This window comes from Miniopterus natalensis, chromosome 6 (genome assembly GCF_054644295.1).
Source record: "Miniopterus natalensis isolate mMinNat1 chromosome 6, mMinNat1.hap1, whole genome shotgun sequence".
Lineage (NCBI taxonomy): Eukaryota > Metazoa > Chordata > Mammalia > Chiroptera > Miniopteridae > Miniopterus > Miniopterus natalensis.
In genome coordinates, this window is record NC_142086.1 from 9420618 (window position 1) to 9708975 (window position 288358).

At 41.3% G+C, this 288358-nt stretch overlaps 4 protein-coding genes, 1 long non-coding RNA gene and 1 pseudogene across 8 annotated transcripts; 3 read left to right on the plus strand and 3 right to left on the minus strand.

Moving 5' to 3' along the window:
- Positions 1-3582: 3582 nt before the first annotated feature.
- On the minus strand, positions 3583-11466 carry COMMD2 (COMM domain containing 2). Its single transcript, XM_016221571.2, has 5 exons — positions 11400-11466; positions 11218-11295; positions 10448-10530; positions 9721-9894; positions 3583-4299 (listed from the first exon to the last, which is right to left on the minus strand). The coding sequence occupies exons 1-5, from the start codon at positions 11464-11466 to the stop codon at positions 4102-4104; spliced, it is 600 nt and encodes a 199-aa protein (XP_016077057.1). The 3' UTR covers positions 3583-4101.
- Positions 11467-11696: 230 nt separating this feature from the next.
- Positions 11697-13153, plus strand: LOC107543885 (uncharacterized). The gene is made up of 3 exons (XR_001603857.2): positions 11697-11878; positions 12575-12695; positions 12820-13153. It is a non-coding gene; the product is annotated as an uncharacterized LOC107543885 (long non-coding RNA).
- Positions 13154-16897: 3744 nt separating this feature from the next.
- On the minus strand, positions 16898-64958 carry ANKUB1 (ankyrin repeat and ubiquitin domain containing 1). The gene is made up of 6 exons (XM_016221593.2): positions 64869-64958; positions 63408-63551; positions 43155-43371; positions 32852-32966; positions 28981-29919; positions 16898-17319 (listed from the first exon to the last, which is right to left on the minus strand). The coding sequence occupies exons 1-6, from the start codon at positions 64956-64958 to the stop codon at positions 17163-17165; spliced, it is 1662 nt and encodes a 553-aa protein (XP_016077079.1). The 3' UTR covers positions 16898-17162.
- Positions 47915-48799, plus strand: LOC107543868 (transmembrane protein 60-like; annotated as a pseudogene).
- Positions 64959-76482: 11524 nt separating the features above from the next.
- Positions 76483-187751, plus strand: RNF13 (ring finger protein 13). Of its 3 annotated transcripts, XM_016221614.2 has the most exons (10): positions 76485-76600; positions 112355-112484; positions 117979-118059; positions 127237-127362; positions 143461-143548; positions 149556-149646; positions 165582-165687; positions 171431-171524; positions 186027-186107; positions 186388-187751. In XM_016221614.2, the coding sequence occupies exons 2-10, from the start codon at positions 112371-112373 to the stop codon at positions 186747-186749; spliced, it is 1143 nt and encodes a 380-aa protein (XP_016077100.1). In that variant the 5' UTR covers positions 76485-76600; positions 112355-112370; the 3' UTR covers positions 186750-187751. The 3 variants fall into 3 exon arrangements, with proteins under 3 accessions (XP_087674208.1, XP_016077100.1, XP_087674209.1); XM_087818082.1 differs by lacking the exon at positions 127237-127362 and having other exon boundaries at positions 76483-76600; XM_087818083.1 differs by lacking the exons at positions 76485-76600; positions 112355-112484; positions 117979-118059 and having other exon boundaries at positions 127273-127362; positions 143461-143558.
- A 2733-nt stretch (positions 187752-190484) lies between these two features.
- Positions 190485-196262, minus strand: PFN2 (profilin 2). 2 transcript variants are annotated; one of them, XM_087818085.1, is made up of 3 exons: positions 196057-196260; positions 193901-194093; positions 190485-191845 (listed from the first exon to the last, which is right to left on the minus strand). In XM_087818085.1, exons 1-3 carry the CDS (start codon positions 196186-196188, stop codon positions 191748-191750), a joined length of 423 nt encoding a protein of 140 aa, XP_087674211.1. In that variant the 5' UTR covers positions 196189-196260; the 3' UTR covers positions 190485-191747. The 2 variants fall into 2 exon arrangements, with proteins under 2 accessions (XP_087674211.1, XP_087674210.1); XM_087818084.1 differs by having other exon boundaries at positions 191753-192164; positions 196057-196262.
- Between the last annotated feature and the right edge of the window lie 92096 nt (positions 196263-288358).

Genomic DNA, 288358 nt, shown 5'->3' on the forward strand with positions numbered 1-288358 from the left:
GAGACCTTTGGGGATGAGTACTTTTGTGTTTTGTTTTGTTTTGTTTTTTATCTTGAGTACTTGTAAGTAGCTGAGTTTTCTGGAGAAATATGTGTATATCATTCCAAAAATTAAAATTTTGGATGAAAATATGCTTAAAAATATATTTAAATTCCCTGCTTTTTCCTCCTTCCTTTGGATTTCAAAGTTGTTGTTTTAATGAGTTACCAAACTCATTCTAGAAATTAAGAAGGAAAAGAAACAGCCATAATCTTACCACCCAGAAACTACTAGGTAACATTTTCTATTTCTTGAATTATTTCCCAGTGTATATGGGACATAATTCAAGGCCATAAGCTAATGAGATCTCAGTCTACATGAGTATTTTCTAAAGCTTGGCACTATGCTAAACATACATGGTCTCATTTAGTCCCCCTAAACCAATTAGGTGGGTGTTATTATTCCTACTTTAGGGATGACAAAAACAAGACTTTGAGAATTTATCGAGGACCCCTAAGAAGACACACAGACTAAATTCAAACTCTTTTGTCTAGCTCTAAAGACTGACCTCTTAACTTTTTCATGAGATTATACCCTAAAAGGCCACATACTGTTATCAATTTTAAGGGCCCTTATATATGCATCCTTTACACACGTTTAATGATTTTTCAAACTTTCCTTACCATCAGGCTCTTATTTTTCAGCTTTCAAAAAAGATATATTTTCTTCTATTTCCCACCACCTTTCCAGTTTGTTGCTTTAGATTTGCCTAAGCTTGGACACATCAATAACAAACAAGCTCACTGAAATCTTGTGAACACAAAGGAGACTTCCAGTGGGTGAAGTATATATAGACTTTGTGACACATATATTATTTCCTACTCAAAGCTGTCTGGGTTTGAGACATAAAGGATATGACATTTAAGTCTAAACATGCATCAACCAATACTGAAAAATCAGCAACCTAATAATCTAAAATGTTTTAATAAGAATTTAGGTAGTTATAGATGGAAAACACATTACCCAGAATCAAGGAGCTTGATCACACAGGAGAGTAGAACAGTGACTGCCTTTGCACAAAATATGTTCATATAGAAGCTACAAATAAAATTTTAAAAAATCAAATGTGCCATAAAACCAACAAGGCAGAGTTGTCTACAGGGTATAGAATGTTTAAACAAGAGGCTCACTGGGAAGAGGCTCACTGGGTGTCCTGTACTAAAAGGTGAGCCCAGGAAGTTTCATGTGCAGCCACTCACCTAGGGCTCTGGCAGAGAAAGGGCAGAGTGTATTAGAGCTGTGTGAGGAGAATCCAGGGTTGCTGGCTCTAGAGACAAAGCTCAGAGGGCACCCATCTGGATTCCTGTGCTGTCATTCTCCCATATAGCAGAAGACATCTTTCTCAGATATTTACCATCCAGGTAGCTTTAGCCTGAGGGGGAAGCAATTGCTTCACCCTGTTGGAAAACCTTTCACCCCACCCTGTGGAGTTTACAATTTGCTGTGGTCTCATTAAGAGACTGTGAATAACAATCAGCCTCTGGGTGCTTTGAGTCTCTGCCTGATCTGCTTCTGTTCCCAGGGCTTGGAAAAGCAGACTTTGGTGCACATCTTGGTCCTGTCCAAACACACCCAGCCTCAGCAGAGGAATCACAAGCTGTGGAGTGTGGAAAACTTCAAACAGGGTACTCAAGGTCGGTCACAAACAGCGTCTGACATTGGCCTGCATCAGAGACCATCCAAATAACTGGGAGTCCTAGCAGATCTACCTGATACACAGAAACAAATCCAGACAGGCAGCCAAAATGAGGAGACAAAAAAGCAAGCCCCCAAATGAAAGAACAAAAGAATTCTCCAGAAGAGCTAAATGAAATGGAGATAAGCAATCTACCAGATATAGAGTTCAAAATACTGTTAACAGCATGAAAAAAGATACAGAAACTATGAAGGAAATTAAGAATGACATAGTAGAAATTAAAAAAATACATTGAAAGGAATAAAGAGCAGATTAGGGGAAAGTGAGGATCGGATCATTAAATTAGAAGATAGGGCAGAAAAAAATCACTCAGAGAACCAAAAAGAAAAATCAATTAAAAAATGGAGGACAACTTAGGGAGCTATGGGACATGAAACAACAATATTCACATCATAGGAATGCCAGAAGGTGAAGAAAGTAACCTAAGAACTTATATGCATATATAACCCATGGACACAGGCAATAGTGTGGTGAAGGCCTGGGGGGGCTACATTGTAGAGGGGATCAATGGGAGAAAAATGGACAACTGTAATACTTCAACCACAAAGATAAATTAAAACATAAAAAAAAGTGAGCCCAGGTTCAAAAGGATGTTAGGAGACTGCTCCCACCTCACTCTGGCCCCAAAAGGTAAAGAAGGCAGAACATCAGAAAGGATAATGGAAAATAGAGGAGGCCAGGAAGGTTTGATACAAATGAAAAGAGACTAACACATACTTTCTTGTTTTGATTGGGGTAAGAACAGTGGATATGAGGTGGAAGAAAGGTTGTCCTGAGGGGACACAGGGCTATTATTTCAATCTTGGCTGGGGTCAGTCCTGTTTATCTTCCACCAAATATGGACAAATAAGAAGCCTCACAGAGCTATTTTTATTATCTAAGCTTGGCAGACATGTTGCTCTAAAACCTGATATCATATGCTAATATTTCATGTAACACATAGTTTCCTTTTGTTTGTGAGGTTGTTAATAGAAAGCTTCATTAATCACATTATCACTATAATTAAGAATTATTTCTGATTATAGTTTGCTAGCATCTGATATAGTTATTTTGCAACTGTAGAACATACACCTATGGGAAAAGACTGACCCATATGCCTGCAGGGGGCTGATGGGTGGCAATTTCAATTGTGCTTTTCTTTCAATGGCCTGTTTCCTGATAGGCTCTCTCATGAGAGAAAGAAGAAACATGATGTCGCCATGGCCTGAAAATCTCTCATTCTAACGAGGCAAAGTATTGGTAGAGCCTAGAGTGCAGCTAAGTCGGATGGTTCTACAGGCCTTCCCAGTTGTTCCATGGGGACAAGACTCAGAATAAGACCCTGGACACAATTAAGACTGAATCCCCCTCCCGTGTGATTTTTCTCCATAAGTCTCCTTTCCTCCTTCAGTCTCCCTGTGTCTCTGCACTCTATCAAGCAGACCTGACACATCAGCATCTGAGTTTTTCAGGCCAATAACTTACAGTTACCTACTAAAAAACAAAACAAAAATCAAGTTTGTAAGAAAGGATATTTGCCCGGAATGTAGTAAACATGGTCTCCCTTTGCCTTCTTTATACTTTATTCAAACAAAAATATGAAAAGTGACTATAATTTTTACCCAGATAATTAAGAATCAATTATACTACTCCTGCACGCATTGTTTATAAATGTAAACAACAGCATGTCTCTTATATACTTTGGATACCAGGGAAAAAGTAGTCCTTGATAAAATGTAATATATGATCGCACAAATTTGAATACTAAATACTTAAGCTAATTAGCGATGACAACTCAAACTTAAGCAACATGGCAAGTACCTATCTTCACATGCAAAGAAAAATGTATGAACTGCCTAAGCAATATATCATTTTTAAAAATTCATATTTATTTCCAACTATTCTGTGGCTTAATATTAACATCTGTGGGTTGTTTTTAAAAGTCAAAACCACTGAACTGTCTAGAAACAATCTGAATAGTAACAGTATAGTAACAGTAACACTGAATTTTATTTTCAAATTTTGGTCAATAGGAGAAAAATAAAAAAGTTAAGCAGTCAAAAGAAATACTGAAAAAAGCATAGTCATTCATATATACAGATAATGTGAACAATACAAATTCACTTCCAGTTGATTCAATCCTATTTACACATTTAAAATATAAAATACATCTTAATTTGTTAAGAAGGTGACCACATTTAGCACCAGGAAAGGAACTTGAGGTTAGCTTTTGAACATGACCTCGTATCTTGTCACAGGAAAAAAAACTTTCATAGAATCTATATGTATTTATCACCATCAATTAGTTTTAAAAAATAGTTTTTAAAGGTAACTGCTGCATGATTAATTCACAAGAGATTCAGAGGAAATAAACCTTAACACTGGGACTACTTGATATTGCGCACAACTCTCCTACAGTGGTTTGTTTTCATCTCCTCCAATGCTTGTTCCAATTGCTGAACCAAGTGGATCAGGGTGGCTGGGTCGGTCTGCAGAACTTTGGTGTTGCGATCTCCATTCTGATTAAGGTGTAGTTTTATAGTCACTGATGGTTTTATCTGTTGCCTGAGGCTTCTGCTTGCAAGCTTGATTTTAAATGGAATAAGAGCAAAATAACTATTTCATAATCATGCTAAATACATAACATTTGTAATTACCTTATACCATATACAAAAATCAAATTTCAGGTAAATCACAGACTTCAAAATGAAAAGTAAACTTTAAAACTTTTGGGGGAAAAAGGAAAAAAGAAATGAGAATATATATGCAACCTTACAGTGTGGAAGAATTTCTTAAACATGATATAAAAGGCACAAACCATAAAGAAAAAAGTGACAAGCTTAACTACATTAAAATTATTAAATTTTCTTCAAAGGATACCTAAAGATGGTAGAAAAAGAAGCCACAAACTGAATTTATTTTGTAACACATACAACCAAAAAAAGATCAGTACCCAGAATTCATGAATAACTGCTCTGATTTATAAGGCATAAAACACAAAACTAAGAGAAAAATGTGCAAAAGACCTAAGCAAGCAAATTTATAAATGTAGGCAAATATGTTCAACTGTATTACAATCAAGAAAATGGCCAATAAATCGTAAGATACTGTTTCACACATATCAGACTAGCATGAATTAAAAAGCTGCCTATATGGAGCACTGCAAGTAACGGGAATGGAAACGCATCGACTGCAGGTGAGAGTGACGAGAGAATCACTTTGGAAAACAATACATATTACCAGCAATTCCACTCCCAGGTATATGCCCTAAACTCTTACACATATACATATATTCATGACAGTATTTGTTTCTAAGAGTCAAAAATTAGAAACATCTTAAATATTCTTTAACAACAGAATAGATAAATTGAGAATATTCATACAATGAAATGCTTACTAAACAGGCAGCAAAAAGAAACACACTACAGTAAGTAACATGAATTGTTACGGAAAAATCTAAAAAGAAAATGTTCACTCAAAAACGCAAGTTGCAAAAAAATACATGAAAAATCTAAAAAATTCAGTTTACTGAAAAAAAAAATGTATGTAAGAAAAACTATAGACAAAAATTAACAGAAAATTCAGGATAGTGGTTACCTTCAGGGTGCTGGGAGGGGTTCTGTTGGGGGAGGGAGAATCAAAGGTACCAGTTTTGTTCTAGTTCTCAAGCTTGGCAACAGGTACTTCTTTCATTCTTCTTCTTTAAACTGAATATCTATAATCTTTTGTTTGTATGATATATTCCAAAATGTAAAAAGTAAGTACTATTGCCCTGGCCAGGTGGCTCGGCTGGTTGGCACATCGCCCCATACACTAAAAGGCTGTAGGTTTGATTCCTGGTCAGGACACATACCTAGGCTGTCGGTTCGATCTCAGTGGGGTGCGTATGGGAGGCAACTGAGTGATGTTTCTCTTCTCACACTGATGTTTCTCTCTCTCTCTCTTTCCCTTCCTCTATCTCTAAAATCAATAAAAACATATTCTCAGGTGAGGATTTTTAAAAAAAGTACTACTGACATATGATTAAAAGGAAAACCCCCCATTAGAAACAATGACCAACTTGGAAATGATGGTATTTAACCCAACACCAGAGTGTGCTCCCTACAGACTATTCTCCCTTAAAAGGAACAAGGACCTCCTTGAAGTAATCGCTGACTTGATTCAAGTCTGGGACAGGAATTGTACAAGATGAACCTGAAACATCTTATTATACAAGAAAGCAAGATTGTTATCTAAAACTACTGGAGTAGTGTCAAAAGGACAAGAAGCCAAACTGAAGAGACTTCTGAGTAACAAATCTAAACCTAAGATTTCAGGATTAATTTAATACCATAACATAGAATACTCTATGACTAACCACTTCTTCCAATTAATTTTGGGTCATTTGTGCATCCAAAAGAACCCAAGATACTGATCCAAAACAGAAATTTAATGTCTCAAAATAATTTGGAAACAAAAGATCAATCCCTTTGAGTGAGCTAGGCCCCAAACATAAAATAGGTATATGTAAGGTAAGTTACCTCTATTAGATCATTACTATAGTACAGAAAACTACAGAAAGGCAAACAGTAATAAATATTATTACTGAAAATACTACTTATTCATTCCATTATGCATTATTTATACTTCTTTTTCCTCTACACCTGCACTGACAGATAGGGACCAAATGTATCTAGGTATGTAATTAAGCCATGAATTTTCTGTTGAAAGACTTAAGGTCACTCAATCTATCCTCCCATTTTTAGGTAGCATGATATCTAAATTAATAACCTTTACAGATAAGTACCTGTACCATTAAAAAAATTTTAAAGATTATATAACAAACATCTAGTAAGATAAAATTAGGCCTAATTTTTTCTCAGAAAGAAATCTGAAGGACACTCAGTAGTACTACTACAGGATAAAGAACAGTATCCCACAAAGTTCTTATCTGAACTTATTTTTAATGGGGATGAAATTCTGTTCTCCCTGTAAAAATAATAGCACTTTAAATAAGTGAGCTCTAAAGGGAACATCTTCCTCTGCCAATTTCGGATGCACTCAACTTACTGATGCTGCTAACAAAGCCATTACTTATGCTTGCAATTTATGAAGTACAGGAAGCATTGCTATTAGAAACTCAACTATGGTGACTAATTTATTCCCTATAAACAACTGCACAATAATTAGATGGTAACTATCCGTTCACTACCAGCCTCCATGAGACAAATCAGTTACTCAAAAATGCAAGGTTCTGCACCCTGTTCCTAGTGTCCTAGCCTTTCAGCTGGTTTTCATTTGACAAGTCTTCCTCCTATAAGCAGAAGAATCCACTCCAGTTAAAATCCCTTGTAATAATTTCAACTAATAAGTTCACAAAAATTAGTTCTCTGAGTAGCTTTTTTAGCACTTAAATGCATTTCACTATAAGGCAATATTCATTCAGTATATTCTCAAGTTTAAAATGCATTAATCTTTGCAGTAACACAGCTATTCAAACTTACTTCACTGGACAAATGAGCTCTCTTGAGTTTAATTTTAGAAAATTCAATTGCTTAACTTCTAATAATGTCTTCATAATGGAAAACTCAAAACAAATCAATAAAGCCAAAAAAAAAAAAAATTAAGGGCTACTGGAGTAGAGTCAGAAGATATCCCCACATAAGAGAAGTAAAGATATATAAGATACATTATTGCTGAACCTCATGAACATGACCGTCCTCACTTCTCCTCCACCTGGTTATTATGAAAAGACCTACACACAAAGCCTTAACCAGTGATCTCCTCCTCCCCATGAGCTCTGCAGGAATTGCTGCTTATGATTCCAGGGGCATAAACTGTACCTTGTTCTTTGCTGTATCCATACCACATGATAGGTATACAAGAAATATTTGATAAATCATTTATTTAAGAAGGTGCTTACCACCACTAGCCACCCTCCCTACCGGTTTTACATTTTTGCAGTGAATGCCTATTCTGTACCAAGCATTGTGCTGGGACACAGTAGTCAACAAGACACAGAATCTGCCCTCATGGAGCCTATGATCTGTTTTGTTTTTTTGTGTTTTTTTTGTTTTTTTTTTAAATATGTCTTTATTAATTTCAGAGAGAGGAAGGGAGAGGGAGAAAGAGAGATAGAAACATCAATGATGAGAGAGTCATTGATCGGCTGTCTCCTGCATGCCCCCTAATGGGGATCAAACCTACAACCTGGGCATATGCCATGACCAGGAATCATACCAAGATTTCCTGGATCACAGGTCGATGCTCAACCGCTGAGCCACACCAGCTGGGCTATAATATGGTTTATACCATATCTGTGTTAATATCTATTCAAGCACACATCATACTAAATTATAATCGCTAGAGTCCTCTAACTGAATTTCTATAACCTATTTGGACCACCTTACCACAATTCGAATCCACTGTAACAGTGGTCTACAAACTTTATTGCACATTAAAATTACCTGGGTGAATGGAGAGCTTTTAAAAATCCTAAACCCTGGCCAGAGTGGCTCAGTTGGTTGAGTGTCGTTCTGTGCACTCAAAGGTCGCTGGTTCAATTCCTAGGCAGGGCAAATGCCAGTTTGTGGGTTACATCCCCAGTTGGGGTGTGTGAGGGAAGCAACCGATTGATGCTTCTCTCTTATATCAATGTTTCTCTCTCTCTCTCCCTCTCCCTGCCCCTCCCTAAAACCAATGAAATTATACACACACACACACACACACATATGTATATATATTTTTTAATCCTCACCTGAGGATATTTTTTCCATTGTTTTTCAGAGAGAGTGGAAGGGAGAGAAGAGAGAGGGAAACATCGATGTGAGAGAGACACATTGATTGGTTGCCTCCCACATGCGCCCCAACCGGTGCTGGGGATCAAGCCTACAACTGAGGTATGTGCCCCTTGGCCGGAATCGAACTGGGACCCTTCAGTCCACAGGCCAACGGTCTAACCACTGAGCAAAACCGGCTAGGGCTGAAATTGTATTTTTTAAAAAACCCTGATTCCCAGGCCAAATTCCATATCAATAAGTCAGGATCTCTGGGGTGGGGGGATGGAACACAGAATTTTTTCCAATATGCAGTCAAGTCTGGCTTGGCTAGTACGCTAAACCACATATTCAACATGCTCATTCCCATATGTATGTGGGCCTTTACAGCTTACACTGTCTCCTCTGTCAAGAATATTTACCCTGGTTTTCTCTATTCATTTATCCTTCTGTAATTTCACCTTCTTTTGTTGAGGTTTTTCTGGATCATTCCTGTGTACAATGAACTGAACTACCTGAGCAATAGCTTTTTTGAAATACTCGGTGTACCTTGATTAACACAATTCTATTCTTTTCCCTCATCCAAAACCATATTTTATAACTATCCTTAATTACTAGTTACTTTGAGAACATCTAATATTCCTAAATGTCAATATCTTTTCCAGGTAAGAAAGCACCTCGTACTTTTGTTTCCCAAAGCATTTAGCAAAGCTCTGATCAGCAATGGATGACATTCAATAAACACCTCTTATTCTATCTGTCACTGCTTGACAAAGGGCTACATGCAATAGTCTGAAAACTTCCTTTTGGTTATCTAGATGGCTTTACAAACAACTGAATCTCACAAATACAATCTGTACAGAAGCCAGAGCCAGGCACAAAAGAACATTGCTGAATCATTCCACATATAGAAAGTTAAAGAGCAGCAAAAGTAATCTACGTATTAGAAGTCAGGAAAAGAGGAAAGGGGAAGTAACTGGTAGGAGGTGAGGAGGATGCTTCTGGGATGCTGGTCATGGGTAAGTGTTGGTTTCATGGGTGTTTTCACCATACAATCACTGACCTGTGCACTTTTCTATATGTGTACTTATTTAAACAGAAAAGTTTTAAAAAATCTAAGCATCACCTAAAATTAAAGTTTCAAACCAGAGTTTGCTTAAGGTGGTAAAGAATACAATAAGCCTGAGACATAAACCTAAAATGAATCTTATATTCTAATTCAGATTAATAATAATAAGAAGAAAGTCATACCTGTACATCCAGTCGCCATTCAAGGCTGTGGTAACTGGGGAGGTCTGGTGCTAGTTCACTCAGAATAGTTCTGATCTCCTTTCTGTTGTCCAGATAAAGCTGAAGCAACAATTTGTTCAATTCTTCTGAGAATCCCAGAACAAAAACAGAGTCTTGGAAATCCAGTTCAGAAATCTAAAGTGAAATGAGTTTAACAGAACAAATTTTATCTTTGTCTAGTAAATGCTAAAATAGTTGATACATACAAAAGAATATGAACTCCCCTAATTCTTTTCTATCTAGTAAAAGAAACAGTACTCCTTAGTTAAAGGCAACCCTTGCCCACTATTTTAGAATCTGAGTTTCTGATACATAAAAATACTTTATTAAAATATAAAAAATAAAAAATTATTAAAATGCCCAGTTTTCTCTCCTATTCTTCATCAAGCCAGATGCTGCTAATATGCAAAAAAGTAAATCATTATATTCTTCCTTTTCTTAGGATACATACTATAGTATATGGTTCAATAACATGCAGAATTAGAGGCAATTCTAATTTACACTAACATGGAGGTATTCATGCCAGCAGATTGTTACAGTCACATTGTTTAGGCATGTCTTCCCCAAATCAATTATAAACCATTAACAACATAACTGAAATATGCAGGTACCTGCCAGGGCTATGATGTAGAGTATACATGACCTTCTTAACGTCAGGGTAATACAAGAAAGTCCACGGAGCCCTTACCATGAGCTTTGAGCTTTCCGTGAGCAGGTATGTTAATCCTTCCACACCATGCTGGACAGTGTCACTACTCACATTGAGTTTTCCTGAGAAAAAAAAAAAGGAAAAATGAGCAAATAAATTGTGATTTTTATCCTTTTATTCAAGCTCTTATTTAAGAATAAATGTTATCCAGTATTCCTTTATTTTTCAAACACTGCAATTTAAAATAACGACTTGGTAATGGCCTCCCGTTCTTTCTCCACTCACAGCCAAATGCCTTCAGTATTTCCCGTTTTGTAACCTTCGTTACAAATGCGGACCGTGGAGACCAGCACCAGGCGCACGGTCTTCCTCTCGAACGCGCAGCTCCCTCAAGCCTGGCAGAGGAGGAACTCACAGGGACTGCCCGAATCTGAGAAACTGCCCGAATCTGAGAGGCTGCCTCGTCCAGGGGGCAAAACAGCACTTCACCAAAGGCAGATGTGAGCAGTAACCGCCACACACTTGCATGGCGTTGCGGCTGCCCGCGTATTCTCGCACTCGGGTGAATGGAAGCCCTGCAGCATCTCTGGCACATGGCAGTACGTCTATTCTACACACGAGGAAGCCGACTTAACAGAGGCTTCAGACATCCCCCCGCTACGGACACCCGCAGGATCTGCGCCCTGCCTGACGAGCGGAGCGGGTTTCATTCCACCCCAGGGGGAACGGGGCCCTCGGGCCGCAGTAACTCCTTCCTCTGCAGGACCACGGAGGGCGGCGCGGCTGCGGCGGCGCCCCTCCCCTCTTACTGGCGGCGCCCTCGTAGATCTTGGGGTTCGAGCCTCGCCTCAGGAACTCCACCGCGATCCGCCCGAACTCGGCGACCACTGCAACGGAACCAGGAGCTCGTGAGCACCGGGCGCCCCGCCGCTTCTCCTCCCCCTCGCCCCCCCCGACCACAGCCGCCACCCTCCGTCGCCGCGTCGCGGACCCGAGCTGTCCACTCGCGGCAGGAAGGCCAGGTGCTCCTTGTGCTCCTCGGACAGGTCCAGCAGCATCTTGGCGGGGCTGCCGGCTTCACCGAGGCGCAGGCCCCGCCCTCGCCACTTCCGCTCCCGTGTCCGACGCGGGGAAGCTCCGGCGGCCCCGCTCCCCGAGCTTTGGTTCCGGGCCGCGGTCGTCCCCGCCCCAGCGCCCCCTGCGGGCCGGGGAGCCGGGCCGAGGGCCCGCAGCTCGCGCATGTGCCCGACGCGGCCGGCGGGCGCGAGGCGCTGGGCGCCGGGGGACAGAAAGACGTTCGCCCCGCGCCGAGCTCACCTTTATAATGTCAATCTCCGACAGCTGCGGGCACTGCCAGGAGCTCGCCTCGCCGCTGCCGCTCCGTTCATGTTCAGGAAACAAGACAGGCGACCGAAACGGACTCGTATAGAGCCCTCGGTTCGCACAGAGCTGTCGGACATGTCACCTTAGGTATCTTTTTAACGCGCTCATCAGCCCTTAGCTTGTTCTGGCGGATGAAGACCAGAGCTCCAGAAGGGCGTGGTTACTATCCGGGCACCCGCGGAGGGAGCGGACCGACCTCGCGGCCGCCGCCCCGGGCCCAGCCGGCCGCCTAGCGGGACGGGGCCGGGGACGGGGACGGGCGACGGGGACGGGGACGGGCGACGGGGACGGGGACGGGCGACGGGGACGGCGACGGGCGACGGGGACGGGGACGGGGGCCGGGGACGGGGGCCGGGGCCGGGCGACGGGGACGGGGACGGGGACGGGGTCGGGGACGGGGCCGGGGCCGGGGCCGGGCGACGGGGACGGGCCCCCGCGTGGTCCCGGGTCCGTGAGGAGGCTGAGGGCGCCCCCGACGGCGGGGGCCGCGGGCGCAGGCGGTTCGTCTCTGTGTGTTGAATGCGGCGCGAGAGTCCGGTTCCTTTCCCAGCTGTCACCTCGCACCTGCTGAGACGCTAGAATTGTTCCTTGGTGGGAACGTGACCCCCAAATCTCAGCCTCGGGGCGCGTGGTGGGGAGAAACCGAGAGCGAGGGAGACTTCTTACCTATCTTATGTCCCGGGGGGAGACGGTCTCCCGGGCAGGAGGGGAACTGGACGTTTCTCCGCTGAGCTCTGTGTCTGTTTGTCCCTCAGCTGAGCTCTGTGTCTGTTCGTCCCTCAGGTCTGACTGAAGTTGGAATTGTTTCCTCCAAGGACAAGCAGGACGGCAGGTCCTTGACCTCAGTACCGTAGTTGGGTCATGAAGCAGCATTTGCACCGAGAGCAAAATTTTTACTTAGACGGTAAGTTGTAGATCAGCAAAAATAGCATTATTTCCTGAAGAAGGCCTTATTCATACATTATTGAGAAAATGTCCATTGTTTAAGAATAATTTAGAGGAAAGGTAAAATCGTGATTTTTCTACAGATATAATGAACACACATCAAAGACTGTATTGAAATCATGAATTACGGAGGAAATCAGGAAGGTTACAGTAAGAAGTAGTTTCAACGAATTCAAAGGAGATGTTCCAGAACCATACATAGACAGATGTTCCTCAGCTTACGATGGGGTTATGTCCCGATAAACACATGGTAAGTTGAAAATCGTAAATCAAAGTGCATTTCACACCGCTAAGCTACTGAACATCATACTTAGCCTCGTCCACCTTACGTATGCGCAGAACTCTTACCTTAGCCTACAGCTGGAAAAAATCAACATTGAACACAGTTTATTTTATAATAAAATATTGAATATCTCATGTAATTGATTGAATACTGTATTAAAAGTGAAAAGCAGAACGGTTGGCTCTGGCCAGGGGGCTCAGTCGGTTGGAGCGTGGTCCCATACACCAAAAGGTGGTGGGTTCGATTCCTGGTCAGGGCACATGCCTAGGTTGTGGGTTAGAACCTGGTAGGTGTGTGTTCAGGACGCAACAGGTTAATGTTTTCCTGTCACATCGATGTTTCTCTCTCTCTCCTCTCTCTCTAAGATCAATTAAAAAAAGTATATCCTCAGGCGAGGATTTAAAAAAAACATAGAATGGTTATATAAGCATTCAACACTAACACACAGCTGAAAGCACACGGGGCCTGAAGAACGCTTGAAGCACTGAACTGAAGCAATGCTGGCAACAACACAGCAGTACACTGTAGAGTGTTGGCTGTTTCCCCTCGAGATCTCATGACTGACCAGCGGCATCATCAGAGAGTATGATACTGCATACTGCTAGCCCAGGGAAAGATGAAAATTCAAAATTTGAAATATGGTTTCTACTGAATGGTTTCTATCACTTTTGCACCATTGTGAAAACAAAAAGAAAGAAAAAGTGAGACCATTGTAAATAGAGGACTGTCTATACAGGGAATAAGAAGTGCCGAAGTGAATGTATGAATGGATTCAATATTACACCAACATGACATAGCCCTTCTTCCACATGATGCAGTGGGAGCAGAGGCGCTGAAGGAATAGGGAGCCCCGGAATGGGCTGGCCAAAGGCGGGAGCCAAGACGACAAGTTACAGTTGGCAGAAACCAGCCTGGGAGTTAAAACTCCCTAGACTAACGTAGAAAGTGACTATTTGCTACCAAATGGTATTTAGAGGAAATTACCTGAATGAAAAACAAAGTTTAGATTCCAGATTTGGCTCTGACACTTACCATCTGTAGGGCTGTCAGCAAGTTGTTTTTATATGTTATAAACTGACCTTTATTTGTAAAATTTTTTTTTTTAATGACTGCCCATTTGTGCCATGCAGGGCTGTTACGATGCTCAGATGAACTAATAAATTCACATTAAGAAATTGATTTCGATGATCAAATAAAACAATAAATTATTAAGCAATTGGAGGACTTGTAAACTAAAGCGTTTATATTTTATTGGAGCAGGTTTTATATGTATAAATCATTGAGAACTTCGTGTGCATCATCATCCTAAAATTCACTCAATTAAATATTTATAAAGCGGTTACTCAAAGGTTCAAGCATCTGCTAAGCCTTGGCAATTTGGAGTTGATAAAACAGTGCCCATGCTCTCTAGAAGATGACAGGAAGGGCAGGGAGCAATCGAGTAATTTCAGTGCGATGAACGGTAGAGCTCGAAGGATGAACGGAGAGACAATTCAGTAAGATTCGGGCTCAGCACGAGTTCCAGGGTATGCTGGGCATGCTAACAATTGTGCTTTACACTTGTTTACCATTAGAAGTATGTAAGATCTTAATGTTATTTCATCTCACATCTTAAGGAAGCTAAATTCTTAACCTATCTTATTTCTGGGACTAAAGTCAAGAGAGAATAAATACTCAGTGGTTGTTCAGTTGACTCTGACAGAGAACATGTTTCATATCAATTGCCTTTTCATATTCTCATCTCATATTTTTTTTCTCTGCCTTATACACCTTCCTTTTCCCTTGTATTTCCCCATATTCCATTCTCCTTCTCAGGCATTTCAGCTTCAGAATTTTTGCACCAGGCATTTCCTTGGCTGTGTTTCAATGATACATAAAATATCATCAGCCCTGCAAGGATTCACAGTTCAGTTCAGCAGACTGTGAAGGGCCTGAGATTAAAAAAAAAAAAAAAAATTAGTTCACTTTTTAAATTGGATTGCAAAATGCATATTAAAAGGGTACAGATTAAAAAAAAAAATTTCTTGTTGAATTTTCTCAGATGAAACACACCTATTAACCCAGATGAAAAAATTGAATGCTATCAGTACCTCAGAACCTCTCCTGTACCCCTTCCAGCCACTAGCTCCTCTTTCTGCCTCTGCACTGAACTAACAGGTGCACACCTGCCTCACAACGTCTCTCTAGCATCACTCTTGTCCTATCTTTTGTATCATATGTGCCCCAATCCCAGGACATTTAACTAGGAATGTAAAGGTATTTTTAATTTTTATTTATTTATTTTATTATTATTATTTTAAATCCTCACCTGAGGATATTTTTTCCATTAGCTTTTCAGAGAGTGGAAGGAGAAAGAGTGAGAAACATCGACTGGCTGTCTACTGATCTCGCCCCTACTGGGGCGGATCCTGCAACAGAAGTACGTGCCCTTGGCAGGAACCAAACCTGGGACTCTTTAGTCCGAGGGCTGACTCTCTAACCACTAAGCCAAACTGGCCAGGCAAGGTATTTTTTAAAGTGAGCTTTAAGCTATAGGTGCCTCTGACTGTTGACGAGAATCTATTTTAAAAATCTTCCTAACAAATAGAAAAACAAAATATTTAGAAAAAAATTAACAAAAGATTTGCCAGACCCCTGCACCAAAAACTAAAAAACGTTGATGAGAGAAATTAAGGGAAACTTAAATGGGGACATAGCGTAGACAAATATACCACGGGTTGTAAGATTCAATACTATTAAGAGGTCAGTTATGCCCAATCAAGATCCCAGCAGCCTTTTTTTATAGAGTGTCAACTTTATTTAAAAATTTATATGGACACGCAAAGGACTGAGAATAGCCAAAACAACTCAAAAAAAACCAAAGTTTTGCTCAGTGGTTAGAGCATCAGCCCATCAACCAAAGGATCTCAGGTTTGACTCACAGGCAAGGGGACATGAGTACCTCGGTTGCAGTTTCAATCCCCAGCCCTGGTCAGAGCGCATGCAGGAGGCAACCAGTCGACGTGTCTCTCTTATATGGATGTTTCTCTCTCTCTCCTTCCCTCCCTCCCTTAAGCTCTCTCTAAAAATCACTAGAAAAATATTTCTCCAGTGAAGATTAAATGTATATTTACCCTATTACCCAACAATTCCACTCTTAGGTATTCAACCAAAAGCAATGAAAACGTGTCCAAAAAAGACCTGTTACAACAGTGTTCATAGCAGCTTTATTAGTAATATCCCCCAACCTGAAGCAACCCAAAGTCCATACAGTTGAGCAGATAAATCATAGTGCATCCATCCATACAATGCCACACTACTGAGTAATAAAGATGAATGCCCTAATGAGACATGCAACAATGTAAATGAACCTCAGAACATTAAGCTGAGCGAAAGAACCCAGGGACAATAGTGAGCAGCTAAATGATTCCTCTGACTGGGAAAGATTATCTGTTTATGGAGGTAGCAGAATAGCGGTTGCCTATTGCGGGCTGGGATACACTTGGATAGAAGCTTAAAGAAACTTTCTGGAGTGATGGAATTAGTCTATCTCTTGATCGGAATATTGGCTACACAGATGCATGTATTTGTCAAAGTCATTGAATCTTTTTTTTCTCTCAATTGAATCTTACATGTAAGACCTGTGCAACTCACTGTATGCAAACTTTACCTCAGTTAAGACAATGAATAGAAAGCAATGTTTTAGCAGGTGTTCAAAAGATGTCTGAGACCAGTACTAGACTTAGATGGTATTTGTAACTCTCCTAGGAACTGTCCCTATGTAGAATTTTTTTACTTTTATTTTTTACTATACACTGTATTCATATGGTTTAAAAAAAACCCAAAACAATCAAGCAAACCCTAGGGGGCGGGAGGAGAAACAGTAAAAATTCTTATTTCTGTCTTTGTTTCTGATCCTCCCAGCTTCCCTACCGCGGAGGCAACTACTATTCTCAGTTTTTATGAATTCTTCCTCAGGCTCTTAATCCAAAAACAAATGCCCCAAATTTCCACTTAGGGTGGTAAGTCCAAGAAAACATGGTATTTAACATGAAATATCCTGTTGACAGTTATGTAGCGTTAGACCTGTGATTAGAAAGTATAGCATTAGGATTGTTACTAAAAATTTAACATTAGAACTGGAGGTTCTATTTAGCCAGTTCTTCACCCAAACTGGGGTTGTGATGACTTTTCTTGTGCAGTTTCCAGAGGATTTTCACGTGCTGTCTGTCCTCCCTGGGTAGTCAGGTTAGAGATGCTCTTTTTGGCCAGGACTCTTGCTATTCCTAGCTGCTGAAGCCATCGTTTCTCTTTAAAAGCACTGTAAGAAAACAAGACACTATTTATTTACTTATTATTTCACTGATGAAATTCAAGATTTTATTTTATTTTAAAAGAAATTTTATTGAATTTATTGGGGTGACATTGGTTAATAAAATTATACAGGTTTCAGATGGACAGTTCCATAACACATCGTCTGTATATTGTGTCGTGTGTTCACCACCCCAGTCAAGTCGCCTTCTGTCACCATTTATCCCCCCTTTACCCACTTCTACCCCCTTCCCCTCTGATAGTCACTGTGCTGCTGTCTGTGTCCATGACTTCGTTTTTCTTTGTTTAATCTCTTCACCTTTTTCACCTAGCTTGGCTTGGGGTTGAGATCCCCTGTTTCTCAGGGGGAACCTTTGCAGCTGAGATATCCCTCCGAAATCTCAGCCACTGCCCGGGCGCGGAAACCGGCCAGCCCTTTTTGCATCTCCCCACTTCCTGCCAGTCTTGATGTGGCTTCTTCTGTAGATCCTTGGTTATAAGACTTCTCTTCAGCTAGTCTTCAGTTTGTTATTCAAGTTGGTTGCTCTATATTTTAGCTGTAATGCTAATCCAGTCCCGGGAGGAGGTGCGTGTAATATCCCACTCAGTTGCCATCTTGGATTTCCAAGATATAATTTATAAGGAGGTTCAATCTTGTCCAATTTATAGCTGAAATGATGGAAATCTTTAGGTTGGTTTTGTAGCTGTGGCTGGTTTATCTTGTCACATGAGGTAAGATGTAAACTGGGAAAGAGGAATCTTTCTAAAACCCGTTCCTTTTGACGCCATGGGAATGGTACTTTCCTGAGGCAGTCAGTACTAGAAGCTTGAACCCACATCTAGAAACAGAGCACCACTCAGTGCCATATAGAAAGCTGCTCAAAAGCTGAAACTTTTTCTATGTGTTCCTCCTAGGCATCCCTACACATAACATATTCCCTAACCTATTCTCCTTTCTGCTTCTCCTACCCCACCACAAGCACATGGTTTTGCGTTGGTAAGATAGTAAATATTCTGATAGCTAACTGAAATGCAATGAAAGGTAATGTTTCATGATAGCCGTGAGGATAGCCAAGTCACTGTGTCTTTACTTGTAAATTTGAATGTGATTGCTCCTAGTTTTTAGGACACAAATATGATTTACTATAGGAGGGTTTTACATTCCCTTGAATGTTTGGGTTTTCGAAGACTCTCCTTTGACCTCTCTTTCTTTCTGTACCCTCATCCTGGGAGGCCTCATTTACAATTGCCTATATCCATGACTTCCAAATCCTGAGCTTTCTTAGAAGAGCATACCTCCAATTAGCAAATAAAACCATTTTGTAACTGGACATCCCACAAACACTTCCAATTTTCATCTTATATCTTCTTCCTAAACCTGTTCCCCTTCAGTATTCTTGCTTCGACACAGTGATTTTTCTATGCCCGCCATCTCCAACTAGAAACAAAACCCAGTTCCTCCTTACCTGTCCACTCCTATACCCACTTAGTGACAAAAGTTTTGTAGAGTATTCCTTAGAAATACCTTTCACATTTTGCCTTCCTTCTCTTGGCTAACGACTTCTGTCTAGTCCAGGTCTTTCTTGTCTCTTGCTTCTCTTATTGCAAAGTCCCCTAACTTTATTGTAGTCCTTTCATACCCTCAGTATTGCTGCTTTCCAGTGAGTCTTCCACACATCTTCAGCAGATTTCCCTTCAAAAATAAAAACTGATTATGTGTCTTGCCTGATGAGAAACGGCCTTCTGTGAGTTCCTACTTTCTTCCTGTCCCATGGAAAAGGAATATGAATAAGCTCTCCACTTGGGCACACAAGATGCTCCTCAGTGTAGCTGGGACCTACCTTGCCAGTTTCATCTCCTGCTGATTTCTCCCTGTCTTTTAAAATGTCTTGTGCAAATCCACTTACTTTCTTGAAAACTAAATTTTTTTCTTGCCTTTTCACAGAGCAGTGCCTTTGACCATGTTTCCACCTCTGTGTGGCTCCTTTACCTTACCACCACCACTTTTATCTGGCAAAGTCCTGTAAATTTAAAGGGCTTTCATTCAGTCTATTAGGAACAACCTTGCATGAAAGTAATGTATTGTTTCAAACATTTGAATTAGATCCAAGTTTGCCTGATTCATTTTTAATGTTCTGGACCAACTACTTGCTTTACCTCAATGGTGATGGCTCCTTGGGCCCTCTAAATGAGATTAACCCACTGATGCTGTGCATAAAATCAAGTCCTTAGCCTTAAGGAAATCACCTTTAGCCATTCCCCATATCCCACTTGACTTGATTTAAAGCTCTCTCTCTCCTTTCTCATGTATACCTTAGTTCCTCCTAGGTTCAGTGCTCACCATGGCATTTGAGCTCTGGCTTTTCTGCATTTATTCAAAAATGATTTATTGGACATTTATTATATGCCAAGCAGTATTCTATGCGCTAAAGAAACAAAAAGTGAACCAAACACATAGGGTCCCTGCCCTCATGGAACTTACATTCTAGGAGGAGGCAAATATACAAAGAGAGAGCTAGAATAATATCAGACTGTGAGCGATCCAAGATGGTAGTAGAGTAGGTGGATGTTGCACTCATCTCCTCCCAGGACCAAACTGGAATTACAACTAAAATATAGAGCAACCAACCTGAATAACCAACTGAAGAGCTGAACAGAAGTCTTATAACCAAGGATTTACAGAAAAAAACACATCAAGACTGCTAAGAAGGGTGAAAGTGCAAAAAGGGCTGGCCCCGCTTTCACAGGTGGTGGCTGAGATTTTGAAAGGATATCTCAGCTGCAGAGGTTCTCCCTGAGAAGCGTGAGGTCCCGGGCCCAGAGCACCAAAGCTGGGAAGAGTCACCCACATAACATCTGACTGAAAGCAGGGATGCTGTCTTCCAGGGAGAGACAGGAGTCTGCTAGAGACATGAGAACACTCTTATAGGGCCAACACACAAAACCTTGTTCACAGTCACTCACCCTGGGCTCTGGAGGAGGGAGGGTGGAGCAGACTAGAGTCCTGTAAGGAGTGACTGGGGTTTGTGGCTTTGGGGAGAGAGCTGAAGGGACAGCTACTAAGATACCTGTGCTGAGTCCCTCTCCCACACCACAGATGCCATCTTTCTTCGGTGGAACATTCCCCTCCATATGGCATCAGCCTGGAGAAATGCAATAGCTCCACCGTCTGGACTACCTATAGCCCTACCCTGCAAAGCTTGCACTCTGCTGAGGACTCAGCTGCCTGGGCTGGGGTGTAGAGGTTTGGGAAGACTCGGGGGGTGTCAGTGACTGAGTTGTGTGGCTTTGGGGTGGGGGCCATTCCCCCTACCTTCCTGAGAGCATGATTGATATCTCCCCCTCATGGTAGATCCACTAGCTCCAATCTCCAGGCTCCTGAAGCCCCACCCTATCAACTCCTGATGGCTCTGCCCTACTGAGGCCTGGCTAGAATCCAGGACAGTCTGAGTTATGTGGCTTTGGGTAGGCATTCCCCTCACCTTCCCCCAAGCCTGACCAACACCTCCCACCCAAGGGAGATCTACTAGCCCCATCTTCCTGACTCCCTGCTGAGATCGGGCTCCTGACAGAATCTGAAACAAACTGAGTTGTGTGGCTCTAAGATGGGGTCCATTTTCCTTCAAAGATCTGAGCAGTGTAGAGGCCTCCCTTCACAGGGTCAAAGCTAGGTCTGTTTGGGCCTGATAAACTCTGTTGGCCTCACCATGATGACTCCCTGAGATCCCTGTCCTACCATAAAGGTGTGCAAGCACCCAGTGAGTGGCAGCTAGACTTGGTATACCCTGGGACATTTGCTGAGTGGCCTCAGACCCAGCATGGGTACATATTAAACCTCTATCAATCTGGTGAACACCACTTGCCACTATTTGGTGACTCACTATAAACTGCCTTATGCAACTCAAGTACCACCAGAAGCTCTTTCAGTGAATGAGCCTAACAGGCAGCCAGCAGTAGGAAGAAGGCAAGGCAGGTCTCAGAGTGCCTTGGGACTTTTGCTGACCTTCCCCTATGCCTGGTTCTGGTAAAAGCCAGGCTTGGTGTGCAGCTTGGTCCTTCCCATGCAAACCCAGACCTAGCAGAGGCAGGCAAAAACTGTAGATAGCTCTGTAGATGCAAACAGGCAGCCCAGGGCCAGTCATAGACACTGTCTGGCATTTGCTGGCACCAGAGTCTCTCCCAAGACCTGACATACACAGTGGCCAGCATCAGAAAACATAAAAGCAGAATCCAATTGGCTTTACTAGTGGCATATCCAAGGGAGATCTCAGCAGGCACCAGACCCTTCTGAGGCAAATTCCACTTCGTGAGGACAGCACCTGTACAGCAGCTCATGCACTGTGGTTAGGGTTGATTCTCACAGTCAGTCAGCCTAAGGGTCAATCTCACACACAAATGAGCCAACAGCAATAAAAACTCAACAGGAGGGTTCATATAACCCACACAACAGATATTCCTGGAGCACCTAGTTTAGGTGATCAAGGAGACTGCATCACTGTGTTGCACAGGACAACTACTACTTAAAGCTGCCCTACCAAGACTGAGAGTCATAGCAGATCTACCTAATATGTAGAAACAAACACAAAGAGGCAGCCAAAATGGAATGACAAAGAAATATGTTCCACATGAAAGAACAGAAGGTCTCCAGAAAAAGATATAAATGAAATGGAGACAAGCAATTTATCAGATATAGAGTTTAAAGAAATGGTTATGAGAATGCTCAAGAAATGTAGTGAGAATTACAATAGCATGAAAAAGGACACAGAAACCATAAAAAACAACCAGTCAGAAATGGAGAATACAATATCTGAAATGAAGAACATACTAGAAGGAATAAACAGTAGGTTGGATGAGTAGAGGATCGAATTAGCAATTTGAAAGACAAGGTAGCAGAGAACACCCAATCAGAGCAGCAAAAAAAAAGAATTTTTAAAAATGAGGATAGCTTAAGAGACATTTGGGAACAATATAAAGTATAACAACATCTGCATCATAGGTGTACCAGAAGGAGAAGAGAGAGAGCAAGGGATCAATATCTTATTTGAAGGAACAATGACTGAAGACTTCCCTAACCGGGTCAAAGAAAAAGAAACACAAGTTCAGGAAGCACAGAGAGTCCCAAACAAGAGAGACCCAAAGAGGCCCACACCAAGGCACATCATAATTAAAATGACAAAGGCTAATGACAAAGAGGGAATCTTTTTTTTAAAATATGTTTTTTTTTATTTCAGAGCAAGGAAGGGAGAGAGAGATAGAAACATCAATGATGAGAGAGAGTCATTGATTGGCTGCCTCCTGTAAGCCTCCTGCTGGGAATCAAGCCGCAACCCAGGCCATGTGCCCTGACCAGGAATCGAACCATGATTTCTTGGATCACAGATCAATGCTCACCAATGAGCCACACCAGCTGGGCCAAAGAGAGAATCTTAAGTACAGCAAAAGAAAGACAGTTACCTACAAGGGAGCTTCCATAAGACTGTCAGCTGATTTCTCAACAGAAACATTTCAGGCCAGAAGGGACTGGCATGAAATATTAAAAGTGATCAAAAGCAAAGGCCTACAACCGAGACTACTTTATACAACAAGGCTATCGTTTAAAATCAAGGGAGAAGGCACAGGCTGGGTAACTCAGTTGGTTAGAGCATGGTCCTGATACACCAAGGTTGCAAGTTTGATCCCAGGTCAGGCTACATACAAGAATCCACCAATGATTGCATAAATAAGTGGAACAACAAATGGATGTTTATTTCTCTCCCCCCTCCTTCCTCTATCTCTAAAATAAATAAATTAAATTAAATTGAAGGAGAAATAAAGAGCTTCCCAGACAAAAAAAAAGCTAAAGGAGTTTGTTACCAGCAAACCAGTAGTACAAGAAATGTTAAAGGGTCTTCTTAAAGAAGAAGAAAAAACAAAACTAATACTTGTATCTGACAAAATAGACTTTAAAACAAAGGCTATAGTAAGAGAGACAAAGAAGGACACTACATAATGATAAGGGAGTAATCCAACAAGAGAATATAACCCTTGTAAACATTTATGTACCCAACATAGGAGCACCTAAGTATATAAAGCAAATCTTGATGGGTGTAAAAGGAAAGATGGACAGTACTACAGTCATAGTCAGGGACTTTAACACCTCATTGACATCAATGTATAGATCTTCCCAGACAGAAAATCAACAAGGAAACAGTGGCCTTAAATGACACAATAGATCAGATGGATTTAATTGACATCTTCAGAGCATTAGAATATACATTCTTTTCAAGTACACATGGAACAATTTCTAAATAGACCACATGTTATGACACAAACAAGACTCAATAAATTTTAGAAGATTCAGCTAAATAGAGACAGACTCATAGATAGAGAGCAGGCAGATAGCTCTGTGAGAGTGGTTGGAGGGGAGGGATTGAACAAAAAAAGAGTGAGAGAACTCATGGATATGGACAATAGTGTGATTGCAGGGGTGGAGGGGGATGGGTGGAGGTGGTTGAGGGCATATAGGAGATAAAAGGTGATGGAAAAAATAAAATATTTTTTTAATAAAAGAAATTTAAGAAGATTGAGGTCATATCAAGTATCTTCTCTGACTTTAATGGTATGAAACTAGAAATCAATCACAAGAACAAAACTGAAAAACACACAAAAAGATGGAGGCTAAATAACATGTTACTAAACAATAAATGGATTAACACTGAGATCAAGGTAAAAATCAAAAGATACCTTGAAACAAATGAAAATGAGAACACAACAACCCTAAATCTATGGGGCACAGCAAAAGCAGTCCTAAGAGGGAAATTCAAAACATTACAGACCTATCTCAAGAAATAAAAACAAAAAATCTCAACTAAACAAGCTAACTTTACACTTAAAGGAACTAGAGGAAGAACAAACAAAGCTGAAAATGAGTAGAAAGAAAAAATAATAATCAAGTGGAAATAAAATAAAGTCTAAAAAAATATTAAAAAGATTAATGAAACCAATAGCTGGCTCTTTGAAAAGATAAATAAGGTTGACAAACCTTTAACTAGACTCATCAAGAAAAGAGATGATCCAAATAAAATCAGAAATGAAAGAAGAGAAGTAACAACTGACACCAAAGAAATACAAAGGATTGTAAGAAAACATTAGGAACAACTACATGCCAACAAATTGGACAATCTGAACTAAATGGATAAATTCCTTGAAACATATATAACCTTCCAAGACTGAATCAGGAAGAAGAAAAAAGTCTGAATATACAGATTACAAATAATGAAATTGAAGCAGTAATCACAAAACAAATGTCCTGGACTGGAAGGCTTCACAGGTGAATTTTCCAAACATTCAAAGAACTAACACCTATTCTCCTCACACTATTCCAAAAAATTCAAGAGGAGAGAAGACTCCCAAGCTCATTTTACAAGGCCAGCATTATCCTAATTCCAAAACCAGATAAAGACACTACAAAGAAAGAAAATTATAGGCCAATATCCATGATAAATATAGATGCTAAAATAGTCAACCAAATATTAGCAAACTGGATCCAACAATATAGTAAAAAGATTGTACACCACAATCCCGTGGTACTTATTTCTGGATTCAGGGTTGGTACAATATCAGCAAATCAATAAATGTAATACATCGCATAAACAAATTGAAGGATAAAAATCACATGATCATATCAATAGATGCAGAAAAAGCATTTGATAAAATCCAGCACCCATTTATGATAAAAACTCTTAGCAAAGTGGGAATAGAGGGACCATACCTCAACATAATGGAGGCCATATATGACAGACCTACAGCCAACATCATACTCATTGCGCAAAAACTAAAAGCATCTTTATTAAGATCAGGAACAAAACAGGAATGTTCACTCTCACCACTCTTATTCAACATAGTACTGGAAGTCCTAGCCACAGCCATCAGACAAGAAGAAGGTGAAATAAAATTGCCATTATTTGCAGATGACATGACACTGTATATAGAGAACCCTAAAGATTTCACCAAAAAAAACTACTAGAACTGATAAAGGAATTCAGTAAAGTATACAAAATAAATATCCAGAAATCAGTTGCATTTTTATACACCAATAATGATCTATCAGAAAGGTAAACTAAGAAAACAGTCCCATTTACAGTTGCATTAAAAAACACCTAGGAATAAATTTAACCAAGGATATAAAAGTCCTGTACTTGAAAAATTACAATACCCTGAAGAAAGAAATTGAAGAAGATACAAATAAGTGGAAGCATATACTATGTTCATGGATAGGAAGAACTGACATCATTAAAATATCCATACCACCAAAGTGGTCTTCAAAAAATGTGAAGCTAATCAGGTCAAATTTTTCAATGTTCCCTCATTGCTTTTAGGCTAAACCTGCCCAGTCTTTCATAGGGACCCTAACCTGCCTCTCCATGTCTGTCTCATACCTCTCTTCTCTCTCTTTGCTCTAGCACATCTTCCTATTTCACAAATGGCAGCTCCAACCACAAGGCTTTTGCACAAGCCATTTCTTCTACCCCAGCACTCTCTCTCCACTCTTCCTTCAACTGCTTAACCCCTACTCATCCATCAAAATTCAGCTCAGACATTTTCTTAGGGAGGTCAAGGGCCATGTCAGACTTCCCTAGAACCTCTATCTCCAAGTTCCCCTCCTTCACAGCACTTCCCTCAGCTTGTGTGATAATGCCCATCACACCCTACTAAGCAATTTTCTTCACAAGCGCAACGCTGTACTGTTTGCTCTCGATTGTGTAGGGTGAACAACTGTCCTGCTTTGCCAAGAACTGAGGCATTTCTCAGGAAGCAGGACTTTCAGTGCTAAGATTAGGAAAATCACTCTACTATTATATCACCAGCTCAATAAATGTTTGTTGAATGAATAATTGTTAATAATCACTAATTGGGTCATCAACCCAACCACCTAACTGAATCTCAGTGTTTCTTTTCAGCATCAGAGTTCCCTGGCTTGACTGACAGTTTCAGGTAGACATAGGTGCTCCAATGACTCCGATGAAGGGCATAAACCAGAGCAAAAAGAGCTGCGCAAGGGCATGAAGACTAGAGATGCCCCCTTCCCCTCCACAGCCCACCAATAGAGGGACGTGGGACAGACCCAGGGGAAGATGCAGTGGAAAGATGACAAAACAGAGGAGAGGGAAGTAGAGAGCGCAAATAGGGAAAAGAGAAAATTATTGGGAAAAGAGAAACAGTAAAGTTGGAAAGATTTGCTAGGAGTAATTCTTCCAGAGGAAGTACTGTACAGAACCAGACTGACTACCGCTCCTTCTGTGCCTCCCTTCTGCAATAGCCTCTTTCTTTAAGGCAATGTTTTCCCCAGAAATTCCCTTCTCAAACTTGAAATTGCTTTCCCCTTTATGATTCCAATTTTGATATACCTACAAAAACAGCATGCTAGTACAACCTCTTTTGAAAACTGTTAGGAGGTGTTTACTAAACTTAAACTTACCCTGTAACCTAGCAATTGCATTCCTAGGTCAAGTGAAAGGAATGCAAATGTCTACCAAAGCTCATATACACAAATAACTATACAGTTTTATTCAAAATAGCCCCAAATTAGAAACAATCCAAATGCCCATCAATAGGAGAACAGATAAATAAAGGTATGGATTACTACACAGAAAAGGAATACTACATAGAAATAAAAAGAATCATGTCTGGCCAGCATGGCTCAGTGATTGAGCATTGACCCATGACCCAGGAGATGGAAGTTTCATGCCTGGTCAGGACACATGCCCAGGTTTCGGGCTCTATCTATCCCCAGCAGGGGGCCTGCAGGAGGCAGCCCATCAATGATTCTCTCATCATTGATGTTTCTCTCTCTCTCTCTCTCCCTTCCTCTCTCTGAAATCAATGAAGACATATTTAAAAAAGAAAGAAAAAGAATCACACATGCAAAAACATGGATGAATCCCATAGGCAACATGTTGAGCAGACAAGCCACACATAGAAGGTAGATATCACATGATGTCCTTTATATGAAATTCAAGAACAGGCAAAACTAATCTCATCAATAGAGATCAGGATAATGGTCTTATCTGGGAGGGGTTATTGACTGGCAAAGGGCAAGAGAGAACTTTTTGGGGTGCTGGAAATATTTTGCTTCTGATCGAGTGGTGCTTACATGGATGTATGCAAAATGAGCCACATATGTGGGATTATCGCTCCTTATGCATTTTGCTATATATTTCACAACCCATTTCCTCCCCGAGAAAACACTACACACAACAGACACTGGCAGCCTCTCTCTCCCCAGGCCACACCCATGCCCACCTTAAACACAGGTGGGTTTTCACACTCCCATCCTGCTTAGCACTGCTCTGGACCATAATAAGCACTTACTGGATGCTTGAACAGTAAGCTCATTTTTAACATGCATCTGTTGATAAAACTAACCAGTATTTCCTTTCTTATGTTGCAGCCTGATTTTAAGACGGGCTATATAATTTTTTCCAATTAAAAATTTTCTAGTCTTGTCTAGAATTTTAGATGATCTCTTTTTCTACATTATAGTCAGAGATACCTCACAAATTACAAGGATTGACGTTATTAAGCAGTTTCTTCCTTTACTGTGCTGTCAACTTCATCGTCCTGAATCGTGCCCATTATAGACCATATTGCTCTCACCACTAGGTGGCAATAACCAAACTATAATAAAATAGACCTGAAATAATGACCAATATAGAAGGGCAACTAAAACAATTTAGCCTTATTTTTTCTTTCTTTCCCATAAATTAGTAGGGAAAAAGCCACTCACAAATCTATATTTCTGCTGTAATAAGTAATGGATGGGACCTGAGATTTTATCAGAGTTGTGTTTTCTGGGAAATCTTATGACCAATATATAAAATTTTATCTTCTGAAATGGATGTGCTTGAAAAATCCACTCCACTTCAAAGACATTTGTTTAAGTCTTTAAATGTGATAATGCATTAGTTTTTAAAACTTACCTTAAACACTAATGCCAATGCTACCTTCCTATCCAATATAGATCTTCCCCCACCTATACATCTTGCCTAGTAAGTCAACTGAAATCTTTGTGGTTTAGTTGGTCATTAAATTGTTTTACTGTTTTCTTCCACTTTCATTACCATGCAGTCTTCCAAGAGACTTTTCATGTTTCTTTCCCACATTTCAGTTTCCCTTTCTCCCTTTAATTATAATGAACAATTTCTTATTAGTTTTTTAAATTGATTTGCAAGAGAGAGAAACATTGATGTGAGAGAGAAACATTGATCAGTTGCCTCCGGCATATGACCCGACTGGGGATGGAACCTGCAACCTGGTATGTGCCCTGACCGGGAATCAAGCCCACCACCTTTCTGTGTATGGGAGGGTGCTCCAACCAAACGAGCCACCTGGCCAGGGCTTATTAGTTTTTATTTTTGTTGTTTTTTAAAAGAAGCAAGGGACCTTGTCAATTGATACAACTCTTTTAACTGTGTCTCTTCTCCTCCTGAACACTTGAGGAGTAAAGCACTACAGATTGGACTGGCCAATAAAATCAGTTTGTTTTGTCCTGAACACGAGGCTAAGATGAGGTCCCGAAGCTGGAGCATCCTGTGTTACACTATATGGCCTGGTAAGGCTTCGTGGACCATTCCCTGCCCCTAGCCCTGCCCTATTCAAGGTTTGCCTCGTATATTTAAGGAGGAAACATTACCTGGCCACAGCTAAGCAGTGGATGGCGTTTTCCCTCGGAGTTCTCCCACTGTGCTCAGAAAACGATGTGAAGGAGGAGCTGAGTAGGAAGTCAGCTCTGGGTGCTGCATAGTAAAAAGATGGGTGTGAATAGCCCACTCTTGAAACCGGAGGGAGGGGGACCTGGGGAAGATAGGCATTTTTTATGAACTTTTCTTTTTTTCTAGATGTGGCAATCATATTTTTCCGATTTTGTTGTTGACGTCTTTGTAATTCAGAGAATGTATTTGTATCTGCCAGTTGAGGAAATCTGAGGGTTTGTTCTCTTGTGTCCTGCTGGGGAATTGCCAAAGGATTGATGGGTTTCTTGCTTGCAGTTTGTTCCTTGAGAGGCGGCAGCTTGCCCACCGTGCTCTGGCAGTCCTTGTTCTCAGCCTTATGCCAGCTCTTGGAGGTCATTTTGGGTTTGGTGAAACCATCCACCATCACAGTGTCTCCCACTTTGGCCCCAGAGACCCTGGCTCCACAAAGCCGGGTGTTGTAAAGGTTGCGACTCTGAGCTCTGAGGACCCACTGTTTTATTTTAATGTAGATCCTCATGGGGACTGAAATCTTCAGAAAGGAAACTGTGGACCACATTTTACTAAGTAAATATAACCCGCAGTCTTTATGCTTGTGTTTGAAGGCAATGGCCAGCGGAGTTTGTCCCGCGGCATCTCTGCATTCCAGGCACAGCACACTGGAGTTGACAAAGGCCTTCAGAATTAACAGCTGGCCCGCCTCTGCAGCTGCATGAACGGGACACTTAGAGACATCTGCATGCAGGGCTTCCTGGCACCACGCTCTGTAGGGGTGGGCGCCGACTGCCTGGTTGGGCTGCGCACCCTGCTTCAGGGCCCACTCGGTGAGCTCAATGTAGCCATAAAAGGCGGCGATGTATAGGGCCACCCTCTTCTGATACCTGAAGGAGTTAAACAAGTATTTATTAGTAGATAAATATAGTTACTCATGAAACATTCTAGTTAAAATGTTTGCTTCTTCCTTTTACCCAAAATGTTTTCAGAAAAGGCAAACAGTAACCTGCAGTAACCTGCAGAGGTCCTGCTTATACACATATCCTGCTATGCACACGAAATAATTCAAACTGATTTCCTTGGGGCGGTTTTCTTTCTTACGAAAATTAAATGCTCAGGAAAAATACCAAGCTTTATACCAACCGGGAAGGTGTTGGAAGAAATTCAGCACGAGTTGTGTATGCTTGCTTTTGTCATTTCTAACGGTCTTGATTTTCTGGCTTCTCGAAGTCTCTACTGCTATGGGATCGGCACCACTAGGTGGCCCCCTGCCAGCACCACTCCAGTGCCGCGGTCTCCGAACTGCTCTCCCACCTTCCTTTATCCCTCTCTGGGCTTTGCCTCACACAGGACTCAAGGACCTTTTTATTCCTTGAGTTGGAGGTTGCCTGTCCTCTGTTCCAACCCTGCAATAGCTTCCCACTGCAAATGAAATTCGAACTCCCCACCTTGGCCGATAAGGCCCCTCATCATCCGGCCCCTGCCTCCTCTCCTGCCCCACTTCCCACCAGTCCCCTTCTATTTCACTGTACTGGAGCCATGCTGGCCTTTTTACTATCCTTCCAACACCCCATAGGGCATAAGTTGAATGATGGGGGAGGGCTGCTCAGAGAAAGAAGAATTAGGGAAGGGAACCTAGACAGGGCCCCACCGGGTATTGTCCAGGATACACTTGGGCAGGGCTATCTGACTCCATTATAGAGATGGAGGCAAGCCAGCCTGATGTGATCCACAATATCCTGCGTATAACTAACTCTCCTGTCTGACTGCGTACCATCTTTTGATGTGTATGTGGCTTCCCATGTAATTTCCCTGTGTGAGGTAGATGGCTTGCCCAGAACATACAGGTCTCTAGAACCCCCTGGCAGATTATATCTAATTAGTTACATGTTAATGCACTGATGGCTCACACATCAATCTCTTTTGAAATTCATTCGTGCAAATCAGGATCTCTGAACTTGATCAGTTTTCTTGATTTGGGGAGAAGAGCCTCTCCTGGGTAGATACTGGCCTTCGCTTTCATCCTCAGTGCCCGTGCTGTGGGAACCAGGGGCGCTCCTGTCGTTGAGGCTGGTTGATCCTGCCTCCTAAAGGTATCTTTCCACAGTCTGTCCTCTCTGTCCTAAGCCTTCTTTCAGTTCCTTGAACATCTATTCTCTTGTCCTGGTCTTTGCATGTGTGGTCCCATCTGCTTTGGAATATGTTTTTTTTCCTCCCTATCATTTACCTGAGTACCAACTCTTCAGGTCTCAGTTTCAGTTCTCTTTCATCCTGCACGGTGCCCATGTCAACACTTTTTACACTGAATGATAACCAACATTTATATCCTGTTGCCATGTGCCACACAACTCTAATTCCTTATGATCACAAGGTCATTTAATTTCTAAAACAGTTCTATGAGATAGATACTATGATCACACCCATTTTATGCAAGAGGACACTGAGGTACAGGATGACTTTATAATTTGCCCAAGTTTCCACAACTAAACACTGAGGGAGAGGGGCTTTGAACCCAGCAGACGGGCACTGAAGTTTGTCCTTCCAAACATTTGCAATTCTGCATCTTCAGGAATTGGTTACAGTTTTCTGTTTCCCCTACTGGACTGTGAGCTTGCCCAGAGCATGGGCTATATCTTGTTTGTTGCTACATTTCTAGGATCTTGTAATACATTGCAAATGCTCAATAGATATTTAACAAATATTGGGTAGAAGACTAAAAGGAGCTTTTCAGTGTGATCATCCATAGTCACTGAGATCTTAGATTTTATTTAAATATTAAGTCAAGTGGAGATGGTTAAGCACATGAGCACTAGATTTAAATAGTCAGGATCCAACACCCAGCTGTGCCTTTGCTTGCTGTGTGACAATGGGCAGATTTCCTAATATCAGTCTCCTCACTTATAAAACAAGATAAAATAGTATCTACCTCATAAAAATTGTTAAGTATCAAGTTAGGTAATAAATTTAACACAGTGTCTGCTACAAAGCACTCAATAAATATGCACTATTAAAAGTAACAACATAGCACAGCTATTTCTTTGGATTTAGAACATGAAAAAAAAAAGGAATTATTACTGTCCCCAAATAGGAGTTAATTTAAAATACTTCACTATTTTGTAAAATTGCAAATGGTGGCTTTCCAACCTGTCACTTCACAGAGCCCTTGGAGCTCTCCCTGTGGGTTTGTGGGCCTGTGTAAAGCATAATTAAGCTACCCACGAGGGGGCGCTGTTCTGAAATACCGCAGTCCCACTGAATTGAAAACAAAAGGGTAATGTAGCATTTGGGAAGCTGCAGAGATACATTAAAATGTTCACTCCCTTCTCTGAGCCCACCCACCTCCACAGCCCCAGCCACAGGTGTTCCACTTCATGTACTGCAAAAGTATGAATACTGTAGTAAATGCGGTTTGAAAAATTACATGGGAGTTTAGGAAGAGGCAGCCAGTCAATTAGCAAATACTGTTGTTTTTTTAAAGAATAATTGAATATGAGTGATGAGATACTTATTCTAATGGCTTTGAAAAGAGGCGTTAAAAGTCTGGTACCCAAACCAAACTGGTCACCCATTTAAATGGTATTTCCTGAAGAATATCTACCCAAATTGCAACCCTTCTGCAAAGGCCATCAGCCCTGCTGGCATCCCTGCTGTCTTATTCCACAAATATCTCAATAATGGGGTCTGGCTGTGACGCTAAGTGGAACTAGCATGGAGCAGAGCATCAGCTGGGCGGTGAACTGCAGCCTCAAGGTCCTACGGGAGTTTAGGGTTACTTAAAAAAGTACTTAAATTAATTTAGCAGATGCTATATCTCCGTACTTAAGTACCAGTTTTTCGTTTGATAAATAGCGTTGGACTTTAAGTTTTTGTCCGAGGAGACAACCCATCAGAAATTCCTTCCATCCGTCCCAGACGTCCAAGCGGAGCGTTGTGCCTGTGGATGAAGAGAGTCAGTTTACAGTCCAGCCCATCGCGGTGGCTCGGCAAATCCATACACTTCTAAAGACAACGCTCCCCCCACAGAGGCGTGGACTAGATGGAAAGTAACCTTGGAACAAGTAGACAGGAACATTATTTTGAGCTTAGGCCTGCACAGTGACTGCACATGGCGCTGAAATATTTTTTGCAGCTCTCTTCACACAGCGCTGTGTTTACTAATTCCACCATGATGTACATGTCACCACATAAAACTAAAGCTCTTATGTTGCAAGAGGAAACTAAAGAAAACGGGGCAGGACAAACGGCTGCTTCTGGGGCCTTTAGCCTACGAGTGGGCTGTGGGTGGAGCTGAATGGAGCCATTCTGTTATGAAGGCTCATTGCTCCTGGAGGACGCATCACTTGCTCCTCACTGGCTGACCCTTTCCCAATGCTGCGACACCACATTCCCTTTGGTCCTCAGGCATCTTTCCTCAGCCTTCGGACCTGCTCACTCTACATGAGACCCAACCTGCCCCCCCCCCCCAGCCCGTCACCTCCCTCCATCCGGCCGGCCTCACTCACTCTGTCCAGGGCACTCTGACCTTTCACCTGTCCTGGAGACACACCAAGTCCACTCCCCTCTCAGGGCCTAAAGGCTTATAACTGCTTTTGCTTCCAAGAGTCTTTCTGCAGATTCTCACAGGGGAGTGTCCTTTTCCTCAGTTTCCAATTCAAGCACCACGTCCTCACAGAGGACTTCTCAGAGCCGTAGCTAAAGCAGCCCCTGCCTCTCCCCTCCAATACTGTTCAGTCCATGGCCTAATTTTTACTTCTTTACACCCCCTCACCAGTACTTGGAATCCTTTTACTTGTGTAGAGATTTTTTTTCATGCCCCCATTAAACAGAAAGCTCCTCCAGGACTTGTCACACACCCTGGCCCTTGGTAAGTGCTCACTAAATACTTGTTGGTTGACTAACAGGCAATCTCAGTGACACTGATGGCTTCATTTACCACCCATGTGCCACGCCCTCCAAGTCCATGTCTGCAGCCCCAGGGCCCCTGCCAGGGACACTGCCATCCATGGGACAACACTATGTTCACGTTGTTCTAGAAGATAACTCGTTGCCTTTCCTCCCAACCCGCTTTCCCTGGCCTTCGGTGCCAGTTTGCAGCACCGCTGTCTTCCTTGCTGCCTAAGCTAGAAATCTCCAAGCCCATCTCCCTCCCTCCCTTTCTCCTGTGCTCTGCATCTGTGCAGTCCCTGAGGCCTCACTCCTTATCTCAGAAATGTTAAGGAACTGTTTCCCTGCCTTCATCTCAACCAGCTCCACCCAGTGCAGGCCGAGGTCCTCTCTCTCCTGCATCTACTTTGAGACGCTCCCAACAAGCCCCTCCTCTCTTTACTCAGGTCTCTGCTCAAATGCCATCTCCTTTGGTAGCCTCGCCCACCTTCCCACGTCATTCCGTGTCCCCTTATTCTGCTTCCTTTTACTTCATAGTTCTCATTTCCATTTAAAAGGTGATATTTTCCTGTTAGCTGGATGGCGCTTGCTTTCCCCACTGCAGCACAAGCTTCCGGAGGGTGGGAACCTTGCTGCTCCTACCCAGGCTCTCTGCCTGCTTCCTCAGTGGAGCCTGGATCATGGGGAATGTTCCGTAAATACTTGTTGAATGAAGCCCCGCCCACTCCCCAAATCCATTCTGGGCATGGGCGTGGGCTGCCCTCCCCACCCTTAGCAGCCCAGGAGGCTGGCCTGCCCTTCCGAGTGCGCACCGGGCTGTTTCTGGCCCTGGGCCTTCTTGTTTCACTGCCCTTCCGTCTAAATTCTCCTGGCTCCTTCCACACACCTTCCTACCAATGGTTTATGATGCAGCACTGGCATCACCTTATCCAGGAAGCCTTCCTGGACTACACCATTCTGTCACTTCTCCAAACAGGTTAAAGGCAGGCTCAGCTGGTGACCATAATATACTTTGAAACTACCATGAGCATGCATTTCTGCTTTGGAATTGCTAGTTTGCAAAGACTGATAGAGAATTCTTTGAGTTGAAGCATCATGTCTCATCCAGTCTGCAGGGTCTGTTTTAGTTATGCTCTTGATTGCAAGGAGGCCCTCAAGAAAATATGTTTATTGTGCTGAGACAATGACCAGACATGGCGTACATTATGGACCAAGGCCCCGGGATCTCCCGCTCCTGCCCTCGGTGTCTCTCTGTATGTCTTCTCACTCTCTCTACCAACAGGCTGCCCTGCTTGCAGTTTCTGTCCTATCACGACTTTGGCTTGCACTCAACATTGGTTTACCACGACCCAACCTCATTTCATGACACTTTTCATTTTCTGCCCCTACTGATAACCAGTTTGTCTTTCAACATTTCCCAAGTTGAATTTACAAGACTAATAATAATACATAATAATAATATATTGAATATGAACAGCTAATATTCATTGAATGCTTATTATATGCTCTGCATTGGTCTAGGTACTTTACATGAATAAGATAAATTAAAATTCACAACAGCCCTAAGTGATAGGTTGTATTATTATCTCTATTTGACAGCTGAGGAAACTGAGGCATTATGAGATTAAGTAACTTGCTCAAGTTTTACCTACCTAGTAAGCAGTGGAACTAAGAGCTGGACCTGGGTAACCTGGCTCCTATGTCCATGTACCTGTCCTCTATGTCTGGCTTTCTGTCTCTTATGTCATTCATTCATCTATCCATTTACTCCCTTGATACTATGCTGTGGTTCAACCACCAGGTCCCTGCTGGGTCTCGCTGAGGCTCACCTTTCTGCCTTTCTCAGTCTTACCAATTGTCAGTTGCAGACTGACCTGCCTATCCCAGGACCCCTACTAGCAGGACTTATTTGAGGTTAACCTCTTTCTGCTAGATATCTACAGGTGGGATCTTCCTAGCTCATCTTCCTTCCCTAAGTGGTTGCCTCACCTCAAAACCCCCACTCTCCTTAGCTCTACCTGTCCGCTGCTGATGGGCCTTGATTCTGAAAACCACAGTGATGGCTACATGATTTAAATCAACAGTAGAGCACTCCATCAAGACTTGCATTTCATTCTGCTTTAATTCCCTATCTGGGAGCAAATGTTATAACTATCAATTTCAGTTCCTTGCAATAAAGCAGTCCTAATTTCTAAAAGAACGAAGCTAAGAATGGATGTTTTTTCTGTTAATGCTCAATGCTCAGCTTTTGTTTATCCAGAGAATTCCTAAGCAGGTTAACCAGCACCATTTATTGGCTAATCCTTCCATCCCAATCAATTTGTAATGCCTCCTTTGTCGCCCATTAAATTTCTTCATAAGTTTAGGGATTCTGTTGGGAAATAGAAATTTACTTGAAAAATGCTATGTTGTTCCAGAAAATACAACTATAATCTATAACTGAAATGAAAGTAAAACTAATGAGACTTCAGCTTCAGGGCCTCTCACTATATGAGCTTTCTAATTCTCTATTCTTAATTTTGGATTATTTTTTAAGGGATCCCAAAAATTGTATATATTTACAAAACTTAGATCCACCCACTCTCTGCTTGCAAACCTATCCATCTACCATGCAGGGAAACAGGTGTGAGTAATAGTGCCTATTCTGGGGAATCATGCCCAACCTCTGCCTATGTGATCCCTGTATCCCAAATTCCAGATTTCTCTGGAATCCTGAGGTAAAACCTGCCTATCTGACTTAGGCTCTTTCTTCTTGAGTATAGAAAACCTTTCTCTGGCTTGGGTTTCCCCTAATGAGAAACAAAACAAAACATTGATCAGAACTAAAGGAGCACCAATAAAGATAGTACATATAAAGGCATGCTGGATTGGCAGTGTAAATTGTTGGAAACAACCCAATTTTGAGTGTATATATTCTAGCAGGTCTCATCTGTAAAAGAAATTAAAATGGCACAGGAGTCCTACAAGGGGCCTAAGGGAGCCTCGTAGAGGAACCAAGGAGAGGTAGAGGGACCCTGGAGCCAGCCCAGATTTCAGGGTCTGAGCTGACAGGAGTCTGCTCCTGGGACGGCCTCTCGGATGCAGTGTGCTCAGGCTGGCCATGAAACCTGCCACAAGGCACTTGCAGTGAAAAGCACCAATGGCATTACCCTGTAAAGGAAAGGCATTCTTTGTTTACTCATTTATTTAGGTACACCTTATTCCAGAAAGGGTTAAAATCAGTTTATAAGAATATATAAAATATAGTCAGAGTAACAGGCAGACAAGCACATAGATAAGCAGGAGGAAAGTAAGGGCCAGGATAGAGACTCGGGGGCTAGGAAAGGGCTCAAATGAACGTCTGTCCCATATAGGTCAGTACAGGAAAAGGGGTGTGCGTGTGTGTGTGTGCGCACCCATGTAACGTGTCACTAAACCTCAAGTCACGAAATCACAAATATTCAAAAATTTGGGGATGTTTAGCTTTGATAAATTCTTGGTAAGTTAATCATTAAATATTCTACAACCAAAAGAGTCCTTTAATCTCATTATTTTATTTTACTTTTTTATATCTTTATTGACTTCAGAGAGAGGAAGGGAGAAGGAGAGAGAAAGAGAGAGAAACATCAATGATGAGAATCATTGATCACCTGCCTCCTGCACGTACCTGACTCGGGATCGAGCCCGCAACCCAGGCATGTGCCCTGACCGGGAATCGAACCATGATCTCCTGGATCCTAGGCTGATGCTCAACCACTGAGCCACGCCCGGCCAGGTAATCTCTTCATTATTTATCTTCTTAACTGCTGCAATCTTACTGTCTCTATCCACTTCATTGAAACTATTCTCTCTGTGTTCACCAATGACCTTTAAGCCAAATCAAAAGTTATTTCTTGGACATTGTTTTTGGCCTTTTTTGGCAACCTGAAAATTGTCTCTTCATCATCTGTAACAATGCAAAGCCCAGTTCTCCTCTTGACTCAGACAACTTTCTGTGTCTCATTTCCTGACCCCTCTTCTGTCTACCTGTCCAGACCTCAGGATGTCCTTAGCACTGGCCCTTGGCACTCAACACGTCCCGCTGTAATTACCTTCTAAGGAAAGCACCTCTTGTAGAGCTTGACCCACAGCTCCATGGGCAGGACATCAACGGTGATATCCGCTAACCCAACTATCTCTCAAGGCCTAGCTCCATGTTTGTCGTGTTTGTGCTTACAGCTTGGCCACTAACTAGCTGAGTAACTTGCAGGAAAAAATGAAACCTCTGACCTTCCTTATATCTAAAGTTTAGGACCCAAAGATAAGTTCCTTTTCCCAAGTTCACCACCGTTATCCTAGTGGCAGAACCTTGGTGCCTCCCTCTGCCAGCATGACATTCTGTCTCTTCTTCCTGAAATTCTCAGGTTGTCTCATCCATTGCTAGTGGAATTAGTTAATACTGGGGTTATCAGTAGTAAGTGCCAGTTTGCATATCACCCTGCTTCCGGTCTCTCCTGACTCCTTTCTATATTCCATGCCACTTGCTACCAGGTGTGACTTTTGCTAAAGCACACGTCTTCCAGAATGCACATGATTTCAGAGTCTCAGCACACTAAGCCTGTGCTCTGTTGCCTCACCCCTAAGACCCTCTTCAATCTGACCTCAGCTGTGTTTCCCATTGGTTTCCATGAGGCTTCACTCTTCACGACAGTCTCCTGCTTTCTGTCCCCCTGGATTAAGCCATGTCCATGAACCTCTGGCTCATGTTTTTCTCCTGGGCCAGGAGCCTGGAATGTCTCCCCTCCCCATCGCAGAAAATTCTGCCCCTTTGTGTGCTCAGGCCCCACATTCTTCCAAATGCCTTCCCTTGAGCCCCTCAGCCTACGTTGAACTGTCATATTGGATTATAACCGAGTATATATGTGCATGTCTCATTTATACCAAGTCACAGAACATGCCCAGATGCAGAGACAATTTTGTATACTTATGTATGAGCTAGTCTGTGCCATGACTAATTGAGCTACTTAAATCTTTTATTTTCAATCTGAACTCAACTGCTTCTCCTCCTTTGGAAGACAGTGAAGGTTTAACTCCAGAAAGCGCCAGGAATGACTCACTGACTAGAAAGGAAAGAACCTGGAAGAGGGGCTGATCAAGGACTCTTGTATCCACTAATTTAAAAAGGTGAGCTACTTAAAGAATGCTAGGGATGCTTTTGTCAAAGGTATGAAGCAGGCAAAAGGCTTTCTCCTTTCCCTTTGAGTCCCTTTTTCCCTCACTTTTCCTCCCATGCTTTGTGCTCTCACAGTGGCCAAAGTAGTCCACCTTGGTTATGCTCCAGCCTCTAACCTGATATCTGAAAACACTTATTCCTACAGGGTTGTTTTAAGATGCTGCTGTGTTGTTCTTGACACACCCTGAACAAGTCATTTAACCATTCAGAACCTTTTTGCTTTCTTTAAATATGTAGCAATTTGGGTTGGGCCAAGCTATTTCTAATTTCTCTTCAAGCTCTAGAATGTCACATCATGATCTGAGCAACATAGGCTGGAAGAACAGTAAAGTTTTCTCATTTACCCTTTGGTATTTCATTAAATAACTAGATCATAAGTTGCCTGGGGACAAAAACCTCTTGTGTGCCCTTACTCACATGAACGCCTCCCCCCCCCCCCCCCCCCCGCCGCCATGTTCTGGGCAGGGCCAATCCCCAGCAAGCATGCAGAGCAGGTGTGTGCTTTACAAGGGGCAGAGACACTAAACTGGCTGATCCCACATCCATGTGTGGCAGATAAAATCAGGAGAAATATCTCAGCTGCAGAGGTACCCCTAAGGAGTGAGGTGTCCCAGCCCCACACCAGGCCGCCCAACCCAGGGTCCCAGTGCCAGGAAGAAAAGTCCCCATACCTTCTGGCTGTAAAAACCAGCAGGGAGTGTGGCTGACTGAGATGGAGTCTGCGGGAGTCCCAGGCAGTTCCTCTTATGGGGCCCACATATGGACTTAATTGAACTCACTTGCTCTGTGCTCCAGCCCTGGGGCAGCAGCTGGAAAGGCACCAGGGACTTACAGAGAGGAACTGAGTTGTCTAGCATTAGGGCAAGAGCTGGGGCAGAGCAGCTTTCTCCCATACAGAAGAGCTGGCAGAGACCATTGATCCTTTTCTGAGCCCTCCCCCACAGAGCCAGCAGGTGGGCACCATATCTGAGTCTCCATCAACCTAACACTGCTTGCCCTGCTCTGGTGATTCCCTGAGACCCCCCACCCCATCCAACTTATAGGCCCACCCAAGCTGTTTCCAGTGGCTTTTCTATAAGAAAGGCCTATCTTGGTTCATGCTTCAGACTTTCCTAAAATCTCTCAAACAAGTAGTATCTGGTCTCTGTGTGCCCTGTACCTCTTGCTAGGTGGCCCCAGGCAGGGCACTAGTGGCAACTGGCCTCAGTTCCCAGCTTTGCCTCTCCTAGGCACCTCCAAGTGCAGCACAAGTAGCAGCCATCTGTAGATTGCTTTGTAGCTCATGCCAGTGGCTCTGGGCAGGACACAGGTTGTGGCTGACCTTGGCCTGCATCTCCTAGGAGATCCCAGAGCCAGTGCACCTGCTGGACAGCTTCAGACCACATCAGAGCACCACCTAATCACCTCCGCAAATGACACACTCAAGTGGCACACTCAGCAGGCACCAGAGCTCCACTCTGTGGAGTCCTGTTCTATGGAGTGGGACCCTGCACAGTTGATCCTTCACAGTGGTTACCAGCCAGTCCTTGCAGCTGATTGGCCCAGGGGTAAATCCCTCCCATTAACGTGTCAACAGCAATCAAGGCTCAACTACAACAGGAGGGTGTACACAACCCAAGGGGTGGGAGGCACACATGGAATGCCCAACTTCAGTGATTGGGAAGGCTGTGCCACCAGACTTTACAGGACACCTACTCCATAAGGCCACTGTACCAAGCCTGGGAGATGTAGCATCTCCACATAATACATAAGAAAAAACATAGGGAGGCTACCAAAATGAGGAGACAAAGAAACATGTCACAAATGAAAGAACAAAACAAAACTCCAGAAAAGGAATTAAACAAAATGAAGACAAGCAATCTACTAGATGCAGAGTTCAAAACACTGGTTATAAGTGTGCTCAATTAACTTAGGGGAAGGGTAGATGAACTTTGTGAGAACTTCAACAAAGAGATAGGAAACATAAAAACAGAGATAGAAAACATAAAAAAGAACCAGTCAGAAATGAAGAATACACTAACGGAAATGAAGGATAAATAAATCAACAGTGGAGTAGATGAAGCAGAGGATTAAATCAGAGATTTTGAAGATAAGAAAGCAGAAAATACAGAATCAGTACAGCAAAAAGAAAAAAGAATCCAAAAACAAAGAGGATAGTAAAAACCTCTGGGACAACTTCAAGTGTATTGATATTCACATCATGGGGAAACCAGAAGGAGAAGAGAGAGAGCACAAGGAATTGAAAACCTATGTGAGAAAATGATGATGGCAAACTTCCCTAACCTGGTGAAGGAAATAAATATATAAGTCCAGGAAATGCAGAGAGCCCCAAGCAAGATGAACCCAAAGAGGCCCAAATCAAGACACATCATAATGAAAATGACAAAGGTTAAAGACAGAGAGAATCTTAAAAGCAGCAAGAGAAAAACAGTTAGTTATTACAAGGGAGCAACCATAAGACTGTCAACTGATTTTCAAAAGAAACTTTATAGGCCAGAAGGGATTGGCAAGAAATGTTCAAAGTGATGGCCCTAGCCAGTTTGGCTCAGTGGCTAGAGCATCAGCCTGCAGACTGGAGGGTCCAGGGTTCAATTCTGGCCAAGGGCACTGACCTCAGTTGCAGGCTCAATCCCTGTCCTCAGTTGGGGCATGTGTGGGAGGCAACCAATCAATGTGTCTTTCTCACATCAATTTTTCTCTTTCTCTCTCTTCTCTCCCTTCCTCTCTCTTTGAAAAGCAATGGAAGAAATATCCTCAGGTGAGGATTAAAAAATAAATTAAAAGAAATTCAGTGATGAAAAGCAAGGACGTACAGCCAAGATTACTCTACCCAGCAAAGCTATTATTTAGACTCAAAGGATATTTAAAGAGCTTCGCAGACTAGAAAAAGCTAAAGGAGTTCATCACCACCAAACCAGTACTACACACAATGTTTATGAAGAAGGAAAAATAAGATAAAAATATGAATAAATATGAATAAAATGACAATAAATGCATATCTATCAACAACTAAGTCTAAAAAACAAATGAACAAGTAGAACAGAAACAGATTCATAGATACAGAGAACATTTTGATGTTGCCAGATGGGAAGGGAGGGGTTGAGGGGATGGGTGAAAAAGGTGAAGGGATTAAAAAATACAAATTGGTTGTTACACAATAGTCATGGGGATGTAAATTATAGCATAGGAAATATAGTCAATAATATTGCAGTAACTATGTATGGTGTCAGATGGGTACTAGATTTATTGGGGTGATCACTTAGTAAGTTATGTAATGTCTAATCACTGGGTTGTACACCTGAAATTAATATAATATTGTATGTCAACTGCAACTGAAAAAAAAATTTTTTTTTTTTAAAAAAAAAGAAGTTGTTTATACTGGAAAAGCATGCTCTGACCCAGGAGTGAATTTAGTTAGAAATGTAAACAGTCAACTTGGCAAAAACAGGTTTCCATTTTGTATAATAATGGACTTCAGAAAGCAAATTTCATTTACTGGTATTCGGAGTATATTAAACTGTAAATGTTGGAGGTCAAATGAGCACTATACTAAATTAAAGCAATAAGAAATAAGAAAAAACAGGGACGAACATTGATGCCAATGTTTTGTGAGCCTCAATTAAAAATAACCTAAAAGCAGCAGCAAATCATAACCAACAATATCTTGGAAGGAGATTGCATAAAGCAAGGCTCAGAACAATGTATCACATGCTACCACTTGTGCTAAAAAGAAGAAAAGAATATGTACTTGAACTTGCTGTTATATACACTGCAGACATATTTCAAAGAGAAAGCTATAAACTTGTCTGGGTCTTACCCTTCCTTCCTGAGACTATTAAGTCCCCCTGCTCTGAGTAAAGAGAACAAGGCATGGCAGGGCTACGAGACCCTCCCTGGGGCTTGGTCCACAGAACCAGACCCAGAGAGGTACAACCACGCGGCGCTTACAGAGGCTTTAGTTTAGAAACAACTGCTCCGTTGCTGAGAAGCTGGTATCAGAGAACCTAGTGCTGAGGAGTAGCTGGTGTCCAGGGTAGAGGGCAGTACCGGTGTCAGCCTGATAGTCCCTGAGGGTGTTGCAGTCGTACATCTCCAGTCCCCTCGGGGTCCGGAGACAGAAGACACTCACGGGGAAGCCGCATCTCAAAGAGATCAGCGTTCTCAGCTCGGACACTTTTTTACCAAGAAGGGAAGCGTTCTCCATTATCCACATAGTCTCTTGGGTAACAGCATTGAACACGTAGAGAGTGGGTTTGTCTTCTTCCTGAGGGGAGAGAGAAGGAGGGGACTCAGCAATGAGCACCGTCTGGAGGTGGGGACATAAGTATTTTGGAGGTGGCACTGAGGGCCTGTGCTAAGGATGAAAGCAAAGGGCAGTTAAGTCCCTGACTTCTGGTCTGGGCCTTGCTCTCCTCTCTGAGGATATTAAGGAGCCCTCCTGCTTTGAGGACAGTGAAGGAGGCTGGGCAGGGCCTCCAGATCCTTCTTACTCCTTCCTCTGCTGGCCCAGCTGCACAGTGTCGATAATTTATATCCACGCTGCACTTAAGGGGGTGTTCGTTTCAAAACAACGCCTCCATCAGGCTGCGCTTTTATTTGGAAATGCTAGGGATTCTTAACGTTCGCTTAAAAAAACTCCTTTCTGCGAGGTTATCATCTCTGGGGAGTGGAATTGAGTTCAGGCTGGGAGGGGAATTTTGCGTATCATTTTATGCTCTTCATTGTCTGTATCACTTGACCTTAAAAAATAACCATGTGCATTTATATTTATTATTTTAAAAGGAAATGTTAAATATAAGTGAAAAAGTTTCCTTTGTTCCTTTTATTGTGTAATCTGAAAAGGAAAGCAAGCGGAACTGAAATATCTGAAATAGAGTTGAGACTGAAAATTGGGGGACAGCATTAATCCTTCTGTTAGCAACGGTTAAATCAAGCCTAACCAAAACTGAAAACACAGGACATGGGGAAAATGGGAAAGTGGTGGGGAGGGAAAATTTGTTAACATTTCCACTTTTCTAACAACAAAAAACTGGCTTTACTTCCTCTTTAGCGGGTTCAGGTCAATCACGGGTTTCCTTCAGTGCCCCGTGGCTTGCGTGGCAGATGGGGGTCACACAGCTGCCGCTAGGTGCACTTGTAACCCCACCTCTTCCTCTCAGAGGGGCCTTGGGCAAAACCTAGAAGCCTCAGCTGGCCTCCAATTTCCTCCAGGCGGCTCCAGCCAGCCACAGCTGTCTTTTCCTTCCCCTGTTCCCCTCCCTCTCTCTCCCATCAAAATTCACCTCTGCTTTCTCCATGGGCCCTCCCTGCTTCTGGCTTATAATGCATTAAATTTATCCCCCACCTCCCAGATAACACATTGCCATAATATAATCAACATGCAAATCTCTTTGGCAGAGCCTTTAAGGAGTAGTTATTGATGAATGTTTAGGCTGTGATGCTTTAATCTAGGGTCCATTTTAGTGACTCAAATCACTGAGCCTCAGCCATCCAGCAAGCTGAGCTGCTCCCTGAGTCTAAAGTGCTTGGGACAATCTTTCTCAATAGCTTCTCATAAATCCACTCAATAAAAATTTAAAGGACATAAGGCTCACTCTTTCCCTTTACCATGGCTCATGCTTTCCCATGGCTATGTTAAAGCAAGTATCTGGCCAACCCAATCCATGTGATATTTATAGGCCAGAAGAAATTCCTATGAAAACTGAATAATATTATAGAGTTGTACACTTGAAACCTATATAATTTTATTAACCAATGTCACCCCAATAAATTAAAAAAGTTTAAAAAATGGAATAAAAAGACAAAAGAGAAAAATTATATTTGATATAATCACTGTTCCTTATTTCTTTATGATTACTCTGATTTCCCTTCAGCCCTGGTGTGGGTACTAATTTATGTTTAGAATTCAATGGGTAGCCCGGCCAGGCATGGCTCAGTGGCTGAGTGTCAACCTAGGATCCAGGAGATCAAGGTTCGATTCCCGGTCAGGGCACATGCCCGGGATGTGGGCTTGATCCCAATGACTCTCTCATCACTGATGTTTCTGTCTGTCTCTCCTCTCCTTTCCTCTCTCTGAAATCAATAAAGATATATTTTAAAATAAATAACTAATAAATAAATAAATAAAAGGAATTCAATGGGTAATGTATGAACAAAATAGTAAAGGCCCATGTCACTCTTAACAGCTAACAAGCTACCATATAATGTTAGAGAAATAAGTTTGAAAGGAGCTCCTAAGAATACAAATCACCATATATTTATACATATGTAAAACTAAGTATCTATAACTACGTATACAAATAGCTGTTGTGGACGAAAAGGGGCCACATGCTAACCTGACAAGCTCAGGGCAGGCCTGCGTGGCAGCCTTGCAAACTCAGCTACCTAAAGTAACCACCAAGGATGGTCTGAAATGAAAACTTTTTAACTAAAAGCAGTTTATGGTGGGTAGCGATGTCCTAGGCTGGTATCTTCCCTGACAAAGGTCAATCTTTACCTTAATTAAGCCTGTTGATGACTGCCTTTTTGCATCTAGGATAACCTATCATTGGAATGTCAAAGTAATTTTCCCCCGGACCCCTCAAAACACAGGCACCACTGCAGAGACCACAAATCCCTTCATCGTTATTGAGTTAATTGTTAACAGTTAACCATCTTGCATCCACCTAAGTAAAAGAAGTGTGTCCATCATTTCACTTTTTATCCAATCCCAGAGGTTTCACCGCTTTGCTTTCTCCCACTTCCCGAACCTATCACAATGGATTCTGTGAAACCCACTTATGTCTCCCTCTCAGATTGTAATGCATAAAACAAGGTACAAAACGGCCTTTCTCAGGAGTGTTATCTCAATCTGTTGAGGTTTTGGCTTCCGGGCAATTGTCAACAGTTTGGCTCAAATAAACTCACAAGAATTCATCACAGGTTTGAAAGATTTCTAATGCTGACACTGTGAAACAAGTAATACAAAGTAGAATTGCAAAATATTTTGGCAATCTTTAGGTGAAAATCAAAAGTGCAGCCCAGCAGGGCGTGGCTCAGAGGCTGAGCATTGACCTAGGATCCAGGAGATCAGGGTTCGATTCCCGGTCAGGGCACACGCCCGGGTTGCGGGCTCGATCCCCAGTTGAGGATGTGCATGAGGCAGCCAATCAATGACTCTCTCATCATTGATGTTTCTCTCTTCCTCTCCCTTCCTCTCTCTGAAATCAATAAAGATATATTTAAAAAAAAAAAAAAGAAAATCAAAAGTGCAAGGGAGAAAATATTAATTATTAATGAAGACAGGTTCTTAAATCTCAAGAAAATTAACACCTACAGAAATTGTTTTTCTTTTTGGGCAACCAAGAACTTCCCAGGCCCATTCAATTTATAATGTATCTGGAAAATAGTTCTCAGTGCACTTTTAACTCTCTGTATCCACCATTTTATAAACCTTGTTTTTGTGGGAAAAACCCATCGTAAGTTAAGCACACGGGTTAGAGACACTTCGTCACGGTGTTTGTATGGAGGGGGAGCGGCTGGATGCTAATTCACAGCAATTTGCTAACTTACCTTACCTACGTAAGAGAAGGAATCTATCCACCCATGTGATAGCCCTTCCCAAATATTCTGAAAGAGGGAACACTGGTAGTTATACCCAAGGACGTCAGATGCTATTAAGTAAACAATATATATACAAATCATTGTTGGACATACATAAAATTAGATTTTCCCCGTTACAAACAACCTAAGACATCACGGTAGGAGGTACGCGAAGTGTCTTACTTTTCAATAAACACAAATACATAGATCTATTCCATCGGAATAATTCCACTTTTGTCTTCAAAAACAAACGCAATTCGCTCTACCAGTCACTTGGAGAGGAGAACGGAGATCTTGTTCTTGATTATCACTTAACCGGTTCTGGACTTAATGGGGGAAAAGTGCGGAATAGGCCAAGGATCCAAATGGGCGGATTCCCCGACCTTCGCTCCCCTCTCCGTTCCTGGCCAGCGGTGCTACCAGTTCAGTCCCACATCCCACTGGCAGCCTCCGGCCAGGAGAGCAGGCCAGCCCAGAAAATGCCTCCCGGAGCCCAAGCATCTGCTCTGCATACTGCGCTATAAAGCATTCACTAGCTAAGTAAGCGAGGTATATTTCCCATTTTTGACTCTGCATAACAGCCTCTCTAAACTATTTAAATGAAAATGCCCTCAGCTCAGAGAGTACTACCTGTAATGACAAGAAAAGGCCTTCTTTCCTTTGCTGTGGCTTTCCACAGTTTAGGAGAAGCACCTGGTAATTAAGCCCCAACATTGTTGGCTCCTCTGATTCAAACAGCCCCTCTGTTCAAACTGCCGGACAAGGTAAGCTACCCTCAAGGCTACATTCCTGCATCCCCTTCTCCTTGCTGTTTGCCCAGCTCAGGGATAATTCGCACCAAGGAGTCTCTAGTTAGTAGAAAGTTCCCTTCCTGCTTTCCCTTCAAACCAGCCTCTTTTGGACTCTTCATAACTTTTGCTCGAAGCATGTTTTACAGGCCTGGGAAAAATACTGATAAGACCCCTCCCTAGGACATCTGCTGGACTGTCTCCTGGAAAGCAAACAAACTGTAACTTTTCAAGACAACCTCCCTGCTATCTGCTCAACTTCAAGACAAGCCCCCTTTCCCTGTTGCCTAACAACAGCGCCCTCTTAAAAAAGCAAGCTGCCCTTTGTTTCTTGGCCTTGTATTGATTAGCATGCATCAGCCCTTTCCCCTTCACAGGGAAAGTAAAATAAACTCCCTCTTTACATCTATCTTTTCTCTCAGTTGTGAAATCTTTCACAGCCCCATGTCACCAGCCAAAACCCTAACACTACCCACCTGGCTTTTCACACTACTTTTTTTGATCATGTTGGTGTTGAAACTGGATAAGACGGCACCTTGTAGCTGGTTCCTTGGATCTATTCCGATCTGGATATTTGATACTATTCTGGCCATACTCATTGTGGAAATGGCTGGGTGATGTAAGTCTGGCTCTGACCCTAAGCATGGATCACACAATATTAAAAAACACACAGCTGGTACAGCATTGCAATGTTACTTAGATGCGCCTTCTGCCTTGCTCGCGCTAAACTGGAAGGGTCTACTGCCGCGAATCTGTCCTACGGCTTCATTCCTTTGTGGGCCTTGCTGGCTGGGACTTCAACAGAGCTCGGCTATCATGTCTTTTTTGTGACGACTGACTTCTAAGGGCATCACTTTATTATATTGCTGCTCCACAAGTTGTCATTGAAGGGTTCTGAATCTTTGCAAGCTTGAAGAAACCAGAATACTGGGAAAATTACCAAATGCAGTTTTCTACTGCTTCCGCAAAATAGTCTTGGTGAGCCACGGACTTCCAGGCAACCCAAAGCTTCATTAGTCAGTGTTTGAGTTGTTAATATCCTTTTTTCCCTATTTAAATAAAGTTTGTTTTGGATCTTAAAAACAAAACAAAACAAAAACAGATGCAATTCGCTGTACAGACATATATGGGCATTAACAATAAAGTAGGAAAAGGTAAAGAGAAACAGAAAGAAGACAGTTAATGCAAGTTTTGAGCACTGCTGTATTTTTTTTCACAAGTTCTGCTTTTTTATATTTTGCTATTTTGGAATTGCAGCACCAAATAAGCAGGAACTTTCCCCAACTATTTCAGAGTAGACCAAAAGAGGAAATAATGCTTGTTTTTGTTGAACGAATTCAAGTTGAGATGTCTTCATAAACATCTAAACCTCAGAGACTTCCCTTTTTGTATGACAGTCATCCTGGAGAGCTTACTCTTGAAGTCTAGACACTGAATTGGAACACCTTTCTTCACCAAATTCTTTACGTACTGTTTTTTTGTGTCTTATCTTAGAAGAGAGAGACATTTCTTTGAAACATATTTTCACTTACAAATTATACATTTTTAAGAAGCATGTTTATACATGTTTTGTGTATAAAATATATTTAAAATCTAAATTCACATATTATGTATCTTCTGGATTTTGGTGTTTAATGATGCCTTTCAAAAGCTAAAATGTACATTATTTTTAATCAATTTTAGACCAACTAATACAGTTCCAACTTCTTCAACTTGTCTGATTGACATCTACTCAATGGTACTATAATTAATCCAATTATCTTACTATAAAACAACATTCCAAAGGTGCCAGAAGGTTAGCCAAGTTTGAACCCAGCCCTGGCTCCTGTGGGTTGATGGAAGTGTGTTGATAGAAGAAGGCAGAGGAAGTAGAGGCATGTCAGGGAGACTGAGCTCAGCTCCCACTTTCGAAGGCGCAACCTGCCAGATAGCTGTTTCTCAGCCCACGGTGCTCCCGACAGGCTTACCCACCCAGCCCCACTTAGAATTAGGAGCCAATAAGGCCAAGACGCCGCAGAAGGGGAATCCAGCCTCTGGGCGGAGCTGAGGCATCGCAGGCCTGGCGGCAGGACTGGCAGCCGTGTCCAGTGCCCGCTCCGAGGGCTCAGGGGTGGCTGCGGGGTGGCCTTTCTGGACTGGGTCTGGGCATGACTTAGAAATTGTTTCTGGCTGCGTAATCTCTGAGCCCAGGTCCTCCAGTCTTCCTGCCTGACTGTGAACTAGCCAATAGCCTTTCAATATATTTGTCTGCTGCTGAAATTGCCCAGGCTTCATTTGTGCTGCCTGTAGCTAAGAACCCTGACGCCGGATAGGGAAGGGGCAAGGATACCGGGCCACCTTGCCTTGAGGGCAGAGGAGGAGAGATGCCAGAGGACGGGAGGGAATCCAAACCCTGAAAGGCATCTTAATGCCTGCTTCTGGTAACAGTCACATCCCTTCTTGTTAGTTTTCGTACTTTACTTCTCAAGGTCTTTATCAACTCATTTATTCAACACATATTTATGAAGAGCCTACTGTGTGCCAGGTGCTATTCCAGGTTCTGGGTGACAGCAGTGAACAAAATGAAGCAATAGTTTCTGCAATAACACCAGTTAGAATGAAGGAGGCAAATTTTGGAATTGCAGCACCAAATAAGCAGGAACTTTCCCTGCTGGACAGTGACCTGGGCCTGGCAGTGCCTCAGGCCACAGCCTACGAGGACCCAGCGGCTGCAGCATCCACAGTGAGTGGCAGGACTGACTCCTGCGTCAACAGAACTTGGAGATATTTGCCATAGCAAACAGTTCTTACGGCTTCTTAGGAGTTTTTCCAAAGAAGGAAAAATGGATGCAACGCTCTTTCCCCACTGTTCTTATGTCACCCCACCTCCTTTCCCTTTTTCAAATGTGTCTACGTTACCCTTAAAGCAGAAGGTGTGATATGCGGGAAAACTGGAAAATGTACTGGCTGTTTCAAAATGTATTTGGAGTACATCACCTCGTAATTTATCTAATGTCTTTCCTTTTTTTCACACAAGCAAGAACCTTATAATTCACATAAAAATATAAACACAATAAAAAACCCAAATATTTTGTAGTTATTTCATATCTACTTGCACCTTTTCAAAAAGAAAATTGCTTACTTTAAGTTTTTAAACTTTGCCAAAGTGTTTGGTTCCCATCTTGGTATTTCTAAGTGGTACCAAAATAAATGAAGAGACTCTAGCTTTCCTAGATTCTCAGAAGGTATTGTATGAAGTAACGTAAGAAGAGTACTACTTGCCCTGGCTGGTGTGGCTCAGTTGGAAGGAGCATTGTCCCAGACACCACAAGGTGGCAGTTTCAAGCCCCAGTCAGGGCACATTCAGGAGGCAACCAACCAATGTTTCTTTCTCACATTGATGTTTCTTTCTCTCCTTCCCTCCATCCCTTCCTTTCCCTAAAAATCAATTAAATTTTTTTTTTTAAAAAAAGAATGGTACTACTTAAATTTGTATGCATCTAATTATGCAAAACAGTAACATGACTTAGAACGCAGCCTTTGGTTTCGTAAGCTAGTTCAAATTGCGCAGAGCTGGTGTGACTGCATTCTTTGGGGAGTGGGGTATATTCATGAAGCATTTTTGTTGTGAGCCGTTCTGAACTGTCGTCATACATCCACAGGAAATAGGAAGAGTTTTAGAATAGCCTTCCTTTATCATCTGATCCAAGCAGAAACTAAGGTAGGATAGAAACCAATATTTATGGCTTCGGCAGGCAATTCTCCTTCAGATTCAAGATAATATTTTCTTTCTCAAACCCAGTGATAAGAAATTCTCTAAATGTGATTCTTCCGAAGAAGGTGAAGATTAAGATCAGCAAGATTTCCATGGAGCTTGAGAGTTTTTAATTAAAGCCTACATGGAGCTGAGTCCTGTGAGTTATGTGCTGCCTCTCTTAAATAAATCCTTTGACTCACACTCCATTTTTTTCCATTAGCAGTTTAAACTCCAGGGGAGGTTAGAGTTCAGTGCAAAGGCAGCTTGCATCGCTGTGATAGATGAAGCTTTTTTTGGAGAATAAAATATTTTTATAAGTAAAACTATGAAGGTAGGCTGCCTCTGGGGAGGGAAACTGGGGGCCAGAGGTAGGAGGTAGATTTTTTATTGTATATCCTTTTGTGTTTGTTTAAATTGAGCACCGTGTGAATGTGCTACCTAGTCAAAAACAAGTGAAATTTTAAAAGTTTTAAATAAGAAAAACCAAGCTGTGCTTGGTTAAAGAATGGTATCCTATTTATAGTCTTAACACATTTTATCTGTATCTGCGAATAGCCATAGTTCAATCAAATCCCTCCAGCTCGCTCAGATATTAATGATGAACTTACACCACTACCTCCAACTAAGCAAACAACTGAAACATCTTGAACGTCATTACTGGCATTGGAAAATTCCAGGAAAATTTAGAGTTATCCTACATAGTCCCAAAACCACAGTATTTAACTAATTTAAAGACATAAAGCAAAGATATTTAAGAAATTATATGGGGGAGGGGGGTTGAAGATGGTGGTGGAGTAGGTGGATCTTTCTCGCACTCCCTCCCAGAACCAAACTGGAAATAAAACTAAATTGGGAGACGTTCACCCTGAATTACCAGCTGAAGACTAGCCGAGGAGAAGACTATAGGAAGGGCAGAGGGGCTGGCCCAGCCTCCATGGGGGGCAGGGAGAGAGTGCAGAGGGAGCTCTCAGAAGCAAGGGGGTTTGCCCTGGGAGGAGTTAGGCCCAGGCCCCAGGCTGGGGACAGCTGGGAGCAGCAGAGCTGGGGACAGCAGCCCATGTGACATCCAGTCATGAAAGGCAGTGGGACTTCTATCTCCAGAGAGAGAAGGAGCCTGTCAGACATAAAGCCATTTAAAAAAAATCAGAGCACAGGATTTTCATTTGCAGTTACTCAAATGAGGCTTTGGTAGAAGGAGGGCAGTGCGGACTGGAGTCGCCTGAAGGGCTGGGAACCACTGGGGGGGAGACGTGGAAGAGCGGTGGCCAGGAGACCTGCGCCTGGTCATCCACCCCCAACCTCAGCAGCCGCAGCAGCAACAGCCTGGGGAAGGCAGACACCCCGGCCTTGGGGATACCCCTCTCCCCTCCCAGCATCTTGGGCCCTACTGAGGAGGCAGCAGCAAAGGCCAAGTACATGGGTCTGGACAGTCTCAGGGGGTGTCAGTGGGGACATTCCCCCCACTGTCCTGGGAACCTCCTGGCTCTCCACAGTCACAGAAGAGCTGACAGAAACACCCAGCTGCCAGCAGACCCCACTGGACTGCATACGAGGGACTCCGCCCTGCTGAGGTCAGAGAAATAATCTGGGACAGATTCAGACGTGTGGCTCTGGGATGGGAGAACACCCCCACCATCATCCCTGAAATCCGACCCCCCCCATGGCAGAACCCGAGGTCTCATCCTCCAGATTCAGCCCAAAGCCCTTTCAGTAACTAAGTCTGACAGCTGGCAGGCAGGCACAAGTGGGTGGAGGTGGACCCTTAGGTCCTTGGGACATTTGCTCACCTGCCCCTGGGTCCCATGTGGCTGCCAAGCCAGCCCTAGAGCACAGCTTGGCCTCTCCCGCATACAGCCAAGCCCTGTGGAGGCAGCCACAAACTGTAGCTCACTCGAAGCTTCAAATAGGTTTCCGAGAGCCAAATGTGGACAGCTTCGGACAGTGGCCAGCCCCAAAGTTCCTCCCAGAGGCCCCGAGGCGGCAGACAGGACCCTCAGCCTCAGCGACATAGAGCAGGATCCGAAGGGAGCTGCGGCAGGCACTCCAGTCTGCCCAGGCCAAGGCCGCTTCTCTTTTTTTGGCATTATTTTTTATTTTACCTTTTTAATTGCTTTGTTATTATTTTTGTCTCTCTTTTTCTTGCATGTCTCTTCTTTCTCTTTTCACCTTTTCTTGAATTCTTTCTTTCTTTTCTTTTTTCCTTTTCATAATTTTCCTTCCTCTTTTCTTTTATGCTGTTTTCCTTTTCCTATTCTTTATTCTTATTTTTTCTCTACCTTCTTTCTTTCCATATTCTTTTTTCTCCCCCTTTCTTTCTCCCCATATTCTTTTCTTTAATTACTCATGCTCTCTTTGCTCTTGTGGTTGCTGTTGTTGTTGGGGACTTAGTATGCTTTTGTCTGTTCCTTGTTTTGTTGTGTTGTGTTGTGTTGTGTTGTGTTCTGTCAGCACCTGCACAACAGCTTGCACGATGTGGTCGAGGTTGATCCTCACAGACAGCCAGCCCGAGGGGAGATCCCACCCACGAACAGAACAGCAACACTCAAGACACAATTGCAACAAAAGAGCCAAAACAGCCCACACAAGGGACATTCCTAGAGCACCCAGCTCAGGAGATCAAAGAGACTGCACCCACCCCTGGGTCCCACAGGACACTTACTACATAAAGCCACCCCACAAAGACTGGGAGGCACAGCAGTTCTATCTAATACATAGAAGCAAACCAAAAGAGACAGCTAAAATGGGGAGACAAAGAAACAACCCCCAAATGAAAGAAAAGGAAGAATCTCCAGAAAAAGAGCTAAATGAGATAGAGACAAGCAATTTATCAGACATAGAGTTCAAAGTAATGGTTATAAGGATGCTTGAGGAACTTAGTGAGAACTACAAGAAACTTAGTGTGAACTACAACAGCATGAAAAAGGAACAGAAACCGTGAGCAAGAGCCAGTCGGAAATTAAGAATACCATATCTGACATAAAAAATACACCAGAAGGAATTAAAAACAGATTGAAGCAGAGGATCAAATCAGTGCTTTGGAAGGCAAGGTATAAAAAGCACCCAATTAGAGCTGCAAAAAAGAAAAATGATTAAAAAGCAGGAGGATAGTTACATGAAATTTAACATCAGCTTCATATGGGTACCAGAAGAAGAAAAAAGTGATCAAGGAATTGAGAACCTGTTTAAAGAAATAATGACAGAAAACATACCTAACCTGGTATACCAGAAAGTCACACAACTTCAGGAAGCACAGAGAATCCCAATCAAGATGAACCCACAGAGAGCCACACCAAGACACATCATAATTTTTTTTTCAGTCCTCACCTGAGGACATTCTTCCCATTGCTTTTCAGAGAGAGTGGAAGGAGAGAGAGAAAAGAGAGAGAGGGAGGGAGAGAAAGATCGATGTGAAAGAGACACATCGATTGGTTGCCCCTTGCCCAAGCACTGACCGGAGCTGGGGATCAATCCTGCAACTGAGGTACGTGCCCTTGGCCAGACTCAAACTCATCAGTCTGCCAGCCAGTGCTCTAACCACTGAGCCAAACCAGCTAGGGCAAGACACGTTATAATTAAAATGATAAACATTAAAGACAAAGAAAGAATCTTAAAAGCAGCAAGAGACAGACAGAAGGTTACCTATGAGGGAGCTCCCATTAGACTGTCAGCTGATTTCTCAGTGGAAACACTTCAGGCCAGGAGTATTCAAAGTCATGAAAAGCAAGCACCTGAACCCAAGACTACTCTATCCAGCAAGGCAAAATAAAGAGCCCCCCCAGACAAAAAAGGCCAAAGAAGTACATTACCACCAAACCAGCATTGCAGGAAATGTTATAGGGATGGCTATAAGAAGAAGAAATCATGAGACAGAGGAACATAGGTATTAAAAAAATGGCAATAAATAAGTACCTTTCATAATAACTTTAAATATAAATGGATTAAGTGCTCTAATCAAAGACAGGGTAGCTGAATAGATAGTTAAACATGAACCATATATATGCTGTCTATAAGAGACCCACCTCAGAAGAAAAGAGTCACACAGACTAAAAGTGAAGGAATGGGAAAAAAATATTCTATGCAAATGGAAAAAAAAAAAAAAAAAGCTAGGGTAGCAATACTCATATCTGACAAAATAGACTTCAAAACAAAGGCTATAAAAGAGACAAAGAAGATCACTACATAATACTTAAGGGATTGATCCAACAGGAAAATATAAGTGTTGTAAACATATATGCACCCAATATAGGAGCATCTAAATATATAAAAAACTCGTGGTGGACTTTAAGGGAGAGATCGGCAGCAATACAGTCACAGTATGGGACTTTAACACCACACTGTCATCACTGTATAGATCTTCCAGACAAAATATAAAGAAGGAAACAATGGCCTTAAACTGGATCAGGTGGATTTAATTGATATTTACAAAACATTTCATCCCAAAGCCATAGGATATACATTCTTCTCAAGTGCATATGGAACAATCAGAGATAGACCACATGTTAGGACACAAAACAAGTCCCTACAAGTTTAAGAAGATTGAAGTCATATCAAGCATCTTCATGGATCACAATGGTATGAAATTAGAAATCAACTACAGTAAAAACACTCAAAAACATTCAAACACATGGAGGGTAAATAGCATGTTATTAAACAATGAATGGGTTACCAACGAGATAAGGAAGAAATAAAAAATTTTCTGGAAACAAATGAAAATGAATACACAACAACCCCAAATCTATGGGACACAGTGAAAGCAGTGCTGAGAGGGAAGTTCATAGCATGACAGGCCTACTTGAAAAAACAAGAAAAAGCTTTAGTAAACTATCTAACCCTATGATTTAAAGACTTAGAAAGAGAACAACAAGAAAAGCCCAGAGTAAGTAGAAGGAAGGAAATAATAAAGATCAGAGCAGAAATAAATAACATAGAGACTAAAAAACAATACAAAAGATCAATGGAACCAAGAGCTGGTTCTTGGAAAAGATAAACAAGATTGATGAACCTTTAGCCAGACTCACCGAGAAACAAAGAGAGAAGACACAAATAAGTAAAATCAGAAACAAAAGAGGTGGAGTAACAACCGACACCACAGAAATACAATGGATTGTAAGAAAATACTATGAACAACTATATGCAAACAAGCTGGACAACTTAGACGAAGTGGACACATTCCCAGAAACATACACTCTTCAAGAACTGAATCAGGAAGAATCAGAAAACCTGAATAGGGCCAATAACAACTGATGAAATTGAAGAAGTAATCAAAAACTCCCACCAAACAAAAGTCCTGGACTGGATGGCTTCACAGGCAAGTTTTACCAAACATTTAAAGAAGAACTAACACCTATTCTCCTCAAACTATTCCAAAGTTTCAAGAGGAAGGAAGGCTTCCAAACTCTTTTTATGAGACCAGCATTATCCTAATTCCAAAACCAGATAAAGACACTACAAAGAAAGAGAATTACAGGCCAATATCCCCGATGAACATAAATGTTGAAATCCTCCACAAAATATTAACAAATTGGATCCAACAATACATTAAAAAGATCACACACCATGACCAAGTGGGATTTATTCCAGGGTTTCAAGGCTGGCACAATATTCACAAATCAATAAATGTGATACATCACACAAACAAAATGAAGGATAAAAATTTCATGATCATACCAATATATGCAGAAAAAGCATTTGACAAAATCCAGCACCCATATTTTTAAAAATATGTTTTATTTTTAGAGAGAGAGGGAGGGAACGGGCGAGAGAGAGAGAAAAACATGAATGAAAGAAACATCACATCGATAGATTGCCTTCTACATGCCCCCTACTGGGGAATGAGCCTACAACCCAGGCATATGTCCTGACCAGGAATTGAACCAGCTGCCTCTTGGTGCATGGGACCACGCTCAACCCACTGAGTCACACCGGCTGGGCCAGCACCCATTTTTGATAAAAACTCTCAGCAAGTGGAAATAGAGGGATCATACCTCAACATAATAAAGGCCATATATGAAAAACCTATAGCCAACATCATACTCAATGGGCAAAAACTAAATTAAGATCAGGAACAAGACTGGGATGTCTGCATTCACCACTCTTATTCAACATAGTACTGGAAGTCCTAGCCACAGCCATCAGACAAAAAGAAGAAAAAAAAAGGCATCCAAATTGGAAAGGAGGAAGTAAAACTGTCATTATTCACAGATGATAGGATATCATACATAGAAAACCCTAAGGACTCCACCAAAAAACTGCTCCATTTAATAAATGAATTCAGCAAAGTAGCAAGATACAAAATTAACATCCAGAAATGGATGAGATTTTTAATATACCAATAATGAACTCTCAGAAAGAGAAACTAAGAACACAATCCCATTTACCATTGTACCAAAAATAATAATCATAATCATAATAAGATACCTGGGAATAAACTTAACCAAGGAGGCAAAAGACCTGTACTCAGAAAACTATAGGACATTGAAAAAGGTACTAGAGGGTGATACAAACAAGTGGAAGGGGCGGAGGATTGAGTGGAAGCTACACTGACACTCCCAGGACCAAACTGGAATTACAACTAAAATATGGAAGACCATCCTGAATAATCAACTGCAACCAAGGACAAAAACGTGGAGACCACATAGAGGAAGTGCAGAGGCATGGTAGGAAGTGCAGAGGCATGAGAGGGCTGGCTGGGCTGCCACAAGCAGCAGCTTAAGGTCTGGAGGGATATCTCAGCTGTTTGGGGTTCCCACTGAGAACTCTGGGGTCTAAACCCCAAGCTATGTTCCCCAACTCAGGGCACAAGAACTGAGAAAGGTGCCCACAAAATATCTGACTTGAAAAGCAGCAGGGCTTCTGTCTGCCAGCAAAAGATGGCTGGAAATGCAGGCATCCTCTTAAAGGGCCAATGCACAAAGTGTCATGTGGAGCTGCTCACCTGGGCACTGGTGGAGAAAAGGCAGAGTGGACTAGAGCAGTGTGAGGAGAACCAGGGGGGCTGACTAGCAGAACAGATATCAGAGGGCACCCATCTGGACCCCAGTACTCAGTCATTCCCCCATACTGCAGAGGACATCTTTCTCAGGCACACATTTACCTTCCAAGCCACTTTTGCCTGGGGGGAGAGCAATTGCCCCGAAGTGTTGGAAAACCTTTGGCCCCACTCTGTGGAGTTTCTACAGCCTGAGGTTCATTAAGAGTCTGAATAACATCCTCTGGGTGATTTGAATCTTTGCTTGAATTGCTTCTGGACTCAGAGCTTGGAAAAGCAGACTTTGGTGCCTATCTTGGTCTTGTACAAACACACGCAGCCCCAGCCCCAGCAGAGGAAACCAGAAGCTGTGGAGCATGGAAAACTTCAAACAGGGTATTCAAGGCCAGTCACAAACAGCATCTGACATTGTCCTGCACCAGAGACCATCCAAAAGACTGGGAATCCTGGCAGATCTACCTAACACATAGAAACAAATCCAGGCAGGCAGTCAAAATGGGGAGACATGAAAAAAGATTTAGAAATTATGAAGGAAATTAAGAATAACATAGTAGAAAAACAAAACAAAACATTGGAAGGAATGAACAGCAGATTGGGGGAAGCTGAGGATCAGATCAGTGAATTAGAAGACAAGGTAGAAAAAAAAATCACTCAATCAGAGAACCAAAAAGAAAAAACAATTAAACAGGAGGACAGTTTAAGGGAGTTGTGGGACAGCATGAACATAACAATATTTGAATCACAGGAGTGCCAAAAGAGGTAAAAAGTAAACAAGGGTTAGAGAACCTGTTTGAAAAAATAATGGCAGAAAACTTCCTTAATCTGGTCAAGGAAAAAGTCGCACAACTTCAGGAGGCACAGAGTGTCCCAAGCTAGAAAAACCCAAAGAGGTCCACACTCAGACACATCATAATTAAAATGCCAAAAATTCAAGACAGAGAATATTAAAGGCAGCAAGAGAAAAGCAATCCGTTACCTACAAAGGAGCTCCCATAACGCTGTCAGATGACTTCTCATCAGAAACTCTGCAGGCCAGAGGGAATGGCATGAAATATTCAGGGTAATGCAAAACAAGTATTTGAAACCAAGATTACTCTATCCAGCAAAGCTATAATTCAAAACAGATGGTGAAATAAAGAGCTTTCCAGACAAAGAAAGGCTAAAGGAGTTTATCACCACCAAACCAGCATTGCAGGAAATGTTAAAGGGACTGCTGTAATAAGAAGTTGAAATAGAGAGAATGAGAAACATAGGCATAAAGAAATAAAATGGCAATGAATAAGTACCTATCAATAATAACCTTAAATATAAATGGATTAAATGTCCCAATCAAAAGACATACAGCAGCTGAATGGATAAGAAAACAAGACCCAAATATATGCTGTCTACAAGAGACCCACCTCAGAACAAAAGTCTCACACAGGCTGGGAAAAAATAAAACAAAACAAAAACTTTTCAAGGACTTTAAAGGGGAGATTGACAGCAATACAGTCATAGTAAGGGACTTTAACAACCCCGTCTTTACTGGATAGATCTTCCAGACAAAAAATCAACAAGGAAACAGTGATTCTAAATAACACACTAGATCAGATGGATTTAATTGGCATTTACAGAACATTTCACTCAAAGCTGCAGAATATGCATTCTCCTCAAGTGCACATGGGACATTCTCAAACTTAGACCACATGGTAGGACACAAAATAGGTCTTTACAAGTTCAAGAAGACTGAAATCATATCAAACATCTTCTCAGATTTACACAATTGAATACTATGCATCTTTAAAAACAAAGGATCCCTTATCCTTTGAGACACCATGATGGGACCTGGAGAGTATTATGCTAAATGAAATAACCCAGCCAGAGAAAGACAAGTAGGACATGATCTTACTTATATGTGGAATCTAGTGAACAAAATAAACTGATGAACAAAATAGGTCCAGAGACATAGAAGCACAGAACAGACTGACGAATCTCAGAGAGAAGGCAGGGGTAGGTGGGTGGGGGGAGATTAACGTAAGAATTTATATGTATATATGCATAACCCAGGGACACAGACAATAGAGGGATGAAGTCCTGGGGGGAGGGATGTAGAGAGGAGGGGATCAATGGGGGAAAAAGGAGGACATTTGTAATACTTTCAACAATAAAGGTAAATTAAAAACAAACCAACAACAACAACGAAAACACAAATGGAAGCATATACCATGCTCATGGATGGAAGGATTAACATCTTTAAAACATACATACTACTCAATGCAATCTATAGATTCAATGTAATCCCTATTAGAATACCAACAGCATATTTCACAGATCTAAACAGATATTCCAGAAATGTATATGAACCACCCCCCCAAAAAAAACCACACCGAATATCTGCAGCAATCTTGAGAAAGAAGAACAAAATTGGCAGGATAACAATACCAGACATCAACCTATACTACACAGCCACTGTAATCAAAACAGCCTGGTACTGGCACAAGAACAGGCATATAGACCAATGAAACAAACCAGAGATCCCAGAAATCGACGCATGCCAATGTGGTCAATTAATATTTGACAAGCAGGCAAGAGCATACAATGGAATAAAGATAGTTTCTTTAATAAATGGTGTTGGGAAAATTGGACAAGTACATGCAAAAAGATGAAACTAGACTCTAACTTACACCATACACAAGAATAAACTCAAAATGGATAAAAGACGCCCAGCCGGGTGTGGCTCAGGGGTTGAGCGCAGACCTAGGATCCAGGCTATTGGGGTTCGATTCCTGGTCAGGGCACATGCCCGGGTTGTGGGCTTGATCCCCAGTCGGAGGCAGCTGCTCAATGACTCTTTCATCATTGATGTTTCTATCTCCCTCTCTCCCTCTCCTTTCCTCTCTCTGAAATCAATAAAGACATATTTAAAAAAAAAAAAAAAAGAGAGTAACTTTCATTAAAAAAAAAAAAAAAGAATAAAAGACAAGTTTAAGATGCAAAACCATAAAAATCCCAGAAGAAAACAGACAGCAAAATCTCAGACATATCTTGTAGCAGTATTTTCACTGATACATCTCCTAGGGCAAGAGAAATAAAGGAAAAAATAAACAAATGGGACTCCACCAAACTAAAAAGCTCTGCACAGCAAAAGAAACCATCAAGAAAACGAAAAGGAAACCCACTGTATGGGGGAACATATTTGCCCATGATACGTCTGATGAAGGGTTAATTTCCAAAATATACAAAAAACTCATAGATCAAAACCAGAAAGATAAAGAATCCAATTAAAAAATAGTCAAGGCATCTGCATAGACACTTCTCCAAAGAGGACATATGGATGGCCAATAGACATGAGAAAATGCTCAACATTGCTAATCAGCAGAGAGATGCAAATTAAAACCACAATGAGGTATCACCTCACACCTGTCAGAATGGCTCCATCAACAAGTCATCAAATGACATGTGCTGGCGAGGGTGTGGAGAAAGGGGAGCCCTGGTACACTGCTGGTGGGAATGCAGACTGGGGCAGCCACTCTGGAAAACAGTGTGGAGTTTCCTCAAAAAGTTAAAAATGGAGCTGTCGTTTGACCCAATGATCCCACTTCTGGGAATATACCCTAAGAAACCTGAAACACTAATCAGAAAGAACATATGCAGCCCTATGTTCATAGCAGTGTTATTTACTATAGCTAAGATCTGGAAACAGCCCAAGTGCCCATCAGTGGACGAGTGGATAAAAAAGCTGTATTACATTTACACAATGGAATACTACATGGCTATAAAATTAAAAAATAAAAAGGAGTTCTTACCCTTTATGTCAGCATGGATGGACCTTGAGATTATTATGCTAACTGAAATAAGCCAGTTAGAGAAAGACAAATATCACATGATCTTACTTACATGTGGAATCTAATGAACAAAATAAAATGATGAACAAAATAGATCCAGAGGCATGGATGCATGGAACAGACTGACAGATCTCAGAGGAAAACGGGGTGGTGGGGTCTGGAAGAGATTAACTGAAGAACATATATGCATATATGCATAGCCCATGGACACAGATAATAGGGTGATGAAGGCCTTGGGGGGCAGGGGCTGGGTGGAGGGGGGCAAAGCAGGATAGGAATGGGGGACATCTGTATTACTGTCAACAATAAAAAAGATATTAAATTTAGTCTGTTTAAAGAAGTATTATATTACACTTTTCTGAGTGTCTGAGAGAAAAGAAGACAATGGAGTGGTTTTTATTTCCCTTTTTGATATTAAACATTCTTCAATAATATAAAAATAATAAGAGAATAATTGCTCATAAAGTATTAAAGATGTGGTCTTTTTGTTTACACAAACAGGATTATACAAATGCTTATTTTCCTGTGAATTGTCTTTCTACTTAATTATAAATATTTTGGAATTTTCCTTTTATATAGCCTTCCCACTTAGTCAATCAGTAAAATATATTAAAACAAAATGAGTTAGCTTTGTCACCATGAAATTTTTTTTAATGCTAAATTTGAGAAAATTAGTGCCTCATGTAGCAGAGAATATGTATTTTACTAAGTTTCTTGAGTCTCATGTTTTCATATGGGGTAAAGAACTAGTACTGAATAATATTTCTGCCCTACAGAGGAGCTCTTAAACTTTGTAGGCCACCTGTTTCTTTAAGAAGTTGTCAGAAATCTCCAAGTAGAATAATTTTGCATACATTGCGACTTTAGGGTTTTGTAAAGTTCTTAAAGCCCATTAGGGACCCCAAGTTAAGCACCACAGATTAAGGGCCCTGTAAGTGGGAAAGGCTACCTCCACTCTATAGGCACCTAATTAAATGAATGGCTTCTCTGGCTGGATTTGATTGTAGGACCTGCCCCTTCATGTTTATTGTTTCTGAAAAGTGCTTCCCTTTCCTCACCACAGTGCCCCAATCCATTGCGGACCCACGGAAGTGATCTAACCTCTTTCTACCTGCATCAGTATTCTAGATCCTCCCCTTGGCCTTGGCCCAATATTAGTTTGTGGGCTGCTCTGTGGTGATTGGGGCAGGCTGCAAGTTAGACAGGGAAGGAACAAACAGGGGAACTCTGTGGTCTCCACACCCTACGGCTCCTTACAGCACAGACTGCAGGCAAGAAGAGAAACCCTCTTCCTAAGTTGTGGAATGACTTTTGTTGAATTATCCACAATGTTATTCAAAATGAAATAGACATCTTGGACAAATGTCATTCTGATCATCTTACCTTAACAAAGCATTTGAGAGTTGAACAAAAAGATATTCCAACATCAGCAAGACTCCAGCTGTCCTCCAGGGCTGCTCCAGCATACCTCAGCTCCAGATACCGCCTGCCTTGTTCGTCTTCAGAGACAGGGATGCGGAAATAATCCTTAAAAATCAATAGCATATTATGAAAACAGCACGCCTTTACATTACTGGACCAACAATGTAATTTCTTTTTGTTTACATTTTCCACTGAGTCATAAAATTATTTGGGAGAGAGGGAATAAGTATTAGACAGGATTTCTTAACTTGGAGTCTATAGGCCTCCCCAAAGTTTATGGATGTAATTTGTATGGGATAAACCATAATTTATTTTTATTAATTCTAAATGAAATTGAGATTTTTAAAAATTATGCATGTAGGCAACAAACTAAAGTAGCTGTAGTTGGCTGTACCTGTTTGACTTTGTTACCAATAGGAATCACTGATATTTTTATATCACCTTATAGTTGCTGCAGATACCTCAAAATATTATGCTGATCATTACTTTGAAATTATAATAGTTATTAGGTACATTGCTAGAACTTAATATGTTAATAAAGAAGCCCACATGTCACTATATTACAAATTTGTTTTTTAATGTTTGAAAATTGTTTTTCAATATGACTGGCTTCCTTTTCTTTGTATATATTTTATTTTATGCATTTAAAGACATTCTGAGGAGTTCATGGGCTTGCCAGACTGCCAAAGGAATCCACAACTCATAAAGGTTACAAACCTCTGTGTTAGAAGATCTAGATTTCAGTGAAGACCATACTGCCCTAAATACTACGTAACTATAATTCAGTGTATGCTCCTTAGCAAATGGAAATGACCATCTCTAAGTTAAACACCATTTGGTGGTCAGGACCTAAATATTTGTCTTGATTTCCCATTTTAGAGTGAGTATTTAAAAGAAGTTTATAAGAAAGTTATTGCACTCAAATTATTTCTTATTCTGGCTCTGTGATCCTAAGTAAGAAGCAACCTGAGCTTCAGTTTCCCTAAAGGCAAAATGAGGCTGGAGCCCAGTTCTCTGAAGTCCCCTCTTCACCTTCCAATTGCTTGCTCATCAAACAAGCCATGTATCTGAGAACTGGCAAGCTCAGCTTGTATAGCCTAGAGCTAGGGTCTTAATGTGTCCTTTCATGAAGATTCACAGTAATAATATATGGGCCACGCACAACCCACGGGTTTCAGAAAGAGAAGTTAAACTTTTTTTCCTGAGAATTTACTCAGTTTGCTTTCCGGTCTAACGCCTCCATAGTTACCATCTTCTTATCAAACTGTTCTGTAAGCAAACAAAGATATTTTGAAACACTTTTAGTTTTCTGTTTGCTGAAAATGTACCCAGTAGTAAAATATCCGATCCATGTGCTGTATAAACTTCACTGTGTAGCTAAAATTATTATACATCTTCGTGGCTCAGGGACAAAGCACATACCTTTATCATCAGCTTCACAGCCTGCACGGTTTCATCTGCTGAAACTTCAAACGATTCAAAAGATCCCTCAAAGGCTATGAAAATCCTCATTTTCTCACAAACAAACAAACAACCCCCCCCAAACACACACACACACACACTCACACACAAAACCCCACAACTTTTAAAAAATATCCTGTTGGATGGCTGGAAAAATTCCAATTTGCAATTAAGGACAAAAATGACAGGCAGAGGCAGCTGTTACTGTGGAGGGTCCCGCAGTGTAAGCGTCGGCGACAGGCAGCTGCCTGCGAGGGGACGCTGCTGGGCCACGGGCCGCGGCCAGCAGCCGCCTGGTTCCTGTGCTACGGAAACAGCAAACTTGACAACAGCGAGGCAAGTGTGAACAAGGGGCAGGCGTGGAATTCAAATCGCCACGTGCAAATTACTCTTTTGTGATGTGACCCCCATCCACTGCCTCCGGAATCTGCATTCTCTCAGTACAGCTCAGGGAAGGACCCTTCAAAATAGGTATTTAATTGGGATGCCCTGGCACAGAGTGAAGCAACACAGAGCTGCTTTTATTGAACGTGATAATCCTCCGAGTTCTCTGTAAATAACTCTGAGCTCAAGCATTCTGGTTTCCATAACGACTTTGTGTACTTGTGCCCCAGCGGTATTTCTAATCCTGCCACGGGGTACAGAACAATACCCGCTTGCACCAGGGAGATGAATGTGTAGGCAAATGGCTCTGCGGCTTTCCCATCCCCGCCCAACAGCAGCACAATATAGCTGGTATTTCTTTCAGCCCCCGCCGTTGTGTTATTTAGAATAATCTGCCATTCTCTTCTTCAACTTCCTGAAACTTGTTGGCGGAAAATATTTCAAACCCCACTCAATAAATGACAAAGATATTCAGCACCAGTACTCAAGTTTTATAGAGTAAGCCTTTTACTTAGAACTTAATTTTAAGACTTTCCTGTAAAACCCCCAGTATGATACACCTGGTTTAATGCTTTCGTGTCTGATCATTTTTTGTTATACATATGTAAATCCTGTCTTCTTCCTGAAATTCCTCCCCAGCGAGGACAGACCTCATCTTGCATCTCTTTTCGTTCTTAGCACAATGTGACTCACAGGATAGGTGCTCAGTAGGTGTTAACCTGCTGATGGATTCTGTTTCGATTTCCAACCTGAGTTCCAACTTTAAAAAATCTGAGAAAATGGAAAATATAAAGACAAAGAACTGCATTGCAAAGCTAACTCTTTCTACCTCCTACTTTTCAAGTATTGCAACACAATGCTACTTGGTTTGCTGTCAAAATTTTAATAGCGAGTATATTAACACGGGATATAGTTGATGTTGTTTTACTGTCTTAACCACCCCCCACTCCCCAGCTGCTATGACTGTTGACTGCTCAAGGCTCATAGTTACACCCTCTTCTCCAAACAATTGCCCTCAGTTGATGGGAGCTGCCTTGCCAGGAAACTAGGCACTGCCCTCAATAACCGACTGTTAAGGGGCTACAGAAGGCCCACCTTCCATCCTAAGGGGTGAAAACTCTACAGAGGATCCCTGTAGGTGAGGCTATGGCTGGACTTTACTGAGGCTGTATCTTCCTCTGCATTCTCTCAGTCCTGCCTGACTCTCTCCCTTACTAGTTTTTCCTGAAGAGCACTCCCTCTGCCATTGACGTGCATCTCAGTCCCGCTCAGGCTCTGCTTCCAGAGCAACTAAGCCGAGGCAGAGGGCCTTAAAGACGCTCCTGTGCTTTAGGGAATCACAACCAAGTGTGTGATTTATACACATGTGTTTTTTACACTGTGATAGACTTGCCTTTCAGAGTAAGATTATGTTATTAAGTACTTGTTTGCCATTCCTGCCCCCCCCCCCCCCCAGCCACGTTTGTAACTCAACCTTACTCTCATCATTACAGTTGGATGAACCAGAATGGAACTGACAGAATCCTTTCTCTTTGGACTGAAGGGAAGTAGGACTTTGTGGTCGGATGTGTAGCAGGTAACTTAGTAACTGTGGGGGAAGAACCATATTCTTCCTGCAATTGACTGAGTCAGCAGAGAAGGCTGACCCAGAGGAAAGAAGGAATCAGTCGTATAAAGAGGAACAGAGGCTCCCATGGTTCCAGTTGCCCTTGAATTTTGTGATACCTTGTCTATATAAAATAAATTCTCTTCATTTTACTTAATATTAAGCATGCTCTCGTTGGTGTCTGTTACTTACAATCAAAAGAGTTCTAACTCAACTAATCATCAAAAAGATGCAAATTAAAACTACAATCCCCAACTGGCGTGGTTCAGTGGTTGAGCATGGACCTGTGATCCAGGAGATCGAGGTTCGATTCCCGGTCAGGGCACATGCCCAGGTTGCGGATGATCCTCAGCAGGGGGCGTGCACGAGGCAGCCGATCGTTGACTCTCTCATCATTGATGTTTTTATCTCTCTCCCTCTCCCTTCGTCTCTCTGAAGTCAACAAAAATATATTTAAAAAACACAAAAACTGCAATGAGGTATCCTCTCACACCTGCCAGAATGGTTACCATCAATAAATCAACAAACAAGTGCTGGCGAGGGTGTGGAGAAAGGGGAACCCTAGAAGATTGCTGGTGGGAATGCAGACTGGTGCAGCCACTTTGAAAAACAGTATGGAGTTTCCTCCTAGCAAATCGCTGGTCATGTGGCTTAGACCTCCTGAGTGTTTCCTCCCTAAAGATAACATCTAGGCTTCAATTATATTTCAGCTCCAGGCCCAGAAAAGCAGCAAAACCAGATAAGTGGCACCTTGGCTGCCTCAGGACTAGATACATTGACCCCCTGCCCTGGCACCACTAATCAGTGGAGACCACGACCCTGAAAGAGCACACCTAGAAAGCTGATGAATATTCTATTAAGGCCCCCCACCCCCAAGATTCTCCCTTAAGAAATCTCCCTTAAGGTTCCTACCTGCAAGAAAGAGATAAATACGCTCAGGACAAAGGACCCAGGGTGTGCTCCCCATCAGGGGAGCACACTCACCCCCTGAACCTGTCTCCAAGTTCCCCAAAACAGTCCAGCCTGGGCTCTCCTATTACCTCTTCCATACACTTTCCTTGTTTCACTGCCCTAAGTATATTTTTGCTGCCATCATGGACCCAATACCCATTGACTCAGTGCTGTGTAGCCCTTCCCTTTGGATATTCCCATCCCCTTTTAATTAAATAAATTTAATTTTTATTTATTTGCCCGTGTGAGATGGCTGTTTAACCTCCCGTGCACCACCGACCGTAACCTTTCAGGTCTGTTTATCCCGCCTTCATAGTAATACAGTTATACCATCTTTGTTTTGGTTGTTACTTGCTTTGCAAAGCTTGCGTCTTCCTTTTGCTGTCAACCTTTTGCTGTCCTTTAAATTTTAGAATGATGTCTTGTTAAAAAATATGTAGCTGAAAATCTATCTTTTAACTGACAAGTGTACCCCGTTTATCTCTTTTAAAGATTATTGATATACTTTTTCTCTCTCATTTTGTATTTGCCATCTGCAATACCGCTTGTTTCTGTTTCTGTTTCCTGTTTTTTAATCCTTACCCGAGGATACTTTTTCCATTGCTTTTCAAAGAGAATGGAAAGGAGAGAGAGAGACATATCGATACCAGATACATCGATTGGTTGCCTCCCACACGCGCCCCAGCTGGGGCCGTGGATCCAGCCTGCCACCGAGGTCCGCGCCCTTTGCCAGAATCACACCCTTCAGTCTGAGAGCCAACGCTCTAACCCCCGAGCAAGCCGGCTGGGGCTTCAATACCTTTTATTTGCTCCTTTCTCACCCCTACTTACCTGCTTTCTATTGAGTAATTATGTTTTATTTATGCCCTTTTTAAAGTTTCCTGGTTTGCCCTGGATAGGCCAAGGTTTTGGGTTCCATCCCTGCTCAGGGTACATATAAGAGTCAGCCAAAGAATGCGTAAATAATTGGAACCACAAACCCATGTCTCTCTCTCTGTCCCTCCCCTCTCTCTAAAAATCAATAAAATTTTTAAAAAAGATAATTAAAATAAAGTCCCAGCCCGTGTGGCACAGTTGGTTGGAGCGCTGCCCCATACACCAAAAAGTCGTGGGTTCGATTCCCAGTCAGAGCACATACCTAGGTTGCAAATTCAATCCCAGGCACTAGTCTGGGCATGTGTGGGAGGCAACTGATAGATGTTCCTCTCTCACATCCATGTTTCTCTCTCTGTCTCTCTCTCCTTTCCCCTCGCTCTAAAAATCAATGAACATGTTCTCGGGTGAGGATTAAAAAAATAATAATAATAAAAATAAAATCTACTGGTTTGAAAGTTATACTCAGTTTCTTCACTCTCCATGCTTTTTTGGAACTTACTTCTTCTTTCAGGGTTCAATTTTCAACTTTTAAAAGACATTCTTTAGAAGTTATTTTAATAAAATTCTCTTCAGAGTAAATACTGGTTTTATTTTCTCAAAATGTCTTTATTTTGCCCGCATTTTTAAATGATAGCTTAGCTTTAAATAAGTGGAACAACAAAATAATGTCTCTTATCTCCCTCTCTAAAATAAATAAATAAATAAATAAATAAATAAATAAATAAATAAATAAATAAAGGAAACTAAATGATACCTTAGCTTGGCATACAATTCTATGTCTACAACTATAACTATTTTATTACTATTTTTTATTGTTGACAGTACTACAGATATCCCCCATTTACCCCGTACCACCACCTTTGCCCTCTGCACTGAAACCCTGCCCCACCCCAGGCCTTCATCACACTATTATCTGTGTCCATGGGCTATGCATATATGCATATAAGTTCTTTGGTTAATCTCTTCCTGACCCCTCAATAATAATTTTATTTTAGCATTTGAAGATACTCTTTTTTTAAAAATTTATTTTTATTGTTGAAAGTATTACAGATGTCCTCCTTTTTACCCCTTTGATCTCCTCCACCCTGCATCCCGCCCTCCCCCAGGCCTTCACCACACTATTATCGGTGTCCATGGGTTATGCGTATATGCTGTTCCATGCTTCTGTGTCTCTGGGTCTATTTTGGTCCTCAGTCTTTTGTTTATTCCATTCCACATATGAGTGAGATCATGTAAAATTGAATCAGGATGAATCAGAAAACCTGAATAGGCCAACAACAATGGATGAAATCGAAGCAGTAACAAAAAAACTCCCAACAAACAAAAGCCCTGGTCTGGACGGCTTCACAGGGGAGCTTTCTAATTCCTTAAGTTGTAGGTTTAGATAGTCTACTAAAAATTTTTCTTGCTTTTTGAGGTAGGCCTATAGTACTATGAGCTTCCCTCTTAGGACTGCTTTCGCTGTGTCCCATAGATTTTGGGTTGTGTGTTCATTTTCATTTGTTTCCAGGAAATTTTTTCTTTCTTTCTTGATCTTATTGGGAACCCATTCATTGTTTAATAACATGCTATTTTGCCTCCATGTGTTTGAATGTTTTTACTATAGTTAATTTCTAATTTCATGCCATTTTGATTTGAGATGCTTGATATGATTTCAATCTTCTTGAATTGTAGAGACTTGTTTTGTGTCCTAACATTGGTCTATCTTTGAGAATGACCTATGTGCACTTGAGAGGAATGTATATTCTGCAGCTTTGGGGTGAAATCTTTGTAAATATCAATTAAATCCATCTGATCTAGTGTGCCATTTAGAGTCACTGTTTCTGTGTTGACTTTTTGTCTGGAAGATCTATCCAGCGAAGTTAGTGGAGTGTTAAAGTCCACACCTATGACTGTATTGCTGTTGATCTTCCCCTTAAAGTCCTTAAGGTTATTATTGATAGGTCCTTATTTATTGCCATTTTAATTCTTTATGCCTATGTTTCTCTATTTCTTTTTATTATTACAGCAGTCCCTTTAGCATTTCTTGCAATGCTTCTATTTCTACTTCCAACTACAGCAGTCCCTTTCCTGCAGCGGTGGTTTGGTGGTGATAAACTCCTTTAGCCTTTCTTTTTGTCTAAGAAGCTCTTTATTTCACCATCTATTTTGACTGATAGCCTTGCTGGATAGAGTAGTCTTGGTTTCAGATCCTTGTTTTGCATTTCCTTGAATACTTCATGCCATTCCCTTCTGGCCTGTAGAGTTTCTGATAAGAAGTCAGGTGACAGCCTTCTCGGAGCTCCTTTGTAGGTAACAGATTGCTTTTCTCTTGCTGCCTTTAATATTTTCTCTTTTTCTTGAATTTTTGGCATTTTAATTATGATGTGTCTGGGTGTTGTCCTCTTTGGGTTCTTCTTGTTTGGAACTCTCTGTGCCTCCTGAACTTGTGTGGCTTTTTCCTTGACCAGGTTAGGGAAGTTTTCTGCCTTTATTTCTTCAAACAGGTTCTCTAACCCTTGCTTATTTTCAATCTCTTCTGGCATTCCTATGAAGCAAATATTGTTACATTTCATGTTGTCCCACAGCTCCCTTAAACTGTTCTCCTGTTTTTTAATTGTTTTTTCTTTTTGGATCACTGATTAATTTTTTCTACCCTGTCTTCTAATTCACTGATCCGATCCTCAGCTTCCTATAATCTGCTGTTTATTCCTTCCAATGTATTCTTTATTTGTACTATGTCATTCTTCATTTCTGACTGGTCATTTTTCATAGTTTCCATATCTTCTTTCATCCTGTTGAGAATCCTTACAATCAGTAATCTGAACTCTATATCTAATAGATTGCTTATCTCCATTTCATTGAGCTCTTTTTCTGGAGAATTCTCTTGTTCTTTCATTTGGGGCTTGTTTTTTGTCTCCCCACTTTGGCTGCCTATTTGGGTTTGTTTCTATGTATTAGGTAGGCCTGCTAGGACTCTCAGTCTTTTTGGAAGGTCTCTGGTGCAGGCCAATGTCACACACTGTTTGTAACTTGCCTTGAGTACCCTGTTTGGAGCTATCAACAACCCACAGCTTGAGGTCCCCTCCAGTGGGGCTGGGTTTGTTTGGACAGGACCAAGATGCACACCAAGGTCTGTTTTTCCAAGGCCTGGGTCCAGAAGCAGATCAGGCAAAGACTCAAAGCATTCTGAAGTCTGCCTCTGCCTTCAGGCTGATTAATCTGATTCTCTTAATGAGCCTCAGGCTGTAGGTAGGGTGAGAGGTTTTCCAACAGGGTGGGGCAATTGTTTCCCCCTCAGGCAAAAGCTGCTTGGAGGGTAAATGTCTGCCTGAGAAAGATGTCCCCTGCAGTTTGGGGGGAAATGACTAGGCACAGGAATCCAGCTGGCTGTCCTCTGAGCTCTATCTTCAGAGCTCACAACTCTAGATTCTCTCACACAGCTCCAGTCCACTCTGCCTGCCCTCTGCTGGAGCCCAAGGTGAGTGGCTGCTCACAAAACTGTGTTGGCCCTTGAAAACGGTGCCTGCATTTCTAGCTATCTCTCCCTGGCAGGCAGAAACCCTGCTGCTTTTCACAGTCAGATGTTATGTGGGCACCTTTCTCAGTCCTGGTGCTCTTGGCTGGGAAGCCCAGACTGGGGTTTAGGCCCCAGAGTCCTCAGGGAAACCCCCCCCACAGCTGAGGTATCCCTCCAGACTTTCAGCTGCTGCCTGTGGGAGCCCAGCCAGCCCGCGTGAACCTTCTCATTTCCTACCAGCCTCTATGTGGTCTCCACTTTTCCTCTTTGGTTATGAGGGTGCTCTCCAGCTCGTCTTCAGTTGCAGTTGATTATTCAGGATGGTTTTTCTATATTTTAGTTGTAATTCCAGTTTGGTTCCAGGAGAGTGTCAGTGTAGCTTCCACTCAGTCCACTGCCATCTTTAATTTTAAGATATTATTTCATTAACTTTTAGTTTCTTTTGTTGCTATTAAGAAGCCAGCCTCTATTCCTTTATATGTACAATATTTTTCTTCTTTCTGCTTACTTAAGTACTTTGGTTTTTCTTTAATTCATTTCACTACAATGTGCCCTGGCTGGGTTGCTAAGTTGGTTAGAGCGTCCCGGTGCACCAACATCACAGGTCCAATGCCCAGGTAGGGCACATACAAGAAGCAACCAATGAATGCATAAATAAGTGGAACAACAAATCCATGTTTCTCTCTCTCTCTCTGCCTCTCAAATCAATAAATCAAATTAAAAAATATATTTCAATGTACCTCGATATGAAAATATACGAAAAAATGTATTTCAATTTATTTCAAAAATGTAATACAATGTACCTTGATCTGAATTTATTTTGTGTGTCTTTAGGCTATATTCCCAGGATTGAAATTGCTGTGTGATAGAAAATGGCTTTTTTCAGCCTTTGCAGATAATGCCAATTTGTCTTTACTTTACATTATGTCTTATAAACTTTTTGCCTGCTTGTTTTTTTTTTTGTTAGAAAATAGAGGAAGCCTGCCTCTCAAAACCCCAAATAAGAAAGGAAGCCCTGGCCGGTGTGACTCGGTTGGTTGGTGTGGTCCCATGCATGGAAGGCTTGCTGGTTGATTCCCTGTCTGGGCACATGCCCAAGTTGCTGGCTCCATCCAGGTAGGGGGCGTGCAGGAGGCAGCTGATAGATGTTTCTCTCTTTCTCCCTCTTCCTTCCTCTCTCTCTAAAATCAATAAAAATTCTTAAAAAAAAAAGGAAAAGTTGAAATTGCATGTCAGTCATGTTAGATATAAGAGAGGGATACAACTTATCAACTCATCTCAAGGCAAACAATGACCAGGTCATTTCTTAAAGGCATTTAACTTTAAATAGATCTTTTTTTCTTTTTCTTTTTGTCTGAACTTTCTCAACTCCTGGAACATACACTTTTTAAAAAAAACCCTTTGATTGATACCCAACCTTTTGTCTTCTGAACCTTTCACTACCTTACAAAAGGAACTTATTAGCTTAGAATTGTTAAATGGGAGTCTGTTCTAATCTTTGGCCAGGAATTTCCTAAAAGTTTTTAAAAGTTCTGTTTGGTACTTTTTCAAATGTGCCTACTTCATACATATGTGTATGTAAGAAACAATCAATTCTGTAGAGAGTTTTTATAAGAGTTTATTTGAGTCAAACTGACAACCATTGTCAGGAACCAACATCTCAAATGCTTCTGAGAATAACAGTTTTGCAGTTTCTTTTACACATTTGAGGCTACGGAGGGAAGTAAAGAAGAGTACATGAAGGTGGGAGAAAACAGGGTGTCAATCAGATTACACTATATTTAACAAAATTACATGCTCTTTGGAGGGAGGTTACACCTTCCAGGGGTATTTTGAAGGTGTGTTAACCTAAATGCACAGAAACAATGAACAAAACTTGCTTAAAAACCTTTCACTAGAGAAGTTATATGCCTGGGGCATGACTACCAACTATGACTTGCCCAGTTAGGAATTTATGATCATATTCTATGAGGTTACCTTTGGTAAAAATTCCTTTTTCATCCATACATGTATGGATTCCTGTGGATTCTTTATATTCTATTCCGTCTTTTATCACAGTAATAATTTTATTTTCTTCTTTTCAATATGACAATAACTTTTTACTGATTCTAAAATTACCTTTTTAAAATTGTAAGTATAACAATGACTAGAGACAAAATTTTAACATCTTTAGTTAACCTCAGTACTTAGACTACCTGCATTCTTTTAATATTTTAGCCTGTATTCTTTTAAGCCATTTAGACAATTAGGTAATTGGGTATATTGGTTTTTTTTTTAGTTGTTGTTGCTAGCTGACAATATTTTGGAAGAGGGAAACTCTACAATGTTACATGCTGTTTGTACTTTTAGGAGGGTTTTTTAAAAAACCCTGTCAAACACAAAGTCCTAAAAGCTCATTTTCTTTTGTTTTAATGAGGATAATTAATGGCTATTAGTATCATGTGCCACGTTAACCCTTATGTTCTTGAAAACCATAATTATCTATCAACCTTACTGTCTAACCTACTTTTACAGCGCTAGTATGTTTTCCCAGTCTATTTTCTTCCAATTTACTTTTATTCAACACAGTGGGGAGAATAAATAGTCCTTCAGGGCGTAGCACAATCAGTCCGCCTAAATGAAGTATAAAATGCACTTTACCTTCTTTATAACTGAAAGAACTATACCAATTGTAACCTGAAGAGTAGGTTAGTCAGATTAACAAGTTTTGTCCTCAAGGTGCTTTTATTTAAGGAATAAAAAACCAAACTCTTCTTTGTTCTTTTTTTAACCTATATATGTGAACATTACTATTTTTTTAATTCTTTTGATGTCATGCAAGAAATCTCTGATTTAATATAAAGCCAATTTGAGAATGAAGAAATGCTTATAGATACTTAACTATGCTTACACTAATTACACTAGACTTCATAGTAATATTCCTAATTCTGACAAGGCAGGACTGTGTATTAAGCGTTCACTGCCTTCACACTGGTGAAATTTAAGAATATGTAGAATATATAGCCATAGGGTAGAGAGAAGAGGAAAATACCTTTGATGGCCTTCGTTATTTTACTGTAATTTGACTTTTAAATTTTTGTATTTAATTTTAATTTGAGTAGATACTATTCACAAGGCTCAAAATTCAAAGGCCCCAAAAGATAAGCAATAGGGAGAGTCTTCGCCCATTCCCGTGCTCCAGCCACTCAGGTGCACCCAGAGCAACGAAGGTGAGAAGTTACATCCAAGGGCGCAGTCTGCAGGTGTTTCCTGCGTTAGCCCCTCTCGCCCCTCCTTTGTTGAAAAGGTGAGGTTGAAAAGGCTTTTAAAGGCGCCGGATTTGGAAACTGAAGCGGGACCAGAATCGCGTCTCCCGGCATTCTATTCTAATTTAGGACTTGAGGCGACCCTTGCAGCCAGCCCGCTGCCGCTGCGGCTGCTTCTTTCATTGCCTCTTTAAAGTGGCTAGTTGGCGACGAAGAGCAGGGCGGACCGTCCAATCCGGTTAATTTAAATCTCAAAGTCGCCTCGTTGAAGGCTGGTGCGCCCGGGACCGGTAAGGTTTACCAGAAGGGCGGTAGGGGAAGAGATTTTTGGTTCATCAAAAGGGGGCAAAGGTTATAAAAGTCTGACCTAGGGCTTAACCACACGGTTTGACTTTTGCCAAGTCCCGGAGATGGCCCAGAGTGCTAAGGTCGGCGCGGCTCCCAGGCGGGCGCGGACGGGCGTTTAGCCCTCCGGCTGCTCGCTCCTCTAACCACCCGACCCGGACTCTAAAGCGCTGGCCTCGGTCCCACCCATCCCCGCTCCCAGCCTGCAGGCACCGTGCGGGGGCGATGAGGCCTGGTCCTCGCCTCTTCGGCTGGTCGGGCGAGTGTGGTGCGGGGAAGAGACGCCCTGGCGCCGGCGCCAGCGCCAGGCCCGCCGAGGGACGGCCCTCCTCCTGGGTCTCGTTCCCTCCTGACCCCACGACCTCCACTCCGAGAGGCACGATCCTCTAGGCCAGCCTGCGCCCACCGCCTCCGAAAGCGGACCGAGAGGTCTGCCCCGCCCTGCCCAGCCCTCTGGGGAAGAGCGATCACGAGGCGGAGAACGCGACTCGGCTAACGGGGCACCTCTCCGAGCCCCGCCCCGCCCCGCCCCGCACGAGCAGGCACCGGCGTGGGAGTGGGAAGGCGCCTTAGCAAGCAGCTCTGTGGCCCAATGGCTTACCGCTGCCTTCGGGCGCAGGCCAATGAGGCGCGCGGGGCGGGACTTCCGCCTGGCCGCAGTGTTGTCTTCCCGGCTCGGGCTCCCGGGTGTGGGGTCGGTGCGGATACTCAATGATGGAGTCAGGATAGGACCTTCCGCAGATACGCGGCCCGCGAGCCTACTTGTGTTGCGGGGCCAGGCTTCCAGGTAAGAACCGCGAGGCCTCGGGGCGGCGGCGGCGGCGGGCGGCGGCCTGGGCCGGAGAACACGCCCCCTCGCCTGCGCGGAGCTGCGAGGTCTGCTGCTCCTCCCCAGGCTGGACGCGGAGGAAATTAGGCTTTTCGGAAAAACAAAAAATAAAAAGCTGTGTCCTGGGCGCGCCGAGTCCCCCGCCCCTCCATCTCGCGCGTGTGTCTGTATCTGAAGTTGCTGGTGTCTCGCTTTGGCTTCTCACGCTCCCCTGCGGAAGTGGCTGGAGCTTGGGACGAGGTCAGGAAGGCGTCTCTGTTGCAGCACTTGCCGCAAAGTCCCCAAGCGAAGTCGGCAGACCTTAGTTGCCGGGACTCTAATCTTTGGAAAACAGAGGGCTGTCACCTCCTTCCTTTCTGCCCTTCCCCTCCTCCTCGTTCCCCCTCCCCCGCGCACTGGAAGCTCTGATTGAGCGCGGGACGGGGCTGCTGCGGACGGACGCCGGGTCCCTGCGCCCTGAGCCCGCTGCTCCGCCCGGAAGCTCGCGGGGCCGCCGGCGCCGACGGTCGGGCTGTGCCCGAGAGGGAGGGGCGCCCCCCGGGCCGAGCGACGCCGGACGCGCCCGGGCAACTTCAGGGCAGCCGCCGAGTGTTCTCTGTCAGCTTGTGGTAAATTCCTCTATTTTGGCCTAATTTGGCAATAGTAAATTTCCAAAACTGTCGTTTTGTCCTCAGTTTCAGCACCGCGGGCGGCCACGCAGGTCCTCCTGTGTCCCCAAACCTGCCCCCCTGTTATTTGTCAGTGATGCAGCAGGAACAGTGAACACGGAGGCATTTCCTTCAACAATGATCTGTTGTTTTCCAAGGAGAACATCTGCAGTTTTGATACAATATAAGTCAGATGGGTGTGCCGCTAAAGAGTGCTAGTAGAGAAACAGACCAACTCAAGATGGAAGCTTTTAATCTATTTAAGGACAATTTTTAATGGGTCGAGGAGATGAGCTCCACTATAAAGTAACAAAACTGGGCTGTGGTAGGGGAAAAAAAGCTTTAAACAGGAGGTAAGAAGTGTAGTGCAGGGACATGGGAAGTTATTAATGGATTTTGGAATCAATTTAGTGCATTGACATTAACGTTAGAAAGAGAGGAGAGAGAAATATCAGAGGACATCCTATGGCGTAAGAGTAGATATTTTTTTCATGATGCTTTTGTTGGTTTTTAAATACGTGTGTATGAAGAAGAAGATGTTAATGTATATCATATTGTGGATTATGTCAAAATGCTGGATCCTTAACTTAGGGGTCAGGTGGGGTTCAGCCTTCAGCTCTGCTATTTACTAATTCTGCGATAGTATCTGTAAATAGGGAAGAATTATAAGAATTAATTGAAATAAAATGTCACGTAGTTAAGCCTCAATGTTTTTTAAAACAGTTGGATAGAGCCCAGTTATTTTTGTGTCAGAAATGACAACTGTTTTATTAATATATTTTTTACTTGTGCCTTTGTTTGAAGCCTACCATATGTAATAGTAAATCATGTGGACAGAATCTTGGTGTGCAGTTTTAGTACTTGAAGGGTTTGGAGTAAATTCTCATCTATCCGTTTTTAAAGCTCATTTCTCTCAAGCATTTTGTTACTAGCATTTGGCACCCTTCCTTTGGTATTTTCCCGCAGCTCAGAATAACATAGATATATTACAAGTTTTTCAGGCACTAATTTTAGCAAGTAAGGGTAGGACTGGGTGTGATAGATTTGTATCTTTGAGTTAAATTGGAAGGAAGGCATTTTATGTTTTATAGTTATTGCCATAAAAATGTATGAAATGAAATGGCTTGGTCAAATTTCATGGTATGCTTACTTCATGTTGGTATGACCTAAAAACAGTTGGTGTTTAAATAAAAAGTATGATTTTGGATATTTTAAAATCTGGAAATTAATGTTTAGCAGAAGGCAAGATGAGTTTGAATCAAAATAGTGTTTCGTACCATTTGACATATTACTACCATATGGCATTGCATATGGTAGTTTCACATGACAAAAATGGAAGAAAGTTAGTAAGCATTGTTAGTTTTCTCAAAAGAGGAAAGAGTTAATAGACAAGTGTCTTTCGTTTAATACAGCATGGTGGTTAATCAGTTTAAGCATTCATGTATTCTGCAAGTATTTATTGAGCTTATATAAATACAGTATTAAGCTTTTACATTACGCAAAATTTGATTTGGAAACAGAACATAAAATTGGTATAGTCAGAGTTTACATATATCTTATAAATAGCAACAACAGTAATAATAGCTAACATTGATTGTTTACTATGGGCCAAATAAAATTCTAAGCACTTTATATTATCTCATGTAATTCTCATTGTTGTCAGTGTGGTAGATAGTACCATTATCTCCTTTTTATAGATGGGGAAGGAAGGCATCACAAATACCTATCTTGCTGAGTTCACACAGATTGTTAGTGGAGTTGCTGGAATTTGCACGTAGGCATTCTGACTAAATCCTTCCATCTTGTGTCATGTTTTTATTAAAAAAGAACTGTAGCCCGGCTGGGCGTGGCTCAGTGGTTAAGCATTGACCTAGGATCCAGGCGATCAGGCTTCGATTCCCGGTCAGGGCACATGCCCGGGGTTGCGGGCTGCAGCCGATCAATGACTCTCTCATCATTGATGTTTCTATCTCTCTCTCTCCCTCTCCTCTCCTCTCTCTGAAATCAATAAAGATATATTAAAAAAAAAAAAAGAACTCTATGGGGTTATTTTGGATTCTTTACTTGCTGGTTTGGATGACTTTGGGTAGAATCTTTTGGCCCTCAGTTTCTTTAACTCCTTCCTCAGAAAATGTAGTTAGTAAGCTATTATGTTTTTGTGGGGATTAGTATAATTTGTAAAGCACTAGACAGAATATGTGTTTAATAAATGATATGCCTGCATCTGCCATTTTCCTTTCTTTGAGGATGTGACCATTCAGAATATTGTTAGCTGTTGGAGGAGGCTGGGAGAAGAAAGCTGGTTCCACATAAGGACACTGCCCAAACAAAGGTACTGAGGTAGGAAAGCAGAGAACATTTCCCAGAGTTGTATGTTTAAGGAACAGGCTGGTAAGGATACTTGGATACAGATCATGGAAGTCCTTAAATGCCAGGCTAAGGATTTTGTACATGATTCTTAGTTGAAAAGAACCCCCCTTTGTGGATATTAATCTTTCATAGAAGTCTGGTGTAGTGGAAACCTGGAGGTGGGAATACCGTGGAGTTTAATTACAGTAATTGAGTCAAGAAGTGATGACAGCCCAGCTGGGTGTGGCTCAGCAGTTGAGCATGAACCTAGGATCCAGGAGATCTCAGTTCAATTCCCGGTCAGGGCACATGCCTGGGTTTCGGGCTTGATCCCCAGTGGGCGTGCAGGAGGCAGCTGATCAATCAATGGCTCACTCATCATTGATGTTTCTGTCTCCCTCCCTCCATCTTCCTCTCTCTGAAGTCAGTAAAGATACATTAAAAAAAGATGACAGTGTGATTGTAGTGAAGGGTATAGAGATTGAGAAATGTTGACATTGACATTGGGAATTGACATGAGTGTGAGTCTAAGACAAATTTTTTGGGAGGATAGTGATGCTGTAAACAAAAATAAGGATATTATGAAGAACAGGTTTTGGTGGAAGGGGATTTAGGAGAAGAATTTATGATAGGGATTTTAGTTTTGGAGCTGAGGAGTTGTTCAGACATTTGGAAATGTAAAATGGGAACTGGGAGCTTTGTGTATTCCATAAAAATGGAAGAGACAAATTGCTCACACTTTGAGGAAAATTCACCTGTGGGTCAAAGTTTCACAGAAGTGATGTGACTCCTGAAGGTCCCTCATAAATGAAAATTTTTCACTTGATAGAGATGCACCCACTGTTTTTCCTTGTGACATGTTTTGTCCTGGGAGGACAGGAGGAAAGGTTGTGGGGAGGGAAAATTTTGGAAACCTAGCAAGACTCCTATTTATTATTTCAAAAAGAGCCCTAGCTGTGTTGTTCAGTGGTTAGCACATCAGCCCACTGCTCGGGTTTGATTCTGGTCAAGGACTCATATACTCTCACTGGATTGAAGGTGGGGAAAAAGAAAATTGTGCTATGAATTGCTTTGCTTGGCTTGCCTGTGAGGTTGAAATGGAAGCAGGGTTATATTGTAGCTGAAAACATCAACATTAAGGGTGACTTTGCATTAATAACTTGACCTTTCAGTTCATTTCCTCATTTGTAAAATGAGGTAGTTGGAATTTTTTAGTTTAACAAATCTGCTGTTAAGATTTCTGACAGCTTCTATTGCAGTCATGTTTCACTTTATAATATAGATAATATAGAGCTGGTCGTGAGCTTTCATTGAATAATAATAGGGACTAAATTTATACTCTTCTTAATGACCCAGATGTTTAAAAGATGATGCCTACAAAACTAATGTTATCTATTTGATGTTATTTACTAGTAAGACCACATTGTAATATAAAAAAAAAGCAAATTACATCCTAATATGTAGTTTTCCTTTTCTCATTATATAAGAAAAATGAACTATAATATTTTACATGCTAATAGTGGATCTTAACAGTTACCCATACTTTCATACTTTAATTTTACAACAGCCTTTGATTATTGTGCTAGATGCTGAGTATACCAGATCAAAAAGGTTTAGTTCCTAATTTCAAGGAGTTTAAAGAATCATGGAAATGATGAACAATTAAATTAGTTTAAGTTACACAGTGGCTGGAAGAAGAAAAAGTTCCTGTGGTCAGAGAAGAAAGACTGAGAAGGAATAGCAAGAGTAAGCTAGCGTCATAGGCAGAGCCAGTTTATGAAGAACTTTCTATGCTAGGTCACTATTTAGTTTTCAGCTTTATTCTGAAAGTTATTTAATCTGTTAAGGGATTTTATGCAGAGAGTAATGTGATGAGGCATTTTTATATCTACCTTTATATTTCTCTTAAGGAAAGGATCCACGAGGAAGATACTTGTTATTTCTAGTAATTTCAGCAGTGTAGTCCTAATTGTGGAAATCAGTCTTTTAACTCTGAAATACAGTTTGAAGAACAGTGTCAATTTTGTATTTTAGAATATGAGTAACCATGAAAAATTTAGACATTAAAACATTTCAGTGTTGTCGGTTGGAATGTTGTCCAGTACTCCAAAAAGGTTGTGGGTTTGATCTCTGGATGGGACATACAGAGGAGGCGACCGATTGATGTTTCTCTCTCACATTGATGTTTCTCTTTCTCCTTCCTCTCTCTCTAAAATCAATAAACATATCCTTGGGTGAAGATTTTAAAAAATGTAAGAAAACCCACAAGCATTTCAATGTTTATAGCATTGATGTAAATTGAAAATACAGCTGAAATTTTGGGGTATTCTGCTCGTTGAAAATATCTGCTTCTGGTCAGCTACAAGATTTTGATTTATAATCATTTCTAAGGGGCTAGAAGTTTGTTGGAGTTTAATTGATTGAGTGTGACTCTAATTCAGGCTCAATTTCTAATGATCGAAATTCCCTTTATAGAGGGAATGAATTTCCAGGGGGAAATAATCACACCTGGTTTTCCACAATGCCTGACTCATCTTACATTGCCACTGGCAATGTGCGAGGTTCTAGTTTCTCTACGTTGCTGTCACCAACACTCGTTCTTTTCTATTTTTTAAAAAATTTAATATTACTGCTATCATTGTGGGTATGAAGTGGTGTCTCACAGTGGTTTTAATTTGCATTCCACTAATGACATTGAGCATCTTTTTATGTTTTTGTTGGCCATTTGTATATCTTCTTTGGAGAAGTATCTATTCAAGTTTTTTGACCATTTTAAAATTGGGTTGTTTGGCTTGTGTTTTTATATATTCTGGATACTAGACTCTTGTCAGATATATGATTTGCAAATATTTTCTCCCATTCCATGGGCTGTATTTTCACTTTCTTGATAATGCCCTTTAATGCATAAAAGTTTTAAATTTTGATGAAGCCCAGTTTATTTTTGTTGTTCATGCTTGTGGTATCACGTACCTAAGAATCCATTACTGAATCTTAAGTCATGAAGATTTATCCCTATGTTTTCTTCTAAGAGTATTTAACAGTTTAGCTCCTATATTTAGGTCTTTGAACCATTTTGAGTTAATTTTTATATACAGTATAAGATAGGGGTACACCTTCATTGTTTTGCATGTGAATATCCAGTTGTTCCAGTACTACTTGTTAAAGAGACTATTTCCTATGTGAATGGTCTTGGCATCTGTTGAAAATCAGTTGGACATAGATATATGGGTTTGTTTTTGGACTCTCAATTCTATTCCTTTGGTCTGTATATCTGTCCTTATGCCCTGAACACTATAGCTGGGTTAATGGTGATAAAAGTCCTTTAGTTTTTGCTTGTCTGGGAATCTCTGTGTCTGCCCCAATCCTAAGTAATAACTTTGCCGGGAAAATTATTCTAGGTTGTAGGTTCCTTTCAGCATTTTAAAGACATCCTGTTACTCCCTTCTAGCTCATAAAGTTGCTGCTGAAAAGTCAGCTCATAGTCTTAATGGGGTTTTCCTCTGGCTTCCTTCAAGATTGTTTCTTTTTTCCCCTCCCTCCCTCCCCCCCCCTCTTTCTTTCCTTTTTAATTACACTTTATTAAAGTTATTCGGGTGACAGTGGTTAATATGAACATATAGGTTTCAGGTGTGGGTTTCTATGTTACAAGATCTGTATATTGCACTGTGTGCCCACCACCCAAAGTCATATCTTCTCCTGTCACTATATATTAAGACCCTTTTCACCCCCCCATCTCCTTACTTCTGGCAACCACCGTACTGCTGTTTGTGTCCACAACTTTCAGTTTTATATCCCACATGTGAGTGAAATCATACGGTTCTCGACTGTCTCTGACTGACTTATTTCACTTAGCGTAATATTCTCAAGGTCCATCCGTGTTGTGGCAAGTGTCAGTATTCCATCCTTTTTTTATGACTGAGTATATTCCATTGTGTCCATGTCCCACGTCTTTTTTATCCAGCCCTCTTTGCAGGACACTTTGGTTATTTCCATGTCTTGGCCACCGTGAATAATGCTGCAAGGAACATTAGGGGTACATATAGCTTTGCGACGAATACGTGCTTTCTAGTTTTTTGAATATGTACCTAGGAGAGGGATTGCTGGGTCATATGGTAGCTCTATTCTTAAATTTTTCAGGAATCCCCAGACTGCTTTCCATAGTGGTTGTACCAGTCTACATTCCCACCAGCAGTGAATGAGGGTTCCCTTCTCTCCACAACCTCTCCAACACTTGTTATTGCTTGTCTTATTGATAACCGCCACTCTAACAGGTGTGAGGTGGTATCTCATTGTAATTTTGATTTGCATTTCCCTAATTGCTAGTGAGGTCGAACATCTTTGCATATGTCTGTTGGATGTTCGTATGTCTTCTTGGGAGAGGTGTCTGTTCAGGTCCTCTGCCCACTTTTTTATTGGGTTATTTGGTGTTGAGTTCTATGAGTTCTTTATGTATTTTGGATATTAAATCTTTGTTGAAGCTACTGTTTGCAAATATCATCTCCCATCTAGTTGGCTGCCTGTTTGTTTTGTTGTTAGTTTCTTTCTTTATCTTTAACTTTTGCCATTTTAATTACAGTGTGTCTGGGAGTGGATCTCTTTGGGGTCTTTTTGTTTGGAACTCTGTTTCCTAGACCTGGATGTGTGTTTCCTTTTCCAGGTTAGAAAAGTTTTCAGCTATTATTTCTTTAAATAAAGTTTCTGTTTCTTCTCTCTCTCTTCTCCTTCTGGGATACCTATAATGTGAATGTTTGTGTGCTTGATCTTATCCCAGAAGTCCCTTAAACTATTCTCATTAAGTTTTTTTTTTGTTTTCCTTTTTGCTGTTCTGATTTATTTCCAGTAGTTGGTTTTCCAGGTTGCTGATTTGTTCTTATGTATTGGATAATCTTCTGATTCCTTCAAAATATTTTTCATTGCAGTTACTGTATTCTTCACCTCTGCTTGGTTATTTATTACATTTTCTCTTTGTTGAAGATTCTCTGTTCCACTCTCAAGTTTGGTGAGCATCTTTATGACTGTTTTTTGAATTCTTTATCAAGCAGATTACTATCTCTGTTTCCTTAGGATTTTTCCCCTGGGGATTTTTCTTGTTCCTTGATTTTAGAAGTGTTCTGTTTTCATTTTGTTTGACTTTCTATGATTATTTATATGAGATACAGAATAGCTCTCCTAGTCTTGAAAAAGTGGCCTTGTGTGGAAGTTGCTTCTGCATAGGCTCTGTTTGCTGGATAGTTTTGGCAGGCCAGTTGGAGTTGCTTAGATGCCTATGGAGTCTGGGGTGCTGGCCTACTGAGCTGGAGTAGCCCTGAGTGGGGAGGCCAGGTGCATGTAGTAGTGCCCTGTTCCTTAGTTTGGCGCTGAAATTGGTTCATTGGATGTTTATGGGACTGCTCTGCAATGACCTTGCAGGTAGGCCAGAGTACCTGGATAAAGCTCCCAGCAACCCTATGGACGTGGACAGGGCTGTATGTAATGGCTCTCACTGGCATATTAGACCCCAGAGAATTCTCGCAGTTCTTGGAGAGCTCCTGTGGCCCCCCAGCCTTTTTTATACCATTTCTCTCTTGTTTGTTTTATAGTGAGTAGTCTTGTGTAGAAGCAACCCGTGTAGGCTGGGTAGTTTTAGCAGGTCAGTTGGAACCTGGCAGTCACTTATGGCACCTGGGGCACTGGCTGGCTGGACTGGATCGGCTGTGGGCAGAGAGGCCAGGTACTTGTGGTAACACCCTGTTGATCCTTTGTGTTCCCTTTGTTTGGAGTGCGTGGGACCATGTAGCTGGGAATGGGCTGTGGTTTGTTTTAAGCAGGCCACCATACCCTAATAGAGCTTCTGCTTGCCCTGTGGAAGTGGAGGGGGGTGTAAACTGTGGTGCTCAACAGCACCTCTAGTCTGGAGAGTTGTGGCAGCTCATGGAGAGCTTTTGCAGTTTACCAGCTTCTCTGTTTGGTCTCTTTCTCTCCTGGTTGAGCATTCATACTTGTCTCACAGGAGTCATTGTTCTCTATGTATACATGTATATTTCAGTTTGCTCATGGTGGGTACAGTTCAGTATCCTCCTATGCTGTCACCATTTTGGATCCCCTTTCACCTCTTTGATTAAATTGATTACTGGGTATTTTATTGTTTTGGGTAACTTTATAAGTGACATTGCTTTTTAAATTTTATTTTTTGATTGTTCATTGCTGGTGTATAGAAACACAACTGATTTTTGCTGGCGACATTGATTTTAACAGTCATTTACTTTCTTCTTTACATATGTGAGCTGGATTATATAGGTAAATAAGAAAGTGGAAAGTGAAGCACTAAAGAATTTTGATCTCTGATGTATGATTATCCTGAATATGAATAAGTATGGAACGTCTGTATAGCATAACATTGAATGATTATTTAAATTGTTGCATTCCTGGCTAGTATCATGTTACCTATACTTGGCCATTATAGAAGATAAAACACTTCATTTTGTTTTCTTTAACCTTGAGAAAGGTTTGAATATAATAATTCATTTAAAAATTATTGTTATTTGTGACTTAAATTCTGATGTTACAGAGAAAGCCTTAGACATAAGCCACATTTATTGCCAAATCTGGTTTAGAGATCCATGAATAATACACACAAGTAAGATTATGGAGTGGAGCTGATTTGAATATACAAATTATCATTAATATACTTTAGTTTCCCTTTCTTAGTTTTCCTTGAAAGAAGTAAGAAATGCCAATTTATACAATAATTGGATGGTCTAGAAAAGCTCGCATTTCATGACACAGATCTGTATTTGGCTCCTGGCTTCACTATTTAAGAGGTGTCATTGGACAAGTTACTTAAAAAGTAAGAGTGACAGGGATGTAAAGTTCAGCATAGGGAACACAGTCAATAATATTGTAATAACTATGTATTAGACTTATTGGAGGATCACTTCATAAATTATATAAATATCTAACCATTATGCTGTATACCTGAAACTAATATAATACAGTAAAACCTTGAGATAATGGACTAATTTGGGCAATGGGGTATCTGTTAAAGCTGAGAGTCTGTTATATAATAGTAGGTTTTCTGAACACTTATATTAAAAAGTTGACAAATTAATTAGCTTACTGGTTTTTTACTTATGTAGACATGTTTGTGTAATTTTAAATTTATATGAATAGGTCTAGTAAATGTGTGCATTCACCAGTCACTGAGATTAAACAAATGCACAGGGATGGGGCGTGGCTTAGTGCACTTGGGAACATGAGTGGGCACGAGTTAAAACTGCTGCAAAAAGTCATGTCACGTGAAGACAAAACCAATTTGCCTGCATGATACACGAGGCAGTGTGATCATGTGCTAGTCATTTGCCATATATTTTTTATAAGTGGTGACTTGTGGATTTAAGTATGTAGACTATACTTGTAGATATGTAATATTTATTTATGTTGGAGAAATTACTACAGTGTTTTTTCCAGCATATGGCCTGTTGCTAAAATTTGTTAAAAATAACCAAAAAATAACCTATTAATTATAAGCAAATCTTGGTTAAAAGCATTTCAAAATTAACAGGGTGTTAATTTTCACATGTGACATTCAGGCTGGAAACTTTGTCCGTTAAATCCAAAGTCTTTTAAATTGAAGTACGCAAAATTGAGGGTTTACTGTATTGAATGCCAACTGTAATTTTAAAAAATAAGAGTGTAAACTTACAAAGTGCTTGATACATGCTAGGCACTGTTATAATCTCTTTATATTATTGATCTAAATCTCAGTTTTCTTTCTTTATGGAAAAGTAGTGGACCCTACCTCTGTTTATAGTGTTGTGAGGATTAAAGGAAATAATGCATGTTAATTACTCAGTCAGAAATATGGTAAGCATTTAAGATACAGTAGCTATCTTTATCATTTATAACTTCACCTAACACCAGCAAAGAAGAGAAAAGGGTAACCAGTGCAATGAAATGCATATTTATTTGGCTATATAATCTTCTTTTTGGAAAGCAGTTTGACAGTATGTGTAAAGTTTTAAAATGTTTCTTAGGCATAGTGATTCCACATGTAGGAATCGATCCTATGATAACAATCAGAAATATGAAAAGAGATTTATATTTATCATAGAATTATTTGTAATTTATCATAGAATTTATAGTGGGTTCACTTAAATATTGAGTAGTTAAAGCCATGATTTAGCTGTATAATGTGACATTAAGCAGTTATTAACATGGTTATGAAAAGTTTTAATAACAAGGGAAAGTGATACAACTTTAATAAAACATATAAATAATTGTACAGTGTGATACAAATGATGTAAAATAAGCATGGAAAAAAGACTTACTTATGGTTGGATCAGAGAAGCAGAACCACTATGAACCATACTGATACAAGTGATACAGAATAAGGGATTAAACTTGAAGAAATTCAGGCAGCGGGTAAGAAGTATATTACAAAGCTGCTGTTGCCTTTGCCTCCTGTGTTGGGTGAGCTGGGCCACTCTGGGCAGGGTGGCGGCAGTGAGGAAGGAGAGCTGAAAGGTTGGGAGAGCAAGGATATACTAGAACCTGCGAGAACTATAACACAGGAGGACAAATGTGATCTGTGAATGTTAACATTATGGGTAACCAATATTTTCTCTATAACTTCCAATGAACATTATTTTTAGTCTTAGAAAAAAATAATAAACATTTTATTAGATACCAATGTAATGAATAATATATGAGGATTGGAGGCTAATTACAAAGGCATTAACTTAAGTCAGCAAATGATGGAACCAGGGTTAGAACTTTGATCTCAGATATTAAATTACAGCACTCATTATAGTTTTTGCAATTACATTTTAAAAGCTAAATTCAGTTTGTCATATTTTGAGAGAAACCACAGTGATTTTTATAGCTGGTAAATTTTCAGTCTTACTAATTAAACTGGCCTCAAATAACTTGTTTTGAACTTTGGAAGACTTTGTATGATTAAAATAAGATAGTATTTTATTTATTTTGAAATAATCACAAGGTACCAGGAAAGTTGTAATAATAGTACAGAAACTTTTTTCCCCTTAATTATTTGAGAGTACCCACCAAGTACTTTAGTGTAAGATTCTGACAAACAAGGATATTTTCCTTGTAGAAAAGGCTGATTTCAGGGCTCGGACAGGAAAAGAACAGGATAGGACTGGAAAATCTGGTGGGAGAAAACAAAGATGTGATCAAGAATGATGGGAACATGTCAGAAAGACACAGGAGCCTTTTGAATGAGCCTCTACTAGCCAAACTGGGGACAGTTGGGCATCAAAGTAATAACTGTAACATTATAATACATTGAATAAAACAGTAATCCATGAGTGAATGGAATATTTGATGAGAAATGGGATAATTACTGTAGTAGACAGAATAATGACCCCAAAAGATGTCCATATCCTAATACTGGGAACCTATGAATATGTTACTTTATATGGCAAAAGGAACTTTGCAAATTTGGTTCAGTTAAGGACTTTTGGGTGGGAAGATGATCCTGGATTACCCAGATAGGCTCCATGTGATCACAGAGGTCCTTAAAAGTAGAAGGAGGCAGAAGAGGAGTTTGGAATAACGTGATGTGAGAAGGGGTCAGTCTGCTATGGCTGGCGATGAAGATGGGAAAATGGCTACAAGCCAGGAATCTGGGCAGCCTCCAGAAGCTGATAAGCATAGCAATCAATTGTATAATTTTTGATTTTTTAATTTTCTTTTTTTGTTTTGTTTGTTAATCCTCACCCCAGGATATTTTTTCCACTGATTTTTAGAGGGGAGGGGAGAAACATTGATGTGGGAGAGACGCATCTATTGGTTGTCTACAGCGTGCACCCCGACTGGGGTCAGGGATCGAACCCACAACCCAGATATGTGCCACTTGACTGGGAATTGAACTGACGACCCTTCCGTGCACGGGCTGATGCTCCAACCACTGGCTAGGGCTGTTGTGTAATTTGAAACATTTTTATTTTAAAACACACGTGGATAATGGCCAAGACTAGGATAAGAAATTTGTGTGACTTTTAAAAAGAAACGATATTTCAGAGAGACTATGGGTGCTTTTTCAGATTCTGCACCTTTATAACACACTAATGGTCACATGTTCACTTTCTTCTTTTCCCTATTGTTAAATGAGAGAAGCACTGCTTTAAGTACTGTTAAAAACAGAAAGATTACTGTGTCAGTTATCAATTTATTTTCTTTCTGCTACAAATTCACAGTTCAGTACATGCTCTGCAGTAATGGGACTGGACTCTTAAGCATTTCTCCTTTACAAAGAGTGTGATGTAACTAAGCTTTATCAGGTGTTGGGGGCACTAAGTGCTAGAGGAAACTTGCTGGAGGAAGGGTTTTCTTGTGTTCTTCCTAGTTCTCTTGAGCTGCGCTTTCCTTTTTCTTGCTCCTGCTGCATGGTCTGTCAGCAGTACATATGGGTGGGGACATCTGGTGTTGCTCTGTCTCAGCCATGTGCCCAGAGAACACAGGTCTTCAGTGAGCTTGTAGCCCCACTCCAGACCTGGTGACCACCTTGCCATGGCCCTTCTGAAGTGGACACCACCTACCTAAGGCCTCGTGCCTGCAGTGCCCCAATTGCCTCTGCTTGCCTGCACTCAAGAGGATTGTTTCCTGCTTGTCTGGCAACAGTGGACCGGCTCTGGTTTTGGAAAACCCAGTGAAATTCTCTGTTATCTAATGTGCTGCAACCATATCTTCTCCAATGAGAAACCCCAGCCTTGGGGAGGGGACCCATCTGCCAAGTTTATCTTATTGGGTACTCTCCCTCAGCCCTATTTTCCCCAACATAGTTTATTATTTTTCTTAAAATTAAAAACAGCTTTTGTAGACTTACAATTGACATACAGTAAACTACATATTTAAAGTTTATGCTTTGCCAACCTTTGAGATAGTTACGGAACTATGAAACCATCACCATAATGAAGTTAATGAAGATATCCATCTCTCCCAGAGATACCTGATGCCCCTTTGGGATCCCTCTCTCCTGCCCCCGTAACATCTTTATAGCTACTATCCTATCATAGTTTAATAATTATTATGCTAAGCACTCTCTGTTTAATTTACGGTGTACTTTCTGCCTCTTGACTGAACCCCTTCTAATACAGATTTGGTGCCTGGTGGGGTTCTAGGAGATAGACCTAAAAATGTGAGGTTTTGGTATTGGTTTGGTCATGCCTTTGGGCCTGAGCCCAGTGTTGAGCTCCTTGCCAATGGAAATGGGATGCTAGTAATTCATGGCATCACAATTTATCAAGCTGTCATCTGTGGTTGATTGTCATGTATAGTCATGTGCTGCCTAATGGCCTTTCAGTGAGCGATGGACCACATATATGAGGACAGTCCCATAAGATTATAAGGGAGCTGAAAAATTCCTGTCACCTACTGACATTATAGTGCATCATGTGTTTGTGGTGATGCTTGTATAAACAAACCTGTGCTGTCAGTAGTAGTCAAGTACAGCACATATAATTGTATACTAGATAATTATGATTATTAATTGATATGATTAATTGATAATAAGTGACATATTGGTTTATACATTTACTGTACTAATTGTTTTAGAGTGTACTCTTTCTACTTATAAAAACATTTACTGTAAAATAATATGTTGTGTTACGCTGGCAGCAGCCTCATGCATCTTGTGTTTATCCCTTTCTCTTGGTTGTACCATTTTTTGTGTGCTTGATTTAATCCCATGTTGGCCCCTAAGCATATAAAATCCACTGCTAATGTTGTCAGTAAGATGCTTCATTGAGTGATTGACTTGGAAACAAAATTAAAAGTGGTTAAGGGCAACGAAAGTGGAAAATCAGTGATAGTTATTGCTCTCCAGGCAGGCTCCTTAAAAAGTTTGAAGAACATGACTCTGATACCAAAAGATTTTCATTGGGAGGAATGTTCATGGCATTAATCTGCTTATAAGCTAACCACCAGGGACATATTTCTAAAAAGAATGACACCTCCCTGAGAAGAGCCTTTGGGAGTATTCTAGAAGAAAACATCGTTATCATAGGCAATGGCAGCTCTGTGGTATTATTGCCCCCGAAGACCTTCCAGTGGGAGAAGATGTGGAGGTGGAAGGCAATGATACATACCAATGATCCTGACCCTGAGTAGGCCTAGGCTAGTATGTCTTAGTTTTTAACACAAATGTTTTGTTTTAGTTTGTTTTTAATAAATGTTTAAAAAGTTAAAAAAGATTTAAAAATAGAAGTTTATAGAATAAGATAGATATAAAGAAAGAATATTTTTATAAAGCTGTATAATGTGTTTGTGTCTTAAGCTAAGTGCCATTACAGAAGTGAAAAGTTTTAAAAAATTAAGTTTATAAAATAAAAGTTACAGTAAGCTAAGGTTAATTTATTATTGATGAAAGTTATTTTATGAATTTAGTGTAGCCTAAGTGTACAGTGTTTATAAAGCCTACAGTAGTATACAGTAATGTCCTAGGTTTTCACATTCACTCACCACTCACTAACTCACCCAGAGCAACTTCCAGTCCTGCAAGCTCCTTTCATGCTAAGTGCTCTGGCCATTAAAAAAAATCTTTTATATTGTATATTTACAGTACCATTTCTATGTTTAGATATGTTTAAGTACACACATACTTGCCATTGTGTTACATTGCCTACAGTGTTCAATATAGTCTCATGCTGTACAGGCTTGTGGCTGAGGAGTGATAGGCTATCCCATGTAGCCTGGGTGTGTAGGTGGCTGTATATACCATCAAAGTTTGTGTAAGTGCACCCTGTGATGTTCCCACAGTGAAGTTGCCTGATGTCACATTTCTAGAACACATCCCCTTCGTTAAGCAGCGCATGACTGTATTGCCAACTGACTCACATGCCTCAAAGCCCAGATGGCTGCTACATTTGACATGTATGGCAGTAATTATAACTGTAAAGACTGGAGTGTGAAGTGAAGTCTTTTGAGTGTAATTGAGTACTTGAAGAGCGAAAACGACAGCTTGGATGTGTTAACTCTCAGCTCAAGGTCTGCCCTTCGTTCACTCTTTTTTGATTACACATTTTACTTCAGAAGAAATAATTACATCTCCTCCCAATTGTGAACTGTGATGCTTGCTCATTAAAAAAATTTTTTTGGTATAAAAGTATTGCACACTTAGGAAACTTGAATAAATGAAACAGATTTCTTTCTTTTTTTAAAAATATATCTTTATTGATTTCAGAGAGAGGAAAGGAGAGGGGGAGAGACAGAGAGAGAAACATCAATGATGAGAGAGTCATTGATCAAGCCCGCAACCCGGGCATGTGCCCTGACTGGGAATTGAACCCCGATTGCCTGAATCCTCGGTCGACGCTCAACCGCTGAGCCACGCCCGGCCAGGCGTGAAACAGATTTCTATTAAGAATATGGTATATTCTTTTAGGCTTTTGTCTGGTATGTTATATAAAATGAAATAGACTTTAGTAAGTTTTAATTTTTAATTCTGAAACATGCAGATATACATAATATAAAAGTCCCACCCAGAGTCCCATATAGAGTCCCACCCAGAGTTTATATATATTAACAGATTGTTTTGTGAAGGTCTTAATTTTGTGTGTGTGTGTGTGTGTGGCCATAGTTAAGAGGTGGTCATATTCAGAGGCTCTGTGGAAGATGATATTAAGAGAGGCCATGTGTGCATTCATTCTACAAATATTAAGTATCTAGGCTAATATGCTTTAGTTTTTAACAAAAATGTTTTGTTTTAGTTTGTGTCTTAGTTTTTATGTGCCAGGCACTGTTTGGATATTTCATGATATACCCATAAAATAAAGATTCCTGTCTTGGAGTTCATATTCTTGCCACAGAGATGGACACTAAACCAATAAATATAATATGTAAATAAAGTATAGCATGATAGGAAGTAATGAGTATTATGATAAATAAAAAATGTAGAGAAGATTAAGAGGAGTGAGGTTTGGTAGGTACTTAGGCAGGTTGCAGACATTTGTCAGATGAGAGTGTGGTATACAGAAAAGAAGGCCAAGAACAGTTCTCTGGGGTGATACTTTAAAAAAGCAGTTGTTATAATCACTTGATCTGGTACCCCATAACTCTCCATCGTTAACATAGTAGGACAAATAACACCAAACTCTATAGATCATTGGGCATGCTCAGCGTTTTGTTCAGAAAGTATGCATAAATTATGGAGTGATGTGGGCGGAATTTTTTACCTCATAAATGTGAATCTCTATAATCTCATCTATTTTGCCTTTTAAAGAACTTTATATGACTGGGATATAGTGTTTGTATTCTTTGTGACTTGCTTTTGTTCAGGGTTATTCTTGTGAAATTCATGTATGTTGTTCATGTAGCTGTCATTCATTTTTATTATTTAGAGAATTACATTATATGCACCTACCACAGTTTGTTAATTCCACTTTTATGCATAATGCTCAATAATGTTTAATATCAAAAAGGGCAACTCATTTGCCTATGTTTGCATAAGGACAAAGGAAGTATATATTGGGGAAGATGAGGACATGAGTTCTGTCATTTAACAGTAGCAATATTCTTGATTCTATTATGGTTGGTATTTTTGGGGAAATAGTAAAGAATTGTTGCTGTGGGAGAAAAATCAACGTGAGCATACATTAAACATTGGGAACAGTTTGTATGAGCCTCTGCAGTTCAAAGAATTGCTGTCTTAGAGAAACCTGTTTGCTAACCTTAAAAATTAAAAATATATTCATTTTGTTTCATTTGTTGGAAAAATCAAATTGTGAAGCAGTTGTCATGGAATCTGAAAAATTTGCTTTGGCTGACGGTAATAGTTAATAACCTTAGATGAGGATTGCTTTTAGTTTGGGTTGCTTCATATTAGAGAAATTAGCTGGGTAACCTTTGGTTTCCTTGGAAAGAACTATTGGGCATCTTATTATTGCTTAAAAAGTTAAGCCTGGCTGTTTTTTCCTGATGTGACACTTTTGCTCAACCATTTCTTTTTTTGTTTGTTTTAAAATATATTTTTATTGATTTCAGAGAGAGGAAGGGGGGGGAGAGAGAGAGAAACATCAGTGATGAGAGAGTCATTGATTGGCTGCCTCCTGCACGCCCCCGACTGGGGATGGAGCCCGCAGCCCCACATGTGCCCCAACTGGGAATCGAACCTCGATCTCCTGGATCCTAGGTCCCTGCTCAACTGCTGAGCTACGCCTGGCTGGGCTCAACCATTTCTTTAAAAGCTTTAAAAAACTGTGCTCTATGGGAATTTTTCTATACAGGGTGGGGCTAAAGTAGGTTTACAATAGTTTGTATGGAAAATAATACAGTAATTAATAAATAAAAATGCAAGCATAAACTCTGTTTTGCATACTCACAACTGTAAATCTCCTTTTGTCCCACCCAGTAGTATATGTTAGTAGTTCCCAGTTGTTAGAACTCTTGGAAATCATGATGCTTTTTAAGGAACACTATGAAGTTACAGATATATTTCAGTTATTGTATGAGTTGAGAACACTATTTCGGAGGAAATATTGTAGTACAATATGTGAATAATATACATAATGACCATGAGCACATTTTTAAGAAAAGTAACCTGTTTAATGAAGTGTGATTTGGCTATTGTAAATGTAACAATAAAATAGTTAACTAGCTGTTCATACTTTTCCTGTTGGTGCTTGCTATAGTATATATTCTTTTGATGCATATTGTATAAGATACATTTATGGAGAAAAACAAATTTAAATTACTATCCATTTAATCTTCTTTGCAAATTAGGAAAAGATTACCATTATTTTAGCAGTGGAGTATTTTGGTCCAGTTTTACCAGTGGTGCTCAGAAATGTAGCTTGACAACCAATAGAATATGAGCTTGTTGAGAGGCTTTCTAATGGAAATGGTTAGCTTTTTCATTAGTGTTACCTGGCACTGAACTAGTTAATGTCAGAATGTGAGTCATCTTCAGACTTAAGTTATTTGGAAATGAATTTCCTGAAAGTAATGCTGGTCTTAAGAACTTACTAAATGCATCCCCATATGTGAAATGAAGTTTTAGAATGTAATTTTGTGTAGATGAGTTGTATGGTATTGTCACACATTTAAATGTGAGGTTAGAATTTATTGTGATGCTTAGGGAAGTTTTTAAATTTTGCAATGACCAGATCAGCATTAGATGAGTAACTGGCATTTATGCTCTTAAGTCATACAGATAATCACATGTGTCACTCAGGGTGCTCAGGTTCTCAAAAATGAGGCCAAGAAAAAATCAGCAAAATCAAGAGTTGGATTTTTTGGAAAAGATCAACAAAATTAATAAACCTTTAGCTAGTTTTAGTAAGAAAAAAGAGAAGATGCAACTAAAATTAGACATGAAAGGGGGAACGTTACTGCTGATTTTACAGAAATAAAAAAGATTATGAAAGAATAATATGAACAGTTGTAGAGCAAAAAATTGGATAACCTAGCTGAAATGGATATATGCTGAGGAACACACAACCTAACAAAACTGAATCATAAAGAAATAGAAAATACAATAGACTTATTACTAGTAAGGAGATTGAATTAATAATCTAAGACCTCCCAAGAGAGAAAAGCCCAGGACCAGATGGCATTACTGGTGGTGAAATCTACCAAGCACTTAAAGGACAATTAACAGCAGTCCTTCTTAAAGTCTTACAAAAAGTTGAAGAGAAGGGAACATTTACTAGCTCATTCTATAAGGCCAACATTACCCTGATACCAAACCAGACAAAGACACTAGAAGAAAACTACAGACCAGTGCATGCATGCCTCACTTTTTTTCAAATCCTCACCTGAGGGTATTTTTTCCATTGCTTTTCAGAAAGAGAGTAGGGAGAGGGGGGAGAGAGAGAGATGTGAGAGATACACATTGATTGATTGCCTCCCACACGTGCCCCAACTGAGGTACCTTTTCTTGACCGGAATTTAACCCAAGACCCTTCAGTCTACAGGCCAACACTCTAACCACTGAACCAAACCAGCTAGAGCCAGGCATACCTCATTTTATTGTGCTTTCCTTTATTGCACTTTACAGATACTGTGTTTTCATCAACATCAAAACGATACTTTACCAGCAAAAAGATAATTACTTGTTGGAGGCTCAGATGATTAGCAATTTTTAGCAATAAAATATTTTAAAATTAGTGTATATACAAATTTTTTTTTTTTTTTTTTTTTTTTTAGACATAAAGCTATTAGACACTTAATAGGCTACAGTATTGTGTAAATGTAACTTTTATATGGGCTGGGAAACCAATAAATTTTTGTGACTTGCTTTATTGTGATACTTTATTGCAATGATCTGGAATCAAACCTACAACCTCTCGAAGGTATGCTTGTATTTCTTATGAATATTGATGTAAAAATCCTCAATAAGTACTAGCAAACCAAATTAAACAGGACAATGACCAAGTTGGACTAATTGCTAGAATGCAAGGATGGTGCAACATATAAAAAGTAATCGGTGTAATATGCCACATTAACAGCCTAAAGGGAAGAAACTGATCACCATATCAGTTGATGCAGAAAAGGCCTTAGACAAAATTCAGTGGTTTTTTATGATAAAAAATGCACAACAAACTAAAAATAAAAGGAAATTATCATACCATAATAAAGGCCACATATGAAAAATGCACACTTTACATCATACCCAGCCATGAAAGACTGAAAGCTTTTCCTTTAAGATCAGGAACAAGACAAGGATGCCTGTTTTTACCATTTCTATTCACCATAGTACTGGACGTCCTAGCCAGATAAATTAGGCAAGAATAAGAACTGAATGGCATTCAAATAGGAAAAGAAGAAGTAAAGTTATATATGTTTACAGACAAGTGATCTTACATGTATAAAGCTGTAAAGGCTTCCCAAAAAATCCTATTAGAACTAATGAATGGATTCAGCACAATTGCAGGAGGTACAATTAGCATGCAAAAAGAATGTATTTCCATTCCTAAATAGTAACAGTGAACAATCCCAAAAGGAAGTAAATGAAACAATATCTCTTGCAGTAGCATCAAAAAGAATAAAATACTTAGGAATGAATTTACCAAGGATGGCAAAAGACTTGTACACTGAAAACTATAATATGTTGCTGAAAAACATTAAAGAAGGTACAAATAAATGGATAGACATCCTATACTCATGGATTGATAGACTTAATATTGTTAAGACATCAATATTGTCCAAAGCAATCTGTAGATTCAATGTAATCCCTATTAAAATCCCAGTGACATTTTTTTGCTGAAATAGAAAAACCCATCCTAAAATTCTTATGTAATCTCAAGGGACCTCAACTAGTCAAAACAATATTGAAAAAGAAGAACAAAGTTGGAGTTCTCATCCTTCCTGATCTCAGAACCTACAGTAATCAAAACAGTATGGTACTGGCATAAAAACAGACTTATAGACCAGTGGAATAGAATAGAGAGCCCAGAAATATATCCTCACATATATGGTCAAATTATTTTTGACAAGGGTGCCAACACCATTTAATGGGGAAAGGACAGCTATTTCAACAAATAGTTTTGGGAAAACTGGGTAGCTACAAACAAAAGAATGAAGTTGGGCCCTATCCTACATCATATATAAAAGTTAATTCAAAATGAATCAACGACCCGAACATAAGGGCTAATGTATAAACCTCTTAGATGAAAACATGGGAAAAGCTTCATGACCTTGGATTTGGCAGTGATATGTTAGATATGACATTAAAAGCATGGGTAACTAGAAAAAATGAGTTGGACTTCATTGGAATTAAAAATGTGTACATCATAGGATGTTATACAAAGTGAAAAGACTCATAGAATGGAGGGAAATACTTTTCTTTTTTTTTCTTCTCCTTTTTTGTTTTTTAGAGAGAGTGGAAGGGAGGGGGAGAGGCAGAGAGAGAGGAACGTCGTTAATGTGAAAGAAACACATCGATTGGTCTCCCACCACCCACTGGGGCCGGGATCGAACCTGCAACCAAGGTACTTGCCTTTGACTGGAATCGAACCCGAGAGCCTTCAGTCTGCAGGCTGCCACTCTAACCACTGAGGCAAACTGGATACGGGTGTGGAGGTTAATATTTTTAAATCATATATCTGATAAGGAAAATATATACAGAATATAAAGAACTTTTGCAGCTCAGCAACAATAATCTGATTAAAAATGGGCAAAGGACTTGAATAATCATTTTTCCAATGGAGATACGCAAATGCATAATAAGCATATGAAAAGATGCTCTACCAACATCACTAATCATTAGGGAAATACAAATCAAAACCACAGTGAGATACCACTTTATACCTATTAGGATGATTATAATCAAACAAAGAAAAAAGTGTTGGTGAGGATGTGAAGAAATTGGAACCCTTGTGTGTGGCTGGTGGGAATGTAAAATGGTGGAGGAGTTGTGGAAAACGAATACGGCAACTTTTCAAAAAAATTAAACATTAAATTTCCATATGATTCAGCAATTCACCTTCTGGGTATGTACCACAGAATTGTGAAAGCAGGGACTCAGATATATGTACAGGCATGTTCATATCAGCGCTATTCACAGTAGTCAACAGGTACAACCAAAGTGTCCATCAGTGAATGAATGGATAAACAAAATGTGCTATATATATATATATATATATATATATGTAATAGAATATTATTTAGCGTTAAAAGAAGAAGGAAATTCTGATGTATTTTACAACATGGATAAATTTTGTAGACATTATGCTAAGTGAAATGTCAGACATAAATGGACAGAAAGTGATTCCACTTATATGAAGGACCTAGAACACCTAGTGTTTAGTGAGTACAGAGTTTCAGTTTGGGGAGATGAAAACGCTCTGGAGATGGATGCTGGTGATGGTGACACAGCGTCATGAATGTCACTGAACTTTACACTTAAAAATGTTTAAAATGGTAAATTTTATGTATATTATACCACAATAAAGAAAATGAGGCTGAAAGCCTTCTAAAAAGATCACTGGAAAGTTAAAATTATTTATTCACTGTATTAAAACAAACTTTTATATAAATAAATGTTCAAAAATACAGAAAAGACGACCTCAGTATAATCTTCACCTAGATTTAACATTATTAGTCTTTGGTTTAATTTTTTTTTTAAATGTCCTTATTGATTTCAGAGAGAGAGAGAGAGAGAGAGAGAGAAACATCAATGATGAGAGTCATTGATCTGCTGCTTTCTGCACGCCCCTTACTGGGGATTGAGCCCGAAACCCGGGCATGTGCCCTGATGAGGAATTGAACCAGGATCTTCTGGATCCTAGGTTGATGTTCAACCCCTGGCAGGGCTGGTTTAATTTTTTTTGACTGGCATTTTTTTTTTTTTTAAGTATTATCTGACCTCTCTTGCTTTTTACTTCCTTTAACATTTTTTACAAATTGAGATATAATTCACATACCATAAAATTCACCCATTAAAATGTACAATTCAGTAGTTTTTTTTGTTTTTTTAAACTTTATTTTTGTTTAAAATATTACAGATGTTCCTTTTTCTCTCCAATGATCTGTTCCACCCCACCCAATTCCCCTCCCCAGTCCCTCTACCCACCATGTCCGTGTCCTTGGGTTGTGCATATATGCATATAAATTCTTTGGTTACTCTCTCCCCCTCCACCCACCTGCCCTCCTCCATCCCTCTCACATTTGCTAGTCTCATCTGTGCTTCCATGTCATTGAATCTATTCTGTTCATCAGTTTATTAAGTTCTTTAGATTCCATGTATAAGCGAGATCATGTGATGTTTGTCTTTCTCTGCCTGGCTTATTTCACTTAGCATAATATTCTCCAGGGCCATCCATACTGTCCCAAAGGGTACGAGATTCTTCTTCTTTACAGCTGCGTAGTTTTCCATGGTGTGAATGTCGCACAGCTTTTTTATCCACTCATCTACTGATGGGCACTTGGGCTGTTTCCAGATCTTAGCTATTGTAAACTGTGCTGCTATGAACATCGGGGTGCATATGTTCTTTCTGATTGGTGTTTCAGGATTCTTAGGGTACATTCCTAGGAGTCGAATCATTGGGTCAAACGGCAGCTCCATTTTTAATTTTTTGAGGAACCTCCATACTGTTTTCCATAGTGGTTGCACCAGTCTGCATTCCCACCAGCAGTGTACTAGGGTTCCCCTTTCTCCACATCCTCGCCAGCACAAGTCGTTTATTGATTTGTTGATGGAAGCCATTCTGACAGGTGATACCTCATTGTGGTTTTAATTTGCATCTCTCTGATGATTAGCAATGTTGAGCATTTTCTCATGTGTCTCTTGGCCATCTGTATGTCCTCTTTGGAGAAGTGTCTGTTCAGGTCCTTTGCCCATTTCTTAACTGGGCTCTTTGTTTTCCTCTTGCTGAGCAGCATGGGTTCTTTGTACACTTTGGAAATTAGCCCCTTATTAGATACATCCTTAGCAAATATGTTTTCCCAGACCGTGGGGTTCCTTTGTATTTTGAGGCTGTTTTCTTTTGCTGTGCAGAGGCTTTTTAGTTTCATATAGTCCGATATGTTTATTTTTTCTTTTGTTTCTTTTGCCCTAGGAGATGTATCAGTGAAAATTCCATTATGTGGGATGTCTGTGACTTTACTGCCTATGTTTTCTTCCAGGATTTTTATGGTTTCGTGACTTACATTTAAGTCTTTTATCCATTTTGAGTTTATCTTTGTATATGGTGAAAGTACCTGTCCAATTTTCCCAGCACCACTTATTGAAGAGACTGTCTTTACTCCATTGGATGCTCTTGGCTCCTTTGTTAAATATTAACTGACAATAATGGCGTGGGTCTATTTCTGGGGTCTCTATTCTGTTCCATTGATCCATATGCCTGTTGTACCAGTATCAGGCTATTTTGATTACAATGGCTTTGTAATACAGTTTGAAATCCGATAATGTGATCCCTCCCACTCTGTTCTTTTTTCTCAAGATGACTGCAGCTATTTGGGGTCTTCTTTGTTTCCATATAAATTTTCGAAATGTTTGTTCTAGGTCTGTGAAATATGCTGTTGGTATTTTAATAGGAATTGCATTGAATTTAAAAATGGCTTTGGGTAGTATGGACATTTTAATGATATAAATTCTTCCAACCCATGAGCATGGTATATTCTTCCACTTGTTTACATCTTCCTCTGTTTCTTTTTTCAGTGTCACATAGTTTTCTGAGTACAGGTCTTTTACATCCTTGGTTAAGTTTATTCCTAGGTATCTTATTTTTTTAGTTGCAATGGTAAATGGTATTGTTTTTTTAGTTTCTCTCTCTCAAAATTCATTGTTGGTGTATAAGAATGCCATTGATTTCCAGATGTTGATTTTATATCCAGCTACCTTGCCAAATTTGTTTATCAAATCTAGTAGTACTTTGATGGAGTCTTTAGGGTTTTCTATGTACAATATAATGTCATCTGCAAATAATGACAGTTTTACTTCCTCCTTTCCAATTTGGATACCTTTTATGTTTTCTTCCTGTCTGATGGCTGTGGCTAGGACTTCCAGTACTATGTTGAATAAGAGTGGTGAAAGTGGACCCCTGTCTTGTTCCTGTTTTTAATGGAAATGGTTTTAGTTTTTGCCCACTGAGTATAATGTTGGCTGTAGGTCTGTCATATATGGTCTTTATTATGTTGAGGTATGATCCCTCTATTCCCACTTTCCTGAGAGTTTTTATCAGAAATCGGTGCTGGATTTTGTTGATTGCTTTTTCTGCGTCTATTGATATGATCATACAATTTTTGTCCTTCAGTTTGTTTATGTGATGTATCACATTTATTGATTTGCGGATGTTGTACCAGCCTTGCATCCCTGGAATAAATCCCACTTGGTCATGATGTATGGTCTTTTTAATGTATTGCTGGACCCGGTTTGCTAGTATTTTAGTGAGGATTTTAGCCTCTGTGTTCATCAGGGATATTGGTGTGTAATTTTCTTTCTTTGTGGTATCTTTATCTGGTTTTGGGATTAGGATGATGCTGCCTCATAAAAAGAGTTTGGGAGTTTTCCCTCCTGTTGAATTTTCTGGAATAGTTTGAATAGAATAGGTGTTAATTCTTCTTTGAATGTTTGGTAAAACTCGCCTGTAAATCTTTCTGGTCCAGGACTTTTGTTTGCTGGGATTTTTTTGATTACTGCTTCAATTTCATTAGTTATCGGCCTATTCAGGTTTTCTGCCTCTTATTAATTCAGCTTTGGAATGTTGTATGCTTCTAGGAATTTGTCCATTTCCCCTGTGTTGTCCAATTTGTTGGCATATAGTTCCTCATAGTATTTTCTTACAATCCTTTGTATTTCTATTGGGTCAGTTGTTATATCACCTCTTTCATTTCTGAGTATATTTATTTGGGTCCTTTCTCTTTGTTTCTTAGTGAGTCTGGCTAAAGGTACATCAATCTTGTTTATCTTTTCAAAGAACCAGCTCTTGGTTTCATTGATTTTTTTTTATTTTTTTTAGCCTCTATGTCATTAATCTCTGCTCTGATTTTTATTATTTCCTTCCTTCTACTTCCTCGGGGCTTTTCTTGCTGTTCTAGTTCTAGTCCTTTTAGTAGTTGTGTTGGATGGTTCATTAGATCTTTTTCTTGTTTCTTGAGATAGGTCTGTAATGCTATAAACTTTCCTCTCAGGAATGCTTTCGCCATTTCCCATAGATTTTGGATTGTTGTCTGTTCATTTTTGTTTCTTTCCATGAAGTGTTTGATTTCTTCCTTGATCTCATTGGTAACCCATTCATTGTTTAATAACATGCTATTTAGCCTCCATGTGTTTGAATATTTTTGAGGTTTTGTATAGTAGTTTCATGGCATTGTGATCTGAGAAGATGCTTGATATGATTTCAGTCTTCTTATATTTGTAGAGACTTGCCTTGTGCCCTAACATGTGGTCTATTTTTGAGAATGTTCCATGTGCACTTGAGAAGAATGTGTATTCTGCTGCTTTGGGATGAAATGTTCTGAAAATATCAATTAAATCCATTAGGTCTAGTGAGTCATGTAAGGCCTCTGTTTCCTTGTTGACTTTTCTTCTTGATGATCTGTCCAATGCTGACAATGGGGTGTTAAAGTCCCCCACTATGATTGTGTTGCTGTCAATCTCCCCCTTAAAGTTTCTCAAGAAATTTTTAATATATTTCGGTGCTCCTATATTAGGTGCATAAATGTTTTGTTTGTTTTTTTAATATATCTTTATTGATTTCAGAGAGAGGAAAGGAGAGGGAGAGAGAAACATCAGCGATGAGTGAGTCATTCATCGGCTGCCTCCTGCATGCCCCTGGCCGGAGATGGAGCCCCCAACCCTGGGCATGTGCCCTGACTGGGAATCGAACCCTGATCGCCTGGATCCTGGGTCGATGCTCAACTGCTGAGCCACGCCCGGCTGTGCTGCATAAATGTTTATAAGGGTTATTTCCTCCTATTGGATTGATCCCTTTAGTATTATGTAGTGACAATCTTTGTCTCTTATTATCATCTTTATTTTGAAGCCTATTTTGTCAGAAATAAGAATTTCTACTCCAGCTTTCTTTTCCTTTCCATTTGCATGGAATATTTTACTCCATCCCTTCACTTTTAGCCTGTGTGAGTCTTTTGCTCTCAGGTGGGTCTCTTGTAGACAGTATATATTTGGGTCCTGTTTTCTTATCCATTCAGCTACCCAGGTCTTTTGATTGGACCATTTATTCCATTTACATTTAAGGTTACTATTGATACCAGCTTATTTAATGCCATTTTCCCCCTTTATGCTGATGTACCTTTCTCTCACTATTCTGTCTTTTTCTTAAAGCAGTCCTTTTAGCATTTCTTGCAATGCTGGTTTGGTGCTACTGAACTCTTTTAGCCTTTTTTTTTTTGCCTGGGAAGCTCTTTATTTCACCTTCAATTTAAAATGATAGCCTTGCTGGATAAAGCAATCTTGGTTGCATGTTCTTGCTTTTCATTACTTTGAGAACTTCATGCCACTTCCTCCTGGCCTGAAAAGTTTCTGTTGAGAAATCAGCTGTCAGCCTTATGGGGGTTCCCTTGTAGGTCACTGCTTGTCTCTCTCTTGCAGCCCTTAATATTTTCTCTTTGTCCTTGACATTTGCTGTTTTAATTATGATGTGTCTTGGAGTGGATCTCTTTGCGTCCCTCTTGTTTGGAACCCCCTGTGCTTCCTGAACTTGTGTGGCTTTCTCCCTTACCAGTCTAGGGAAGTTTTCTGTCATTATTTCCTCCACCAAGTTCTCTATCCCTTGCTGTCTTTCCTCCCCCTCTGGCACTCCTATAATGCGAATGTTGTTTTGCCTCATGTTGTCCCAAAGTTCCCTTAGACTGTCCTCATGCTTTTTAAGTGTTTTTTCTTTTTGCTGCTCTGATTGAGTGATTTTTTCTACCTTGTCTTCTAAGTCATTTATTCTATCCTCTGCTTCATTGAGCCTGCTTTTAATTTCTTCCAGTGTATTCTTGATATCAGCTACAGCATTCTTTATTTCTATCTGATTTTTGTTTATGTTATGTATCTCTTTTTTCATGTTTTCCCTAAAGTCCTTGATCTTATCCTCTTTTGCCTTGTTTTTCTCTTTAAGTTCCTTGAATATCTTCATCATCAATACTCTGAACTGTGTTTCTGATAACTTGCTTAATTCCATCTCATCAAAGACTTCTTTTGGCAATGTTTTCTTTAATTTGGGGGTTCTTTGTCTCCCCAGTTTGGTAGGTCTTAGTGTTTGTATCTATATATTTGCTGTGTCCCAGTCTTGTGGGATGGGGTATTGTCTTGTGGGTTCCCGTGGAGCCCAGAGGTGTGTTTTCCTTATACTTCTGAGCTCTTTGCTCTAGGCATGTCCCTCTTGTGGGTGTCCCTTTTGTGGTTTCTTTATGTTCTCCTGTTGTGGTTGGGTCTAGATTGTCGTTGATCAGTCCTTGGGAGGACTCTCCTCTCAGGTTGGCTAACTCTGTCTCTGCCCCAACCTTGTTGGGTAAGCTGTTGTACTGGTGCTGGCAAGGCAGGACAAGACACAACTAAACTTCTAGGAAACAAGGGGTATCCTACAAAATATCTTGACAGTCACAATGAAACCAACCCACGTGAAAATAGAACTGGGAGAGTGAAAGAACACACACACACAAAAAACAAGCTTAAAAAAAAGAGAAAGAAAAGTAACGCTTAGAGAGATGTATATTGTTGTTAATAGTGGTGAAAATTTAGGAAATAATAGTAAACTAAAACGTGAAAAAATAGATAAGCTACTGTGAGATAACAGAAGCAGAGAAAACATTCTGAAAGAAGGGCCAACAAAAAATTAAGGGAGAAAATAGGAATAGGATAATAGTTGAAAATGAGAAAATAAAAATACAATAAAGAGAATAAGAGAAACTCACAATCGAACAAAAAGACAGGAAGACAGAAGGGAGAATAACAAAAGAACGAAAGAAAACAAGAAAAAGAAAAAAAAAGAAAAAATAGTTATGCCAATGAATCGAGAGGAGAGAGAGAGATAAAGCCCAGGCAGGGAGGGAGTCCGGTAAGAGATTTGGTGGAAACTGTAGAAGAAAGCAGTAAACTTGGTTATAACGATAAAGTCCCAGTCGTTAGCAGGGATATCAAGAAAGTCTTGATAGTAGAAGCAAGGATAAAACAAAACAAAGCAAATAATCAAAACAAAACTACAAACAAGCTAAGCAAGACAAAATTATTAAAAAAAAAAATTTTAGTTAAAAATGTTTTTAAAAAAATTAAAAAATAAAGTATTACAAAATTTAAAAAAGAAGAAAAAAATAAATTTTCCCCCTTTCTCTTCTTCCTAAAGAAAAAAGAGAAAACAAACACACAAACAAACAAACAACCAAAAGGAAAAAAGACAGTCAATCAGATGAGTTTCTTCTGGGCAGCTTATGTTGTCTGTGGCTCTCTGTTTTGTGGGCTGATTTCCGTTCTCCTGGGAGGTGCTTGTGTAGCACCCAATGTGAGGAGCCATCTAGGTTTGGCTCTAGTGTCCTTAGGTAGAAGGTTGACCTGAGGCTCACCGTGGACCACCTCCTCTTGTCAGATATTTTGCGACTTTATAGTTCCCTGGTCTTGCTCCAGAGTCTTCTGTAGAGTCTTTAGGGTGCAGGGTGGCTAGTGCAGCCCAGGGTATCACTCCCCTTAGAGATTTTGCTGTCAGGCACTCACTCTGTGGGAGTTAGTCTTTGCTCCACCGCCAGCTCCTCAGTCCCTACCCTGTCCTCTGATTCTAGTTCCCCAGGCTCTGTCCTGCTGCAGCTTCAGATTGATTTCAGCCTGTGGCCTTTTCTGTATAGGCTGTTTCAGCAGCCTGGACTCAGTGGGTTCGATTAAAGAACATTCTGGTGAGCCCTTTGCCTGCCCAGCCCCCAGCAGGGGTTTTCAGCATTTCCTCCAGCTCCCAAACAACAGTCCCTGAGAGTCTTATTCTTGTAAAGTCCTCCTGTGATCTGCTCTCCCTTCCCCCTCAGGATTGTGCCCTGCGGGTGTGTTTGGGGCCTCAGTGAGCTGGACCTGGCTGGCATATTTTAAAGTAAATTACAGATATGACATTTCATTCCTAAGTTCTTCACTAGGCATCTTCAAAAATAAGGATTTTTTTCATATGAGCACAGTACTGTGATCACGTTACTGAGTATGGACACCCTTCCTGATGGGTATGGAGAAGCCAGTACTATGGCACTGGCCTTTGAGAAAGGAAAAAGCTATTGCGAACTCAGCTGGCAAGGAGATAGGAGGCAAGGCTCAAATCTGCCTCTCCAATGGAGAGTTTGGTGTGGAATTTAAGGGAGTAGGGAAGGATGGGCTGGTATGCGAAATTGTGGTGGGACAGGTTGCAGTTAGAGTGCTTCAGCATGAGATATTTTGGACAACAAGTCCTTAGCTTCTGAAAGGATTCTGGTGATAAGGTTCAGGTCAAGGTCCAGCTCTTTGGTTACTGGTGGTGGTTCTGGTTGTTACTGAAGGTCAGATTCTCTCCTTGGCGCAGCTTCCACTGCATGACTGTACCGTTTTGTTCTTTTGCCCCTGAAAGGCAACTCAGTATCTTGTTAGAAACAGGATAAGGCCAGTTTGAGGTGGTTCTGTGAACCATACCTAAGAAAATTGGCAATTGGTTTTAAAACAGATCAGATATCTAGACTATATTTCACATTGTCCGCCTTGTTCCTAAACTGTGTTTTTATTGTTGGTTGGTTTGAAGTTTGTGTTTTGCATTTGAATTTAATGTTTCTTATTTCTTTAACAGTCTTAACGCTCTTCTTTTATTTCATCTCCTTATACTGTTTGTTTACTCCATTTAATTTTATATACATTGGTGCAGTGCCTTCAAGTAACACACCCACTGTGTCTTATAGCTTAATTTTTCTATTCCATATATTTTCTGTAAACTTGAAGTTAGAGCTAAAGGCTTGTTAGAATCAGGTTAAAACAATTTTGGCAAGAATACATTTTAGGTGATACAGACTAAATAGAAAGTAGAATGAGAATTTGCCAGTTGATAAAGTCAGGAAGCAAATTTCAAAAGTCTGTTAATAAAATGTCTGTTAATAAATGTCGGTTAATAATTAGTAGAATTTTGTCAAACAGTAGACAAATTTAGATATAATCAGAGATGTTGGCGATGGAGACATTTCTAGAAACCTGCTCTTTAGTTCTCAGGGATTTCTTGCATATTCTGTACTATATACTTCCTTTGAAGAAGTGTAACCTCCTTCTGGTTTTAGGGATACTCAGAATGAACATAGAGTCATGCTCTGTCTTTGGTAATTATTGAGAGAAAAAGAGAAAGGGAGGGAAAGGCAGGGCAAGGGCAAGGGCAAGGGCAGGGAAGGGCAGGGAAGGGCAGGGAAGGGAAGGGAAGGGAAGGGAAGGGAAGGGAAGGAGGGAAAGAGGCAGATATTTGTAAATTGCAAGATTTTATTAGATGTGTGTTCTCTCTTTCTAAACATGGTTGTAAAGAAATGTCAAGATGATTGTGTCCTATTAGGGGGTTATGAGAGTCACAACAAACAATATTTATATTCTATCATAGAGACTGCAACAGTTGAATAAATTGAGGGATGAGAGGCCAATAAGAATTGTAATGGGGAAGAAAAGTACAGCACCCACTCTGCATGACCAGCAGTGGTTAGGAGTTCTGGTTGACAGTCACACTCTGAATAACTGATTGATTCTAATCTGGGACCAGGTTCACTAGTTTTGTAGGAGGACACAGACTGAGACAGCATATCAACGTAAGATACATCTTCATTGAGGAGCTTACATTCACCCAGGTGCAGCTTTTATACTGTAACAGGTAAGATCAAACATGTGGATATATATCACATCAGAATAGGAAAGTGCTGGAACCACTTCTGTGAATGGAACCACTTCTCAGAGCAGTTCATGAGTAGCTTCCAGGTACCCTCAGGGCTCACTTTTGGTTTCAAGAACACACACACCACAGGGAAACAGAGTCTATTGTTTTTGTAACAAGCTTGTATAGTTAACATACAGTCTTTCCAGTTTTCATGCTTTTCACTAGTTGGGAAGTCATTTTTATAATAAGTAATGTCACCTAGTATTAACAGTTGACAGTCTATATTTATTTTTACCCTGTAGTCCTAAGTGCTAGGAGATAGTATTAAAGGATTTATTGCCTTGGCCAGGTGGCCCAGTTGGTTGGAGCGTCGTCCTGTACAGCAGAAGGTTGTAGGTTCAATTCCTGGGCAGGGCACATACCTAGATTGCGGGTTTGATCCTTGGTTGGGTCACATATGGGAGGCAATCAATCCATGTTTCTCTCTCACATGTCTGTCCCCCTCCTGCCTTCCTCTCTCTAAAAAGCAATAAACATATCCTCAGGTCAGGATTAATAAAAAGGATTTACGCTTGTTAACCTTTGTCTCCAGAAGACTCCTTTGAGAAGGGAAGATTTAAAACAAAAAAAACCCTTTTGTACTTTTGTTGAGAATGTATTAACAACGGTGGATCTCTTTAACAGAAACTGCATATATTTATACATACAAAAAATTTGCGTACAATTTCCTAGGATTCTTAGTTTTCCTCTAAGTTTTCGTTTAAAGGTAGAGGAAAGTGTATTTTAGTTTCTGGATAACAAATGAAGATACAGAGCTGGCCATAGCAGGGTGCATTCTTGGAAATAAGAGTTGGTCAGAGCAAGGTACCTGTTAGACTACAGGGGAATAAAATTATTTAGGTTGGACAGACTCTGAAATGTGAAATTTCTTTTTACATTTTTGCCTCCTCCCAATGATGATTACTTTTGTTGACTGCCTTTCTTCCCCCCACATTTATCTCAAAGTTCTTTTCTTTCTTGACTTTTGTGAAATAATCTTTCTCTTTTCTCTGCTTTCTCTCCCTACTGTTAAATTTAGATATTCTTCAGAGTTTTCTCTAGCCTCTTCTCATTTTAATTTTTATTTTTACATTAAGATTACTTTAGTTATCACTTATTTGTTGATGCTTAAATCTCTCTATGCCTTGGGAAGAACTCCTGACTTCTACCCAAGAGTGTGCACTTTAGAGGCACACAGCCTCAGTTTGAATCCTGGTTCTGCTGTTATTTATTGTTTGACCTTTGGCAAGTTACTTAACTGCACTTTCCCCATCTATGAACTGATACTTAACATTATAGGGACTTGTTAGGATTAGATGAAATTAACTCAGTAACATGCTTAGAGCATTGCCTGTTGCTCTAAGTACAAGTGACTTATAACAGCTGTGGTTATTATTATTAGTGATCAATAACAGCTGTTGTGGTTGTTATTCCCGTACTCAGAGTTGTTTTTCCCTCTAAACTCGCCCTCCTCACCCCCAGAGTTGGCTAGCAATTGCAGAACATTACAAGGGAAGCCAAACAGGTCAGTGGTCAACATACTGAATATTTATTCTTAGCAAACTTTAGTAGCAACTATACCTTATTTAATAAGGATTTGTATGTTTTTATGGTATGGTATTTGACCAGAAATTATCTAATGTGATTGTATTGGGGGTTCCCAAGGCCACCCCAGGTTCAGTGACGTACCAGGAGAACTTACAGGACTCAGAATATGGTTGTGCTCCCAAATATGATTTATTACAGTGAAAGGACCCAAAGCAAAATCAGCCAAGAGAAAAGGAGCATGGGGTAAAGTCCAGGAGAAGCCGGGGTAAACTTGGAGTCCTCACCCAGTGGAGTCACAGAGTAGGCTTACTCTTCATCAGTGAGCTATGCGGTGCCTACTGTTTACACTCGGTGCTGTTCATGGTGCCAACATTTCATATTTCCGGAAAAAAAGTTTAGGCAGAGTTTAGGCACAGAAAGCTTTTCTTACCAGGGAATGAGGAGAACCCTTCTGAAATCTTTAAGTTCCCAGGTGCCAGTGAAGGGCCAGCCTTGCAAGGAGACCTTTCTAAGGATAGCCTCAGGCCTGCTATGTTAACTTTTTTCTGTACAGAGATATATTATAAAATGTACTTTCCATAAGAAACCAATACAAATTTATACATTTTAAAAACCACTTTATTGAGATATAATTCATACACCATAAAATTTACCCATTTAAAGTGAACAGTGCAGTGATTTTTACTATATTTATACAGTTGTGCATCCATCAGCACAAGCTGATTTTAGGACATCTTTTTTACCCTGAAAAGAAACCCTGCTCATGAGCAGTCATTCCCTGTTCATAACTGTCCCTCCCCCTCTCTTAATTCTTAACTTCAGCCGCAGGCAACCACTAATCTATTTTCTGTCTCTGTGGAACAAATCTAACATTTAACATGTTTTCACCATTATTTCATCTCTGATATTAATGGGTTTGTAAGGAGGTAGTTCAGAAGTTATTCAGAGATATTTTTCTTTCAGTGTTTGTCAAAGAGTCAGAGTTTGAGTCTCTGTAATCTCCAAACCAGAGCCTTACCAACAGTAGTCATCCTCACAGTTGATCTTACATGAGTTAGTGGTATTTAATGAAGTAGTTCTTTATAAAGGCAAACTTTGTTGTCACTTGTAAGTATGCTATACAGTTGGTTGAGGCTTACTGATGAGAATTTTGAGCAAAAAGTATTACTTTATAAGAAGTGGCCATTTTTTTTTTACATTCTCTCCTAGAGAGGCACAATATGCAAGAATAAATAAAAAGTAAATTTACATGTGAATTTATAAATTATATTTAAAGAGTTATAAAAATTCTTTAAAATTGTAAAAAATTTATTTATTTTTAATACATCTTTATTGATTTCAGAGAGAGGAAAGGAGAGGGAGAGAGAGAGATAGAAACATCAATGATGAGAGAGTCATTGATCGGCTGCCTCCACGCCCCCAACTGGGGGTGGAGCCCACAACCCGGGCTTGTGCCCTGACCGGGAATCGAACCCTGATCGCCTGGATCCCAGGTCGACGCTCAACTGCTGAGCCACGCCCGGCTGGCCTAAAATTGTAAAAAATTTAAAGCAAAGGGGTTTGTGAGTTTTTAAATCATTATTTTGATTGAAATCTAGTTTCACCCATAACTGAATTAGTAGACAAGTTGTACTGTAAACCAAGAACTGTAGCAAGTTCTTTGTTTTGTGGTAAAAACACAGAACTTAGTTACCACGAGTTATGTAAGTAAGGGCTGACTAACCTTGGGTGTTTACCTAAGTGTCCAAATCTGTGTAAACTCTTATGCTTTTGAAATATGTTTAATTTTATTGCTATCATGTATATAATTAAAGGATATTTTTGGACATCAGGAATTAATATAGCAATGATTTATTTTCAGGGCCACAGCCCCAGAGCTCATTGTTACTTCCCTGCTTATCTTCCAGGTGATCTTACAGCAAGATGCTGCTGTCCATCGGGATGCTCATGCTGTCGGCCACACAAGTCTACACCATCCTGACTGTGCAGCTCTTTGCATTCTTAAACCTACTGCCTGTGGAAGCAGACATTTTAGCAGTAAGTATGGTAAAATTGATTCATGTCTAAAAATATCCCTGAAAGAAAAGCTTTCTAAGAGTCTTATACACGTGGTTGTTATGTGAAAGTGGGAGGACCTTACTCATCTTTTAATGGCTTAATATCTAATGTACAGTAAATACACAATAGATGTTGCTTTTGCAAGTGTGTGCACTCCCTAGAGTGCTCATGCACATGTATAGCTACATGCTGTGTATTTCTTTAGATGCTTCCTGTTTTTCTTGATAATTAGTATATCTGTAATGACTTTGAAAGTGTTATTTAAAACAATTATATAAGATGTCCATAGAAATAGTAAACTAAGATTAATGGTAATGAGTCAGAAGAAAAGCACAATGGTTTATATGTGATGGTGGATAAAAAAGATTGTAGAGAACATCACTCTTCAAAACCTAGAGTGTCATTTCTAGGCTACTGTCTTACTGTCCTCTAAACTAGGAAGTGCACGTTTTCTATTTCTCATTTTTGTGAAGCTAGAAAAAGAAGAATTTACTCTGTGTGTGTGCATGTGTGTACCCATGCACATCTATATTCTAGGTACTGTGCTAAGGTTTACTGTTTTTACTTTCTCGGTACAAGTGATTTGCTTACTGACATTAGGTGAGATCTAGAAGGGCCAGTTGTTGCTGATGAAAGCTTAATGTGGTCCTCAGCCATGTGTCTGCATACTGTAGCACTTGTGAAAGGGTCTAGGATCATTGTAGAGCCTGGGAGAGCCAGGATGGTTTCTATACTGTAGCTTTTGAAGGTTTAGCAATTCTAATCCCTAGGAGATTTCTCACCCTCTGTTTACTGCCTTTAGTAGGGAACTCACTGATTGATTATTTTTTAGGAAAGTGGATCTTTTTGAATTGGAATGGAAGTGGAACTAAGAGTCCATTGTTATTCAAACCTCTCCTCTACATTAGCCCCCAAAGTCCTTAGAATATTCTTGGGATGACTTTTGAAATTGTTACTGGAGAATCAAACTCCCCTGTCACTTGTGGGCGTGAGGTTCTTGTGATCTCTTCAGAAAATGAATTTTCTAAGCTTTGCATGAGAAGATGGGATGTGGAAGAAGGCTTTATTTGCGTGAAGTTACATTTCTTGGGTTCCCCTTAAGCCAGTCCTGGAAAAGGTGCAGCTGGGGTTCCAGCAGAGCCAGAAGGAGGGCCAGTGTCCAGAGTTTTTGATCCATGTTGCAGCCGGTGTGACTCAGCATTCAAGCTAATTAAAGTCCATTGGTCCATGTGTGGAGCCCAACAGGGCTGTGTGCCATGTGGGCACAGGAGAGTGTGCCCCTGCAGCAAGTCAAAGGAGTCTGGCACCCTGGAGCCAAGAGAGGGTTGCTTCTTTGTCTATAAGTTTATGTATTTAGATTTCATGGGCTTGCACTGGCCACTCCCATTCTGGGACAGATAGATACCCTTCCAGTCACTCAGACCTTTATGGGGCATGGGTTTAAACTGCCTTTGTCCAGTCACTTCCCCCATCAGTCAACAGGGAAGACTTGGAGAGTGTTAAATGCTGCTTTTCAGCAAGCTGTGTAAATGCATGCCTATGCTATTAAGCCTTTCCTTTCTTGTTAAATATTAACCAGGTTATTACAGTGGCATCAAAATGAGGTGGGGGATATATGGACTGATCAGGGAGTGAAGTTCCTCTCGTCTGCCTTTTCTCCTTTGATTTCTTCCATCCCCCCCTCCCCACCACCTCCCTCTCTTCTCTGTTCTAACACCTGCCACTTCTTGTCATCTTTCTTCCCTTTCTACCTGAGGTGGACTGTTATTCCATGGTTCAGCTGTGGTGGGTTAAATGACTATCAGTGGACTGCTCTGGGAACTGAACCGCTGTGTGGCCTTGATCAAATTATGTAGCCACTATAAGTGCCTCAGTTTACTTATTTATAAGCCGGGGTGTTGCAGTGATGATTAAATAAGGTAAACTTCTTAGAACAGTGTCTCCCACAGAGTGAGTGTTTTATCTAGTTTACTGCATTTATAGTTATCATTCTCATCACCCTTCACTCCCATGAGCAGTGTATGAGACTGCACAAGGTGAATTTTTTAATAGCGACAAAACAAATATTAGGTATAGAACAGTCATTTCTTGCGTCAGTGTTGCCTGTGCTTCAGGAAAGTGAGTGTGGAATGTGTGATGTTATCTGGTGAAGGAACCATCAGGGGAGTTGCTTAAATCTGGCCTTTGTCCTGACACTAACAGATGGAAGGCGGCAGGAGTGCAGAGGTGGCCAGAGGGGAGTGGGGTGTGAAGGCATGCGACTGGCCAAAGGAGAGCTAAATATTCAGACTGGGGCACTGATGTGGTGTAACACGGTTACTCAAAGGAAGTGAGTCAAGAGGTAGAAAATATTAGCTCTTCCTCTTAATTGAATAAGAACATCCCTAAAATCTGAGTTTGGAGCAATACAGATTTAAATAAGTTGATAAAGATTGATTCTAGTTCCTTTTTGGACAAGTATTAGGATTCTGCCTTTGAAATGATAGTTTTAGTCTTGTTATTTGTATGCCAGAAGATTTTATTTTGGACAGTTGAATTCTCCCATTTAATTGTTAATTTCCTGACAATAGCATTTGTCCATCTAGTTGGTGAGTTCTAAGAGACTATTGGAGATGCTACTATAGTGTGTTGCTAACTAGTCAGTGAGCTCCCTAGATCATGAGTACCTGGAAGGCAGGACTGGGTCTTACTAAATGTTATGTTTCTTGAGCCTAGTGCGAGTTACACAGGAATTCAGTAAATGTTTGACCTGATAGTTTTTCATAGGAGATTTAGTTCTTTCATTTTCTTTTAATAGTATTCACTCCTTAATACTTAAGATTGTTGTTTCTGTTAACAATTCATTCTCTTCTCTTATCTCGGCTCTCTTTCCTTTGACCCAAAGGAAATGTGAAACTATTAATTATGTAGGTTTATATCTAGAAACATGGAGCTTTAGAATTGGCTGGGGCCTTACACTTTAATGATAAACAGATCAATGTGGAATATCCTGAGGCTCATAAGCTACAAGTGACTTGTTAGCTTTGAGTAGTGCTGTGATCTTAGAGAGTCAACCCAGTTCTGGTTTACTCCCAATCTGCCTTTTGATTCTGTTGTAGGGATTTGTCAGGGAGAATTTGTTGAGTGGTAGGTGGTTGTGAGGGTCAGTGGACAGAGTAGGAGACAAACACCCAGTGGTGTGAATAGATTGGATTACACAGCATGGTAGTTAAGAGCTTTAGCAATTGAATTAGAATCTGAGTTGAATTTAACATCTCTTGTCTCTTGAGACTGTATGAATGACAGTGTAGGGCAATGGGTTAAGAGCCAGAGTTCTGGGGCCAGACTGCCTGGATCAGAATTAGAATCCTGGTTCCTCTCATTTACTAGAGCAAGTTATTTTCAGTGTCTGTGGTCTCTCTCAAATGGGGATGAAGATACTAGTGACTCACTGTACAGGGTTGTTGTGAGGATTAAATAAGTGAATACCTGTTAAGTGTTTAGCATGATGTCATAAATGCTCAATAATTGTTACTTTCTAAATTAGTACTTTCTAAAAGTAGTACCTTTTTTAAAAAAAGTATTGCCTACACACAATTGTAGTTTTCTTTGGTCTATCTATGTTGATCTAGATCAGTTTATTTTATAGTGGTGTCTTTGGCCTTGGAAGAGTTGAATGACTTCCTCAAATTCAACATAGAGCTGATCATAATGGAATTAAATAAATTAAACAGAGGTCTTTTAGTTAACAGATTAAACAGTTCATGTGGTGATGGGTATAACAGCACTTTGTGACTCTAAAGCATTTGTAATCATAGCGCACTATGCAAAGATGAATTAATGCGACAGTAGGGAATTACCCAGAAGCAGTGCTGGCCTTCAAGTATAACACCAGGCGAATTATTCCAGAGTCAGCACAGTGGATAGGTTCAGTGACCAAATGCTTGAATCACACAGTTTATTGAATTAATTACAAACATACGGAGAGAAGTACAGGTAACAGATGGATATGCTGAGACACTTGGAATAGGGTACCAGTGGAGGGCAAGAACCACACTACCTGAGTCCTGTGTTACTGTCGTTAGTTTGTCCAGTCTCTCTGCGGCATCAGCTTTCCCTGGTGTCAGGATGGTTACCAGGACCTGAGCTGAGGGTTAGCAAGGGGACTTGGCAGATGGAAGGTGTCTGGATCCAACCTTTGCTTGCTCTGTTGGAGAGGTGAGAGGTATTTGCATATGAACACCGCTGTAACTTGCTGTTCACCTGAAGGGCTATTTATCTGTTTCTCTCTGGCGGATGACACATGAAGCTAGAATGGAGATCCCCAGTAGGTGTTTGGTTTAGGGATGACATAGCCATCAGTCTAGATGTGCGACATAATCCATGCTTTGTGGATATTTAAGAGTTGCTTGATCCTTCCATCCTTTGCTGTCTATATGTAACACTCTTGCTTCGTTCCATTCTTTTTATGTGTTTTCAAAACAGATATATGCTAGTTTTTCTGGTTTTTTTTGCCTGTAATTTATGGCAACTGTCTGGACTTCTAATGCACCATACAAGTTTTGTCTGTGTTTCAAAAGTCACTCGTTTATTCCCGCAGACTAGGATTTTCTGTATTGAAACCTTTGTATCAGAAGTTAACAGACTTTAGTACAATAAATAAAGGTCAGTTTCTGTTACAAAAAAAAAAAAGTTACTTGTTTACCATATTTGCTTAGTTTCATCTATATTTTTTGTTTTTCTTATTTTCTATATAGCAGATTGAACATTCTTAAATAATACAGCAAACTCACTTCACAATTATATTTACTATTATTTTCTAGAAGCACAGAGAACCCTTGTTTTGTTTTGTTCTGTTTTGCTAGAGGACTGATAAATACTGTAGCATAGGAATCTATATCTATAAGGAAGGGGAAAGTTGTTAAAATAGTTTAATACTTTCAGCTCTCTATATGTATGTACACTACTTCATTCAGTTTAGTCCCTTCATTGTTTAGCCTTAGATAAAAATGCTCAGATTATATAAGAAATGACAATGCTTTAAATGCGTTATTTGATGCTCCTTCTGGGGAAAAGGCATTTTTCATAGCTAGGCCCATAAACCCTGTAAATCTCTTCTATTAAGTCAGACCCTTATAATAGAGAGAAAATAAAGTAGAATTCTTGCTGAGAAATAATCTGTCTAAAAAATTTCTTGCTAGGGTATTGTCTGTGGGAAAAACTCAGAAAATAATTGGCAGTTTAATGTTAGGGAATTATTGCTGTTTAATTATATGAAATCAGAATCCAATTTAAGCAGCTTTATATATAGTAAATTTTATATGTTCGTTGCTATTTTAGTGGATGTGCATTTACAGAGTTATTTTTCTTGTGATAAACTGTGATAATAAATTAGAATTGTGGAAATGACAACTGAAATAATTTAATAAACTTTTTGTTTTTAATGTTATGTGTAAATCGGTTGTAACTTGATCGTTTTTGATTTTACATTTAGTATAATTTTGAAAATGTGTCTCAGACATTTGATGACCTTCCAGCAAGATTTGGTTATAGACTTCCAGCTGAAGGTTTAAAGGTAAGAGAATAGTAATATATGCTTACGGCACAAGGTATTTAATAAGATGATTTTATTACTCTTTATTTGTTTTAAGAATGAAAATATTTATTACTATTTCTCATCATAAAACCCATACATATTCATTTGTACAGGGTTTATAGACTATTCAAAAGGTATGAAGAAGAAAGTGAAAATCACCTATGATTGTCTTATTCTGAACTAGACACTGTTAATATTCTGGTATACGATATTTTAGACCTGTTTTCTAGGATATGTGCCATGTGTGTGTTTGTAGATATGTGTGCATATATATGTGAATGCTTATATAGATAATGAATCTGTATTTAACACTAGTGGAGGTGTGTTTTTATTTGCAATGGCTGCTTGGCAATTTCATAAAAAACTATGAATTTTTGAACATTGATTTGTTTAATCTTTCATAGTGGATACTTAGATTGCCCAGTGTTTGCTATTACAAACAGTGCTATAATGAATGTCTTTACCCTTGTGTGTCTGTTTATTTGCATAAGATACTTTTCCAAATGTAGAATTGCTTTGTTTATGAAACATGTTTAAAATGCTGTTGGTGTTCCAGGTTGCCCTTCCAAATTTAGTGTCTGAGGCTGTCCTTTTCCCCATTCCCTCTTTGATACCAGATGTTACCAAATATTTGTTAATTGATAAAAAAACATCTAATGAGATTGACCATCTTAATGTTTTTTTGCCTATTGTGTGTGTGTGCCTGTGTGTATGAGGGAGAGAGAGAGACCTTGTTAATGCTCTTTGCCCATTTTTAAATTAAGATGATTCTTACTGATTTGTAAAAATTCTTTGTGTATTGGAAGGATCAGTCTGTTGTTTGCTATTATGCTTCAGATGATTTTCCCCAGTTTTTCTCTCATCTTTTAACTTTGTTTAAGGTTTTAGAAGTTTTATTTTAGTTAAAAATTACTGCTTTTTCTTTCTACCTCTGTGTTCATGGTTAAAAAGTATTTCCTATTCCAAAGTAATATGAAGTTTTTATGTTATATAAGTTAGAATACATGAAATTGTGTATATACATACCACAGAATGTTTTTAATTAGATATTGTAAAACTATTGTTCTCAATTAGGTTGACAGGCACTTCTGGGAGCTGCTTGCCAGCTTTTAATTTTTTAAAGATTTAAGAAATTGTTTTTAGTGTATGTGCTGCATTCATGATTTTAAATTATTTTTTTGAAACTCCCAGTGCTGTCTGACTCTTTCTCATCGTAAAAGTATTTAAACAGAAGAGAAGTAGGTGTACAGAGGAAAAGGAAGGCCTTCCTTCACCCCTTCATTTACCTGTGCACGTCCCACTCTTCTCCTTGGAGTTAAACATTAGGGTGTTAGGTGCTATTGTAGGCCTTTAGATCTTGTTTTCTGAATATGTAGTGCTTTTTGTTCATGAATTTATAAACTCATTAAGTTCATACTTGGTTATCATTTGTGTATATGAAAGTTTTCTTAATTTTTATAATGGAATCCCTTCTAGCTAATTTACGTAGAAAGGGGTTTATGAAGGGCTAGAGATGTTCAGAGTGTCAGAGCCTGGAAAAGTAGTTTCCGTCCTGTTTCAGGAATAAAACCCAGAATCACCTGTAGAACGGGCTTGTAAAGGATTAATGTAGCCACTGACCTCCAAAGCACAGCCCCTTTCCTCTGATCAGGGGACCTCTGTGGTTCCACCTCAGAATATTCTGACTACTGCTACCCAAGCTAATCAAGCACCTACCCTTTACCAGGCTCTTCCCCCAGATCTGACTCCTGGATTTTTCTTTCTGACCACCTGCAGGCTACATAGTGACTAACCACATACTTTAGTGAAATATTAGCTGTGAGGGAGGCTGGTGTCAATGTTAGAAATGTTCAAACCCATAGAGACTTTTTATCTGTTCTTCCCCAAGCTCACTGAACTCCGTATCTGGTAGATCACATGTCTCCATATGGTTTAATTCTTTTTCTGGAATTTTCCCATTCATTTGGGACTTGTTTGTCTCCTCATTTTGGCTGCCTCTCTCTGTGTGTTTCTGTATATTAGGTAGATCTTCTACATCTCCCAACCTTGGCAGGGTGGCCTTATGTAGTAGGTGTCTTGTGGAGCCCAGTGGTGCAGTCTTTCTCATCGCCTCAGCTGGGTGCTCCAAGAGTGTCCCTTGTGTGGGTTGTGTGTGTCATCCTTTGAGCCTTTGATTGCTGTTGGAAAGTCAGTGGGTTGGGTTGAGCCTCAGGTTAGCTAGGTGGGAAGATGGCCATGACCACAGCATACCAGCTGCTGTGCAGAGGCTGACCCCAAGGAGTGAGATTCGCCCCAGCAAGGCTTTGGTTCCTACCGAGACCATCCTTTAGGTATGCTGTTTGTGGAGCTAGTTGGGTGGTGCTGTGTTGTGGTCTGAAGCTGGCTACTAGGTGTGTTGGTTTTGATGCCTCTTGGAATGGGCTCCTGTGCAGGGCAAGGTCACCTGCTGCCTGTTCTTGGCCCTAGGCCTCCTGGTAGGAGCTACAAAGTGATCCACAGTTGGTAGCTGCCTGTAGTGGGCCTGGAGGCATAAGGGAGAGGCCACAGGGCAAACCCAGAACCCAGGCTGGCCACACCACAAAGCAGTGCTAGGGTCACTCTGCAAGAGGCAAAGGGCATGGTGTGTCCATTAGCTACCTTCCCTGACCCTTCGAACCTTTGAGAGTTATTAGGACAGTCTGCAGAATACTCACCCTAAACTTCAGTGAACGGACAGCAGCTTGAAAGGTACCAAAACATACAGGGAGAAAGTGACTTGTGTGGCTTCAGGTGAGGGTTGGAGGGATAGCTGATATTGTTCCTGTGTTGAGCACTCCCCCGACACAGTCTGCAGGCACAAGTGCTGCAGACTTTCTTAAAAACTCTCAAGGGTCCACAGACCCCAGGCAGGTGAGTATTGGCCTCAGTGTGTCCTGTACTTCTGCCTCAAAGGCTCCAGCCCCAGCAATGGTGCCAAATCTGAATTCATTAACCGGGTGAACACCGCTTGCCTCTCGCTGATGACTCCGATACCTTGCCCCACCCAAAGCTCTTTCACTGGCCGTTGATCACTGGTTTTCCAGGTTGATTGTTTTACAATATAGTTGTAATTTTGATGTGGTCATGGGAGGAGACAAACACAGTGTTTACCTACTTCATTACCTTGACCAGAAGCATCTTTGACATCTTTTAATCAGAGTTTATTAAAATCTAAACTCTAACTCATTGATAAAATATATAACCTAAAAAGGTAATAAATCTAAAATCTAATTCTAATAAAATATGTAACCAAAAAAGGTTATTGGGAAGACTTCTAACAGTGTATACAAGATGAGATGTAACTTTGAGGTGAAAGATACTCAGTTACTGCTCTCAGTAGTGTTACAAATGTAATATCTAATTTGTGAAGAGGTTTTTAAAATCCTTTTCTTAATCCAGCTAACCTTATTTTAAAAACCTTTTCTTAATCCAGCTAACCTTTTTTTTTTTAATCCTCACCTGAGGATGTATTTTCATTCATTTTAGAGAGAGGAAGGGGGAGAGAGAGAGAGAAACATTGATGGGAGAGAGAAGCATCAATTGGTTGCCACTCATACGCTCCCGACTGCGGATCAAACCTGCAACCTAGGTATGTGACTGACCAGGAGTCAAGCCCGAAACCCTTTGGTGTATGGGACGACATCCAGCCAAGTGAGCCACCTGGCCAGGGCAGGGGTTTAACTTTTAATTGGTATATAACCCTCACATTTCTATCGTATTCAGTGCATTTCTCAGTGATGTGCAGAAGGTATGACTATCAGATTTGCAGATGGCATGAAGCTTGGAATGGTTAATATACTAATACTTTGCCCTTGAGTCTTAAAAGATAGGTACTGAAAAGAGTAGAAATATAGCTTAGTTGCAACATGTCAAAAATTTATTGAAATAACTGTGCTGTATTTGCCAAAAACCGAATTGGGTTTTACAGTGCATCAGTAGAAGTATAATGTCTAGAACAGGCTATTGAGTGATAGCTTGGGGCACCTTTCTGCTTACTAGGTGGGATGCAGCCCGATTCATGAATTGTCGAATAAAGCCAATTAGATCTTGAACTTATAAAAAATAAAAAAAGAGTGATAGTTCCCATCTGCCGTTACATTGGTCAGGTCATTTATAGTACTATGGTCAGTTTTTGGCAGCGAGCCAAAATAGAGTGAAGCTTAAGAACCAACACAAACACTTTTTTTTGTTAATGCCTCCCCTAGAACAGATTTGCCCTGATCTGTACAGTTGTACTACACGTTGCTCATTCTTTGTTTTCTCTTATCTTATTGGATCTGTTTGTTCTTTTCAGATATTAGTTGGGTTGGGACTCAGTCTTACCCATCCCAGTGCTTAAACAGGGCCCTCATGAAATGCAGCCAGTGTATTCAGAGCATAGTGTTCAAGGAACTTACTATGCTATCAACTATGGTTAAAGGATGTTTTGCTGCATAAGAGGAGAGTAATCTCCAGTTATTTGTGAAAAAGGAATTAAATGGGTCCTGTATATGAAAGTTACTGGTAGATTTTGGAAGAATGACCTAATAAAGAATTAGAGAAAAGGGCAGTGGATATTTTTAACATTCTAAAAAGTTTTTGATATAAATAAAATCATTTGTCTCATATTAGGAAAGTGATAACTGATACCATCTGATCAGTATTACTCTTTTGTTCTAGGTTTGAATGTAAAAAACTGACAGAAAGGTTGACATCCTTTTTTTGTCTATCCTGATCTGAGGATATGTTTTTTATTTTTACAGGGAGAGAAAGAGTGAGAGAGAGAGAGAAGGAAACATCGATGCTCAGAGAAACATCAATCGGTTGCCCCCCGTATGCGCCCCAGCCAGGGATCGAACCCACAGCCTTTTGGTGTATGAGATGATGCTCCAACCAGCTGAGCCACCTGGCCAGGGCAAAAGGTTGACACCTTCATTTGGAGTATTTGCATCAAATTTTGGAATCATCCTTATTGCCTTTTAGACTAACATCTTCGTGGTTCACTTTTGTAAATGTTCATTTCTCTGCTGGTCCATTTTGTTCTTCACCCACTGTATTGTCTTTTGGAGACAGAATAGCAGAGTGGTTGAGAACATAGGATCTGGAGTCAGACTTCCTGGGGTCGCTTGCCTGCTCTGTGTAACCTTGGGCAAGTTACCTTTTTTGAGACTTAGAGTCCTCGTTTTTATTTACTTATTTGTATCTTTATTGATTTCAGAGAGAAGAAGGGAGAGAGAAACATCAATGATGAGAGAGTCATTGGGAATTGAGCCCACAGCCCCAGGCATATGCCGTGACTGGGAATTGAACTGCGATCTCCTGGATCCTAGGTCAATGCTCAACCGCTGAGCCACTCCCGGCCGGGCAAGAGTCCTCATCTTTAAAATAGGGATGATACTAATAGTCATTACCTCCTAGGGTTGCGAAGGCGAACTGAATTAGAACATTTACAGGGCATAGTGCTTGACATAGTACTGAGTGCCGTGCCTCTGCAAATGTTAACAGCTTGGTGTTACTGCAATTATTGTTAATTCATAACTTCAGGTATTCACTGAGAAAACAGCTTATCACTTCTCTCCTCTCCCTGCTTTCACTTTTATACTCTAACGAAGGCAAAGGTGCACTGCTGCCTCGCTTTCAGCACTTTTGTTGCCGTTTTTGTACTTTTCTTCATTTTACTCACTGTATAGTGTAACATTCACTGAAATCTGAAGAGACGGAAAGTCTAAGGCTCTTTTTAGCCTGAAACAGTTTTTGAAACAAAACCACTTCATTAAATTATCTCTGTGACTTTATTAACCAATGTAATTTATCAACAGAATAATATTTCCCTAATGTTTACCCTGAAATATTGCAATTCTGAATACCCTCTGAAGCACTAAAGCAGAATTATATTTGTATGATTTTTATGTTTAGATTATTTCAGTTGAGTGTAACCTAAATCACTTTGGAAAACTGCTTGGTGGTATTTACTAAAGCTTAATACTCAGTGATCCTGTTTGGTATCCTATGATCCTACATTAATGCACATACTTCATAGACAGATACATGTGTTCATGAAAACACTTGTACTACAATGTTTATAGCAGCACTATTTATAGTAGCCCCTACCTAGAAATTACCCAGATGCTTATCAGCTGCATATTCACACAGTGTAATACTATATAGAAATGAAAATGAAAAATCTACCAAGTGTATCTCAACAGTATGGCTGCTCAATAGTGGAGTTGAAGCTCACAGATACGGTACTGAGAGAAGGAAATGTAAATGAGCGTTTATTGTACTGTATGGTTCTGTTTATGTTAAGTGTTAGATTAAGCCAGAACTAATCGAAGCTCTTAAAAGTTCCTGCAGTGACACTGGGGACTGCTTTGGGGAGCAGTGGATGGCAGAGTGGGTGAGGGGAACTTCTGGAGTGCTGTTCATGCTTCGTCCTCATACAGATGTGTCAGTTTGTGAAAACTCATCAAGCTGAAAAATTATATTTTGTGCCTTTGCTTTATGCATAGTCATAAAAGCTTTTAAAAAAGCAACATGTTGCCCGGCCGGGTGTGGCTCAGCGGTTGAGTGTCGACCTAGGATCCAGGTGATCGGGGTTCGATTCCCGGTCAGGGCACATGCCTGGGTTGCGGGCTAGATGATCAGTGACTCTCATCATTGATGTTTCTATCTCTGTCTCTCCCTCTCCTTTCCTCTCTCTGGAATCAATAAAGATATATTAAAAAGAAAAAAGCAACATGTTAATATATTGTAAATTTACTGCATTATACATTTGATGATAATTAAGGTGCCAGTCTATATGTGCTATTTTTGTTTAGCACCCTGTTTAATCAGAGAATTACAACGAAGACAAGAAAGGTGGGCATCCAGTTTCTGAGTTTCCTAGGCATTGGTAGTTTTCTTGAGCATCCTATGTATTAGCATAAAGTATCCCCCCCCCCAGAAGATAGAGATGAGGAGGGTTCTTGATTTAGAGCAAGTGTCCTTTTAATAATAAGGGACCGGCCCCAGAGGGTGACACTAGGCATGTGCACCTGGCTTAAGGCAGCACCTTCTTGGCCACTGCTATTTAAGGGACTTCTGCCAGATTATTAGCAAAGCCCATGGTTACCTCATACAGACTTTGTGGATGAAAGAAAGTGAATTTGCATTTAGTTTTAAGTGGCTCGCATCTGAGGGAAGAATAGGAATTAGTAAGTTACCTTATTTTATTGGGAAGTTACTCTTTCTTTAGCATAATCAACAGGAAAGATAATGCCTAATAATTTAAGACCTGTTTTGTAAGAATTCAATTTTTCATTAATGCCAATAGTTTTTTGTACTTTTAGCTTATGTGTATTTTTATACATTGTAAGTTTAAAAATAAAATGCTGCTTGACTGAGTAGCTCAGTTGGTTGGTAGGTCAATTATCCGATACACCAAAAGGTTTCAGGGTTTCAGGTTCGATCCCTGGTCAGGGCAGGTACAGGAGGTGGCTGATTGATGTTTCTCTTTCTCTCCTTTCCTCTCAAAAAAAAGAATCAATAAAAACATATCCTCAAGGGAGGATTTAAAAATATAATAACAAAATTAAAAAATAATAAGGCATGCTTGTCATATGCATTCAACAATATAGAAATGATTAAAAGCAAAGACCTTTTTAAAGCTCTTCTTGTAAACCCATTTTTTATTTTTATTTTTTGGTTTGTACATATCGTAAATTTATTTATCCTAAGATGCATGTTAGCCTTGGCTGGATAGCTCAGTTGGTTGGAGCGTCATCCCCGTACACCAAAAAGTTGTGGGTTGGATTCTTCATCAAGGCATATACCTAGGTTGCGGGTTTGATCCCGGGTCAGAGTGCCTACAAGAGGCAACCGATCAGTGTTTCTCTCACATCAGTGTTTCTCTCTCTGTCTCTACCCCCCTTCCTCTCTCTCTCAAATAAAACAAAACAAGACACCCAACATATCCTCGGGTGAGGGTTAAAAAAAAACATTTTCTTACCCCATATTTTAACATCTCTAAGATTGGGGTGTCTTTCAGTTGATGTCCACCAGGTGGCAGTCACGATGGAGCTGTCATCTCAAGGACATGGGAAAATTGGCCTCAGCTGCTTTTTCCTCACTTCAGTTGAGTTATATGCCTTAATAGTACTACGCAGGTTCACTTTAATTGCTGTTATAAGTGTCTTGAAGAGAACTGTATGTACTATAGTTTCGCATTAATGCAAAAAGCTTGTGTGCGTAAAGGCACAGAAAAGGCAGCAGAGGATGTAAATGTAACATGAATGAAGTAAATACTCATTGTTGGAATGATAACCACAGTTCTAGTAAAAACCAAATGCTTTATGGAATCAAGGAGGGGAACTATTCTGTGGTAAATAAAGGTATGCGGCATTTTATTCCTGAAACGTGCAAAAGCATTCCTTACCACAGCTAAGCAATGAAATTTAAGGCAGGAGGAATTACCAAATCCTGTGGGATAGATGGTTGGTATGAGCACTAGACCAGATTATTTAAGTTAATATCTTGTGGACATCTTTTCAATTTAATGTATATAGATTTACCTCATTCTTTTTAATGGCTTCATTTTTTTAATTGTCTGAATATATTACAATTTTTAAATGCCTTATTGATGTGCAAGGTTTCAAATTTTTGCTATTAAAAACAATGTAGCAGGGACTATCTTTCTACATATGGCTTTTCTAATTGAGGCTAGTGTTTCTATGGAATCAATTTCTAGAAAGTCTGTGCATTTTCATTGTTTGATAACAAAAGATTTAAAAGTTTAAATAAAAAAATAAATGATTGCAACTATACAAAAAGTTAATTTAAAAAAAGTATTTGCTTGGTTTAGAAATGTCAGTCATTGTTAGGAAATATACCAACATGCTAATAGTGGTTGTCCTGGGGTAATGGGCTTCTATGTGACTTTTTGAAAAACTTTAATAGGAAAAACAGAATTTAGTTTAAAAATCTAAATCCTATTGAAACCAGTACTATTTAGAAGTTCTGGGATTATGAGCAGTTGGAGAATAGGAACTATTGTGTTGCCAGGTAATTCATTTAGCATAATGCAAAACACATGAAACAAATTCAGAAGAAGATGTTAGAAGCATGTTGAATTGATTTTTTTTGTTCTAACAGAGAAAACACTTACTATCGATTCTTTTTCAGGGTTTTTTGATTAACTCCAAACCAGAGAATGCCTGTGAGCCCATAGTGCCTCCACCGTTGAAAGATAATTCGTCCGGCACTTTCATTGTGTTAATTAGAAGACTTGATTGTAATTTTGATATAAAGGTAATGTCTGCTTTTTTATTTTTTTGTTACTGTTTGCTTAGTATTTTGAGCACTCTCTTGTTGCAGAAAGGATTTAAGAAGCTCACTCGACTCATTCAGATTAAATGAAGGAATGAGGGCAAAAGGAAAATGAGGAGGTGAAGGCAGAAAGGCAGGAGCAGGTTGACGCGAGTCTTATTTTTTGCCACAGTAGCAGCCAGTACAAAGGGGAAGACACCGTCGGTGTCAGGATTCACAGTTTTAGTAAGATTCACAGCAAACAAATTGACTAGGATATAAATAATTCTGTAAGACTTACGGTGGTGGCTGGGCTTCTTTGAACTGTGGTGGAATAGTGGAACGTTGCTTGATCCCAAGTCTAGGACTGAAAGTGTTAGCCTTTAGTTCTACATCTTCACTCTATCACACCTATATCCGTACCTGTGCCAGCATTGGGATTTCTCACTGTAACAAGCTGATTCTGTTACCTGTATAAAGTTTGTCTCCCAAGAACGGGTTAAGCTCGCATTTCAGATAGTGAAACAAAATTTGCTGTAGGACTTCCCTCCCAACTATCAGCGCTACTCTAAAGGTGTGGTTTTCTGATACTTTTAATACTGCTTTTACAAACCTGTTTTTGTACTGTGCCTGAATTTTGTCTCCTTTCATTTCATGAAAGAACACCTCCACGGTAAACTTACTAAAGGAATGAAAATAATAACTGTATTATTTGGGGTTTGAAAATGTAGAGCACTTTGTAAATAATAGGTATCGTTACTATTTTATATTAGTTCCAAATCTAAACTCTCATTTATTAGGGCTTGAAGTCAAATGTAGTAGATTTCCTGCTCTTCAGAGTTCTTATGTTGTTTATAATATTTTGAATTTAAAACCATTTTAAGATTTGATGCAGAACCAAGCTGTAATGATTATAGAGTGTTCCAACAAAAATGAAATATTATTTGATAATTCATTAATTTTTGCGTCTAAAAAATTAAACTTAATGCTGATTCCAAGGTTTATTACACTGTTGTGCTATGTAATTTTTGGCTCAGTTCAGTCTTTGGTAACTAGAAACCAGAATACTTTTATTTTTATTTTTTATAATTTCCTTTTTTAGATGGGTATGAGAGGTGATTCACTGCAAAATTTAGGGAAATACTGTCATTTATTTATTTGAGGGTGAAAGCACAACCCTGGAATGTATAGGTAGGCTTGTGAGTATGTCTTCATCCTCAGCATGCGTCTGAGTGCCTCTCAAGGTGTTCTGTGCTTTGTGATTCCATCTCACTTCTTCCCACTTCCCACCTACTTGAAGTCTCTCAGCTCGCTGTGCCATGCTGACCACACCTTTGTGCCTTTACATGTACTGTTTTTTCTGTTCAAGGTCTTTGTCCAAGATGACCTTTCCGCCTTTGTTTCTGATTGTTTCGTCTTTAAGTGAGAGCTGAGGATGTTAACTCCTGTGGAAGCCTTTTCTTTCTACCCTCTCTGGCAGAATGAATCATTCTACCTCAATGTACCACCCTTCCACTTTGTAAATACCTCCCTATTGCTCTTTATCCCATTGTTATTTTTAATTATATATATTTCACTTATGCGAGCATGTTTAGAATTCATGTTTTAATTATATTTCTATATCTAATTTGTATCAGAGTGCATGGTAGGAGAGCAATAAAGATTTGTTAAACTGTGTTGTATAGTAGTAAGCCTTCTTACTTATATGTATAATGTATTCTTTAAAAACATGTACTTGTAAAAAACATGTAAAAACGTTTCAATTTGAGGATTCTCATCTTAGAAAGGAAAATGTTAAAAAATTTCCCATTATCCCTCACTGTGTAGTACAATTGATGTAAAATTGATTAAGGTAATGATGGGAAAGATGCTGACTGTAACAGGCTGAGAAGTCTCACAGTCTGCTGTCTGCAGGCTGAAGAACCAGAAGCCAGTGGTATAATTCAGCCTCAGTCCAAAGACCTGACAACCAGGGGTTGGTGTAAGTCCTATAGTCCAAAGGCCCAAGAATTATAATTTGGCTATTACTCTAGCTTATCTCGAGAGAAAGGGAATTTGCCCTTCTTTTGCTTTTTGTTCTGTTTGGGTCCTCGGTGAGTTGGATGATGCTTACCCACATTAGTGAAGACTGATCTTTATTCATTGTACTGAATCAAATGCCAGTCTTTTCCTGAAACATCCTCACCTTAAAATGTTATCTCAGCTATCTAGGCATTTCTTAGCTCCGTCAAGTTGACACATAAAATTAATCATTACACTGACTTTTCAGAATCTAAATTATTGGCTGATAATTCATGTTGTGATATCGTTACTCAGTGTCAGTTGATGTTTAAAATTTCTAACTTGGCTTATAAAGGACAGTTCAAGTTATGCCAATGCATGGAAATAAAATGTGTTTCATAAATACACAAGAATAAGAATTATGGGTCACCTGTCAAAGTAGTGTGAATTGATAAGAATAAGTTCCTCATGATTACTGAAAAACAACTGGAATCCCATCCTACAGAAAATTTTCTTTCTAAGAGTGGTCACTGGTATATAGCCTTTTAGCTTTATTAGCTATAATCTTCAGATCAGAAATCTATGCCTGTATTTTCTGGGCATTCAAATTGGTGATTATGTATAGTTTTATATTAGGTATGCTATGGAACCTAATTATTTACATTTTTTTTTTTTCTTAATTGCAAATAAATAGCTTGTTGTGGATAATAAATAGTGCTTCATTTATATATAGCCACAATTTTATATGAATGTAATGACTGAAGTAGAGAGAAAAATAACTCATTTCTTCTTTACTGATGTAACAAACTGGGATTGGTACTGAGGAAAGCTTAATTCAGATCATACAGAATGCCGCAGTTGATAGTAACTGCAAGGTTATTAGTATTAGTTTTTGCCATGATTCCTATCCAGAGCGACACACAAATTATCTCAGACAAATGAGAATTGGCTCTATCTTACAAAGCTTTCCTTGGAGAGAGGAATCCTTTCCGTTAAAGACAGCAGAAGAGAAAAGAAGAAATAAAATTATATCAAGATACTTAAAATGATTAATGGTGTTCCAGGGTTTTACTTTTTGTAAATTCTTTAGATTTTCTTTGAAGATGAATATTGTACTGTAATTAAAGATGTCTCTTATTTCTTCCATAAAAGTAAATGACTTGAAAGTTGGGTGCTAAAATAATAGAAATGGCAGAATAAAAACTATTCCAGGCCTGGCCAGTGTGGCACAGTTGGTTGAGCATCCTCCCATGAACCAAAAGATCACCAGTTCGATTCCAGGTCAGGGTACATGCCTGGGTTGCAGGTTCGATCCCAAGCGGGAGACATGCAGGAGGCAGCCAATGGATGTTTCTCTCTCTCATCGATACATATATATATATATATATTTTTTTTTTACTTTATCTTCATTGTTGAAAATATTACAGGTACCCCACCCCCTCCCATTGATTCCCTCCACCTTGCTCCCACACCCTCCCCAACCCTTCACTCCATTATTGTCTGTGTCTATGGGTTATGCATATCTGCATATAACTTCTTTGGTTAATCTCTTTCCACCCCCCACCCCACCTTCCCTCTTCCCGTTGAGATATGACCGTCTGTTGCATGCTTCAGTGTCTCTGGGTCTGTTTTGTTCGTCAGATTCTTTTGTTCATTAGCTGCTGCTTAAAGAAGACCCTTCAAGATTTCATGTAATACTGGTTTGGTGGTGATGAACTCCTTTAGCTTTTTCTTATCTGTGAAGCTCTTTATCTGACCTTCAGTTCTAAATGATAGCTTTGCTGGGTTGAGTAATCTTGGTTGTAGGTTCTTGCTTTTCATCACTTTGAATATTTCTTGCCATTCCCTTCTGGCCTGCAAAGTTTCTGTTGAGAAATCAGCTGACAGTCCTTTGGGTGCCCTCTTGTAGGTAACTAACAGCTTTTCTCTTGCTGCTTTTAAGATTCTCTTTGTCTTTAACCTTTAGTAATTTAATTGTGATGTGTCTTGGTGTGGGCCTCTTTGGGTTCCTCTTGTTTGGAACTCTCTGTGCTTCCTGGACTTGTAAGTCTATTTATTTCACCAGGTGGGGGAAGTTTCCTGTCACTGTTTTTTCCAAATAGGTTTTCAGTTTCTTGTTCTCTTTCTTCACCTTCTGGGATCCCTATAATGCAAGTATTGGGCCGCTTGAAATTGTTTCAGAGACTCCTTACACTATCTTCATATTTCTGGATTCTTTTCTCTTTTTGCTCTTCTGGTTGTGTTTTTTGTTTCCTTCTGTTCCAAATTGCTGATTTGATTCTCAGCTTCATCTACTCTACTGTTGATTCCCTGTAAATTATTCTTCATTTCAGTTTGTGTAGCCTTCATTTCTGATTGGTACTTTATTATGTCATTTATGATCTCACTAGTTTCCTTAATAGTCTTACTAAGATCCTTGAGCATCCTTGTAACCGTTATTCTGAACTCTGTATCTAGTAGCTTGCTTGGCTCCATTTCATTTAGTTCTTTTTCTGGAGTGTTCTTTCATTTGTGACATGTTTCTTTGCCTCCACATTTTGGCTGCTTCCTGGTGTTTGTTTCTATGTATTAGGAAAAGGTGCTATGTCTCCTGGAATTGGTAGAGTGGCTTTGTGTAGAAGGTGTCCTGTAGGGTCCAGTGCCTCAGCCTCCTTAGTCACCTGAGCTGGGCCTCCCAGGAGCCCCCCTGTGTCTCCTGTGTTACAGTCCTGTTGTATTTGAGCCTTAGTTGCTCTTGGTGTCACTGGGAGGAATTGACCCCCCGGCCAATCAGCTATGAGGACCAGATGCAACTACAGCCAAAGAGCTGGTGTGCTGGAGACACCCCTGTGGAGCAGGATTTATTTTAGTGGGGCTTTGGTGTTCACTGAATGTGCCCCCTGAGTGTGTCACTTGTGGATATGGTAGGGTTGTAATCCAGTGTGGTCAAAGCTGACCACTGGGTGCACTGTCTCTGGGGCTTCGTGGGCGGTGAAAAGCCAGCCTCTACTTGTGCCTTGCCCAGGGCCACCCAGCATGAGCTACCCAGCAAGCCATAGTTGGCTGCTACTTGTGCTGGGCTTGGCAGTGTCCAGGAGAGGCCAAGCTATGAACCAATGCAGGCCACCACTAGTGCCAGGCCTGAGGCCACTTATTAAGACAAATGGGGCATGCTGAGGCCAGCTGCTGCTTGTTTGAGAGATTTTGGGAAAGTCTAAGCATGAGGCTCCAGAGGCCACTTGCACAGAAAAGCCACTGGAAATGATTTGGATGAGCTTGCAAGTGGGGAGGGGCGGGTCCCTGGGAATCATCGGGGCAGGGCCAAAGGTGTGAGTCAGGAGCTGGAAATTCAGAGAAGCCCCTGCCTGTCAGCTGTGTGGTGGGGAGGGCTCACCAAAGGAGCTGTGGCCTCCGCCAGCCCTTCTGCCTGGGAGGAACCTGCCCCTCCACCTCTCGCCCAGATTTTAGGCAGGTTAGTTCCTCCTCGAGTGTCCCAGGTTCCTTTTCCAGCTGCTGCCTGGCACTGGGCTCAGAGGGAGCCTCCGAGTGAGTCCGTGCCGGGCCCTTTAAGAGGAGCTGCTGTGGCTCCTACAGCCTCCGGGACCCGCAGCCACAGTCCCCCTTGGTTTTCACATCCCGAAGCTGTGGGGACGTCTCTTCCCGGCCCTGGAGCCCTGGGCTGGGGGCCTGCTGTGGGGCTGGGACCCCTCTCTCCTTCGGGTAACCCCCACCGCCGAGATGTCCCTTCCAGGTTTCAACCTCGGCACTGGGTGTGGGCCCGCGGCAGCGTCTCCGTGATTCAGCCCCGACCCGCCCGCATCCCCCCTCCTCCCGGTCTCGGTGCTGCTTCAGCTCCCTGGCTGTGGGGCTTCTGTGCAGCCAGATATCAGGAGGCTCTGACTGATGGTGGTTCTGTATTTTAATTGTGATTTTGATGTGGTTGCGGGAGGCGGCGGGTACTGTGGTTTCCTAGCTGCCATCTTGTTGTTTTTCTCTTGATGTTTCTATCTCTTCTCTCCTTTCTCTCTAAAATCAATAAAAACATTTATTCATTTATTTATTTATTTATTTTAAAAACCACCACTATTCCAAGTTTTTGGCAACTTAGAGATAGCAGAGATAGCCAAATAAGATAGCAGGCATACAATTAATTTTTGGAGGGTAGGAAATTGCATTGTTTGTAATGTTCTAAAAGAAAGAGAGCACTTTTTAAAATCTTTTGTTGGGAGAAGCACATCTGAGGTTTTTAATTTCTCTTGCCCTGGAGAGATGCAGCAAAGCACACATTCAGAAGCAGCATTTGGCTATGTGGAATGTCCAGAGGCCAGTAAGAACTATTGATCACACTCCAGCTGTTATTCTGAAAACAATCACTTTTACTTAACACTTAGAAAAGCTGAATCCTCTGAAAAATAAGGCTCTTTAGACGAAAAGCAAAACAATGTTATTTTGTTTATCTTTGTACAATGCCGTTCTTTACTGTGACAAAATACAATTATTTGGAAATGTTCATTTTGGGTGAGTTTGAAGTTAAAAAAAGCCTTGCTGGCTCTTTGGGAAATAAATTAAGGCTATATTAAATATTTTAATTAGTAAAATGACTTTTTAGCATTCTGAAGCGAGAGTTCTCAGAAGATTTGTATTAGCATCCCAGGGAGAAATATGCCATTTATAAAATTTTGTAAAAATGTCTGGTTATTTCAAGAACATTAAAATAATAAAATAGAATCCTAACTGGATTGGGAAATAGGCACTATTATTGGGACCTTCCATTGCCTTCATATGCATTTCACTTAATGCTCTTAAGTATTTCTAAATCTAGATACTATTTTGTTTCACGTTTTTCTCTAGGTCCAAATGTTTTATGAGAATTTTAAAATATTACCATAAGCTTTTTTTTGGATTATTTGGATGATAAGGTTATAATAATAAATAAATAATTTTTCTTTCTTTGTAAAATTTCGTTCATCTTACAAAATGGTCCCTCAGTTTTCCCTTCCAGGGTTACCTTTCATCGTCCTCTCAGGCCCCCTGGCTGATACATTTCACAGTATTTCCAGAATTGCACTTTGTTTTTTTAAAAAATATATCTTTATTGATTTCAGAGAGAGGAAAGGAGAGGGAGGGAGAGAGAAACATCAATGATGAGAGAGTCGTTGATCGGCTGCCTCCTACACGCCCCCGACTGGGGGATTGCGCCCCCAACCTGGGCATGTGCCCTGACCAGAAATTGAACCCTGATCGCCTGGGTCCTAGGTTGACGCTCAACCGCTGAGCCACTCCCGGCCGGGCCAGAATTGCACTTTTATTTCGGTAGTACTAAGCAAGTAGGTATGACCTTGAGTAGAAATTAACCTCTGCAAATGCTCTGAAAGTCTTTTAATGTCATTATTTAATTTTTATTACTCTTCTCTATATTCCTACAAAGTAAAGTATAGCATTTGTTATTAATGTACTTCAGAATTATGTTTAAAAGATTCCACTGAAAAAATGTGGCCAGGGGTACTCGGTGGATGGACACTTTCTGACCATATATGGTTCAAATAGCTCTGTGCTACTAGTTAGTTAACTTACTCATTTGTTTCTTTCTTCCACCCTTTAATTGATAAACATATCTGCATTTTAATAATTAGGTTTCCTTACCCACAAATTTATTCAATATTAAAACAACAAAGGAAAATTCTTTTTTTAATGAGGAAAGTAATATTCAATCAAGAAAAAAGCTGGAAAACAGTAAATTACATGTACTTTACCTTAACCCAATGAAGCAGTGTTATTCCAGTAACTTTATTTACATATCTCTTCCCCACACATTCTTTTGCTTCAAAAGCAAGATACTCAGATTACTCAGACAACACTGTAAATGACAAATGCCTAGTTAAGGAGGAAAGATGGTTTATACCATTGAACTTCTGTTAATAAGAATGAAATGTCATTAGAGTCTAATACTGTCTTCAGTGGAGTGGCTGCTCTCAACATGGCCTCTAGTGATCACAAAGTAACGTGAGGAAAGAATGGAGTTGGCATGGGGTTTAATCTTGGCAGTTGTCTAAAGTTGCCAGAACTATCCAGACCCAGAGTGTATATAGCCAGGACGGTCAGAAGAGGCCAGGCCTCTGAACCACCCAGTATCATCTGTGCTATGCTGTGTGTGTGTGTGCATTTTGACTAATTACATTTTTGTGTTTTGAAACAGCATACGCAGAAAAAGTATTTATAATGTATGTATGTACAATTTAAATTATAGTAAAATGAATATCGGAGTACTCACTACTCTGCTTAAGAGACACTTGTTACTTATTAATGTTTAAGTTGTTAAGTACTTCAGCCAGACCAAGTTAAAGACTTTATTAGGTAAATTATCTTTTAGGTTTTATTAATATACAGATTATTTTAAACTAGTATTAATATCTGATCTTCATGAAGGAGTTTCCTATTTGTAACATTTTTACAATAATTTGAGATGTTTTAATAAAGTGATGTTAAGTGTACCATAAAGTGATTGCTTATTAAAGCAGCTCATTTTCTGTCTTGTGTTTGAAAAAGCTTGTGATGGGAAATATTTTTTGCTAAGGCCAGAGTAAACCCCAGCCATACAGTGCATTTCCTGTGGCTTTATGTAGATTCTTTTCTCGCTTGGTTCTAGCCCAGAAATTGCACGAGTATATCTTTTCCTTCAGCTACCCTGGAGTTGGGCTCTTAGTACAGTGCCTAGAACACCAAAATGAATAGGCGGTAAAGGGAGAAGTCAGCCGTCTGTCACTGGGTGGCGCCGAGCATCACGGTTCTCATTGTAATTGTTCCATCAGTGATTTTTCAAGTGTAGTGTGAGTCCCTGTCATTGCTTGGAAATTCCCAGTAGGCTGACAGCAAGTTCATAGAGTTATTCTTTTGCTGCACAACAAGTTCTTCCATCAAACTTAATTTATGGTGCTGGGTGAGTTGAAAAGGAGCTTCTGCTGTGTTAGGATGAGAAATTAAGATTTGATTGAATCGGAATCCTATCAGTATCCCAAAGCGAACTTAGATCAGATTCTTCATTTTAATATGTACTTCAGTATACACAGGTAACTAGAGAACATTATATGAATGCCTTTGTTAAACTTAAATTGCAATTCTGAAAATTAAATATTTAGGCATCTTTTAAGTATGTAGTTTATTGTAACTGATACAGTTCATTGTAAAGTAAAAGTTTTTTTTGTTTTTAAGCATCTTTACTTGAAACTAATAACAAACATCAGAAATAGCTGCACATAAAGATTTATTTGGTTTTTTATTGTCACTGAGGGAAAAAAGGATTATGTTTAGTTTTAATCTTTAGGACTCATCATGTTTCAGATACGATATTAAAAATTCATTGGAAACAGCCACATTCAGAGAACTACAAACTAAAGACTGATTTTATCACGGTATGTTGCAGAATATTGTTGTTGCAGTAAGTGGAAAAGTACAAATCTCTTTTCTGATTGCAGAAAACCTACAGAACATTGAGAACTCATTATATGAGTGGGTTTCAAACTTTCTGACTGCAGCCCACACCAAGACATTTATTTTTACTCATGTTCCAGTATAGCGCAACACACAGCCTATAATAAAGTTTTATGAAACAGTACTTTCCTGTACTACTTATGATACTCTGCTATACAAATGTTCTTTTTACTTAAAAGTTCACCAAGGTCCACTAGGTTATTACCCATGATTTTCACTACCCATATATTTGAAAATTGCTTTCCTATGTACCAAAGATTGACTTTAAAATACTGCGACTGAAACATAACTTAAAGTCTTAATTGATTTTTAAAGTTTCAAGGATTCTGGCTTCTGTTTTCTGCTATACTTGAAACAAATAACTATGCATACACATATTGATTTTGCCGGCCTTAGCAAAAACTTTTTTGATGAAGCAAATAAATTCTGCTTATCTTTAAGCCTAAACAAATGTATACAGTTATATAAAGTACCATTTGTTAAAAGATGAACACTCTCAGAACATCATCTAAAATAATGGAAGAAAACACGCCTTTGTACCACCGTAATAAATGTCACAGAGCTTCAGCATTAAAATCACGTACTTTTCCTTGGAAATTCTATGTATTTATTTTTTTTAAAGTTTAGAATTCTTGGGTTTACTTCTCTGTTTCTTTACCAAGGGTAGAGTGAGGGTGGAATGACTACTAGCAGTCTTCTAGTGATGAGCACAGAGAGAGAGGAAGTGATATTTGACGTGTAACTTTAAGGAGAAAAACCAGCTCAGGGCTGGTGAAGCCTGTTCATGATCCCAAGTCACTGGAAAAGGTCAAATTGCATTTGGTACCTTTGACTTGAGAAAGCTGAGGAAATGCAAAATATTTCAGCAAGATTTTTATCCACAGTGACTGAAGTAAAATGTTTGGTGTCCCAACAGGGGAACTAACCAACAGATATAAGGAAATTTTATTTTTTGTGGCATATATATTGCTGGGTAGGGCTGGATAGACAGTTACCTTAGTTGTGATTTAGTTTGATTAAACAGGTATTAATGTGAGAGAGATTCTTCTAGGCTTGAGATATATGCAGATATACAGGTTATTTCCTTTCCTTAAGGAACATAAAAGTGTGGCTTTCAGAATGCTTTAAATGTTACCAGATCTGTTTTTCAAGGTAATAATAGGTTTAATTTTCTGGTAATTAATGTTTTTACCAAAAAGCATGAGAAAATGATCTTTTGTAATTTTAAGGTAATACTTGATAAATTGTTACAAAATTAATTTTCTAGTATTGTGATTTTCATTTATCTTTACGTGAAGCAGGATTATTCTTTTATCTTTTAGAGAAATGGTGAACTGAGTTCACATTTATGTTATTAGTGAACCATGGCAATTGAAAATTATAACATTTAAAGTTAATTACATGACGTTTGCTTGATTAAAATGTGGTCTCTTTCTCTCTCTGATAATTGAGCTGATAACTGAGATGGCTACTGACTATTGGGTGGATAGTGTGTGCAGTGTGGATATGCTGGACAGTGGGACGAGTCACATCCCAGGATGGATGGAGCAGGACTGGGAAAGATTTCATGATGCTCCTCAGAGCAGCACATAATTTAAAGCATGAATTGATTATTTCTAGAATTTGCCATGTAATATTTTCAGACTGGTTGACCCGGGGTATCTGAAATTGTGGAGAATGAAACTGCAGATAAGGGGGTGGCTAACCATGTAGGTTTTGTTTTACTCACGAGATTTTAAGATTAATGTTTTCTGAGTCTTGACACTCTCTCATTTCAGTTCCCTTTTCCAGAAATTAAAAAATGTTAAGTAAGGTTAGTAATCCTGGTTCCCATCCTGATTTCTGGGAAACCCCATGTTTATTTAATCAAATAATATGTTCAGATCTCAGCTCTCCCTAAGTGTAACCTTAGGGCAGTTTTGTTTACCTATTTAAAAAAATTTTTTTTAAATATAGAAAAGAATATCTACATTGTAGAGTTGTGTTAGTTATTAGAAATATATATATGTAAAGCACCATCACATAAAGGCTTCTTTTATTCATATAGTCTTTGGTCTGGAGCCTTGTTATATGTGATCTGTAAGTAATTTCCCCCAACTCCTCATGGCTTTATGTTCCTTAAAAGATCTCTACTCATGACCATCTTGGCAGCTTAATCAAGACCGTTGTATTTGTGTTAGTACCAGTTTGTCCAGTCTGGAAGTAAGATGAGCTATTGGGCCATTTCCAGGGTTTCTTTAGAACCTGTCTTATTGTAGGCTCTTCCATTAGCAGTTTTTTATCTTCTGACACACTGGCTATTTTTATTATAAATAGCAATCTTACATTTCTTTAAAACTCTTGGTTATATGCCACCTGGTCTACATTATTTAGTTGCAGGTAATTTTTTGATTAGATGTAGTGTATTTACCACAATTTGAGCGAATAGTTCTGGTCAGTCTCCTTAAAAAGACATTTTGGCAATACAGTTCAGAAGGCTTTTTAATGCAGTTTCATTTTTGATGGGCTTTGGAATTTAGTTTGTTTGTTGTACATGCTTTTCATGAATCTTTGAGGTCTTTGCCTTCATCTGACACCATGTGTTTGAGGCTGCATTTTGTGAATGTGAAACCTTGCATATGCTTACTAAATGATTTAGGTTTTATTTCTACTTCATGTGTTTTTAAAAATACCAGCTGCTGCTTATTTAAAAATGTAATTTAATTTGACTGACACATGAGTTTTAGTTCATAAACATGGATATATTTTCCTTGTTTGTATTCATAAGCCTGTTGGTCCATATGTTAATATGTTTCTTGATTTAATTTTATTATTTTACTTTAGAAATCAATAGAAACAACAACAAAAATCCTTGGCGAAGACTTCTTGTTATATTTTTGAAAGCATATTTCTATTTTTTGGAATTTACTCATGTGCCAACAAGGATTTCTTGCTATATTAGTATTTTCTAAGTTTTCTATTTTAGGAATTTTATTTTTTTAAGAGAAAAAGCTTTTGATATCAATGTAATTTTATATTGTATTTATGGAAACTGGCATTTCCAATGTGTGAAAGAAACATTTCTCCTCAGTTACTTAGTATAGTTTTAAGAATCTAATAGCTAGATTTAGTTACACACATAGCAGATCGTTGTAAATCCATTAATCTGTATCGTGGTGTTGTTTTTTTACACTTTGGGGGTTCAGAAAGCCTCCTGTAAAATTGATGGTTACTTTGTGTCTTCTTACCAGGAAAGTTCACACATAGATAATTAACTGCAGGAGATTTAAGGCCCCCAAGAAGGCTTGTTTTGGGAATGGGGTAGTACATGTATGCATAGGGACTATAATATAAGGCTCTATATAAGATTTTAAAGAAAAATGTAAACAAACTGATATAAATACTCCAGGCAGGGTGCCATTATCTGAGTGCTTGGGGATTGCATGTGGAACAGGATTGAATGGGGCAGGGGTGGGAGGGCTTCCTGGAGATAATGGCATTTGAAGGCCTGATGGGCATTCCAGGCAGAGATGATGACATGAGCAGGCAGGCAGGCAGGCAGGCAAGCCCTAACCTGTTTAGGTACGCACGAGCATGGAGATCTTTTCGAGGGTGATTGTTTCTGATTCGTTCTGCACTGAGCACAACACATGGTACCTTACTCGTTATGTAAACTCAGCAAATACTTACTGAACTTTATCATGGTTCACGAGAGCACCTTTCTCTGTGTCATAATATGTTGTATCTTTGCTCACAAATACATATTTTTCAGGAAAACAAAGTTAAATCATATAATTTCAGTGCCTATGTGCATTGGTTGGCTTTAAAAAGAAACGAACTTGTTTTATATTAGCAGAGAACAGCTTTGATATAAATTTTATATTTCGTAAATTGTATCTCTGGGAACAGTTTTTTGGATGTGTGAAGGAAACGTTTCTTTTCAGTGATTTAGCTTTTGGGGAAGTTAAAATTTAGGTAATTAAAGCAACAGATAAACTAATAGCCACCCCAACCAGGTATACTTTTGTTTAAATAAAAGCTGAGTGAAGTCTGTACTGCTATGGTAGTTTAATGAATAAATAATAGGTTAATATATAAGTAAGAAGTAAGCTTTAGAAATTATAATATCCTTTTTAAGAGTTTCCCCCCCACCCCTTGAAAAGCAGTAATATCTATGGGGGAGAAGCTATGGGGCTGGCATTGTCTCAATTTTATTTGGATAATAAAATCCACCTAAAAAAAACCACGTACACACTGACAAAAATATAGTAAACTTCCCCTTCCTTCTCCCTTCCCCCCTCCCCCCCCCCTCCCCCCTTCCCCTTTCCTCTCCTCTTCTGAGGATATTTTTTCCATTGATTTCTTTTTTAGGGAGAGGGTGGAAGGAAGGGAGAGATGCACAGAGAGAGAAACATCGATGTGAGACATTGGTTGCCTCCCACACTCACCCCGACTTGGGCTGGGGATCAAGCCTGCAGCAGAGGTATGTGCCCTTGACTGGGAATCTAACCTGAGACCCTTTAGTCCTAGGGCCAGTGCTCTAACCACTGAGCAAAACCAGCTAGGGCAGTAAACTTACTTTCTTGATTATTGACTTTTTCTTGCATGACTGCAAAACATTCCTTATAACAGTTTTGTTGTCTGGTTGATTTTCTTGCCATTAATCCTAACATTAGAGCAGTAGATACTGTGTCAGTGACCTATTTATGATACTTTAATTAGTTTTAAAGTCTCTGCCTAATTTTCTCTCTTGTGTTTATAATATTGTAATGTGAGCTATTAATTTAAGCACATATTTTATACACTTATTCATTCAAATAATATTTAATAAGCTTCTATGCTGGCTGTTTCATAGATGCTATAGAGGCTGTAAAGATAAACAAAATATTAATTCTTTGAGGCACTTTTATTTCTGACAGTTCAGTTTTTCTCAGTGATAGGATAAAATTATTCTGATTAATCCACATTATTGTCTCTTCCAACATGTATGTGTGGGGTAGTTTCAGTTAAGTCATGGCTTATGTAGAAGATAATTTTACCTGTGCAGAGCCAACCGCCTGGTTGGGGTTGAGTCCACGAGCCTCACTCCTTCCCTAGCGTTCAGGTCCAGAGTCTGTCTCATACGTGGCTATTCCTTTTACTCTTGGGAACTCAGTTCTTTGAGCTTTCCCTTACTCTTTGGAACTTGATTCAGGTTTCATTTTTATTGAATTACAGTAGAGTTTTGAATCATTATAATGCTGATAACTAAAACAGAAGTAACAGACCTTCTGGGAATTAAAAAAAATGAATTTCCCTGTTCTTTAGAAGTAGTATAAAGAAACCCTCGGAGAGACTTATCACTATGCAGTCGTCATAAGGTGATGTTCGTCAAAAGTTTCTACTACATTAAGTATTCAAAACGATATTTTATATGTATAATGTGTGTGTGCATATACAATATAAAATATGTAATGTGTATATGTAATATATATGTAATATATATTAATGTATAATACATATATATTTTGCCTATCCAATTTTCATTTTATTTAACGAATATGCAAATAATGATCTGATTCTTCATTTTTTATCAATGATCCAAAGGTTATATACTAAGTAGCTTAGGTCTGGGTTTATTTTTATTTAAGACATAGTTATTTTTAAAGTGAGGTGTGGTAACATGTTTGGATACGTTTTAGATCCTTCAGGTAAGAAAATTTGGTCACATACCTGGCCATATTCTTGGGATGCAAAAGTTAACTGTTTTGGATACTAGCTTTAGGAAAGATTAACTAGGTAGATAGAACCAAAGTTAGCAACTTCAGGCTGGAGGTATTTTTAATTCTTTCAAAGCTAAAGAACATGGTTGATGAAGCTAATAAAACAATAGCTTTTATTTGACTAATTTCTACATGTTAGGAATAGTATTAATTATTTTAATATTATTTTACATGAGAAAAGTGTTGTCATTCTCATTTTAAAATTGGGGAAACTGAGCCCTAGCCGGTTTGGGTCAGTAATTAGAGCGTCGGCCTGTGGACTGAAGGGTCCCTGTTTTGATTTTGGCCAAGAGCACATACCTCAGTCCCAGGCTCAATCCCTGGCCCCAGGTCGGGGCTAGTGAGGGAGGCAGCCAATCGATGTTTCCCTCTCTCTCCCCCTCCACTCTCTCCGAAAAGCAGTGGAAAAAATATTTTCGGGTGACAGTTAAAAAATAGTAAAATAAAATTGAGGAAACTTACAAATAAAGCAGGAAAATAATTTGCCCAAGTTTATCCCACTAATAAGTAGTGGAGGCCGATTTGAATTCCCAAGGGCTGATGACCTGAGCTTGATCACAGCAATTCTCTGTGTCTTTAGAGCTGGACAGATTTGCTGCTTTGGATCCTTTTAGTGTTTTGGCTTGTTTCCCTACCCTTTATTTTCTGCTCACTTCAGTTAATACCGTGAGTGAAATCAAGAAGATGTCTGAAGAAGTCCTTGATAAGCAGTTGTAGAACGTCCATTTATGTTTCAAGAACACACTTGAGATCTGTTCTTATATGTATAAGATATGTAAGAAGTCCTAGATACGTGGTATAGACTTGTTGACTCATGTTTGTTGAAGTTCATTGAAGGACTTTGTGACAAAGCACTTTCTTACTCATATCGTGACTGTTTTCTGACTTGCAGGTTTTAAATGCACAGAGAGCAGGATACAAAGCAGCCATAGTTCACAATGTTGATTCTGATGAGCTCATTAGCATGGGATCCAACGACAGTAAGTACAGGTATCACTTTTCTTCTCTCCTGTTTGACAGATCTTTGAAACTAAAACTTAAGATTATCCTTCTCTCATTTTCTGTTTAAAAAGCAAAATATCCTTTCTATCAGAATGGTGATTCCCAATTTTTAGCCCTGTTGGGACAATTTTATTCATAATAGAAATGGAATTGACTTGTTCTTTTCCAAATAGTTTTTTTGTTTTGTTTGTTTTTTTAACTTACATGTTTCATTTTAGAAGATATGTTGATATTTTGGTAAAAACCAAAGGAAAACCAAAGCTTTTAATAGAGATAAACATGCTGAGCTAAGGATGCCATCAAAGAATTTTTGTGATTAGAGATTTACAATATTAAATTTTAGGGTATGAGGCTACTGTATTCTTGTGGATTTTCAAAGCCACATACTTGTGCTTTCTTAAATACCACTTGGTTATCAGCCACTTAACATACATTGGCATGCCTGTAGCTTTTCATTTATTTATTTATTTATAAAGATTTTTTATTGATTTTTAGAGAGTGAGGAAAGGAGGAGGAGTGGAGAGAGAGAAACATGGATGTGAGAGAGAAACATCGAGAGGCTGCCTCCTGTACGTCCCCTGCCTGGGATCGAGCCTGAAACCTGGGCACACGCCCTGACTACGAATCAAACCGGCAACCTTTTGGTGCTCGGATGGGACATCAACCAGCCAACTGAGCCACACCAGCCAGGGCTAGCTTTTCATTTAAAATGGGAATATTGTTTCTTACTCTCTACTAAATATTAGCTTGTAAGGAAAATGAGCCAATTTTAATAAAATAACTGGCTTTTATCAGAAAGTAACATTTAAGCTGTGCACTTTCACTTAATTTAGTGAGAATGATAAAATATGTCTTTTATTATGTTGATGAGGTGGTATTTGGATCCCACCTAAGGATGGGGGCTGACCTTCAGGGAGGGGAGAGAGGCTGGAAGTTGAATGGATGCCAGTGGATAATGACTTAATTAATCCTGCATATGTAATGAAGCCTCCATAAAAAAACAAAAGGACAGGCTTGGGAAGCTTTGGGGTTGGGGAATGAGAGGTGCTGGGAGAGTTGGGTGCCTGGATAGGGCATGGAAGCGCTGTGCCCCTTCACATGTACCTTGCCCTGTATATCTCTTCTACCTGTCTGTTCTGAGTTATAGTCTTTCATAATATGTGGATAATTTAGAAAGTAAGATATTTCTCTGAGTTTTGTGAACTGCTGTAGCAAATTAACTAGACCCAAGCGGGAAGAGGTGTGGAACCTCCAGTCTATAGCTGGTCAGTCAGAAGCACAAGAGACACCCTGGATTTGCAATTGGCTTCTGAAAGGTGAGCATCCAGTCTTGTAAGACTAAACCCTTAACCTGTGGAATCTGACGCTGTCTCCGACTATATAACATCAGACTTGAGTTGAATTGTTAGATGGTGTAGGGGACATACACACATACACACTGGGAATTGGGTTCTCAGAACCCAAAATACACTGCCAGCATTCATGATTAGTTATTTTTATTTTCCTTTTAGTACATAATAATGCCTCTTGTTATTTCCATTGAGTCACACCTGCAAGAAAGAGCTTGGAGCAAAGAACAGACATAAAGCAATGGCTGGAATGTATTTAAGACTTTAAATAACCACATCTTCAATAGGAAATACTTCAAATTCCTTTACAAAAATAATCTTTTTATAGCATAAGACAGTATTTTGTGTTGAGTTGAACTCTTTTCCTTCTTACCCCTAACATAACCTGAGGCAAACTTATATAAAAAGAAAAATTTTAGCAATAACTTTCTTAATTTCTTTATATTTTAAATTAGTACTTTAATATTCTATCTGATTAACTTATTGTACTTACAGAATCATGAAATACCCTTAAGAGGCTCTAGCATTTTACAAAAATTTCACAGCCACTGCTTGGGAATTAGAAGAATTGATGAAGGGATTTTACTTATCTGTGCCCTAGGGAAAGTTACTTAACCTAAGTCCTTTATTTTCTTCTGTAAAAGGGAATGATTTTAATTTTTATTTGACCTGACAAGATTGTGAAGATGAGATGAGAGCAGGTATATGAGAAAGTCCATGCCATGGCAAAGTGGGAAGAACCTAGATTAGGGGTGAGAGCCTCAAGTTTGAGTTCAGGTTGTGCGAATGCCTAATTTTTCATTGCTTTCTTCCTTCAGCAAATATTTTTTGGCAGTCTATATGGAATCAAGCACTGTTTTAGGTACCATGACTATAGCAGGGATTGATACAGTTTATGGCTTTGTTCTCATACTTTTCATTGAAGTAGCAGAACACAGGAGTTTAAGGGTCTGATTTCTGGGGACTATCTGCCAGGGTTTCAACCCCAGCTCTACCACTTACTAGCTGTGTGACCTTCGTTACATTACCTAACATCTCTGTGCCTCACTTTTCTGATCTGTAAATGAGAATAATAATAATATTTAACTCATTGGGTTGTTTTGAGGATTGAATGAATTATGACATATAAAGCATTTAGAAGACTATTATTATTGCTGCTGTTACCATTATTACTACATTCTAGGGTAGGAGAGAGGAAATGAGCACAAAGAGATATGCTATATGACAAGTAGTAACAGGTGCTATGAAGAAAAGTATGTTAGGCTAAAGTGATATAAAGTGACAGGGCCAGGCTGGGCATGGCTCTGCAGTTGAGCATTGACCTAGGATCCAGGAGATCGAGGTTCGGTTCCCGGTCAGGACCCATGCCTGGGTTGTGGGCTCAATCCCCATTTGGGGGTGTGCAGGAGGCAGCCGATTGATGACGACTTTCTCATCATTGATGTTTCTATCTCTCCTCTCTCTCCCTCTCCCTTCCCCTCTACGAAATCAACAAAGATATTTTTTTTAAAAAAAATTATAAAGTGACAGGGATGAGAATAAGGTGGCTATTTTATTTTTAAAAATTTTTTAAAAAATATGTCTTTATTGATTTCAGAGAGAGGAAGGGAGAAGGGAGAGAGAGAGAGAAACATCAATGAGAGAGAGAGTCACTGATCGGCTGCCTCCTGCACCCCCTACTCGGGATCGAGCCCGCAACCCGGGCATGTGTCCTGACCGGGAATCGAACCTCAATCTCCTGGATCCTAGGTTGATGCTCAACCACTTAGCCACGCCGGCCCCACAAGGGTGGCTGTTTTAAATAGGGTGGTCAGAGAAGACATCTGTGTATGAGTCTTTGACATTTAAGCCTAAGTCTAAAGTGAGAGGCTGAGCCATGCCTCTCACTCTTCTGGGGGAGGAGTTTTCCAAGGAAAGGAAGCAGCAAACAGATGCCAAGGCTCAAAGATAAAGCATACTTGGTGTTTCAGGGTGTGGGAGTGGCTGGAATTGATTGAGCAAGGGGCAGAGAGAATGGTAGGGGGTGAGGTTAGAGAGGGAGCCAGGGGCCAGATCATGTCCAGGTCTGTAGGATTTTGAAATTTGTTTTGCGTGGCTTTTATACAGGGGTGTGAGGTGATCTAACATGTTTTAAAATGACCACTTTGGCTGTGATTCCTTTTGAGAATAGACTACAGGGAAAAGGTGGGCAAGAGTGCCAGCAGAGTTAGAATGTTGCTGCAGCAGCCGAGCAAGAAGGGATGGTGATCTGGAATGTTAGCAGCGATTGTGTCGAGAAGTGATAGAATTATGGACCTGTTTTGAATTTGATAGGATTTATTATGAGGAATAAAGGAAAGGGAGGAGTCTAGGATGACTCCCAGATGTTTACCCTGAGAAACTAGGTGAATAGTTAGCTATTTACAGAGGTGAGAAAGACTAGGAGTAGAGCAGAGACATTGAGAGTCCCACTTGAAGACATTAAATTTGAAACATGTAGGCAATCAGGTGGAGATATCAGACAGACACTTGGATCTAGAGAGGGTGGGGCTGGCCATTTAAATTAGGATTTGTCTGTGATATCATGATACTACTCTTTGGCAGTGTATACTTCATGGAGTTGTTTTGCTCATCAGAATTAAAATTTCGTGTTTTTAAAAGTATCTTGTGAACTAGAACATGTTTTCAGTAGATAATGTTGCAGTCTCCAATACGGCTGTTCATATTTGCATACATCACTATCCCTCTTCTTAGTCTTCTGACTAAAATGAAGAGCTTTTTACATCTCTTTAGGTATCATAAGTCAAAGAAGTTACGTTACTTTCAATAATTATAAGCCAGTAATTACAACCCAGAAGTTTCTCTTTGAGTTTATCAGAGTATCTTCATGAAAGAGTAAAACATTCATTTTACAAAGGGTATATAATTCCAAGTTTAAATTATTGTATAAAGTGTCAACTATGTGATAGAAGATTTCTTAGCAAGGTAGAAAATATCTCCATAAAATGTGTATGATTATATCAATACCTCCGCAGCTATTAAAAATGAGGGCTGAATCTTTATTCGCATGACAGGATCTCCAAAGTGTATCCCTGAGTGGAAGGGAAGCTTACACTGTTCTCATTGTATGAGCCCACTGGTGTAAAAATAAGCATTTATTGATCCCATTGATGTAAAAATAGTGACAGAATATTCCTTTACTAACCATTTTGGTTCCTGCCTTCCTGGGGCGTGTGTGTGTGTGTGTGTGTGTGTGTGTGTGTGTGTGTGTGAGAGAGAGAGAGAGAGAGAGAGAGAGAGAGAGAGAGAGAGAGAGAGAGAGAGAGAGAGAGAGAGAGAGAGAGAGAGAATATGAATGAATGAGAAGGATTTAAAAAAACACATTAGTGGTTGCTGAGGTTGGGGCAGAGGGGATTATTTTGAGGGGTGAAAGAACATTCTATATCTTGATTGTTGTAGTGGTTACATAATTACATGTATTTGTCAGAACAAAGTTGCCCTGGTCAGGTGTCTGAGTGGTTGGAGCACCATCCCATGCATTGAAGGGTTGTGGGTTCAATTCCTGGTCAGGGCTCATACCTAGGCTGTGGGTTCAATCCCTGGTGGGGCATGTTTGGGAGGCAGCTGATCGATGTTTCTCTCTCTCATTGATGATGTTTCTCTCCCTCCCTCCCTCTCTCTAAAATCAATAAACAAAACAAAATAAAACAAACCCCCCAAAAGTTTATTCAAATAAAACCTTTGTCTTTGAGTGGAAAGGATTAGGGTTGTGTTCTGTTTTCTTCTTTACTTGTGTTCTCCCCCCCTTTTAAAAATAATTAATATTCATTCTTAAAGAAATGTAGAACAAAGTTATTGTGAAAAATAAAACAAATGGGCTTTACCTAAAGCCAAATCTGTTAAATTAGCTCACAGCTGAAAATAAGGCTGCTGTTTCTATAGTAACATTAAGAGAATTGTCTTTGTTTCTCTGAGTAATGGGTAATTTTTACAAAGTTTTTTTTTTGCTTGTTTTTGGCATTTGGTTTTGTAATATAGGTATAAGGGTCAAATTTCTTAGGAAACCAATCAAAACACACAGCTTTACCACAAACGTCAGGAGTAGGAGGAAGTAGAAATTTACCCAGCTTTTCTGTCGTATGCCTTTCTCAACTCCTGCCAGCCCTCTCGCTCTGGAAAGCCGCACATGTGTGCTGTCATTTTTCAGACTGTTGTGAAGTGGTCTTTTCTTACATTCCTAGGCTTACACCTCTCCTGGGAATGGGTATGTAAAAAAAGTTTTTTCACTTTCTCATTGAGGAATTAAGTGTGGAAAGAAAACTTAAAATTTCTTTTTCTTCCTTTTCTAAGAGTTAATTATGCCTTTAAAGGGTAAGTCAAATGGAAACATTAAAAATAATTATATTCTGATCTCAGGACTATTGAGATAGTATGATAATGTATATAAGCAAAATGTTAACTTTTGTTATTGTAAATATAATATCTCTAAGCCACTTTGATGATGATATAAATCTACAATTGGGAAAATCAACAAATACACAATTTGAGTTGATTGAAACTGTTTCCAGTTGCATTTGCTGCTGTTATGAAGAAAATTACTTGATTGTACATTAAGTATATATAGGCTTTTAAGAATAATTTTATTGTTTTTATACAGTTGGTGTGCTAAAGAAAATTGACATACCATCTGTCTTTATTGGTGAATCATCAGCTAATTCCCTGAAAGATGAATTCACATATGAAAGAGGGTAAGTAATGGATATAAAAAATAATCATGTAGCTATTAGTTAATAGCTGTAATCAAGGTTATAATTTAGAATGCTCTATTGTGCTAAATTATCTCAAGTCATTGTGATTTTAATACTTACTAATTGTACTATTCTGTGTATGGTTACATATTCAAAATATCTTCATGTTAGAGAGATTAAGTCACCCATTTGTTAAAAAGATAACAAAACTTTTTTTATAGTTTAATCAAACTATTGGTATTTAGAAACAGTGTGATGAACATTTATATGACACTTTTCATTAAGACATATTGGTATTTTATTACAATTTGTTATTTTATAAACGCAATCCAAAACACAGTGTCTTAAGTAACTAACTTTTACAGAGACAAAAAGTTTGTAAGTTTAAAAAGTTTAATTTGGAATAAAAACTTCTATATGGAATTTCCCCTTCAAATCTCATTAGCAAGTTAATATATAGACTGAGACTAACTTAAGGCACAGCTTTGTCATCTAATACAGAAAACACTGCAATCAGCACTTCAGAGCTTCTTCCCTGACACAGATCCCATCCCTAAAACACAGTGATAGGCGCAGGCTTTTCACCAAGAGGCACAATAAGAACACTACTACTAATAAAAGCAGTGAGATTGATTGCATATTTAGCAAGTGCCAGGCACTCATGAAACTTTTACATTTGTTATCCATTTAATTCTTACAATAGCCCTCTAGAGGTTTTTGTATCTCTTATTATCTACATTTGCCAAAAGGGGAAACTGGAACAATGAAATTCTAATTATTTAGGGGGAATAAATCCATGAATATTTGAGTTTGAAGATGCATAAGAGGGTTTTCTGTTTACCGTTTTTGCCATTTTCCCTATTTAGTTTTGATATTTAAAATATGGTTCATATATGCTCATAATGTCTTATTAAGTTAGGGGATGCAATTTTGGATGTTGTGTTACAAGTAGTTAATCCAGATGCTATTGTATTGTGTCAGCCATGTTTGTGTAGTTAATAGAGGGGGAGAACTAATATTTGCTTTTACCTCAATATTGTTCCCCCATTTAGAACAATTATGTGTATTTTAATATGCATTTTAGAGTTGTGTTTTAGTTATAAAATCATACTTTTGTTGTTGTTGATCCTCACCCAAGGATATTTTTTCCATTGATTTTGGGGCGGGGGGAGAAACATACTGATGTGAGAGAGACCCATTGATTGGTTGCCTTCCTCACATGCCCCCTGGGGCCAGGGATCGAACCTGCAACCCAGGTATGTGCCCTTGACTCGAATCGAACCCAGGATCCTTTGGTATGCAGTCCGACACTCTAACCATTGAGCACACCGTCCAGGGCTAAAGTCATACATTTTTAAGTTAAAAAGTAACACATACATGTTGGTAAGTTATGGAACAATTCGGAAATATAAAGTATTTAAATGAGATTTCCTATGATGCTATTCTCTAACAATAGCTACTGTTTTAAGAAACCTTTAATTGTTCCCATATTTGAATACTCACGTCAGTTAGTGATAATACGCTCATAAAACACAACTATAAAATACATAGTATCTTGTAACAAGCTTTATTTACTTAATATTTGGACCCTTTCCATGTTAATACAAGTCTACAAATTTTTTTATCCCAACTCTTGGGGAATTGAACATTTCTTAGATTTTTAAAAGTTAAGTAGTATTCCTAATAGGATTTGAGGGAGCATCCGATAAATTATATACAGGGTTGGTAAAGTAGGTTTACAGTTGTTCACATGAAAAAATACAAATTAATAAATAATAACACAAGAATAAACTCTGTGTTTTGTGTACTCACAATTGTAAACCTACTTTTGTTTACCCCTGTATGTCTGCAGTGAATAAGTATCTTATCACGTCAGTTCAGTTCAGATTGCTTATCAAATGAATTGCAGACATTATTTTTAAAGTTTTTTTAGGTTTCAGAATTGTGTCTAAGGGACTGTAGACTTGAACATACAGATCTGCCTCATACGTCTTTTGGCTGGCCTGCTTACCTACCTACCCACACATTAATTTCTTCTGCTTTTTGTTATAGTAACTTTCAAACATGTTTAAAAGTAGAGAGAGACTATAATGAATCTCATCATTCAAGTTCAGTATTATCAACTCACGATCAGTTTTGTTTGGACTACTCACCCTCTGGCCCCACCTCTCCTCCCTTTTTCCCCACCCCATGATTACTTTGAAGCAAGTCCCAGATATCATTTCAGCTGTAAATATCTCAGAATATATCAGTAGAAGATAAGGTTATATATAAAATATAACCACATTATCATTATTATACCTTGTTTAAAAAAGTAAACATTAATTTAGTATCAAAACATTTCAGTTTTCAGATTTTTCCCAACTATTTGAAATCCTGTTTTTAAAAATATTGTTTATATTCCAAATAATGTCCATACACTGAATTGGTTCTTATGTCTTAAGTTTTTAAGTTTGTCCTGTGAATTTTCTTGCAGTCTGGACTTTTTTTAATCCTTGGGTATCGTCTAGACTATTTCTTTGTTACTTAGTTTCCCTCTAAACTACTAATTAGATCTTGAGGTTTGTTCCAATTTAAGAGTTATTGGGAGCCTGGGAGAATAGGTAAGGCAAGAAGGCTTTATATACGGTATTATGTATTTCCAACAAGAGACACAATATTTGGTTCTATCTTTGTAATTTAATTTTATAATTTTTCCCTCATTTATTAGGACTTGCACCACCCATTTGGGTAGGTCAGTTGATTAGAGCATCGTCCAGATACGCCAGAGTTGTGGGTTTGATCCCCAGTCAAGGCACATACAAGAATCAACCAATGAATGCATAAATAAGTGGAACAACAAATTGATGTTTCTCACTCTCTCTTTCAAATCAGTAAATAATTAAAAAAAGAAGACTATTACCTTATCAAATATTTGATTACCTTGAAGTGCAATCTGTTTAGGAAAGATAGGAAAAACACTTGATTCTTTCCCTTTACTGTTTTTCAGAATGATTTGGTTTGCTAGCATCTTCCAAAGATGACTTTATATGTATATATATATATTTAAAGTATCATAGTGAACTCATGAGTTAAAATATATTTCGTATGTTTCTGTCCATTCTAGTTAATATCTTTATTGATTTCACATTGACCCCTTTCAGACCTCTTCAAGTTTAATCCTGATTTCCTTTGATGGGAGTCTAGGAGCTTTTGATTGCTCCTTGGGTTTTTTTTGTGCTTGACTAGATATTCCAAGCCCATCTTGTTCTTTTCATCCCTCTAACCTGGAACCCCTTCTTTCGTCAAGGTCTGATTCCTTTTAATTGGTTATGACATTCAGAGACGGGAGATCATTGCTCCTGGGTTTGTCATTCTTTCTAGGGCTTTTCAGTGAACAGAGCTAGGAAATATGTATGATTTTATTTGTTTTGTTATGTTTTGTTTTAATCCCCACCTGAGAATATATCTTTTATTAATTATGGAGAGAGATACATTGAGGTAAGAGAGAAACATCAATCAGTTGCCTCCTATATGCACCCTGACCAAAGATCAAACCCCCTAGATATGTGCCCTGACCAGGAATCGAACCCAAACCTTTTGGTGAACAGGGTGAAGCTCCAACCAACTGAGTCACTCAGCCAGGGTATCTGTGTTTTTAAAGATACAATAAATCATGAGTGCATACTGTTATTTCCAATATAACACAGGGCTGTAGGATTTTTACTTTACTTTGTGGGTGTTACATCTGTATTTTATTTTTCTGTGCTTGAAGACACCAATATAGTTATTTTCTTTTGAAATGACATAATACACACAGAAGAACAATATCAACACTACTTTGAACATTTATAAAAAAGAGTTCTTTCTCTGCTTAAGGTATAATAAGGATGTACAGGCAAATTATGTTTTTTTTTTAAATTTATTGACAGTATTACAGATGTTTCCCATCCCCCCATCCCCTCCACCCAGCCCCTGCCCCTGCCCCTGCCCCTGCCCCTGCCCCTGCCCCAGCCCCAGCCCCAGCCCCACCCCCACCCCAGGCCTTCACCACACTATTGTCTGTGTCCATGGGCTATGCATATAAGCATATAAGTTCTTTGGATAATCTCTGATCCCCCCTCCTCCACTCCCTCTGAGATGTCAGTCTTTCCCATGCATCTATGTCTCTGGACCTATTTTGTTTGTCAGTTTATTTTGTTCATTAGATTCCACATATAAGTGAGATCATGTGATATTTGTCTTTCTCTGACTGGCTTATTTCACTTAGCATAATACTTTCCAGGTCCATCCATGTTGTTGCAAAGGGCAAGAGATCCTTCTATTTTACAGTCATGTAGTATTCCATGGTATAAATGTGCCACAGCTTTTTTAGCCACTCATCTACCAATGGGCACTTGCGCTGTTTCCAGATCTTAGCTATTGTAAATAGTGCTGTTATGAACATAGGGGTGAATATATTCTTTCTGATTAGTGTTTTGGGTTTCTTAGGATATATCCCTAGAAGTCGGATCACTGGATCAAACGGCAGTTTGGTTTTTCATTTTTTGAGGAAATTCCATACTGATTTTTATAGTGGATGCACCGGTCTGCATTCCCTCCAGCAATATACCAGGGTGCCCTTTTCTCCACACCCTCGCCAGCACTTGTTTGCTGATTTATTGATGGAGCCATTCTGACAGGTGTGAGGTGATGCCTCCTTGTGGTTTTAATTTGCATCTCTCTGATGATCAGTGATTTTGAGCACTTTTTCATCTGTCTCTTGGCCATCTGTATGTCCTCTTTGGAGAAGTGTCTATTTAGGTCCTTTGCTCATTTTTTTAAATTAGAATGTTTGTCTTCCTTTTATTGAGGTGTATGAATTCTTTATGTATTTTGGAAATTAACTCCTTGTTCACTGTGTCATTGGCAAATATGTTCTCTTGTACAGTGGGGGTTCCCTTTGCATTTTGAGGATGGTTTCTTTTGCTGCGCTGAAGTTTTTTATTTTGATGTAGTCCCATTTGTTTATTTTTTCCTTTGTTTCTCTTGCCCTAGGAGATGTATCGGTGGAAATTCTGCTACTTGAGATATCTAAGATTTTGCTGCCTATGTTTTCTTCTAAAATTTTTATGGTTTCATGACTTACATTTAAGTCTTTTATCCATTTTGAGTTTATTCTTCTGTATGGTATAAGTTGGTGGTCTAGTTTAATATTTTTGCATACACCTGTCCAATTTTCCCATCACCATTTATTAAAGAGACTGTCTTTACTCCATTGTATGCTCTTGCCTCCTTTGTCAAATATTCATTGAGTGTAATGGCTTAGGTAGATTTCTGGGTTCTCCGTTCTGTTCCATTTTCTATATACCTGTTCTTGTGCTAGTACCAGACTGTTTTGTTTACAGTAGCTTTGTAGTATAATTTTATATCTGGTATTGCAGTCCCTCCAACTTTGTTCTTTAAGATTGTTGTGGCTATTGGGGGTCATTAATTGTTCCATATAAATTTTTGGAATAATCTAGCTCTGTGAAATATATTGTTGATATTTTAAAAGGGATTGCAATGAATCTATAGATTGCTTTGTATAGTGTGGACATTTTTATGATGTTAATTCTTCCAATTCATGAGCAGGGTATAGGTTTCCACTTGTTTGTATCTTCCTCTCTTTCTTTATTCAGTGTCTTATAGTTTTCTGAGTACAGGTCTTTTACCTCCTTCGTTAAGTTTATTCCTAGGCATCTTATTTTTTGTTGTTGCAGTGGTGAAGGGATTGTTTTTTTAGTTTCTCTTTGAGAGAGGTCATTATTGGTGTATAAAAAGGCCATCGATTTCTGGATGTCAATTTTGTATCCTGCTACTTTGTCAAATGTATTTATTAACTCTAGTAGTTTTTTTGGTGGATTCAGTAGGGTTTTTTGATCATGTCACCTGTGAATAATGACAATTTTACTACTTCCTTTCTAATTTTGATGCCTTTTATATGTTGTTCTTGTCTGATCACTATGGCTAGGACATCTAGTACTATGTTGAATAAGAGTGGTGAAAGCAGACATCCCTGTCTTGTTCCTGTTTTTAAGGGAAACACTTTTAGTTCTTGCCTAAAAAGTATAGTCTTGGCTTTAGGTTTGTTGTATATGGCCTTTATTATTTTCAGGTACGATCATTCTATCCCACTTTGCTTAGAGTTTTTATCATGAATAGGGCTGAATTTTGTCGAATGCTTTATCTGCATTTATTGATACGGTCTTATGATTTTTATTCTTCATTATGTTAATGTGATGTATCACATTTACTGATTTGTGAATATTGTACCAGCCTTGCATCCCCAGAATAAATCCTGCTTGTTAATGGTGTATGATTGTTTTAATGTATTGTTGGGCCCCATTTGCTAATATTTTGTTGAGGATTTTAGCATCCATGTTCATCAGGGATATTGGCCTGTAATTCTCTTTCTTTGTAGTGTTTTTGTCTGGTTTTGGAATTAGGATAATGCTGGCCTCATAAAAAGAGTTTGGAAGTTTTCCCTCCCCTTGAATTTTTGGAATAGTGTGAGGAGGATAGGTGTTAGTTCTTTGAATGTTTAGTAAAACTTGTCTGTGAAGCCATCCAGTCCTTTTATTTGTTGAGAGTTTTTTTTAATTATTGCTCCCTTGCATGTCACTGTCTCTCTCTGGCTGCCCTTAAGATTTTTTTCTTTGTCTTTAACATATGCCGTTTTAATTATGATGTGTCTTAGAGCAGGTCTGCGCTTGTCTTGATTCGTATCATACCCTCTGCTTCCTGAAGTCATGTGGCTTTTTCCTTCACAAGCTTAGGGAAGTTTTTCTGTCATCATTTCGTCAAACAGGTTCTCTACCCCTTGCCAACTTTCTTCTCCCTCTGTTACCCATATAATGCAGGTGTTGTTTTGTTTCATGTTTTCCCAACGTTCCCTTAAACTGTCCTCATGCTCTTTTTGCTCTCCTCTCAGGCTAGCTAACTCTAAGGCTCAGCCACATCTACATTTTGTGAACTGTTATACAGGTGCTGATAGCAAAACAAAACAGAACCAGACCAACAGGAAATAATCAGGAACATCCAAAAGTTCCTATCATCATCAGCAAAAACAGCCACAAAAGAAAAGAGAATTATTTAAGAAAAAAGAGAACAAGAATAATAAGCAAAACAGAAAGAGGGAAAAAATAATATTACTAATAGTAAAATAAAAATAAAGAGAATACTGGAAGTGAAAGGGGCAGAAAAAAAGATTCTACAAGGAAAGAAGGGCAAGCAAAAGAAGAATAAAGAGTAGGAAAAGGAAAATGGTAAAAAAGACAAGAAAACAGAAAGCAATAAGAAAGTTATGCAAAGGTAAAAAGAAGAGAGAGAAAAGTGAAGCAAAAAAAAGAATGGAAAAGAAAAACCAAAAGCAAAAAGAGTAAGAAAAGGAAGGGGGCCAGTAGGAGATGTGAAAAAAATAAGAGAGAAAAAGAGCAAAAATATTAACAATTATAATAATGCCAAAACAATATAGAAGAAAATATTGAATAAAAGAACATGCAACAACAACAAAAAAGTCAGCAAATGAAGATTGTCTCCGCAAAATATGTTGTCTGAGGCTCACTGTTTTGTATGCTGATTTCAGGCCTCTTGGGGGAGGTACTTCTGTTTCAGCCAGTGTCAGGAGCTGTCCAAGTTTGGCTTTCATTGTCCTGTTCTAGCTGTGGTCCATCTGAGGCTCTCTGAGGACCACTTCTACCTGTCAGCTACTCACCATCACACCACCACCCTGCAGGAGAAACTTTACCTGTCCTTCACTCATTGGGTTTGATCAAAACAGAATCTGGTTGAGAATGTTGCCTGCCCAGCCCACAGGATGGCGCCAGGAATTTCCTCCTGGTCCCAGACAATAGCCTCTGAGGGTCTTACTCTTGGAATGTCCTGCTCTGGGTTATTCTCCTGACCCCCACAGAACTGCACACAGCAAGCACATCTGGGGCTTCAGAGAGCTGATCCAAAACCTTTTCTCCAAGCCAGCAGCACTTCCAGTGTCACTTCTGACCAGTGTCATTATTTCTTCAAACAGGTTTTCTATCCCTTGCTCATTTTCTTCCCCCACTAGTGCCCCTATGGTGCAGATGTTCTATTTCATGTTGTACCAAGGTTCCCTTAAGCTCTACTCATGCTTTTTAAGTGTTTTTTCATTTTGTTGCTCTAATTGAGTATTTTTTCCTACCTTGTCTGCCAAATCACTGATTCATCCTCTGCTTCATCAAGCCTGCTTTTAATTGCTTCCAGTGAATTCTTGATGTCAGATATAGTATTCTTCATTTCCAACTTGTTCTTATTCATGGTTTCCATGTCCATTTTCATGCTGGTTTAATTCCCACTGAGTTTCTTCTAGTTCCCATTAAGTTCCTTGTAGTTCTCACTAAGTTTCTTGAACATTTTTACTCTGAACTCTATGTCTGATAAATTTCCTACCCCCGTCTCATTTAGCTCTTTTTCTGGAGAATCCTCTTTCTTGAGAATTCTCTTTTTCTTTCATCTGACAGCTGTTTCTCCCTATTTTAGTTGTCTCTTTGTGTTTGTTTCTATATATTAGATATAATTGCTATGACTCCCAGTCTTTGTTTGGGTGGCCCTTTGTAGTTAATGCCCTATGGGACCCAGTCTCCTTGAACTCCTGAGCTGGATGCTGTACAAGTGTTCCTTTGTGGGTTATTTGGGCTCTCTTGTTTCAGTTGGGTCTTGGTTATTGGGTGGGATCCCCTCTCAGGCTGGCTGATTGTGAGGCTTAACCCCAACCACGTGTGCTAACTACTGTATAGGTGCAGTGTAGAGGTCGTTTTTGCCCTTCCTTATTTAAAAGCCTCCTCTTGAGCCAGTCTTCAGCTGGTAATTCAGGATGAATATTCCCCAATTTAGTTTTAATTCCAGTTTTGTTCTGGGAGGATGTGTGAAAAAGATCCACCTGTTATGTCACCCATCTTAAAAACTCCAAATTATGTTTTAATGACATGAAGTAATCTCCTGTGTGCTGATACTGTCGACTGGAAACACAGGTCTAGTTAATTTATTTTGCTTTTAGATTTTAGGGATAGCTTTTTAATCTCCACTGTGACTTTTAGAATTTTATGTAAACTTAAAGTGAAAATCAATAAAACACTGTATATTCAGAGAAGTCCAGCTTCTGCCTTACTATTTTTCATCCTGTCCCTCCTGTTCCATTCTCACCTTGTAAGTAATAATGTTTTTAAGTTTTTAGTTTATTATTTAATTATTTTTTAAAAAATTATAAGCAAATACCTATCCCTTCTTTTTCTTCCATCCTCAATATATAAACACGTTCCTCATCTTGGTTTTCTTCAGTTAACAGTATGTCCTGGAGATCACACTGTATGAGTAGATAGAGATATTCTTCGTTTCTTTATCTGCATAGAACTCGTTTGTATTTCTCTATAGTTTAATTAGCCAGCCCCTTGTTGATGAACATTGGAATTATTTATGGTCTTTTGCTGTTATAATTAGTGCTAGAGTAAATAACCTTATGTAGAAGTCTTTTCATGTTTTAGATAGTTTACCTTTGAAATAGATTCCTAGAAGTGGAATGCTAGATCAGAAGTTAAATGTATTTGTATTATTGCTAAATGCTGGCAGATTCCCATCCATAGGACTGTGCCAGCAGTACGTGACAGTGTCTCTTTTCCCATAGGGTCATCACCAAAGTGTGTTGGCAGATTTTTGGATTTTAATAATCAGATAGGCGAAAAATAGTTCTTCCTGTAGTTTTAATTTGTATTTCTCTTATTATGAGCAAGTTTGAGCATCTGCTCTTATGCATAAGAGCTATTTGCATGTCAGTTCCTATGGTCTGTTTATCTTTAGCCCATTTTTCCTATTAGGTTGTTGATAATTTTCTTCTTTATTTTAAGAAGCTATTTATTAGGTATGTTAACCATTTGTGTGATATATTACAAGTCCCCCCCCCATAATTTGTCATGTTACTTTTACTTACAGTTTTGGTTTTTTAGTGTAATCAAATGTACTAGTCTTTTCCTTTGGGCTGCTAGTCATGAGTTTTAAGAGTTTCCACTGCTTCTAAGTTACATAGGAATTTATCCACATCTATACTTGTATGGTTTCATTTTTAACATTAAATCTGTGGCTCATTTATAATTTATCCTATATACCACGTGAGGAATGTATCTAATTATGTCTTTTTTCCAAATAACCATCCAGTTATCCCAACATTACTCCTTAGAATGTTCATCCCTTCATCCCTTTGAGATGCTGCCATATTTCATTACGTACTTGAATTTTCTGTTTATCTTATATCTGCCAGTTCCACACTTTTTTTGTTACAGGATTTTATAATGTGCATTAGCATCTGATGAGCTAATTCCCCACCCCACTCCCCACCTTCTTTTTCAGGTCTTTTATAGCTATTCTTGATTGATCGTTCACAACATTTTGTTATAGCTTTATTAAGCTGTATTTCATATACTGTAATACTTATTTAAAATATACAATTTATTGATTTTAACATATTTACAGCTGTCATCACATATGTGCAGCTGTCATCACATTCTAATTTTAGAATTTTCCAACATCTCAAAGAGAAACCATCTATATATTTGTAGTCAATCCCTGTTCCCCACTACCTCTCCCCCATACTAGCTCCAGGCAACTACTAATCTACTTTTTGTCTTTATGGGTTTGTCTCTTCTGATCATTGCACATAAATGGAATCATACAATATGTGGTCTTTTGTGAGTGGATTTTTTTACTTAAAATAATATTTTTAAGGTTCAGCCATGTTGTGGCTTTACTTTTTTTTTTTTTTTTTTTTTTACTGCTGAATAATATTCCCCTTTATGAATATACCACATTTTGTTTGTCCATTCACCACCCAATGGACATTTAGCTTCTTTCCACATTTTGGATATTAATGAATAACGCTCTCTGAACTTCCGTGATCCAAGTCTTGTGTGTACATATGTTTCCATTTCTCTTGAGTATATACCTAGAATGGAATTGCAGGGTTATGTGCTCACTCTATGATTGACTTTTTATTTTTTTTAATCGTCACTCAAGGATATGTTTATTGATTTTAGAGAGAGAGGAAGGGGGAGAGAGAGAGAGAGAAACATCGATGGTTGCCTCCCTTATGTGCCCCAACCAAGGATTGAATCTGCAACCTAGGTATACGTCCTATCCAGGAATTGAAACCACAGCCTTTTGGTGTATGGACAACACTGCAGCCAATCAAGCCAGCTGGCCAGGGCCTCTATGTTTGACTTCCGAGTAACTGCCAGACTCCCTTCCAGAGTGCCTACACTAGCAATGTATGAGGGTTCTGTTTTCCTTCCAAAGTAATTTAATAAACAATTGTCTAGCTTCAGAAAAACCTGATGCTATTTTTATGGAAATATCATTATATTTATAAATTAATTTAGGGAGAATGGTCGTTTTTAGGATGTTAAATCTCTTTAAGAACATAATATGCCCTTTTATTTGTTTAATTCTGCTCCTATGAACTTAGGAAGTTTTTGTTTTGTTTTTTAAGTCTAAAACCTATGTGAGAAAAAACATTTTTTGAAATTAATTTATGCTTGAGTATTTTATTTTTTATTACTGTTAATGGGGTATGTGCTTTCATTATTATCTAACCAGGTTTTATTTGTATATATCAAAGCTTATTATTATTATTTTTTAAATATATCTTTATTGATTTCAGAGAGAGGAAGGAAGAGAGAGAGATAGAAACATCAGTGGTGAGAGAGTCATTGACCGGCTGCCTCCTGTGCTATACCCCCTGTTGGGGATCAAGCCTGCAACCCAGACATGTTTCCTGACCGAGAATCGAACCTTGATCTCCTGGATCACAGGTTGATGCTCAACCTCTGAGCTACGCCTGACTGGGCTCAAAGCTTATTTTTGTATGTTGATTTTATAACCTATAAGTTGACTAAGTTCTCTTACTGTTGGTAACTTTTCCATTGCCAATTTAACCATATTGGCTAGTACTTTTGACATCATGTTAAATAGTAGTGGAGATAGTAGGCACCTTTGTCTTGTTCCTCACTTTAGAGAAACTTCTTGTTTCTTCTTTAAGTAAGATTCTGGCTTTTTACCACATTAAGAAATTATCAGTGTTTTATTGTACTTAATTCTTTTTAACTATTAAAAAGAATAGTATAGTAGCCCTTGGTTTAGATGTACCTTTACTTATTTAACCAGGAAAACCCATTAGTTGTAAGAATAGGCTCTGGAGTCAGACTTTTGTGGATTCTAATCCTGGCTTCCATCGCTTCTTATCTGTGTAACCTTCAACAAGAATTTATCATATCTGGGCCTTAGCCTCCCTCCTCTTTAAAAATGATACAGCATTGCTAGGAGAATTAAACACACTAGTCAAATTCCTAAGGAATACCTGGTACAAAGTAAATGGTCCATAAATGTTAGCTCTTAATCCCTTCTCCCAATTTTGTATATTTCAGAGAGTGCTATGACAATATCCTTGATCATACATCATGTGCAATTGTACAAGTGTTCCTTTATCAAAAGCACCTGCAAGTGGAATTGCTGTAGTATAACAATTTAGTAAATAATTATCTTAACTGCCCTCCACAAAATGTGAACCAGTTATGTTTCCACCAACATTTTAGGAAAGCCAATGTTTTCTTCAACTCCTGCTAATAGTATATATTATCTTTATTATTTATCATTATGAGAAGAAAATTCATTGGTTAAATTAGCATTTCTTTATTCATAGAGAACATTTTTATAGACTCTTTGATGTCCTTTGTTTATTTTGGTCTTTTTAAAAATTGAATTCTAAAAGCATTTAGTAACTTTTTAGTAAGAGATAACATATTGGATGACACACAACTTTTGACAGTTGTGGGCAGAGGAGAGAATTGTTTTTGATCACATTGAGTAGCATGCTGTACTGGAGATATTGCTGGGGATATGGCCTTTAGGGAGTCATTTAATCTTCGTGGACCTATTTTCTCTTTTGAAAATGAGGGGATTAAAATAAAGAACCCTGCTCCTTTCTACTCTAAACTCTCCATCTCCTTTCTCATGTTTAGGGACTCTATTTTTTTCATATTTTGTCCCTAGCACCAAGCATAGTAAATGCATAGCACATTCAGTAAATGCTGGTGAAATTAAATTGCTATTGTGTTACTTCAGGATTCTCCAGCAAGACACAGCACTGTGCTGGCAGCAGAACAGTGTGCCACAAGTGGGGACACGGCTGAGCAGTGGGCCTGCCTGTAGGGAATGGAGCATGTTGGTGAGGCAGTTGTGAGGTTTGTCTGAGGGGCAAGTTCAGGCAGGTAGTCATCTGCAGTAGTGAGGGTGCCCAGCAGCTGGAAAGTTGGTTTATAGGAAGGAAGGCTTTGGTGTATGGGTGTACATCCATTGGGGCTCAGTAGTTTGGTTGGCTGTTGCTATTTGATCCAAGGTGGTAGGGGTGGATATGAAAACAGACAACAGGCAATATGTCGTGCGTCAGCAGAGGAATTGGGAAATTAGAGTGATTATTGTTATAAAGTTTAGGCCAAGACACCTGGTTTGAAATTAGGCTGGGAACTCATGTAAAGGAAAATAAGACAACTAGTTTATTTCTTGGGTTGCATAGGACTCTGCTTCAGTGAGCAAATCTCAGCTGCAGAGCTCAGGGAGTATGTTGTTTATGGACTCATGTAGTAAGATACTAAAGCTGTTTAAATATCTCTTTTTTCAATTACAGATTGATCTGGGATGAATGGGGCAGGGATGAATCTACAGGCTCAGCAGTGGGAGCCTGACAGACAGAGGAAATAGAAATAAAGCTGGAGGGCTGATACTCTCGTAGTTTTCCGTCGGGTATCACCATCACTGTCACCCCCCCACCACTCTTAGTTTCATTAAGAAAAAGCGTATCTTGAATGTGCATTTGGTTTTTGATTTAAGATGCTTAAAACTTTCTATCAATTATAGACCTTTTAAAAATCCTCACACTATATCTTGAAAGTAAGCTAAATGGTCTGAGATATAACAGGCAACCACTAATAGGACATATTACAGAACATTGGATTTAGAACACAGGCCTATGAATCCTAACACTGGAAAATTCTAGAATCCATTCTGTTTCTGTAGTTACACACACACGGGAAGTTTCCAATAAAGCCTCTTAATTTCTAGTTCACTGGGTCTTCCTACTTTGTTCTTTTAGCTTACTTCTCACCTAGCAGTTCCATTCATTTCTGAGCAACCCTGTGACTTGTTTTATAAGGACAGTGTTTTTTTATCGCATTCAGGCCACATGTACCTTAGGAAGTCATTAACATTAAAGAAGAAAGAACAGAACATAAGAGATGTAAGCTTCGCTATTGCTGAGATATTTAGATGCTGTGATGGGCTGATTTTAGGATGTGCAGTAGTCTGGTTTCTGACCCCTCACACTGTTAATTTCTATCAGGTTGGTGGGGGTGAGGCAGGGAGGTGTGCCGAGGATGAGCACCTCATGGACAGGCTCTTGTACCATCTCAGCCCTGGCTCCCATGGTCGAGAGGGCTTATGCCAAGAACTAGGACATTACTTACAGAGCTGGCTTCATGAGAAAGAGATGGTACCCAGTGGAGCAACTCAGGCCCTGCTTTTCTCTTTTTCACATTACTTATACATCAGTCACGTCAGTATTTTATGTAATTATTTTGTCATCCATATTCTGCTAGAAAGTGATTGAATAAAAAGCCATTTTTATTCTAGCAATCGAAGCAGTTTTTGGAGAGTATTTAAGTTATTGGGGGGAAATTCCTGGTATTATCTCTTTTATTTGTTTTTGTTTCTGGTGAAGCTTGATAGAGTTCCTTGAATGTGAGTATAGTAAATAATAGCATAAAGACTTAAAAATCTCTTTGGAATAGAAATAATTTGCTTTCATGTAATTTTTCTTAAGTAGTGTGGTGTCCTAAGCATCTCTATATGGGGGAAGGAGTCAACCTATTTTTTATTTTCTTTTATAAAGTTGAGAATTTTTCTTTTGCATTTAATCCTTGAGTTATGAAGTACCTTGCTTTGCTACCCCGACTACCACAGGAGCACAGTGGAGAAATCAGTCATAGTACTGACCAGTATACAGACCCTTCCCTACGCTGAGGATACTTTCTAATGCAGGATTTTGTTGCTGTGCAAAATTTGCTCACACAACACAATAGTATGCTACTCTGATCAGTTTCATTTCATGAGTACCTGTTAATTTTATAATAGTAATATTACAGTAACTAATAACATTTTGATAACAAAGGGGAATAAGGCATGTAGTGTTCTCTGCCCCTCCTCTGACAACATACATATTTTTGTAGTGGTTTTTTTTCCAGTTAAGCAGTGGAGAAGATGGAGAACAGAGAGGAAGCTGCACCTCCTGTGAATTCCTCACCACTTTTCCACTGCATACCTCACAGATAATGACAGTGCAGGGGCTGTGTCCTTTGTCTCTGATATAACAAGTTCATGAAAGCATGTAGGGAGGAGAGTGTGTTTTCACCTTGATGGCTTCAGAGTTTTTCCATAGGAGGAACTGGTGAACAGTAATTTGGTTGGGGTGGGGTTTGTGGTTGACACACTACCCAAGGTATTGCCATTATGTTAGTGCTGATTTTGCATGTAAAATATGCATACTTTTGCCCAGGTTACTAAATTCAGTAAATAACATATTTCCAGGATGGACACAGTAAGTATTGATTAGCTGATTTCCCCTACCCAGTCTAAAAGCTTCTTTTAATTATATTAAGTTATTTTGGCAAATATGTGAAATAGATTTAAAGGTAGAAAAATTATCCCTTAAGTTACTGAAAATTATATATTAGAAAATGAGATATCTAGTGGATTGAATTGTAATGTTTAAATGCTTTTTAAAAAAATGTCTTCTTTAGTTTTGATCACCATCATAATTTGGCAAATCTTAATATTTCTCATTTATTAATTCTTGTTTCTTCCAGGGCCCACATTATCTTAGTTCCAGAATTTAGTCTTCCTCTGGAATACTACCTAATTCCCTTCCTTATCATAGTGGGCATCTGTCTCATCTTGATAGTCATTTTCATGGTAGGTAAATTTATTTTAAATACTTCAAAAAAAAATAGTATAAATGGCTCTAAAAAACATTGTATTGAGTAAGAGAAGCCTTACCTTAAAAAGTATATATTGTGTGAGTCCATTCATGTAACTGATTCTGGAAAAGAGAAGATAATTTGGGTAGAAAAATCAGAACAGTGATTGCTACTGGGGGGCAAGGGAGGGGATTTACTGGGGCGGGTATGAGGGAGATTTCTGGGGTATGAGTTGTGTTCTGAATCTTGGGATAGGTTTGGGTTGTACTAATGCCTGATTCACCAAATTGTATACTTAAGTTTTGTGCATTTCATTGATGTGTAAATTTTGTCTTTGCATTTAGATTATTCAGATTTCTAATATGGGTCAGTCAGTTTTACATTTGTACATAGATGCAAAAATCCTAAATAAAACATCTGAATGTCTAGATAAGAGAAAGTTTTAGTTTTACGGAACTAGAAGAATCTTGGCATCTGAACTAGACAATCCCTTGAGTGCTGTTAGTAGGAATGTTAAATGGAGCAGCCACTACGGCAGTTCTTCAAAAATTTACACATAATACCGTATGATCCGGCAGTTCCATTTTCGGATAAGTACCCAAAAGAATTGGAAGTAGAGAGTTGAAACTATGTTCATAGCAGCACTATTTGCAGTAGGCAACTCAGTTGTTCATTGATGGGTAAACAAACAAAATGTGGTATATACATACAATGGAATATTATTCAACCTTAAAAAGGAAGGAAGTTCTGACACATGCTACGACATGGATGAACCTTTGAGGCATTATGCTGAGTGAATAAGCCAGTCACAAAAGGACAGATATTGTATGATTCTATTTATATGTGGTACCTAGAGCAGCAGATTCAGAGACTGAAAGTAGAATGGTAGTTGCTGGGGGCTATAGGAAGAGGATGGGGAATTACTGTTTAATGGGTACAGAGTTTCAGTTTTGCAAGATGAAAATAATTTTATGAATGGATAGTGGTGATGGAAGCACAATAATTTGAGTATACTTAGTGCCCGTAAAATGGATAACATAGTAAATTTTATGTATATTTTACTGTGTTTTAAATAACATAAAAACAATTGGACATAAAACTAGCCCCATAAAATTGAAGTTTACCCTTATTTTCCATTTTCTAAAATAATTTTTTCTGAAATTGGAATTATATGTTACTTCACATTTTGGTGAAGGTTGTCTATAAAATCATCTAGAGCCTACTGACCTTTTTTCATAATTACCTGAACATTCAGATGGTTGTCTGCTTCTTCATCCTAAATTATATTTCTAAGAAATTATCTATTTTGTCTGTTATCACCTATAGGGTCAGAAGTGATTTATAATATTTATATATTCATTAACAACTTAAAGAGAATTTCTACTATATGTGGAATGAGTTCTCTTCATATCCCTCTGTGCCTTGCACAGTGTTGTCAGTTTATCTGTTTTGCCTTTCAAAGAGGTAGACTTTGAGGTGTTGGTTGTTTTTTCCCCTTTCATGCAACAAGTATTTATTTTGCACCTAGGATGAACTAGGCACTAGTCTAGGGTCTGAAGATTCATCATTGAACAAAATAGTTAAAACCCCCTGATGTCAAACAGCTTACATTCCAGTTTTTATTTATCTCTTGAATGTCTGCTGTTAGCATCATTATTTGTTTCTTGTATTCTGTTTAGATATATTGCTTTTCTTTTTCTAGCTTGTTGAGCTGAACACTTATTAAATTATTTTTCTTGCTAATATGTGCATTTAGGTTATAAGTTTCTCTTTTAACAATCATTTTAGCTATAACTCATACATTTTGATAAGGAATATTTTTATTTTTATTGATTTGCTAAAATTTTTTCCATTGTTTTGTATGTTTCTTTATGACTCTTGATGTCTCCATCTATGTGAAGGGGGCCTCAGTGACTGTAACTCCTGGCCCTTCTCTACTCTTTCACTCATTTGGTCTTAGGGAAGATGAAATATCTTATCTGTGTACTACATTTGGAAAGAGTAAATTAGGGCATGCTTGACTCAACTCCACCTTTCTCTTGCGACCAGCCTGTCTTCAACTCCACGGGAACTGGTTCTGCAATACTGGGGGAGGGTGAAGGGAAGGCCTGCTTCATTCCAGAGTTGTCTTTGTCTATATCTGGGTGGGTAAGGCAATCTAATTCTGTGGTTCAATAAGAAGTGCTCTCTTCCTCCAATGAGTTAGGCGTTCCCCTTGTCTTCATCTGTCAGTTCATCATCTTATTTCTCAAATTATTTAGAATACAGTTGGCGAACAGGCATGCTAATTTTAAGGACCCCTCAGAAACTCAAATATCCGTTATGACGTCTTCTCTGACTTATGAACTATTTTAAATGTTCAAAATACATATTTATTCCTATATCTCCCCCCGTCCCCCCCCCCCCACACACACACACAGTTGATTTCTAATTCAATTGCATTGTGGTCAGAAAACATGGTATGTTATGGATTATTTGGTATGCCCAGGTTGCGGCCTCGATCCCCAGTGGGGACACGCTGGAGGCAGCGAATAGATGTTTCGTTCTTATGTCAATATTTCTCTCCTCCTCCCTCTAAAAATCAATTTTAAAAAATTAAAAGAAAAAGACTTGCTCTTTGGTTACATCTCATAAACATTCCCCACCTGTGTAAACAAAGAAGTGTAGTATGCAAAGTTCCATATGTGTTCTTTTGTTTGAGCTTGTGCATTTGTTTTGTCTAGTCTTTTTTTCACTATGTTTAAAACAGCTTTATTAAAATAGAGGGTGGGGCAAAAGTAGGCTTACAGTTGTGAGTTTATTCTTGTATTAATACACAGATAACATATTCTAGAACTGTACACCTGAAACGTATAATTATGTTAACCAGTGTCACCCCAATAAACTAAAAAAAAAGTGAAGATAAATAATAAATAACCTGTATAATTTACATAACATAAAAGTGTACAGTTCGGTGGTTTTTAGTATACTCACAGAATTGTCTCATCATCACAGTAATCTATAGCTTTTTGGACTCTTCTATTTTCTAAAGCAGTGCTAGGCAATAGAACAATATTGTGAGACATTTATTATAGTTATTTTTTTGGCAGAAAACTAACACTAATTGTACATTTTTATGTAACCAATAACATACATATGTTTTCTCATTTTTTAAATTTTATTTTTTAATCCTCACCCTCATCTATGTTTTCATCAATTTTAGAGAGAGAGGAAGGGAGAGAGAGAGAAACACTGATTGATTGGTTGCCTTCTGTATGCACCCCTGCCAGGGATTGAATCTGCAGCCTAGGTATGTGCCATGACCTGGAGTCAAACCTGCAACTTTTGGGGGTATGGGGTGACACTCCAGCCCGCTGAGCCACCCAGCCGGGGCCATATGTTACTTCATGTCATCCCAATAAGTGTGGATCATTGTCCTTAATTCACAGGTGAGGAACTGAGTTTCAAAGGGATTAAGCAATTTGCCTGTGGTTCCACAACGATGGAGCTGGAGTTTATTATTTATCATCTATCTATCATCTGTCTATCTATCTATCTATCTATCTATCTATCTATCTATCTATCTATCTATCTATCTATCTATCTATCATCAATCTATCTATCTGTCATCTATCATCTCTTCTTTTTTTAGTTTATTGGGGTCACATTGGTTAAAATAATTATAGGTTTCAGGTGTACAGTTCTATAATATGTTATCTGTTTATTATATTGTATGTTCACCACCCCAAGTCATTTAATATAATTAAAAATTTTCTGCTAGCCAAATTAAACAAATAAAAAGAAACAAGTGAGATTAATTTAAATACTATCTTTATTTAACCTAATAAAGCTAAAATGTATTTTACCACTCCATTAATAGAAATAATTATAAAATGTTTTACATTCTTTTTGTAGTCTTTGCGATCCAGTGTGTGTTTTATGCTTTTATAGCGAGTCTCAGTTGAGACCAGCTGCATTTCAAGTGCTCAGAGCACGTATGCCGATGGCTACCATATTGGGCAGCGTAGGTCTGTGGTCTTTAAATTTTTTGTCTTCTTGAGCTGTAAATTACTGAGCTTGTGAATTTGTGTATTTCTCTTATAATTTTGTCATTTTCTAGATGAAATGTCCTTGTTATCATTGTCATGAATGTCTCCTAAAGACTTTTGTCTTAAATTCTATTTTACTTGATTACTACCTTTTCCTTTCCTTGGTGTTATCATGGTCTATATTTATCCCTTTGCTTTTTACCTTTATTTTTGTCTTAATGAGTTGTTGATAGCATATGGTTGAAGTTTTTTCTTTAATATGCACTTAAAAAAAAATAAAATTAATTTAATCTACTTACATTTTTGTGATTATATATATTATTGGACTAATTTCGCCCTTTTTCTCTCTCCCGCTTTCTCTTGTCTGTTTCTGCTACTGGTTTGAAAGCTTACATTATATTGTTATTCTTCTAGTGGTCACTGTCAGTTTTTTTTCTAAAAGCTTTTATTGATGTACGGTTAAATTTAAATTGTACAATTTGGCATGTTTTGACATATGTATATATGTGACGCTATCACCACAATCAAGATAATGAAATATCGGTCCGCTCAAAAAATTTTCTCATGCTCCTTGGCAATCCCTCCCTCTAACCCCTTTCAGTTTCTCCTTCATGTCCCACTTACCCCCAACTCTAGGCAACCACAGATTTGGGTAAATACAAGTAGGTGTGGGATGATTGGGTCATATGGTAAATGTGTTTAAATTTATAAGAAACCCCCAAACTGTTTTTCAATGTGGTGGTACCGTTTTCAGTCCTACTGTTAGTGTACCAGAGTGTGAGTTTCTCTGATTCCTTGCCAATACTTGGTATAGTCAGTCTTTCTAATTTTAGCCATTCTAATAGGTGTATAGTAGTAGTAGTTGTGATTTGAATTTTAGTTTTCTGTTGACTTATTTGTTGAGCATCTCTTCAAGTGATTATTTGCCATCCTTAGCTCTTCTGTGGTGAAGTGTTTATTCAAGTATTTTGCTCATTTTTTTCTATTGGGTTGTTGGTTTTCTTGTTATTGAGTTTTGAGTTCTTTTTATATTCTGGATACAAATCCCTTATCAGATAATGCAGCTTCCAAATATTTTTTCCCAGTCTGTAACTTGTCTTTATCTTTTAACAGCGTTATTTGAGGACAGAAGTCCTTAACATTGATGTAGTTAAATTTGTCAGAATTTCCTTTTATGGATGTTGTTTTTGGCATTTGGTCCTAGCCCTGTGGACTTCCTTTTTATTCTTGCAAGCATAGTAATTTATAGTTAAAAATCTTTTGTATGTTATGTAGCACTTCTGAATATTTGTAGTAGAGGTGTTCCGTATTCTTCTGCTAGAACTGAAAGTGCAGTGACCAACAAGTGTGTGCTGGAACACTTTTTTAGTTTATAACTTACAGGGATTTCAACCCTCCCATTCTTCTTGATCTTCTTTATAACCTGTAGTTTACCATTTGTATTTTTTCAAACATACGTGTTATTTATAATGTTTTGTCAGAGTAAATTAAAGATAATTTAAGTCAATGAATAAAAATTCAAAGGATAATTTAGTGGGGTAATTAATCACTAATGTAGTTTAATGCTTTCATTAATAGCACCATTAGGATTTAAGTAAATTGAATTGATTTTCAGCAGCTATCCAGAAACTTAAAAAGATATTGGTTATTTTAATGGCCATTTTCTATTTGCATGTTTAGTATCTGATTCTTTTCCCCTTTTATTTTTAGATCACAAAATTTTTCCAGGATAGACATAGAGCCAGAAGAAACAGACTTCATAAAGATCAACTTAAGAAACTTCCTATACATAAATTCAAAAAAGGTAAGTAAATATTTTTATTTTCTAAATAATTACCCTTAGTTTATGTAAGAACACATGGTGACCAGACTCTTAATACTACCTTTTGAGTCCTTGCCATGCACTGTGCCTAACACTCAGTTAATAATGAGTGGATGTGGGAAATGTTCGTTTGCTCTGGTGTATCCTCATGAAGGCAGGTAGGGTACATTGTCTGCAGAGAATTTAAAAACAGTAATGAAACTGACCAAATGCTTTTTACCATGTGCTAGTAGTTCTAAAACATCAGTGGATAAAATCCTCTGTGCTTGGGTGGTCTGTTCCCATGGACCTTCTCATTCTCTCCCAGCACACACCATTGCATTAACACTGCATTAACTAAACTCATAGGTAGCTATTGGGTGTCATTATGTTTTAAATACATCATCTCATTTAATTTTCACATTTCTATGAAATGGAAACTGTAAAGGGTATTATAGGTGAAGCACTAGAGGGTCAGAGAGGCAAAAACTAATGTCACACAGCCAGTACTGACAGAGCTGGAGAGGGGTGTGGGTCTAATACTCTAACCAATATAATTTCTCCTACCTATGCTTTAGTGAGCTTTTAGTGCAGGTACATGCTTGTTAAATCCTTTTGGCTAGCAGTTCCCAGCTTTTCAATTTCATATACCAGTAAAAATGTTCCTTTTTTTAATTCAGCAAGAAAATGTATAGAGAGTAGAAAGAAATAGAAAAGTCATTAACACTTAGTTCTGCCAGATTTTTATTTTCCAAGTAATAAAATGTTTAAAAACCTACCATTTACAATAACCATTATTTTATGAAAAATACAAAATTTAACAACAACAAAAATAGGAAAAAACACGTTAAAAGAAAAAGGGACATCTATAAAAATGCACTGCACTGTTATCACACAGTGAGAATTAAATAAAAGCTATTCACAGACCAGAAGTAGTTTGAGGACTGGCTTTAGGAATCACTTTTTAGGCTCCATTTTATGTGTTTATTTTTGTGTTTTCTAAACTCAGGGGGAAAAAGTTTTAAGAAATGGTGTTGATATTGTCCTGGGCTAAAAAGGGCATGCGTAGTTGGCTTTTCCTCTGAGTAAGATGAGTAACCAGTGAAGGATTTGGAACGGAGGAAAGATAAGGTCTAAACTGGACCTTTCTGCTGCTATGTTAAGAACAGGTGTAGAGGTGGGGGGAAAAGGGACATTGGTGATACTTTCAACAATAAAGATAAAAAAAAAGAAAAAAAGAATAGGTGTGCTGTAGAGGGTTCGAGGGTATATGCAGAGAGACCAGGTAGGAGGCTCCTGCAGTAATCCAAGTGAGATCCGAGTGTGGCTTGGACTATGGGGTAGCAGTGGAGGAGGTGAAGAAGTCTTAAATTCTGGATATATTTAGAAGATGGAATACTCTGGGTTTACTGATGTGGGGAGAGGAAACAAGGGTGACTCCAGAGTTTTTGTCTCAGCAACAGGAAGAATGGCATTGCCCTAAAGAGAAATAGAGGTGTTTAATAAATGGTAGAGCAGGTTTTTGGGGAAAATGTACAAAATTCGTTTTGGATATGTGGAATTTCTGATGTCTACTAGACATTATAAATGAGTTTAAGAGAGGGGTCTGAACTGGAAATATTGGTATAAAGATGTGTTTATATCATGAGACTAGATGAGATTGCCAAGAGAACGAGAAAAGATGGACAGAAGAATACCAAACATGTATTGGGATATTCCAACATGAAGTAAGGAGAAATCCGCAGTGGAAGCTGAGGAGGCGTGACCAGTTATACAGGGGAAAGCAGGAGAGAGTAGTTTACCAGAAGCCAAGTGATGCAAGCTTATCAAGGAGCAAGGAGTGATAACCTGTGTCACATGCTCCTGATAGATACAGAACATGGGACAATTATGACAATTGACCATTAGAGTTTATTATATTGATGAGCAGTTTTGACAGTGGTCAGGCCAAAAACCTAATTTTGGTGGGTTTAAGAGGAAATGGAAGGAGAGGGATTGGAGAATGACTACAGACAACTTTTTCAAGAAAATTGACTACAAAGAGGAGCAAAGAAATGGGGTAGTAGCTGCAGGGGGAAGTTGGATCAAGTAATAACAGCATGTTTGCTGATGGAAATTGGTGATGCAGGTGACAGATGGGAGAGTGGCTATAGTTATGTCTTTGAGAAGGGAAGAAGGGATGAGATATGGTGCACAAATAGGTGGATTGGCCTTAGATGGAGAACTGAGCTAAGGGAAGGTAAAATATGTGGGTGCAAAACCCTGTTAGATGGTGGCAAGTCTGTGGAAGTGTTCTTCCATTTTTCTCAGTGAAGTAGGAAACACAACCATCAACTGAGGGTGAGGATAGGACAGGAGATACTGGAGATTTAAGGACACTAAGATAAGATGTTTTACTCTGGGAGAGTGGGCAGGCCAGTGGACTAGGGGATTGTAATACGGTTGCCTGGCAGCCTGAACCCCCCTTTAAGGTTCTTGGTTATGAACCCATCAGCATACTGATTTTTCTCTAGCTGTGTTTATCTGTATGGAGTGGTACTTATCCTTACTACCACTCCCTGCTTTAAGTGTAAAGTATAACATGTATTCAGAAAAGTATATGACATACATTTCTGGAACCATCTAGTTCAAGAAATAGAACAGTACTAGCACCCTAGAAACTACTCTGTCCCCTTCTAGATTATAATCTTTTTTTCCTGACCGGAAGTAATCACTATCCTGGCTTATGATAATCATTTCATTTCCTTTCTCTTAAGTTTTACCACCTATGCATGCACTGCAAAACAGTATGGTTTTCTCTTCCCTTTTTTTGAATTGCATGTTTTATTTTGTCATACCTCTTTTAGTAACAGCTTTTTTTGGTGAAATTAATCACTTTATAACATGTATATGTACATTTCACTCACCTTCATTTCATCCTATAAATATATTAATTTATCCATTTTACTATTAATAGACAGTTGTTTTTTGTTCTCTTTTTAGTTTAGGACTATTACAGACCACACTTCTAAAACATTTTTTACATTCTGGTTTATATGAGCATGAATTTCTTTATGGTGTCTACCTAGAAGTAGATTAGCTGGATCATAGGATATGCCTATCTTCAATTTTGTTGGATAGTGCAAAATCATTTCCAAAGTAATGATGGTGTCAATTTATACTCCCACCAACAGCGTATTGGAGTTCCTGTTGTCCCTCCCACATATTTATAAATATTTTGTACTGATAGACTCTTAAATTTTAGCCAAATTGATCAGTTTATAAATATGTCTCGTAGTTTTAATTTATATTTCTCTCCTTGCCAGTGAGGTTAAATACCTGTATTTTTACCTCCAGCTGGATTTTCACTCTCATGAATTACCTTTCATGTCATTTTCCTGTGAGGGTGTCGCCTCCCCACCTTCCATATGCAGGGAGGACTTCTTTATGTCCCCTCACAGCTCCCACCTGGAGGCATGGTATGGGCGAATGAGCTCTTCACTAATGTTATGTGTTTGGACTGTCCTCTTGTTTGTGGCTTATTTTCCACAGGACTAACGTTCTTATCTTTTATGGTGGTGTTTTGCATATTTTAAAAGAACTTCTTCCCTAGCCCAAAATCATATAAATATTTATATTATCTCCTGAAAGCTTTATAGTTTGGCCTTTCACATTTGAGTATTTAATCCACCTGAATTGATTCTGTAAAATGGGGGTCCATTTAAGGAGTTTACAGTTCGATATTTCACATACATATATGGATATCCAGTTGTCTGAGAGCTAGTTATTAAAAATACGGTGTAATCTGACATAGCTCAAGGGTCTGTGTGTGTGGTTGTTTCTGGACTGTTGGTCTTACTGTCTCTCCTTATCACACTGTTTTAGTTACTGCAGGTTTAGGTAAGTCTTGATGTCTGAGAGAGTCCTCCCACCTGTTCTTTAAGTTTTGAACTATTCTTGACACCAGGCATTTCCATGTAAATTTAAAATCAACTTGTCAAGGCCGCCCCACCTGCAAACATAGACACACAATTATTGTATATTTTGTAGTAAAATATACATTACATAAAATTGACCATTTGAACCATTTTTAAGTGTGTAGTGAAATACACATAATGTAAAACTGACCATCTTTAAGGGTACAGTTCAATGGCATTAAGCACATTCACACTGTTCTGCAGCCATCACCACCGTCCATCTCCAGAGCTTTTCCATCCCCCCAACCGAGGCCCTGTCCCCAGTAAACATAACTGCCCCTTCCCTGCTCCCGCCACTCCGAGGCAGCCACCCTTCTACCTGCCCTTGCTCTTTATTTCTATTTATGTCTTCTACTCTTTGCATTTTGCGGTTTCAACTGAACATTTTCTGATTTCATTTTCTCTCCTGTCTTAGTTTATTAATTATACTTTTCAAATTTTTCTCTAGTGACTGTCCTAGAGTTTGCACTGTACAACTAACTAAGTGCACTTTCAGATACTATACTGCTTCCCTGGCAGCAAAGTACCTTATAACAAAATATTTCTAATTCCTCCCTCCCATAGCACTAGGGACATTGCTGTCATTCTTTTCACATGAGCATCTGTAAACACAGACAAGCATATACAGTTGAGTATGTTGTAGCTGTCGCTGTTTTGAACAGACTGATCTGTGAAATCAGTTAGGAGTGAGAACAAGGTTTTACCTTCCTTCGCTCAGTCCTTCTCAAGTGCTGTGCCTTCCTTTATGTATATTCGCGTTTCTCACCTCTAGCCTTTTCGTTCTCTCTGCAGCTACTTTTAACATTTCTCCCAAGGTAGGTCTGTTGGCAGCAAGTTCCCTCAGTTTTTGTTTGTCTGAAAAGTCTTTATTTTCCCTTTTGTTTGCTTAAGTTTTATCTTTTTATTGTGGTAAAAAACACACATCATCACATTTACTGCCATAATCATTTTTAAGCGTATGGTTCAGTAGTGTTAAGTATATTACGTCGTTGTACTATAGATCTCCAGAAATTTTAAATCTTGCCACACTGAAACTCCACACTCATGAAACACTAATTTCCCCTCCCACCATCCCCTAGTCCTTGGTAACCACCTTTCTGTCTTCCATTTCTATACTTTTGAATATTTTAGATACTTTATGAGTGGAGTCATACAGTACTTGTCCCTTTGTGACTGGCCTGTTCTGCTTGACATAATCTTGAGGTTCATTAATGTTATAGCATGTGACAGACTTTCCTTTTTCAAAGTTGTATAATACTCTATTATATGCACATACCGTGTTTTTTGATTGCTCTTCAGTCTCTTCACTAGTTACAGGACTGTTCATATTGTCCAGCTTTTTCCTTGTGAGTACAAGGCTAAAGTGTCTGCCCTCTCCCCCACCCTTCTACTTACACTTCTTCAGACCACCTTGGTTACATGTGTGCATTTCTCTAGATCATCTGTCCACCTACGAGTTAAACTACTAAGTCATAGAATATGTGTATCATCAAATTTACTGCACTGTGCTAAGTTGATCTCCAAGGTGTTTATACCAGTTTACCATCCCACAAGAGGTATATGAGAACTGTTACTTTACAAATTGCCATGTCCACCCAGTATCCTTGGAAAGTTTTAGGTCTGATCACATCCACCTGTCTTGTCTGAGATCTTTAGTATTTTAGTACCGACAAAATTATTCGTTAATATTACCGATTTATACAGACTTTTTAAAAATATATTTTTAAAGTACTGTCCTTAAGTAACTTACACATTAACGTATACAGTAAATTTCAGATTGAAACATCTGTGCGTGTATGCAGCGTATATATCCTGGGCACATGCTGTGCTCTAGACAGTAATGAATATGCACCAAGAAGGAGACATGGATCTTTTTGCAGATCCCTAATACATAAGCGAGATAGGCCTCACATACTAAAATTGTTCATTAGTCTACATCTAAAAGACATTTTTCTTTGCATAATTACATTATTTTTAGCTTCCAAGAAACAATCATACTTAGCACCGCACTTAGTAGGAACTCAGATACTTGCTCATTGCCCCAAATTGTAGTTAAATCACAAACCATTTAAATTCAGTCACACTGGCCCTAAAAATATTAAACTTACCATCCACTGTCAGAGTTCAAACCTTTGCTAAAATACCCTTTTGTATCCACTGGCAGTAGATAGTTTTCAATTTGCACAAGTGATTTGACAGTAAAAAAAGTTGTTCTCAGCATACTTAACAATTATGCCATTGTAAGCCAAATTCTGAGAAATTTAGAACCAATTGCAATCATTAATGGATGAATTACCTCTTAAAAGGGGCAGATTAAACACATTTTGATAGTTGTTATTTGAAAAAGTCGTATTTTGTCATAATTACGGAAAGGATAAAGTCAGAATGGTCTACACGTGAACATAGAACTGGAGACCACTTTAATTTTTAAAAAAGTTATTCCTTTACCAAAATGTTACACTTGGTTATTTTCCTTAGTCAAGGTGCATGGGGCTCCCTGGTCTGGAGTGAAAAGCCCGTTAGGCTCACGGCTCAAGATAATGACAGTGCTGGAAATTGATGTGCTCCGTGCCTTTCAGTTTAAGGACTGGAGTAATGCAGTTCGCCGAAACGGAGTCGCACTCACGTTTTCTTTCTTGCGGGAATTTCTTTACCGAGAATTCTGAATCCAGGCGGCAACATGCGATCGCACAGGTTGTACATTGCACGGCTCTGGGAAGTTCTCAGTCATTCTTCCTCAGGAGAGATTTTTGTATTTGTGGTGATTATTTTTTGGCAGATAGCAATAAAGTGCTTTGAGGGAGTGTTGTTTTTACCCTTAATTTGCATAAAGGTAACATTGAGCCAGTAGAATTTTTTGGTCTGAACATGGAATGATTAGCATAGTGCTGTAGCCATCTTAAAAAAGTCAGTGCGCCCGGCCGGCCTGGCTCAGCGGTTGAGTGTGGACCTAGGATCCAGGCGATCGGGGTTCGAGTCCCGGTCAGGGCACATGCCCGGGTTGCGGGAGGCGATCAATGACTCTCTCATCATTGATGTTTCTCCCTCCCTTGCCTTTTCTCTCTCTGAAATCAATAAAGATATATTTAAAAAAAAAAAAAAAGATTAAGAGAGACTTAAGTCATCATCCAAACATTATGAACATCAGATACAGTGTCTGGATCCTAGTTTGAGTAAATCATCTGTAAAAAGACAGGTTTGAGACAATTGCGGAAATTTGAATATGCCTTGGGTATTGGATGAGTTAAATTAGTGTTCATTTTGCTACATGTGATAATAGTATTATGATTGCTTTTTAAAAGTTCTTATATATATGTATGTGTGTGTATACATATATGATTTTTAAAGTCACCTTTGCTACATTGAGAGTTGTAAAAAATATTATCCCAATCTAGTCAGTAGGCAGAAGTCATCTAGAAGAAATTCTGCTTTATGCCAAAGTAATGTAGGCCCAATGCCTACTCCACTTTAAACCCAAGTGTACCAGAGGCTTCTCAGGTTTCTTGTTTAAATACCTTTATATGAAGGAAAAGAAAAATAATTATAGGATTAGAACACACAAGTATTTAAGGACGTACATAAATCTGAGGTGGTTGAAGTTGGCTGTGGAAGAGTATTGTACGCTTTCTAGTGGCCTGAAAAGGAATGAAAAAACCCTGAAACCTTTAGGACTTAGTACAAGGAAATGCTTTTTAAGTACTTGAGATATGATACTATCTACCATTTTAAAATCCCTTTAACTTTTATTTTTAACTTCAGGATAATGACAAATTTTGAATCTATTTGGTTCTCTATTCAGAAAGATCTTGGGTGCAATTGTAGTTTATCTGCATAATGCATCCAAGTTACAACCAGTAAGGATTAATACAGAATGGCTGTTTAGAATACAGGGAAAAGTTGGGTTTTTAAAAAAATTTCCCAAAATGGAATTTGGTCAGTGCTCACTCGGTGTTTAGTCTTGGGTTTTAAGTTTGTTACGTGGATTTATTTATGGTCTCTAAGGCAGTCATTTTTATTCTTACCCTCAAGCCTCCCAAAAATTTGCCAGCATATAAATGTTTGAACCTTAATTAAAGTTGTAGAATATTGCTATTTTGTAGCATCCTAGAAAGGTTTATAAAAATGTGAAGCCATGGGAGATAGGAATAAAAAAGTCTTTGTTCTTTTTCCATGTGTGACAATCTGAAGACCAAAAGAATGTTCTGGCTTATGAATTGGAAACATCTTAATTTCTAATAAGTGGCTACTTAAGAGTACTTCTTAGCCTCTTACCCTTTACACACTCTGAATCAAAGGGGATTACTTCAATGTGAAATTCTTATTGCATGTGCTAGAAGTTAATACCGCATATGCTTGGACCTTGGAGCGTGACAGTGACAGACCTGGGCTGGGATTCTGGATCACCCATTTTGACCGTGTGACCTTGTGCAAGTTTCTTCACACATGAGGAGTCCCTTCATGTGTAGATGGGACTAACAGTAGCTGCTTCATCGGGTGGGTGGGTGGGTAGGAGATGTAAATTAGTATGTGAATGCTTATAACAGTGCCTGGCATAGCAACAGCTCAACAAATGTAGCAGGTATTACAAAAACAACATAACCCCTTAAATAAAAATCATAAAGTATTAGTGTCATAAAAAATCAGTCATTAAACATTTCTTTTCTGATGGAAAAGTAAAGGATTGCCAGAATCATGAAGCAGCTTAAAATGTAACTTTATAAATATTACACTTGGCAGTTTCTTTCCAATAACCCTAAGTGTAAGCTAGTTACATTTTGTTTTAGAATGCTGTGGTTATGAGGTGGCATTAAAGTAAAAGGAAGGTGTATTTGTTATGCGTGTTCTGGTACACTGTGATGGTTTTGACAAAGTATGCATAGGTAGAAGAAAGAAAAAAATCCCAATTAATTATTGCAATTTTCTTATAGTTGTAGATTCAACTATTATATGATTGAAAACCTGAAGGAAGTATAGGACACTTCCGTGCGCACTCATCACTCCTGTGATAGCACCGAGCCATGGGAGTCTCAAAACAGTTCACGTTGGTTTTTTAACCCTCACCCAAGGATATGTTTTTATTGATTCTAGACAGAGAGGGAGGGAGAGAAGGAGAGAGAAAGAAACATCGATTGGTTTCCTCCCCTATGTGCCCCCACTGGGGATGGAACCCGCCACCTAGGTATGTGCCCTGACCGGGAATTGAACCCACAACCTTTTGGTGCACAGGATGACGCTCCAACCAGTTGGGCCACCGGGCCAGGGCTTGAAAGAATTCTTATAGGCTCAGAATGTAGTGGAAATGTTACTGTTGGGGGAATCGGTAACATTTTGGAAATAATTTGTCAATGAACCAAAAAGAATTTGGCTTTTGGAACTCTCCCATGTAACTCGAGGCCTTACCACAAGCAGCATATCTGCAAAGGTTAGTCACACTTGCACACATTTTTTGTACTTTGGGGACTGATTATCTTAATTATTCCTAATTATCTCACCGATCTTTACTTTAGCTCTTCTAGAAATGTTTGTGCTGATTAATACTTAAATGATTTAAGTATTGACAGCCATTTCTAGCACATACAAAATAATAGCCTTTTGGTTGTTTTCTTGCTTTTGAAGCAGCCAGCTTCCTTATAAATTTATTAGTCATTATTCTCAAAATTGCTCTTCAGCTGAAACTGTGGTTTCTGAGTTTCCTGTATCATTCGGTTAATGCACTTTTCCAAGTCTATAACCATGAGGACCGGTTACCACATACCGTGTTTCATAGCAGATGAAAAATCCTTATGGGAGCTACCTCCCTACCCCACCAGCATGTGAAAGAGACAGATCTCTGAGATAAAAGTGACTTTTAAAAAGTGGGTTTCATATTTGAAATATTAAGGTAGCAGGGATTTTTCTTTTATAGCATAAACATTGAGATTTTCCAAGGTAATACGGAAGATTTTATTTCAAAGACTGAAAAAGTAATACAGCATTTTATAGCAGATTACATATAAATGGAACAATACTTTTATAGTTTTTTTATTTCTTTACCTATTATGGCATGCTTTACCTGTTAGGTTTTATAGCTACATTAACTGCTTTTACACTAACGTTAAAAGTAAATATTAGTTCCTTTGCTCAGGGCTTTAAATAATCAGGAAGACTTCTCAAGCAAATCTGGCTTTAAAAATATTTTCTCATGTTGTCTTTTGCTCAGATTTCTTGGGAACTGGTATGAAGGAGGAGAGAACAGCAGATTAAATTTATTTTTATTTGCTAGAAAGTGCTTCCATTGTGAGTTTTTGTTTTGTTTTACTGGCAAAGCAGGGAAAAAGGTGGGCACTTTCTCTGCAAGGACGGTAGTTTTTGCTGTGAAGCTCATGAATCCAACGCTACATCTTCCCTAGGCAAATTATTTAAAACGTGTATGTTAAGTCATTATTTCTCATGAACACTGTGTTTAGCTCTGAACGTTCACTGTCTTTTTATTTTGAGAAAACCTATCCTGGTTGACTTATGGCCTGGACTAGTTTGTTATAAAATCCAACATTTAAGCTCTACATCAGTTTATTTGCACTGACTAGATTGTTTGAAACTAGCTCATTTTGGGGTCATCTCTAGAAATAGTGATTCCTCTTTCTGTACCTAATTTCAGGTCTAGATGTTTTTGTTACAACATTGCTCAATGCAGGTCCCCACCTAACTTTCGTACTAGCTTGTTCAAGACTGAAAGAAGGCCAGTGTGGTTGAAGCAGGGGTGGAGGAGGGTGGACTGGCGTGAAATGAGATGGGAGTGGGAGGCAGGGTCCAGTCGTAGGCAGCTCTCAGGAGTCCATCATAAGGAGCTAAGGTTTATTCTAAGGGAATCATTCAAATGGGATTGACTTGGAGAAGCAGCACATGGGGCAGGAATAGAAGGGAGATTGGGGGGGCTCTTACAGTAATCCAGGCAGTTGGACCAGAGTAATTGAGGAAACAGAGGAGCAGTCAGGAACATTTCAGAGATACAAGTTTACCGGGCGTGGTGACTGAATGCAGGCTCTAAGGGGAGCGGCATCGAGGCTGCCGGGCCGGGCAGTCAGTTCACACCACTGCAGAGGCCACCTTAAGGCGTTGTGTGATTCTTCTGATGGGTCAGTGCCTTTGCTCTACCTGATGACGAGATTTCATGGAAAAACTAGGGAGAGAGGTCTAGAGGGGAAAGTCACAGTTCTGTACACCTGCATATTTTAACATTTCCAGATTGATGAAACTTTAAAAGTGCCTTCGTGAAATTTTTCTGAAGTATTATTCAAATAACAATAATACCAAAAACATTCCAGACAAAAATAACAAACATGAATCTCACTCCTCCTACGACTTGTGAACCGTCCAGCCACTAGTAAGTTGGCAAAGTGTTTGAGAAAGCCTGGATGTGTTTCATATCAGGGTCCTCAGCCTCAGCACTGTTTACAATTAGACAGGATAATTCCTTTTTTAGGGCTGTCCAGATCACTGCAGGGTGATTAGCAGCATCACTGACCTACTAGATGCCAGCAGCACCAGCTTCCAGTTTGAAAAGTAAAAGTTTCCAGATATCACCAAATACCGCCCCCCCTTTGGGGGGAGGGCGCAGGCAAAATCCTTCCCAGTTGAGAACCACTGTTTTATACTAAGGAATAAAACTTTCAAGAATGGTGCTAATGGTAACAAAACTAACATTTCTTAGCACTTGTTATAGCCCTTTAATCTTATCAGAACCAGTGGAAAAATTTAGCAGACAAAAATCTGCTAAAGTTGTAAATCATAAAGAAGTAAATGCTTTAAATTTACCTTTAAGTTAAATATAAATCCATTCAACAGTTGTATGATGTTGGGCCGTGGCCTTGAATATTAATCCACTGACTGGATTTCAAAGTTGTTAAGGTACATAATGCATTTTCTGCTATTTTTAGTTTCAGGTATTTTAAAATGGGAAAGAAATTGGATTCTGCTTTCATTCTTTTTGTTAATATATGCTTGTCCTTTTTTTTTTTTAGATTTCTCAACTATATCTCATTTAATCAAATTTTGGCTATATTAAAAGTACTCTTGATACAGTTAACCTAGTTTTCAAATGACTCCATAAGTATTTTACAGTCACAGTTCAAGGGCTACTGAACATTTAATTAAATTACATAATTACCCTCAGTATAACAAATGGGTTCATTGGCCACTGCCGATCATTCCCTGTAAGTGTACAGTTCGTCTCATGGGAAAGAAGCACATGGGGCTGCTAGAGAGCAGCCTGCTAACCACAGTCTTCGGTGTATCATGTCACATGCCAGCACACCCACTGGGCCAGTTTCTTCAGGCAGAGACTGGTTAAGAGGCTCTGGATGTGCCAAGCACTGTGTATGTAAAGTACTTTATTTACATTATCACTTTTAATCCACAACAGTCCTAACACAGATACGTTAACACTTGGTTTTCTTTGGAAAGCTAGAACATACAGGTAAGCGTCTTGCACAAGGGCACATAGGTAAACATTGAACGGCCAGGATGAGCACTCCCGGTGGTCTAGCATGTGCTCTCCCATCTCATCACCAGTCTAAGGCCATCGGGGGTCAATGCTCTGCAGAGCACTAGGTTCCAGTTTGGTCCATGACCACAAACTACACCTTTGAATCTTGACCTGTCATCTTCAAAATAGTGCTGTGGCTAGAAAATAAGGGAGATCAGGATAAATCCATCACTTCGAACAATTCCAAGCATTCAGTGACTGAAGCCTCAATTCCATACATTTAAGGCTAACCCAGATATTGCCTATATTCATTTCCTATTGCTGTGGGAACTAATTACCACAAACATAAACTTAAAACAGCACAGACTTACTGTCTTAGTTCTCTAGGTCACAAGTGCAACGCAGGTCTCACGGGGCTAAAATCAAGGTGTTAGCACGGCTGCTACATTTTCCCCTGGGGGCTTTACAGGAGAATCTATTTCCCTGCCTTTTCCAGCTTCTAGAGTTCATCATATGCTTTGGTTCATGACCCTCCTCCCCTCCAACTTCAAAGCCAGCAACATTGCAACTCCCTGAACATTCATCCATAGTCACATTTCCCTCTGATTCTGAACTTTTCTGCTTCCCTCTTTAACTTTTAAGGACCCTGTGATTACACTGGGTCCACCTGGATATTGCAGGCTAACCTCCCTACCTTAGCAGTATGAGGTTTGGAGCCTTGGATCAGTCTGATCCTGTTCAGTTGTATCAGCTCTCTGTTTTTAATGGACATTATCAAAAGTTATGAGACTGAAAGCTTGATTTGTATGAGAAATCAGCCATGATTGAATTGTTTAATGTATTAAATCTGTCCTCTAAGTCCATGTAAATGGATCAGCTATATATAAATAGATACAGAAATACTGGAGTCCTTTCATCTTTTAGTAGTTTGAGATGGGTATAATCAGCCTCACCAAATTCCACACACAAGGTTCTAACACAGAACCTTGTGTTTGTTACAGAACGTATTTGATACTGAACAATAGTAATTTTCATTGAAACTTTCTATTTATGACTCCTCCTGAATGTGTCATTTTAAATGACTCATGTCAGTGGGATTGTGTTGTGTTCATCCAGCCCTGCTGTCCAGACATGGGCTTTTTGTCCAATGTGTGTGAAATGGGCACAGAACTTAACTGTTTGTTCCCTGAGAGTTTTGTAAGTTTTTACCTAACATATTCCTTTAACAGAAAACACTGAGTTGAAAACAGTCACAGTGGTCACTGTTACTGCACAAAAAGCCACTACTGACTCAAGACTGTGTGACTCAAGTATGATGTAAGATGGCCATTTCCTTAAAAAACTTACAACTACACTTGAATTCTAGAAAGAGCTATGAATTAATAAACATTCATGATTTAAAGGTGGTAAGTTCAACAATAAGAAATTAAAAAGGGCAGAGATACTAAGAAGCACCATTTAGGGAATGCTTATGTCCCATGTGCCTGGCCCTTTGCTCACATTATCTCATGTCATCCTCACAGCCCTACAAGGTAGGTAGAGTCTTCCCCAGATTTGATAAAAGAACTGGAGGTCAAAGCCTAAGTAACCTGCCTGGAAACACGGATGTGGCAGGTGGTGGGTCGGAGATTTGAAGCTCAGTGTCTCACTCCAAATGTGTTTTTATTTACTATATAGTTTTTTAACTGAGTATGTTCTAACATTTTCCACTTTTACTTAGGAAAAAAAGAGACTTTAAGAAGTCTAAGTAGTGAAATTTTTGTCTGTGGCACAAAATATTTCAGAATTAGCATTTGAATAGTTATATAAAACACTAATGGAATTCTTTAAAACTTTTGCTAAGGTAATCAAGGCAAACAAATTTGACATATTTTATTTTAGGTAAAAGATGATTTAAATTAAAACTTCAGTTTCCTGAAGTTGAAGCAGGCCGCTGCTCTGACAGAAAACCACAGGTATCGCTTAAAGATAGATAAATCATAAGCATTAAAATTACTGAGGAAAACCTAACTTGAAAAGTTTAAAAAGTTAAGAACACTTCTCTATATCTTCTAATAGGTTTTGTTTACTATCTTTTTGTCACAGGAGATGAGTATGATGTATGTGCCATCTGTCTGGACGAGTATGAAGATGGAGATAAGCTCAGAATCCTTCCCTGTTCCCATGGTACGAATAATTACATGTTGCTTTGAGCTGACATAGTAAATTTATATTTAGGTTCAGTATTAGAAGGGGACAAAAAATAGTTATTAGCACACGCTAAGCCAGGCCCTGTACTAACTAGTGGTCTCATTAAAGGATGGAGATTTATTTATAAAAATTTACACTTTTCTTTTGTCCCTACATGCTGCATATAGATCAGAATAACATTAATAAACATGGTAAAAAATTAAAAATGTTCACAACCGCAGTATACTTCTTAAAGGTGTATATTTTGCCTCAACAGCCTATCACTGCAAGTGTGTAGACCCTTGGCTGACTAAAACCAAAAAAACCTGTCCAGTCTGCAAGCAGAAAGTCGTTTCTTCGGAAGGGGACTCCGAGTCGGACACGGAGAGCAGTCAGGAAGAAAACGAAGTGTCAGAACATACCCCTCTGCTCAGGCCCGTGGCTTCTGCCAGCACCCAGTCGTTTGGGGCTCTGTCGGAGTCCCGCTCGCATCAGAACGTGACAGAGTCCTCAGACTATGAGGAGGACGACAATGACGATACTGAGAGCAGTGACACAGAAAGTGGCGTTAACGAGCACAGTGTTGTGGTCCAGCTGCAGCCCGGCGAGCGGCGTTACAGCACAGCAAATACGGTTTGACCGGGTGGGCGCCCGGGCCACTTCCCTTTCAAATGTTTAGTTAGGTATAGAATTTGATTTTTTTTTTTCTCCCTTCACAGATTTCTGTAGAAATAACTTATTTTTTAGTATCCTACAGTTTAATCTTGCTGAAACAGGTGGGGTTTTTTTAATCTAGTGTTATCTGCAGGAGTGTACTTCATTTAACTAACAAGTAATAACAGACTGGTGCTGTAACTAAAGCATCAAATCAACTCTTATTCTGGAATGAAATATAGCCAAAACATAAAAAAAGAATTCTCAGTATAGCTTGCAATTAAGACCTAGATCACAGTGTGCAGTCAGTGCTGTGGGCACCTCGCGTGAGCTCAGCCAGCTCCCACCTCCGCAGCGGGACCTAGCCTGGAGTTGTGGAGTTGGGATTTGGTCCGGTCCTGCCCCAGGTGGCCACCGTTAGGGAGAGGCAGCAAGGTGATTTAGCATTTTCCCACCGATTGGCAATAAAACACAAAGCCTTTTCCTTTCTTTTCCCAAGTAGTTTCATCCTGAAAGGAACGTCAGATTTCAAGTTTTAAGGTTTTTAATACTATAGTATTGCATATGAATTTGATTCGTTAGCCAAAGTAATACGTGTCTCTGGACTTAACTTACTGAATTTCAGTATCCTTAAGGTTTTTGTGTTGTGATCAAAGTAAAAAGGAAGTAGTGTACAAAAATACCAAACTTCAGCAACCGCTCACACACAGATAATATACCTCTCAATAAAGAGCATCTTGCGCTGATTAGCCCTGCTAAACTATGTACAGAGGAAATTGTTCAAGTATTGGATTTGAAAATAATTGCTTCATGTTTAACAGAACTAATGATGTATATAAACAGTTTATTATGAAAAGCTAAATTATATTATACATCATTGTAACTACGTAGAAACTATAGACTTATATATAATCAGAATGCTAAGAATTTTTATATGGCCTTGTATGAAGGGAGTTTGAATGTTAATAAACACGTTTTCCACTTTAAGCACTTTGTTCTACTGGAGCATGACCGCCATTGGCCTTACTTTAATAGGCAGTGCTGTAGAGGTATAAAGCTACGGCGACTAGGGTCATTTAGGTCAGACACACACATCACCCTAGAATTTTATACGAGGTAACCGACTGCTCAAAAGTTAAAACTGCAGCCAGAATCGTTCCAACAGTAATGGGCATTCTGGTACCCTGTTGTGATGACACGCTGTGCACCCCTACTAGGCTGCTGAGGGGACATAGTAGGTATCTTGACGTGCCTGTACTGGCACTCGGGACTGACTCTACCAGGTACATGAGCCTTTGTTGTAAAAAGAGAAAAAATAATACATTTAAAAGAAATGTAACACCGTTAGGGGGAATTTCACTTTCTGGATTGCTTTTTAGAAAAAGTCTTATAATTAACCCCAAAAATAGTTATTTCTGCTTATGAAAATAAAAGCTTGAATTCAGTATCTACTGTCTGACATCTCATTTCCATGCCCACAGGCGTGAGAAGTAGAACATTAGTGTACTTAGTGCACTATGATAGATAGAGCTTTGGAATTTGGTAATTTATTTTCATTCAACCTAAGGTAGGGTGTGAGGACAAACACTGAACTCAGTGCCTGGCACATACACACAGTAAGTAATAGCTTTTATAGTTATTAAATAATAAACATCAAAGCTGAAACAATTTTTTTTTTAACGGGAAAAGTCAAATCACTGTAACATGAATTAGATACTGTGTTCCCTCATTTCTTAACCTGTGGTTCAGATCAAATGACCTGCTTCCTCTACATTTAAGTTAGGAGTTTTTCTGAGGTAAAAATGACTTTTTTTAAAAAAACTCCAAACTGTTATTTAGTTGTAAAATGTATGAAGTGTCGTAATTGTTACTAGTTCTAATATTCACTTGAGATCTTTTATAATGTCTTCATGGTGTAACTATACAATTTTTTAAATAGGACATTAAATAAAATGAAAATCAATTTCTCTTCAATACCTTCATAATTAAAATTTTTTCTAATTATAAAAGGATAGTCACCTGGAAACTTACCCCAGAGATAAAGTTTATTTTGACACTTTGCTTCTAGAAATACATATACATGTATATTATGTACTATATTTATACTGTATGTAACGTGTTTATATCCTCATGTTACTTAACATTCATTGGTGAGCATTTTCTCATGTCATTCTTCAATGAGTGTTTTATTCTCTGGACAATCATATAATATATATAACCCATAACCCTGAAAGTTGACTTTCCTAGTTTTCCAAGTTTAGTTATTATAAGTATTGCTATATGATGGATATTCTGGCATATAAATTTGTATAGCTCCATTTCTTTAGGTTAAATTCCTAGAACTAAGTACAAAGCAAAGATACATGCTTAAGTTTTTATAAGTGTTTTTCTAATGAAATTGTGCATAGGGGGCCAATGACTAGTTTCATCATTTACTATTTTAATGATTCAGATGCCCACTACCATCTTCTACTCACCTACGCACACCCCAAACGCACGTCCCCTCACCTACTTAGAGGTTCATTCATTAAGGGTTTCACAATTCTGGTTGCTGCTTTCTAATCAATTACCCTAACAGTTCTTTACAACTAAAGTGTGAATTTATATTACCATAAAATACCAAATCATTGCAACCCAACCACCGAATTTTCCCTTGACCAACCTTTTGTTCCTAAAAGGGATCTCAACAGGTCAGGAAGTTGAAGTTTTTGTTCCAGTTTTACAATTTCTAAGGTGCACCCACCCAACTACCAAAGTAGCCCAAATCCCCATCTTCCCAACTTACTTTTACATCCCTTTATGTACAAATTCACAACTACTGCCTGACAGTACTTCAAAGAAAAAACTTTTACTTATGCCCAGTATATTTAAGTAAGGCAAAGAGATTAATTCTCATTCCCTAACCCACTGTTTCTCAAAGTGTAGCACACAAGCTGCTTAAAGTGATTCAGACTGACCTGCCATCGTTTGTAAAGCACCTTCCTGGGCGTGTGGAATTTCCATCTCCAGGGTAGAACCCCAGAGCCTAGAATCTGCATTGTACCCAGCTCCCGATTCACTTAGACACACCAACTTTTGAGCACCCCCGCTCGGAGCTTCTGCTTAATAGTTCATGGTAATGATTTATCTAAACAGTATTAAACTAACGTATTTACTAAACTTCAGTATATCTCAGGGACCTTCTGACCTCTGGGATTAAACTTGACTTACATAGCTATAGTTAACATGTCACTCCAAAGCCAGAAACTGCAGGAACATCCCGATCATTTTATATGCTGCCTAAGGAATGTCTTCTCTTAGGTGCGAGTCCCAGCGGGCTGACTTCAGCCTCCCAACATAGCCTCCAAACCTAAAGAAATCATATCACGGCACAGAAGAATCCACAATGCAGAAACCCTTGTTGGTACTGGGGCCCTTACTGCTCACTAGATTCCACACCTAGAGACCAGCAACAAAAGTATTTAATTTCTAGTGGACATACTAATTTTCCTCTCATAAGCCTGAGATGACTAAAAGGCATTTTAATCAAAAACCATTAAAAAGAAATTCCTAGGCACTCATTTTATTTATAATAAATACTACAGGAAATGCGGTAGGCCATCAATTGAATCTTTAAAAAAGATTATATGCTTGCAGCAGCTTTTGGCCTATTCTTCATATTCCCATTGTGTAAAAATCAAGTGTGACAGTAAGCCAACAATTAACAACAGGAGTCTGGAGTATTTGGTTGGAATAAATTTATTTCATCTGTCTGTAAACAAGGTGTTTAATAGTTATGGCATTTTTTTAAATGCATATTAAATCAGATGAGTTAGACTGTATCCCAGATGTAACAAAGTGCAGGGAAAGAAATGGACAAATCAGCAACAAGATTTGTTTTTAAATCTGTACATTATCCACAAGGCCCAAACAATAGAAGCAAATACTAGAATGTCCCTAACGTAGTGCCATTCAAAAGAAACCTTTTATAGGTCAGTTAAAATCCATCTCACAATAGCAACAGTTCATTTTAACAATAGTATGGCACAGAATACATATGAAAAAAATTCATCACAAGACAGCCAAGTCCACAATAATGCAACTTCATATAAAAACTTAAGCTGCAAATAAAAATTGGTCCTATGAAGAACAAACTGGACACACTCCAGATGGTTATGTTGGGACACCTAATGTCCATAATGGCAGCCTTTTACAATTTTACTAAAGAGTAGAGCTGGTGTGCAAAGAAAAAGATAGGAACAGAAGTCTGAGCTATTGCAATGATGGAATGTCCCCGGGGAGGCAATCAGTATGGTTACTGTGAGGTCATGGGAGGAAGTGCCTTTTGCTCTTGTTTTGCAGTTGCACTCTTCGTATGTCCTGTAGACACTATGAAAAAAGGTTTGTCTACTCAAGTGCAACAACAATACTAAAAGCAAACTATTGCAGCTCTCAATAGCTCATCAACAAAAGGGATTGTTAATTGGTTAAATAAACCAGGCACTGCATAAAATAAGGAGGAAGCAAATGAAATACTTCCTGTGCGAAGGGAGGTGTGAGAAAAGAGGAGTGAAGGAAAGATGCATGCATGTTCTCCACCCAACCATGCGCTACAAAAGGAAGACTAAATGAGCTAAGTAAATGCTCAAAGTGCTGAAAAGACACTGATCAAATTAGAGATTGTACACCGGCACCTTGCTTATATTAACGTATTTTAGTAATCAATATCCCATTAATTGCTAAAACATAGTGATGCCCAACTTGGCATGCCCCCTCCCCCCCAATTTCAAGGTATCATGCAAATCATTATTGTGCTGCAATTATGTTGCCAGATAAGGGTTGATTACATACAGCGGTTAACATACAAATGATCCATTGGGCAAATAGGAATCATGACATTAGAAAAGAGGTAAAGAAAAATTAGCTACCATATAGTCTGGTAGCACTGTGACCATAATTGGGGTGGTGATGAAGACAGTTGCTAGGTAGATGGGGAGAGGCTGCTTACACATCAGACCTCCTCAGGTATAAAGCGAGTTCATATGCTTTCTTGTTAAGTGTGCCTCCGTGGACACCTTCCTTTCCCATGACTATAACCAATGCTGGAGTACACAAGGAAACAAAACAAAGTGAACAGAATTATTTAAGGGGGAGGGCAGAAAGAAAGATACCTTTCCCCACCAACAGAGGGATACAAAGGAGACACAGGTTCATACCCCATCACCCTGCATTGCTAATAAAATTTCCAGAATTAAGACTCAAGCTTACAGCTAGGAAAGTTTAAGAGCAATTTTCCCCTAATACTTAACAGTCTGCCTAGCAGCTAGAACCCAGAGTCTCTCAAGTATTTTGCCATTGAGTATGCCTTCTTATTCAATCCGCCTCCATGGACCCCTTCTTTTCCCATTACAAAGACCAAGACTGAAAGAGAAAGAAGAAAAGTGTTTCAAAAGAAGTGTTAATCAAGAAAGTCACATAAGTTTTAGCAGACAGAACCCCGATTAATAAGGTAACATTAAGTTAGTTTTCCATGAACTGTCAAGCACTGAAGTCAACTAGGTCTCCAAAAAGGACAACTTTCGAACTAGTTATATGCTAAAAACTATTAACTGCATTTTACAAGTCCAATCAATGCAGCTGCAGGATCTATAAAAATATACTAGCTAGGGGAAAAAACTGTGATCATTTATCTTTCATTCTAGGGCAAAAAACTGGTTAGTATGACAAATGCATATTAGACTGTCCCCAAAAATGTAAACTTAAAAAACGCAGGTGATTATTTTACAAAATTCTCCCAATTTAACAGGCTTGATTAAGTACAAACTATTAAGTTTTACCAGTGAAGCTAAATGTGGGTCTATTACCACCTCCAGAGGAAAACCAAGATCACATTTTCAATAGCATTTTCAGTCCTAGTCAGAACAGGTGAAATTAAAAGTACCCAAGGCTTATGCTTACTGCTCTGGCTTTGTTTTTCATTAAGTCTAAAATCCTGAAATAGATTTATTATTTCCAACAGGTTCTTCTATGATGAGATTCAAAGGTCTACCCCCAAAATATATGTATGTCAGATTTTACACTCACAGCCACTAGATGTCAGCAGTGCTATATGGTTGAAAATCTTCATGTGGTTTTATGCCACCTGGTTGATGGCTTTTTAACATTTATCTGAGCTCAGCTAATATTTAAAGAGATTTGTCTATTCTTTCAGTCACCTAACTTTCCTTTAGAGAAAGAGTCATAAGCATCAACTCACATCAGAATAAGAGTAACCTTTAGGACAATCAGAGGGAGTTGGTAGGACTCTTACAGTAAATTACAGCTCAGAGGAGCTTCCAATTCCTTCACATGGTACATTTGGTCTTATAAGTGCCAAGTCCACTGTATGAGACTACACAAGCCCTCTTTATTTACAAAGTATTTACACAGGTTAAATATACTTTGTAAATTAACTAGATGTCATAATAAACTTCAATTTTGAAAGTTCTGAAAAAGTAGTGAGACTTAACTGCAGTAAGATTTTCTGCAATGTTGACAACAGTCAGGAAACACCAGAATTTCTGGATCAAATATATAAATGAAATACAATTTCCTACTTCTCATATCTAAATGACAGGTAATTTTTGAAGATACTTTAGTAAAGGGACAACTTACTCCAAAACCCTTATACTATTTCTTTCGTTCTTCCCTGCAGTGTTTCTAATAGAAAAATGAGTCAATGTTAACGTTCCCATTTTTATGCTGAGCAATGATTGATTAAAATGTAGGCAAGAAGAGGAGATTCAAAGGTCAAAGACTCAAAGGGACTAAGGTAACCTATCTGAGTGATCTAACAATCTGGATACACTGTAAGATTGTCACTGGACATGTCAAGCAGTTTAAGAGACAAACTTAGATTTTCAGTTTATTAAAGCTGAAACTAGAGAGCTGGAATGATATTCTACTTCAAAATAAAGTCAGGACCTCAGAGAGTAGGCTGTAGACGCAGCTGCTGTACAGTGAGTAAATTTAAAGCAGTGCCTCCCTTCAGTGCAGTGCAGTTCACAAAAACCACCTTAATAGCCATTATGGACTAACACTTTTACTCAAAATGTTAAAGAAACTGCTTAATAAGTCGTAATGTGGCATGCAACTTTTAACAAGATTGCCCTGCTTACCTCTGCCAGCTCTGCCCACTGCAACGTTGTATGTCGGCTCCCCACCTTGACTCTTTGTCCGGATGTCCATTGTGCAGTCACCATCCACGTACAGACTGTCTCTGATCACTGAGCACTTCTTGGCGCCAAGAGTCAAACCGTTGGTAAAGAAACCTTCCCGGTCTTTTCCTACAATCATATCTATTTCTACTGGCTGTCCCCCGCAAAAAAGGAAAAAAGAAATGAAGTTATAGTTAATTCCTTTCAGGCCTCAATATAACAGGAAAGACTTTGCACCGAGTTTTTACTATCAGTACGAGACACCCACATTTCACTAATGTAAAATCAAGTTTTAGTCTTTTCTAAAGAATAGCTTAATCCTACGTGATTACATGTTTTACACTGATTAGATTTCACAGTTCACAGTGTAGTCTGCTAACTAAAGACCAGTCTATGAAAAGACTCTCGATTCACCTATAAACTTTCAGGGACAGCTTGTCTATCACACCCAGTCCCATTGAATCAAATTTAAAGTTGCTTGAAAGTCTCCTGAAATAAAGCCCATGCTTATGGCAGGTCTGTGCACTTCTCTGCTTCAAATAGCTTGACATCTCCCCCACAAGAAATGACTTCAAATCCTGGACCTCAGCACATTCCCAAATTCGTATTTCCCTCCTACTTTTCTACGCACGACTCCTTTTTCCCCCCAACTTCTCTGCCCTCCCACCTCAGTAATCAGTTTTCATTCTGGCAAATGCCAAGAGGATTTGGTAGGTAGCACTGCAGGAGGCGATGGTAAAACAACAAAACAAAAACACAACACACACACAGAACATGGAGGGGGGTTTGGAAAGAAACTGAGGCAGCCAGCAGAGCCGGCAAGGAGCAGCAGCGCCTTCCCACACTCCGCGAGCTGGAAGGCGTCGCCCCCAGAACTGCAGAGTCATCGCAGGCCCGGCCGTCGCCGCGCTCGCCCCGCGGTCCTCCCGCCCGGCGGCGGGAACCGCACCGCACCGAGCGCGCCGCAGGGAAAGTTGATCACCAGACGCCACTTCTCCGTAAGAACCGAGTCCACTGCGGCTACGGGGGCCTTACACTAGCGCCACGGACTGAGCTCTGCACCGTCACATCTCAAACCACGCTAAGTAGTACAAGGAGAATCAGCTGCACCCCAAACGGGGCGCGAATTTTAGCGTTTGGTGGGAAGGGTGCGTGAGGCTGAGAGATGAAGGGAATGGCTTTAAATTCGATACAATTGTCATAATTTTAGAAAGAACCTTGTGCAGAAGAGGCAAAACAATAAAGCAGCATCGGGGGCTTAGCGACAATTATTTCCTACCCATGTGGCCACCAAGTCAAAACCACCAAGTCACAAAATCAGACACTGGGAAGAATAAATCTGCATTAGCTCCTTACTACCATTACGAAAGGGGGAGGGACTTGGGAGAAGTGAAGTGTCCCCTTGGTGTTGGCAGGTTACTGAAAACCCCATAAAAGCACCCCTTTTTTAGAGCTATGCTGCGTAATCGGGGATAACGGTATATCGATGACTCTCCATAGGAGGAGGAGAGAAATCAATGGCAGTTCGCCATCTTGGAGAATTAAAAAAAAAAAAAAAATCCTATAGAGCCAGGGCTGGAGTCGGGATTCACGAATCCACCTACGCCGTCGGCGTGCATTTCTCACAAGCCCCAGAGGCCTGGACACCGGCAAACCCACGCGAAGTCGCGGCGGGGATCCCGGGGGCCGGGCGGCCGCCTCCCACAGCCCGCGGCGCGAGGGCGCGCTGTCCGCGGGCCCGGGGGCCGCCGAAGACCCCCGCCGGGCCCGAGCCCCAGGCCCCGCTCCCACCCGGCCGCGCACAGCCAAGCTCCCGGCTCGCAGGGCACCCGGGAGTCGCTCGCGGGGGAAAGGCGCTCCCGGCCCGGCCGGCGCGCCCCTCCCCCGCTCCGCCAGCCCGCCGGGAACGCGGGAGCCGGCCGCCGCCCCCGCCTGTCAGCGCCGCCCCGGGCGAGGGGGGCCCGGGCCGCGGCCTCCGCCAGCCCGGCAGCCGCATCCTCGGCGCCGCCGCCTCGCACACCTGCCGGCGCGGGCCGCGCGCCCCGAGCCCCGCCGCGGCGCCCCGCGGCCGGCCGGCGCCTCGGCTCCGGGACGGGAACCGCGCCGCCGGTGCTCACCGTGATGCTCTGGAAGACGCCCCCGGCCGTGGCTGCCCACACGTATTTGGCGTCGCAGTAGCCGACAATGGCGGCCTCCTGGCAGCAGCCATCGCACATCAGGTTATCCACGTAGCTCTGCCAACCGGCCATCTTCGAGCCCTTCGCACTGCAGCGGGGACGGCGAGGAGCAGCAGGCGCAGCGGCGGCGGCGGCGGCGGGCGGCGGCGCGGGGAGGCGGGGCGGGGGCGGGGAGGAGGCGGCTCTGCGCAGGCACCGACCGCCCCCCTCCCCGGGGAGCCGCGGCGGGAGGACGCGCGGACGGCGGCGAGGGAGCAGCGGCGAGCGCGCCGCCCGGTGCCCGCCCTCGCCGCGGGGCTGCCTAACCGCGCCGGGGGCTGAGGGGCGGCTGTGCCGGCGGCGGCTCCTCACGCGGGGCCCGCTGCTCCGCCGCCGCGGTGACCGTGCGCGCGTGCGTGCGATCCTTCCGCGGCGCCCGACTCGGAGGGTCCCGGGCAGGGAGCGGGAGACTGAGGCGGGGGCGCGGAGGGATACGGCTCGGGGACAATCACTGCCGCCACGTGCCGAGGGCCAGGTACCGGGCGAGCGGTCGCGGGGGCTGCCCAGTCTCGGACCCGGGCCCGCCGAGCGGGCGTCTCCCTTGTGGCCTTAGACGCCCGGGGGAGCGCGGCGCCGGGACGCTCGGAGTCCCCGCGGCCGTGCGGTGATGCGCCTCCTGCGGCCGGTGCCCGGGATGCGCCGCGGACTCGCGAGCCTCGGTGTCGGGTTGCAGAGTTGCCCTGGTGACGGGATGCGGAGCGTTTCCTCCCGTGTGGTGGGGGTGGCTGGTGACCGAGCGGCCCGCGTTCGTCTCGGCGTCGCCAGGGACCCTGAGCCCTGGACGCCTCTGGCCCGCGGCCTAGGGCAGCCGGCGGGCGCGCCGTCGGGGCGGGTGGCGGCGGCTCGGGCGAACGCGCCCGGGCTTTGCGGGTCGCTCATTGTTGCCTCGCTTGGTCCCGGGGCCTCGCGTTCTGCGGCGCCCTGGCCGGAGGGCCCCTCCCCCTCGCTATTGCTGATCGGGTGTGGCCGAGCTGCTTTTAAATTCCGACCTATGTCAACTTTTTTTGTTAACTGGGAAAGTTATTGGGTAGAAGAAATCGCTGAAAATAAAGAATTAAAAATCTAAGAAAGGGTTCACTGAACGAATACAGAAATATTTTTTGGTCTCGAAGGGTAAAATAATTTCGGGACCCAACTCTGAAAAAGGTTTTTTGCTTTTTGTTGTTTTTTTTTTTTTTTAATTTACAAGGTATACAGTGGGTAGAGCCCCTGTGAATCTCCCATCATCTTAAATATTCTCTGAGGGCTATGACTAGACAAGGAATGAGGAGATGTCCTACAGTCTCATTTCTAAGGGAACAAAAATGACCTATCAAGAGAAAGAAGAAAAAGCGTTTAAAACTTCAAAAAGCTCATTTTCAATTTTAAAGTTACCGTTTAAGGTCACAGATTGTGACAGGAGCATTACACGGAGGTAGCTCAGGAAAGAAGAATAAAACGTTGCTAAGCAATCTGATTGGTTCTAAAGTTTAATATTTTTTTCTGCTATTTGCTTTGAAATGCATAACTACTGCTGGGAGGGGGGGTGGCACAGTAGAACCCCCCAAGTCAGGAACCTATTGGATCGATACACTGTGTCGATGTTCAGATGATTTGGAATAACTATGTTGTATAAAATGTGTGCCCAAAATTGTTTCCGTTTTGCAAGTGTGCCCCCTACCTGACTTAGTTACACTTAATACTCTGCCTTTTTTGTAGTGGTTGTTGATGGCTTTAATCCTTCAATTTTAGCAATTTATCACGAAAGTTTATGTTACAGTGCGCTGATAACACGGATATGGTCACTTTGGGAGATTTGACCAAGCTGTACAATTATGATTTGTGCTTTTGGTATGCCTGTTATAATTCCATAAATTTAAATAGTAAACACCAATAATGAGAAGAATGAAAGATAATAAAATGATAGTTTAAAAAATATATTGAAATTGAGTTTTATTTATTAATCTACTCTGCAGTTTTAAAGATTTCAAATCTAGACTATTTTCTTGTTATACCCAAGAGTTGGAAATAATTGCATTTCATTCTTGTTCTTTTATTGTTGTCTTTAAACAGAAAAAGGATTAGGCCAACTGAATATTCTGGATATTAAAATCTCAGAAGATTCTAAAAAACATCTTTTGGGTAAAACATAAGAATTTAGAATTTCTATCATTTTTCTATATCTTTCAAAATGTAACAATGCATTCTAAAATTACTGTTTTACTTTCTCAACATAGTGTTTTATTTTCCCAGAACTGCATATAGTAAAATTTAAACAACTATGAAAAATATATTCTGTATAATAGACTAGGTTTTGCAGTTTATATTTTTAGATATATTCAGAGAGTCTCCATTTTCAGTACTATGATAAAATAATCCTGTGCCTATATTCTTAACCAGCTTTCTAACATGTTGCCTTATTTTCTATTTGTATGCAAAGATCTGTTCCTATTTCACACAATTATTGCTTACCACATGTTTCCTAAGGTATAAATAGAGGTAGAACATTGAGTTTTAGGAATAGCAATAAAAAGTCCAAGGAGTATCAATATGAGAAAAGAGCATTACCAGTTCGTATCTTTCGCACATTTTTAAGGGAAACTAATCTCTACAGTGATCATAGCAGTGGCTGGGCAGGAGCAGATACAGTTATCCAGAATGGTGTAGCCATTAGCAATCAGTAAAAGCATATTTAAACTTGGAGTGCGTTATTGTGCATTCTCTTCAAAATTCTTTTATTCTTATTTATGAAAACAAACTATGTGGTAAATCAGATTCTTTGATGTATCAGTCCGGGAGTAAATTCAAGAGTAAATCACTGACATTTTAGTAAAATACAAAAAAAAACAAGAAGTTGTACTTGTTAAAATATATTCAAACTGATAAACATTGGGGTAGGAACTAAACCATTGCATATAATTACCCCAAATATAGTAAATCTGTCATTAACTAAGCCCACCCTAAGCCCTCAATGGAAATTTTCACCTCCATATTTCATTTTGGGGGGGAAAAAGTTTTAATTGTAAAAATTCTCACAACAATCAAGTTTAGAAATGGAGAAAAATTACCTTTAATACCACAAGCAATACAAATGTTATCTTGTGAATATACTCACATTTTTTCCCCACTTTAAAATCCTTTTTATTTTTCAATTACAGTTGACATACATTATTATATTAATTTCAGGTGCACACCCCAGTGATTAGTCATTACATAACTTACTAAGTGATCACCCCAATAAATCTCACACCCATCTCACACCATCCATAGTTGTTAGAATGTTATTGACTGTATTCCCTCTGCTGTACTTTACACCCTTATGACTGTTCTGTAACAACCAATTTGTACTTCTTAATCCCTTCACCTTTTTCACCCATCCCCCAACCCTCCTACTATCTGGCAACTGTCAAAATGTTCTCTGTCTGAGTCTGTTTCTGTTCTGCTTGTTCATTTATTTTGTTTTTTAGATTGAATTATTGATGGATATGTATTTATAGCCATTTTTGTATTCACTCACTTTTATTCATGATTTTTACAGCAGAGAGCAAGGAATACCTTCAATTCTGGATTTGTCCATTTTACCTTGAAACTCTGAATTTTTTTTTCTTTTTTTTCCTTTTTTTCTCATTGCTTTTACAGAGAGGGTAGAAGGGAGAGAGAGAATCATCTATGTGAAAGAGACACATCGATTGGCTGCCTCTGACATGCGCCCTGACCAGGGCTGGGGATCGAGCCTGCAACCGAGGTGCGTGCCCTTGGCAGGAATCAATCCGGGGGCCGATGCTCTAACCACCGAGGAACTGGCTATGGCTGAATTTTTGCTTTTCATAATTTGAGATTATTAGGTACATACAAGTTAAAATTATTTTGTTTTCTTTCTGATAATTTTAACCTTTATGTTAAGTAGTGGCCCTCTTTATCACCAGTACTGCTTTTTGTCTTAAAATGTATTTTGTGAAAAATTAAGGTATTTTTATTGATGCTAACCTAGTACATCGTTTCTCCTTTCCCCTTTCCCTTGTGCTCCCCTTCCTCCTCCTCTCTCCCTCCCCCACCCCTTTCCCTGTGTTTAATTTTAGACAGCTGTTGTAAACTTCTCATAGCTGAGTGTTGGCTCCTTCATCAACAGGCAATCTATTCTTTAATTTTTCATTCATGCGAAATTTGTAAGTTCAGTATCTATTCTTTTAGTGTCACCCTTGAAATTGTACCATGCATATTTAATAGAACAAAGCTTTAAATTAATAACTTAAACTTTCCCTTCATACAATGGAAGGATCTCAGAACACTTTAAATCTGGTCACCCCTCTCCAGGCTATTGTTTTACACAGATGTTTGTTTATACATATGTATTTATACATATACATTTTCTATTTTATTTACTTACCATACCTTCTCATATCTGACACCATCATTCTATGATCCTTTCCTTCTTCCTAAAGTACATCTTTAGAAGTTATTTTAATGGTGGTCTCTTGATGGTAAACTCTATTTTTGTTTATCTGAAAATGCTTTATATCACTTTCATTCTTTAAAAATGTTGTATTTTTATGGATTATCTTCTCTCTTTCTCTGGCTTCTTTTGGAATCTTTTTTTCTTTGCCATTCTACAGTTTCACTATGTTGTATCTATACCTAGGTTTCTTTTACTCTACTGGGAAAAATAGATTTATATCTGTGATCACTTCTGGAAAATTTTCCATCCTCTCTTCAATTATTTCTTTTCCTCAGTTCTTTCTACTCTCTTCTTTTAGGGTTCAGAGTAAATATTTCCTTTCTCTCCTCAGTTCTCCGTATCTCTTCGTATCTTTCATATTTTCTGTCTTCTTGCCTCTCTGTGCTTCATTCTGGGTAATCGGCCAAATGTTCCAGTTTATTTTTCGAATGTGTTTCATCTGTTGTTAAACCCCTACATTGAGTTTTTCCTTTTTATTTCTAAAAATCTATTTTTTATTTTTAGATTTGCCATTTTCTGTTACGCAGATCTTTCTCATTATTTCCAGTGGTCTCTTTTTGCTTGCCCATTTTTGTGGTTCTGTACTTTATTTCTTCCAACATCTTACCTAGTTATTTTATACGGTACTGAGAGTCCCAACTTGTAAACAAGTTGTGCTATTTTTTTGTCTCTCTCACCCACAGCGGCTTACCGCCTTGATGATCACAGATTGTAAATTCATATTCCCTTGATCATAATATGTGGGAATTCTGATGGCTTAAATCGAGGACACTTTCTTTCAAAGCTGATTTACATCTGGCTCTGCTGTGTGCCCAGGAGGGCCAGCAACCTGGGGCCACTTTAACACTTTCAGAGGTGTCCCAAGAGTGCAGGAGTATGCGATTGGTCTGCTCGCACAGCTGCTGTTGGCATGTGACCTCAGACCAGCCCCATGTCTCCACCTTGCCTGCAGACCCCTACTCTAGTTTCTGCTCGAGATTTAGTTTTCTCTGTTTGGTGCTGAGAGGGGCCTTTGAAGATTTTTCTCATTTCTGAATGCCAAGAAAGCATCGGAAGAGTGTTTTTGATTCACAACCCAGTTGTGAATCAAGAAACATTCACATCAAGAAACAGGCCAATATCAGGAGCCCCGGAGTCTTCTCTTGCCCATTTTAAGTTACTACTCTCCTCTCAGAATTCCAACTCCTTTCCTGACTTCTTAGAAGTCATGGGATACTTTTGTCTATTTTTTAACTTTATGCAGGTGGACTCACACACTAGGTCCTTTTTTGTGACAGTATCTGCGTTTTTTGCTCAAATGTTCGTGAGAGTCATCCAAATTGTTTTGTTTTTTAAAAATATATCTTTATTGATTTCAGAGAGAGGAAGGGAGAGGGAGAGAGAGAGAGAGAGAGAAACATCAATGATGAGAGAGTCATTGATCGACTGCCTCCTGCACACCCCCAACTGGGAATTGAGCCCAAAACCCGGGCATGTGCCCTGACCAGGAATCGAACTGCGATCTCCTGGGTCCTAGGTCGATGCTTCACCGCTGAGCCACTCTGGCTGGGCGAGTCATCCAAATTGTTGCATATAATTGTTGTTTGCTCTTTCTCGTTGCTGTATAGTATTCCATTTCGTGACTATACCATAGTTTATTAGTTCTATTTTTGGTGCACAGTTGGCTAGTTTCTAGGTTTTTGCAATTATGACTATAAACACATTTATGCATGTATTTTGGTGGGCAGAGGTAAACGTACTGAGGAGTGGGACTGCTGGCTCATAAGTTCAGGTTCAGGAGATAGAACCAAACAACATTCCAAAGAGATTCTACTATTTCACCCAGGCACCAGCTCCACATCCTCACCAGTATTTGGTATTATCTCTCTTTTTAATTTTAGACATTTTACTGGGCACGTAATATAATTTCTTGTGCTTTAATTTGCATGTTTCCGATGAACAAGCCATGTACCCTTTTCATGTTTGTTAGTCATTTGGGCACTCTTTGTGAAGTGCTAGTGCAGATCTTTGCCACACATTTGTTATTTGTAATGACTGCAGTAGTCCATCAAATGGATGGATAAGCTGTCTGTTATTATTGAAAAAATCAAGTTGAGAAACAATCAAAAGAATATTTAGTAGTGATGTATATGATGGTGAACTTTCAAAGGCGTGCAGATGTCTAACAGCAAGATTTAAAATATAAAATGTGGCACTTTATCAAATGTACTAGACATGGCCGATTTGTCTACCCAGTATGTACCCTTCCTTGCTAACAATCATGAATTTGCTTGGAGGGGGTGCCTAATAAATGCAATTTTAAATGCTTCGAAAAATGCCTTTCCGGCCAGGGTGGCCATCTAATCCTTTGGCCAATGAGCTGAAACAGAAGTTACCTCATGGAGAGCTACTTACTTTTTGAAACTTTAAAAAGGGACTGTTCAGCTGGCCTAAGCTCCCTGCCTTGAACCTGTCCTCCCCCTTGCCCAGGTTGTGCTGATGCGTTTTCAGGGTGGAGCATCCACTAGTGACGGTGCTCAGGATGGGGGGGGAAGGGACCTTCTTTCTCAGGTTTCGCTGGCCTTGCACTGCCTACTCTAGACTCTTGCTACATTGGGCAAATAAACTCCTATTCTGTTAAGTTACTATAATCAGCTTCTTTTAAGTCCAACCAAACCTCGTTCTCACCAGAACATCCGTTTCCCTACCCCATCGCAGGTCCCTGGCATTCTGCTTAGCCCAGTGTTGTCTCCACAATGAGTTAAGGACTTGAGGAAATTCTGCTTATTGCATACCTATGGCGATAACAATGGAATTGGCAACATCATGGAAAATAGCTCCACCGGTTTTGTTGCATCCTAGCAAAATAATACATTAAGTTATACTGTAGAGGCTACAAGGATTTCATGTTTTCCTAAGTGTCACACTGTCTGATAGAAAATGTCCTGTGAGTTTTGACTTATTTTCTCTGATTTACCAGATGAGAAAGAGGTATGATACTGGAATCATATATGGAACATTTCATTCCAAGAAAGTTACTCTTGAACTTGAGAGATGTTTGCTGCAGAATTCCAACGGGGAGGGCATAAAGCCTGTAAAAGCACTGGTGATCTGATAGATGAGAGAAATGCAGACTCCATCAGACCCCCTCCCCCGGAAAAGAGATAACATCTAATTTTTCTTGATCTCAGTCCCAGATGACAAGCAATGAAATTTAATTAAATTAAGTAGTCTTTGAAAAAGTATTAAAATAAGCTTTAAGTTTTCCTGTTGTTTTTGCTTTCCTCTAAGAAAGCCCAGATTTGATTTCCAGGGAAAATTGTTTCTGGATCCACGAAAATGCTGATGATCAGAGAACTAAAAGTGTAAGTTGAACAATGATAGGTTGCATTTAAAAGCAATTTTTAAAGTGAATGTTAAAAGATGAGTGTTTTTAAAATATTTTATATTTGAAGAATATTAACATCACCACCACCACCTGCAGCCCCTTCTTATTCTACACATGGCCTTCTCTCTGTCTCTCTCCTCTGTGTGTGTCTCTTAAGGACACTTGTCATTGGATATAGGATCCCCCCAGATGGACCAAGATAAGGATTTTGAGATCTTTAATTACATCTGCAAAGACCCTTTTTCAAATAAGGTTACATTCGCAACTTCCAGTAGTTAGCACATGGACATATCCTTCTGAGGGTACCCAACAAACATGTATATAAAAACTGAACAAGAAAATATATTGCAAATAAAGAGAGCCAGGTTTCTCACTGTCAGAGAAAGCAAATTGCAAGTAAGCAAGAGGGAAAGGCTAGAATGAACCATGTGGTCAGTGCTGGATTAGAGGCACAGTTGTCAGCATGAACTTATGTTTATATTAATATGTATGTATTCAGGGAGAGAACAGAAATAAATGCAGGTGTGTGTATACATGGGGTAGCACACATACATGTATTTCCTACCTCTGTCCACTGATAGAAGCTGGAAACAGTGACACTCAAGAGGCAACAAGTACAACTAGCACCCAGTTCTTGGTTTCTAAGTGCCTTTCTCCCACAAACAGAACACCTGCTCCTTGAAGAAATGCTTGTTTTCAGGGCTAGGGCAGGGGAAATACAAGCCTAGAGCATCTAACAGTGCCAGAAAGTAAGTAAGATATCCAGAAAAGCCATTTATAGAGAAAAAAAATAGATTAGTGGTTGCCTAGGGCTGAGAGTAGGAATGAGTAAGACTGCATGGGCATGAGGTTTCTTTCTGGGATGATGGAAATATTTGAAAATTAAATTGTCCTAATGGGTGCCCAACTCTGTAAATATACTAAAAATCATATTACTATGTGCCCCTAATATGATTTGATGAGCATGAAATCTAAAGTTGAACATGCACATTAACTTAAAACAGGTAAATGTTGTGGCATATAAATAATACCCCAATGAAGCTATTTAAAAAAAGGAGGGAGGGAGGGAGGGAGGAAAGGGAAAGCAAGATGTGCTCAGTAAGGGGGGCGGGGCATGTCAAAGGCACATAGGACCCAATTAACGGAGCTCCCAATGGCCAAAGTTGGAACAATTTGAACAACAAAATAAATAATGACAGTATTGGATTATAATCCGCCAAATAAAATAGATACTCATGCCTCTATACTGATATAAATAAATGAAGACACGGGGACAAATGTTCCTTGTAGGATTGCAAGTACTTCGTGTAGAAGGAGTGAGAAGAGCAGCGAGTTACCACAAAATGCCACACCAGCAGGTCCCGAGCACCGAGGGATCTGAAATCAGTGGCTGTGACTTTTAGGAGAAATCGAGCACTTGAGTAGCCTCACGCCTGCGAAGTCCTGCCCCCGCTTGCCTTCAGGAGGCAGAGCTTAACCCCCCCACCACCACCACTCCCTTGAGTGTGGGCTGGGCCTTGTGACTCGCTTCTACTGAACAAGGGAAAACAGAGACTTCACAGCAGAGGAAACTGGCAGGCGTGACCTTAGAAACCGCTCAAGGTCAAAATCACCGATGAGAAGTCGTTGGCTGTTATGTGCTCCCGCATGCTATGCCATGCACGCATCGAGGATGTATTCATTCCGTCAGACGTACACATCCCAAAGTGTGTGCATGCTTTTGCACCGAAAGAGTGTCCGTAGCAGCACTTTTATGATTCTAAATGCCCATCAGCAGAATAAATAAGTTGTTATACTCACACAATGGAATACTATACAGTAATGGTAATAAATGAAATACTGCTATATACAACACCAGGGAGAAAGGCCCGAAAAAAGGCACAACAGAGTAATTGCTATATGACTTAATTTATATAAAGTTTAAATATAGGCAAAACTAACCTATGGTGATAGGAGTCAGAGTAGTGGCTAGGTTTTGGGGAGGAGGGGCTGGTGATGAAGAGGGGGTGGGACAAAGGTTTCTGGGGTGCTGGTAACATTCTGTTTCCCATTCTGTTTATAACAGGTTATTCATTTTGCAATAATTCATTTTTTGGGAAGCTTTCCAGCATGTGTATTTTACTTCAGTGACAGTAAAAAAAAAAAAACAAAAAATGAAAAACAAACCCACCAAAAGCATTTAGCAGTTAGATCAAATCCCTGCCTGCTGCTTGCTGGAATCCTCTAGTCTCACTAAGCTGTACTTTCCTGTCTATACAATAAAGGTAATGCCCAGCTCAAAAGACCATTTGGAGGACTATTAAATGAGATAGTATGTATAATATATGTAAAGTAAGAGCACAGGGCCTGGAGCAAGTAACTGGATAATAAAAGGCTGCCGTCATTCCCATGATTTGTTACATGAGTGGTGAGCAGCTCTGCTCCCTTCTGGCCTCACCAAGCCCGCCCGACTACCTGCATAGGCTTTTAGCCTCTCTGGAGGGGGTTAAATCAGCCAAGGGGGAAGAGACGCCATCCTGTCTCTTTCTATTTGTCTGCTCATCACAAAAGACCCCAAGCATGTGGCAGAGACTGCCCTTTGGCCGCCCCATGGTGGGAGTGAGGGTAGGAAGAAGCCTGGGATTGGCCAGAGCCTTTGAGCGAGGCCCTTCCAGTGTTCACTAGGTGACACTTTATATGACTCAAGCTCAGGCACTGCTAGTGATGTGATGATTTTGGCATAAAAATATAATATTAAGGTTAATTGAAACAAGTGGAGTCTATGAGGAGAATCAACTTCTAATGGATGAGTTGACAGAAAGTGTAGGACAACCCGATGGAAGGGGTCCAGCAGTTAATCAGCACCAGGGTCATTCACAGGAGCAGAACACACAGGGCTGGTGGTGGGTTCCAAGGCAATGAAGCTCCTCGGCGTCCTGCAGAAGGTCGCCAAGGACATAGGCTCCACTCCTAGGGAACGAAGCTCCAGTGGTTCCACCAATGGTAGTAAAACACCAATAACAACACATAGGTTGTTTGTAACCTCATAGACCAGATCAGTCTATCCCACTATGGGAGAGGGTATTATATAACCTCGGCCAAGTGAGGCCTGAAATACACTTTTTCAGAGGCAATCGCCAAGTTCCAGCAACAAACTGAAGTCTAGAAAAAGGAACAACCTAAAAGCTAAGCAACCTAACAGCTCAGTTATGCAATAAGAAAAAGCTCGTGTAACTGTTGGCTTGGATCTAAATCACTTTGGGAGAAAAAAAAATGGAGTTTTGTACCGCACCCAGGAAATGTTTAAAACTCCAGAACCTCACTGAATTGTGGGGTCTGGTGAGAATTTTGACCTAGAAGGTAGCAAACTAATATTACTGAAACATTAGATGTCAAAATAAGCTCATCCGTAATCCTAGGGAGACATAACACAACTTTAATGAAGAAATAAATTTAACATATGGCATTAGATATTTAGAATAAAGTTAAATGTTGTAATAAGTTTTATTATATTTACGTATTCAAGAGAATAAATCATATTGGGTTTGCAATTTCAGTTTAAATTAAGGGAATTTAATCAAATTTTATATTAATGCCAAAAGGCTCGAACCGTTGAGCATTAAGCAAAGTTCATATCACGGTGGGTGTTCCTCTCTGTGCAAAAGTCTCTCAGACATTAAAGACTGATCAAGGTCTGGGGAGAGGGGGACCTGACTCACAGGGGCCCGGTGTGCTGGGAAGATTTGTGTCTTTGTCACTCCGGTTGCCCTAACAAGTACCACAGGCTAGGGGCTCAAACAGCAAAAGTGTGCTTCCTCGCAGCTCTGGAGGCCGGAGGTCTGAGCTCAAGGTGTCAGCAGGGTGACTGCACCCGACGGCCTCTGTCCCCTGGGCTCGTAGATGACACTTCTCCCACTGTCCCTCTGTGTCTGTCTGTGTCCTAATCGCCTCTTCTAATAAGTTCACCGCACTGGATCAGGCTCCCCCCATACGGACTCCGTTTGCCTCAACTGCCCCTTTAAAGGTACGGTCACATCCCGAGGTGCGCATGAATTTGGGAGGGACACGCTTCGGTCACAATGGCTCCTAAAACCCAAGAGGCTGGGTGAGGACCTTTCCCTGCAGGCGAGAGGACTCAGCCTTGGAAAGTCGCTGAGAGGGCACCTCTGGGAGGGAGAGAAGGAATCCTGAGACCGGAGGAGCTGGAAGCAGCAGGACAGCAGGGCGCGGTCCCGAGGGGGAGGGGGCGCGCCCCCAGACCGGCACGGTCCCCAGGGCACTTTAAAACTTCTCAGTGCCCAGGCCGTACCTAAGGCCAATTCAGTGGGGTGCCTGGGATGAAACTTGGGTCTCAGTAACTCTTCCAAGTCCCCGTGATTCCTTAGTGCCGCCAGGGTTGGCAGCCTACCGCCCGATCGGGAGCCGCGGGCTGCGGTTCCCCGCAGGAGGAAGGTCACGCGGGGAGCAGCTCCCCGCCCCGCCCCGCCCCACGCGGAGCCGCCGCAGGCCCCTCGGTCGCCCTCACCGGGGCCAGGGGTCACGGGAAAGACCCCGGTATAACCGCCCCCGAGAAGCACCGAGGCCGAGTCCCCGCACGCCCCACGCCCCCGGCCCCGCCCCCCGCCCCGCGCGGCCGGGCGTTTCCCCTGCGGCGCCCAGCCCCGCCCCGCGCCCCGGGTCTCGGGAACAAAGACAAAGGGGAGAGGCGGCGAGCTCCGGGAGCGCGGGGAGGCCACCCCCCGCGCCGGAGGGTCGGGGCGCGCGCTGCGCCCGGTCCCCGCGCGACCCCCAGCAGGGGCGCCCCGACTCGGTCTGAGCCCGAGCGGCCCCGACCAGAGGCTCCCTCTCTGGGCTGTTCCGGGAGACGCGGCTCAGCTCCTCAGATCCGTGCGAAGAAAATCCGTGGCCGAGGCGGAGTCTATTTCAGAAGCTGCTGACTCGCGGCTTCCTGGGAACCCGGCGCGTTCGCCCCGCGCTGTCCTCGTCTCCGGCCCGCGAGGGTGGCCTGAGCGCCGGCCACTCAGACGTGTTTTCAAAAACATGCAGCCCTCGTGCAATGAAACTGAGCAATGCTGGCGACGTATACGGTAAAACCCGCTTGGCAACTTTATAAAACTGCAAGTGGCTTTTAATTAGGAAAATTGGTCCCCAGGATATAATAAAATCATGCATACAGCCAAATTTTAAAATTGCATTTTCAGAGAAAAATGTGTCACCCTAAAAAGGCATAATATTACCAAAATCTCAATATTATTAGTATGGTATATTCAAAATAAACTGCAGGGAAAGTGAAAGTATTCTACAACTATGCTTCTCAAATTTTAATTTGCATGAGAATCACCTGGGGATCTAGTTAAGTCTGACTCTGGCAGGGCCCGCGAGGCTGCGTGTCTCACAAGCTCTCAGGGGATGCTGTCGCTGCCAGGCTATGGACCAAGGTCCTTGCAAGCTTGCTTTCCTCCCCTAGTCGTGCCCTGTCCAGAGGTGGTAGTTCCTAAAGCTTCACTTCCTCACTAACATTTCCATCAGCTTTGAGCAGTCTTCGAAGTCACAACTTTGCGTCTCTTGGCATTATGTCTTTCCCAACTCCTTCCCACACGCTTGTTGTTTCAAGGGCTTAAGGGATCTCTATATAAAAAATGTTTCCCTTACCACCACTTTTATACTCGATTATATAGTCTATAAAGAGAAAAAGGCATAAAGGTTGTCAACTCCCATTATTAGCGAGCAAACAGACTTCTCCCAGGGCCCGACAGGAGGTGAGCTAGCAGGACAGCTGCTGACGCTTAGCACCGTCACCCACAGCACCTCCCCTAACAAATGGCAGCTACTGCTGAGGACTTGCTACCGGTCAGACGTTGTGGTGAGTGATTATTAATTTATTTTTCCTTTTGAATCCTCACCCCAGGGTATGTTTTTACTGATTTTTAGAGAGGGAGAGAGAAAGAGAGAGAAACATTGATGGGTTGCCTCCGCTTCACACCCCCACCAGGGATCAAACCCACAACCTAGGCCTGTGCGCTGACGGGAATGGAACCTGCCACCTCCTGGTGTACAGGACGACACTCCAACCAACTGAGCCACCCACCGGGGTGGTAAGTGATTTATTGAAATTATTTTAATTAATCATTATGAGAACCCTATAAAGAAGGTATTTATTTTATTTAGCCGACAGTTGCACAATGCTTTCTGTGTGCCAGGCCCTGCTCTAAGCGCTCCACAAACATGCGCTCTACCCATCCTCATAAACTGTAAGGGTGGGGCTATGATTACACTCATTTTACAGATGGAGAGGCTAAGGCGTAGAGAAGGTAAGCAGTGTGACCAAGTTACCTAGTTAGAAGGAGGTGGAGTGACTAGAACCTACGCAACCTGCCTTCCAGACCTCCTGCTAAACGTAGGAGGGATTAAGTGAGAAAGACAGAAGTCAGGTAGCTTTTCTCAGGTCTCGCTGCCCATTAGAAGAGACGGGACTGGCCCCCTGTTCCCCTGAAAGTGCGAGGGGCCTCTAACCACTGCATGTTGCCTCTATAGCAGGAAGTACCGCTGAGGAACGTTTGATTCTGTGGCCAGTGACCTGCATATTTAACTGATCATTTCTATCTTTATTAAAGACTAGTAAAATTTAAAACCATGATCTTATGTGCTTAAAAGTGGTTTAATATATTAGGTCATGTCTGAAGTTTAAATATGACATTTTAATGCATACAGATATAGAGGGAGCAGGAAATTGTGTGAGCAAGTAATCCACTGGCAGCAGCAGAAACAAGCTTGTCTCATGAAATCCTCAAATTCCATCTGTTCAGTGGGTTGTGACCCTTCGAGGAAGCTAACAGTTTAATTGAACTTCAGATATCTAAAACATATTTAGTTAAAACCAGTGATGCTTCCAATTTCATTATGTATAATTAGGAAATGTCTATTCGGACATAAATTGTATGTTAACCTATCTCTTGTAGAGAACATATGGTTAGTTCTTGCTTTTCTAAATAAGAAATCCAGCTAAATAGTTCTATGCCTTTTAATTGGGTTGTATAATCCATCTACATCTAATGTAATTTTTGATACAATTGGATTTGGTCTACATCTTACTATTTATTTTCTATGTGCACCTCTTTTCCTGGCTTCATAAGAGCTATCAAGTATATTTGGGTATTCCATTTAGATTCCTCCATTTTTTAGATATATCTCTAATTTTTTATTGGTTGGTCTAAAGAATATAATCTACATCTTAATTTATGACAGTCTATTTAGACTTAATACTGTCCCATTTCATTCAAAGCAGAAGAATTTGCAACGGTATAATTTCATATATGCCACCCCGTCCTTTGTGCTATCATTGGCATATATTTTACATTTTTGTGGATAACAAACCTCAAAATACAATGTTATACATTTTTGCTTTAAACAGTCATCTTTAAAATAACTTAAGAGAAGAAAACAGCTGTTTATATTTATTCTAATATTTACTGTTTCCAGTGCTCTTAATTCCTTCCCCTCAATTCACAGTTCCATTTGGTGCTGCTTCACTTCAGCCAGAGGATTTCGTTTAATATTTTTTGTAGTACAAATCTATTCGTGACAAATTCTCTCAGCTTTTATTTATCTAAAAATGTCTGGGTTGACAGTTTTTATTTTCTTGCAGCACTTTAAAATGTCATTTCATTGTCTCCTGGCCTCCATTTTTTCCCCTCTGAAGAGAAGTGATCTGTCACTTGTGCTATATTTTCCCCTGTATGTGATTTTTTTTTTTTTTTCTCTAGCTGATTTCAAGATTTTCTATCTTTAGTTTTCAGCAGTTTTCAGCTATTTTGCTAGATGTGGTTTTCCTTGTATCTATCTGCTTGGAGTTTGCTGAGACTCTTGGATCTCAAAGTTGATGTTTTTCACCATTGTTTCTTTAAATATATTTTTCTGCCCCATTTTCTGTCTTCTCTCCTGAGACTCCAATTACCATATGTTAGACCCATTGATATTGTTCCATAGGCCACCGAGTCTCTATTTTTAAAATTTTTTTTCTCTCTGTTCTTTAGATTTGATAATGTCTATTGATCTGTCTTCAAGTTTATTGACCCTTTCTTCTTTTTAATATGCTGTTAAGTAATTTACTTTAATTTCTTATATTTTATTTCCAGAAATAGAATTTCCATTGCTTTTTTTTTTTTTTTTTTTATTGTGTCCATTTCTTTGCTGGCATTTCTCATCTGTTCAATTATTATGATGTCTTTTCTTTTAAGCCCTTGAACATATTTATAATAGCTATTGCAGAGTCCTCATCTGCTAATTCCAGTATTTAATACTGGGGTTGATTTCTACTGAAGGCTTTTCCTTTTAGCTTCATATAACATTTTCTTGTTTCTTTGCAAGTATGCCTGTTATCAATTTATTGTCTCCTAAATCCAAATTTACCTTTTAGTACCTGCTCTGTAAAACTGAACTGACTGTGTAAGCATTTCTTCTACACAGCGAGCATGGTGTTAAGTTTTATTAGTGAAGAGGCTGGACAAACGTTGCAGAAGGGAGGGCACTTCTCTTCCTTACTCTCATATGCTTAATTGTTTTCGATCTCTCCTGTTCCAGTGTCCATCAGTATGCATGTGGGTGGGAACACCCAGTGCTACACTGCCCCAGGTGTGTGCCTAGAGCACACAGTCCTTTCGTGCCCTATCTCAGGCCTGATGACTTTCACTCTGCAGCCTTCCTGATGTGGACAATGGCACACTTCAGGTCTTATACTGGGAAAGGTGCCTCAATTCCTTTTGTACAGCTGCCCCTAGCCTCAATTTGCTTATATCCCAAAGCATTGTTTCCTGCTTTCTTCCTGAGGTAGATACCACTATCCTTCAGGCCTTGTGCTGGCAGGAAGGGGTGCTCCATCTCTGCCTTGACTTGCCTGCACCCCAAGAGTTATTTTCTAAGATCTTCCAAACATGGACGCTGCATACGCAGGCTGCATCGCTTTGCCAGCAAGCAGGCTCCTAACACCCTTTCTCTTTGTACCCACCCGCCAGTCTTGACTCACCTGTGCACTGGAAGACTGCTTCCTGCCGCCTTGTGATATAGAACAGGCCTGGATTGAGGAACCCAGTGGGCTTCTCTGACATCCACTGTACTACGACCATACCTTCTCCAAGGAGATATGAACCCCAGTTTTAGGAAGGGAACCCCCTTCCAAGTTTGTTCTTTCTTGAATATTCCCTCAGCCTCAGAGTAGTTCTCTTTGGAACCCCCCCTTTAGAGGTTTCTTTACAACTTTATAGTTACTCTTCTATAATAACTTAATTCTTTATATTACACACTTTATGTTCAAACTACTGTATGCTTTCTGTCCCCTGATCAGATTCAGACTGATATATCCTATCTAGTCATTTAAAAAACTGTATAGTGGTATTATGATTGATATGTTATAGAGACTCTGGATTGTGTTATCTTCCTCCGAGGAGTATTGCTTTGTTCACTGATTACCTTGAATTTCTGTAGACTTGGATTAATGCCTGTGAGCACAGGTCTGTTTCAGTTTGAGGTATTTACCAAGTCCTTCTAATTTTGCAGAACTCAAAATTTTAAATTCAGTCTCCCTATACTCTGCAGCAAATGAAATGTCTGCTTAACTTTATGGTCTTCTAGCTCTTGCTTTCCCCTGGGCTCCTTGAAGTCTCTCCCACATATGCAGAGTTTAGAAATCAGTCAGGAATTTGAGGTGAGCTTCTCCACAGATTTAGGGCTCCCCTTCTGTATGTCCCTCTTTTCTGGGATTTCCTCCTTTAATTTTCAGGTGTGTGTGTGTTTTTTGTTTTTTTTTACAGTTTGAGGCTTAATTCTTTGACATTTCAAGCCAACAAAATAGCTGTTTTCCACTTGAATTTTAGCCACTCTGCCAAGTTCAAACTGGGGTTTTTGCTTTCAGTGGCAAAACTATATCAATGTGAATCTCATCCTTCATTATTCTCTTCCATTTCTGCCAGAGTTTGGTTGTTCTCTGCTGCTTTATGATGGTAGTTTTAAAATATTTTCACATGCCTGGGTTCTGGGCTCAATCCTCAGTCGGGGGCGTGTAGGAAGCAGCCTATCAATGACTACTCTCTCACCATTGATGTTTTAACTCTCTTTCTTCCTTTCTCTGAAATCAATAAAGATATATTTAAAAAAATAAAACTAAAACAGATTAAGAGTTCAAATGCATACTGCATTTTAATAAAATTGGGAGATACCAACACTGATTGCATAAATTCTATGTTTTAAGACTATCTGCAAACTGCTCTCCTAATGTATAACTATCTCTGGTTATATTCGATGTACCCTATCCAGAGGGGCCTCTCTGGGTGATAGCTAACATTCTGTGATTTTTTTAAAATTTATTTTTATTGTTGAAAATATTACAGATATTCTGCTTTTCCCCCATTGATTCCCTCCACCCCACATCTGCCCCCTGAGGCCTTCACCACTCTATTGTCTGTGTCCCTGGGTTATGCATATATGCTATATAAGTTATACACATATATGCGTATAATCTCTCCCCACCTCCACCTTCCCACTGAGATTCATCAGTCTGTTCCATGCTTCTGTGTCTCTGGATCTATTTTGTTCCGCAGTCAATTTTGTTTATTAGATTCCGCATGTGAGTGAGATCATGTAAAACTGAATCAGAAAACCTGAATAGGCTAATAACAACTGATGAAACTGAAGCAGTAACAAAAAAAAAACTCCCAGCAAACAAACGCCCTGGTTCAGATCAGTGCATTAGGAGACAGGGTAGAAAAAAATCCTCACAGGGGAGCTCTCTAATTCTTTAAGTTGTAGGGTTAGGTAGTCTACTAAAATTTTTTCCTGTTTGTTGAGGTAGGCCTGTAGTGCTATGAACTTCCCCCTTAGGACTGCTTTCACTGTGTCCCATGGATTTCTGGTTGTTGTGTGTTCAATTTCATTTGTTTCCAGGAAGCTTTTTATTTCTTTCTTGATCTCTTTGGTAACCCATTCATTGTTTAATAACATGTTATTTAGCCTCCATGTGTTTGAATGTTTTTGAGTGTTTTTACTGTCGTTCATTTCTAATTTCATGCCATTTTGATTTGAGATGCTTGATATGATTTCAATCTTCTTGAACTTGTAGAGACTTGTTTTGTGTCCTAACATGTGGTCTATCTTTGAGAATGACCCATGTGCACTTGTGAGGAATGTATATTCTGCAGCTTTGGGGTGAAATCTTCTGTAAATATCAATTAAATCCATCTGATCTAGTGTGTCATTTAGTCACTGTTTCTGTGTTGACTTTTTGTCTGGAAGATCTATCCAGTGAAATTAGTTAGTGGGGTGTTAAAGTCCACGACTATGACTGTATTGCTGTTGATCTCCCCCTTAAAGTCCTTAAGGTTATTATTGATAGGTCCTTATTTATTGCCATTTTAATTCTTTATGCCTATGTTTCTCTATTTCTTCTTCTTATTACAGCAGTCCCCTTAACATTTCTTGCAATGCTTCTATTTCAAGGGCTAATTACAGCAGTCCCTTAAACATTTCCTGCAATGCTGGTTTGGCGGTCATAAATTCCTTTAGCTGTTTTCTGTCTGGAAAGCTCTTTATTTTATCATCTATTTTGAATGATAGCCTTGCTGGATAGAGTAGTCTTGTTTTCAGATCCTTGTTTTGAGTTTCCTTGAATACTTCATGCTATTCCCTTCTGGCCTGTAGAGTTTCTGATGACAAGTCAGCTGACAGCCTTATGGGAGCTCCTTTGTAGGTAACAGATTGCTTTTCTCTTGCTACCTTTAAGATTCTCTCTTTGTCTTGAATTTTTGGCATTTTAATTATGATGTATCTGGGTGTTGTGCTTTTTGGATTCTTCTTGTTTGAAGCTCTCTATGCCTTTTGAATTTGTGCCACTTTTTCCTTGACCAGCTTAGGGAAGTTTTCTGCCATTATTTCTTCAAACAGGTTCTCTAACCCTTGCTTACTTTCAAACTCCACTGGCACTGCTGTGATGCAAATATTGTTATGTTCCATGTTGTCCCACATCTCTCTTAGACTGTCCTTCTGTTTTTAAATTGTTGGGTTTTTTTCTTTTTGGTTCTCTGATTGAGTGATTTTTTTCTACCCTGTCTTCTAATTCACTGATCCAATCCTCAGCTTCCTCTAATCTGCTGTTTATTCCGTCCAATGTAGTCTTTATTTCTGCTATGTCATTCTTAATTTACTTCACAGTTTCCATATCTTTTTTCATGCTGTTGAGCATCCTAGCAATCAGTGTTCTGACCTCTATATCTTATAGATTGCTTATCTCAATTTCATTTAGCTCGTTTTCTGGAGAATTCTCTTGTTCTTTCATTTGGGGCTTGTTTTTTTTCTTTTTCTTTTTCTTTGTCTCCCCACTTTGGCTGCCTATTTGGGTTTGTTTCTATGTATTAGGTAGGCCTGCTAGGACTCTTGGTCTTTTTGGATAGTCTCTGGTGCAGGCCAATGTCACACACTGTTTGTAATTTGCCTTGAGTACCCTGTTTGGAGCTATCAACAACCCACGTCTTGAGGTCCCCTCTTTTGGGGCTGAGTGCATTTGGACAGGACCAAGATGCACACCAAAGTCTGCTTTTCCAAGGCCCAGGTCCAGAAGCAGATGAGGCAGATTCAAAGCACTCTGAAGTCTACCTCTGCCTGCAGGCTGATTAATCTGATTCTCTTAATGAGCCTCAGGCTGTTGAAACTCCACGGGGTGGGGTGAGAGGTTTTCCAACAGGGTGGGGCAATTGCTTCACCCTGAGGCACAAGCTGCTTGGAAGGTAAATTTCTGCCTTTGCAGTGCTGAGGAATGACTCAACACAGGAATCCAGAGGGGTGCCCTCTGAGCTCTATCTCCAGAGCCCACAACCCCAGATCCTTCCCACACAGCTCCAGCCCACTTTGCCCTCCCTCTACTGGAGCCAAGGTGAGTGGCTGCACAGTAAACTTTGTGCTTTGGCTCTTTAAGAGGGTGCCTGCATTTCCAGCTGTCTCTCCCTGGCAGACAGAAATCTGGTTGCTTTTCACAGCCAGATGTTATGTGAGCACTTTTCTCAGCTCTGGTGCTCTGGGCTGGGAAGCCCAGCCTGAGGTTTAGGCCCCAGAGTCCTCAGTGGGAACCCCCCACAGTTGAGATATGCCTCCGGACCTTCAGCTGCTGCCTGTGGGAGCCCAGCCAGCCCTCTTGTGCCTCCACACTTCCTACCCATCTGTATGCAGTCTCCACTTTTCCTCCTTGGTTATGAGGGTGCTCTCCAGCTCGTCTTCAGTTGCAGTTGATTATTCAGGATGTTTTTTTCTATATTTTAATTGTAATTCCAGCTTGGTCCAGGGAGAGTGTCAGTGTAGCTTCCACTCAGTCCACTGCCATCTTTAATCCTCCACATTCTGTGATTCTTAAAAGGGACAGAAAGATCTTCTCTAAAAGATATAACCCTGGGATTCATAACCTTTCTTTCTTGCCTCTTAGACATCTCACTGCACATTCTGCATGCACAGAAAGCTCAAGGCCACATGCTATTATTTATCCAGTTCCAGAGAGTTGTATTCAGTATAGGTAATTACAAGATTAGGGACACACATTACCCAATTTCTTTTGACATGACTAAAAGCATGGACTCATCTTTTCCAGCTTGGCCAGGCGTATGGCTTCTCTACCTTGATTCAAGTGCAGACATGGCTGGTTACTCCTGTTTTCACCAGGCTCTAGTTCAATGGTCGGCTGTCTTCTACAGGACCCATTTGAGCCTGGGAACAGCAAGCCTTTTTTCAGTGTGGGCTCTCAGTCAGTTCTGGGTGTTTTGGGCGGAATCTGGCCTTGCTGTCACCCTCATCCATTGTTGCTAGTCTTTGACTGTCAATACATGATTCTGGAGCTTCCTCTGAAGTTGTTGGCTGGTTCTGTGACACAGTATCTACACCCAGTTTGAATAAATTGGTTGTTAATATACGACATTTTATTGATAAAGCTATATCAGTTCTAAAAAAGCTGGGTAAGGCATTCTCTTTTGTGGAATTCTGAGCTTGAGAAATGTGTGAGGTGGTCCTCATCAAGTCCAGGTTTCGACTGCATATACTAGCCACACGTGGGGATGCTTATTACCAAAGCACTTCCTTGCCTTCGATTTTATGTATTCTGACCTTGGTTTTCTAAAAAGACAAAATGAAATGAAAAATATAGGATTGGAAATGGGTTGAATAGTGAGGGTAAATAAAATTTTCATTAGGCTTTCCAGAAAGGAACGGAAAGAAGTTAGTACATAAAGAACTAGCTGAAGAGACAGAATAAGCATGAATATCACAGAGAAATAATAAAAATCTTTGAAAAAGTTGCTTGAATGCCCAGAAAGCATCTTTCATTCTGGAAATGAGTTGCTAGGCAGGAACTGCAGTCTTTCAGTCTAGCATGATGAATGACATCATCTCATCACACAGCTTGTGGAACTGATCATCACAGAGACCTAGAAATGCCCTTTCAGGAGCTGTGTCAGGGCCAGCCCCCTACTAGCAACTGGCAATTATGCTGAGGCATTTGAAAAAATGCTTATGTGAAAATTTACCTTGAAACCTGGCAGAAATGTTTTGAAAAATACATTTAAGAGGACAGGATAAAATATATCTCTTTCAAAATATTGTTTCTTTGAAATAAATGGGAAGCTTTAAAACTGATCTGCTTTATCCACACTGTGCAGGTGATGTATACTCCCATTCCTGTGAAGTGAAGGCCCGAGTATTAAAAGATGTATTTGGAGTCATGAGTCAGGGAACAGTCGGCTGACTTCCAACTCAGAGATTAGATTGTTTCTGGAATTCTTGGGGAGATGTTTGGAAGCTCCAGTTCCTGTAAAGGCATGTAGGCCTTCCGCCTCACTGGGCAGCCTCCTCAGGGTACACACACACAACATGTGCTGCACCTTTCCCTTTAGAATGAGAACTAAAAAATTTGAACTATGCAGGAAAATGATATTTTAACTATTCTGAGAAAACTAATGTGAGCAATGTAAAAAGATCCTTAGCTCTTGGCAAATAAAGTTAGGATCCTGGAATGTGATTGAAAAGTGACTCTAAACTGAAAACGTTGCCCTATTTTGCTTCGACGGCCCCAAGAAGATGAAACAAAACAACAATGAAATGCAAAGAATCATTGAAGAAGACATTAAAAATGAAAATAAACAATATCCTGACTGTTTTTTGAACCTCAAAATATCATATGTTGTTTGGGTGATTGCATTTAAAGAAATAAAACAGGTAAGAGAAGGTGAGAACACTGTTGGAGTGGAACTCAGAGGTTATCTCAAAGCCTGCTGTGGATAAATAAGAAGAAAATATTACATGCTAAAATGTTACTTCTGATTCCTTGATGCAGAGCTACCAGCCTACCCACCTACCTGGCCTGCAACCTTGATGTGGTGCACCTGGCCCTGCCATTGTGACCCAACACCTACCAAACACATAGGCCTGCCATCAGGACCTGGCTGATGGACCAGGGCTCTGGGACTACTGGAAACAATGCCCTGCTCATGCCCTGCAGCCTTGACCTGGTACCCCCAGAGAACCAGCACAATAAAATGGGGAGACAAAGAAACAACACCTAAATGAAAGAAAAGGAGAAATTGCCAGAAAAAGAGCTAGATAAAATAGAGGCAAGCAATTTATCAGATACAGAGTTCAAAATAATGGTTATAAGGATAATCAAGCAACTTAGTGAGAATTTCAAAAGCCTGCATAAGAATTAATTGGAAATGAAGAATGTCATAGCTGAAATAAAGAATACACTGGAAGGAATCAACAGTAAATTAGAAGAAGCTGATGGCAGAGTCAGTGAATTAGAAGACAGGGTAGATAAAAACAGCCAATCAGAGCAGCAATTAGAAAAAAAAAAACTAGCAGGAAGACAGTTTTAGGGAGCTTTGGGACAACATGAAACGTAACAACATCCACATTATAGGTATACCAGAAGGAGAAGAATCCAAGAAAGGATTAGAGAATGTGTTGGAAGAAATAATGACAGAAAACTTCCCTAACCTAGTGAAAGAGAAAGTCACTCAAATTCAGGAAACCCAGAGAGTTCCAATCAATGAACCCCAAAAGACCCACACCTAGACACATCATAATTAAAATGACAAACATTAAAGATAAAGAAAGAATCTTAATAGCAGCAAGAGAGAGACAGAAAGTTACCTACAAGGGACCACCCATTAGACTGACAGCTGATTTCTCACTAGAAACACTTCAGGCCAGAAGAGAGTGGTATGAAGTATTAAAAGTAATGAAAAATAAGGGACTGAACCCAAGAATACTCTATCCAAAAAGGCTATCATTCAAAATGGAAGGTGAAATAAAGAGCTTTGCAGACAAAAAAGGCTAAAGAAGTTCATTACTACCAAACCAGCACTACAAGAAATGCTAAAGGGGCTGGTGTAAAAAGAAGAAGAAATGTAGAGAAAGAGCAGAACACAGACATAAAGAATGGCAATAAGGAAGTACCTATCAATAATAATCTTAAATGTAAACGGCTTAAATGCTCCCATCAAAAGACATAGAGTAGCTGAATGGATAAGAAAACATGACCCATATATATGCTGTCTACAAGAGACCCACCTCAGAACAAAGGACTCAAACAGGATAAAAGTGAAGGGATGGAAAAACATTTTCCATGCAAATGGAATAGAAAAAAAAAAAATAGGGGTAGCAATACTCATATCTGACAAAATAGACTTCAAAACGAAGACCATAACAAAGACAAGAAAAGTCACTAATAATACTAAAGGGATGAATCCAACAAGAGGATATGATGCTGATAAGTATATATGCACCCAATATAGGAGCACCCAAATATATAAAAAAACTTCTGGAGGACTTTAAGGGAGAGATTGACAGCAGTACAATCATAGAAAAAGACTTTAACACCCCACTGACATCACTGGATAGATCTTCTAGACAAAAAATTAACAAGGGCACAGCAATCCTAAATGACACACTCGATCAGATGGAATTAACTGACATTTACAGAACATTCCATCACAAAGACACAGAATATACATTCTTCTTAAGTGCACATGGGACATTCTCAAAGATAGACCACATATTAGGACACAAAGCAAGTCTCTACTAGTTCAGGAAGATTGAAATCACATCAAGCATCTTCTCAGATCAAAATGACATGAAATTAGGAATCAGCAACAGTAAAAAGACTCAAAATATTCAAACACATGGAGGCTAAATAACATGTTATTAAACAATGAATGGGTTACCAAAGAGATCAAGGAAGAAATAAAAAACTTCTTGGAAAAAAATGAAAATGAACAGACAAGAACCACAAATCTATGGGACACAATGAAAACAGTCCGGAGAGGGAAATTCATAGCACTACAGGCCTACCTCAAAAACAAGAAAAACTTCTAATAAATTATCTAACCCTACAACTTAAAGACTTAGAAGGTGAACAACAAGAAAAACCCAAAGTAAGTAGGAGAAAAGAAATAGTAAAGATCAGAGGGGAAATAAATGACATAGAGACTAAAAAAAACAAAAACAAACAAACAAAAGATCAATGAAACCAAGGGCTGGTTCTTTGAAAAGATAAAGAAGATTGATGCACTTTTAGCCAGACTTACCAAGAAACAGAGAGGACCCAAATAAATAAAATCAAAAATGCAAGAGGCGATATAACAACTGTCCCAGCAGAAATACAAAGGATCATAAGAAAATACTATGAGCCAACAAATTGGACAACTTGAGTGAAATGAACAAATTCCTAGAAATGTACAATCTTCCAAAGCTGAATCAGGAAGAATCAGAAAATCTGAATAGGCTGAAAACAACTAATGAAAATGAAGCATTAATCAAAAAAACTCCCAGCAAACAAAAGTCTGGGACCAGATGGATTTACAGGTGAGTTTTACCAAACATTCAAAGAAGAAGTAACACCTGTTCTCCTCAAACTATTCCAGAAAATTCAAGAGGAAGGAAGCCTCCCAAGCTCCTTTTGTGAAGCCAGCATCACACTAATCCCAAAACCAGATAAAGACACTACAAAGAAAGAAAATTAGACCAGTATCCCTGATGAACACAGATGCTAAAATCCTCAACAAAAGATTAGCAAACCAGATCCAGCAATACATTAAAAAGATCGTACACCACGGCCAAGTAGGATTTATTCCAGGGATGCAAGGATGGCACAATATTCACAAATCAATAAATGTGATACATCACATAAACAAAATGAAGGACAAAAATCATATGATCATATCCATAGATGCAGAAAAAGCATTCGACAAAATCCAGCACCAATTTCTGATAAAAACTCTCAGCAAAGTGGGAATAGAGAGATCATACCTCAACATAATAAAGACCATATACAACAAACCTATAGCCAACATCATACGCAATGGGCAAAAACTAAAACCATTTTCCTTAAAACAGGAACAAGACAGGGTTTTCCTCTTTCACCACTCTTATTCAACATCGTACTGGAAGTCCTAGCCACAGTGATCAGACAAGAAGAAAACAAAAAAGGTACCCAAACTGGAAAGGAGGAAGAAAAACTGTCATTACTGGCAGATCACATGATATTGTACATAGAAAACCCTAAAGACTCAACCAAAGTAGTACTAGATTTGATAAATGAATTCCGTAAGATAGCTGGTACAAAATTAACATCTGAAAATCGACAGCATTTTTATACACCAACAATGAACTCTCAGAAAGAGGAACTAAAAGAACAATACCATTTACCACAGCAACTAGAAAAATAAGATACATTGGAATAAACTTAACCAAGGATGTAAAAAACCTGTACTTGGAAAACTACAGGACACTGAAAAAAGGTATGGAGAAAGATATAAACAAGTGGAAGAATATACCATGTTCATGGATAGGAAGAATTAATATCATTAAAATGTCCATACTACCTAAAGCAATCTATGGATTCAATGCAATTCCTATTAAAATACCAACAACATATTTCACAGAGCTAGAACAAATATTCCAAAAATTTATATGGAACCAAAAAACACCCTAAATAGCCACAGCCATCTTGAGAAAGAAGAACAGAGTTGGAGGGATCACTTTACCAGATATCAAACTATACTACAAAACCACTGTAATCAAAACAGCCTGGTATTGGTACAACAACAGACATATAGATCAATGGAACAAAACAGAGACCCCAGAAATTGAACAAGCCATTATGGTCAATTAACATTTGACAAAGGAAGCAAGAGCACACAATGAGGATGAATGACAGCACAGCTGATGGGTGTGAACGTTGGCATTAGATGGTCTTGAGTTTGAATCCCAGTTAGAGCATTTGCTAACAGTGACTTTAGGCAAATCAGTCAGTCTCCTTGAGGACTGTTGTGAGGATTAAGTCAGATAATGTCAGATAAAAACACCTAACACAGGGTGCAGCGCATAGTGAGAGGTCAGCAGAGGTTAACCAGCAATCCTTTTCAGGGGGAAGAGTTCCTGTAATGTGATCACCAGGAGAAACTTTGTGGCTCTGACTCCTGTAGAAACTCTCATGCTCTAACGTTAGCGTGGGCAGTTAGTTAGGTACCACCAGGAGGGAAGGGCGAACGCCGGCTAAGCTTAGTAAGTCGGGAAATGACAGCTTCCCAGACACCCCAGGCGACAGCCCCATCCTCTGCGCAAGGCATGCTAACCCCAGAGCCAGCAGGAAAGGCCCCCTTTCCAGTCTCCCAGGGGAACCACAGGCAGGTCACAGGAGGGGGTGGGGAGAGAAGCGGGTAATTCCTTTGCCGGGTGCACCTGTAGCCTCCATGGCACGGGGGCGGGCCTCCTACTAGGCGCATGCGCAGCAGAAGCCAGAGGCCACGCAGCACTTTGAGGCATGCGCAGTAGGAGCAAGATGGCGGCCGCAGAGGGGCGGAGACTAGCCTGGGAAAATCTGTGGAAAGGATCCGCTGGGACAAGGGCAGGAAACGCGCAAGATCCAGGAAAGGGGCTGGACAAGGGGAAGCACCAGCACAAGGCCGGGAAGAAGCAGGAAGAAGACGGGTTGGTCTGAGAGGAAGCTTCCCCTTTCCCACTCGCGGAGGCCCCCGGCACACGGCCTCCGTGTCCGCAGCAGCCGCGCAGGCCTGCGCGTGGAGCTGCGTGCGCCCTGGCCCTGGTGCCGGGAGCCGAGGTGGGGGACGTGCAGACGGGGAACGGGACACACAGAAGGCCCTGGCCCTCCTGGGCCGGAGGGGCCGCGTGTGGGGCTGAGGCCCGGAGGCTGGGCTCCTGCGGGGAGACGGAGCCGCGCCGCCGGGGCCAGGCCTTTGCTTTCGCCCCAGCACATCCTCCCGCTGTACCTCATCCTCCTGTGTGGGGGCCCCCAGCATTCCTTTCCCTTGACTTTGTGAAAGAATTGTATTTTTCCTGGCAACACGAAGACAGCGGTCAACACACGTTTTCTGTGAAGAGACGGACGGTAAAGCTTGCGGCCCCGTGGGACGTGCGGACTCCGAAACACTCAGCCGCGCCCTCAGCCGCCGGCGGCCGCAGCCCGGCCTGATGACTCGGGGCGGCGCCATCCGCTTGAACTTTATTTATGGACACTGGACTTTGAATGTCACACAGTTTTCACGGCACTAAATATCTTCTTTTGTCTTTTTTTCAATCATTTAAAAATGTTAAAAACCGTCCTTGTCTCCTGGGATACACAGAAACAGGCGGTGGGCTGGCTTCGGCCCACTGCGGTCGCCTGTCTTTGCTAAAATAAGGAGGGGCTCGGAGTAAGCAACCCCAACATGTGCCACTTGGGCATGTGGATTATTGAGAGCTGAAGGCAACGGAGACCCAGCTGACGGAGGGAAGGCTGCCTGCCTCCCCCCGACGTAGCAGGAAGACAGCTATTACCAGTGATAACCTCTCCACCTGAGGGACTTACCTGCTCCGCAGGGCTAGTGCTCGTTTACCAAACAGCTTCCCTTCTCACCCTCCTATGAACTGCCTTCCTCCGCTTGGAAGCCCCAGGCTCTTCTCCCAGTTTTTGGCTTTGGATGGTTTATAGGCTTTAATTGCCTGGCTGCCTTTGAGTCTGGTATCTCTGTGAGGTTTACATACATACATAATTAAATTTGTTTTTGTCCTGTTAATCTGTTTATTACAAGGGGGGTCTCAGCCAAGAACCTAAAAGGGTAGAGAAAAAATTATTTTTTCCTCCCCAACAATAATTCAGTTCACTTAGTTTTAACAATATTAAGAGCAGTTCTCACGCTCTAGTTCTGTAACCTGCCATCCTCGTCGGAGGACACACACCGCCAGATGCACTGCCTGGCATCTCGTGTGAGGTTAAAGGGAACTAAAGCTCTTTTTGAAGAGAACAGGACATTTCAGGGCTGCATCTTAGACTCTGACCACCTGCAGACCTGTAGCACAAGGTCGGGAAGGGTGACTCAGAACTATAGTGACAAACAAGATTATAATAAATAGTATCTTGGTGATAAATTCTGAAAATGACAAGTGTGAAATATTATTGTAGGAGCCACTGCCAATCTTATGTCTTTCTATTTGTGACTCCATGGATCATAAAACTGGATACTCAGTCAACAGCTGAAAAATATTATGGTAGTGAAGCCCAAGATTCAAAGGTAGCTTTGTAAACATCTTTTGAAATGGCCTTTCTTATGACTAATGCTAGGACATCTGCATAATAAAAACGACAAATTTTATTCTTGATATGATATTTCTGCCCATGTGCTTCAGTAAATTTCCCTTTAAAATTGGAAACTGTAACCCTCTATTACTACAGTATTGTGGTGACTCATGTGAGAACCGACACTTCCCTTCACACCCTCACTCCCTTCAAATGGATGGAGATTCAGTAATGATGCTGAGAGCCGAGCACGCAGTGTGGACAGGTGGCAGGAGCTCAGCGAGGAATTTTCTGCAAACCTGTCTCCTGAATATCATGTTCTCGACCTGAATGTACCCACCCAGGTACATAGTGGGCACCTCTTAACAGGATCGACACATATTACGCCCATAGGCACAGTATCTGGGGCCCACAATATTTTTAAGTGTCTTTAAAAATGTTTTAATTTTTTTAAAACCAGAAGAAAAATAATAACTCTTAGGTTGAAAAAATTCTTAATATAGAATTTTAACGTATTTGTCCTTTATACAAATACAACAGTAAAATACAAGTTTTAATATTTTTATGGAGAAAGAGGCCCATAAAGATAAAAGTTCTGAGGGCCTCAAAAGTTGGAAGGTGGCCCTGCCCCCCAGGCCCCGAGATCTGAGCTGAGCTGCAGAGGAAAAGAAGAAACATTAGTTGCATCCCCCTGCCTTTCCGAGCCTCACTCCTTTGGTTTTAGCCACTCGACGTCGCCAACCCAGCAACAAGGGGAGACGGTGTCCTGGGCCTTGGCCCTGAGGTGGTAGCAGGCTGCTGAGTTCAGTATCCCCCAAAGTGGGTTTGGAGGGGCCTTCACCAGGGGCACCTGGCGACTGACACTGTGCAAAGGAGATGGCGTGGATTGAGCACAGCAGCCTCTTTCCGGAACAGCCCCTCAATCCTAGGAAGCCGTGGGACCTTCCTGACACTGCGGAGCCCACGTCCGGGAAAAGGTCTGCTCCAAGGCTTGGTGCCCCGACAGCCCCCTGAGCACTGGGCTCTGGGGGCTCTGGACTGACAGCTCTACTCCCTCATCAGCTTTACAGGCGGGATGCAGGCCTTTTAGTTTGAATCTTCCTGGACACAGTTTCTGAAATGTGAATTCATTCCAGAAAAGAAAAGAAGTCAGGGTAGAGCTTAGGGGTGGGTAGTAAGTAGTGTACATAATGCAGGGTCCCTGTGCCCACAGAGGGTGCTCGTGCCACTGCGCGGGCTCATCTGGCAGGCCACTGGGCAGGTGTGCTGTGTGCAGAGGGAGATGCGGGCATCAGTTGCCTGAAGCCCACAGGCTGTGCTGTGACCTCGTCCTAAACCAGACTCCTCCCCTGCCTCCGGGGCCAGAGGCCCTGGAGCCCAGCCCCTGACCCAGCAACACTGGACTGGTGTCCATTCTAAGAGCGACCGTAGCAGCCATGTCATAGTTTGTGGAAGCAGCTTGCTGGGAGGTGTGGGGTTTTGTGGGGAAAGGGGACCAGGGTGTGGAGTCTTAATCCTGAGTCGCTGCGAGCTGTCAGCACCTCTCTCAGTGGGAGGAACCGATGCTCCAGGAGGGTCTGCCACTGTCTGCAGCGGAGCTGGTGGTGGGGCTCACGGGCAGGTTAGGGGGTAGGCTCCTGCGGGGGTTGCAGTGAATAAAATACAGGGCTCGCTCTGGGCCCCCATGGAGGATTGCCGTATGCCCAGTGTGGTGGAGGTTACGCCTGGAATCTCTAATCTTTGTCTGCAAGCTGTTATGAAAGATGAAAGCAAGCTCTTCATAGTCCACTTCTGGGACTGGGGATGGTTTGTAATTTCTTCCAGGAGGCAGTCTCTGTATTTATAAGCCAAGAGTACCTTCTGCAATCTTGTTTAAATAAACTCAGGAAAATTCAGTGGGATATTTAGGGGCCTCTTTTTCTGTGTACCTGGTTAGGATTTGGAGGGTTGGGCTTGAACTTTTTTTGTGGATGGCCTCCAGGAATGATGATGCTGGTGTCGCAGGTCCCCACTCAGGGAATCTAACAGGTCAACAGGCTCTGCAGGTGCATGGTCAGGGCTCTCCCGAGGCAGCTCTGTCACTCCAGTCAGTGCCATCTAAGAGAGCTGGGGTGGCAGAGTCAGGCTCAGCTCAAGCTAGATAGCCATCTGGTTTAGGGAGGACATGGAACCACACCCTCCACCTCACAGGCACCAGTCACCACCCACCCTTCCTCAGCCAGGAGCTTGGCTGATTGCATAAGGGCTGCAGCCCCCACGTGGAGACCGTACCCCAAGTGGCTGGCACCTTGGCATCAACTACACACCCGAAGAAGCGTTCCCGAAGGACCAACTGATGAGCACAACCGTCAGTGTTTCGGGTAAAGCTCACTGTTATGTCTAGATTGGGTGTGACAATCACCTCCTGTTTTGATTACTTGAAACAGACACCATCCAGGACTGTCTTGGCTGTTTCAACATCTTTTTGGTGCATTTTTCCTGCTCTGCCATATTAGTTTTTATCCTTACTGGTATTGATAGTGTCTGGCACCACTGGAAGTTGGATGCTGTGGGGGTGAGTGGTAAGGATTGGAAGCCACCAGTGAGGCTTCTTTGCCATCAGAAACTGGAGAAGTTGTGGGCAGGACAGGAGAAGTGGACCCTGAGTTTTGAAGACGATGGGCTTCGGGCATGAGAAGTGTGGGTCAACAAGGTCAGCACTGTGGACTCAAACCTAGAAGCCTCTGCTTTTATGGCAGAATTGCTTCTGCTATGGAAAGAGTTTTCACCAAAGTGGGGTTTCTAGTAGAGTTCATAGCTGCTAACTAAAGGGAGGAGACCCCGTGTGCTTTCAACAAGGGGGGCTGCAGCGTCCACCGGGCACAGCATGATGAATGCAGAGCCAAAGCTGGTTGAGAGCACCCGTGACTAAGCGTAACAAACAGCCTTCACGGACAAAAGGCTGCCGGAGCTCTCCTTTGATAAGCTGCTGTAACTGGAAAGGAAGAAGGGGGTGGAGTTACCACAGAGGCCCTCGGGCCACCAGGGAGGCACCGTGATACACCCGGGGGGGCCAGAAGTGGCGACCAGCTGGCTGGCCGTGGAAGATGAATGAGCAGGTTTTGTGCCCCATCCTCAGTCCTCTTGGAGTCTCTGCAGGGCTTTGGTCACAGTGTCCCCTAATTTGCTTCCAATATGACTGGGTGGCTGTGGGCCTCAGGATTGCTGTGGGTCTCAGGATGCCACAAATCCTCTAATGTCTAGGAGATCTCAGCTCCTGAAAAACTGACTTGGATTTTGGTCGATGGAGATAACTACTGTGTAGGTTCATTTTTGGCAGAGAGGTACAACTGATAAGCAACTGCACTGTACCCTGAGGGGAAACAAAACTCAGCCAGGATCCCATCTCCCAACCTTGGAAAAAGAAACAGACCTTGTTTGGGGGTGGGGGGCATGTATTAGATTAAGTGTAGATACTGATGTGTTTCCCTGCCATCCAGTTTCAAATTTCCTAACTCCTAGATTTTCTAGAAGGTATTTTACAAACCGTAGTTCTTGGCCTATGAGTGGATTGTGAAATCAGTTTAGTGGGGCATGACCAATATTTTTGTTTTGTTTAAAATTTTTTGTATGGAAGATATCAAATATATATAGTCTTAGAATAGCATGACGAACCACACCATGTGCCCATCACCCAGTTTCAGCAGTTAGCAACTTATCGTGAGTCTTGTTTCATCTGCACCCCAGACCTCTGTCTTCAGTATTTTGATGCAAGTTCCAGACCTCAGAGCATTTCCTCTATAAATACTTTGGTATATATCCCTAAAATATGATGATTATTACCAATTTAAAACATTTTCTAATCCTCTAGCAAGGATAAGTCTATTGGTTTATTTTTTTGAGAGAGAGAGAGAAACATCAACTGGTTGCCCCCTGTACAGACCCCAACCGAGGATCGAACCTGAAACCTAGGTACGTGCCCTGACCCAGAACCAAACCCACCACCTTTTGGTTTGTAGGAAGATGCTCCAACCAACTGAGCCACCTGGCCAGGACTGATAACTACCATTTAAAATGACATACATGGAATAAAAAATAGAGAGTGAAAGTTAAATAATGCTTTATTAAGCTTTTGTTTCCCTTGTGTGTGTGCACATGTGTATGCTTGGCTGCAATGAAAATGTGTTGCTTACAGTGAATCTCCAAGAAAGTTCAAAAGTCATTGTTTTAGAAGAAACTTTGAAGGACCCAGTTCTCACAGGCAGCCTCAGCAGCCTCCACCCCATGTCCACCCTTCGGGGATGTCAGAAGAGTATCCCGTTCAACCCAGTAAGAGAGAAGGCTGGGGGAGGTATGCTGGGTGGGTTGTGAGTTTGGAAGGCGACCTGCAAAGCCTGCACTAGGGAGGGCTTGAGATGGGGTTAAAGAAGCAGTAGACAGAAGTAAATGTTTGCCCCCTCCCCCTCCCTTCCTCCCTAAGGAGGCCTTGGAGCCTGCCTGTGTGTTGCTGCTGAGAATAAAAGATGAATTGAAAAGCGAAATGTGCCTAGAAAAGCGAAATGTGCCTCCTTAGTGAAGAGCTGAGCAGAAGGGGGAGGTAGAGGAAAAGAGCCAACCCTGGAGGCGCTCGGGGGCAGAGTTAGTGGAGAGGACAGGACAGGAGCCAGGAGAGATTTCTGCGAGGCTGCTGTGGAGACGGGCATGGAGGGACTTCAGGATCATTTGCTGTGGGTCAGGCAGTGCATCTTGCTTTGGGCCTGTTTTTAAAACTTCAGGAGAGTTTTAGAATCCTTTTCAGTGTCTTTTGGATATCGTGCTACTGCTCCCATTGAATGCCACCCAGCTCGCCTGGGGGGAATGAATTGCTTACAGTCTTCCCTACCCCTATTGTATAGACCTGACTCTCACTGTTCTTCCAAACCACAGCCCGGGCAGCCTTGCTTCCAGGAAGCCCGTCCTCGGTGCTCCCGTAGCCCCCGTGCCTATCTTGTCATCACAATTCTGTATCCCATGGAACTGAATGATGATTACAGGCTGGTCCCCTTCCACCAGCCCAGGAGCAAGCCCAGGGTCAGGAATGTCTGATTCGCTCCAGCATTCCCCAGGCCACTAGCAAGTAGCACAATCTGCTATTTCTCTGTCTTCAAGGAAATGAGAATCTAACTGGGGGTTGGGGTGGGGGGTGTCTCAGGAAACAAAAGGAAATGTAATTTGGAATAAAAGTAAGCATTAAATTTGTGATATGGACGATCCTGTTAGCTTTATGAGTTTAGAACAGAAAAGATGGAGTCATAATAACAACAGTAGTAAACACTTGGTGCCTTCAGTGACCCAGGCACTGTCCAAGTACCTGACATACATTGATTCATATACTCCTCATAAGAACCCTGTGACCTGGATACTGTGATTGTTCCCATTTTGCAAATGAGAAAAACAAAGCACAGAGAGGCTAAGCGACTTGCCCATGACCCCACTGTGGGCGAAGGGTGGGACTATACACTCCGCTTCCAGACTCTGGCTCTTAAGCTTGGCCATGCACCGAGTGATGGGCAGGTGCTTTATGGAGGAGATCTTAAGCAGCTGAGAGGAGAAAGGAGGTCATTCTGGGGCAAGTGCAAAAATGTTGGAGGGAATGTGTTCACTGCCTTATGAAGTAGCACCTTTCAGAAGAGGTGCTGGGAAATCGGGTTAGATGGGAGGTGTGGAGCCTGCTGATGGGTTTGGAGAGGATGCTGTTGGAACTAACAAGCCACTTAAGTCTTCAGATGGAGAAGTGTGGCGATGAAGACCACTTCCCAGGAAGATTTAGTGTGGGCCCCAGCCTGGTGGGATTGGTGTGTGTGTGTGTGTGTGTGTGTGTGTGTGTAAAGAGGATCAGGGGAGGGTGGGAGACAGGGTCAGACAGAAGGCTGTCAGAGGGTCTAAAACGAAGGCCTAAGTGTCTGCATGAGGCAGAGATGCTCCTCTCTGCCATGTGGGTGGTGGGAAGGGGGATCACGCAGCAGATGAGAGAGAGATTTGAGAGGGGTGATCAACTAGACAATGACTCCCAGGGGGCAGGAAGTTCCGGCAGAGAGGAAGCAGAGGTGACCTCAGTATTCCAAGACCCTGTGGGGGAATGTAGGAGCTCCAGGTAAGGCAGGATGGAAATGAGTGACCTGACCCGAGGACCCTTCCCAGGGCCTGCTCACCTCCACAGGGTCTGGTCTGGGCCTAACCTGCCAGTTTCCTCCCATGAGGACCCCTCTCAGATCCCCGAGGAGCCAGGCACTTCCTGACCTGGGGTTTTCTGCATACCTCTCTGTGTTTTACTTTCTTCTCCACTCCCCTGCTTTCCTGGCTTTCTCCTTTGATGTTGGCTTAATTGCCATGCCACCTTCTCAAAGAAATGGTTCCCAACACACACCCCTGAGACTACATTCGTCTACTCACTGCTTGCTCCCTTAGCACCCGGCACTTTTCTTCATAATTCTCATCACATTGGTGATTGTTTCATTCAGTCAGTTGACAAATACTTATTGAGCACTTACTGTGGGCCAAGTACTGTTCTGGGTATTGAGAAGACAACAGTGAACAAAGACAGAGCACCTACACTAATGTGCTGGAAGATAGATGGAAACTGATGTTAAAAAATACATTAAGGTGAACCATGCCGGAGAGGTGCTGTGAAGAATCCATCATGCCGGGAGGGTAGTCTGAGACGGAGACATTGGAACTAAAGGCTGACTAGCAGGAGTCAGCCCAGCCAAGACGGGGGCAAAAGCTTGTGCAAAGGCCTGATGCTGAAATGAGCTTGGCCTGTGGCAGGAGCGAAGGAAGACCTCATGGCTAGAACGTGGTGGGTGAGGGTGAGAGCCATGGGAAATGAAGCCTAAGAGGCCAGATCATGGAAACGAGAACATAGAGTTTGGAAGCAAGGATACTAAGATACAAGCTTTCTAGGTGCAGAGAGAGCCACTGGTAAGCCACTACACAGAGGAGTCTCATGATTCAATTTACGTCTAAAAGATTCTCTGGGTGCTGTAAGGAAAATGGGTTGTGGAGGGACAGAAGTGGAAAAGAGGAAGCTTGGAATTTCAGCAATTTGGGGAGAGGGGGACGGTGGCTAGACCAGGTGGCCGTGCTGAAGCTAAAGAGGAGTGGATATGTTTGGATGTGGAGTCAACAGGGCTGCCTGCTCGATTAGATGTGGGGGTGAGAAAAAGAGAGGAATCAAGGGTAACTTAGTTATGTCGGTGCTGGAATTGTGAGGAAGTCATTTATTGGAGCAGGGAAGAATGCGAGAGGGGTTAGGCAGCAAGGAAGCAGCTGGAGTTCTGTTGGTTCGTGTTAAGTTTGAAACACACTAAACTGAGGGGCCAAGCAGGTGGCGGAAGAAATAACAGTCTATAGTTCTGGGAAAGGACCAAGGCTGGCGATATGGATTCCTGGGCCAGCATCCTAAAGACGGTATTTCAAGCCAAGAGCTGGGTTGAGATCATCTGGAACTTGCTTGCCTTCTGATGAAGTGATGGGGAAGTCATTGTGAAGGAGATGGGACCCAGAGCTCAAGTGGATGGAGTGACCTTGGGGTACTCGCCCAGGGAAACGAGACGGTGGTGGCGGGTTCCACACAGACGCAGTCCACATTGTAGGTCGGTGAGGGAGCTCCTCCCTGATTATTTCTACTATCTTGATGAAAACGAGAAAGGTCACCAACTGAGCATGAGAGCAGGGGAGGGGGTACTAGAAGTTTGAAATGGTTGATCAATTTTTGTTCAATATTTTCTTTGTAAGACTGTCAGCTCTGTGGAAGCAAAAATTGGGCCTATCTTGTTCTTTGCTCATTTCTAGTGCCTTGTAAGTTGCTGCACCTAGAATAAGTGTTCAACAAGTAATTGTTAAATGAATGAAAGAGTCAGTGATTAAATTAAAGTTAGGTATCTATTCCAGCGATTTTCTTACTACATGACAAGCCGTCCCGAAACTTTGTGGCGTAAAGCAACCACTTACTAGCATCCTTCACCATGCTGCAGTCTTGACAGGCACAGCTGGGTAGTTCTCACTTGGGACTCTCCATGGGGCTACGGTCAGAAGGCAGCTAAAGCAGGAATTATGTTATGGCTTCTTTACTTGTGTGTCTGGTGTTTGGGCTGTGATGTCTGGGCCCTTTGGGGACTTGTTGGGCACCCCTCTCTCTTTGGCTCCTTCCTGCTGCTAGCTGGGCTTCCTTACAACATAGTGGTCTCAGGGTATCTGGATTCTTTCATGGTGGCTGGCTTCCTCCAGGACTGGCTTTCCCCACAACTAGTATTCTAAGAGACCCAGCTTCTTAAGCCTAGCCTTATCAGTCTCACTGCATCACATCCACTATGTGCTATTGGTCAAAGCAGTCACAGCCCCCCTCCCCTGATTCAAGGGGGTGAAGGAACAGGCTCCATCTCTCAAGAGGACAAGAACCTGACACAGCTTTCTTGGAGACGCGATACAACATCAGAGTGAATGTGTCCTGTAGACCTGGAATTTAGGTGAAAGGACAGAACTGGAGACAGAACATGGAAATTATACACCAAGACAAAGAGTTGAATTTATGAGAATGTATTGGATCCCTAAAGGAGATGTTGTAAAAAGGCTGAGCCTTAGGGGATGTCCCCTCCCACCCCCCTCACCCCATCAAAGGTAAGAATGAGAGGAGAGGAGAGCAGAGAGGTCCTGGGAGGAAGGATTGAGGGAAAGGTGGAAGCGGGGGAGATTAGGAGATTGTGTGGCATCAATCCACTTATCTGAAGGGTGGAATCAAATCCTCAAATGTGTTTATTTTTAGAGACTACTAAGTCTACTTGATAAAATTAATGGGAATTGCTGGCTTCTCGCTACATAGCACAAAACCTTACATTTTTCTGCTTGGACTTTAGTTTCTAGTTATACCCAAGGCTGTTCTATTTTGGTTTAGGTTCATGCCAGTGACAGTGCAGGTGGTTTCAAATGATCCTCCTAAATATCATCATTCACATACCGCACTGCAGTGCTTGATTAAATTGCACAAAACCTTAAAAAAATCGTGATTTTGGTTCAGTTCTGAGATTGAAAAGAAGATAATAGTTATGCCAGATTTAAAGTTGTGTTTGGGCTGGAGTCAGTTATCTGGCTCATTCAATCATTTTCTTTTTTCTTTGCCAATTAAGCTAATTCTCAGTTACACTTCGTATCTGAGTCTCAGCTTTCATTAAGAAATGAGATTTTATCTTTGCAGAGTTAGAAAAGGGAAAATACAAAGCAGCTGGGCTGTCAAAAGGAAAGGTGAATTCAATGTCAAATGATGGGACTGCAAAATCCCAGAGCCAGAGGCTCTAATGAGGAGGAAATAAAAGGACAGAGAACAAAAGGTAGCAGAAAATGGTGAAGGGAGAGGAAGTCAAATTGTCTCTGTTGATCTGATATGTTTTCTCTGAGAAATCGGAAGTAGCAGTACTACTGCATGGAAGGCAAATATTTCATGTGTCACTTTATTTATTAGAGGACCATACATTGTGTATAATTTTTTTAAAATGACAGCAAAATTAAAGTGTATTTACAATCTTGTTATAGTCGCCGGTGACTGTGCATGCGCTCCCGTTCTTACGCAGACTTTCCATGCCTGCTCCAGGCTCGCGGTGAGGCTGAGGGCGGGGGCTCCGCTTCTCACTTCTCACGTCTTTGAAGTCACTATTCTGGGCTTCGTAAGCTTCTTGACAAATTTAGCCCTGTAAATCTGAACAGAAAACTATTAGTTGGGGCAACCTCATTGTTGTAACAAATAAAACTTCTTTCTTTAATCAGTGGTTTAAAACAATAGTTGTGCTGTTGGGAGGTTCTTTAGTGTCTTTATATGTCATTTTCCTCATCTAAAAAACGGGAATTACATTAGCACATGCCTCATACTGTTACTTTGTGTATTAAATGAGTTATATTTAAAAGGCCTTAGAACAGTGCCCAACACATAGCAAATCAATATAAGTAGTGTTGAGTGAGTGAGTGAATGGATAAAATGTGTTTCTTGCTCACCCACAGTCAGTTTTCTCTGGGCTCATTTAGGGGCCCAGTCTCCTTCCTTCTTGGGGCTCCACTTTTCTCAACGAACTCAGGGTCCCTCCCCCCCCAGGAGCATCCAGACTCAGGCACCTGGTGTGTCTTCCCCTCCCTAACATCAAAATTGGAAATGACCTAAAATCGGCTGAGTGGAGAAGGGTCCTGATTGAGCTGTCCCTGCAGAAAAGGCCTCTATTGGAGAGATGTAGACTGTGACCCCCACCTCCCTGGGCTCTTCCGAGAATTGTATAAAATAGCATATATTCAGAACCCCTCGCAGGCCCGGCGCGTGGTGGCCGCTGCTAGCCTGTTCTGGCTTGTTTACATTTGTTCTCTGTTCCCTGCCCTTCTCTGTCCCCAGCCTTTCCTGAAAGGTGCTTGCCTCTGGCATTATTTTTGTTGGCATTTAATTGCATTTTTCTATCATGTTAGATATTTCTCAAAACGCCCCCCACCTCCTCCGTTCCTTCTCACCTGCTTTGCCTCTGGGAGAAACCCGAGCGTAAGGCAGGTGTGGGAGGGACAGAGGCGTCCCCTTGGTCCCCTTGCTAACCGAGGGGCTGAGGCAACAGCTTCCCCTGTGCCCTCCTGGCCCTTCCTCACACGGTTCCCGGCGCCGGGGAGAAGCAGCGACGGGCGTGGGGGGGGGCAGGGGGGGGGAGACTGTGCTCTTATCTCGTATAGCTTTTGATTGCAGTTTTCCCCTCTACTGGCTAAAAATCATTATCAACCTTCTACAAATTAGCATTTAACTTTCTAAACTCTGGCCTCTAACCAACAGAAAGTAGTAAGTCAAATAAAGTCACTTTCTCCTCAGGCCTTCGAGTTAGACAGTGCTTGGGTCTGACTTCAAAGGCTATGTTACCTTGTTTTGGATAATTTTTCTTAATTCAGAGAGGAGACAGATCTAGAAATAAACAATTGCAGTAAAATATCACAGATAATGATAAAAACAGTTACTGAGTGTGGAGTGCTGGGCACTGCTCTGAGTGTTTTCGTGTATTAGTTGTTTGGTCACCGTCACAACGCCGGGAGGCAGGCCTGTTACTGCCGCATTTTACAGAGGGGGACGTTGAGGCAGCCTGGCTCCGGAGCCTGTGTGTTTACCTGCCTCCTCCGGACGAAATGACTCTGGGCCCACGGACCTGTGGGCTGTGTGTGTGTGAATTTGACTGAGCTAGAAATGTAGGCCAATGGTGGAATTAGACGCAGTCCGGTTTTTCATTTCTAATCTAAAATTTGAATCAGGCAACAAGATATAATATGACAATTGTCTGTTATGTGGGCTGCCTGGAAACCCAGAGATGGTTTGTGTAGAATGCTAGACATAGTTTGCCAGCTGAGGCCACTGCCCCTGGTAATCAGCCCATCATTTCCAGTCCTCAGGCTGAAGCAGCTATGTTGGCATGTCTAGTAGCGAGAGACAGGAGGGAGCCCTGTGTGCGCGTTAGAATCCAGTGTGATGGCTGTGTCAGTGTTCTCATGAAAAAAAAAAAACAACAAACAACGAAAAACGGAATTTCATTAGAACCTGGCATTATCTAAGAGGCTGCTTGCTCAATTAGAGGGCTCTGTGGCTTGACTTGGTACCTAGAACCCACTTTAGCAGAAGGCCCAGAAGAGTTGTTCTTATCTAATTAAACAAATCCATAATCTAATTCCCTAAGAACACATTAGTGAAGAGTGGCAGGGATGCTGCAGCCGTGACACCCAGCGCCCTGTCCCGCTGTGCTGCCTCCCGTAGCGGACACAGGTTTGAGGTTGGAGTTGTGACTTGATGAGCCGATCGTCCTCTTGAGCCTCCTTTCTTTTGGCACCATTAGCTGCACGTGCAGACCCATTTTCATTTGTAATTGCTCTCACGAGGGGGTAATTGCACCCAAAAGTGGTTGGTTGCACCAATGGCAGGAGTAATTAGCAACAAAAATGCAAATGATTGTAGGCATCCAAATTGCAGCCTTAAAAAGGAACGCCCAGTGGAAACTCGGCTAAAGCTTTGGCCTGCTCTCTTTTCTCCACTGGAAGGGTGTTTGTTATTTGAAACCAGTATTGTAATTTCTGGACCGGCTTGACTTTTGACACCTCCAGGGCCCCTTGGAAACCATGCACATTTTAGGACCTATGAAAAACCAAACTGATCCCAAATGTCACCTCATTGAAGAACTAGACAAAGGAGTAACTTAGAGTCAAAATTATATTTTTGGGGGGAAAAGCACAGACAATTGAACACATGCATTTTTATCACAAGTATGAATCTCATTGGTTCTCCACACCAAACCTGGGGTAAACAGAGTCATAGAAATAGTAACAGTTTTTCTTGACTCAGCCGCTAATCACAGAATTGCAGGAACCCTAGCTGCACATCCTTCCCATCCCCGCTCCCTACCAAATTATTCGTGAATACTGAAGGATCGGGCAGCCGCAGTGAGGTGTGCTCATGCCGTGTTTCCATGGCACGTGTCCCCTGGGACGTCCCCCTGGCTTTCTCCATCCAGACAGCACTGGGACTGTGCCAGGTGGCTTTGGCTCCGCGACTCTGGATGGCTATGCTGCGCTCCCTGGTTGCCCCTAATATTTTTGTCCATTTGTGTTACACTCTGTGACATAGGCCACAAGCCTTCCAGAGGTGTTACTGAAACACCTCTCCTTTGTTTTGTTTTGTTTTTAAAACTTATTTTTTTATTGTTGACGGTCTTGCAGATGCCCCCCATTTCCTCCCCATTTGTTCCTTTCCTTCAGCCCCTGTCCCACCCAGGCTTCCCCGCCCTGTTGTGTGTCCATGGGCTATGCGTATTGCATATAAGTTCTTAGCTTAATCTCTGAAACACCTCTCCTTTGTTTTTGTATTTCAACCTCCCCAACCAATGCTGGCCAGAGACCTGGGGGAGAGGGAGTACAGGGGAAAGCTAAGGGTGAGGGTCGCAGGAAGGCCATCCAGAGGGCGATGCAAGCCCCGCACTCTCCATTGTACTCAGAATCACCACTCCTCTTGCATTTGCGTGTGTGAGCACCCACACACCCACCTACCCACACACCCACCTACCCACACCCCCCCCCCACCCCAGTGCTCCTATTTTAGGCTGCTCCTCCCATTAGTTCTTGGACCCTCATGCAAATGAACTTTCAAATGGGCTCCTCTTCCTGGTCCACAGTGTTCCAGGGGCACTGGGATGTGCGGGATTTTCCTGGAAACGCAGCCTGAGCCGCCCTTGGCACCCCCGCAGCAGTGGTGCTGGCCGGGAGAGGAAGGGAAGGCACTGTTTTACGGTCAAGTGCTCTCCAGCCAGGAAAGAGCCGCTCACATGGATTACGGGCCCACAGGGACCACGTCACCAACAGAAGGAAGAAAAGATGTGCGTGTTGTTAGCATTCCTAGGTTAGCAAAGCCTTTTCCTTGGGAAGGAAGTTTGCCAAATGAATCAATGCCAATCCAACCGGAAGGCATGGGAGAAATAAAGGTGTGCATGATGCATTTCCCTCCACTAGAAACACGCTTCTGCGTTGCTTCCAGGGCAGAGGTAGAACTTCCAGCACTTTGAGGTGAAACATGTGCGGGGAGGTGAGGGGTGAGCTCATTTGTTGGCAAGAAATAACTTGGGGAGAACATTGGGCAGCCTGTGGGCAGAATGTATTTAAAAACCAAGGGTTGGCCCAGCAGCGGGATCTCACGGCTGCTGCTCTAGGTGTGAGCTCCTAGTCATTCAATACTAGCTGGGGGAGAAAGGCCGCGTTCCTTACTCCCACTGTCTGCAGCATCTGGGGCGCCGCTCCACCATCCTGCCAATATAGCTCGCCCGCCTTTATTGCTGGAGGCAGCCCTCATCCAAAAGGTTTACTTTGCAGATAAATGAAAAGGCATGAAGTGGTCAAAAATGACGAAGGTAAGGGTTATGGATTGTTTTTGCTACTACAGAGAGAGGAAGTAAAAGGAAAAAGAGACTTGTTTAAGAATATTTAAGAGGGCTGCTCAGATATGGGCTGACATGGGATAAAATGTGGTTGGGCCAACTATTTGGTCCATGTAACCTGAGACAGTAAGATCATTCTGAATCCTAATAAATCTCCCCGAGGAGAAGAGGCTGCCCATGTGTCTCAGGCCTAAAAAACCCCCATGACTGTTTGTGGACGGGATTTTGTGTACAAGACTCAGTCAGACTCTGATGTTCCACCTGGATTATCTGGTTGTGGTCAGTGGGAGCGTTTGACATCAGGGTGACAATGGCTTTGTGTGACAGTGGCTAACATAGGGAAACATGGACATCTGTGGACACTTGTGTTGATTACATTAAAATTAGTTTACACAGGAAATAAAGGCTTTAGTTACTAGCTTAGACCTTGAATCCAAATATTATTGGGATTCAATATTCAATTTTCTTAAGTGAAGGAGATCACATTAAAATGCCAAAGAACTTATAAGTATATATGTACAGCCCATGGACACAGACAGTGGACAGGGGAAGAACTGGGGAGAGGTAGGAGATAGGGGGAGAGGGGTAAAGGGGAGAAAATGGTGGACATTTGTAATACTTCAACAATAAAATAAATTTTAAAAAATGTCAATGATTGATGTGTACTTCTAAGTCAGAAAGAGGCCTGGCATAAGGGAGCAGCAGATCAGAAGTGAAGGCTGTTGAGAGCTCTGGGTAGACTGACGCAGGCCCGTTGGGCATGACATGGTAACTTCTGAATAGTGTGAATGAGAGGGTGTACTGGGTCAGCAGAGGGGAAGAGTGGAGCATGTCAGGATGTCACGGGCATCTGCTGATTTCATCTGATTGGTATTCTGTCTTCTTTGTCAGATCATAGCATGCTCTGTTTTCTTTGGGGTCCTATGTTTCTCATATTCTATGTGGCCATGGAAGGATTAAGTTCCCTCATGACCTTTCCCACCTTCCTAACTCCCCATGTATTTAATCAGGGGTCTCAGTTCTTCAGGGCACTGGCCTTCCTTGTGACATGATTTGTGAACACTGGGAAAGAAAGGTGTCTACTTTACTCTGGGGTTTCTTATTGTACAGATTATTGTATCTGCCAGAGGCAATTTCCCCCAGGAGTATGGGGAAACTGCCTGTAGAATAAAGTCAGCACACAGAGGAAAGCAGAGCCAAAAGGTGGAGGAGAAACACACACTCAGCTTTGATGGCATCACTAGAGGTGCTGGACTCAGTGGTACCTGAACGGAGAACACTCCTAGTATAAGAGCCTCAACGGAACCCCTTTGGCTCCAGAAAGTTTGAGTTGTATTTTTGTGATATGAAACCAAATGCACAGGGAATTAGAGAGTGGGAGAGGTCAATGGATCTTAACAGGAGATATAGCCTGGCCGGTGTGGCTCAGTTGGTTGGAGCATCATCCTGTACATGGGAAAGGTCACAGGTTTAATTTCCAGTCAGGGCACATACCCAGGTTGCAGGATCTATCCCCTGGCGGGGTGGGGGGTGGCGTGCAAGAGGCAGCCGATAGATGTTTCATTCTCACATTGATGTTTCTCTCTCTCTCCCCCCCTTTCCCTTCCTCTTTCTCTAGAATCAATAAAAACATGTCCTTGTGCGAAGATTTAAATAAATAAATAAAAAGAGTAGATACAAACCCTGTGCTTTTCCAAGGACTCTCAGCTTTTCAAAGGACCTACAAAGAAAAATCACAAAATCTTTTGTGTTTCTTTGAATGTGACTTTGCTCTGGGATGAAAACATGTAGATTTTGGCTTTACCTGGGAAAGTTACTTAATGATTTATTTCCTCTTTTGTAATATAAGGAGAATTGTAGCTCCTGCCGACAGCTGGTTAACCCATGCAGAGCCCTTAACATGGGGTCTGGCACAGAGGAAGAGCTCAGTACACTTGCATGTGTGTCTCACACTCTCCTTGATCTCCCTTCTCTCTTCCTAGCCCGCCCCTCCCACTCTAAGTCTCTACCAATGGGTGGGAGAACTATTCTAGTACAGGCAGAACTTGGGGTTGGGAAGTTACTGAACCAGTGATGGCAGAAGCCTTTTTAGTAAATGAGGATAGAAGAGAGCCTGGTGAGAACACACACTCATTAGAAATGTTGTCTGTCACTTGCGGACTAAACACAAGTAAGTCATTTTATTCACACTGGCCCTTAATGTCTCTTAGCCAGTGAAAATTTAATGCCTGAATATGTTTCCTAGTATAAGATTTTTAAAGACAATTTTCAAGATGCGGAGAATCCATTCAACTGAATTGTCCATGTTAATAATTTGGATCAGTGAACTGAGTGGACCTAACATGATGCACAGTATTAGGTAACACACAAAAATCACAGGTATTTAGGTTGGTGATACAGTATTTAACCCAGAATGACAGATGCTTGATTACAGAATTGAGATTTAAAGTAAAAAGAAAATTATTTTCCACCAGGTATTTTATTATTTTTATACTATAAGCATGCTACGGTCAAAGGCAAAAGCAATTTGCCAAAGGCTTCTGCCATCACCAGTTCGGTAACTTCCCAACCCCAAGTTCTGCCTGTACCAGGCAATGAAGCTTAATGTAGCTTAAATCTCAGCGACCCATTTGTGCATGGCCCTTTCAAGGCCCTGGAGGAATGTATTCTCATGCTTATATATTTTTGTAAGATTTGTAAAAGTAAAATATTTTTACACTTTTAAAAAAAGAAACCCCAATATTACATAAGCTACAGGCCCCATACAACTTGGACTCACCCTTGTCAAAGGACTGGACACTATTACAATAGGTTTCTTAGTATGTTATTAAGAAAAAAAATCAATAAAAACGTGGAAATAAGACCTAGAGAGTCTTATTTGACTCATTGAAAGACACAGCCTTTCAATATCATACTGGGGCATTGCTTAACACACCCACTGATGAGTACTTAATTGTCTAGGGGAATGTGTTTTTATTTGACTCATTTTTTACTAATAGTTAATGGTCCCAGACTTTATGAATTACATGTTAACTTGTAGGAGTTTTTTGTTTGATAGGGATGCAAATAATTTCTGTCTGGTAGAAAATTATGGTTTTATAACCAATTTTGTATCGAATCTAGCAATCTCTTCTATTTTTTCATTGCCTGTAAATACCCAGTTCCTCCAATGCTCTTTGCAACAGCTTTAAGGTCTTAAGCGTTTCCTCATTAGTGCTTTGAATAAAATCTTTGACATGTGTTCATCTTATATTTATACAAGTGTTATGTTTTTAACTTTCTGAAAATTATACTGTGACAGTATGTTAAAGTCTCCAAAGAAAGCCATTCTGTTTATAATTTACTCTGACATGTACAAGTAGATGAAACACATCTGTGTGATTATCTTATGCAGGGGTCAGTCTTCTGGCACATAGCCCCTTACTTGAAGGCAAGTGTGTAAGTTTTCTGAAGACAGAAGGTAAATTAGAACATTATTTTAATTGAATGAAAATAAAAACACAGCATATCAGCTAAAACTGGGCTTAGAGGAAAGTTTATAGAATTAAAGACATATTATGAAAGAGGAGATGTCTTTCAGCTTTCAGCTTAATAAACTAGAAAAAGAAGAGCAAATGAAACCAAAAGCAAACAGAAAGAAGAAAATATTTATGAAAAGAACAGAAACCAATGAAATTTAAAATGGAAAAACAATAGAGAAAGTCAATGAAACAAAAAACTAGTTCTTTGAAAAAAATCAAGGACAAACTTCCAGCCAGATTGACAAAGACTCAAGACCTAGATGTTAATTATTTAGAGACAAAAGCTAGGATTTCAAAAATTAAACTTAACTGAGTAATAAGGGGGAAGCACAAGAAGACCAAAAATGAAAAATTCAGAAGCACAGAAACAGATGATCTACTTGAGCACAGATTTTGTGCCCTGACTTAAAGATAAGCAGCAGACCGACATGACCCAAAGAGCAACCTGGGTACACAGGTCCTTCGTTCCTTTTCTGCCCCACCTAGGTCTGTCTCACTGGGATGCGGTGCCAAGCTGCTCAGGCGATTCCAAGGTAGGCTCATGTTCGTACCACTGTTTCAGTTCACCAGTTGCATTTTTAGGGCCCCTTGAGGACCTGCTCTACTGTTGGTGGAATTTGGTTCTCAGCTACTTTCTGAGGCGAGAGTGCCCAGCAGTCAAGTGGATTCAGTGGCCACTTGTTTACTCTTTTGGTCGGTGAGCCCATGTTCCCATTGGGCATTCACTCAGGGGTCACTTTTGTCCTCACATGATTCCACCCAGTAGTGTTGTCCCATGCAATATCTGGGACTTACTTATACTAATCATCTGAAATTTAAGTTGACCCTGCAGTTTTTCTTGCAGAATTTGACAGACGTCACCTCAGGCCATTTTCCCCAGGTTTCTGCCTCTTGTCCCTCTACGGAATTCCTCCCAAACTGTTTTTCCTAAGTCTTATCACTTAGAGTTTATAGTGACAATAGGTTTACACGTCCAGAAATAAACACAGACTCCAGTCCTACAACCTGGAAGAGGAGTTTGCCCTTTCAAGGTTCAACTAGTCAGAGGAATGGGGTGTATTCCCTCTAAACAGCTGTCCTGTCCCCTCAACACAGATAATCAAAAACTGCCATGTCCCATCTCCCTACCTATGGGAAGGGTATTTCTTTTGCATGTTTAGGGAGCAATAAGTTAAAGATGCTATCAATCCAACCTAAGATTGATTGCTTTTTTTAACATTCACTTTGCATACTGTTTGCATAGAAAGATCCTATATGATCTGACTTTTTCCAGTGGGTCTGAATTTAGCTTGAAGGCAATTTCATACCAAGAAGATCTTGAATCATGGCATTTGGTACAAGAACTAGAAATTCTTTACTTTCTGATTAGTGTTCAAAAGTGTCTTATTCATGCATAAACCACTATTTAACCCTCAAGCACAATCAACTTCATTATTTGAAATCTGTGATCTTATGTTTGCCATGTATTTGAGCACTTTAAAAACTCTTATTAATGATGAGATAAGACTGTTAATAAAGCTAAATGACATGGCTGGGGTTATAGTGAGTCAATTGTTATAGAATGATTGAGTCAGAAATTTTTGCTCCTGCAATTAGTGATGAGAAATCTATCTATGTATCTATGTATCTATGTATCTATGTATCTATGATCTATCTATCTATCTATCTATCTATCTATCTATCTATCTATCTATCTATCTATCATCTATCTATCTATCATCTATCATCTATCTGTCACCTATCATCTACCTACCTACCTACGTACCTATCATCTATTATCTTCTGGTTCTCCATTTCTTTCAATATCCTACAAACCCTAGATTATAAATATAAATAATAAGTGGTTATGACTTAAATATTTAAGAATTGGATAGAAGTATTCATTCATGGATTTTCCCCCCTAAAAGCTATAATTCATGACTAAAACCCCATGGGTGAGTCATGCCTACATGCTTAAATACAATTCTTGTGTCTTAACTGCATATATGTATATAACATGTTGTGATACATGTAATAGGCATATACTATATACTCCCCTGTGAGTTCAAGCGACAGGATGAAAAAAAAAACCAATGTTTCTTGCATTGCATGTCCCTTTGCTCCTTGGGTCAGTTAGGCACAGACCTCTTTGCCTCAAGTTATTATAGCAGAGAAAAGGTTTTTGGTTTTCAGAAGTGTGAGGGCCCAGGGAATAGAAAAACCTTATTGAGAAAGAGCAAGTCTTCCCTTCGACTCATCATTTCCCCCAAAGATTACAGGTTAGGGGAGGCAAGGGGGGTTAGCTAAACTCTTGTGTGACCTGAGGGGGGTTTTCCTCGCACTTCTGCCTTCCCAGCTCTGTGGCCTGGGCAGCAGGGGAGCCCTGGAGCGGCGCCCGAGAGAGCGGAACTCTGGAGCCTTGGAGCCCCGAGTGGACCATGGGAGACCAGGCAGGAGTGAAGCTGCCTCATTCATTGGATGCGTAAGGACCCACACCAGGTGCCTCCTCCGAGCCAGTGTCTGGCACACAGTGCTGCCCCAGAAATTTAGACAGGGGAAGGGAGAAACCCTCCTTGGCTGGGGTTGTTTCCACATAGCACACCCTAAGTTTGGTTATTTGGAGACTACATGAAATTATGTATTTTTTAAAAAAATATATCTTTATTGATTTCAGAGAGAGGAAAGGAGAGGGAGAGAGAGAGAAACATCAATGATGAGAGAGTCATTGATCGCCTGCCTCCTGCACACCCCTGCCTGGGGATCGAGCCCGAAACCAGGGCCTGTGCCCTGACCGGGAATCGAAGCCCGATCGCCTGGATCCTAGGTCGACGCTCAACGGCTGACCCACGCCCGGCCGGGCGAAATAATGTATTTTAAACCACTAAGTTTGTGGTCTGAAATACATGTCCATGACAGATAGATAGATGACAGATAGATATCAAGTATACTATTTTATATATTTAAATTATGGACATTCTCTATTTTATGTTTCTGGTTTGGAAATTTGCTGTGGAAGTAGACCATTAGGAGAGTGGACTTTTCTATTTGTGATGGAGACACGATGGGGTAAGCAGAAAATTACTGTAGTGGTTTACAATAAGGAAAGTAGAAAGGAAGGGTTTTGTGTGTGTGTGTGTGCAGCACGTGCATGCAGGTGTTGTATAGTGTGTAATGAGGATAGACAGGTAGATTTGGGGCTACCACCTCCGCCTGCAGCAGTTAAATAATGATGCGGAACAGCCAGGGTGTGTCTACAGCTCCACACAGACCTGCACAGCGCATCTCCAGGGCCCCGCGTCCACCCAGGCAGCCTGAGCTGTGCGGTCAGTCCCGTGGCCTCTTGAGCCCTCAGGCTGGGAGGCCGGGACTCCTGCTGCGACCTCAGCCCTGGACCTGCTCTCTGAAGTGAGGGGATGGGGAGGGGGCGGCACAATGGCTTGGGTTGGCCACAGCAAGGCTGTTCTCCATTAACGATGAAGCATGAAATGTCAAAGACCCTTTCGGAAAGTTTTGAGATAAAGCACTGATTTTGGACTTACATTTATTTATTAAATAATAAGGGGGAAAAAGAAAAAAAATCTGGCTTCTCTTCATGAATCACTTAAACCAAAAAAGAGGTAAATTAGAGAATAGCATCTCAGGTAGGGATTTTAATGATGAGAGAGGCAAAGTGGTGCGGTGACTGAAAGCACGGCCCTGGAGCCAGGTGGCACGACTTGAGCTCCAGCTCTGCCTTCGTTTACCTCCGAGCTCCTACTTGTGAGGTGGGGTTTATAACAGTATTTACCTCGTGGGATTGTGGTGAGGAAAATAGTAATCTGTAAAGAAACTAGATTAGCAAGGACTGCCTGTTCTGCTTGTTATTGTTTATTTTGAGAGGCCACCCGCTTTTTCTTCACCCGGTAGGTGGAATCGGAGGGACGAGCCTAGGAAGCACGACAAGGGCTTTGGGTTGGGAATAAGAGAGGACACGGACAGCTCTTGTTTTTCAGTTCTGCAATAGTATACCAAGGTATCCTATGGGCTGGAAAACTGGATGCCTTTAAAGACAGGATTGCTAGCTAGTCACCTGACTAGGGTGGTTTTGATGTAAATCTGTTACACTAGAGCCATCTCATGATGAGCTCCCACCTTCTTGATCTGGGTGGCATGGAATTTCACGCATTTGTCACGTCTCTTCTGACTTTAAATTAACAATATCATTGGTGATAATGGTGAGTGGGTTGTCATTTCCTAAATGTACAGTTGCCCTGGGGGTGACCAATTGCATATTAAATATCCAGAGAAGAGACTGGCACTAAAATAGAGTCCAAGTTGTTTTAATATTCAAGCCAGTGACTTACAAAGAGCATTTTGACATTCAGTTAGACTCTTTGGGATAATTTTCCATCGGAGTTAATGCTTTTGAACAAAATAGAAAGTATGCTCCTCAGTTGTTTGAAAAAAATGTACAGAATACACTGTACAGAACCATTAAAACAAAAATTTTAAACTAGGGTTTGGACTGTCTGAGAACTGCTAGTGGTTTGCTACCAGGAACCAAAACCAATCTGTAGTCACCTAATCTTTTGGCAACAATGAATTTAAAGGGTGCTTTGAGCTAAGAGAAGTAAAGGGTTCCATGTCTTGGGGCCTGGTTGGTTTTTATGGTAAACCAATATACTTACAAACAAAAACAGGCCACCTGTAAGAGTTCCATTTGGCTCCAGTATTGTCAGCATAGAAAGAGTAATACAGCATTTAATCTCTATTCTATTCAAATCATAGCACTGAAAGGACCTAAACAATATCCAGGGCAACTCTTTCCCCATTTTCCAGATGGCAAAACTGAGGTCCCAAGAATTTAAGAGCTTTATCCAAAGAGAAGCAGCTTGCGGGTGGCAGAGCTGAGACAGGAACTCAGAACCCCTGCCCAGGCCCCTGGCTTCACCTCCTACCTCCCTCTCCCCCCCCTCCACCCCGGGGACTGCTGCCTCCCGCTACCTTGCCCCACCCATGCATTCCTGTGGCTCCTCCTCCAGGTGTCACCTCAGTGAAGACCTTTTCAGGTCATAACAACCTCTCCTAATGACCCCCCAGTCACGGTCTATTGCATCACCCTGTTAAATTTTCTTCCCAACACATACATTTTTGAAATGATTTATTTGATTAACTATTTCCTTTTCTGTCGTTGGCTCCCTGCCATTTGCAGGGAACCTGCGGGAGAGCTGAGGCCGTACCTGTTTGTCCCCCTGCTGGATTTCCTGCTTTTAGAATGTCATTGAGCACGGGTGTTTAATGAATGCTGATGACTGTAATTTTTTTTTTTTTTTAAGCTTTTTAAGAATCACTCTGTCAAATTGGATTTTCTGGTTTCATTATGCTGCAACTTTAACATAGCATGAGAATAATGGCTACTATTTATTGAGGATAGCTATATTTTCAAACGTTATGTGAGGCCTTTATCAAATCTTGTTTCATTTAATCTTTACAACAACCCTAGGTGGTCGGTATAACTATCCTTGTTTTAGTGATGCAAAGCTGAGGCTCAGAGAATTTAAGTGGCTCAAACGAGTGGCAAAGCCCCATTCAAACCCACACTTTCTGCCTTGAAAGTAACCATACCTAGGGCTTGCCCCATCCTTTATTTATTATATGTGTCCCCAAGTGTCCATATCAGGGCAATGTCAGTAAATACAATTACAGGACACTTACTGGGTTGTGAGACTCGGAGTGGGTTTCAATTTCACATGAATAATGAAGCAGTCAGTTGAAAGTACAAAGATGCTTATAATTGCATTGATCTTTGAATGTCCAAGTAGGCTCTGGCATCCTCACTTGCTTAGGTCTGATTTGTTTGTTGTGTCTGCGAGGGCTCGGAGGGCAAAGGAGAAACAGCGCCTGGGAGGAGGGCCGCTGCCTCGGGCCTCAGCCTGCAGGGGTGCGGAGGCTTCGCCTGAAGGACATGGGGTTGGGCTCAGTCACTCAGGCTCTGAATCAGGACCTAAAGGAGAACTGATGGGACCCACAGCTTAGTCTGGCTTTCTGTTCTGACCCCGGTCTGTAAATGTGGAGAGAGAGTACATGCTGACTGGCATACAGGTTGGAAGACAGTTGAACAGCATTTGCGGCTGGGGACTTTTTGCTCTTTTCAAGGTTTCTGCCTCGATTCCTACATCCTGGCCATTCTTGGAGAAGGGCAGTGGGATGCAGAGGGAAGTCAGACTGGTCACAGATGTGTCCAGTCCACCCAGAGAGCAGCAGGGGGAGAAGGTTCGGGAGTGGGGTCAGCCGAGTCAGCTGCCTCTGATAATGGCCATGGGCACGGCTTTAGGCACAGATTGTCAGGCACATTCGTGACCACCTTGGTGGGCAGGCAACGTCCCCCACAGGCCCTCTCCCTCATGCCACTCTCTCCCCTCCCACCCCGACTGCTCAGTCCTTTACAGCATGCTACCACCACCCCTTCCTGCTAGCCTGTGACCTGCACCCCTTCCCACTAGCCTGTGTCCTGCACCCCTTCCTGCTAACCTGTGACCTGCACCCCTTCCCACTAGCCTGGGTCCTGCACCCCCTCCCGCTAGCCTGTGACCTGCACCCCTTCCCACTAGCCTGTGTCCTGCACCCCTTCCTGCTAACCTGTGACCTGCACCCCTTCCCACTAGCCTGGGTCCCGCACCCCTTCCTGCTAGCCTGTGACCTGCACCCCTTCCCACTAGCCTGTGTCCTGCACCCCTTCCTGCTAGCCTGTGTCCCACATTCCCTCCTGCTGGCTTGTGTCCTGCAGCACATTCTGGGAGGAGCCCCTCCCCCGCCCAGAGTTCCAGCTCAAGAATGAGCGTCCACTGCATTTGTTGTTATCCAAACATCCCCTTTGGAAAAGCCCCACCCTTGTGCTCACCATAGTAACACAGGTGTGTGAAGAGGACACCCAAGGACTCAATAAAAAGAAAATTAAGTTTTAGGCCCCTCTAAAGTGTATGTTTTTTTGTGTGCAAAATAGGACCCTGGGGAGCTGACTCAGCCGGCCTTACACTCTGCGGACTGCTGAGTCACCCCAAGCAAAACTGCAGCGAGAGCCATAAATTTGGATTTTTAAATTTGTTAATGATGAGAGGAAAGGGCACAACATGTACATTAAACATAGATGGGAGGGCGAGCTGTTTTCCTCAGCAGGCTGCCTTGCAGCCTCAGGATGGGAAAATGAGAGAAGAAAGTTGAGTGTGAAGTTTTAATAAGAAGCTGTGGCTTTTAGGAGGAAAAACAAGTGAGAAGGCCTGGGAAGAAAGCGGCTATGCTACTGGGACTGGAGGTCCATCTGGGAGGAGCCGGCAGGAGTGGGATAGAGAGGAGGTGGGTTTAGGGGATTTCTGCTGCCAGAATGCTGGGGTGTCAGTGTGCCCCAGAGGCTGAGTGAGTTTCAAAGTCAAGGGAGGACATGGGACTTAGACAGGCAGACACTCATATATGCTCCCCCAGGTTTCAGGTGGCCAAGGCTGGGGAGGAGAGGCAGATTTCTAGGCGGGCACTTAGAGCGCCTGGACCTCAGTGGCAGATCAGTCATGTGGCTCCCAGAAGTAGCACAAACACAGGGAGCTGTTCCCCAAGTTGGCTGAGCCATTACCAAGGACCAGTGGAAGCCTTAGCTTTGGGCCTGTCAAGGAGTAGAGTCTGGGTGAAAAAATGCCCAGCCTAGGGTGTGCCACACAGGGATGGGCACTGGGCCAGAGGGCAAGCAGAAGTTCATGAATCCGGATGTCTGCAGTTCAGGTTCCCGTGAACTAAAAGACATCTGTGCCATCCTTTCAGGGGCTTATTCCCACCCCACCCTGGTAAGCGCTCATCTCTGCACAGGCTGCCCAGGGAGAGATGCCAGCCACTGACTCAATGGAGGAGCCCTGATGTAGAGGCAGAAAGAGTGTTTCCCTTTGCAGGGGGCTGGAACTAGAGGCTGCTAAATGGAAGGGACCAGAGGGGGTGGGCTGGAGCCCACTGGGATGGCGTCAGCTTATGCAGTTATCAGAGTATCTGAGGCTGTGGACCCGTCGCTCACCTCACCACTCCCCTCACTGTACGCAGCTGGCTGGCTTTGGAGCCATGTCACGGGGGAAATGCTCTTGAGAGGTAAGAGGAGGAAACTAGACAGACGTCCACCTCGAAATACGTCCCAGTCCAATGGGGCAGGCGGTTGGGCTCCAGGCTGGAGTCAGTGACCCACGTCGGATCTGGAGGGGCAGACATTCAGAAGCCAGGTGTTGGTCAGGAGGCATAAAGGAGGCCTCCACCCTGGAGGTCATGGCAGGCAAAGTCAAGAGGTGAAAAGGTCTGTCGGAATAACACTCCTGACCAGCTTCGTGGTATTGCGAAGAGATGCTCTTAAGGTGGGGAAGGAGCCGAGTTTGCCTGTGGTTTAGGTGGGGTTAGTCTGTCCCAACAGGGGTTAGTCCTAGCTGACTTAATCCAGTGGTTGTCCATGGGCACACAACCCAATCTGAGACAAGAAACAAAATGCTTGCTAGGGCTTCCAAGAAAGAAGCCTTTTCCTTTCCTGTCTGATGAGACATTTCCCCCCAGCAATCGGGGTGACTGTGTAAGGCCTACCCTTGCCATAGCCACAGGGTGGAGGGCTTGGGGTCAGGTGCACTGCAGGCCCACATCAAATGGGGCTGAGGGTGGAACCTTGTTATGCTGAGGCAGAAATGAAGACTTCAGTGGCATTGTGTGAGCTGCTGGATCAAACCTGACCTGACATTACCAGTTTGAACAAATACACTTATTATTGTTGTTATTTGAGCCAATTGGATTGGGACTTTCTGTTTTTCTCTTTCAACATAGTCTTAACTGATGCACTAGGGAAGCGTGGAGAAAGCAAAGCCGACTGGAGGAGTTATGATGGGTTACAAAAGCCTCTCATTTCAGGAATCAGGTTTTTTAAAAAATTAAACCTCCTGGCTTCTCCAGGTGGGGTGATTTGGAATGTCATGTGAGGGCGGTCCCCCAGGGTGGGAGATTCAGTCTGGAAGCGGCAGCTCCTACCAAAAACTGAACAGGGGCTGAGCAAGGCCAGTAATGACGTGCAGACGATGGATGGTGAGACTTGTCACTCTGTACTTGATTTGCTTTGGGGGCTTTCCCAAAGGGTGAGAGCAAGGTCAAAATTTCTTGTACTCTGCTAAAAGTTTTGCCGAATTCATCTGAGATATTGGAGGAAATTCACAAAATGACCCACTTAGATTGTTCTCTATCTTCCAAGACAGTCAAGACAGCCCCCAAATACCACAAGCTGGCTGAGCGTGGGTGGTGCCAGGAGAAGGCGCAGAAGTGTTCCTGCTAGAAGGCTCCCAACGCGGTCCTTCCAGAGGGAGCGTGCTCCCGGGACCAGGATCCACCTGCAGCCTCCGTCTCCCAGTCCACAGAAGCCAGAAACATGCCCAAGGCCGTTCCTCAAAGCACCCCTTGGTTGGGGCTCAAGGAGCACCCAGTCATCCCAGTGAAATGCTGTCTGCCAAGGAGAGCTGCGCAATCGGCAGGCCGTTCCAGTGGCCTGATGCCAGACAGCAGGGGACGCATCTCAGTATGGCCACTTCTCTTCCACTGGCTTGTATTTGCTCCGACATTAAAACACAAATGCTGAGTGACGTGTGAGCATGCACCCTAAATTACATCAGTTATCTCGTAGTATGAACAAGTTCATCAACCTCTTTCCTAAGAGCAAATTTGGTCTTTGAGCGGGGGAGGAAGAGCATGCATGCCCTGGCCAAACAGGGGGAAGGAGAGCGGGAGGCTGCTGCATGTTGGCTCCTTCTTGGGCCCCTTACACATCGTCTGACTCGGTGTTCTCCAAAGAGAGTGCGGAGAAAGCTGGTCCTGCAAGAGACAGGTCTCTACACTTTTTTGCTCTTCTGCTTTTTAAGAGAATTCTGAAAAATCACATACCCTCATACACATTTTTTTAAAAAAAAATATATCTTTATTGATTTCAGAGAGAGGAAAGGGGAGGGAGAGAGAGAGACAGAAACATCAGTGATGAGAGAGTCACTGATCAAGCCCGCAACCTGGGCATGTGCCCTGACCGGGAATCGAACCCCGATCCCCTGGATCCCAGGTCGACACTCAACCGCTGAGCCACGCCCGGCCGGGCACTCATACACTTTTTTAAGTTAACATCTAAATTTTTTTTTTATGAGTTAAAGATTTTTTTTTAATAGTTTAAAATGTAAAATATTTGATAGCATAAAACCAGGTTAGGACTGATCACAATTGGCATAAATATTTCATAATATGACTTGATAAGATAAATGGTAACTAGTTGATTGAAAAGAAAGCATCAAACCGACAAAAAGATTTAAAATTTTTACCCATTATTTTTGATATATCTCAAAATTTTGCTGGTCTCAGAAAACATTCCCATTATGGGCTAAAGAGTATACATCAGAAAGCTGTACTACTGCAGTGGTTCAGAGCATCTCAGCATGCCCCAAATACAGCATCACTGCGACGCTTCAGGCTTAACAAAAATCTGTGTGAGACAGGGAACCTACGGGCTCCAGGATTTAGATGAAGGAGGAGGCAATCCAGGGTACTTGTACCGCAGTGAATGGCCCCGGGTAAGCTTTGGGGTGAGTGAGAGAGCAGCCCCTCTCTTACAAAGGGGAAAAGGCCGTAATATTGGGAAGGCAGTCTCAATCTCAGGTGGACCAGTTTTATGAAAGAATTATATGGAATTTAGATCTGAAAATTGATTCCGTTTAAACTATCTGAATCCCTTGGGAAGTCCCCCGCGCTCCTGAGGTAGCTATATCCCACTAGCAAGGCAACTGTTTTGTATTACTCCTTGACTGTAGGTTCCAAGGTTAAGTTAACTTGGGAAACACTAGATTCCCTTACCGGCTTCTCAAAGGCTCTGAGGGGGCCTATAGTAAAGAAACAGTTAAGGCTAACCCTTCTTTAACCTGGAGTTTTCCAAATGTACTTATTATTTTTGTTTAACATCTGTTAGCATCACCATAAAGCCATTTGGAATAGTGTTACTATCCGCATTCTACAGATAAAGAAATTGAGGTTAAGTCACTTGCATTAGGCCAGAGGTCTAGAAACACTTTCTGTAAAGTTTTAATCTTTGAGTGTCTATGGCCTTTGTGTGGCTACTCAACTCTACTGTTGAGGGCAAAAGCAGCTGTCAATGAATGAGCACGGCTACATGTTCCAATAAAACTTTATTTACCAAATCAGGTGGTGGGCTGGATTTGGCTGGCAGGCTACACGCAGTTTGACAACCCCTGTACTAGGCCACATATCTACAGGGATTTGATGTCAGGTCCAAGACTTCACAATGCCAACATCAGTGTCCCCACATCACTCTGATGAGGTGTCATGGAAGGACCCCAAGTAGGAGGCTGTGGCATAAGACACAAAATGCATTTTCTTGAGTGTTTTGCCAAGGGCTGGCCTCTCCCAGCTTAGTTGGTTCTGAAGCCAATCAGGTCTGTCCCTCAGAGTAAAAGTTTGCCTGCTGTCACCTCCAGTCTTTAATAAGCAATTAATATGGATCTCAAGGCCCAAAAAGAAAGTATCCCCATAGGCCTTGGTTACCAAGTACATAGCAAAATGCACAATCAATCTTTTAGGACAAAGGGACACCCAGCAGTTTGGGGCTCAGTGGGGCCCATGTAGATTTCTCTCTTGTTGTTTAATAGGCTTGTCCTTGAGTCAAGAGCTTCTGAATAGTGTGGATAATTAGATTGGCTTTTCTTATTTTAGTTCTTCAAAGCTTTCATAACACCAGAAGGTACTCCTAAACCTTCATCTGCTGTCAAGGGAAAGGTGTTTACCTGGGAAAGGCATGCCATATGTGTCCTGTCCTGATCTGAAACCACATTCCATAGGGCTGACCTTGGGAAGAGCCTAGAAAGCCCATTTCTTGGCAGAACCAAATCATTATAGTTGTTTCTGGTGCAGAGATTACTCCCTGGAAGCGGAAGTCATCAGGGCAGCTGCAAAATGCCGGAGAGGGTTCGGCAAGCCCTAATCAGGGAGGTCTTTTACAAAGGCCTTCATTACGCTGTTAACCTCCACAACAGAAAGAACTGTTCTCATTTTCCTGAAAATGGTAGGAAGGGGTCCCATCATCATAGCCTAGAGATGTCCCACTAGGGAATTCAGAGTGGACACACACAGAACTCAAGAAGGAGAGTCGCTGGTTCCACTGGCTCCAATACACATCAGGAGAGTCCCTTCAGGCCACAGGTTGAATAGAAGGAAGGTTTACAATAGTCCAGGAGGGAGATGATGGGGGCCTGATTTTAGGCTGTGACTGTGGGGGATGGAGAAGAGAGGGTGGGTTCAAACGAGAGGAGTCAAGGATAACTCATGGCTATTGAAATTGTATGTTGAACTAAACATACAGAAAATCAATTGAAAACTTGATTTGAGAGTAAAATGCAAGTAAAACTTGCCTTGGGAGGAGTGGGAAAAGATTATAGATCATGAATAAGCTAAGGCCTCTGGTGAGGGGTGGGATTGAGGCTGGGGCACTTCAGGCCCCACTCACTGGAGAGGGCCACTGAGGTTTGCTCAGTGTTATGAACAGGTCCATGCGAATGCAGCCTCCAACCTCCTGTTCTGATCCAGACATATTAGCACCCAGAGCCCCTTCTATATAGAAATTCTGGAGCCGCCCTTCCCACGAAGCATTCTGTAAAATGCACGGTTTTTGCAACAATCACAGAAGGCACTCTTTAAAATGGAGATCATTGACCCTGGCTTCTTGCTTAAACCTAAAGTAAGCAATAATTCTGCTTTATAATCACTACCACAAACACGGAGTAATATCTGGATGAATCACCTCTTGTAAAAGTGTCTTTTACAGCACAGAGTGTCAGTTACGAAGGAACAACATCACAGAGAAGCGCTCATAGCTCAGTTGTGTCAGACTAGTTCCAAAATAGCAGCTGAGACCCCATGTTAGATATGGAAATCCGCGTGCACAGGCGAGTGCCTTTTCTGCCCTCTCAGAGCCAGGACTTGGAGACCGTGTCACAGATCAGTGCCACCCAAACCAAGGGGCCAAGGACTTTGGGTAATTGTGCTGCCTCCCCGATTGTTTCCAAGGCTATCAGGCCTTGGCTGGAGCGGCGCCGACTCAGGCTTTCTCTGAGCCTCTCTCTTCTGCTCGGGCCAGTTCATCAGCTGCCAAGGGCCGCAGCCTGGCCTCCCCGCTGCAGCCACCTGACACCGCTTTGGGCTTTGTTCCTGAATCATTGGAACTGGTGGCAAAATCAGATCCAAGCCAGCTTCATCACGGGACGGCAGAGCAGCCTGCTCCCGGTTGAGTGTCCCTCGCTTGTGGCTGCTACTCCTGCAGCCATCCCAGCCGTCTCCCCGACCTGCGCTCCGGTCCGGCTCCCCGACTGCCCACCGCAGGTTAGATGTACAAGGACTCGATACGCACCACATGGTCTCTCCGCTCAGGGACCAGACAAGCCAGCCCGAGAGAGGAATGTGCACATACACCAACTCTCTCCAAGGCCTGCAATTCTGTGTTCTCTAGGCTCACGAAGAGGCCCCTCCATGCATCTGTGTGCACAGAAGGGCGCAATCAGAGGGTCGATGTGAGAAAGCAAAGTCTTTCTTCTTGGGGTGGTAGAGAGCCCCTGTCCTGCTCATGTGAAAGTGCAGGCAAATGTGGACAACGTCTTGCTCGGGTGCAGGGAATAGGAAAGCCTCACACACTGGGAAGAACAACTTCCAGTCAGGTGGAGCAGGTTCGTTTCTGTGTCATAGTGATGTTAGCTGTGCTTTGGGGGAGTTTTAAAATTGTGTGGGAAGCTAGACCCTAGGATCATAAAAGGCATGTCCAGCAAACTAGGGAAATGTAGGCAAGGCATGGAACAGACGTCTTACTTCCATGTAAACCTGAGCAACATGGTCCCAACAAATCCTACTCATTTTCATTTCTCATCCCCCCGCAAGATGACACGGGGGTGAAACCAGCAGGAAGGACAAACAGAACTCCCAAGGGAGCTTCCAGTTCTTTCGTTTTTCTTCACCTACTCATCTGTCCAAGTTGAAGAAATTATATTTAAGACCTTGGTGAAAGCTGTTCACAGAGTGTTCCGTTCAGACTTTTGTCCTGTTAGGGAGGAAAAAGCGGTTCCAAATAGCTGGTCTTACTTATATTGTTGGAGGCATCTGAATTCTGTGTGTGCAAAGAACATTCCACTAATTAGCCAGCCGGTGAGTTGGGGCTGCCTAGCTTTTAAGGGAACAGGCATCTTATAAACTGCAAGTTATCTGCTTTCAGTCTGCTAACAGAGTTCCTCTCTGTCATGATAAAAAAAGGTCCAGCCCTTCTGTGGTTCCAAGCAGCAGTGAGCATTTGAACACAGGCCCGTGTGTGGGATGGAAGAAGCCGTTTGGAGACGGGCCTGGGATAAAGTGAAGGGCCGAGTAGTGGGAGAACGGACTTGATGCTCAGAGATACCAAAGAGTGAATCAGAATTTTGGGGCTCATTTACTCCAGTCGTTTGTGCTGGGTTGGCTCCCTGTTCTCGGTCATCTTTAATTTTCCCTCTGTTCCCATGTGACTTGTCATAACCAGAGAACTGTAGCATAGGGCTTTAGAATAAAATAGACATAAGCTCTAATCTGAGTCTCCCTGTCTACTTTGGGTGAGATTTCGAATCTCTCTAAGTCTCAGTTTCTTCATCTGTAAAATGGGAATAATAACAGCATCTAGGGTTACCATGAGGATTAACCACAGTAACAGATATGAGTACCTGGCCCGTTGCCCAATCCATCGTGGGCACTCAGGAGTTTGTTTCCTTCCCTGGCCTTGACTTTGCTGCTAATTGCTGTGAGACTTGGTTTTCCTTATCTTTAAATTGGGTAGAAGGCCACAATAACAGTTGCTCACTGGGGTGTCCTGAGGTGTGTCTGGACAGATGTTCCTGTAGCCATGGGTGATGGCCACCACTCTCACAGCTGCCCGAGGGCTCAGTGATGGACTCACAGCCATGGCCCCTGTGGAGTGGAAGAGCATCAGGCTTGTATGAGATGTTAAGAGGTGTGTCTTCCTGGAGGTGGAGAAAACCTGTGGATATGCTCCTTGCATGTGGACATCCTGAGTGCAAATAGTGAAATTGTTTTCTTTGGAAAGTATGATAGTTAATTTTTATGTGTCAACTTGAAACGGCCACAAGTGCCCAGACTTTTGGTCAAACATTATTCTCCGTGTTTCTGTGAGGGTGTTTCTGGATGAGATTAACATTTGAATAGTGGACTGATTACAGCAGATTGCCCCACCCAGTGTGGTAGGCCCCGTCTAATCAGTTAAAGGCCTGAACAGAGCAAAAAGGCTGACTGCCAGGAGTGCGAGTCAGTCCTGACTGATTGCCTTTACACTAGGATATTGGTCTTTTCCTGCCTTTGGATTTGAACTAAAACACGGACTCTTCCTGGGTCTTGATCCTAGTCACCTTCAGACTAGAACTTACACTATCGACTCTCCTGGGTCCAGTTGCAGATCTTGGGACTTGTAAGCTTCCATAACTGTGTGAGCCAAGTCCTTAGAACCCCCCTCCCCATATACATATGTATATATATGAACTTTATTGGTTCTATTTCTCTGGAGAACCCTACTACAGGAGGTCTCTCATTTGTTATCTTTCCTCTCTCACCGCTTCTGTCTTAATCTAGGCTCTTTCATTTCATACACAAACAACAGCAATAAAACTGATTTTTTTGCTTTTAGCCCTCTGATCTTTCTAAAATTTTAATTACCTCTTGCCTTTTTGATACTCAAAAAACCCAATGGTCCCATCCCATCCTAGACAAACCGAGGACCCCTCAGCCTGACGTTTAAGGCCCTCAGATGGGGCCCACTTTATCGTATGTCCCACCATTCCCCTCACAAACTCTTCATTCACCCACTAAAGCCTCATGACTATTTTCCCTTTGTCCATGCCATTCCTCCTGCCTGGCATACCTCTCCCTCAGCCTATCCTGAACACACCTCATTTTAGCCATGAGGTTGTTACAGTCATTGCAACACTGGTTTGGAAAACAAGTGCCTAAGTTTCTGAGCTCAAGAATGGTCACAATAAGTGAACAGGTTTGACAGGGTAATGATTTGGTAAATCTTGGAGATATCAAAGTTGTGGCAATAGCATTCTTTTTTTGTTTCTTCTTTCAAAATCACATTAGATTCCAAAGAAAGATGTGTTCTGGGGAAATGTTTCTTAGGACTTTTTGTTTGATGGGCGTCTGACAATTTTCTTCAACTCTAAAAAGTAGAAATAGGATTTTGTTTTCTAGTTAGAAAAAGAATAAAGAATGAAAGGATAAAGCTAAAAAATAAGACTAGAAACAACGGTATAGAGAAGTAATAATTACCTAATTTCCTGTGTTTCTAACACTATGCAATTATGGCTGACATTTTAATGACATTTTAAAGCCCCATTCTGGCATTAAAGGGGCATTTTAAATTTTTAAAAAAGGATTATCTCATGTATACTCTTCTATACATTTTTGTACAGCATGTTCAACAATATTGTGACTGTCTCTCACATCAATAAATATAGATCTAACTAATAATTTTTAATGACCATTTAAGGGTAGACTGAAATGTATTTAATCAATTCTGTATTGATTAATATTTAGCTTATTTCAGTTCAACCCCATCTAATTATTTTCTTGAAAGAAATTTTTCAATGTGTGACATCGTAATTTATATAGCTGGGTTTGGAAAATGATATTAATTTTTAGAGAAAATTTACAGGTGTTCCAAAGCAGAAGCAAATAGAGAGATAGGCAAAAAGAAGGTAAAATAACTCACAATTCCATGCCCTGGAGATAAACACTAGCTCTCCATCCTGGGGCTGATAAAACACTTACTGCAGTATTCTAAAATTTTTCTTCTCTTCTCCTGTTTGCCCAAGTGATCAAAACTTTATCTGGATTCTCACATTGTAAAACCCATCTATGCCTTCATAGTTCACACAGTGCTATTTTTCTTTCAGAGCTTATACATTAGGTGTTTCAGCAAAACCAAGATTAATTCTGGCATGATACATTACAAACGTCAAGAGGGAAAATAGTGCTTCTACTGCCCTATGTGTTAGCATCTATATATTTAAAAAAAAATTTAGCTTCAGGCTCCTGTCTTGGGAAGTGGTACAATGCCGCAGTGCTGTGTCACTGTCCTCCAGGCAGAGTTCATCCAGCCGGGATCATGTGTCGGAGCTTCCCTTCCACCCGCATCATCGGCTTTTTGAGGAAACCGCTTCTCTCTGGACTCTTCCAGCTCTTCTCTCCTCCTCATTCCCTCACTACTCAGCCCTGTGCCCGTGACACCCTGAGTTCAGGGCGCCCCTCTCCCTGCTCTGGATGTCACTCTATAGCTCGGCGCCTGGCTTATAGCGATTTGAATCAAATCGTCCACCGGGATAGTAACAGGACAGCAGGAGAGACAGACACACGACTCATGGGCCCTCGGCACTTCTGCATTCTGGGGTCTTTTCTCCACTAAATTAAAAAAAAAGAGATTTAAAATCATATTTTATAATTGCATTGGTATAAAGATGAATGCATCCAGGCCATATTCATTATTATTTAATTCCATTTTCTTCTGACTTTAAAATAAACAAAACATTTTTATACTCACTGTGTCTAATGGATAAGGTTCCCATCTGTGTTTTGAAAGCTAAGGGCAAAGAAATGAGGCTTAGAGAGAAATTCTGGGTCTTTACTTACTGCTTACGTGTCTTAGTCTCATGTAATCATCGCGCCAGCCTCTGTGTGAATTTCTACTGTTATCTCTCATTTTACAGAAAAGTACCCAAGAACACAGGCACAAAATTCAAGCTGAAGTCATGTGGTGGGACTGAAGGAGGTGGCATTTATCCCGAAGGGTCTGAGGAGACAGTAAAGGGTTGTTAGCAGGAATATGAGAATGACTGCAAAGCCGGGGAGCAACCAAGGCGACAAGTTAGGAGGGTGGCGGAGACGAGAGCAGTGGGCAGGGGGGAGGGCTGGGGAGGGCGCAGAGGCGCAGGGCTTGGTGTCCAGGTGGGTGTCAGGGGGAGAGCTCAGGGTTCACGCCCCAGCGTCTGGAGCACTCCGTGATCTCTCTTCCCTCCCTGTCTCTGCATGTCTTCCAGCTGGACCCTCGCCGCATTTTCACCCAAATCACTGTCCGCAGTTCCAAACTGAGCACCGCAGCGCCTCTCCTTGGAAACCTCCCATAACCGCCGAATCCAGCGGGAAGGAGATGGCCGGTTATAAAGGTGTGAACAGGGTTGAAAGGAACAGAAAGTGATGGTGCAGTACCCCAGGCTAGTAGTACTACCATCCCAGAGGCTGGACAGGGTCCGGGGAGAGAAAGTTCTAGACCCCAGAGGAAAGAGTTGGATGGTGAGGGCCACTGGCCAGGGGGTGTGGGGCACAGCCACTCTGCAGTGACCCTGAGATGAAGACGCCCAGAGAGTTGACACCCAGCCTTGCCCTCTTCCCTCCGCTCTTCTGTCGCTGGGGTTTCCCATTCACCAAGTCCAACTAGAAGCGGCAGGCTGAGGGCACTGACGCAGTCCCTGCAAGCCAGCCCCCAGCACAGAGCTGGTGCAGGGGCAGGCAGAAGGCCCTGGCCCTTCCCTGCCCCCGTCCCCCGGTTCCAGGCTCAGTCAGCAGCCTCTCCTAGTAGGCCCCACAACACCCCATGATTCTCACCCTCACAGCACTGCTGTGCCCCCCACACCGCCCCCTCCACGCACACACACTGGACTGCCAGCTCCTCAGGGGCCTGTCTGCCCGCCTCATTCATCTTCGCATCTCCCGTGCATGGTACAGAGCCTGGCACAAGTAAGGGCTCCATAAATGTTGAATCAAGATCCCCCTTATAAAAGGCAAATTTTACATGGAAAGTAAATTCTTAATCTATTATCAGCTGGTGCCTCATGGGGGTTTATGGCAAGAAAGAACAAGCCTCAGCGTGGAAGTTTGAAGTTAATGTCCCCAGAGGACATGGACTTTCTGGTTTGCTTTGTTTTTGGTGTCATCAGTCGATGGGCACGCTGCGGCTTTCCTTATGGGGAAGCAGAGCTCCTACCAGAAATTAACACGCGGGCCATGCGTTTTCCTCCCCTTTGTCACAAAGCTAATTCACAGTAACCAAAAGCAAGGATAACACCATCTCATGCAAATCATATAGGGCAGATCAGACAGAAAGGTGTGTTGGGAAACTAAATTTACCAAGAAAATGCAGCAGCATGGAGCTCCCTGTTGTCTGCAGCTCTTTCGTGTTTATGGAGTGAAACAGTGGGCGTCAGGCATCACCCGGAGCCCGAGGTGTAGGCGCTGGCCGTCTGTTCGTCTGCCCGGCTTCTGTTTGCACAGACATTCCAGGTCAGCTCCTCTTTCTACCTGTCCTGCTGAGGAAATGCAGGAAATTGTTTTGGCAGCAGGTTTCATCACACCATATTACTCTCTAGCTTAGTGCTCAAACCCTTTTGACAAGTGTTTCCCACGCCACCCTTGGTAACGTAGCATGTCCCTTGTTATTGGTTCTCAATCATGCATCTACCACTCTTCGTGTTATCTGTGGTTAAAGGCCAACCTTCTGTCTTCACTTGGTTGTGAATTCTCACTACTTCCCAAACCTAGGAGGCACTCAAGGGGGATTTCTGATGAATAATTCCACTTAGATATTAACCTTCTCCATACATGTCACCATAGTAACTCCACACCTTGCTAAAATTGATAGAGCAGCGTGAATGACGGCTCCTTCCCCACCAGCCACGAATCCTGTAGATGGATGATTTTGTTCCCACCCCCCACAAAGCCCGGGGAGCTCCACACTCCATGAAGAATCAGAAGTGTTGCCAGTTTGCTACCTGATTCCTCTCTGCCTTCAAACATAATGCAAAACAATCTCCTGTTTCCATGCCGCACCTAAATAGACTGTTGTTCAACTCCAGAAATGTCCTTGGCATGGAGCATACAGCCTACCAACCACGGGAATTCTCTCTCCATCTCACAGGGCCAAGGCCGAGGTTGGCAGCCTTGTTCAGAAAGCCTACCGTGGATGAATCTCTATCTTCCCCGATTGTCTTGTGTTATGAAGAGAGTAAATGTTCCCCCACCAGTGCCCAGAACCCGAGGCCAAGCCCACAGGGGTCCATGGGTCCATTCCATTTCTCCTCCGAGATGCTACCAGGCAGGGCTGCCATGTGGCTCAGCTCTAGGTCAGTGGTGCTCCCGGGGCTGTAAGATGCGGTGGGCCTGGTGCCGAGCACTGACTTGAACACAGGGAGCCCAGTGGCTGTGCCGCATGTGTTTGCTCCTCCAGATGTGCTCTTTCACCTTCCCCACCTGCTCTGTGTCCCAGGAAGCAGCCCTGGGGGATGGCATCGACCCTTGGCCTTCCACTTTCTGTCGGATGGAGGGAAGCACTGGCAGGAGGTGGGAGGTAAAGAAGGACCAGACGGCCAGCAAAGCTGCCTCCACCGGGTGGCTGTGGGTTTGCCACCGGGGGCCCCAGCTCCTGGCAGGCAGCCTCTCCATTCAGCTGTCTCCTCAGAGGCCTGGCAAACACTCTGGCTACCTGGGTGTCACCAGCCCCAGGGGCCTGCGTCATCCTTCGTCGCCTTCGTCTTTCTGAATGGTTCCTGTATAACCTCTTTTCGTTGGGCTCTGTGAGTGCATCCTCGCTGCTTGCTGTCTGTCATCCTGACCTACGTACTGGTAAATACGTCAGCTTACATTAGCACGGGGAGGGACAGGCGACAAACACGGTCACAAGTGGGACCTATACAATGTTAGACGGTGATAAAACTAGAAGAGGTATAAAGGGGTGGAGAGGGTCTAGGCGAGAAGGCTGCGTACCTCGAGGGGCCTGGAAGGACGCTTCTGAAGAGACGACATCTGGCCTAACAGCATGACGAGAATGTGGCAGCCGCACAAACACGGGGAAAAACATTCCAGATGAGGAACCGCGAATGCAACGGGCCCCAAGTGGGTGAGGGTCTGAATAGGACGGAACCTAGTGGACAAGAGGAGAGCGGGAGGAGTTAAGGTCAGGGAGGTGGGGCATAGAGGAGTTTAGATTTTATCCTAAGGGTGCGGACAGGTCATTATAGAACATGTGGTAAGGCATTTGTAGTGCTCACCCTCCTGACGGAAATCAGGCGATGAAAGGGTTTAACTGGGAAGACCGCAATGAGAGGGCTACACATAGGAGGGGGCCAGGTTAGGGGGCCCAGCAAAGGTGGGGAAGCAGGCGGGAACCTGCGACAGAGGGAAGCCATCTGCCCCGCGCCTGGAGGGGCCAAGGACAGGGAGCTGTCCCTGGCACCTGGGAAGAAAAGGAGCCATGAGACAGGGGCCACCAACAGGAGCTGTCAGATGGTGACTTCCAGGGGCTACTAGGAAGGTTTGCAGCGTAGAGCTGGAGCCGGGTTAGGGTGTGTCCCGAGCCGCATGAGGTAAGAGTCCTGGTGAAGATGGATGACACGGGAGGCCTGGACACCCAAGGACGACTGAGCACTTAGCCACCTGCACATCTGATATTAAATAGAGAGGCTGGGGAGAAGGAATTTCATCTTCCAATGACTACCATTGGTTGCAATATTTGCCAGCAAATCCTAACAGTTTTCACAAATGCTAACACCTTCAGGACTCATTCAGGAAACTGAGGGGTTCAGGGGGAAGGCAGGAGCACGTGTGGGGACTGTGGTGAAGGGGATGCCAGCCCACAGGGAACATTCCATTGAAGGGTCCACCACCTGAATTCAGGAGGCCTGCCTGGTACCTGGAGCCCAACTGCAGCGTCAGGGATGTTATTCAGTCAGCTTCTCAGGCTCGCAAAACTTCCTCCAGGCCTTTCACTGCCCTGCTCCTACAGCTTATTGGGGCCCAGGAAAGTCAGCAGGTGCTAGTTTGGGTTGAACAAGGCCTGGCCGCCTCACACTTGCACACAAGGGGGAGTGTCCTGTGCTGGCCCCCCAGGCTGGCAAAGAGAGTGGCTTCCCAACCTTTGCTCCTAAATAGAGCACAGAGTTCTTATCACAACTAAATTCCAGGGAAAGAAAACACTGGGGGTTACTGAGGAAAAGCCAACATATATAGTCTCTTTTTCCCTTTTCTTGTTTCTGTCTCGTAGTAAGATAGGTCTGAGAAAACAACAAAGGGGGTGCTGCTCTCTAGAGAAACCTCAGCTGCTCCCCTGGCATTAATCTTATCCAGTGTTTAGCAGAAGAACTCTTTTTACAAACAGAATCTGCCACAGAATCTTAAAAGTATAACATAGGCAATATCCCAGAGCCGCTTCCTAGACACCTGATTCCAGCCAGTTCTAGCAGGGCCATCCAGAGTGAGTGTGTGTGTGGGTGTGTGTGCACGCGTCCCTGTGTAAATGAGGCTTACTGAGGTCTAATTTGCATACAGTAAAATTCACCCTTTATGGATGTACAGTTAGATGAGTATTGACATAGTCTTGTAATAACACCACAATCAACCCAGAACAGCTCCATTGCCCCCAAATTCCCTCCTGCCCCTTTGTAGCCAGCCCCCCTCCCCCATCCCTACAACCACTGACCTGTCTGTCCCCGAAGTCTTGCTTCTCCAGAATGTCATATAAGTGGAGTCATGCAGTATGTACCCTTTGGTGTCTGGCTTCTTCCACTTAGTCTAATGCTTTTAAGAGTCTTTCATGGTTTTGCCTGTATCAGTGTTTTGTTCCTTCTTATTGCTACACAGTCTATTGTTCTTGTGTGCTTTCCAAAGTTATGCTTTAGCTTCTCATTCTTTTCTGTATAGAATATAAAGTTCTCCATTCAAACAATTTTCTTTATTCTTTAACATACTGAGATTGAGGGAGCACCGGTGGAGTGAGAGTTTGACCCCAGAACGGTGCCACACTGTTACATCAGAGCTGGCTCCCCCACCTCCAAAGTGCCTCCGTCTCTTCCCAGGACTACAATTCCTTGGAATTTTCTAATCAAAGCTAACAGGTGCTGCTTGCTTTTACTTTTTAAAACAATTATAATAGACAAGTTTTTAAGCTAGGGAAAGACTACAAGGGAATGCATTTGTCCAGAAATAGACCTTGGCCGCTAACAGTCTTCCAAGGACAAAGATATGTGGCCCAAATACAAATTCCAAACAAGAACTTCAACCCAAATCTCACCTTTAGCCACTGTTCACGTGACCATACAGTTACATGAATCTTTTGGATTCTCAGTCCTGCCACCTGACTGATAGCTTTTGCTCGCTTCTCAAGGTCACACCGCCCTCCGACCGCATCACTAAGCTGGAGCCTGTGTGTGGAAAATGGGGTGGAAGGAGGTGGAGTGGGGAGGCCCACAAGGCCAAGGTGGGGAATCTTGGGTGCCCTGCTCCAGAGTTTGGACATTACCCTACAGCCAATGGGAATGTGTGAAGGGCTCCAGGTGGAGGGAGGTCAGTACGAATTCTGGAAATCCCTACTCTCTAAAGCAGGGAAGTCGGTTGGAGGTTCCTGCCATGGTTCAGGTGAGATGATGACCAGCAGGATGACAGAGAGGGGGGAGTCCATCCCAGGGACACGGACGGTGCAGAACTGATGAGTCTGGAGGAAGGTGAAAGTGCAAACAACTTCACTTAGCTACCCCAGTACCATCATCGTGATGTGGGTGTCACTATGTCCATTTCGCAGATGAAAAACCTGAGCGGAGTGAGGTGAAACAGTTGACATGTCTTTACACAGCTGATAAGATAGAGACCACAGCAGAGTATTGAGGCACCGCACTCAGGCATGTGAGACAGTGAGAAACACATTTAGTGAATTATAGAGAAGTACCTTAAATAAACCAGAATCTATGCTTTGGGGAGAGTATCCCCGAGTCCTTGGAGAGCAGTGCTGCAGCAATGCTGCCGGGGACTAAACGGCAGAGCAGCTTTTAAAGGGATTTGCCCTGTTCTCACTGTCCCACCCACCCTCTTCCACTTGTCCTCCCGCGGCGTCTGGGAGAGAGCTCGGGTAATAACGCGGTGGCAGCTGAGGGCGTTTCAGCGAAGCCTGCTGCCAGCTGCCTTTCCCGGCACAGACACATCCCTCACCACTATTTTCTCCCTTTTGGGTAAGTGGCCTCCTCCCCACTTCCCGACTGCTTTGGAGATAAAAGGAGACAGTGAGGGATTTACCCTTTCCCCCATCATATTGTGGCTATAATTTAAAGCTGCCATAACTCATGTGTAGAACTGTGACTATAATATCATGGAAAAAGCCATCATTCAAAACCCAAAGGAAGAAATGTGAAGTTCTGTTTCTTCCAGCTGTAAATTGCCTCAAAATCAGCAGACAGCTGCTGGCACAGCCAGACAATGGAAAGTGAGTTTGGAAAGTCACCCATGATGAATTGTGTTTCCTGTTCTCCCTTTTTCCACATCTTCACTAGAGTCAAAATAGTTTTGTGTACTGGAATGTGACCAGGACTAGATAATTGGTCCTTACTGGGCTAATACATGACTCTCCAAACCTGGGGGATGTCCTAAAAGGTTCTTAGGGCTGGATTAAATTTGCAGAGAATAGAGCCTGGTCAAGTTGGGTTGGGTTAAACAGACTAGTTCAGTGAGGACACCAGTCTTGAGTGTGCCAGGAACCGTGGTATCTATGTTTCTGTTGTTCCTAGGGTGGGGCGTTCCAGACCAGTAATTTCTCCCACCCTGTTCTGGTCCATGTTTCCCAGCTGTGGGCAGACATACGGTCCACGCCATGGTTAAAGGTCACTGCTCTAGTCATTCTGGGTGAGCTCACGTAGGCGCTCATGAACCCCCTAAAATCTGCTCCCCACAGGTCCTAGCACTGTTAGCTCTGTCTAGTACGCATATTTATAGACGGATGTGAACACCTTCTGTGCATCGAGAACATTCCAGATACTTTACGCTCTCTATATTATCTCCTTTAATCCTTGCCACAACCCTGCAAGTTAGATATTGTTATCATCCCATTTTGTAGTTGAGGAAATTAAGTCATTGAGCAAGTCAGTGAGTCCCGAGAAGAAAAATTCTACCTCTGGTCAATGGAACTCATCAAGCTGATGCTCTTGGTTTGGGTCACAATTCTGTCGGGAGGTAGGATGTCTATGACCTCTGTTAGAAAAAGGAGGATAATCTTCTCATAAATGTTATTGAATGTGTAAGCCTCTAAACAAATGTTACCTCAATATCTCTGAGATATTAAAGAAGTTCGTAATTTCCCATTCTTGTGCTTATGCCTTCAGACTTGTGAGTTCAGGCTCTAGGGTTAGATGGCTTGAATTCAATCCAAGCTGTCACTTCTTACCAGGGAGACTTTGGGTAATAAAGTCAATAACTTCTCTGTGCCTAGGTTTTCCCTTTTGTTCTTTTTAAAAAAATGTTTTTATTGATTTTAAAGAGAGGGGAAGAGGGAAGAGAGAGAAACATCAATGGTGAGAGAGTCATTGATCGGCTGCTTCCTGCACGATCCCCAGTTGAGCCTGAAACCCAGGCATGTGTCCTGACTGGAATTCGAACCTTGCACCTCCTGGTTCATAGGTCAATGCTCAACCACTGAGCCATGCTGGCTGGGCAGTGTTCCCCTCTTGAAATGAAGATTCTAAGTCATATTCACTTTATAGGGCTGTTTTGGTTATTACAGAGGATAAGTTAATTAAAATGTTCACCACATGGCACATAGGTTGTGTGGTTGACTTACACTGGTGGCCCCAAATGAACCATGCCTCCCCGTGTTTAAGTCCTTGTGTAGTGCCCTTCCACATTGACTCTGGACTTGGCTGGGTAACTTGTTTTGGCTAATGGGATACTAGCAAGTTGTATGGAAGCAGAGTCTTAGTAAGTGCTTGCACACAGGGATTTGTCTCCTTGGGACACTTGCTCCTGGAGCCCTGAGCCACCATATAAAGAAATTAGGCTATGCTGTTGGAGGGACCCCCCTGAAGAGAGAGAGAAATGCCAGTTTAAACCCTAGCTATTCCAGCCTCCCAGCTGAGGCTTCAGCAGATGCCACGTGGGGCAGAAGAACCACCCAGCTGAGCCCAATCAACCCATAGAAGCCTAAGAAATAGTAAAATATTCTTTTAAGCCACTACATTTTGTAGCGGTGTGTTACAGAGCAACAGATAACTGAGATAAAATGCATTCAATAAATTACAGCTATTTTTAAAGTTGTCATTATCCATTGACTTAACTGTTTCCAAAATAATTAACATTAAGACACGGAAAGCTGGGTTACTCACTAGCTCATTCACGCGACAGAAACGTGCTGTGTTCCTGCCCTGGGCAGAGCAGCAGGGACCCGTGTCCCATTTTTAGAGTGGCGTTTTCTTCCCAAGGGGTCCCTCATAGGAATCTTGAACTCTTAGAGTCGCAGAGCAGGATTTGAATTTCCCCTCCTGTTGGAGTGATTCCTCGGAGGGAATTAGTAGGGGCTAGGCTTCGCTTCTCATAGTCTCACGCACTCTCCCTTCTTCGCAGGAAGCTGAGACCCTCAGCAGGACATCAAACCCACAGCCTCTCAGGGACTGTGGGGGCGGGGGGGGGGGGGGCGGCCTGGGAGGTGGGGCGCGCTGACCCCCGCAGGCAGGGCCCGGCGCCGACCGCGCTCCCCTCGGCCAGCCCCGCGCCTCGAGCGCGCAGAGCCCTCCCCAGCGGCGTCTCGGGGGGGGGGACCACGCAGGGCTCCCTCCGCCCCAGGCCCCTGCAGGACCCCTGCGGAGATGTGGGCTCCTTTGCGGCTCTGAAGGGCCCTTTGGTTGACAATCACCCGCCCCTTGCTGCTGGCACGGCTTCTCCGGGCACACGGCAGAGGGGCTGGCGCCCGCGCGCGCACCCTGTCAGCACCCAGGACCTGGGACCCAGCGCCCAAGACAAAGCACCCGGGACCCGGGACCCGGAACCCAGCACCTGGGACCCGGGACCCAGGACCCAGCACCCGGGACCCGGGGCCGCGCCCGCCGGGGCCGTTGCAGGGCCCCACGCTGCGCAGCATCGGTCTCTCCTCCTCTACGTTTGCATCTTAAGCTCTATGGAGATACAGACATCTGACACACATAAACACACAGAAATCCCCCAGTTATGGAATGAAAGGCTCCTGCCCTCTTAATCTAATTTCAAAATCACAGAGACAGGAAGGGGCGTCTATTCCAGCTCCTCACATTTACTTGCTGTCATTTTAAGATATGAATGGGGGTGAAAGGGGGGTGGGTGGGTCAGAAAGGGACCAGGAGAAGCATTTGGCCTGGACACAGACACTAACAAAAGACCTAAGATTTAGATACTGTTTCCAACATTGTTTCCAAATGAGGTTATAAATAAAGTTACAGACACAGATGCTTCTCATTTGACTCTAAGCTCATGTCCCACGATTGATTGAACCGTATCACCTTTTGGGTGCTAGGAATTAATTAAAGAAAAGCAAACTCTTGTAGTTATTCTTGTAGAATAGCACAGTTATATGCCATTGTCCTTTTTGAATTAAAATTATAGCTTGTTAATGTTTAATGTTTATTAAAATATACCACGATTTCATGATCTTGTTTTGACAATTCTTCAGAATAATAATAGCTAAGTATTTACGAGTCTTTGTGGTATGCGAGGTGCTTTGCAGGAAACTTCACGACAACCTGGGGAACTATCCCATTTTATAACTGAGGGAACTGAGGCACAGGCATCTTAAGAACTGTGCCCAGGGTCCACAGGTGATCAAGCCCAGAGCTGAGACTGGAGCCCAAGCAGCTTGGCTCTAGGTGTTCAACCCCCAAATCTGCTGTCTTGGTTTTAAAATACTGCGCAAGAGGAGAGGGCTCCTTGTGTCTCCTGAAGAAGGAAAAAATGGGGAGGGCAGGCATGGGGATGACGGCAGAAAGGAGGGGCCATGGTGCCCGTGTGGCTGCTGAAGTACCAGTGCAGCCGCTGCTGGAACAGAGGCGGATGAGTCACCCAGACTCCACTGTCCCGGGCCTGTCTTTCCCGCAGTTCCCCAGCCCTGGCCCTTCCCTATGCTCCTGCTCCCTCACTTTCTCCCTCTCATTCCCAGCTCTGTCCCCAACGTTTTGCCCCAAGATTCCTGCATGTGGGGGTCCTGAATCCTTTCTCTTGGCGTCCTCTCTCTGGCCTGAACAGCACCACACCCTCAGCTCCTCCCGCTGACCTTGGGCTCCTCAGTGGAGGCCATGCCAACGCCCAGATTAGCTGTGGGGAACCTGGAGACCAGGGTTTCTGCTACCTCAAGGTCAGGGTGGCGGAGGGCAGCCTGCCAGTAAGAGGAGGCATAGGAGCCCTGTCTGCACTCTCAGGGCCTTGCGAGGAGGGGAGTGTGGGGAAGTGTGCATCGCATCACACCGTGGGCTGTGTCATGAAACCTGCTGACGCTGCAGTAGCTGACATTACTTCTGTGAGCATGTGCAGTGACACGGAGACAGCCTCATTCACCAGAATGCCACTGAGCCTGGGCCACGCAGACAGGCCTGGTCACGGCCATTTGAATCACGAAACTCCACAGGCATGGAGGATGCAAGCCTTGCAGCGGCTAAAAACATTGAGGCCTGAAAAAAACATTGATTAGGCAATAGAAAAGCATATCATAAAATAAAAGTTAATGTCTAATTAAGTGCCTGGAATCCATAACAGCATATCACCTAGTCAGCCAAAGTCAACTCACATGTAAATTGTATTTAATAAGGAATGTGGGTGATTTCCATGTGATTTAATATGTTTGCAATGATCTTAAACAGGTACGGATCCAGAGGGGCTTAGCCCTCCGAGGAAGCTGGGAATGGGGACAGGATGACACGTGTTGGAGGTTTGTATAGATACCAGGTCACGGGTGGGCACCATGGATCCTTAGAACAGCAAAGTGAGACAAAGGGTCCCTACCAAAGATGCCCACATGTTCCCCAAGTGAGCTCCTCCTACTGGCCCCACAAATCTTAAGTAAAATTCCAAAACTTACAGTCTTGGTGCACTTGAATTTCTTGCATGGGGAGTAGGTGGGGGGTGAGGGTGGAAGTTGCCTCTCTCAGCATCTCTGAAATTGAACCCACCCCCACCCATTTTCACCTGTGTGTCTTGTTGTAATCCCAGCACCACTATCTGCCCCTTGGGCCATGGCAAGAGCCTCCTAAAGTATCTCCTGCTTCCATCCAAGCTTCTCTCCACAGAACAGAAACAACAGTCTTTAAAAATCATAAAGTAGATCTTCTGACCCCACTAAGAATAAACTCCCATCTCTTTCATTGGGTTTTGACAAAGCCGCTTGTGATCCGGCCCCTGCCAGCTGCTCAGCCCTCATCACCCACCAGCCCAACTGCCCTGGCCACACTCCCCCTCCCCGAGTCTTCCCCTTCCTCATGCGTGGCAAGCTCATTCTGGCCGCAAAGCCTTGCTGGTTTCCTTAGCCCAGAACTCCTCCCTCACATCTGCAGGCCACCGGCCTAGCCATTCAGGTCTCAGGCAGTGGTCACCTGTCAGGGAGGACTTCCTTTGCCACCCAGGGGAAATTCACTGCCTGTCCCTCCTCTGCATCACTGGACCTCACACTAGGCTATTTTGTTTTCTTCATGAATCTTTTCACTGTCTGAAACTATCTTTTACTTTTGTTTGCTTGTTTGCCTACCTCCCACCTACTAGGATGTAAGTTCCTCCAGGACAGGGACTTGCCTGTGGTTTTCACCACTGTGTCGCTATTGCAGATAGTAATACCTGGATGCAGCAGGTAAATACTCACTGAAAGCATGAGGAAAAAATAAATAAATGAGCCTGAACTGACATGGCCCACAGGAGTGTGAATATCATGGGGATCTCTGAGGTCCTTGGATTGGGGGTGAACTAGTTTTAACTAAATCTCCAAGGGGTCTTCAAGTAACATCTGGTTTATGTATGTATTTCCTTATACCATACCTCATTGCGAAAGAATTTGGAGTAATTTTCAAAGCTACATATAGTGCAATAAATTTTTTTAAAAGGAAATAGTGGATATGGAGAGGAAATAAGCACTGAAAAAATAAGATAAAATGAGGACAAGATTAGCAATTAAAATACATATCACAAAGTCCTTTCTGCCCAGCCAGAAGTGCACTGCAGATTTACTTTGGAACTTCTTAGTAGCCAGTGGCAGCTCATCTACACTAAAGTCCTTAAAAAAGAAAAAAGCCTAAAAATTTACTTATTGAATTTTTACCTGTTAGCCACGAATCATTACAACTATTCAATGTGTTTCCAATTAATTTTACTAATCTTAGTTACAGCACTAAATACGATTTGCTGCCGGTCAGTATTTATTGGCCATCTGCACTCACAGGCCTTGTACATTCCAGCAGAGCCATGTGCCTCGTCTCATGTGCTGCCCTAATAAGCTGCAGAGTCTGACGAGTGGAAACATTTGTGAGGAGCCCAGCCTGCAGGAAGGACAGTGGGCAAGGCCCCCGGCTGACATAGTTCACTTCCAATCGCAGAAAATTCTTGAGTTTAATTTATAGGCTCCTTAATAATGTTGAGGTTCATTTTCTTCAGACAGCCTTCTCAGCCCATTTTTTCCAGAGTAAAGCCCTTCAATTCATTATTTTCTAAAATTTATGTGTTTTTCAAAATTTTGCTCCTCTCTTTGGAAACTTTCTATGTTCACCCTCCCTTTTCTCCTCTCCCTCTCCTGTTCCCCTTTCCTCCCCCACCCCCACATTTTTTTTTTTTTTTAGGATTTAAACCCACTCCCACATTTTTGAAAGGCAGTACAGCAAAGTGTTGAAAGCTACTGGAAATTCCATGGGCCATGAAATACCGGCCAAGTTGTTTAATATTTTTGTGCCTCAGTTTTTCTCTTTGCAAACCTGGGAGTGATAACTACATCTGCCTCCCAGAGTGGTTGTGAGGGGTAAATGCATTTGTATATGCCAAGTGCTTAGGACAGAGCCTGGCATGTGGCAAATACTATGTGAACTTTAGCTGTTATTATGATTACTTGCCATTCTCCTCTGCACGAGCCTCTCCCCTTTCCTGAGTCCTTCAGCACAAACTGTATTTATTCCTGTTGTCTTGTATCTCCATTTCTCTGAACATTACTAGAATTCTTTTCCCCTCTTCTCTGCTTGGAAAACTCCTAGTCACCTTTCAAAACTAATCTTAGATGTTTCTTTTGAAGCATTTGAATGGACACCCCCACTCCCCCCCGGCCTTCCCTGGCAGCCTGCGTGCACCTCTCTAACACCACAGCATGGAGAATACTGCGAGGTGCTGTCTGTTTGCTCATCTGTCTCCACAAAGGACTGTGGGGACAAGGGCTGGAGCTCGCCCCGTTGTGTCTCCAGCGTCTAACACAGCGTTTGCTACGTGGTGGTTGCTCAGTTCAAGGTCGGCTGAAGTAAGGTGAGTACAGAACTGGTCCCTTGGGGAAATCCACCCAACAAAGTGGCAGCATTACATTTCTTATATAGTTTATACCTAAGCACTCCAGAAACGGCTTATTTTTATTCTTTACTACTTAAGGATTGAACTCATTATAATAGAGGACAAAGCCCTATTTCCCATGCAAAACCCATTTTGGGCATGAAGTGGCATGAAGTGCTGGACGGTGCCCTTTACTGGGCCCTGGTTTCAGCCCCAGCCGCCCGTCTAGTTGTGAGATGGGGAGGGAATCAGTTCACCTTCCTGGGCCTCGGCCTCGGCGTCTGTAAAGCTCCTCGCCTTTCCTTCCCATTTCTTGTGAGTGTCCGACGTGATGGGCCATGTGGATGCGCACATCGCCCTCTGTAGATGTGAGATGCTGTGTTGTTTGGAGAGCAATCTTATTGTTCACTGCAAAGCTGAAGATGCGACTGTAAAGCAGTTTGCCCGTGTGAGTTTTCCGTTAGGCCATTTCATTAGAGGTTGAAAGATGTTCCGATAGAGTTAACATAAATGGCACTGCTCTGGGAGGCATCCCGCAGCCATAGCCTCTCCGAGGGAAAGCTTGGGTTTTCTGGGCCAGATGATGACTCTGTAATTTCACCAAGGGAAGGTGGGGGCAGGGCTGCGGAGTCCGGGCAAAGGCCAGTGTGCACATCCCAACGCAGGGCTGTGTGAATTATGACTATTTTTACGTGGCAACTGAGCCATGAAAACTTACACAATCATTTGTTAGCTAGAAGATGTGTCCATGCCAGTCCTTTACTTTTTCTTTGCTGCTTTCTAATTTTACCCTGATAATAACAAATGAAACCACAGCATTTCCATCAGAAACCGGAGCATGCCCGTGAATAACTAGCAGGCTGCATACAGTTTTCGCAGTGAATGTTCAAAGCCAGACGTGGGCTGGCCTTTGTGTTAAATTGCCAGAGCGCCTTTTCCACTCCGGAGGGACCCTCTGAAGGGAACATTGCAGCTGTGATGAATAACAGTCCCTCTAAAGAAGCTGGCGGGAGGCATGCACTTCATCCCACCCAGTGGAACGCCGTGCCTGTGGCCAAATGTGCCAGGTCTCCCACGATTAAATAAATATATACATATGTCACTTGGCTTTGTTTCCAAGTTCTAGGTGCTATAGAGACCAAGCACTTTATTACTATTAATAATGCTACAGTTAAAATAGATGCAAAGCCAAGGAGTGGTTCAGTGTCCTTAGTGCTTTTGATTGAATTTCCCGTTGTTCATTACCTAAGTATTGCAACATCCTTTAACTCTTTGTTTACCACTACAATGAATGACAGTATTCTTTCTAATATAAATTACCTCTAAGCAGTCAATATTTTCATTAATGAATCTATAAAAATAACAACGACCTTGCAGGTAATAATAGTTAACATTTATTATGTGACAGGAGTTTTTCTAATTTGATTATTTCCATTTTACAGATGATAAAACTGAGATTTAGAGAGGTTAAATGACTTCTGGCCATAAGCTAGAATTTGAACCAAGACCACTATGTTCTAATGCTTTTATATGTAAGTAAAGCATAAAGGCACCGTTCAATAAATCTTATTTTTCTTTTTTCCCCAAGCAGTGACAGAATCATAACTATTCTTATACATAGACTTTTTTGGAGAATACACTCATCAGTGATCTCTCAATAATTATTGTTGAGATGTTTTCTTTCTCTCTGAAATGCCATTTAAAAATAACTTGGTATTGGTTAGAATTAAGCAAGAGACAATAGAGGCAAATATCCAGTTTTCTGTTTCCTTTGAAAATTGCATCAGGTGTAAATTTTTATTTTAAGATAGCCCCTAGATTATTCCTATAAACTTTAATCTGTCTTTCTGACTCTACTCTCCCCACAACACCACTAACCTGAAGGAGCTTCCTGAAACTACAATGTGGTGGTCTGGATCCCAGAGTCCCATCTTCTCCATCTCCTCACTGCCTCCCCCCCCCCCAAGCCTCAGTGGACCCATTGCCTATGGAACCAAATCCCAAATTCTCACATCAAAACCCTCATCAGCGTGGCTTCATCTCACTTGGTCAATCTTATTTTCCTAAACTCATCAACATTTACCCTGCCTTTAATCTAGAGCGACTCTTCCGTCCTTCAGGCGCACACTGCTTATTCCTGGGCCCACACCTCTGACCATGCATGCAGCCCCCACTGTGGGATGCTCGCCCCAGTAGGGGAAGGAGCTTCAAGACCCGCTTCCCCCTTGCAGCCCAATTATTCTAGCCCACTCCCACTTTGTTTTCCCCTGGCCTTCTCTTTTAAAATATTTATCTTTATTGTTGAAAGTATTGCAGATGCCCCCCTTTCCCACATTGATCCCCTCTACCTGCACCTTCTCCTGACCTTCTTCCTAGTTCATATATAGTTATTAACAGTTGAGCTATCAATTGTTCCTTAATTGCTAATGGGTGAAGTTTGGACCATCAAATATATTGTCAGCTCCTTAGGAACAGGTCTCACCTTATGTTTTCTCTTCGCATCCTCTAGAATGTACAGCACAGGGCTGAAGAAATATTAGGTGTTCCATATATACTCACTGGAGAATGAATATTAGAATTAGTCAAACTTGGATTTTAAAATTTTGGGTTTCTAGTTTGTAATGCACCCCTTAACTTTATTATTTTATTTAAATAATGTTCTAAAACAGTGAATTTCAGCCCTTTTCATCTCATGGCACATACACTAATTACTAAAATTCTGTGGCATACCAAAAAATATATTTTTTTGCCAATCTGACAAAAAAAAGGTATAATTTTGATTCATTCACTCCCAACAGCTATTGTTGTGTTGGCTGTTGTCACTTTTTTATTTGATAATCTAAGGGAAAAGAGGTCAGTGCCCCTCACTAAATAGTCAGAAATTATATGTTTTAAAAATTCTTGAAACCAGTTGAAAATCACTGTTCTGAATAAAGCAATCTGCATGTACAACAGTAAGTGGCGAGTTACATAAGGAATGACACATCCACACAATGGAATACTATGCAGTCATTTTAAATAGTGTTCTTGAGGAAATATTATGCTGTCAAATGCTTCAATCTATTGGTAAGTCTTAAAAATGTTATTAAAAGTAGGTATGGAATAATCCCAATTTGGGAGTAAAAACTTCTGCATTAACAGGATATTAAAAAGTACAAACCATAAAGGAAAAGACTGATGAGTTGGACTTTACAAACAGCTTCTATTCACCAAAAGATACCTTTAACAGAGTATAAAGGCAAGCCTGACAGATAACTCAATCTAGAACACAAAAAAATAATTCTTATTTAAAAAGAAGGCATCACCATTTAAAAGATGAGCAAAAGGCTTGAACAAGCAAAAAGAAGATATTCAAATGGTCAATAAACAAATGAAAAGGTGCCCAACATAATCCATCCTCAGAGAAATGCAAATAACTATATTGAGGTACCAGTAGACACCCATCTGAGGGCTAAGTTAAAAAACAAACAAACTTGATAATATCAGGTGTTGTCAAGAATATGAAGCACCGAGAACTCTCAAACTAAAGGGAATGTAAATTGGAACCATAATTTTTGAAATTCCTTTTTATTATTTTTTTCTGGAGAACTTCCAGAGATATCTGACCTCTTCCAATCTGGCCACAGATGTTGGCCTTGGACTTGCCCCTCTTTCTGGAACTTCTCACTGGTCCCTCATAATGGATCCTTCGCTTCATTGCCTCAATGACTTTGATTATTTCTTAGTTCATTTCTTATTTTTGCTGGTACATATATATTCTTCAATACTTTCCTAATACTGGATAAGTATTAAAGTTTTGAGGAGATCCAAGATGGTAGGGGACTGTATGGAAGCTACACTGACTTTCTCCCAGAACCAAACTGAAATTACAACTAAAATGTAGAAAAGCCATCCAGAATAATCAACTGCAACTGAAGACGAACTGGAGAGTACCCTCATAACCAAGGAGGAAAAGTGGAGACCACATAGAGACTGGTAGGAAGTGCGGAGGCGTGAGAGGGCTGGCTGGGCTGCCACAGGTAGCAGCTGAAAGTACAGAGGGAGATCTCAGCTGTGGGGGTTCCCACTGAGGACTCTGGGGCCCATACCCCAGGCTGGGCTTCCCAGTCCAGAGCCCCAGAACTGACAAAGGTGCCCACATAATATCTGGCTGTGAAAAGCAGCCAGGTTTCTGGCTGCCAGAGAGAGATGGCTGGAAATGCAGGCACCCTCTTAAAGGCCAACACACAAAGTTTCATGTGCAGCGCTCACCTTGGGCTCCGGCAGAGGGAAGACAGAGTGGACTAGATCAGTGTGAGGAGAATCCCGGGTGCTGGCTGGGAGAATAGATCTCAGAGGGCACCCATCTGGACCTGGTGCTAATCATTCCCCTATACTGCAGAGGACATCTTTCTCAGACAGACATTTACCTTCCAATCAGTTTTTGCCTGGAGGGGAAGCAATTGCCCCACCCTGCTGGAAAACCTCTGGCTCTACCCCTTGGAGTTTCTACAGCCTGAGGCTCCTTAAGAGACTGATAACAATCAGCCACCCCACCCTGTGGAGTTTCCACAGCCTGAGGCTCATTAAGAGACTGAATAACAGCCTTTGGGTGCTTTGAGTCTTTGCCTGATTTGCTTCTGGACCCAGGGCTTGGAAATGCAGACGTCGGTGCACATCTTGGTCCTTTCCAAGCACACCCAGCCCCAGAAGAGGAAATGAGAAGCTGTGGAGTGTGGAAACTTTAAACAGGGTACTCAAGGCCAGTCATAAACAGCATCTGACATTGGCCTGCACCAGAGACCATCCAAAAGACTTAGAGTCCTAGCAGATCTACCTAAGACATAAAAACAAATCCAAACAGGCATCCAAAATAGGGAGACAAAAAAAAAAATCCCCAAATGAAAGAACAAAATAATTCTCCAGAAGAAGAGCTAAGTGAAATGGAGATAAGCAATCTATCAGATACAGAGTTCAGAATACTGATCATAAAGATGCTCAACAGCATGAAAAAAGATATAGAAACTATGAAGGAAATTAAGAATGACATAGTAGAAATAAAAATAAAAAAATTGGAAGGAATGAACAGCAGATTAGGGGAAGCTGAGTATTGGATCAGCAAATTAGAAGACAGGGTAGAAAAAAATCACTCAATCAGAGAACCAAAAAGAAAAAGCAACTAAAACACAGGGCAGTTTAAGGGAGCTGTGGGACAACATGAACATAATAGTATTCACATCATAGGAGTGCCAGAAGAGGTTGAAAATAAGCAAGGATTAGAGAACCTGTTTGAAGAAATAATGGCAGAAAACTTCCCTAACCTGGTCAAGAAAAAAGTCACACAAATTCAGGAGGCACAGAGAGTCCCAAGCAAGAAGAACCCAAAGAGTCCCACATCCAGACACATTATAATTAAAATGCCAAAAACCCAAGACAAGAGAGAATCTCAAAGGCAGCAAGAGAAAAGCAATCTGTTACCTACAAAGGAGCTCCCCTAAGGCTGTCATCAGCAACTCTACAGGCCAGAAGGGAACGGCATGAAGTATTCAAGATAATGCAAAACATCGATCTGAAACCAAGAATACTCTATACAGCCAGGCTATCATCCAAAATAGATGGTAAAATAAAGAGCTTCTCAGACAAAAAGAAAGGCTAAAGGAGTTTATCACCACCAAACCAGCATTGCAAGAAATGTTAAAGGGATTGCTATAATAAAAAGTTGAAATAGAAAAAATAAGAAATAGGCATAAAGAAATAAAATGGCAATAAATAAGTACCTATCAATAGTAACCTTAAATATAAATATATTAAATGTTCCAATCAATAGACATAGGGTAGCTGAATGGATAAGTAAAGAAGACCCAAATATATGCTGTCTACAAGAGACCCACTTCAGAAGAAAAGACTCACCCAGGCTGGAAAAACCCCCACAAACTTCTGGAGGACTTTAAGGGAGAGACTGACAGCAATACAGTCACAGTAGGGGACTTTAACACCCTACTGACTTTACTGGGTAGATCTTCCAGACAAAAAATCAACAAGGAAACAGTGACTCTAAATGACACACTAGATCAGATGGATTTAATTGACATTAACAGAACATTTCACCCCAAAGCTGCAGAATATACATTCTCCTCAAGTGCACATGGGACATTCTCAAAGATAGACATGTTAAGACACAAAACAAATCTCTACAATTTGAGAAGATTGCAGTCTTATCAAGCATCTCCTCGGACATTTACACCATGGAATACTATGCAGCTGTAAAAGCAAAGGATCCCTTACCCTTTGAGACAGCATGGTGGGGCCTGGAGAATGTTATGCTAAGGGAAATAAGCCAGTCAGAGAAAGACTAGTGTCACATGATCTTACTCATATGTGGAATATAATGAACAAAATAAACTGATGACCAAAATAGATCCAGAAACATAGAAACATGGAACAGACTGTTGTATCTCAGAGGGAAGGCAGGGGTGGGTGGGGAAAGATTAACATAAGAATTTATATGCCTATATGCATAACCCATGGACACAGACAATAGTGGGGTGAAGGCCTGGGAGGAGGGGTACAGGAAGGAAGGGATCAATGGTGGAAAAAAGGGGACATTTGTAATACTTTTACAATAAATTTTTTTTTTAAAAGTTACATTTTGAGACCTTAGAATTTTGGTGGTGTTTCTCCATTGCCCGCGAGCATCTGGCAGTGCTGTTGGTAAAGCTGGGGCTGTCGTGATTCTTGTTCCACTGAATGTAAACTTGAAAGATACGATCACGAGAAGCTTTAAGATCTTTTCTTATGTCCGGTGTTCTAGAATTTTTAAATTATTTGCCTTAGTTTGGGCCCCCCCCTCCCCACCCCACTTGCCCCTGTTCTCCCTCCGCTTGTCTTCCTGGAGTCCGTTCCTTCCCACGTAAAACTCACGCGGGTCAGCCCTGGAGAGTCTGTATAACTTCCTGCCCCCCCCCCCGCATCCCTTGGTTTTCCTTTCCATGTCAGAGGCAGCTGTTGAACCTCCTGGGTGATTTATCTTTTCTTCTTTAATTTTTAAATTTGCATGCTCCATTCTGTTCTACTTGCAGTGGATTTCCTTAACTTTATCATGTCACCCTTACTAACATTCTCATTAAAATTTTTTTTTTTTTAATCCTCGCCTGAGCATATGTTTTTATGGATTTCTAGAGAGAGAGGACGGGAGAGAGAGGAAAAAAGCACATCAGCGTGAGAGAAATGTACCCCGACCAGGATCGAATCTGTAACCCAGGTATGTGCTCTGACTGGGATCGGACCCACGTCCTCTTGGTGTATGGGATGGTGCTCCAACCACCTGAGCCACCCAGCCAGGGCTCTAAAAATTTAATTTTGGCCACTATATTTTTATTATTTTTATTTATTTATTATTTATTTTAATATGTCTTTATTGATTTCAGGAAGAGGAAGGGAGAGGGAGAGAGAGAGATAGAAACATCAATGATAAGAGAGTCATTGACGGAGCCCGCAACCCGGGCATGTGCCCTGACTGGGAATCGAACCCTGATCGCCTGGATCCCAGGCTGACGCTCAACCGCTGAGCCATGCCCGGCCGGGCTATTAATTTATGAGTTTTTCCGTGTTATTTGTTTGCATTTTTTCCCCCAGATTTGATTTTTTTTTTTTTTAATGGATGCAATAGCTTCTCTTTTCTCTTGGAAGATATAAATGTTTAATATTTTCTTCTATTTCTTCATTATCTCTCATTTATCTGCATTCCTTTAGTCGGTATACAGGTATTTCCTACTTTTTGAAAGTTTGCTTTACATCACTTTCTTTGATGAAACACCTACACTAGTATAGTTGACACTGGAACAACACGGGTTTGAACCGTGTGGAGCTTTTCAATAGGTGCAGTGGCCCTTGGTATGTCTGTGGGTTTTGCATCTGCAGGTTCAACCAACCTCAGATCGAAAACAGTAGTTTTGAATTCCCAACCTTGGATTTGCAACTGGGGTCTCCCAATTGCATATGAAAAATACTGTTTCAAGGACATCTGTAATACTTTCAACAATAAAGATAAAATTAAAAAATATACTGTTTTAATCTGAGGTTAACTGAATCCATGGATGAGAAAAGCCCACTATAGAGTCAAAACTTACATGCAGATTTTTAACTGCATGTGGGGTCGGTGCCTCTAACCCCCACATTGTTCAAGGGTCCACTGTATCTGTTTTTGCTAATTGGAAGAAATCCTAAGAAGATTTTTGCTTTTATAAAACAAAACAAAAACCAACAAAAAGCAAAATCAGCATCCAGGGTCTGCTTTAAAAAAAAAAAAAGATATATTTTTATTGATTTCAGAGACTGGAAGGGAGAGGGAGAGAGATAGAAACACAATGATGAGAGAGTCATTGATCGGCTGCCTCCTGCATGCCCCCTGCTGGGAATCAAGCTGAAACCCTGGCATGGGCCCTGACCGGGAATCGAACTGTGATCTCCTGGATCCTAGGTCGATGCCAGCTGGGCCCAGCATCTGTTTTGTAGCGAGCCAGCCTGGAGGCAGCACACTGGTGGGTGAAACTACACTGTGAAACATTTTTACTTTATATAGGCTGTGCATTTATCATATCATTCCTGCTTTTCCTGTACATTAGTATTATTTGGTATATTTTGGTAGGTTATCTTTTGGGTCTGAGAAAGCTCAAACATTTTCCGTACAAATGAATGGTAATTGCTTCTTCACTTCACATCATTTTTGCTTATGAAAGGTTTCATAAAAACGCTCTACTTTCAGGTAGTGAGGGAAATCTGTATTTGTTTTTGGGGTCACTTTCTATTGGAGCTTTTTCTCAGTGTTGGCGATCCCTGGCCTCTGTATTTAGAGGGAGGAACGAAGGTGTGTGAAAGCTCTGGGTTCATGAGCAGGGTGTGTCCCCCATTGGGCTTCTCTGTAGAAGAAAGATGGCACATGTTAATGAAAACAATGTCCTGAAATGATTTCCAAGGAAAAAAGCAAGTCATTCAATACCAAAGATTCAAGAATAATGAAAATTTTGTTCATGAAAAGAATGGTTGGCAAAGGAGGGTGGGGGAGTTAGAAGAGTAGGTATATGGGGAATAAATGGTGATGGAAGGAGGCTTGGCTTGGTGAATCCAATACAATATACAGATGATGTGTTATAGAACCATACACCTGAAAGCTATATAATTTTATTAACCAATGTCACCCCAATACATTCAATTAATAGAATGCTTGGGTAGATGCAGAAGGCAATGACTGTGTTCTAGACTCTAGTTTAACTGTGCTCTGCAGAGAAGTAATATATCCTCAGTAAAGCAGCCCCACAGTTTGCAGTAAGCTCCCTTGGTCCTGAACAGGTAAACAGAGTTTTAAAAGAAATTGCTAAGAAAATGAATCTGACAAAATATTTAAAACTTATTGGCGCCTGATGAATTTTGAAAACCATACTTGAGAGATAATTCATTACACTATTCATTTCCTCATGGTTACCGTCTCTTTTTCGTTTTCACCACCTTACAAAGTTTTACATTTAAAGCTCCCGGGCTGCTTGAGAGGTCTGTGGGTTGTTGGGGTTTTTCCTTTTTACCCCGTGGTGTCATTTCACCAGCAGCTAAAACTGCAGTAAACCAAGAAAAGGCAAATGAGAGAATATTCCTCAAAGCTGTTTTCCCTGTCTTGTTAGCAGAAAGTCTGCAAAAGAGGATATTCTTAAAATTTTTCCAGGAGATATTGAATTCGCTGAGATGCTTAAGGGAAATGAAACTTGCAAATGCCATCAGCCTCATTAATTAGCTTTCACGTATTTGCCATTAAATCATTTTGTCAAAATGGCCTCATTAATTCACCGTCCTTGGTTTTCTCCCCTTTCCCCTTCTCTTCTCATTACTTACTGGTGACCCCAACACATCAAGCACCTTTGGTGTTTGTCTGCTGGCTTCTGTCCGACCTGTTTGGGGGAAGGAGGGAGGAAGTGACAAACGGTGGCTGGCTTCCCGAGGCGCTGGGCGGACCCTCGTGATTAATGACCGTCGCATTTCCAAGGGAATTACTCAGCTGGTTTTTGCAGCTGGACTCTCTGCCCGGTGAGGTAATGGCAGGGCATTGTCACTTGCCTAGAGATGATTCCTTGTATGTTAGATCAGGCAGGAGCTGAAGGTTGCAATTTCACTTGTAAGATATAATTGAAATATTAAAATGTTGAAAGCACAGCCAGTAGGCAAATTGAAAAGTGTTGGGAAATCAACACCATGTCACCTGGTTCGTTCGCGTAGCGCAGGGGCCCCCACTCTGAGCCGCACTTAGCATCACCGGGGAGCTTTAAGCGGACGCCCAAAGGCGGTATTTCTGCACCGATGCAGACGGAGTCTCTGGAGTAGGGCCCGAGAAGCTGCATCTTTAAAGTTCCCCAGGAGATTCCGGCGCACCGTGGGGGCTGCCAACCCCTGATACAGTGGGCCAAGACGCCTCACACAGCGAACACAACTAATGAAGCTCTGGGTCAGACACGCCGAGGGAGAAGGTGCGAAGGCACAGAGGGGAGGCTCCCAGGAGGCCTTCTAATCCAGTGAGAGACAGATCAGCACGGCGACGGCAACTGGGAGCAGCACACGGCCAGTGTCATCCGGAGGACGCTGAGCCTGCGGGGCTTCTGGGAAGGGATGGGCACTGTGGGCTGGGTAGAAAAGAGGGTCACAGGGCAGTGCTGAGATGGGGCTTTGTGGGGATCAAGGGGCGGGAATTAACTGCAGGTGAGGCAAAAGGCAAAGCAAGAAGCACGCTTGGGGTGTGGGAGTAGTGAGGGGCTGTTGGGGGCTGCAGCTGAGGGTGGGCGCCCTCTGGCCCATCACACCCTCCTGAGGCTCTTGACGCTCCTCTCTGCTTAGCTCCTCGGGGGAGCATCGTTACAGATGAGGAGCCTGGGCCTCAGGGCTTGAGGGAACCCACCCAGGGTCTAGGCCCCTCTTCCATCTGAGAAGCCAGGCTAGGCACCCGGTGGGCTGGCCCTGAGGACCAGGAGGAAGGTGCTCTGACGCCCGGTGGCAAGGGTGTGCTGGGCCAAGGCGAAGAAGACCCGGAGACCCCCGCCAGGAGCCCAGGGAAGGTGAGGAGGCCCAGAAGTCAGGGCCCCAGGACCAGGGCCAGGCAGGAGCTGCCCCGAAGCAGCCCTGGAGACAGCGGCCCACCCACGTCCAGGCATTTTTGTGCTGCTAGGGGCAGGCTGGGCGTGAAGCAGGAAGATCTGACGTGACCCTCTGGATGCCACAAATGTTTTGTAACCTAGAAAAATTAGAATGCAAAAGTTAGCAATAAATATTATTATGTCAAAATATTCTATAGTATTGTCTTTAAGCAACATGTACCGCAGGCTGCCTCTGCCCATACCTGACCCCTGAGCTGTGAGGAGACGTTTGGCACCTGGGGCAGACAGCAGGGGACGATGCCCCCCGGATCAGTTTATAATCCGCGCCGTGGCGCACAGATGGGCATTGCTAATACTGCGCACCATCTGGTGACTTCCACTCTAAACCATTACTCTTGCTAAGTAGATGTTAAGCTTTCAAAATCATTATTTACAATTTGTGTGTCCTCTAAATCTCAGTGCCTTAGGTCCAAGCTCTTTCTAGTGCTGGACCCCAGGGCCACTCCTGCTCCGGCCAGTAAGGGTGCGGCCAGGCACAGGGTGAGGGTCCGGTGCACATACATTGGAATGGAAACAGCTAAGTGTTTAATGATTTGCTTCTTAGGCTCCTGAAAGAATGTAAAAATATTTATTTCCATGGTGTCCAAGAGGCCATGTCCAAACAGTACAAAGTCCTCGTGTGATGTGATGAGTCCTCTTTAAAGGGCCCAGGAAGATAGGAGGCTCATGGAATCCAAGCAAGCAAGTGGCATAGATGTGATGTGAATATAGTGTGTGTGACTCCAAAGCTGAAAATTGCTTTCCACTACACTGCCCCTGGCTACCTTGTGCACCGTGGACATCAGCTCTGGCCCTTGTCCCCCAGGAGGTTTTGCCTTTGCTGCACTGGCAGCTGGAATATAAGAAGACAACTAACGAATCCTGTTGGCATCACATTAGAGAGCCAGAAAGGATGAGGGGCATTAGGTGCTGAAGTAGAGCAATTCTTCAGTGATTCTCTTTGGAACTTACTGATCTAGATTATTCAAGATCGAGTTTTCATTTGTATAATTTCTTTTTTAACATATGCGTTTTTTATAGGCATGACAGGTCCATGGCAAAATATTTACACGATACAAAAGGATATACAGTGAATAGTAAGTTTCTCGCCTTTCTCAGTCAGAATCCTGGCAGGAAACAAAATTCACCTCCAGAAGGTTCAAATTCAGAGACATTAATGAAGGGACCACTTGCAGAGGTGTGGGCAGGGCCAAGGGGACAAACATGAGATGTGGAGCCCCAGAGACCAGCAGGAGCTGGTGTCAGTGAAGGAAATGGTGTCAGTGAAGGCCAGCGAGAGCAGGGCTAGCTGCGGACAGGTGCAGCTGTTCCCGATGCTGCGCCAAGGAGGGGGGAGAGCGCGGGGGAACTCGCTCAGCCTCTCTTCCCACCCGCAGATCTCCCGCTAGTGCTTGCCACTGGCCAAACCCAAGAGGAAGTCAGTCGTCAGGGGACACGGGGGGATGGAGGCTGTGGGGGACAGATTCTCTCCAGGAAGCTGAGAAAGGCAAATGATCTGGGGTGGTGTTGGGGTTGGAGAGGGACCCAGAGAACAATCAGCATAGCCCCCCTGGCCCTCAGCCCCCACGGCAACAATTGTTAGCCTTTCTTTATAACCATCCTGAAACGTCTACGTACACACAAGCAGCAAGCATATGCCAACCCAATTTCTTTGTAAATAGTCCTGGACACTTCTCCCACTTTTATTATTCAGTCACTCAACAGTGTCCCAGACTTTCTGATGAGGCCGGGGCGCCATCTGATCAAGGCTGCTGCCGCTCATTTATCAGTGCACCTGAGGCATCCATGGACAGAGACCACATTGACAGGCTTTCACGGCCCTGTCTTCCCACTGTACCTACTGTAAGGGGGGAAAAAAAGCAATAAGTATTGATTCAGTATCTAACATCAGCTCTCAGTGCAAACCAGACCCCAAAACAGCTTGGGAAGGAGAGCTCACACTCTTCTTCTTGACACATCCTGTTTTCTCTCTCTCTTTTTGTATATTTAGTTCTTTGGACGCAGACACTGTGTTTTAATGTTTGGTTGAGCATGTGATGCAATACAAGCTAAATATAATCCTGAAGACGCACAACCACCACATGCTCAAGGTTGGCATCTGCTTGGAACCCACAACTATGAAACTCGCTACCCGCCCTAGTCCCTAGGGCACTGACTCCCTCAGGAGGGCCCTGACAGGCGTTGCTCAGCCCGTGGCTTAAAGTGGCTCAAACATTTGCAGCATACAGGCAAATGCTTAACTGAAGATGGACTCTTTATCCTTTGGAAGCTCGCACAACAGCCTGAGGCTTGGGAGGCACTTAGGGGCTTTGTGGTCCTAAGACCCTCTAAGTGCTGTGGTTCCCCACCCTGTAAAATGGCAGTGATAAAAAAGGCAGGACATGCCCGGCCGGGCGTGGCTCAGCGGTTGAGCATCAACCTAGGATCCAGGCGATCGGGGTTCGATTCCCGGTCAGGGCACATGCCCCGGACACAGGCACAATCTCCAGTCGGGGGCGTGCGGGAGGCAGTCGATAATGACTCTTTCACCATTGATGTTTCTATCTCTCTCTCCCTCTCCTTTCCTCTCTCTGAAATCAAAGATATATTTAAAAAAAAAAAGGCAGGACAGCTGGCTGAGCACCATTCAGGCAGCACGTGGTGTGAGTAGCACCCCCTGGAGGGCACATGTTGAAGGAACGATTAAACATGAACCTCTTCTGGTGCCTGATGCTGGGCCGCACAATTCTGTTGTGAGGCTGTACGTGCACTTTGAGTCAGGCAGTCTCAGGTTGAGTCCAGAGTCCCTTTCTTACTTAAAATCGTGTGACTCAGGCAAGTTTATTCACCTAGAAGTATCACTTTGATGTGT

Bases quoted from the DNA above. Each gene is read 5' to 3' on its own strand.
- COMMD2 (XM_016221571.2), bottom strand. From the start codon at position 11,466: ATGCTGCTGGACCTGTCCGAGGAGCACAAGGAGCACCTGGCCTTCCTG. The intron at 9,895-10,447 runs GTAAGGGCTCCG...ATTTCACTTTAG, and splicing joins CGGAAAGCTCAAAGCTCATG to ATTTCTGAACTGGATTTCCA. The intron at 4,300-9,720 runs GTATGACTTTCT...TTTAAAATCAAG, and splicing joins AATGGCGACTGGATGTACAG to CTTGCAAGCAGAAGCCTCAG.
- ANKUB1 (XM_016221593.2), bottom strand. From the start codon at position 64,958: ATGAGGATTTTCATAGCCTTTGAGGGATCTTTTGAATCGTTTGAAGTT. The intron at 43,372-63,407 runs GTAAGATGATCA...CTCTCCCCTCAG, and splicing joins CTCTCAAATGCTTTGTTAAG to GAAGAAGACAAACCCACTCT. The intron at 32,967-43,154 runs GTACTGCCCTCT...CTTCATCCACAG, and splicing joins GGACTATCAGGCTGACACCG to GCACAACGCTCCGCTTGGAC.
- RNF13 (XM_016221614.2), top strand. From the start codon at position 112,371: ATGCTGCTGTCCATCGGGATGCTCATGCTGTCGGCCACACAAGTCTAC. The intron at 149,647-165,581 runs GTAAGTAATGGA...TGTTTCTTCCAG, and splicing joins GAATTCACATATGAAAGAGG to GGCCCACATTATCTTAGTTC. The intron at 165,688-171,430 runs GTAGGTAAATTT...TTTTATTTTTAG, and splicing joins TCTTGATAGTCATTTTCATG to ATCACAAAATTTTTCCAGGA.
- PFN2 (XM_087818085.1), bottom strand. From the start codon at position 196,188: ATGGCCGGTTGGCAGAGCTACGTGGATAACCTGATGTGCGATGGCTGC. The intron at 194,094-196,056 runs GTGAGCACCGGC...TGCGGGGGACAG, and splicing joins GCGTCTTCCAGAGCATCACG to CCAGTAGAAATAGATATGAT. The intron at 191,846-193,900 runs GTAAGCAGGGCA...TGTGTACTCCAG, and splicing joins AGTGGGCAGAGCTGGCAGAG to CATTGGTTATAGTCATGGGA.